This window comes from Anser anser (assembly GCF_964211835.1).
Source record: "Anser anser genome assembly, chromosome: W".
Classification (NCBI taxonomy): Eukaryota; Metazoa; Chordata; class Aves; order Anseriformes; family Anatidae; genus Anser; species Anser anser.
Genome location: NC_139731.1, coordinates 9,904,908 through 10,193,265, shown reverse-complemented (window position 1 = coordinate 10,193,265; position 288,358 = coordinate 9,904,908). Strand labels below are relative to the sequence as shown.

At 45.1% G+C, this 288,358-nt stretch overlaps 1 protein-coding gene across 5 annotated transcripts; it reads left to right on the top strand.

Annotated features, from left to right (window-relative positions):
* The first annotated feature begins 64,088 nt into the window (after positions 1-64,088).
* On the top strand, positions 64,089-283,727 carry LOC310888746 (zinc finger SWIM domain-containing protein 6). Of its 5 annotated transcripts, none has more exons than XM_083815763.1 (14): positions 64,089-66,047; positions 193,679-194,035; positions 214,982-215,130; positions 215,651-215,801; positions 233,637-233,816; positions 239,825-240,001; positions 240,254-240,400; positions 241,756-241,902; positions 247,070-247,330; positions 251,031-251,166; positions 265,036-265,193; positions 265,715-265,878; positions 270,672-270,753; positions 281,129-283,727. In XM_083815763.1, exons 2-14 carry the CDS (start codon positions 193,714-193,716, stop codon positions 281,989-281,991), a joined length of 2,937 nt encoding a protein of 978 aa, XP_083671889.1. In that variant the 5' UTR covers positions 64,089-66,047; positions 193,679-193,713; the 3' UTR covers positions 281,992-283,727. The 5 variants fall into 5 exon arrangements, with proteins under 5 accessions (XP_083671889.1, XP_083671886.1, XP_083671885.1 ...); XM_083815759.1 differs by lacking the exon at positions 64,089-66,047 and adding an exon at positions 66,069-66,935; XM_083815761.1 differs by lacking the exon at positions 64,089-66,047 and adding an exon at positions 66,753-67,140.
* The last annotated feature ends 4,631 nt before the right edge of the window (positions 283,728-288,358 follow it).

Here is a 288,358-nt window from a genome sequence, read left to right as displayed (position 1 = left end):
CATTTCCTTGCTTTCACTGTCTGTGCATTTCCTTCTTGCATCTCAGTTTGACCTGCAGGCCCTTGTTCAACCATCCCAGTAATCCACTGTAATGAATTTTTTGTCAAATATGCTATGGCTGTTGTGTTGCCATATGCTCCATTAATGGACAATATTAATTTATGTAGCTAGCTGTAGCTGGCTGGAGACCTGTCATCCTACCCTTTCATGCTGTGTGGCAAAAATAGCTTGCTGTTTCTACTGCCAGCACAGCTCCCTTTTGGATAGTTACAGAGGAAATGTGGGTATTATAGATCAGGCTCTTAAGACCACTGGCATTTTCAGTATCATGTTACCTACAGCTTCCTGGAACAGGTTCACATGACTAGTAGCCAAAAAAGGCTGTTTTCCTTTAGCATTCTCATAGATGCTTCCATCACCATGGCTATGCTTCTACCACCATGGCTATGCTGCCATTTTTTCACTGAGAATTGGCAAAATCTCTGGAAGAGACAAGATGTTAAAACTGTAACCTGTGTCTATTCAAAATTTCTTGTGTGGGATTCATTCTCCTTGAGCTATAGAAAGACATAAACTGATGAATAAAAGATGATAAAAGGGTTTTATAATGTAACTTTGATCTACAGTCAAAGGAAAGAGATTAGCAGCTTCAGAAGGTCAGTGATGTTATCCTAGAGCATGCACCCATAAAATGAAAGATAAATCACCCACTGGAGTGTCTGTCTCTAACCACTGACAATATGGAAGGAGCCAAGATGGCTAGTTTGGATGGGGTGCCTTGCTTGTATACAACCAGGTGAGGTGAGAGGACTCCTGTCTTTATTATAACCAAGACTTAACTGGAATTTGGGTTACTAGTATACATTCTTTAATGTTGCACCTCCTTTTCTAATAAGCATGGTAAGTGCTACTTTGTCAGGCTGCACACCATGGAGCTCTGAGCAGCAGAGATGCCTGTCTCCTGCACCTAAGATTTAGTGCCAGCTGCCAGGCTCACTCTTAAGTTTTGTCTTTCCCTGTACAATGGTGTAGTGGGTTTATGTGGCAAGGTTTTGGTAGTGGGGGACTGCAGGGGTAGCCTCTGTGAGAAGAAAACAGAAGCTGCCCCATGTTAGTTAAGAGCCAGTTTCAGCTGGCTCCAAAAGGACCCGCAACTGGCCAGAGCCAAGCCAATAAGGGATGTTTGCACCTCTGTGAGAGCATATTTAAGAAAGGGAAAAAAAAAAAAAAAAAAAAAAAAAAACTGCTGCACAAAAGCAGCTGGGAGAGAGGAGTGAGGAACAGCCTTGCAAGCACCAAGGTCATGGAAGAAGGAGGGGGAGGAAGTGCTCCAGGCACTGGAGCTGAAGTTCCCCTGTGGCCTGTGGAGAGGAACATGGTGGATCAGGTAGTCCCCCTGCGGCCCGTGCTGTACCACGGTGGAGCAGGTTTCCATGCTACAGCCCATGGAGGAGACCACGGGGGAGCAGGTGGATCTGACCTGAAGGAGTCTGTGGCATGTGGAGAACCCATTCTGGAGCAGACTCTGGGCCAGACCTGTAGCCCGTGGAGAGGAGACCAAGCAGGAGCAGGTGACCTGGCAGCAGCTGCCACCTGTGGGAATCCCAGGTTCGAGCAGTTTGCTCCTGATGGATGGACCCCGTGGTACGGACCCATATCTGGAGCAGTTCTTGAAGAGCTGCTGCCTGTGGGAAGTCTACGCAGAATCAGTTTGGGAAGGACTGTATCCCGTGGGAGGGACCCCACGTTGGAGCAGGGGAAGAGAGTGACCATCAAGGAGCGGCGGAGACAAAGTGCTGTAGACTGACCGCGACCCTCATTCCCCCATTCCCCTGCGCTACTCGGGGGGAGGAGGTGGAAGAGGGTGGATGGGGGGGAAGGTGTTTTTAGTTTCTTTCCTTTGTTTCTCACTTCTCTAGCTTGTTAGTAATAGGCAATAAATTTCTCGAATCTCCCTATGCTGAGTCTGTTTTGCCTGTCACAGTAATTGTTGAGCGATCTTCCTGTCCCTATCTTAACCCTTGAGCTATTTTCATCATATTTTTCTCCCCCTTTCCATTTTAGGAGGTGAAGTGAGAGAGCGGTTGTGGTGGAGCTTGGCTGCCCACCTGAGTAAAACCACCACAAATGGTTCTCCTGGAAAGACACATATAATTCCTGCCAAAGACACATCCTAATGAGCAAATTTCCCTCTTCAACAGTACCTTTCTGTTATACTGTTAATTGCTATGGATAGAGTTCATCCTGAATCATAACGTATATTCTTGTCTTCAGTACGTTATATTCCAGGTGAGAGAAAGGGAAGAGGCAGTGCAGATTTAGAAGCCCAGAAAGTAAAATACACTCACAATGTTTTCTTATTTTAAATGTCAAGACATCACTCTCTTGCAACTTCCTATGATAATTATAACTTTGTTTTTCTGTGATGTCCAGAAAGATTTTTTGCAGAAGTGTTTCTGGTCTTGCCCATATGTTTCTAGTGGAAAATGTCATGTTGTCTATGTATAAGCCTGTGTACCATAGGCTTAATCTTGTTCAGGAATTCTCTTTTTCTGTTTCAGAAAGGGGGGAAAAAATGGCCATCCTGACCATCAAAACCAAAGTCAATATCTTTCTATTCCCTGAACCATCCTAGAATGGAAAGCACACCTTCAGGACAGGGCAAATGGGTGATTACCAAAGCAAAGGACTTACAGACTCCCCATTGTACATCACACTTTCTGCTTATCTTAAGCAAAAGCCCTCTGGTTGAAGTACATGGAATAAGCAGTTCTACTCCTGCAATGAGATCAGCAAGGAACCTGAGGTACACTTGAAGGGCACTGCAATAGTCCCAAAGCCCTTTTGAAATTTAAGAACTGATCATCTGTTTCCAATAGAATCACATTACATGCAGAAAAGTTTTAGTCTAATCTCCACTCTTTCTAGTCCAAAATCTCCACACCTGCAAAATATGAGGCATGGTATGATGAACAAAAAAGTCTTGGGGCACTCCTTGTCAAATTCAGGCCTACGTTCAATGGTCAGTCTGTTTTTTTCCAGTCTCGTCACAGATATACAAGCCAACAGCAAATGTTTTGAGAATGCCCATTTGCCTTCCCTTCTCTGCATATGACTTCTTTCTCCTGGCTCCTTTCTTAATTGCCCTGGCCCTCTCGGTGTGTTCCTGTTTGAGGTCTGCTGCAGAGAGGCTGTGAGCAACAAGGACTTAGGAACGCTGCACAGCCTGTGGAGCATTTCTACTAACTATGTAAGACCACTAGTCTTCCTGCCCCCTTCACTGCCAGCACAGATCATCAGCAACAAAAAATGTCATTTCAATCAGCCAAGAATAACACAGACAAACCATGGTGGCACCCTAGAACAAGCCATTCTACAATATCATGTGCCTAAATGTGTGCGCGCCCACACAGCTGTTAGTGCAATCTTCAGAAACTGGTAATGACCTATTTTCCCAAAATCCTAAAAATATTTTAAGCGTCTTGGAATAGCAGGGTATATAAAAATAATTGAATCTGGTGAATAATAATAAAAAAAGTATTTCATTAAATCTTTGTAAGCATGAAATAATGTCATAAAAGACGTTATGTCTGCAAAACATTAGTCCAAGAATTCATATATAATTTATTACTCATTTAAATGTAGGAGCATGCAGTTAATCACAAGGATTTGCTTATTTCTTTGTTTGCTAATTTGTTTTGATTTGTTGTTGTCGTTGATGGCATTATAGAACCTTAGAATCATGGAATGGTTTAGGTTGGCGAGGACCATAAGGATCATCTAGTTCCAACCAACCTACCATGGTCCGGAACACCTTCTGCAAGACTAGATTGCTCAAAGCCCCATCCAATCTAGCCCTGAACACCTCCAGAGATGGGTATTGTTGTTATTTAACCCGGTTCACAGCTAAGCACCACACAGCCGTTCGCTCACCCTCCCCCCCCCAGTGGGATGGGGGAGAGATTTCGAAAAAAAGTAAAAGCTTGTGGATTGAGATAAAGACAGTTTATTAGGACAGAAAATAAATAATAATGATAATAGTACTACTAATAATAACGTGTACAAAACAAGTGATGCACGATGCAATTGCTCAACACCTGCTGACCGATACCCAGCCTATCCCCAAGCAGTGGTTCCCCCCACCCCGGCCAGCCACCCCATATTAATTGCTGAGCATGATGTCATACAGTACGGAATATCCCTTTGGCCAGCTTGGGTCAGATGTCATGCTGTTTATCCTTTGGGATTGGGGTGCCTAGAGGAGTTCCCGATGAACAGGAAGCCAGGAATCAAATTGCTGCAGGGTTTGAGTCATCACTGTTCTGTTGGGTAACAATCAATAAGAATGTGGATTGGATTAATTATATTTATTATAATCAGCAGAGATTCATAAATTATACAAGGGATGCGATAAGAGGAATCGCTGAGCAACTAGATGCCACCAGCAAAATGGCTTGGGAAAACAGAATAGCATCAGATATGATGCTTCTGGAGAAAGGAGGTGTGTGTGTGATCCTGAGCAACCATTGTTGCACTTTTATACCCAACAATACTGCCCCGGATGGCACAGTAACCAGAGCATTGCAAGGGCTTACCACCCTTGCCAGTGAATTGGCAGAAAACTTAGGAACAGACACTTCCATCACCGGACTGTTGGAATCTTGGTTTGGTACATGGAAAGGGATGGTAGTGTCCATGTTTACATCCTTGATCGTAGTAGCAGGAGCTTTGACAGCCATTGGTTGTGGCACTATCCCCTGTGTAAGAGGACTAGTACAGTGGTTAATTGAAACTGCACTACTGAAACAAATGACCTTGGAGCCACCACCTTACTCAGATAAGATGATGATATTAGAGGAGATGGAAAGCAAAGACAGTGAAGAAGAGGAAGATAGCTACCAAATTAGACCTTAGATAAAAGTTTTGCAAAAATCAACAATTTATAAAGAAGAAAAGGGGGGAATTGTGGGAATAAAAATGTTGTTTTTGCAGAGTTACATTGTTTAAAGGTGAGGAATGTGGTATTGAGATATGCTTGCAGTGATAAGAAAACCTAGCAGGCGACCTTGTAAAATGCAGACAACCAGACTCCTTGGTGCAATTAGGTGAAAATCACGGTGTCAAGTCAAGTCAGATAAGTGAAGAAACATTACCACTTCAAACAGTAAAAAAGTCAAAAGAAATTTGAAATTTAATAGGCCGGCAACTGAAGGCCATGTATTGTCTGTGAAGCATCGGATAGGCTGTGAACCTGGATTATCCACTCCAGTGGGGAAACAAGGGAGGGTCCCGGTTGTCGAAAAAGAAAGTATATAAACTGCACTATGTGACTAGTAGGCGCGCTCCTGCTTGTGGGACGCCCGCCATTGCAATCGCAAATAAATTGCTACTTCACTGAGATCCTCGCCTGAGCCTATGTTATTGGCTACAGAGTGTTTCTCACAATCTCAACCCACAGGTTTTCATTTCTTTCTAATTCTCTCCCCCATCCCAGAGAGGGAGGGGGGAGGGTGAGCAAAGGGCTGCGTGGTGCTTAGCTGCCGGCCAGGTTAAACCGTAACAGTCCCTTTCGCGCCCAAAATGGGGCTTGAAGGGTTGAGATAACAACAGATCTGACCAGAGTGTGTTAAACCAAAACTGGTATAAGTATTAGATCTGCTTAATAGTTTCTAGTCACAGTGTTGATTCCTTTGATCTCAGGTCTGCTGTGCCTGTTTTCCAAATTGAGTTATATAGCACATTACTTACTGTATGAACACATACTTTCGTGCTGTTTATCCTTTCCGGGGGCTGGTTTAAGATTATTATTTTACCGTACAGTGTAACACTGGCTTATGATATGATAAAATTGCTGGTCATGAGACTAACCTCGTGTTTGTACTCAGTGCTGTCGTCGACTCTGTACTTTGGAAACCATATCTCAGAAACTATTAGCAATTACACCTATTGCCTTTTTTTGTCAGGGAGCCAGTCTATGGAGGGGACAGGGGGAGATGTTTTTTCCTACTTCTTCACTCTCACTTTCTCCTTCACCCCCCTCTTATCCTCCTGGATAGTTACAATAGCTCTTCAAGACTTTAAATATCCTTGGGATGTTCAGACCAGCATGTTCGTATTGTTATGTCTCCTGGATGCACTTCAGGCTTTGTTTAAGGTTAAACAACTACTTAGGAATGCCATCCAGAGATCTGTCCTGAGGCGGGATAGCTGTGAGTGGCAGGGAGTGTGGGAGGATATGGGCAGGTTTCTAGAGCAGTGGGCACCTCCAGTGCTTTGGAAATTCACCCCTGAACAACTGCAAAATCCTAGAAAACTGGTAGAATGCTTGAAAAAGGCGTTTCATCACCCTGGCAATACCAGAGATACACAAATCACTGTAGTGTGCTGGGGTCTGGCCTATGCCTATCCAGCTGCAATCGATGCCACTATAACCCTAGTGACAGACCCTGCGGTCACTCTAAGTCCCGTAACAGGCCCAACGACCACTCCAACCCCTACGGTGTAACACTGCGGCCACTCCAGCCCCTGCAGCCACTGCAGCCCCTACAGCCACTGCAGCCCCTGCGGCCACTCCAACCTCTGCGTACGCTCCAGCCTCTGCGGCCACTCCAACCCCTGTGACAGTCCCAGCGGTCGTTCCAGCTCCTGTGACGGGCCCAGCAGTTCTTCCAACCCCTGTGATGGGCCCAGAGGTTGTTCCAACCCCTGTGACAGGCCTTGCGGTTGTACCAACCCCTGTGACGGGCCCAGCTTTTGTTCCAACCCCTGTGACGGGCCCAGCTTTTGTTCCAACCCCTGTGGCGGGCACTGCTTTTGTTCCAACCCATGTGGCGGGAATTGTAGCAGTGTAAGTTGCCCCTGTAACCAAGATGAAACAACGGATGAGAAAGTCAGGTCATTTAGAACGCAGAGGAATGCCTACTCAGACTGCGGGGGAAGACGACGAGGAGATAGGCTACTCCGAAGTGGCTAGGACATCATACGAATGGAAAGATGAAGAGGAAGATATCATAAAAGCAACCATAACTACCCGAGGCCTATCCTAGCATGAGCTACGAGATATTCGAAAGGATTTTGGTCATTTTCCAGGTGAGCACCTGGTCACCTGGTTGCTCCGGTGCTGGGACACCAGAGCCAATAGTCTGGAATTAGAGGGCAGGGAAGCCAGGCGGCTGGGATCCCTTGCTATGGACGCAGGCATTAACAAAGCCATTGGAAAAGGAGCGCAAAACTTCACCCTCTGGAGGCGTCTCCTGTCAGCTGTGAAGGAAAGGTATCCCTTCAAGGAAGAACTTGTATGTCTACCAGGCAAGTGGACCACTATGGAAAAGGGAATCCAGTACCTGAGGGAATTAGCTGTACATGAGGTGATTTATAGGGACCTAGACAACAAACAGCTATCCACAGATCCAGATGAAGTCAAAAGTACATGACCCATGTGGCGGAAGTTTGTACGGAGCGCACCATCATCATATGCCAGCTCATTGGCAGTAATGGCCTGAAAAGACCATGAGGAACCCACAGTGGATGAATTGGCTAAACAACTCTGGCAGTACAAAGAAAGTCTCTCCTCTTCCCTGCAGGCCTCCGTCTCAGCTATGGAGAAACTTTCTGAAAATGTCCATCAACTAAAAGAGAATACTTTGGAGAAACTTTCTGAAGAGGTCCACCAACTTGAGGAGAGATTATTTTCCTCCCCACCTGTACAAACCAGTGTCTCAGCTATCAGGGGTAAACGTCCATCCATGCAAGTAAGACGACATAGTGGGTACACACCCCGTGCCACCCTGTGGTTTTACTTACGTGACCATGGAGAGGACATGAGAAAATGGCATGGAAAAATCTACCTCAAAAGAAGAGGCACGGGTACGTGACTTGTAAGGAAGAACAATCAGTAAAAAGGGGGTTCTCTGAGAAGCTTGCTGCTCCAACTTCCAGCAGGCAGTCCTTTAGACACAGAAACAAAGATTCTGACCAGGATTAGAGGGGCCCTGACACCAGCCAGGGGGAGGAAAGGGACGATCAGGTTTATTGGACTGTGTGGATTCAATGGCCTGGCACATCAGAACCACAGAACTATAAAGAACTCCAAAGAGTCGTGGTGAATGGAGTCAAATCCACTTGGAGGCCAGTCACTAGTGGAGCCCCCCAGGGCTCAGTATTAGAATCATAGATTCATAGAATCATAGAATACCCTGCGTTGGAAGGGACCCATAAGGATCATCGAGTCCAACTCCTGGCACTGCACAGGTCTGCCCAAAAGTTTAGACCATGTGACTAAGTGCACAGTCCAATCGCTTCTTAAATTCAGACAGGCTTGGTGCAGTGACTACTTCCCTGGGGAGCCTGTTCCAGTGTGCAACAACCCTCTCGGTGAAGAACCTCTTCCTGATGTCCAGCCTAAACTTCCCCTGCCTCAGCTTGACACTGTTCCCATGGGTCCTGTCACTGGTGATAACGGAGAATAGGTCACCTGCCTCTCCACTTCCCCTCGAGAGGAAGTTGTAGACTGCGATGAGGTCCCCCCTCAGCCTCCTTTTCTCCAGGCTGAACAGACCAAGTGACCTCAGCCGCTCCTCGTATGTCTTCCCCTCTAGGCCCTTCACCATCTTCGTAGCCCTCCTCTGGACACTCTCCAACAGTTTCATGTCCTTTTTGTACTGTGGTGCCCAGAACTGCACTCGAGGTGAGGCCGCACCAGCGCAGAGTAGAGCGGGACAATCACTTCCCTCCACCGACTAGCGATGCCGTGCTTGATGCATCCCAGGATACGGTTGGCCCTCCTGGCTGCCAGGGCACACTGCTGGCTCATATTCAACTTGCTGTCAACCACAACCCCCAGATCCCTCTCTGCGGGGCTGCTCTCCAGAGTCTCGTCGCCCAGTCTGTACGTATAGCCAGGGTTACCCTGTCCCAGGTGCAGGACCCGGCACTTGCTCTTGTTAAACTTCATGTGGTTGGTGATCGCCCAGCTCTCCAATGTGTCCAGATCTCTCTGCAAGGCCTTTCCACCCTCATCCGAGTCCACAACTCCTCCAAGTTTGGTGTCGTTGGCAAATTTGCTCAAAACACCTTCTAGTCCTACATCCAAATCATTTATGAAAACATTGAAGAGGACTGGCCCAAAAATGGAGCCTTGAGGGACCCCACTAGTGACCAGCCACCAGCCTGATGCGGCCCCATTTACCACAACCCTTTGAGCCCTGCCCGTCAGCCAATTGCTCACCCATTGTATGATGTTTTTGTTTAGCTGTATGCTGGACATTTTGTCCAGTAGGACCCTATGGGAAACTGTGTCAAAAGCCTTGCTGAAGTCCAAAAAGATCACATCAGCTGGTTTCCCTTGATCGACTAGATGGGTGATCTTATCATAAAAGGAAATCAAATCTGTTAGGCAGGACCTACCCCTCGTGAACCCATGTTTCCTGGGAGCAATGGCTGCATTGTCCCCCAGGTGCGCTTCAGTAACTTCAGGGATCATCCTCTCCATAATTTTACCAGGCACTGACGTGAGACTGACAGGCCTGTAATTGCTAGGGTCTTCTTTCTTACCCTTCTTGAAAACTGGCACAACATTTGCCAGCTTCCAATCTACTGGGACCTCTCCAGATTCCCAAGATCATTGAAAAATAATTGAGAGAGGTCCCGCGATGACGTCAGCCAGCTCTCTAAGCACCCTGGGATGAATCCCATCCGGACCCATGGACTTGTATGGATCCAGGTGGAGCAGCAAATCCCGCACACGTTCAGGGTCGGTTTGGGAGTTTGTCATTCCCACCATCATGGTCCTCCAGCTCAGGGTACCCGGGGTCCCAAAGCCCATCATCAGTGTTGAAGACACATGCAAAGATGGCGTTAAACGTCTCTGCTTTGCCTATGTCATTGTCTGTGAAGAGACCTTCCCCACCTAGTAGCGGACCTATGTTTTCTTTGGTTCTCCTTTTTCTGTTCACATATCTAAAAACAATTTCTTAATTTTCTCCCACAGACTTGGACAGCTTCAACTCTAGTTGGGCTTTGGCCACACGAATTTTCTCCCTACAAACACGAACAGCATCCCTGTATTCCTTCCTCGTCGCCTGACCCTCCTTCCAGCAGCCGTACACTTTCTTTTTTCGCCTAAGCTCCAGTAGAAGATCCCTGGTCAGCCAGGCCATCCTTCTGCCCCGCCTGCCTGACTTCCAATATTTGGAATTGCCTGATCTTGTGCTTTTAGGAGACAGTGCTTAAAGACTGACCAGCACTGATGGACGCCAATGCCTTCAAAAGCAGTTTCCCAGGGGGCCTTGCTGACTAGTTCCCTGAGCAGCCTGAAGTCTGCTTTCCCCATATCCAGGGCTGAAGTTTTGGTGGCAGTTTTCCTTCTGTCACCATAAATTCTAAACTCAACCACTTCATGGTCACTATGACCGAGACAGCCGCCAATTGCCACGTCCCCCACAAGACCCTCTCTGTTCTCCAGCAACAGATCTAGGAGTGCACCTTTCCTAATTGGCTCCCTTAGCACCTGCACCAAGAAGTTATCATCTAGGTGCTTTATGAACCTCCTGGACTTGCTCGTGTCGGCCGTGTGGTGATCCCAGTTGACGTCTGGCAGGTTGAAATCCCCCATAAGGACAAGGGGAGTTGATCTCGAGTCATCTCTTAGTTCTGCAAAGAATAATTCATCGGCGTTGTCGTCCTGGCCGGGTTGTCAGTAACAGACTCCCACAACGACATCCCCTTTATTTGTTCGTCCCTTAATCCTTACCCAGAGGCTCTCAACTTTGCCATCGCCAACTGCAAGTTCCACACAGTCCAGGCCATGCTTCACATACATCGCCACCCCCCCACCTTGCCTACCCTTCCTGTCCCTCCCGAAGAGCCTGTAACCATCTATTGTAACACACCAGCCACAGGACTCATCCCACCAGGTTTCGCTTATGGTGATGATGTCGTAGCTGTGGGACTGGGCCAAGACTTCTAGCTCATCCATTTTATTCCTCATACTGCGTGCATTTGTACAGAAGCACTTCAAATGCGCCTCCCTACATGCAGCACCTTGTGGAGCCGACCGAAAGGCCTCACTAGCACACAGTCCCTCTGATTCTAGCACACCATCCCTTAGCTCATCACTGGCATGCCTGGTTTTATCCTTTTCCCCCTTCGACTCTAGTTTAAAGCCCTATCCATCAGCCCTGCCAACTCCTGAGCAAAAATCCTTACCCCTCTCTGAGAGAGGCGCATCCCATCTGGTGCCAGCAGGCCTGGAGTCGCGTAGACCTTCCCATGATCGAAAAACCCAAAGTTCTGCCGGTTGCACCAGTCCCGAAGCCACGTGTTAATATGATGAGTCTGTTTGTCAGCATCGATCCTCCCTATCAGAAGGACAGAGGCAAACACAGCCTGTGCCCCTGATCCTTTAAGTAGTCGCCCCAAAGCCCTAAAGTCCCTTTTGATCGCTCTCGCACTTCTCGTTGCTACCTACCAGCCTGAAAGACCAGTAGTGGGTAGTAGTCGGTGGGCCGTACCAGGCGAGTGACTTTCTTAGCAATGTCTCTTACCCCAGCCCCAGGGAGGCAAGAGACTTCCCTGTGGGTTGGGTCCGGTCGGCATATTGGGCCCTCTGTCCCTTTCAAAAGGGAGTCCCCCATGACAATAACCCTTCTTTCTTTCTTGACAGATGATGTAGCATTGCGGGCGACAGGTTGCCTTGCCTTAGGCATCCTCTCCAACTGGGACGCACTTTGGTCTACATTGTTGTTTTGACTGTCGTGTTCTAGAGCCTCATACCTGTTACATAAGGGTAGATGGGAAGGTGAGGTGGGCAGGGACAGGGCTCGCCTACCACCCCGAACAGGAACCTGCCTCCATTCCCCCCCTTGGCCTAGGTCTCCTCCTACTGCCTGGCGGGATGAGGGAACTTTTGTCTTCTGCGTAGCAGGAGACACTTGTGCTATGGCAGGCTCGTGAGTCTGTCTCAGAGAGGGTAGAGTATACCTCCACCAGTCAATTTCCCTCTCTGACTCCCTGATGCTCCTGAGCCTGCTCACCTCCTCCCGAAGCTCCGCTACCTGGCTGAGGAGCTCTTCAACCTGAGCACACCTCCCACAGGCATACCCCTCACTGCTGCTGTCAGATACCGACAGAAGACTCGGGCACACCCTGCAGCCCAAGACCTGGATGGCTGCAGGTTTCCCCGAGCCCTCCGTCTGAGTGGCCACATCGGTGACTGCGGCTGGAGAGGCCGCAAGAGATGCGGAGGCCATGGTTTTCTGCCTGGTTGATACTATGACCAGGTTCCTCGCAGGCAGGTTACAAGTACCGAAGGGAAAGACCGCTGCAGAAGAGCGGCGAGGCGCCCTCCCTGCTCGCCCTACCTGCACGAACTGCCATGCACACTGACGCGCCCTGCCCTTCTGATGCACCCCGCCCTGCTTGCCTGCCCTTTTCACCACGCTCCTGGTCGCTCGCGCTCCCTAGGGGCCGCTTTTGAACGTCAGGGTAGAAGGGCATTGCTGGCTCCGCCTATGCCTCATCAGCCTCCCTCGCGAGGGCTGCCGGGTCCTGGTGGCTCCCTCGGCTGCTTCGTGTGGCCTCGATGCTGAAAAAAAAGCCCTGTCTGTCTCGATCCCCCGCTCCACTGCAGAACACATCTGCCTGGAGCTGATCGCCTCGGCAAGTGGCCAGTTCTCTTCAATATCTTTATCGATGATCTGGATGAGGGGATCCAGTGCACCCTCAGTAAGTTTGCAGAAGACACCAAGTTAGGTGCGTGTGTCGATCTGCTCGAGGGTAGGAAGGCTCTGCAGGAGGATCTGGATAGGCTGGACCGATGGGCTGAGGCCAACTGTATGAGGTTCAACAAGGCCAAGTGCCAGGTCCTGCACTTGGGGCACAACAACCCCAAGCAGAGCTACAGGCTGGGAGATGAGTGGTTGGAAAGCTGCCTGGCAGAGAAGGACCTGGGAGTACTGGTTGATAGTCGGCTGAATATGAGCCAGCAGTGTGCTCAGGTGGCCAAGAAGGCCAACAGCATCCTGGCTTGTATCAGAAACAGGGTGGTCAGCAGGACTGGGGAGGTGATTGTCCCCCTGTACTCGGCTCTGGTGAGGCCGCACCTTGAGTACTGTGTTCAGTTTTGGACCCCTCACTACAAGAAGGACGTCGAGGTGCTCGAGAGAGTCCAGAGAAGGGCAACGAAGCTGGTGAGGGGTCTGGAGAATAAGTCTTACGAGGAGCAGCTGAGGGAGCTGGGGTTGTTTAGCCTGGAGAAAAGGAGGCTCAGGGGCGACCTTATCGCTCTCTAGAGGTACCTTAAAGGAGGCTGTAGCGAGGTGGGAACTGGTCTATTCTCCCACGTGCCTGGTGATAGGATGAGGGGGATTGGGCTAAAGTTGCGCCAGGGGAGGTTTAGGTTGGATATTAGGAAAAATTTCTTTACCGAAAGGGTTGTTAGGCATTGGAATGGGCTGCCCAGGGAAGTGGTTGTGTCACCATCCCTGGAGGTCTTTAAAAGACATTTAGATGTAGAGCTTAGTGATATGGTTTAGTGGAGGACTTGTTAGTGTTAGGTCAGAGTTTGGACTACGTGATCTTGGAGGTCTCTTCCAACCTAGATGATTCTGTGATTCTGTGAACATCCCAAGGATATTCAAAGTCTTGAAGAGGTATCGTAACTCGCCTGGAGGAGAAGAGGGGGGTGAAAGAGAAAGGGAGAGTGAACAAGTGGGAAAAAAATATCTCCCCCTATGCCCTCCATAGATTGTCAGCCAGACACCGCATATTAATTGTTCAGCATGACGTTAGATGGTATGGAATATCCCTTTGGCCAATTTGGGTCAGCTGTCCTGGTTCTGTCCCCTCCCAGCTCCTGCTGCACCCCTAGCCTGCCCGCTGGCAGGACAGAGCGAGAAGCTGAAAAGTCCTTGGCTTAGTGTAAGCACTGCTCTGCAACAATTAAAACATCAGCGTGGTATCAACATTATTCTCATCCTAAATCCCAAACACAGAACCCTACCAGCTACTAGGAGGAAAATTAACTCTATCCTAGCCGAAACCAGGACAACTGTGCAAATCCTGAGACATGGGATAGAGACATCTTGTATAGTATTGATAACAATTAACTGGTGGGAGATTTGGATTATGATTTTACCCTGGAACCTGTACCTATACGACTCTTAATCAAAACCAAAATTGCAAATGATGGTGATGACAATGCTCATACTACAGTACGAACCATTCCATGTTCTCCAGCTGAAGTGCAAAGTTGCGGGAAAAGTATTCTAGGTGCCCAGAGGAATCTGAGATGGCATTTGTATGGCATGTCTCCCTTGAGTGGAGGGACCAAATCCTATTAAGTGAGGAAGAGGCAGGAGGCTACTGGGGCCTCAGAGTTTTTTTAACCATTGCACTGGGAGATCAAAATTACTCTTTGGCTACATGAGCTGCCTTTTGGGCCAATGGCATAGACCCACAAGAAAGAGGAGATCCCCTTGTTACTAAGACCTCAGGGTTCTCCGATTTGGCTGTGTCTGTGCAAAAAGCAACCTGCATACAAGTGGTGTATGAGAAGGATGTGTTAAGGAGATCCCCGATGCTAGCCTCTATTGATCCATCAAGGTTAACTCCCCTTATCCGTGGCCTCACGGACAGCCTAAAGACCTATGTAGCTAATGTCCAGGACTGCATACAAATTGCCCGTGCTATGAATGCTGCTGCAGCTGCCTCGCAGCCCCCACGGGAGCAGGTCCCTGTAACTACCTGGAGTGAGTTTGTGCAAGAGATAGAGAGAGTGAATTATGGGCGTAATATGGGTTGGGTCAGATCAACCAGTGGGAAACCACCAGAACACCCCACCCCACCCCCACCCCCCCACCAGAACAGGTTTGCCAGGTCCATACCACTGAGCCTAAGCCAGAGTTCAAACCAAAATTGGACGAGGAACATAATGACCTGTAGCATAGAGTCTTGGCATTGGGAGTACCATGACAGTTACTCTATGGTATATCCACCATCAGCCTTAGAACTCTGATACAGTTGCTAAGCCAAAGAATCAATTCGGCAGAGAGAAGTCAGCCAACAGGAAATAGACTGATTCCTATTGGACCCATGCCTTCAGCCCCACAGTATTATCTAATTGATTTAACAAATACCCAGAAAAATACTTGTGTCCGTGGGCAGGGCAGTGAGCCACCATGCTCAGCAGGTGTAAGCTATACGATGGCTCTTTGATAAACACTATGAACCTGCCATTACCATCCTGACAGGACCAAAGATTTTTGTAGATTTCCTTATTGACACAGGAGCACAGATGTCAGTAATTACTAATGAAACAGTAGAAGACATAAATATAAAGCCCAGTTTCATAAAGGAATGCCCTACAGCAAAAATCACCTTGTGGCTACCAGGTGAAAAGAAATTGACCCATACTGAAGTATTGGTCAGTGCTGCTAATACCAATATTTTAGGGTTTGATTTTTTTATATGGCAGAACATGGAAACTCCCTGATAGGTCACTCTGGAGTTTTGCAGGACAGGGTGATGGGGAAATAGCATGATTTGAAGAGGATGAACCTAAATTTATTAATTTATTAGAGATGTCTATACCTCTTCCCCCATCAAAAATTGCTCATGTCAGGCAGTACCCTCTGCCAGCAGCTACACATTTGGGCATTGACCTGGTGGTATCAGACTTGGAAAAAAGAGGTATTATCACTCACACGCATTCCCCTTACAATTCTCCTGTCTGGCCAGTAAAAAAGCCAAATGGACAGTGATGGCTTATGATTGATTATAGGCGATTGAATGCCAATACTGCACGTTTAACTGCCTCTGTGCCAAATATTGCGGAATTGGTAACCCAAATTCAGGGAGCATCACACCCACGGATGGCAACTTTAGATGTTAAATATATGTTTTTCATGATTCCACTCCAGGAACATGATAAGGCTCAATTTGCTCTTACTTAGAAATGGATACAGAATACTTTTAATAGGCCGCCTCAAGGATATTTGAGGCAAATATCCTTGCCTTGGCAAAGGTTTCAACAAATATCCTTTGCCTTGGCAAAGGTTTCAACAGAAATCCCCAGCCCACCAGGCATTTTAATATGTCAATACATCGATGACTTACTGATAGGAGGGAAAAACGCAGAGGGAGTCAGATGTGCCATGGAAGCTGTACAAGAAAAATTGATAGCTTTGGGATTAGACATTCCTCCGTCAAAATGTCAGGGGCCTGCACAAGAGGTTAAGTTCCTGGGAGCCTGGTGGATTAAAGGATTATGCCTATTACAGAAGGCAATATTAAGGTATCTAAATTACAGAAAGATATAGACAGTACTTTACTATTCCAAACCCTGCCAAACAAACCATCTCCAGTTCAGGAGGTGTCTCCTCTGAGGGAAGGCAGTGACCTTAAGGGGGTATGGTTCATCAATGCATCATCTTATAGGCAAAACAATGAGTGGAAATATAAGGCCGTGGCTTTAGAAGTAGCCACAGGACAAAGTTTAGAAGAAACAGATAAAGGGAGCGCTCAAGTGGGGGAACTTAGGGCAGTCTTATTAGCTGCACAACATGTTGCCAGGCATATCTACACTGATTCATTTGCAGTTTATAAAGGAGCCACAGAGTAGATAGGCCACTGGGCAGCTAATGGCTGGCAGGTAAATAGAGTCCCTGTCTGGCAAACTGACAGCTGGAAGCAATTGCTTGAAATAGGAGACACAAAGGGTGTTGCATATTGGTTGGGTAAAAGGACATGATTGGTCAGTCACTATTGCTGCTCAGTTTAATCAGCAAGTTGACAATTTCATATGACTACAAAAACCTGATGTCATGAATGATGACCATGAATGGGCGCGCTTACTTGAATGGTTGCATGTAAAATGAGGCCACAGTGGTCGAGCTCATTTATATCGAGAAGGCATAGTCAAGGATGGCCTGTATCAGTAAAGTTGTGTGAACAAGTGGTAACTGCCTGTTTACAATGTTGCTTGCTACTTAACAAAGACCACCCGAGTAAAGCGCCTCCCCTGCATATCCGAGATAAGAAAACGCTGTGGCACACCTGGCAGATTTATTACATAGGCCCAGTATGACCCTCAAGGGGTAAAAAATACATATTGGTGGGGGTGGAAGTAAGTTCCAGAATTACCATGGCCACAGCTGTTATGGCTGCCACTGGGGAAAATACAGTCTTTAGTCTGAAGGAATGGTTTAGCATACTTCCCCTTCTGAAAGAGATTCAGAGTAATAATGGATCACACTTTCCAGCCACAGTGGTACAAGACTGAGCAAAGGAGGAAGGGATCTGGTGGGTATTTCACACCCCATACTACCCCCAAGCCAATGGTGTTGAACGAACAAATGGGTTGGTCAAGCAATTTGCTAAAACCTATGAATCTGGGTGGCACCTACAACTCTCTAATGCCATCTCTCAATAAAACAATAGATGGACTGGAGACGGTTGTCTGAAGATGAAAGCTTTTTGCACTTCTGCCACAACTGCAGTACCAAAAGCAGACATAAAACCAGGGGGAACACTCTATAGCTTTATGCAGGCCAGCCCATGCTGGTTAAAATGCCTCAGATTGTGATAGCGGCAACGGTGCTAACAAACCCAAAGAACCTTTATACTTGGAAAACAAAAGATTGCTCTGGAAAACTCCACTGAATCCGTACTAGATGGATAGTACCCACCTTTTAACTTATCATCTGTCAGTCACATACGATCAAGCACCTTCTCTTCTGTATTTTACAGGAGTACTAATGCCAAGAAACTGCACATGGGAAAACGGGTTATCCTACACTGAGCTGGAGTGCACTCAAGGGTTGTTAATATTTACTGTGTTTTTGATAGTGACAATAATTTAGAAACCAAAATTTTAACATAGGGACAGCTACGTGAATTATTGTAATCATATTAACAGGAGCCTTGCTTGGAAAAACAGAGAATCTAAATCTCATATTGCAACTAATTCAAGCTTTTGGGCACGTGCATAATGTTAGTCAAATCGCAGCGTGCCTACCCCTTCCCCAGTCTGCCAATTCATCAATACCTTGGGGAATACTGACCATGGGACTGAACCAAACTTGGGAGGCTATATGGAAAACGTACCAACCTAACATGGCACACTGAGGAAGGGAAATATGTCCTACAGTGGACTCTCAAGAAAAATGGAACCACAGATAATTGCAATATCGATAAGCCACAACTAAAGTTTCAGGTTGGTGGTGAAACAGATGGGACAATCTATCGTCCTTCTGGGGAACAGTGCTCCAACACACCATGGGGAATGCATATTCCTGGGGTGTGGGGAGCGCCACAGCATGGTGACGGGTAATACATGCAGACTACTGACTGGTGTATTAATTGGGATGGGACCATTAGATTACTGGACGATCCCATACAGGTCAATATCCTATATGAAAACTTTAATATTTCTCATTCAGATAGCCCAAAACATTATAATTGGAATTGTACTGAAGTTTATAATTGCAGCAGTCAAGTGGCTGAAATTCAGAGATTGGGCCTTGTAGCTCAAGCCCTCCAAATAGGTTGTATATGTCATAACTATACCTTGTCAGGGCTCTGAAACAGACAAATATTGGACTGCACATATGTTCAACTTTGTGAAACTGTTTCAGTGAAAGCCCTTAGCAGGGATCTGAAACAGGCAAATGTCAGATTCTAAGTCCCCTTTAACGCAACACAAAGACAGAAAGAAAGCAAAAACGGAGAAAGGAGGATGGAGAAGGTTTTGCTTCCATTTCCCACAGACACAGATCAAAATTTGTTTCTTCAGATGCCTATGAGAAAGGGGGAAATAATGGTCAAGTGTTGTTGCACACAGACAAGCAAACGTTGTGATGAGTGCATGAAAGAATCATTAACGTTGGAAAAGACCTCCAAGATCTTCTGGTCCAACCATCCCTCCCTACCACCAGTATCACGCACTAAACCATAACGTAACCACGCACTAACCTAAGGACCAAGTCCAACCTTTCCTTAAACACCCCTGTAGTGGGTTTACATGGCAAGGTTTTGGTAGCAGGGGGCCATAGGGGTGGCTTCTGTGAGAAGAATCTAGAAGCTGCCCCATGTTAGGTAAGGGCCCTGGTGCTGACCAGAGCCGAGCCAATAAGCGATGTTGTTTGAGCCTCTGTGAGAGCAGATGTAAGACGGGAAAAAAAAAATGTTGCGCCACACAGCAGCTGGGAGAATGAGAGGAGTGAGGAACAGCCTTGCAGGTGCCAAGGTCAGGGAAGAAGGAGGGGGAGAGGTGCTCCAGGCGCTGGAGCAGAAGTCCCCTGCGGCCTGTGGTGAGGACCATGGTGAAGCAGGAGTTCCCCTGCAGCCCATGGATTACCACGGTGGAGCAGGGTTCCACGCTGCAGCCCATGGAGGAGACCACGATGGAGCAGGTGGTCCTGCACTGACAGAGGCTGCGGCCTGTGGAAGACCCCTGCCGGAGCAGATTCCGGGCCAGACCTGTAGCCCGTGGAGAGGAGACCACGCAGGAGCAGGTGACCTGGCAGGAGCTGCTGCCCTTGGGGGATCCAGGTTGGAGCAGTTTGCTCCTGAGGGATGGACCCCGTGGTACGGACCCATATCTGGAGCAGTTCTTGAAGAGCTGCTGCCTGTGGGAAGCCCACGCAGGATCAGTTCGGAAAGGACTGAATCCCGTGGGAGGGACCCCACAGCACAGGGGATGAGAGTGACCGAGAAGGAGCGGTGGAGAAGAAGCGCTATAGACTGACCATAACCCCTATTCCCCATTCCCCTGCGCCGCTCGGGGGGAGGAGGTGGAAGAGGGTGGATGGGGGGGAAGGTGCTTTTGGTTTCTTTCCTTTGTTTCTCACTTCTCTAGCTTGTTAGTAATAGGCAATAAATCTTACTATCTCCCTATGCTGAGTTTGTTTTGCCCATCGTGATAATTACTGTGTGATCTCCCTGTCCTTATCTCAACCCTTGAGCCCTTTTCATCGTATTTTCTCCCCGTTCCTCTCTGAGGAGGGGGAGTGAGAGAGCGGTTGTGGTGGAGCTCGGCCACCCACCCGAGTAAAACCACCACAACCCCCAGGGATGGTGACTCCACCACCTCCCTGGGCAACCCGTTCCAATACCTGATTACTCTTTCTGAGAAGAAATGTCTCCTTATTTCCAGCGTAAACCTCCCTGGCATAACTTGAGGCCATTCCCTCTAGTCCTATCGGTGGTTATCTGGGAGAAGAGACCAACCCCCAGTTCTCCACGCCTTCCTTTCAGGTAGTTGTAGAGGGCAATAAGGTCTCCCCTGAGCCTCCTCTTCTCCAGACTAAACAACCCCAGTTCCCTCAGCCGCTCCTCATAAGACTTGTGTTCCAGACCCTTCACCTGCTTTGCTGACCTTCTCTGGACACGCTCCAGGGCCTCGATGTCTTTCTTGAAGTGAGGGGCCCAAAAGTGAACACAGTACCTGAGGTGCTGCATCATCAGAGCAGAGTACTGGGGGATGATCACCTCCCTGATCCTGCTTGTTACAGTATTCCAGGCCCTTGGCCTTCTTGGTCACCTGGGCACACTGCCGGCTCATGTTCAGGCGAGCATCGACCAACACCCCCAGATCCTTTTCCTCTGCACAGCTTTCCAGCCACTCTGCCCCAACCCTGTAGCGTTGCATGGGGTTGTTGTGGCAAAAGTTCAGGACCCGGCACCTAGCCATGCTGAACCTCATCCCATTGGCTTCTGCCCATCGATCCAACCTGTCCAGGTCCCTCTGCAGGGCCTTCCTACCTTCCGGCAGATCGACAGTTCCCGCACACTTGGTGTCATCTGCAGTCTTACTGAGAGTGCACTCCATTCCCTCATCCAAATCATCAAGAAATATATGAAAGAAGGTGGGCCCCAACACCGACCCCTGGGGAACACCACTCACGACCAGTCGCCAGCTGGATTTCACTCCATTCACCACCACTCTCTTGGCTCGGCTGTCCAGCTAGTTTTTAACCCAGCAAAGAGTGTACCTGTCCAAGCCATGGGCTGCCAGCTTCTCCAGGAGAATACTGTGGGAGACCGTGTCAAAGGCCTTGCTGAAGTCTAGGTAGATTATGTCAACGGCCTTTCCCTCATCTACCAGGTGGGTTACCCGGTTGTCCTGGTTCCAGTTAGGACAGAGTTAATTTTCCTCCTAGTAGCTGGTAGGGTGCTATGTTTTGGATTAGGATGAGAAGAGCGCTGATAACATGCTGATGTTTTAATTGTTGCAGAGCAGTGTTTACACCAGGCCAAGGACTTTTCGGCTTCTCGATCTGTCCTGCCAGCGAGCAGGCTAGGGGTGCAGCAGGAGCCGGGAGGGGACAGACCCAGGACAGCTGACCCAAACTGGCCAAAGGGGTATTCCATACCATCTGACGTCATGCTAAACAATATATAGGGGTGGCTGGCCGGGGTGGGGGGGCCGGCTGCTCGGGGATAGGCTGGGCATCGGTCAGCGGGTGGTGAGCAATTGCATTGTGCATCACTTGTTTCTTACACATTATTATTATTAATACTATTATCATTATCACTATTATTATTATTGTTATTATTATTTTCCTGTCTTAATAAACTGTCTTTATCTCAACTCACAGGCTTCACTTTCCTGTTTCTCTCCCCCATCCCAGAGAGGGAGGGGGGAGGGTGAGCGAACGGCTGTGTGGTGTTTAGCTGCCAGCCGGGTTAAACCACAACACCGGTCATAGAAGGAGATGAGGTTGGTCAGGCAGGACTTGCCTTGGGCAAAGAAGGTCGGGAAGTTTCCTGGTAGTGTCCCTGACCCGGGCCCCATGTAGGCAGCAGACTTCCCTACGGGTAGGATCCAGCCGACATATGGGGCCCTCTGTTCCTCTCAGAAGGGAGTCACCTACAACAATGACCCTTCTTTCCTTCTTGGTGGAGGAAGTTTTGAGGCATGGAGTCAACTTCAGCCTCCTGTGTGGACCTTCCCCCACATCCTCACTGCCCTGTCCCTCAAGCTCCAGGGCACCAAACCTATTGTGGAAGGGCACCTGGGGAGGTGAGGCAGGTAGGGAGGGGGCTCACCTGTGACGCTGAGCAGGGACCTGTTTCCATTCCTCTCCATCTCAGGTCCCCTCCCTCTGCCCGACAGCGACAGGGCGGGGGGGTCAATCACTATTTGGGGTGTATCACCCCAGTGCCTTTCTCTCAGGCTGATCTCACCAGTCTGATCAGATCCTCCACCTGCTCTCACCTCATGCAGTCAGTATCTCCGTCACCCTCCATTGGTAGCAAAAGGCTCAGGCACTCCCTGCAGCCAGAGACCTGAACAGCCGCATGTATGGGCAGGCAGGCAGTCTGGGTTGCCACAGTCTTTTTGGCGAGCACCAAAAAGACGCTGGTGGAGACGCTGGTGGAGACCATGGCTCGGTTTGCCATCTGGGAGGCAGCCGATAGGTGAGCCAGTCTCCTGAGTGGGGAGGGAGTTTGTGCCCTCCCTGCACAAACTGCCACCTGACGCCCTGCACGCTGCGCTTCTGGTCGCTTGCGCTCCCTAGGGGAGCCTTTGTACGATGGGGGGGGGGGGGGTGCTTCTGGCTCTGCTCAAGCCTTGCCAGCTGCACTCATGAGGGCTGCCTCAAAGCAGAAAACCCCCTGCACGCTGCGATCCCCCGCTCCACTGCAGAACATGTCTGCCCCAGAGCCAATCACCTCGGCGAGTGATCAAGAAGAAGACACAAGACTCCTATAGGAGAAGGCAAAAATCAACTGTGGAGGCATGAGGTACTAAGCCTCCATCTCACAACAGTTGCACCTTGGAGCCTCTTGTCTTAGAGTTGCCACGCAGAGTCTTTACCATGGTGGGCTGTTGTGGTTTAACCTGGCCGGCAGCCAAGCACCACACATCTGTTCGCTCACCCTGCCCCCTCTCTGTGAGATGGGGGAGAGAATCGGGGAAAAAAAAATGAAAGCTTGTGGGTTGAGATAGAGACAGTTTATTAGGACAGAAAAGAAAGGAAAAAAATAATAATAATGATAATAGTACTACTGATAATAATGTGTACGAAACAAGTGATGCACGATTGCCCGCCACCCGCTGACCGATGCCCAGCCTATCCCCGAACACCGTTCCCCCCACCCTGGCCAGCCACCCCATATTAATTGTTGAGCATGACATTAGATGGTATGGAATACCCCTTTGGCCAGTTTGGGTCAGCTGTCCTGGGTCTGTCCCCTCCCAGCTTCTGCTGCACCCTCAGCCTGCCCACTGGCAGGACAGAGCGAGACGCTGAAAAGTCCTTGGCTTAGTGTAAGCACTTCTTTACAACAACTAAAACATCAGTGTGTTATCAACATTATTCTCATCCTAAATTCCCAACACAGCACCATACCAGCTACTAGGAGGAAAATTAACTCTATCCTAGCCAAAACCAGGACAAGGGGAAACCCCAAGTTCCAAAGTTAAAGATGATTCTTAAAAGCATATGATTCAAAACTGTAGTTCCCAAGGCATGGAGGCATTGTGACATCCACCCAAGGTATTCAGGCCTATGACCTAAGGCATGTCTGGAAATTGGATGCTTTGCTTAGCTGTAGATTTCCAAAGTAGGTGTTTTTTGTTTGTTTTTTGTTTGTTTTTTTTAAGTATAATCAAACAGCTGATTCAAAGATGGATGAGGAAGCAGCAACACATCACAAGTAGTCCTCAATGAATAGTGACCAGTGAAACTACAAAGAACACATGAGGCAGTCTGATGAGAATATAAAAGAGAAAAGCTACTCCTAAAAGTGAATCAATAATCTCCTCAGTAGTAAAATATAACTATTTGGGAGTTTAGTTAGAAACTCACTTCATCTGAATAGAGGCTAATTCCTGGAGCTACTGATATCTAGGTCAGCAATTAGCACAGCTTCCTCCTGGTCAGGTCTATAATGACGAGGTGACCAGTGCTAATTACTACCTTCATGGCACTACTGTCACTCTTCTTTCTGTTGATTTCTTAAATCATTTAATTTATTAGCTTCTGCATCACGAGACAGGAAAACACAAAGACCTCTCTGTGGTTTAAAAAACCAAAACACATCCCTTCCTCACTGGTATCAAAGTATTTAAAGATTTGTAAGGCTTGCATAGGATACCACAGCCAACTTTGCACCAAAAAGTTGGTAAGAAGGATTGCTATCAGATATAAGGCTTCAGCTTGGAGAAAATTTAATAAAAAATTCAGATTGATGGAAAAATGCATGGCAGCAGAGATACAAACATCCAGTTCTTGTTAGGGACTACTTGGAATGCTGATCTCATTAAAACATGCTCATAGAATCATAAAATACCTGAGTTGTAAGGGACCCACAAGGATCATCAAGTACAACTCCTGGGTCCCCAAAGGACCACCCAAAAAAAACAACAAAAAAAAAACAGATCATGTGTCTGAGAGTATTGTACAAACGCTTCTTGAACTCCAGCAGGCTCATTGCTGTGACCAGTTTCCTAGGGAGCCTGTTCCAGTGCCCAACCACCCTCTTGGTAAAGAACCTTTTCCTGATGTCCAGACTAAACCTCCCCTGTCGCAGCTTCAAGACATTTCCTCGGGTCCTATCACTGTCACCAGAGAGAAGGGATCAGTGCTCATCCTTCTGCTCCCCCTCATGAGGAAGCTGTAGGCCATAATGAGGTCTCCCCTCAGTCTCTTCTCCACGCTGAACAGTCCAAGTGACTTCAGCCGCTCCTCATATGTCTTCCTCTCTAGGCCCTTCACCATCTTCATAGCCCTCCTTTGGACACTCTCCAACAGTTTTATATCTTTCTTATACTGTGGTGCCCAAAACTGCACACAGTACTCAAGGTGAAACCACACCAGCGCAGAGTAGAGCTGGACAATCACTTCCCTTGACCGGCTAGCAATGCAGTTCTTGATGCACCCCAGGATACGGTTGGCCCTCCTGGCTGCCAGGGCACACTGCTGGCGCATGTTCAGCTTGCTGTCAACCAAAACCCCCAGATCCCTTTCTGCAGGGCTCCTCTCCAGCCTCTTGTCCCCTAGTATGTATGTATAGCCAGGGTTGCCCCTTCCCGGGTGCAGAATCCGGCACTTGCTCTAGTTAAACTTCATATTGTTGGTGATTGCCCAGCTCTCTAATTTGTCTAGATCTCTCTGCAAGGCCTCACCACCCTCGAGGGAGTCAACAGCTCCACCCAATTTGGTATCTGCAAACTTGCTCAAAAAGCCTTCAAGTCCTTCAAGTTGCTCCCCAACTTATTTTGAATTTATTATGTAATTATATTCTGTTTCCAAGTACTTGTCACTGCAGAGAGGTCCCTTTTGTATAACTTCACATTCAGGTCAAGTGGTCGAGTTCAAAGAGGCTTCATAGTCGTCAGAGACAGGATGTTGCCCTTCTGAAAATGTGTTTTTGCCCCAAGCTGCTAGAAGTCTGAAGTAACCATTGTAAGGGATCTTTGCATTTTTTTATTACTTGCAGAAAGGAAGTTTTCAGCCATGCAAAGACATCATTTTAGTTTTCTACACACAAAGAGGGAATTGGTTTGCCATAAGCAATCCAGGAGACTCCTAGAGTGGTGATAACATACTGATATTTTTAGTTGTTGCAGAGCAGTGTTTTCATAGAGCCAAGGACTTTTCTGCTTCTCGTGCTGCCCTGCCAGCAAGGAGGATGGGGGTGTACCAGAAGCTGAAAGGGGACACAGCCAGGACAGGTGACTCAGGCTGACCAAAGGGATATTCCATACCATATGATGGTCATCAAGATGATATGATGGTCATGCTCATCAAGAAAAGCTGGGGTAAAGAAGAAAGAAGGAGGGGGATGTTCAGAGTGATGACGTTTGTCTTCCTATGAAACTGTTACATGTGATGAGCCCTGCTTTCCTGAAAGTGGCTGAACACCTGCCTGCCGATGGGCAGTAGCAAATCAATTCCTTGTTTTGCTTTGCTTGTGTGCACAGCTTTTGCTTTACCTAGGTAACTGTCTTTATTTCATCCCATGAGTTCTTGCACTTTTACCTCTCTGATTCTCCCCTGCCATTGCACCTGGGGAGAGTGAGTGATCAGCTGTGTGGCACTTAGCTGCCTGCTGGGGCTAAACCACAACAGTTGTTCAAAACGTAGCCAAAGGGATGATGCCAGTTTCTATAGAACTCTGTGTATATTGAAGAACCAGGGAACACTGATACTTTAGGAAGCAACAGGGAAATACGTGAGAGTTGGAAACCATAGTGCAATTAGAAAACTATGAACTCATTGCAATCACAGAAATGTGGTGGGATGAATCACTTAACTGGAATGCTGCAATCAAGGGCTACAAGCTTTTCAGAAGAGAGAAGCAGGGAAGGAGGGGTGGGGGTGTTGACCTCTATGATAAGAAATGGATAGATTGCAAAGATATGCATCTGAGAAACAGACACAAACATGTTGAGAGCTTGTGGGTAAAAATTAAGGAAAGGACCAATAAAGGACACCTTGTGGTTGGGGTCTACTACAGGCTGCCTGATCAAGAGAAGCCTGTTGACAAAGCCTTCTTGCTTCAGCTACAAGAAGCAACGCACTTGCAGGTTCTCATCCTGATGGGGGATTTCAACCACATGGATGTCTGATAGAAAAGCAACACAGCAAGCTGTAAGAAATCCTGGAGTGTGTCGAGGATAACTTCCTGGTCCAGGCATTAGATAAACCAACCAGAGGAGAAGCATTACTGGACCTGGTGCTCACCAATGCACATGAACTCATTAAAGAGGTTAAGATTGGAGGCAGTCTGGGATGCAGTGACCATGCTCTGGTTGAGTTTGTGATCTCGAGGAATATGGGCCTGGAAAAGATAAAAGTCAGGACCCTGAACTTCCGAAGAGCAAAATTCAAGCTGTTTAAAGACCTAGTAGACAAGATCCCCTGGAACACTGTCCTTAGGGACAAAGAAGCTGAACAGAGCTGGCAACTCTTTAAGGATGTTTTCCTTAGAGCACAAGAACTCTCCATCCTCCTGTGTAAGAAAGCAAGCAGGGAGGGCAGGAAACCAGCATGGCTGATCAAACTGAGATGCAAGAAGGAAATGCCCAGGCAGTGGAAGCAGGGACATGTGGCCTGGCAAGAGTAGAGGGATGCTATCTGGATGTGCAGGGATGGTATAAGAAAACCCAAGGCATGGATGGAACTGAGTGTGGCAAGGGATGCAAAGAATAACGGGAAGGGATTCTATAGATACATTGCTCAGAAAAGAAAGGCCAAGGAGAATGTACCCCCTCTGATAAATGAGAAGGGAGAACTGGTAACAACAGACATGGAGAAGGCTGAGGTACTCAACAACTTATTTGCTTCAGTCTTCACTGCCAGTTAGACTTCCCAAATCTCTTGTTTCCCTGAACCTGTAGATGAGGGCTGGGGGAGCAAAGTCCTCCCACTGTAAGCAAAGAGCAAGTCTGAGATCACCTGATGAAAATAAACAAGTACAAGTCTATGGGGCCTGATGACATTCCAGAGTCCTGAGGGAACTGGCTGATGTAGTCACCAAGCCTCTCTCCATCACATTTGAAAATTCCTGGCAGTCAGGCAAAGTCCCTGGTGACTGGAAAAAGGGAAACATCGCTCCCCTTTATTTTAAAAAGGGTAGAAAGAAGGACCCCTGGAACTACAGACCAGTGAGCCTCACTTCTGTGCCTGCGAAGATCATGAAACGAATCCTCCTGGAGGCAATGTTAAGGCACATGCAGGACAAGGAGATGATCCAGGACAGCCAGCATGGCTTTACCAAGGGCAAATCGTGCCTGACCAATCTGGTGGCCTTCTACAACGGAGTTACTGCATCAGTTGACAAGGGAAGAACAACCAGTGTCGTGTCTGGACTTCTGTAAGGTCTTTGACACAGACCCTAATGACGTCCTGATCTCCAAATTGGAGGGATATGGATTTGAAGGGTGGACCAAGGTAGATTCAGTGGATACGGAATTGGCTTGAAGGTCGCACCCAGAGAGTGGTGGTCAATGGCTCTATGTCCAGGTGGAGGCTGGTGATGAGTGTTGTCCCTCAGGGATCTGTCCTGGGACCAGTACTGTTTAATATCTTTATCAACTATATAGACAATGGGATTGAGTGCACCCTCAGCAAGTTTTCAGATGACACCAGGCTGAGTGGTGCAGTTGATACAACACAAGGAAGGGATGCCATCCAAAGGGACCTGGACAAGCTAGAGAAGTGGGCTCATGTGAACCTAATGAGGTTCAACAAGTCCAAGTAAAAGGTGCTGCACCTGGGTCGGGGCAATCCCAGACATGAGTACAGACTGGGAGAACTCCTTAAGAGCAACCCTGCAGAGAAAACTTGGGGATTCTGCTGGACGAAAAGCTCGACCTAAGCCAGCAGTGCACGCTTGCAGCCCAGAAGGCCAACTGCATCCTGGACTGCTTCAAAAGAGGAGTGACCAGCAGGTCAAGGGAGGTGATTGTCCCCCTCTGCTCTGCCCTTGTGAGGCCCCACCTGGACTACTGTGTTCATCTCTGTGGCCCCCACCTGTTAGAGTGGGTCTAGAGGAGGGCCACAAAGTTGATCAGAGGGCTGGAACACCTCTCCTATGAAGGAAGGCTGAGGGAGTTGGGGTTGTTCAGCCTGGAGAAGAGAAGGCTCTGAGGAGACCTCATTGCAGCCTTTCAGTACTTAAAGGGGACTTATAAAAAAGATGGAGAGCGACTTTTTACATTGGCAGATAGTGATAGGACAAGGGGGAAATGGCTTTCTGAAAGAGGATAGATTTAGATCAGAGGTTAGGAGGAAATTCTTCACTCAGAGGGTGGTGAGGAGCTGGAACAAGTTTCCCAGAGAAGTTGTGGATGCCCCATCCCTGGAGGTGTTCAAGGCCAGGTTGGATGGGGCCCTGGGCAACCTGGTCTAGTGGAAGGTTTCTCTGCCCATGGCAGGGGTGTTGGAACTAGATGATATTTAAGGTCCCTTCCAACCCAAGCCGTTCTTAGATTCTATGATATGATTCTATGATATGATTCTATGATATGATTCTATGAAATAATGATAAACTAATGTTACTAATTACTTTTGCATTTTTTCCTTTAGGACTATATATCACTTTAAAAGAGCCTAAACACAAATAGTGAGTTTTAGACAAGCCAAAAGATCATGTGATCCATATGGATATATCCTTGGTGCAGTTAAAGTCATGCAGGAATACAGCAGTTGATACTAGGACTGTTAATACAAAACAGTATTCCACCTTATGTATATGACTGCAAGCTTATATAGTAGATGAACTGTTAATTCACAAGACTGTTGCTCAGAAACTGGAATAAGCAAGAAAAGGGAGTATTAAAATTCCACATGCTGTCCTTTGTGTACATCTTTGGGACAGGCTTTTCTCTAGTCTGAATCCCTTGCCACACTATACCATTTAGATAGATGATTATGCCTTTTCTTAAACTTTTGCGGGTGCATTGATGCTACAGTACAACTGTTAGCATCCATAGGCAAAAAAAATGAAGCATGAAGTAAGTCCACAGCAGAGCTGAAGGAAGAAACAAAACCAGTGTGGTCCCCACCAGAGATAAGCTAAAACATCTATTTGTGACCATCTGGGGCTGATCCATTTTGTAACAGAAGTCCCTGAGATTTCCTAAACTACTTCTGAGTTCAGCTAGAAAATGTCTTTTAAGAAAGACATCTGTTGAGGTTAAAACTAGTACAGATGGAAAACTCATTATAATTCAAATCAAACTGTTCCAATGGTTAGCTACCCATTATTTAGGGAAAATTGTACCACTCAATTCAAGTTTGATTTTGTTCAGCTTCAATGCCAGCAATTGGATCTTGTTATGTCTTTGCCAGCTAGATAGAAAAGCCAGGTATTAAGTTTCTATTTTCATTGCAGATACTTTTGGACTTCAGTCAATATACTTTTCTGTTTGACAAAACAAACAGAAAAAACTCCTTGCATCCCTCATCCTATGCTACATGAATCAATGATTTTTTCTGGCTCTTCTCTCAATGTTTTCTGTTTATCAACAGTCTCCTTGAATCCTAAACTGGACAAAGAAAACTCCAACAAAAATTGTTTCAGTGCCAAGCATAGAACTAGTATTGTCATTGTAGTCCCTAGAGATTTCTCTCTATATAGCCAAGAACTACGAGGCTTTTTGACCAAAACACCATATTTAGGAGTTCATTGTTACATTCCTTGATAAATCCTTCTGCATCTCTTTATTTCTCCTCCAAATCCCCAAATAAAAACTCATTAACAGAAGAAAAATTCCAACCACCATTTTCAGTTCTTCTTAGGTCCAGCAAAACACAGTTTTCTGAAGATGAAAAAGGCAACAGCATCATTAACTTTGCCATAATGTGACTGATAATTAGACCATGGGAATTATCTGCAGACATGGTTTTATTCCCTTATTTGTTACAGCTGTACCAATACACTTGTCCAGAAATGATCTGGAGCAATTTTGTAATGCTCTAACACCGATACTAGTGAATCTGTGAGAGACAAAGAGGAATGATTCCACAAAAGAAGAGCACATACTTTTTTGGTGAGAACCACTTGTTTTAAAGCTGCTTTGCATAAGTTGGGCCAGTTAGAGAGAGAAAAGATCCTCTGACATGGAGATTGTCTACGCAGGGGATAAACATGATCTGCAAAACTGCTGATGATTAGATGAAAGTGTAATCTTGAATGATAGCGAATATATACATGTGAAAAGGCTATGCAAGGCAGAGAAAGAACAACAGAAGCAATGAAACACCTATGGTAAAAGACAAATATTTAGAAAGACTGGCTCAAAGTTAAAAAGCAGAGTAAATCTATAGCATGGGAATATTACAGAATTACTTAAGAGTAATTGAGAAAAAAGAGATGCCCTAAAAAAGTTGTTAAAGCATGTAATGTAAAGCATGTTTTAGAGATGATTAGAGCCATGATACACAAAGAATCCCAGAAAAACAAATTGGAGGCTTAGAATCCCCTAAAACAAAAGGCTGTGTTTTCTAGCGAACTGTATTTTGAAAACACCTTGTTCAACTGACCTTCAGTGGTCCCAAATTTGGGTGTCTTCTCTGTTCTTTCCTGAGCTCTGGTATTTGGTGAGCAGACTAAATGGACAGGTAAAAAGGTGTCCTGGTTTCAGCTAGGATAGAGTTAATTTTCCTCCTAGTAGCTGGTAGAGTGCTATGTTTTGGATTAGGATGAGAAGAATGTTGATAACACACTGATGTTTTAATTGTTGCAGAGCAGTGCTTATACTAAGCCAAGGACTTTTCAGCTTCTCGCTCTGTCCTGCCAGCGAGCAGGCTAGGGGTGCAGCAGGAGCTGGGAGGGGACAGACCCAGGACAGCTGACCCAAACTGGCCAAAGGGGTATTCCATACCATCTGACGTCATGCTAAACAATATATAGGGGTGGCTGGCCGGGGTGGGGGGGCCGGCTGCTCGGGGATAGGCTAGGCATCGGTCAGCGGGTGGTGAGCAATTGCATTGTGCATCATTTGTTTCGTACACATTATTAGTAGTACTATTATCATTGTTATTTTTTTTCTGTCTTAATAAACTGTCTCTATCTCAACCCACAGGCTTCATTTCCTTGATTTCCTCCCCCATCCCAGAGAGGGAGGGGGGAGGGTGAGCAAACAGCTGTGTGATGCTTAGCTGCTGGCCGGGTTAAACCACAACAAAAGGACAGTCTGCTTTCACTGTTCACAGATGTATTACTTAATAGTTAGCCACAAAACACTTGTCTGCTTGCACCCAACTTATTAAACAAAGTCATCTGCATTGTTGATTTATCTTTGTTGCATATTACATCCCCAATCTTTTGGGTCATCTATGAGCTATTATTATTAATTTTGTGCAAACTTTGATGTCATTTAAAACAAACTTTAAATATCATGTGGCCAAAATCAATCCTTAAAATAACCCTAATATGCTCAGTCAGATTCCTCCATTTGCTGTTTTGTTTTCAACTGTCAGTTAACCAATATTCTATTAATTAACAGGTCATATTGACTAAATTAGCAAGACATAAAAAATGTCATGCAGTAGTAAGTCAAAATGTCTGGAAGAAGTCTAAGAACTACATAAACACTATTATTATGTTAACACTACATGCTTTATCAAGTGTGTTATCTAATAAAACTGAGGTCAGATCTATTTTTCATATATCCATATTGACCTACATTAGTTCTGCTGATTTCCTTTAATAGCTTACTGATTGAACTGATATCAGTTATATATTTTTTGCCTACATAGATGCTAGACTGATGACCAGTAATCAATCATCTGGATCATCCTATTTACCCTTTTTACTGACAGTACTCTTAAGTTTGTCAAGTCATCTAGATTGTCTTTCCTGGTTTCAAATTTATTGAAAACAAATAGTAACAATCCAGATAGCTGCTCAAGAAGCTTGAATATAAACACTGAATTCAAGTTATCTGAATGTGATACTTTAAATCTAGCTCTGATGGATAACATGCTCCTGAGTTACTGCTGTAATAGGATGCGTTTTCTTACCTTGTAACGTGAAATAAGTTTGGGTTTTACTCATATGCTCCAAACATCGAAAAATATTTAATTGTTCAGTCTTTTGTATTTTACCAGCAAAAGTTCCATCATTTCTGTAGATCCATACAATTATTAGGACTAACATGACCCACCCTAAACATACCACTTCTAGTCATGAGGGCAGCAAGAGACATGAATGATGCTGTTTTCTTTGCGGATGTAATTGCCTTTTACTGACTCATGGGAAGTAGTAACTCTACATAAAATATTCCGTCAGACTGGCTGATGTGTTATCCCAAGATGGTGTGCTGAGGCAATAGAGCAGTCACTGTTTTGAGCATCTGTTGAAAGGGCAGAGTCAGCTTAAAATCTAGACAATTTTCAAAAGTCATTTAAAAGCAGTTCTGTGTTTCCTACACATCTCCTAAATGACTTGTGAAGCTTATTTACAGAAACGTCTCTCCTGCTATGTGACAGATGCACACAAAAGAGGGAACTGACTTAAACAAAAACAGTGAAGCTAGCCACAGATAAAAGTGCAGTCAAAAGTAACCAGGGAAATATTTTTGTTCAATGTTACCTGCAACATCCAGTATCACTCTCAATAAGAAATGTTCCTTTCAGAAAGAAGTGACCTGTGGAGAGGCATGAAAAAACAATGTATTATTCAGTCCATCTGCATTCTGTCAGACCACAATTTTCCATATAAAAGATTTCTGCAAGAACATCACAGTACGCAACAACAACAAAAATTGGTTATTAGACTATGTTTATCAACAGTTTATACCTGGGACAGCAGAAGACTAACTCTGATCTAGAAAGTTCCTTTTATATTCCCCTCCTTATTTCCATTCACCCCACACTTTTTTTTTTCTTTATATGTGGAAAGTAGAACTTTCATCTTGTCTCAGAATTGTAATTCTCTACTTTTTCCCCAAGTAAACTGATTTCAACTATCCTTGCACTACAGCTGAGCATAAAAGGCTAATAGGGCTAATAGTATTTGTATTTTTAAGTATACTTCACACAAAATTAAGGTTGAATCATAGAATCATAGAAACACAAGGTTGGAAAGGACCTACAAGATCATCTAGTCCAACCGTCCTCCTATCACCAATACTACCCACTAAGCTATTAAATCATACCTTGTTGTTATGAAGCTTGTCAGAATCACTGCTGGCTATTAATATTTACACCATTATGCTTTCACTCATCAGGGTAAGATCTATACAAATGATATCACAAATACTCTTGCTGAGACCAGTTTAAACCAAAGTAGCAAATTTTGCATAATGTTCATTCTGTAGATGCTGAAGTGTATTATCATCCAGACTGCAGTCTGAAACATGCTTTTTCAGTTCTCAAGCCACCTTCAAACAGTTGTCTTCTGAATGCTAATTTCACTCTCATGTTCACAGATCCATACAGAGCATGTCATGAATGTTGCCCTGGCTATACTCCCTATTTAGTAAACAGGATGAAATAAACTCACATTCAATGGCAATAACGCAACTTAGACCAATACCCAATTACTCTTAAAGTAGTTCCTCTTCATTTACACTTCTTAAAAACCTGAGTCAACATAGGTTGCAGTTTCATTTCCAAGTTGCTAGGATAGGGGACACGGTCCCTTTCAAAAAGTGCTCAAACTTAGCAAATAATTTTTCAGTCCTTGGACCAAGGCAAGAAACTGAGCAAAGGGAAAAAGTTGCCTTCTTCCCCTCAGCAGATGTGTTGACTGCAACTCTTAAGTACCAGATGGAGGTCGCCACCACAGCATCAATTATTGGGAGAGGAAACTGCAACTTTTGTAAGGCCCAGAGCTATTTTAGGAGGATTTTCCTAATGCTAGAATCAGTCCAATTTCCCTAGCAGTAAATGCCATTTAAAGGGTGGAGTTGGCAACGAACTGGGTTTATACACTAGATCATCCTTCAACTCTTATTCGCATTAGTTCTGCCCTTCTCTTCCTCAGTTCTTCTACTTCTAACTCATATCCTACTGATTTCTTATTTTCGTAAAGAAAAGATCTCTAGCTTTCTTAGAGAGTTTCAAAAGCAGCCATTCCACTGCAGCCAGTAAACTTGTTTAAAAAAAAAAAAAATCAACACTTTTGTGTTTACAGAGATAAATTGAAAGGTCAGAGTAGGCTTCAAACTGCCTCAGGACTGGTTATCCAAGTGTGCACATGGAGAGCTTTGGTGCCCATGCTGTTGCTCTGACCAAAGTAAAAACTGGACAGCATCTGTCAGGGTTTGCTGCTGATGCTCCATAGAGAGACCTGTCCCTGCCCAGAGGCTCATTTTTTTATTTTATTTTTTATTTTTGGAAGCACAAAAAATGTATTGTACATGAACACATCAGAGCAGATTCCTATCCCTCCTGTTCATGGATCACAACATCCGCAGGATGACTGATGATGACATCTGCCTAAGCCTGCAGTCAGCCTGAGACAGTGTCTCCTGTAGCATTTGAACCACACCACACACTGTTGTATCTATTCCTTCCGAATGACTCCAAATACAGCCCAGCAGAGGACAGCGTCTAGCAATGTCAGCTGTCCCATGAGTCCTGCCTAATTTACTGAAGCAAAGAAGCATGGAGACATATTAAGTATCGATACTTTACATTTCAGTAGTTAAAACTGCCAAGTTCTTGCAACTCCTAATATCTCACTGGAACACAAATATACAAAGAAAAATCGCCGAAGCTGCGGGGCAGGCGTGTTCTGCAGCGGAGGTGATCGCGACATACCGGGGAGGGGGAGGGGGGGGGGTCCCGCATCTAGGCAACCCCAGGGAGGGGAGGGAGCCGCCAGCACCCAGCAGCCTTTGTGAGAGTGGTAGACGAGGTTTCGACAGGTCCAGGAACAGCGGCGGCCACTCCCCCCCCCCCCCCCCCCCCCATATGTACAAAGGCAGCCAGCCCCTAGGGAGCATGAGCGATCAGGAGTGCGGCAGACAGGGCACGGCACGACAAGGCGGTTTGTGCAGGGAGGGGGTTCTGTCACTGCTATTTCCAATGGTGGTTGTAACCTGCTCTCGAGGAGCTCCATCATGGTATCTACCTGGTAGAAAGCCATGTCCTCTGCGTCCCCTGTGGCCTCACCAGCGATAGGAAGAAATGCAGCTACCGAGACAGAGTTCCCAAGGGAACATGCAGCCTTCCAGGTCTTAGGCTGCAGGGTGTTCCCGAGTTTTCTGTCCGTCTGATGGCAGCAGCGAGTACACCTGTGGGAGGTGCACCCAGGTTGAAGAACTGCTCAGCCTGGTGACAGAGCTTCGGGAGGAGGTAGGCAGGTTGAGGAGCATCAGGGAGTCAGAGAACGAATTTGACCAGTGGAATCATACTCTACCATCCCTGAGAGAGGCGCATTGGTCAGCCACAAAACAAGAAACAAAAGATCCCCTACCACCTTGACACCAGGCAGTATGAGGGGATGTAAGACACAGGGGGGAATGGCTGCTAGGGGCAGCAGGCGATCCCCCTCCCTGCCTATTTCACCTTCCCAGGTGTCCTTACATATGTATTGGGTTTGTGTTGCAAGGGCTTGGTAGCGGGGGGCTGCAGGGGTGGCCTCTGTGAGAAGAGTCCAGAAGCTGCCCCATGTTAGATAAGGACCAGTTTCACCTGGCCCCAAAAGGGACCAGCCGCTGGCCAGAGCTGAGCCAATGAGCAATGCTGGTTGCGCCTCTGTGAGAGCATATTTAAGAAAGGGAAAAAACTGCTGCAACAGCAGCTTGGGAGAGTGAGGAATGAGAAACAACCCTGCAGACATCAAAGACATCATTTATAAATACCTGAGGTGTGGGATACAGAGGGATTTGGCCAACCTCTTTTCAGTGGTTTGTGGGGACAGAACAAGGGGTAATGGCCACAAGATGGAGCACAGGAAGTTCCGCACCAACATGCGAAAGAACTTCACGGTGAGGGTGACGGAGCAGTGGAACAGGCTGCCCAGGGAGGTTGTGGAGTCTCCTTCTCTGGAGATATTCAAGGCCCGTCTGGACGCCTACCTGGGCAGCCTGCTTTAGGGAACCTGCTTTGGCAGGGGGGTTGGACTCGATGATCTCTCGAGGTCCCTTCCAACCCCTACAATTCTGTGATTGTGATTCTGTGAAGGTCAGTGAAGAAGGAGGGGGAGGAGGTGCTCCAGGCGCCAGAGCTGAAGTTCCCCTGCAGCCTGGGGAGAAGACCATGCTGGAGCAGGCTGTACCCCTGCAGCCCATGGTGTACCACAGAGGAGCAGATTTCCACAGTGCAGCCTGTGGAGGAGCCCACAATGGAGCAGGTAGATTTGGCTTGAAGGAGGCTGTGGCCCATGGAGAGCCCCCGCAGGAGCAGATTCCGGGCCAGAGCTGCAGCCTGTGGAGGGGAGCCCACACAGGAGCAGGTGATCTGGCAGGAGCTGCTGCCTGTAGGGGACCCATGTTGGAGCAGTTCTTGAAGAGCTGCTACCTGTGGGAAGCCCACATAGGATCAGTTTGAGAAGGACTGCATCCCAAGGGAGGGACCCCACGGTGGAGCAGGGGAAGAGAGTGACCGTGAAGGAGCAGTGGAGATGAAGCGTTATGGACTGATCGCAACCCCCATTCCCTGTTCCCTTGCGCCACTCGGGGGGAGGATGTAGAAGAGGGTGAAGGGAAGAGGGAAGGTGTTTTTAGTTTGCTTTTAGTTTGTCACTGTTCTAGCCTGTTAGTAATAGGCAATAAATTATATTAATCTCCCTATGTTGAGTCTGTTTTGCCCATTATGATCGTTGTTGAGTTATCTCCCTGTCCTTACCTCAGTCCCTGAGCCCTTTTCATCGTATTTCCTCCCCCTTTCCCTTTTGTGGAGGGGGAGTGAGAGAGTGGTTGTCATGGAGTTCAGCTGCCCAGCAGGGTAAAACCACCACAACATAACAGCTATGAGGCTCTGGAACTTGATGGGCAGGCAAAGGATGATGTGGACAAAGCTATGTCCAGGTTGTAGGGGATACCTAGGGCAAGTCAACCTACCCCCTGTATCACAACAACCTCCATCAAGAAAAAAAGAAGGGTCATTGTCATAGTGCACATGATAGATGCACCTTTCTCAGAGGGGGAAAATGATTTTTATGCAGGAGTTAGCAGGGCTGATCAATAGGGCTTTAAACTGGAATTGAAGGGAGAAAGGGATAAAACTAGGCTTCTCAGTGATAAGCTATAGGAAGGCATACCAAAATTTGAGGGACTGAGTGCTAGTGAGATCCTTCGGTCTACTCCATGAGGTACTAGGTACACTGAAGCACATTTGAAATGTTTGTACACCAATGTACACAGCATGAGGAAAAAGCAAGAAGAGCCAGAAGCCTTGGCTCAGTCCCAGAGCTACATCAGTGATATAAGTGAAACCTGATAGGAAGAGTCCTGTGACTGGTGTGTTACAATGGGCTCTTCAGAAGGGACAGGCAGGTGAGGAAAGGTGGGGGTGGCTCTGTATATAATGGACAGGATGGGTTGTATGAAGCTTGCAGTTGGCGATGACATGGTTGAGATCCTCTGGATAAGGATTAAGGGACAAGCAAATAAAGGGGATATCATTGTGGGAGTCTACTACAGGCCACCCAGCCAGGATGACAACACAGATGAATTATTCTTTAAGGAACCAAGAGATACCTCTAGATCAGCTGCCCTTGTCCTTATGGAGGACTTCAACTTGCCAGACGATAACTGGGAATACCACACAGGTACACACAGGTACCACAACAGGTCCAAGAGATTCCTAAAACAACTTGATAACTTCTTGGTACGGGTACTAAGGGACCCGACTAGGAAAGGTACCCTCCTAGACCTGTTGCCTGTGAACAGAGAAGGTCTCATGGACAAAATGGTGATTGGTGTCCTTATAGGCCATAGCGAACATGAAGTAGTCGAGTTTAAAATATTTGGTGATAGGAGGAAAACTGCCAAACAAACTTCAACCCTGGATATAGGGAGAGCAGACTTCAGGCTGCTCAGGGAACTTGTTAGTAAAGTCCCCTGGGAAACTGCTTTTGAAGACATCAGGCTCCATCAGTGCTGGTCACTTTTTAAGTGCCTGTACTGGGTTGGGCTGAGATGGAGTTAACTTTCCCTGCAGCGACCCATATAGAGGGCACTTGTAGCTAGAACAGCATTGGTATCACACCAGTGTTTTGTCTATTACTGAGCAATACTGGCACAGCATCAAGACTCTGTCCAAAACCCCACAGAGCCAGTAGGCTGGGGGTGGGCAAGAAGTGGGGAGGGGACATGACCAGGGTAGCTGACCTAAACCAACCAAAGGGATATTCCATACCATATGGTGTCACACTCAGCAACAAAAGGTAGGAAAGGGAAAGGGGGGGGGGGCTCTCGTTATGAAGACATCTGTCCTCCCAAACAACCGCTATGTGTGCTGAGGCCCTGCTTCCCAGGATGTGGCCAAACATCACTTGTTGATGGGAAGTAGAGGATTTTTTTTTCCTCTCTCTATGCTTCCGCAGGGCCTTTGCATATTTTTTCCCTCTTCCTTTTCCCTTTAATTAAATTAACCTTATCTCAACCTGTGAGCGTTTTTTTTTTTTCTTTCCAGAATACTTTCTTTTCTCCCTCTTCTTCTAAGGAGGGTGAGTGAAAGAGGAGTTGTGGTAGAGTTCAGCTGCCCAGCAGGGTAAAACCAGCCCAGTGCTACCTCTTAAGAGCACAGGAACAGGCAATTCCAAAATGTCTGAAGTCAAGTAGGCAGGGTAGAAGGTTGGCTTGGCTGAGCAAAGATCTTCTAGAGCATAGGCGGAAAAAGAAAGTGTATGGCTGCTGGAAGCGAGGTCAGGAGATATGGGAGGACTACGGGGTGTAGTGGGTTTACGTGGCAAGGTTTTGGTAGCGGGGGGGGGCAGCATAGGGGTGGCTTCTGCGAGAAGAATCCAGAAGCTGTCCCATGTTAGATAAGGTCCCTGTCGATGGCCAGAGCTGGGCCAATAAGTGATGATGTTTGCGCCTCTGTGAGAGCATATTTAAAAAAGGGAAAAACAACAACAACAACAAAAAGCTGCACAAAAGCAGCTGGGAGAGCAAGAGGAGTGAGAAACAGCCTTGCAGACACCAGGGTCAGGGAAGAAGGAGGGGAAGGAGGTGCTCCAGGCACTGGAGCAGAAGTTCCCCTGCAGCCTGTGGTGAGGACCATGGTGAAGCAGGTTGTCCCCCTGCAGCCCATGGTCTACCACGGCGGAGTAGGTTTCCACGCTGCAGCCCGTGGAGGAGACCACGATGGAGCAGGTGGTCTTGCACTGACAGAGGCTGCGACCTGTGGAGGACCCCCCCACTGGAGCACACTCTGGGCCAGACCTGTAGCCCGTGGAGAGGAGACCAAGCAGGAGCAGGTGACCTGGCAGGAGCTGCTGCCCGTGGGGGATCCAGGTTGGAGCAGTGTGCTCCTGATGGATGAACCCCGTGGTACGGACCCATATCTGGAGCAGTTCTGGAAGATCTGCTGCCTGTGGGAAGCCCGCGCAGGATCAGTTTGGAAGGACTGTATCCCATGGGAGAGACCCCACATTGGGGCAGGGTAAGAGAGTGACCGAGAAGGAGTGGTGGAGACAAAGTGCTGTAGACTGACCGCAATCCCTATTCCCCCCTTCCCCTGTGCCACTCAGGAGTAGGAGGTGGAAGAGGGTGGATGGGAGAAGGTGCTTTTGGTTTCTTTCCTTTGTTTCTCACTTCTCTAGCTTGTTAGTAATAAGCAATAAATCTTACTGTCTTCCTACTCTAAGTCTGTTTTGCTCATCACAATAATTGCTGAGCGATCTCCCCATCCTTATCTCAACCCTTGAGCCCTTTACATCGTATTTTCTCCCCCTTTCCCTTTGAGGAAGGGGAATGAGAGAGAGGCTGTAGTGGAGCTCGGCTGCCCACCCAAGTAAAACCACCGCAGAGGGATGCTGCTCGCCTTTGTAGAGAGAAAATTCATGCGGCCAAAACTCAATTAGAGTTGAAGCTGGACAGTGCTGTGGGGGACAACAAAAAGGGTTTTTAAAAATATGTTAACAGCAAAAGGAGGACCAGAGATAACATTGGTCCGTTAATTGATGAGGATGGTCACATCACAAATAGGGACGTAGACAAAGCAGAGATGTTTAATAGGTTGTTCTCTTCTGTCTTCAACACCAGTGATGGGCTCTGGGACCCCAGGTGCCCTGAGTTGGAGGACCGTGACTGCAGGAACGATAAACTCCCAGTTAACCCTGAACTTTTGCGGGATTTGCTGCTTTACCTGGATGCATCTAAGTCCATGGGGCCTGATGGGGTGAATCCCAGGGTGCTCAGAGAGCTGGCTGATGTCATCATGAGACATCTCTCAATTACTTTTCAATGATCTTGGGAATCTGGGGAGGTCCCAGTTGACTGGAAGCTGGCAAATGTCATTCCAGTTTTCAAGAAGGGCAAGAAAGAAGACCCCGGTAATTACAGGCCTGTCAGGCTCACTTCAGTGCCTGGTAAAATTATGGAGAAAATTATTCTGTGTGTCATTGAAAAACACCTGAAGGACAACACATACATTTGTAACAGCCAACATGGGTTCATGAGGGGAAGGTCCTGCTTAACAAACTTAATTTCCTTTTATGACAAGATCGCCCACCTAGTTGACCACAGGAAGCCAGTGGATGTAACCTTTCTGGATTTCAGCAAAGCTTTTGATACTGTTTCTCATAGTAACATTCTGGACAAAATGTCTAGCACACAGCTATACAAATACATAATATGATGAGTGAACGGTTGGGTGATGGGTCGGGCTCAAAGGGTTGTAGTAAACTGGGTTACATCAGGGTGGCAACAACTCACTAGCGGGGTTCCCCGGGGCTCCGGTTTAGGACTTGTCCTCTTCAATGTTTTCATAAAGTATTTGGAAGCAGGGCTAGAAGGTGTTTTGAGTACATCTGCAGATGATACCAAATTGGGAGGAGCTGTTGACTCCTTTGAGGGTGGAGAGACCTCGCAGAGAGATCTCGACAACTTAAAGAGCTGGGTAATCACGAACAGTATGAAGTTTAACAAGAGCAAGTGCCAGATTCTATACCTGGAACAGGGAAACCCTGGCTATTCTGAGAAACAAAGTTGTGCTTTTTGCAATAGAAGGTGTTTTTGCAATGGAAAATTCCACTAACCTTGCATATTCAAAAGTGATTGTGCAGGCATGACAGTAGCATAGCAGTAGGGAGTATGTTAAGCAGATAAGGGGAAGGTTCCACTGTCCCAAAATAAGGAGGATAGCTAAGAAAAACAGGATGAGCAGTATGAAATCAGTAAAAACAAAAATCACGGGCCCTCTAGTCATGAAAGAAGAAGGAAAAAAAGGAAAAGGAGAAATTAAAGAAATTTATGGTCAAATAAAATTGTACATAGATGGTATAGAAGGGCGTCGAGTAGGTTGTGAACCTGTAGTACTCTGCCAATGAGGAGACGGGAGAAATCAGGTGTCGGGTAATAGGGAATATAAGGTCATGATATACTTTTACTGTGCGCTCCTGCTTGCAGGATGCCTGCCATTGCAAACGCGAATAGAATAGTTTCATAGAAGACCCTGTCTGAAAAAATTATTGAGATTTTTCTCACAGTTTGGGGGCTCATCCAGGATCTTGTCGCCTACTGAAGAGCTCTTGCCACCACAGACTGGAAGGTGCACCCCGCTCTTTGGGAGCTGCTCCAGGTGTGGGTCTGTGCCACGGGGTCTATTCATTAGGAGTGGGTTGGTCCGGCTTGGGACACTACCCCCCCCCCCCCCCCGCAACCCCGATCACCTGCTCCTGCATGGGCTCCTCTCCACGGGCTGCAGTGTGGAGCTCTCCTCCGCTGTGGTTCCCATGGGTTGCGAGAGGGGCAGCCTACTCCACCATAAGCCTCTCCGTGGGCCACGGAGGGGCTTTGGCTCTAGCATCTTGTTGTGGTTTAACCCGGTCAGCAGCTAAACACCACACAGCCGTTCGCTCACCCTCCCCCCTCCATCTCTGGGATGGGGGAGAGAAACGGGAAAGTGAAGCCTGTGAGTTGAGATAAAGACAGTTTATTAAGACAGAAAAATAATAACAATAATAATAGTGATAATAGTATTAATAATAATGTATATGAAACAAGTGATGCACAATGCAATTGCTCACCACCCGCTGACCGATGCCCAGCCTATCCCCGAGCAGCCCGTCCCCCCACCCTGGCTAGCCACCCCTATATATTGTTTAACATGACGTCAGATGGTATGGAATACCCCTTTGGCCACTTTGGGTCAGCTGTCCTGGGTCTGTCCCCTCCCAGCTCCTGCTGCACCCCTAGCCTGCTTGCTGGCAGGACAGACCAAGAAGCTGAAAAGTCCTTGGCTTAGTGTAAGCACTGCTCTGCAACAATTAAAACATCAGCATGTTATCAGCGCTCTTCTCATCCTAATCCAAAACATAGCACCCTACCAGCTACTATGAGGAAAATTAACTCTGTCCTAACTGAAACCAGGACAGATATCCACCCCTTATTCCATACCATTTATGTCATGCTCAGGTTACACTCTTTCCAATACATTCTAATTAATCACCATTTTCATCTATGGTATATAGCAATCATGGTAGTGATGACATACAGTATTATATAATAATTAACATACTACAATTTAACTCATGGGCTATTCTCACCCAGTATTAAATCCCCTTGAGGTACACACCGGACCTCCCCATTCTTTTGCATTACCCACCAAGTGCATCCAGGTCCCTGAGCAAAAGCAATTCCACGAATGGGTTTGCCTTTTCCTGAGGCAGGGGTAGCCCAGACTGTTTTACCCAGCATGTTTCTTACGTGCACTACAGGAGCTTTATCCCCTTCTACAGTATGTAACAGGTTTGACTAGGCAGGTCCAGCTCGGTTGGCAGATCCCCTAGAGTTGACTAACCTGGTGGCCTTTGCCAGATGCGTATCCCAATTTTTGAATGTCCCAGCACTGCAGCACTCAGTGGTGGCGTGACTTCGTTCAGGCCCCGATAGTCCACTGTTACTCTCCACTCACCATTAGACTTTCGCACTGGCCATATGGGACTATTAAAAGGTGAATGAGTCTTGCTGATCACTCCTTGGCTCTCCAGTTGACGAATTAGCTTATGGATGGGACTCAGGGAGTCTCGGTTGGTGCGATATTGCCGCCGGTGCACAGTTGTGGTAGCGATTGGCACCTGCTGTTCTTCAACCCTCAGCAACCCCACAACAGAAGGGTCCTCTGAGAGACCAGGCAAGGTAGACAACTGTTTAATGTCCTCTGTCTCTAAGGCAGCTATGCCAAAAGCCCACCGGTACCCTTTTGGGTCCTTGAAATATCCTCTTCTAAGTCTATGCCAAGGATGCACGGAGCATCTGGTCCAGTCACAATAAGGTGCTTTTGCCACTCCTTCCCAGTTAGACTCACTTCAGCCTCCAATGCAGTTAACTGCTGGGATCTCCCCGTCACGCCATGAATACAGATGGGTTCTGGCCCTTTATAGCTTGATGGCATTACAGTACACTGTGCACCGGTGTCTACTAAAGCCTTATAGTTCTGTGCGTCTGATGTGCCAGGCCATGGAATCCACACAGTCCAATAAACTCGATTGTCCCCTTCCTCCCCCTGGCTGGAGGCAGGGCCCCTCTAATCCTGGTCAGAATCTTTGTTTCTGTGTCTAAAGGACTGCCTGCTGGAAGTTGGAGCAGCAAGCTTTTCAGAGAACCCCTTTTTCCCGATTGTTTTCTTTTGCAACTCACATACCCGTGCCTCTAGGGTCGAGGTAGATTTTCCGTCATATCATAAGCCATTGTTACACTGCACAGTACCATAATGATCTTAAACCAGGGCCCAGAAAGGATAAACAGCACGACGGGGAGCACATACAGAAAGTAACGTGCTATAAAACTCAGTTTGGAAAACAGGCACAGCAGACTTGAGATTAAAGCAATCGACATTGTGACTAGCAACTATTAAGCAGGTATAATATTTCTACCAGTTTTAGTTTAACACATTTTGGTCAGATCTGTCGTTATCTCAACCCTTCGAGCCCCACGTTGGGTGCCAAAAAGGACTGTTGTGGTTTAACCCTGCTGGCAGCTAAACACCACACAGCCTTTCGCTCACAAACCCCCTCCCTCTCTGGGATGGGGGACAGAAACGGGAAAGTGAAGCCTGTGAGTTGAGATAAAGACAGTTTATTAAGACAGGGAAGTAATAATAATAATAATAGTATTAACAATAATAATGTGTAAGAAAACAAGTGATGCACAATGGAATTGCTCACCACCCGCTGACCGATGCCCAGCCTATCCCCGAGCAGCCGGCCCCCCCACCCCGGCCAGCCACCCCTATATATTGTTCAGCATGACGTCAGATGGTATGGAATACCCCTTTGGCCAGTTTGGGTCAGCTGTCCTAGGTCTGTCCCCTCCCAGCTCCTGCTGCACCCCTAGCCTGCTCACTGGCAGGACAGATCGAGAAGCTGAAAAGTCCTTGGCTTAGTGTAAGCACTGCTCTGCAACAAGTAAAACATCAGCATGTTATCAGCACTCTTCTCATCCTAATCCAAAACATAGCACCCTACCAGCTACTAGGAGGAAAATTAACTCTATCCTAACTGAAACCAGGACACTCCTGGAGCACCTCTTCCTCCTCCTCCTGCACTGACCTTGGTGTCTGCAGGGAGGTTTCTCACTCCTCTCTCTCCCAGCTGCTGTTGTGCAGCAGGTGTTTTTTCCATTTCTTGGATGTGCTCTCACAGAGGCACAAACGGCATTGCTCATGGCTTGGCTCTGGGCAATGGTGGGCCCTTTTGGAGGTGGCTGAAACTGGCCCTTATCTGCCATGGGGCAGCTGCCAGATTCTTCTCACAGGAGCTACCACTGCAGCACGCACACACACACCAGAACCATGCCATGTAAACCCAATACACTAGGGTAGCTAGGTCATTGCTGGCCTGTAAAGTATCAGGGATTAAATTAACTAATGAAACCCTAAATGTGATGGGGGTAGAAGGGACTGGGATAACAGTGCCACTTTTTGGGGACACCAAGCTGAGACTAGGGATTTGGTAATGAAATTGGACATTGAAATAGTAAATTGTTAGGCTGGAATAACGGTATTATTAATGGGGTGCTCTCAGGCCCTGAGAGCAAAGATATATTTGCCTTTGAATGGAAAGACCCTGAAATGGGGTGGAAGCAGCAGTACAGATGGACAGTTTTACCTCAGGGGTTTACAGGGACACCAAATTTATTTCGGCAAGTTCTAGAACAAATTTTGGAGCAATTCCAACCTCCAGAGGAGGAGGTGTTACTGTTACAATATGTGGATGATCTTTTACTGTCAGGACAGGAGAAAACAGCTGTGAAGGAAGCCACTAACAAGCTACTCGACTTTCTGGGAAAACAGGGCTTGAAAGTATTGGAAAATAAATTACAATATGTAGAATGAGAAGTCAAGTATTTAGGGCATCTAGTGTCTGAGGGAGAACAAAGAATAAATCCAGAGAGGATTCAGGGACTTGTTGAGCTACCCCTACCCAAAACTAAAAAGAAGTACAAAGTTTTAAGAGAAAGAGGTTTTTAAGGAATTAGGAGTCACAAAGTCCGAAGGAAAACAGATACTCCCTGAGGGGAGAGAAATGCTGAATAAAGTGCTAATGAGGCAAATATTAACTGTTTCACATCAAGAGGGTCATTGGGGAATTCAAGCAACGTGTGACGCTGTGCTATGGAAATATGTATGTGTAGGAATATATATATATACTCTGGTTAAACAAGTATGCAGGAGTTGTGTAGTATGTCAAAAGCTAAATAGGAAAATTATCCGCAGTCAGCCCAAAGGAAGGGCGAGAACCAGGAATTCAACCCTTCCAAAATGTACAGGTAGATTTTACAGAACTCCTTAGAGTAGGTAGAGTTAAATACTTATTAGTCTTGGTCGATCATTTGTCAGGGTGGGTGGAAGCTTTCCCTTCAGTATCTGCTACTGCGAACATAGTCACTAAAGTAATTCTAGAACAAATAACTCCCAGGTATGGAATTGTTGAAAATATTGACTCTGATCAAGGAAATCACTTTATGTCAGAAATATTGCAAGGGCTAATGTGGACTCTAGGAATTAAGTGGAAATTTCACACTCCTTGGCATCCTTCCTCTTCTGGAAGGGTGGAGCGGATCAGACAGTAAAGAAGCAGTTGACGAAGTTCTGGAAACTCGGCTTCTCCAAATGAAGTGCTTACCTTTGGCACTTCTCCAAATTCCAACTGCACCAAGAAGAGATGTGGGAGTTTCACCATATGAAATATTATTTGGATTGCTGTACCTGGACAACAGGAATGAATGACCTCAATTTGAGACAAAAGATGCTTTTCTTAAGAACTATATACTCGGGCTGTCGTCCTCTTTGTCATCTCTCAGGACCTGTGGATGATTAGCTCAAATCCCACCCTTGGAAGCCCTGATCCATCCATTCTGAGCAGGAGATGGGGTTCTGATAAGTATGTGGATAGAATCGAAGCTACAACCTGAGTGGGATGGACTGTTCCAAGTGCTTCTGACTACTGAGATGACAGTAAGAACGGCTGAGAAAGGGTGGACTTATATCTGGGTAAAAGCATCAGTTAACCCTGATACCAGAGAGACTGCCTTAACAAAGACTTTTAAGGTTAAAACTGTTAAAACTATCTGTTGTAAACCTTTAACTTCTCCTTAGAAGAATTCTTAATGAATTAATGAGTAAAAGGGATTGAATTACACAGAATTGGAGTGTTTCCAGGGAACACTCCCTGGAGGTGGGAGAAAAAGAAAGTGTGTGGGAGTGTTTAATTCCCACCAGAAGAATCCTTATTAGTTTGTCATCTTTATTGTTTTTCTTAATTATTATTTCTTAATTATTATAGGGGTGTATATATATATAAATTATGTATTTTAAGATTATCTTAGCAATACCTATTCTCAATGGATTAGTGATAGGATGGAGGGAAAAATCAGCATTTCCAATTAATCCAGAACATCTGCTGAGTTCTATCTCAAAATAATTGTTGGATTTGCACCCAGATGCCTAGGAAGACTGAAAAGGCCTTGTCCCTGATTGCTATTTCCAGCAGCAACTGTGTCTGGATTCTCTAGATTTCTAAAAATGACAGATCATACTCAGTCCCGGGAAGGAATAGATTTTGAAGTTGAGCTCCCTACACATAATCCTGGCTACAATATATTGTGTTATCAGAGGTGCCTTTTAAACAACATTGATAGAAACTCGGGGGGCAATAGTACTGACCCTGGGTGTGTTAATATTATCCATGAAGTAGGAAATAATCCATACTGTACCGAATATGGTAGCCACGGGAATGCTAATACACATAATGCACACCAGATACAACATGAGACTCCTGTAACTGGATGGCCTGTCCCAAATGGCAAGGGGTGGTACTGGCTATGTGGCCATAAAGCCAGGAAGGTGTTGCCCCTAGGATGGAAGGGAGCTTGCACCCTGGGGGCAATAATTCCAAATGTAACTATTATTGAAGACTCACAAAGCCAAAAGGCCACTTGAGACAACACACAGAATTAAGCGGACTCCAGATAATCCTTTAGTAAAATCCTCTAGCATTTTACATTTTTGCAAGGTGGTGTTTACCTTGGTTAAGGGTGAGTGAATTAGAAAAAGCTATTGTAAATATCTCAGCTATAATTGAAGAGCTAGAAAATAACAGTCTGGATGCAAGAAAAATGAGATAAGTTTGCAAAAATAGTGCTCCAGAATCGAATGGTATTATATTTATTGCTAGCCTCACAAGGAGGAGCGTGCACTGTAATTAATGCTAGTTGCTGTATGTATGTAGATCAAATGGGACAAATTTGACTGATCTCAAAAATATTTCGGGGAAAAATAAACGAGAAAAAAAAAAAAAAAACAACAAGTAGCTCAAGATGACAATTCCTGGGGATTTAGAAACATTTGGGAGAAACTAACTTCGTGGTTACCTGAATAGAATTGACTCAAACAACTCTTTGTTGGTATTATAATAATAATGGCATTGTATATCTATCATCCCCCGTGACATCCGAAGAAGAGTATTGCACCTTTATGTTGGAAAAACTCAAGAGTGGGGTATGTGAAGAGGTGCAAAAACAACAATAGGAGTAAGAAAAGAAGAGGGGGGAATTGTGAGAAACTAAGTTGTGTTTTTGCAGTAGAAAACTAACCTTCTGTATTCAAAGATAGTTGTGTAGTCATAACAAAGAAAAATGCTAAGTAGATAAGCAGACAGTAGAAGGCCTCACTTTTCCAAAATAAGGTAAAAGTGAGAAAAACAGGATGAGCAGTGTGAGAACAGTAAAAAAAACAAAGATCACAAGTTCTCTAAGCATAAGATAGGAGAAAAAAAGAAGGAAAATGGAGAAATTAAAGGGTTGATCAAAAAAAAAATTGTACATAGATGGTATAGAAGGGCGTCGAGTAGATTATGAACCTGTAGTACTCAGCCAGTGAGGAAACAGGGGAGAAATCATGTGTCGGGTAATAGGGAATAAAAGGTTATGATTTGTTTACTATAATGCGCTCCTAATTGGCAGGACGCCCACCATTGCAATCACAAATAAAATAGCTTCACAGAAGATCCTGTCTGAAGAAAATTATTGAGATTTTTTTCTCACACAAGTACAAGAAGCATCATGCTCATGGGCCCTCATCCTGCTGGGGGATTTCAATCACCCAAATGTCTGCTGGGAATGCTACACGACAGGCAGTAAGCAATCCAGGAGACTCCTGGCGTCCATTGAGGACAACTTCCTCATCCAGGTATTAGACAAACCAACCAGAGGAGAAGTGTTTCTGGACCTGGTGCTCACCAGTGTGGATGACCTCATTAAAGAGGTTAAGATTGTAGGCAGTCTGGGTTACAGTGACCACGCCCTGGTTGAGTTTGTGATCTCGAAGGATGTGGGCCTGGCAAAGAACAAAGTCTGGACCCTCAACTTTAGAAGAGCAAACTTCCAGTTATTCAAAGAATTAGTGGATGAGATCCCATGGGACACTGTCCTTAGGGAAAGAGGATCTGATCAGAGCTGGCAACTATTTAAGGATATTTTTCTTGGAGCGCAAGAGTTCTCCATCCCCATGTAATATGGGAAGGCAGGAAACTGGTATGGCTGAGCAATGACCTCCTGGTCAAACTTAGGCAAAAGAAGGAACTGTACAGGCGGTGGAAACAGGGCTGTGTGCCCTGGGAAGAGTACAGAAACGCTGTCCGGATGTGCAGGGATGGGATCAGGAAAGCCAAGGCACTGACAGAGCTAAACGTGGCAAGGGATGCAAAAAATAACAAGAAGGGATTCTACAGTTACACTGGCCAGAAAAGAAAGACTAAGGAGAGTGTACCGCCTCTGAAAAATGTAGATGGAGGACTGGTAACAACAGACATGGAAGTTCTGGAAACTCAGCTTCCCCAAATGAAGTGCTTACCTTTGGCACTTCTCCAAATTCCAACTGCACCAAGAAGAGGTGTGGGAGTTTCACCATATGAAATATTATTTGGATTGCTGTACCTGGACAACAGGAATGAATGACCTCAATTTGAGACAAAAGATGCTTTTCTTAAGAACTATATACTCGGGCTGTCATCCTCTTTGTCATCTCTCAGGACCTGTGGATCATTAGCTCAAACCCCACCCTTGGAAGCCCTGATCCATCCATTCGGAGCAGGAGATTGGGATCTGATGCGAACATGGAGAGAATCAAAGCTCAACCTGAGTGGGACGGACTATTCCAAGTGCTTCTGACTACCGAGACGACAGTAAGAACAGCTGAGAAAGGGTGGACTCATACCTGGGTAAAAGCATCAGTTAACCCTGATACCTGAGAGACTGCCTTAACAAAGACTTTTAAGGTTAAAACTGTTAAAACTATCTGTTGTAAACCTTTAACTTCTCCTTAGAAGAATTCTTAATGAATTAATGAGTAAAAGGTATTGGATTACACAGAATTGGAGTGTTTCCAGGGAACACTCCCTGGAAGTGGGAGAAGGGGGGGGGCGGGTATTTAATCCCCACCAGAAGAATCCTTATTAGTTTGTGACTTTTATTGTTTTTCTTAATTATTATTTCTTAATTATTATAGGGGTATATATATAGAGAGATGATATATTTTAATATCATCTTAGTAATACCTATTCTCAATGGATTAGTGATAGGATGGGGGAAAAATCAGCATTTCCAGTTAATCCAGAACATCTCTCGAGTTCTATCTCGAAATAATTCAGAGTGAAATCAGTAAAAACAAAAATCACAGGCCCTCTAGTCACAAGAGAAGAAGGAAAAAAAAGGAAAAGGAGAAATGAACAGCTGGTCAAATAAAATTGTACATAGATGGTATAGAAGGGTGTCGAGTAGGTTGTGAACCTGTAGTACACTGCCAATGAGGAGACGGGAGAAATCAGGTGTGGGGTAATAGGGAATATAAGGTTATGATATACTTTTACTGTTTGCTCCTGCTTGCAGGACGCCCGCCATTGCAATCACGAATAAAATAGTTTCACAGAAGACCCTGTCGGAAAAAATTATTGAGGTTTTTCTCACACTGTACATACAGACTAGGGGACGAGAGGCTGGCAAACAGCCCCGCAGAAAGAGATCTGGGGGTTTCAGTCGATGACAAGTTGAATATGAATCAACAGTGTGCTCTGGCAGCCAGGAGGGCCAACTGTATCCTGGGGTGCATCAAGCACAGCATTGCTTGCTGGTTGAGGGAAGTGATTGTCCCGCTCTGCTCTCCGCTGGTGCGGTCTCACCTCGAGTACTGTGTGCAGTTTTGGGCAACACAGTATAAGAAAGATATAAAACTGTTGGAGAGTGTCCAAAGGAGGGTCCAAAGGAGGGCTATGAAGATGGTGAAGGGCCTAGAGAGGAAGACATATGAGGAGCGGCTGAAGTCACTTGGACTGTTCAGCGTGGAGAAGAGACTGAGGGGAGACCTCATTATGGCCTACAGCTTCCTCATGAGGGGGAGCATAAGGATGAGCACTGATCCCTTCTCTCTGGTGACCAGCGATAGGACCTGAGGAAATGTCTTGAAGCTGCGACGGGAGGTTCAGGTTGGATATCAGGAGATGTTTCTTCACTGAGAGGGTGGTCGGGCACTGGAACAGGCTCCCCAGGGAACTGGTCACAGCAGTGAGCCTGCTGGAGGTCAAGAAGCATTTGGACAGCACTGTCAGGCATACGGTCAGATTTTTGGGTGGTCTTGTGCAGACCCAGGAGTTGGACTCAACGATCCTTTTTGTGTCCATTCCAGTTCAGGAGATTCTATGATTCTATTCTATGATTCTAAGCTGTGTTCAACTTAGAAAAATGATTGCTTCACATGGGCAGAACATTCCACAGCTCAGTCAATTGGCTTTGCAGGAATAACATGATAAAACCAGTACACATCAGTCTAATTAACACTTAGGCTACAAAATTTCTAATACTTTTTAAAAGCCCTGGGCCAAATGCTGAAGTTTTACTTAGTTCAACCCAATCTGCTAAAGTGCCATCACCTTTAGACTTCACTTTGCTTATGGTTGGAATTGCCACTAAATACTGCTATACAAATATAAGTAGAAGATAACTGAAAAAAATAAAATAAAGAAACAGAAAAAGAACTCCACGGGATGTTATACCTTCACGTTGCGTCTTTATTAATTACTCTTCAGTGCATAGTCCCCTTTGACTAAATGAACCTTAACCAGATAGTACAGTACCATTTCCTGCCATACAGAAAATATTGGTCACTGATTTCATAGGGTGTCTGAGTTATACAGAAGGCCTCATATTTAGAATGCAAGCTTGTCTCTACAAACCAAGGAAAGAATAGTCTGTAAATCCTAACTGGAAGTTTCAGTCCTAGCAGATGCAGAGGAAGGTTTTTGCAATTTTTTTTTAACTTTTGTAGATTAAGAATTTAACAAACAGCAATCAAAGTTTAAATAGACTGTTAAGGAAAGACCTTTAAATCCAGCTCAGTTTCCCCAGTTTACTAAATGCAATCACTGGTGACAAAGTTAGAGGAAGCAGACATCGTAGCCAAGCTTTTTAAACGAATGCCAGTTGTTTAAACAGGAACCATTTAAGTGGACTTTAGCTGTCTCTGACTGTTCTCTGCCTTCATGGTTTCTGCAGGTCCTCAGTTATAATTTATAAAGGTGTAGTTGCTCACAGAAGACTGTCAAATATACAAAGCAATTGCTGTCCAAGTAGCTATACTTCCTTCTCCCTGCACTGCTGTCTTGGCTGTATTGGTGGAGACAAGGAGGCAGCAGCACAGTCAGGGTCCTAGGGACACATACAACACCTCTATCGCATAGGCAGGAGCTTCAACTCCTGCAGGAAGCTTCAATTTCATTTTTTCTCATATTTAGAATCATAGAATCATAGAATATCCCGAGTTGGAAGGGACCCACAAGGATCATTGAGTACAACTCCTGGCACCACACAGGTCTACTCAAAAATTCAGACCATATGGCTAAGAGCACAGTCCAAAGGCTTCTTGAACTCCGACAGGCTAGGTGCCGTGACTATGTCCCTAGGGAGCCTGTTCCAGTGCGCGACCACCCTCTCGGTGAAGAACCTCTTCCTGATATCCAGCCTGAACCTCCCTGTCGCAGCTTGACTACATTCCCATAGGTCCTATCGCTTGCCACTAAAGAGAAAAGATTGGCACCTGCCCCTCCACTCCCCCTCGTGAGGAAGTTGTAGACTTCGATGAGGTCCCCCCTCAGCCTCCTCTTTTCCAGGCTGAACAGGCCAAGTGACCTCAGCCGCTCCTCATACATCTTCCCCTCTAGGCCCTTCACTATCTTTGTGGCCTTTCTCTGGACACTCTCCAACAGTTTCATGTCCTTTTTGTACTGTGGTGCCCAGAACTGCACACAGTAGTCGAGGTGAGGCCGCACCAGCGCAGATTAGAGCGGGACAATCACTTCCCTTGACCGGCTAGCAATGCCGTGCTTGATGCACCCCAGGATACGGTTGGCCCTCCTGGCTGCCAGGGCACACTGCTGGCTCATGTTCAGCTTGCTATCAACCACAATCCCTCTCTGCGGGGCTGCTCTCCAGCATCTCGTTGCCCAGTCTGTATGTATAGCCTGGGTTGCCCCGTCCAAGGTACAGGACCTGGCACTTGCTCTTGTTAAACTTCATGTGGTTGGTGATTGCCCAGCAATCAGTGAATTTAAGCCAAGCCCAGCGAACTTAAGCTGTTTACTTGTGGGTACAGCTCTCTCACCATCACAAATGAATCTGGACTCATACTTCTTGAGCTGGAGACTTTTTAATTTATTATTGCTATTTTTTTGTGCTTTAGAGACATTCTACCAGCACTTAAAATGCATCTTGGAAAATGCATTTATGAGGGTTTTTTAGCAGATGTTGTTTCTTTTCCTTTGCCACAGGTGAACATCAGGGGAAGCAACACCTTTTGTTCCCCATATTAGTGGACTGAGGTTTGCATGCCCTTCTTCACACAGTTTCTACCCAAGCATTAATGTCATCTGTGACAGAAGCATAGCTATTTGGTCTAATGCAAGGAAATCTCAATTAAAGCACAGTTTAAAGGGAGGAAGCTGGAGAAAATAAAAAGGAAGTTTGTTAGTGTAGGATGCTTATCCACAGGAAGGTTAAGTGTTTCCACTTAGACCACCAGTAGCATAGCTTTGACAAAACAATACTTCACTGTCAGTACGTTATATGTGTTGAGGTGTTCCTATACATGCTGGTAGACCAATTGGTGGCATTTTGCAACTGATTAATTTCTGAACTGGCCTATCACATTTTTGGTGGAAGATACCTGACCAAAGAGGTTAAAGTTTCTAAAGCTTTAAGGAATCTTTTTTTATTATTATTTTTAAGCATTACACATAAACTACTACAATTAAGAGTATGTACTTAGAGTAAAAAGTACCTAGAAGAAAGTTATTTTAAAACCTGAAAAAAGTTTTCATCAAAGTGATTTGCTTTTATTTAGATATTAGAAAAATATAATCCTTCAAAAATAAAGTTCACAAAAGTTTGTGAGAGGAATAACACTTTACTTTGAGTGTTCATGAATTCTGAAACTCAGATCTATAAAAGGTCACAACAAACCCAGAGTGATGTTAAATATACTTTCCTCTCAGACCGGATTTTCTGCTTTTGACTTGTTGTAAATGGTAAGTGAATAAGTTAAAATTCTGAAGAAAGGTAAGGCAGTCTTATTTCCCTATTCTGAGACTCTGAAATTCTGAATCTCCTAAATCAGTTTAAAATGTTTAATTTTAAGAACTCACTTGCACACTATCATTTTACTTGTAACAATTATGCTTTTATCATTGGTAACTCAGTAGTGAGCTAAACTGTCCCAACAGATATTCCAACACAAAGCTCCTTATAAGGAAGAAATAATCCCTTCCCAGGGTCTATTCACAATAAATGTAAACTGATTGTGCTCATTTCTTGAGGAAATACAGAGCAGCATTAATTTACAGAGCTCTGGGACTCTTACACAAACAATGCCCTCCCCCTCAGTCCATCTCAGAATGACTTCATACATCAAGTATCAAGCCACAAAAAGGCAGAGGACAGAAACGAATGTCAAGAGGATTTAGCTCAAATTAAGATGTTTGTCTCTATGTTATTTTAGAATACCAGTAAAGTATGCTTTGTATTTTAAGTACATTTTCCTAAATGCTTTTGGATTCTAGCATCTGACGCCAGGTTTGGAATCATCATGGAATTTAATTAGAATAAAAAGCTGCACTTTGAAAGGGCTCTTTCAGTGCTGCTGGTTTATTTACACTTTCATAGAGAGACTCTAAAGTCTTAAAAGAGCTGGCAATATATATCCTAGAGTATTTGCTTTGATTTAAAAGGCTGGTAAAAGGCAAGGTTTCTATTTTTAACTCCTGAAATAAAAAATAGTTTCTGAACATAATAAATGAAACTATTTAAGAAAACGTTTTAAACCAAAGATATTGATCGAGTACACTATTTTCTTCATTGACCAATCTTCATCAACACTCATCATTGTCCATTTTTCCTGTGCTTGAATTTCCAGAGTCACTACTGTGGGAAAGGAATTCGCAGGGAGCTTTGTGCTGTTTCACACGTCCCTGAGTTAGAGATAATGAGGAAAACAGCGGTAGAACCAAAAACTTGAGCAAGGTCGAGATAAATTAACTTGGCTACAGTATTAAAGATGAGTTTTGAGCAGTGGCCAATTGCTGGCTGGCACGAGGCGCGTGTCTGAGGGTCTCTAACCAATTGTATGACAGATTTGGGCATGTGGACAGCAGGTGGGGCTACGGGGAAAGTATATGTAGTGGTGAAAAATGGCAATAAAGGTCTCCTGTTCAAGAGCCATCAGGAGTCCGTGTCTTGCATCCCTTCAAATGGTGACCCCGACGTGATCAGGAAGGAGCAGCGCTGCACGAGCGTCTGAAGGGAACCCAGCCGAACGAGTCAAGCTCGCAGCTGGACTGCAGCTTCAGCCCTGGGACATCACCTGGAGGACAGGTGAGCGGCTGGGCATTAATCATGGGAGCTAGCCTTTCGGCAGAGGAAGAGGCTATAGTGAAACTGCTAACGCAACTCCTAATAGAAAGGGGAGTAAAATATGATTCGTTTAAGATAAAGCTATTATTGAAAATTTTGCAAAAACAAGGGTTCCCCTCAATGGCTTCTACAGTATTTGATGTAAAAACTTGGGACCAAGCGGGGGAAAAAATATGGGAAGCAGCGTCCCGTGGGGATACTAATGCTGCTGAGGTGGCGGCTGGTGACAGAGACTTTAAGATCGTGGCAGGCAGAAAAGGAAGTACAGAATGCCGTTGCCCAGGCAATAAAAGCAGCCAAACTGAGATCAGAGCCTGCAAGGTCACCAGAGCAGTGCAATTTGATAGACCTGGGGGATGACAAGCAAGAGGGCCGTGGACCGCCACCGCAGAGCCCCTCCCCGCTGCCACCACAGAACCCCTCCCCGCTGAACCCCTCGGCTCCCCCCTTGCCTACCCCGATAATGCCTCCTTGGGGGCCCGAGCTTTCGACCCGCGGGAACGATGGGAGCTGGTGCGCCGGGAAGCGCTAAAAGACGGGGACCCGGTAGGAATGGCTTTCCCGATACAGGTGCGACCCAACGGTGAAAACGAATATAATGCCTTCCAATGGGACCTAATTAAAGAGTTGAGAAAGACTGTGACTACATATGGATTACACGCACCATTTACTCAGTCATTGTTAGAAAACGTCATGACTGGTCACTTGCTGGTGCCGTACGATTGCCGTCAGATAGCCGCGATGATTTTAGCGCCAACAGAAAAATTACTGTGGGAGCAAAAATGGAAAGAAGGGTGCGAATTGGCCGCCCTGCGTAACCTGGACCGGCAGCCCGGCGACCCCCTCTTGGGAGCCGGGATCCCACAGTTGATGGGGACTGAGCCGTTATTTGATCCGAGATTGCAGGCTAGGCTCGACGGTGCCATCTTGCGGCAGTCCGCGTCTCTGGCCTTCCAGGCTATGCTGAAGTTGCCTGAAGTTGGAAAAGCCGAGCCATCATTTACCAGCATTAGGCAACAAATTACCGAGCCCCGCGCGCACCCGGCGCTGCCATGTTCCGCCTGCTGCTGCGCCCTGGCCCGCCGCCCCGCGGGCCCCCGCTCTGTCCGCCCTGCGTGACCGGGCAGAGCCGCGCACCGCCCGCGCTCCGCGACAGCCCGCACGGCCGCAAGCGCCGCCGCCGCCCCCCCCCCCGCTCGTCGCCGACCGCCGCCGCCGCCGCTGCTGTCCCCCCGCCCTCGCCGGGTCGCCCCCCCCCTCAGCCCGCCGGCCCCTCTGCTGGCGCTGCGGGCCGCCGGCGGCAGCTCGGCCGAGGATGTGGGTGGATCCCCTGAAAAGGCAGCCACAGATCTCAGCAGTGAACACAAACTCAATAAATCCCAGCAGCTGAAAAAAGTTTTCAAAGAACATGGTGCTGTAGGAGTTTCATTCCATGTTGGAATTTCATTAGTATCTCTAGGAATCTTCTACCCGGCTGTGTCAAGTGGTGTGGATATGACTGCAGTTCTCTTCAAACTTGGTTTCAGTGAATCATCGCTGCAGTCTAAAAGGGCTGCTGGTACAGGCACATTTCTGTTGGCATATGCTAGTCACAAATTGCTCCAGTACGACTCAGCATTACTATAGTTTCTGTGCCATTTATTGTCCGATACTGCCGGAAGATTGGTTTCTTCAAACCTCCTACCCCAAATCCGTGATAACTTCTTATGGTTTTTTATTCGCCCAACATGGGGCTCAAGGAATTTGAGATAAGGATGATAGTTGAGAGAAGTAACGGGCAAAACATGGACTGGATTTTTTTTTATGAATGCAATAGTTGTGAAGAATTTAAGAAAGCAGCAATTATGAGGAATATGTTTCATATTAGTGTGGTGAAGGGATGAGGGGTGGTCTGTGTGTCAGTTGTCCACCTCGTCGGTGCTGTGATGATGTTATGTTTATTTTGGTGTGGGGAATTCTTTTTCTTTTTGATGTAAGTGAAGTTTGTGAAGATTGTGATAATTGTAAAGTAAGAGTATATTGGAATGTAGTGGGTTTACGTGGCAAGCTTTTGGTAGCAGGGGGCCATAGGGGTGGCTTCTGTGGGAAGAATCTAGAAGCTGCCCCATGTTAGGTAAGGGCCCCGGTGCTGACCAGAGCCGAGCCAATAAGCAATGTTGTTTGAGCCTCTGTGAGAGCAGATGTAAGACAGAGAAAAGAAAAAAAAAAAAAGGGAAAAAAAACGCTGTGCCACACAGCAGCTGGGAGAGTGAGAGGAGTGAGAAACAGCCTTGCAGGCGCCAAGGTCAGTGAAGGAGAAGGGGGAGAGGTGCTCCAGGCACCGGAGCAGAAGTCCCCTGCGGCCTATGGTGAGGACCGTGGTGAAGCAGGCTGTCCCCCTGCAGCCCATGGAGTACCACGGTGGAGCAGGGTTCCGCGCTGCAGCCCCGCTGCCACGGTTACCACCCTGGACACCCTTTCAGCAAGAACCAGAGGGAATGCCGGAGTGGATACCTCCACAGTAACGGATGCCACTTCGTGGTGTACTCACGTTCATAAAATTCCATTGAACATCAAAGGACCAATTGGGAATGACTGTAGTGTTTTGCTGCTAGGACAATCAAGTACAACTTTGACCGGATTGTTTGTTTTGCCGGGGATAATTGATGCCGATTATAATGGACAAATCCAAACTATGGCTTGGACACCGTCTCCACCATTGTCAATACCAAAGGGAACTAGACTTGCTCAATTGATTCTTTTCCGAGCAGTAGTCTGCAGGACTTGGTTCAAGAACAACTCCAACAAGGACATATTGTTCCGACAAACAGCCTATGGAATTCACCAGTGTTTGTCATCAAGAAGAAGAGCGGGAAATGGAGATTACTGCATGATTTGTGACGAATCAATGCGGTGATCGAGGACATTGCAGCCAGAAAAAAAAAAAAAAAAAAAGAGAAAAAAAAAAGGGAAAAAAAGAGGAAAAAAAAAGGAAAAAAGAAAAAAAAACCAGTACCTTTGAATATTGCATTGGACTCGCAATATGCTGTAGGTGTTGCTCAGCGCATTGAGAGGGCACATTTGAGACATATCCCGAAGGAAAACTTGTTTCTAAAATTTAAGGAGCTGTTATTTTTGGTACAGCAGCGAGTGCACCCATATTGTATTATTCACATGCAGAGCCACACCATGTTACCCGGTATTTTTGCAGAGGGTAACACACACGCTGACCAGCTAACTAATATGACCCTGACTGCCCTGGTGCCTAAGGTGCTGGAGCAAGCACGGTTATCCCATGCCTTTTTCCATCAATCCGCCAAAGTCTTGGTGAAACAATTCGCTATATTGATCACTGACGCCAAACTGATTGTCCAAACATGTCCTGACTGTCAACAACATGTTTCGACCCCATCTTTAATGGTAAACCATAGAGGTCTACGGTCCCTACAGTTATGGCAGACCGACGTAAAGCATTTTCCAGAATTTGGTCGCTTGAAATATGTTCACGTATTGGTAGATACTTTCTCTCATGCTATTTGGGCGACAGTTGCGGTGGGTGAAACTAGTTGCCATGTCCAGGCTCACTTCCGTGTTGCTTTTGTGGCGCTAGGCATCCCAAAAGAAATAAAACCCTACAGTAGCCCTGCCTATACTAGTCACTCCCTTCAAACCTTTTTTCGAACTTGGGGTATCCGACACATCACAGGCATTCCTCATTCCCCCATGGCTCAAGCCATTGTTGAGCACACACATCGCACCTTGAAAACACTGCCAAATAAACAAAAAGGGGGAGACACACAGGAAACACCACAGAACAGGTTGGGAAAGGCACTTTACATAATGACTCACCTATCATTACCCTTTCCTCACAAAGAGGTACCGCCCATAGTAAAACATTACAAAAATATGAATTCCACGCTGTCACGGGTGCCACAGTCAGAGCAGGCCTTAGTAATAGTAAAAAATTTAAATGCAGGTCTTTGGGAGGGACCCCAGCCTCTAATAACTTGGGGTCGAGTGTATGCTTGTGTCTTCACAGGTCACGGACCAAGATGGGTACCAGCAAGGGGGGTAAGGCCATGGCTGGCCTCCTCCTCACAATCGCCGCTGTCATCGGTTATTGCCAGCCCTGGGTCTCCATCCAACCATGCTGCAACATCTGGGTCAACCTCGCCAACATGACAGGACAATAAGCGATGTGCCTGTCCCTGGCTAGTGCTAACGACCCGTTTATGACATGTCTGGTAGGGAACCCAGCAGATAACAAAGACTGGACTGTCTACTTGCCGCAAGCGCCCCTAGAGCCACAGGAATTAGATATCCTGGGATGTGAAACAGCAACAGCATATGTAAGGTTAAATTGCTCAGGCAAAAAAAACAAATCCTGAAACAAATGGTCAATGCCACACTTGCTCCTTATCACAATGCATCTCTTTGCTGTAATTATACAAAGCTATAATAGCATCCTTCCTTGCGCCAGGAGCCGCTCTGCTCGGCTGTGGGATCGACTGTGTAACAGACGCCCCTAGGTGCACCCCGACCATTTTCCTCAGAGGGGCCTCCACTCTCAGCCGCTCACCGCAGGAGTAGACAAGGACCTCCTGAAGCCGTGGACAAATTAAGTGATATTTTCTTGTGGTATGAATGAGAAGTGCAAGAGGCCTCTTTGCATGACTGTGTGATTGTGCTGTGCGAGTGAGAAGCAGCATCGCTGCGAAGCAACATCCCTAGCGCTTAGTGGCTTGTTGACTGATGTAGATTCTAGTAGGCACGCTATTTTACAATCGTAATTCTGCTTATGATTTTTCACCCTGTTGCTTATTGTACCTTGCTTATTGCAGTGTCTGCAGTGATTGATAGAAAAATCTATAGAAAGCATTTGGTTGATTGAAAATAAAAAAGGGGGAATTGTGGGAAAGGAATTCGCAGGGAGCTTTGTGCTGTTTCACACGTCCCTGAGTTAGAGATAATGAGGAAAACAGTGGTAGAACCAAAAACTTGAGCAAGGTCGAGATAAATTAACTTGGCTACAGTGTTAAAGATGAGCTTTGGGCAGTGGCCAATTGCTGGCTGGCTCGAGGCACGTGTCTGAGGGTCTCTAACCAATTGTATGACAGATTCGGGCGCGTGGACAGCACGTGGGGCTATGGGGAAAGTATATGTAGTGGTGAAAAATGGCAATAAAGGTCTCCTGTTCAAGAGCCATCAGGAGTCCATGTCTTGCATCCCTTCACACTACACTGCAAAGTGTAGCGATATTTACTACCTTTACCTACAGCAGTGTTTTTCAAGCTTTCAAATGATAAATGTTAAAATATATTTGGGATCCATAAAACCTACAGCTTTCTTAGAAGAACTGCTTTGTTATCTATAGGTTCCTAAAGAAACAGGTTAAAAAAAAGACTTGTTTTAGCTTAGCATTTTAAGTTCAGCTGTTTCAGTATACCTATCAGTTTTTCTTGTATTTGATTATTTTAATGCTGCCACCTCTTAATCAAGACTTTTAATTAACACTTAGTAATTTTGCTTGTGTTTTTTCTTAAATCTCCAGCTCTAAGAACCCTCTAGCCTCCTTTTCTGAGTTTCTTCCTCTTCATCTCTGACCCCCTACCCTCCTAGTGTTTAGAAATATTTTATGCAGTGCATGAATCTAGAGGTCTTGTTCAGCTTAAATGCAGAAATGCCATGTCTTCTCTTAATGATTGTTTTTGTTTTCATCTTTCCAGATACATTTTAACCACCCGGGTGACTTGTGTTGGCCAGCATTAGGTTGTTTGCAATCCATTTTTCTACATTTTAACACGTTTTTATTTTTTTCCTGGAATTAACATGTCTTCCTGGTTGCTTTCAGAAAATTCAAGGAGCAAAGGTGGCAATACTGGCAGAACAAAGGAACTTCAGACTCAGATTATAATTTGTAAGCCATTATGGTGCTATGTAAATGCAGAGGGAACCCAAGGAGAAGAATTGAGTTGCTAATGGCATAATTTCAATGTGTATTCCCTAGCCCAGGAAAGAAAAAAGCTTCAACAGCATCCTGTTGAATGCTGTTGAATATTCATAGACTTAATGGGAAGTAGCTATTCCTGTTGAGTGGTAGATGGATGAAAAAGGTGAGTCTAGGGGCTTTTCTCTGGGATTTCCTAAGTGAATTTGATAATTTTTCTACAGATTTGAAAAGACAGAAGAATGACTAAATTGAGATAACAGACACATGGGCTATTTCTGCTTATTATGGAAGTTCTATTTTTTCATTGCTGTACTTCTCACTCTTCTTTTCTCAATTTTTACAGTAAAGCTTCTTTACTATGAAAGGAAGAATTCTTCCAGTACCATGAACGTGTTATTGTTATTGCAGCAGGTGGCTAAGACCTGGTAAAGAACAACCATTACCCAATTTATAAGAGCATTTCTACTGACTTGCTAGACACTTGTTTAAAACAGAAATAGCACTAGAGCACTGTAGAAGAAAAATTATTAACAAAGACTAAGTGACAGGGCCAAAATTAATTATATTTTTTCTCTCTACTCTCATACACATGTAATCATGACGTTCATTGTTTTTGCCATTCTACATAGTGTATTTCTCTGATTTCAGAAATACTGAAAACAATGCCATATTAATAGCAAAAGAAAGTCCTACATCCACATCTCTTGCTTGTAGCACTCAGGACCCCACATACCTCCAAAATTTAGGGGTATTATCGTAATACCTGTTACTCATCTGCCAGCAAACCACTGCATACTCAAGAATTAAAATCCTTTGTCCTAAGTATCATAGAATTATAGAATATCCTGAGTTGGAAGGGACCCACAAGGATCATCAAGTACAACTCCTGGCACCACACAGGTCTACCCAAAAATTCAGACCATATGACTAAGAGCACAGTCCAAACCCTTCTTAAACTCCGACAAGCTTGGTGCCGTGGCTACGTCCCTGGGGAGCCTGTTCCAGTGCGCGACAACCCTCTCGGTGAAGAACCTTTTCCTGATATCCAGCCTGAACCTCCCCTGTTGCAGCTTGACTCCACTCCCTTGGGTCCTATCACTGGTCATTAAAGAGAATAGATTGGCGAACTGGGAGTAACTGGGATTACGTCCTGTATTTTATCAAAAATTAAAGTTGAATAGACTTTAGAATAGAGACTTTAGAATAGAGACTTCATTAGTTGAATCGAGACTAAAAATTTAGTCAGATCTATAAATCCAGTAGATAACTTGTGAATTTAAGAAACAGTCACCTCAAGAGTAACTGTTCTGTGCAGTCTGTACTCAGAAACACAACCATCAGCTCATTTTCATTTCCCATCCAGAAGGTATCTCATGATCTCAAAGAAAAAACAACTTGTAATATATATGTGTGGTGTTTTTGCCCTGCTATGCAGCTGAGCTCCACCGCAACCGCTCTCTCAATCCCCCTCCTCAAAGGGAAAGAGGGAGAAAATATGATGAAAAGGGCTCAAGGTTTCAGATAAGGACAGGGAATTCACTCAACAATTATTGTCACAGGCAAAACAGACTCAGCTCAGGGAGATTAATATAATTTATTGCCTATCACTAGTAGACTAGAACAGTGAGAAACTAAAAGCAAACTAAAAACACTTCCCCCCCCCCCTTGTATGTCCTCCCCCTGAGTGGCGCAGGGGAATGGGGGTTACAGTCAGTCCATAACACTTCATCTCTGCTGCTCCTTCATGATCACTCTCTTCCCCTGCTCCAACGTGGGGTCCCTCCCACAGGATGCAGTCCTTCTCATACTGATTCTATGTGGGCTTCCCACAGTCAGCAGCTCTTCAACAACTGCTGAGTAATTTTGATGTAAAGAGAGTAGAGATCAAGTTTCCAGTTAACTTGCTATTTCTTACACTTCTTAGATCTTACACCTGACACACCTCACAGTCCTTTACTTCCCTGAAGCTCCCAGTGGTGGATCTCCCACCTGGGCAGTCTCATTTCATGCATCATGGAAAATGTAATCCAGCAGGGTAAACTGGCCTACAGGAATGAAGAGATCAGGTGCTCCAGTTACAGCTTCTGCATCACGTCAGTAAGTACTGCTCATTGCTAAATCCAGATGGCATGAAGAAGTTTCATTTTCAACTGGAACTTACCAGAAAGCCTATTTTCAAGCTGAAGTTTCAAAGTATTTATTAGCTAGTCCAAATCCTTTATGTATTTTCACAATATTTTGCATTAGCAGTCTGACTGTAATTAGGGCCAGAGTTGTATCCATCAGTTCCTGCTACAAGTAGAGGTAACAAAACACAGACTTCATTTGATATTTACTCTGTGTTATTCGCGAGTCTCATATCCTTGTGCTGGGTTTGGCTGGGATGGAGTTAACTTCAACTTTCAGTTGTGCCCAGTGACAGGACAAGAGGCAACAGGCACAAACTGAAGTAAAGTAGGTTCCGGCTGAATATGAGAGGGCACTTCTTTACTGTGAGGGTGACAGAGCACTGGAACAGGTTGCATAGAGAGAGGTTGTGGAGTCTCCCTCTCTGGAGATATTCAAAACCCACCTGGATGCCATCCTGCACAATGTGCTCTAGGTGATCCTGCTTGGCAGAGGGGTTGGACTAGATGATCTTTAGAGGTCCCTTCCAAACTCAACCATTCTGTGATTCTATTCACAACTTTCCCCACAGCAGCCCATATAGTGCTGTGCTTTGCACTTGTAGCTAGAACAGCACTGGTATCACACCAATGTTTTGTCTATGGCTGAGAAGTACTGGCACAGCATCAAAACCCTCTCCAACCCCCCCAAGAACCAATGGGCTGGGGGTGGGCAAGAGGTGGGGAGGGGACATCACCAGGGCAGCTGACCAAACGGATATTCCATACCACATGATGTGACACCCAGCAACAAAAGGTGGGAAAGGGGAAGGAGAGGGGGGGCTCTCATGAAAATATCTGTCTTCCCAATCAACTGCTATGCATATTGAGGCCCTGCTTCCTAGTATGTGGCCAACCATCGCTTGCTGATGGAAAGTAGAGAATAGTTTTCTCTTTCCTTCTGTGTGGCTTTTGCTTGTTTTTTCTTTCTTTTTCCTTTAATTAAATTATCCTTATCTCAACCTGTGAGCCTTCCCCCCCATCACATTTTCTCCCTCCCTTCTTCTTTTGAGTATGGGGAGAGAGCAGTGTGGTGGAGTTTAGCTACCCATCAGTGTGAAACCACCACAATCCTGAGCCTGCTACTGTGGCTCATCAGCTTTTTTTTTTTCTCCGTTTAATTTGAGGAATCAGTATGATTCTGAATGGTGTATTTTAGCGAATCCCGAAATAAAAAGAATCATTTCTAATTTACGCACTGCGGAAATTGCAGGCACACCGCCGCTCGCTAAAAATTAACCAGAACAGATGTATAATAACAGCGTTTTTACAGATCTCTCAACACTAAGGCAAACATATTTTAATTGCGTTCCCTTTACTCGCGGCGGGTTGCGGCACGAAGCTTCTCACCTTGGAGCGGCTCCAAGCCGGACCATTTGCGAAGCAAAGCGGCAACGTTATACTCGCACCACAGACAGGCCCGCGCGGAAACGCGCCCGCGGCACAGGCTGTGGGCCGCGGGCACCCCACGGCGCGCGGGGCGCCCCCGTCTTAACGGTCCGCGACTATCACAGTATCGCTGATAGAGTGGAAAGAGTTGGGGGTGCGGCTGAGGGAACCGCTTCACGGGCCGCGCCAGTCACGCATGAGGACAGCCACCGCGACTCTTGTCGTCCCCCACCCGTCCTCCGAGGACTCTCCCAGAAGCTCTGTCCCCGGCCAAGGCGATAGAGGCTGGCCAGCCCTAGCCTTTCTTCACGCGAGGGTAGTCGCCTCAGCCATTACCATATTTCCCTGCTGTGAGCGCAGTTCCCCTCACCCCGCCTCCACCCTTAGTGTTTCCAGCAGAGGTGAACAGCTTGCTCCCCCCCATTCCATTTTCTACAAGGTGTCAGAGAGGGAGCGCCACCAGGCCCCACCCTCCTTTTTCCCACCATGCGCGCAAGGCGCAGCCTGAGTTTGCGTGCCTGACATCAACGATGTGGGTGGGGAGAAAGAAGGGCGACACAGCGGCATAGTATCCTCGCGCCGGGTGGTGGTGGTGGTGGCGGCGGTGGGGATGGTGGTGTTGGGTGGGGGGCGGGCGGACGCGTGTGTGAAGCATCATTTCTTCTCCCTACTCCTCCCTGCCAGCGCGAGCAGTAAGCCTTCCTCTAGCAATTCTATTTCTGTTTGTGCCGGCGATTTGCATCTGGTGCCGACCGCCGACCCCCCCCTTGGGTGAGGCAAAGTACCCGTCCCTTACCCTTATATGGCAGAGGGGCGGGGCCATCGGCCTTCCTGGTGCCGTTTATAGGGTATAGGCACTTCCGTCCCCTATTTAGAAGCGGTGCGATCATGGCGGAGCGTGGTCAGCTCCCTCTCCCCGCAAAGCGTTTCTGCTGCAGACTCAGCTATGGTTCGAGCTGTAGACCAGGCCAGCGGGTGGGCTGCGCCGGACCTGGCAGCGGGGTGTTCTGTGCCGGATCCTCTTCATCCTCCGCAACAGTAGCAGCTGCTGCTACCACCACCGTTGCCCTGGGATTGCTGCCGCTTGGTAAGACCCAGAGCCCCGAATCCCTGCTGGACATCGCGGCTCGCAAGGTGGCGGAGAAGTGGCCCTTCCAGTGGGTGGAGGAGCGGTTCGAGCGGATCCCGGAGCCGGTACAGCGCAGGATCGTCTACTGGTCCTTTCCCCGCAGCGAGAGGGAGATTTGTATGTACTCCTCCTTCAATACTGGCGCTGAGGACCCCACCACCCCTGGGGGGATTGCCGTCAGTACCGCACCCGGTGGTGCTGCAGACGCTACCGCCGACGAAAGTCGCCTGCCCTTCCGCAAGGGTATATCTCTGCTCGATGGTGGCTGTGTCGATAACGTCCTGCAAGTCGGTGAGTCATTGGCCGGGGCCGCGCTCCGGAGATGGGCCACTGTCTCAGCCGCCCGGACAAGGGCGCTGTCGGCCGCACCGCGGGTCCCACCAGCGTGTCACCCACCTGTTATCCCGGGAACTGCCTACTCGCCGCGGCCCTGGTGGCCGAGGGCCTTCTGCCGGCCCTGTTCCTGGCAAAGCTGCTCCCTGCCCCCAGCGCTCAGGTCGGCGCAACCCCTTCGTTTCTACCCTGTAACCTAGGCTGTGCAACTTCCTCCGCTAGTCTCCTCCCCTTCGCCTCCAGAATATATAACTCCTTTGTCTCTCTTCTAGATACTTCTAGATTCTTACTTTCCGCCACTCTGCCCTGTTGGCGGCCTTCCACTCCAGTCCGGTGCTGTCGTTCCTACCCAGCAGGTAGCGAGCCTGCGAAAGGGTAGAGATAATCCTGTCCCTTTAACTCTCGTACTGCGCTGTGCCCGCTCCCAGTAATCCAGGCTGTGTAATCCCGTTTGGTTTTGCCCCCTCCCAGCGCCCATCCCCGGCAATCCGGATCGTCGCTGTACTCTAGACCACAATAGGGAGGAGATGACTCCGCCGCGGCCCCTCCCCCCCCCGGGGCCGTCGGTGGAAATGAATCAGCAGAAGGCGGTACACAGGGATGGGGGTGGGGAAATACGTCGTGTTCCAAAATAAAGAAATAAAAATGAATGCGAGATCCCGAGAGCGGATTTGTGGGACGGCGGTGGGGGGAGGAGCCGCAAACAAAGGCATTTCTAGGGCAGCGACGAGCCGGAGGAAGGGGATGAAATCCGAGTGGAGGAGGGGAGCGCGGGCATGCTCCGGGCAGACAGTGAGGTGGGGGAGGAGGGAGGTGGACAAGGGGATAGTTGCTTTGGGATGAGGTGCTTCAGGACAACGGGGGGGAGCGAGGGCTGCTCTTCCTCCTGCTGGAAGGGAACAATACTCATCCCTTTTTCCCCTCCCGCCGCTGTTCGGCTGCCGCTGCTCTTCCGCCATTCTTGGCTAATGAGCGCCTTCAGTTAACTCCTCCCTGTCTCTGTCTGGCTACGGAGGTGAATACCCTCTTCCGCGGGGGGGGGGCGGCTCGCCTCGGACCCACGTACGGGTGTGTGTATCCCCCTCGAGAGGGAGTGATCAGACTTCCACGGGGTTCCGATTTGTTTTTGGTGATGCACTGTGGAGGAGCTGGCGACCGGACACTTTGTTTTCATTTTTGTTTCCCCTTCGAAAGGGGAAACCAGACGAAAGAGGCTGCTTATTTTTTTTTCTTGCCCCCACCCCCACAGTGGAGCGGTTGACAAAGCAGGGGCAGGCAGGGCCGGTACCTCCGTCCCGGGCGGTCCTGAGCCTTTTGTTCGTGCTGAGCCGTGCCGGGCACTGTCCACGCACAGTCTACAAACGTGTTCCTCTGCATGGCTATTTATTCTTCTGAAGGGAAGCTCTGTTGCTGTTCCTAGGCTTGCTGTGCTTCTCTCTAGTCTAGGGTGAGTTCAGCTCAGAGGAAATCACTTAAAAAAAAAAAAAAATTAAGTTTATAATAATCTTCATATTTTTTCTTTCTCTCCCTTTCCGGAGGTCTGAAACACATCTGTGGTTCCTCAGGTCTGGCAAAGCCGGAAGTAGGGCTTTCTTTTTAATTTTGGCAGCACTAAGATTTTTTTTTTTCCCCGTTGCTTGCACTTGATTCTGTTCGTGAGTGATGAGGAATGACAATAGTGTACATGAGGAGGGTTTCTTGGCCCACTACATTAAGGCCAGGAATTCACTGTGAAAATAAAGCCAAGGGGTGATAAATAAAATATCCCTTATTCTCTAGGAGACACACCCAGTGTGGGCTTTGCTTGTTTTTGGCAGCGGAATAGGCCTCAGTGAGTAGTTGTGAAAGGAAAAAATATCTTCGTATAGCCTCTAAAGGGGAGGGGGATTGAGTAATGTTGGCAAGGGTCAATGTGAAGAAAGAAAACGTATAAATATAATTCAAGTGTTGACTACTGCTTCTGGAGCTGTTAAATGTGTTCTAAACATGCTGAAAATGTGGTTGGTTGTGTGCCTCCCCCCTCCATGCATCCAGTCTTTGTTGCATTGGCCCTGCTGTCAAAGATCAGGATGTCTAGAAAACTCATCATGGAAGTCACTATCTTAAAATATTTTTTTTCTGATTTAATCCTGCAAATGTGTAGAAAGACCAGAAGGGTGTAGCCTTCTAATAATAAGTGAAGAGCATTACATTGTGGTTAAGTCAGAACTGATAAAAGGCCTGCTGTAGGAGCTTAATAGGTGTACAAAAAACAGTTTCTGATTTGATGCAGTTCAGTGTAGATTGAAGCATCTCCCAGTGTAGACGTTTTACCTATGCTTTAATAAAACTTTCTGAAAAATGGAAAAGCGTGTGGAAGAGGGGCATCTTTAACCATATTTAAAGTATTATTTTTAATGTAATTATGATGTGCACAATCACATGCTTTAAAAAGGACTTAAATCCTCTACTCCTTGTTGCAAGTGAGTATGTTTGACAGTCTTGAAATATCTGGGAATTCTTGCTTTGGAAATGCATAGGTAGTGGCTGAGAAGGTCTGATGTTAATTGGAAGGATGCAGCAAAACCTGTTGGTAAGTTTAAATTCATACTAGTAGATCTAGCAGATCAGGTAAATCAGAAGCTCAGTTACCGAATTCATGTGCTAAAACTTCAGGTGACTTACCTTTTGTCCTGCTTTATTTAATGATCTGCCTGTTTACATAGGTCACTTTTCATTGTTAATTAGTGTCAGATATCTAATGTTATGGAATTTTTGGAAGAATAAGTGGGGGGGGGATGACATGATAGGAAGAAATTTCAAAGAAGTAGGCATTAATGTATCTTTATTGTATTTATTTTTTTGGCTCCAAATTTACCACATTCAAATGATCTTTTTAAAGTCTGGGAAAATCAAATGTTGTATAGCTATGTGATTTCTAAGAAATTAGACACTTTGTACGCATGCCAAGTTTAACTGCTAACTGGGTACTGCTGACAGCTAGTAGTAATGCAAATAGAGTGCAGGAGTTGTGCAGCTGACTACAGTGTTTAATTTATACTCAGTAATGAAATAACACTTGACTGTTGAGGCAGTTAAAAATGAATAAACTTATAACATGAGACAAATTTAGTCTGTAATATAGTAGAGGATCAAGTTTGTGTATATTCTAATTATTTTTGTACTTCTAATATTCTGTTAAAAGGAAGGTTTTTGGTTAAAGGACTTTACCAGCACTGGTTCTTTTAGACTTGTTTCCTTATGCTTCAAGTTTGACTTTTTCTTGTTTTATACTGGTGGCATGTCTTCTCTTTGCATACCTGTGTTCAGCTGTGTTCTAGGCATAGTGGCAGCACAAACTCTATCAAGTAAGCTTCTAGTTTACCCTTGTCAAGAACAGCTGGTGGGTTTTATTAGTATTTAATTTCTACATTGAGCTTTGATATTTTGGCCAGCCTAAAGTTCATCAATAAATATTCAGTGATTAATGATGGGATTGATAGTACATTTATGGAAATTATAAATAAATGCATGTAGTGTGGTATTAGGGCTTCATATGCATGGTGGCTGTTTCTGTTGTTTACATGCAGTTTTGACTGTGAAATAATGGCAGTTAAAATCTGTTAAGAATTAGTTAGCAAAAATATCTATGGATAATCTTTCTTGAGTCTTCTGGAAAACATGAGCTAGTCAGTGAAGTTGCATGAAGAACCTTACAGTAATGGATTGCTTGATTACACAGCAGCAGTTTCGTCAATGAAACACTTAGTTTCCTTCTCTTATTTGTGGAATACAATGCACTGCTTTGGGAGGTTGGAAAAAATGGTCTTAATAAAACACTTGTTTGCATATTTACAAAGCTGGCCTTGGTGACCATATTAAGTATGACTTGTGCTTCTTCAAGATGATTTTGCTGAGTCCACTTATCTTGAAAGTTCAAGAACAGGGAAAAATCAATCTAAATGAATTGTTTATTAGCTACACAAAGGAAACCTAGAATGCTTTTATTCAGAAATACTGTTAGGGACAATGGCAACTGGGAAAATTGGCTGTACCACTAATGTTGTACATGCAGAATGAGTCTCAGTTCCTCCGCTGATTCAGGTTTTAAACTGAAACCTTGCAAATTGACTACAATTAGTGTATTGGGGATAAAATATCAGTGCCATTATATTGTCTGGATTTAGTGTAGCTGTATTACGTAGAAGTATGAAACTTCAGTTTTGCATCTTATAGAGCGTAAGGATGACAATGTGCAACTTTTCTTAGTTCTTTGTTCTTGTAAGCCATTATATGTGACATAGCAGTCACGCAGCTTTCCTGGTCAAATCTAAATGCATGAACTAAAAGAGATGACTTGAGCTGAATGTGCTACTAATGCATGAATGGTAGACAGTGACTAGAAATAGGACTTGATGTAACAGATGCCTTGGCTGTCTGATGGAATAAAGAAGCTGAGAATAACTTGATTGGTCCTACTTAATTTTAGATGCATCATTCTGCTTAGTTTTACTGAAAGTTCAGTGTTCAAGCTTTATATTATATACATGTATACTGACAATAATTCACAGGCTTGGTTTCTAAATAGTTATGTAGATAAATGTAAGTGGCAGGTGTGAAGATGTGTTGAGGAATAAGTTTGGCTCATTGAGTAAGATATACTTAATGTACTTACTACCTCTCTTCTCTTCCAAGTAAGATGCTGGGTTGACTTTCCTAGATGAGAGGCTAGGAAGAGAAGTTGGGAAGCGATATCTGAGATAAGGTAGAGGTCACAAAGAGTTCAGTAGATTCCTGAAGAGGTACATTTAATGACAATATAGTCTGACTGCTCCCTCTATGTGAACTACTTTCAGTGGGTATTAGTGAAGGCACTGAAGAGGATAGATTGCTCTTCTACAAAATAGTATTCAAAATGGAAAGCAGATTAACAAATGCCTCCGGCTGCAGTGATTGGCTTTGGAACAGATGCGTTCTGCATTGGAGCAGGGGATTGTAATGTGCAGGGGGTTTCCTGCATTGAAGCACTTCAAGGCAGCTGAGGGAGCTAGCTGCCAGGAGCTGGCAGCCCTCATGAGGGTGGCTGATGAGGCTTGGGTGGAGCCAGGAGTGCCCCCCATACAAAGGCAGCCCCTAGGGAGTGTGAGTGACTGGAGTGGGGGGGGGGGGAAAGGGCATGGTGTAGCAGATGGATCAGGGAGTGATTGTATCCACCTGGCAGAAGGCCATGACCTCTTGGAGCTCGGCACCCACCACAACTGATGCAGCCTCCCAGACAGAGCTTGGAGGGGAACATGTTGCCACCCAAGTGTCAGGCTGCTGGGTGTGCCCTATTCTTATGCCACTACAGGATGGTGGTAGCAAGCACAGCTGTAGGAGGTGTGCCCAGGTTGAAGAACAGCTTTGCCAGGGTGGCAGAGCTTTGGGAGGAGGTGGGCAGGCTGAGGAGCATCAGAGAGCCAGAGAAGGAGATTGGTGGGACAATAATCTGCTATCCCTGAGACACGCTGCTCAGCCAGACATAACACAAGAAATTAAGGTTCCCCTACCCCCTTGCCACCAGGTAGAACGAGGGACCTAAGAGATGAGAGAGTGGAAGCAGATTCATGCTTGGCACAGCAGGTGAACCTACCTGCTGCCTACTTCACCTTCCCAGGTGCCCCTACACAACAGGAATAGGCTCTGGAACTTGATGGGCAGGCAAATGATGTGGACAAAGGTCCATCCACATTGGGGGAGTTGCCTGGGGCAAGTCAGCCTATACCCTGCATCACAACAACCTCCACCAAGGGGGGGGGGGGGAAGAAGGGTTATTGTCAAAGGGGACTCCCTTCTGAAGGGAATGGAGGGCCTGATTTGCCATCCAGACCCAACCCATAGGGAAGTCTGCTGTCTCCCTGGCGCCTGGGTAAGAGACATCACTCAAAGTCACTCACCTGGTATGTCCCTCTGATTATTACCCTTTATTGTTTTTTCATGTTGGCAGTAATGAGGTAGCAAAGAGAAGTCCAAGAGGGATCAAAAGGGACTTTATGACTTTGGGGCAATTGTTGAAGGATCAGATGCACAGGTAGTGTTTTTCTCCATCCTTCCTTCCAGTAGCAGGGATCAATACTGAAAGGAACAGGCAGCACCAGCAGATTAATACGTGGCTCTGAGGCTGGCGCCACTGATGTAATTTTGTGTTTCTTGATCATGGCGGGGGGGGGGGGGGAAGGATTTTTGCCCAGGAGTTAGCAGGGCTGATTGATAAGGCTTTAAACTAGATTTGAAGGGGGAAAGGGACAAAACCGGGCCTGCCAGCGATAAGCTTTGGGACTGCATGCCAAAAATTGAGGGCTGTATGCTAGCAAGACCCTTCAGTTTGCCCCACAAGGGGCTGAGTTCAGTGAAGCACATCTGAAATGTTTCTACACAGATGCATGCAGCATGAGAAATGAGGAGCTAGAAGCCTTGGCCCTGTCCCAGAGCTATGACATCATTGGCACGTGACTGGTGTGTTATGATGGACGGTTACAGGCACTTCAGAAGGGATAGGCAGGGCAGATGAGGGGTGGGGTGGCACTCTATCTAAGGGAGGCACTTGTCTGTACGGAGTTTGTAATTGGTGATTACAACCTCCTAAGAGCACAGGAATGGGCCATTCCAAAATGTCAGAAGTTAAGCAGAAGGGTCAGAAGGCTGGCCTGGCTGAGCAGGGATCTTCTTCAAGAGCTTAGGCAGAAAAAAGAAAGTGTATGGCTGCTGGAAGCAAGGTCAGGCAACGTGGGAGTACTACAGGGGTCCTTCTGCTCTCCGTGGGGGGAGAGAATTTGTGTGGTCAAGGCTCAGTTAGAGCTGAAGCTGGCCAGCAGTGTGGGGGACAATAAAAAAAGGCATTAAGTATGTTAACAGGAAAAGGAGGACCAGAGTAAACATTGGTCTGATACTTGATGAAGGCAGTCACGTAACAAACAGGGACATAAAAAAAAAAAGATTGAATGATTTTTTTTACCTCTGTCTTCAACACCAATGATGGGCTCTGTGACCCCAGGTGCCTTGAGTTGGAGGACCGTGACTGCAGGAATGATAAACTCCCAGTTAACCCTGAACTTTTGCGGGATTTGCTGCTTTACCTGGATGCATCTAAGTCCATGGGGCCTGATGGGATGAATCCCAGGGTGCTCAGAGAGCTGGCTGATGTTGTCATGAGACATCTCTCAATTACTTTTCAATGATCTTGAGAATCTGGGGAGGTCCCAGTTGACTGGAAGCTGGCAAATGTTGTGCCAGTTTTCAAGAAGGGCAAGAAAGAAGACCCCGGTAATTACAGGCCTGTCAGGCTCACTTCAGTGCCTAGTAAAATTATGGAGAAAATTATTCTGTGTGTCACTGAAAAACACCTGAAGGACAACACAGGTGCTGGATTCTGCATCTGGGAAAGGGCAACTCTGGTTATATGTACAGACTAGGGGATGAGATGCTGGAGAGCAGCCCCACAGAGAGGGATCTGGGGGTTTTAGTTGACAGCAAGCTGAACATGAGCCATCAGTTTGCCTTGGAGGCCAGGAGGGCCAACCATATCCTGGGGTGTGTCAAGCATGACGTTGCTAGCTGGTCAAGGGAAGTGGTTGTCCTGTTCTACTGAGTTGGTGCGGCCTCACCTCGAGTACTGTGTACAATTTTGGGTGTCACAGTATAATAAAGATATAAAACTGTTAGCCTCTAAAGCAGGGCTACGAAGTTGGTGAAGGGTCTGGAGGGGAAGACACATGAGGAGCGGCTGAAGTCACTTGTATTGTTCAGCCTGGAGAAGAGGAAACTGAGGGATGACCTCATCACGGTCTACAGCTTCCTCATGAGGGGGAGCAGAGGGTCAGGCGCTGATCTTGTCTCTGGTGACCAGCAATAGGACTTGAGGAAATGGTTTGAAGTTGTGACGGGAGGTTCAGGCTAGATATCAGGAGAAGGTTCTTCACTGAGAGGGTGGTCAGGCACTGGAACAGGCTCCCCAGGGAACTGGTCACAGCAGTGAGCCTGTTACAGTTCAGGAAGCATTTGAACAGTGCTCAGACACATGGTCAGATTTTTTGGATGGTCCTTTGTCCAGGGGTTGTACTTGATTCTTGTGGGTCCCTTCCAACTTGGGATATTCTGTGATTCTATGAAGTGAACTTAACTATCTTGTTATTCTTGAAACTAAAGTATGTTTCAAGTTATGAAATGTGTGGCCCCTTCTCTCCACTCCCCCCACCCCCTTTACATCCCAATTTCAGTTTTATAAAGAAGGTATGCTTGAAGGAAATACTGTTTTTCAGAAAGCGCTGGACTTCTCGGTTTAATGGAATGGTGTTTGTCAGACTACTTTATCAAAGCAAAAGCTATTTCTGTTGTTTTGCAGTGGAGGCTCCATCATGATAGTGGTAAAACAAAACCGTTGACTTGATTTTGTACAAGTGTTTGAAACAGGCTTATTCATAGCGGGCAATACAGGGAAGGGTACTGATGTCAGAAAACTGAATACTTCCAGTGTAGAGAGTAAATCTGAAAGGAGTAAGATGGCAGTAAGTTCAAAGCAGCTACTCCCTGATAACTCAGCATGGAATAATAGCTAGTGAATTGTTAGACTGGATAATTGGGAAGATGCAATTCATGGGCATGTACTTCAGTGAATCCCTGTCTGTTAGGTCTGTCTTCCCCTTCTTCCTTGAATAACAGTAAATACTTCCTAACTTCTTTTGATGACTTGGGTGAGGGAATTGAGTGCACCCTCAGTAAGCTTGCAGATGACACCAAGTTGAGGGGAAGTGTTGATCTGCCAGAGGGTAAGGAAGGCCATGCAGAGGGACCTGGGCAGGTTGGATCAATGGGCAGAGGCCAATGGGATGAGGTTCAACATGGCTAAGTGCCGGGTCCTGCACTTTGGTCACAACAACCCCATGCAACGCTACAGGGTTGGGGCAGAGTGGCTGGAAAGCTGTGCAGAGGAAAAGGATCTGGGGGTGTTGGACGATGCTCGCCTGAACATGAGCCAGCAGTGTGCCCAGGTAGCCAAGAAGGCCAAGGGTATCCTGGCTTGTATCAGGAATACTGTAACCAGCAGGACCAGGGAGGTGATTGTCCCCCTGTACTCTGCTCTAGTGAGGCCACACCTCGAGTCCTGTGTTCAGCTTTGGGCCCCTCAGTACAGGAAGGACATTGAGGCCCTGGAGCCTGTCCAGAGAAGGGCTACGAAGCTGATGAATAGTCTGTAACACAAGTCTTATGCTGAGCAGCTGAGGGAACTGGGGTTGTTTAGTCTGGAGGAGAGGAGGCTCAGGGGAGACCTTATTGCTCTCTACAACTACCTGAAAGGAAGTTGTGGGGAGCTGGATTTTGGCCTCTTTTTGCAGATAACCACTGATAGGACTGGAGGGAATGGCCTCAATTTGCGCTAGAGGAGTTTTAGGTTGGAAATAAGGAGCCATTTCTTCTCAGAAAGAGTAGTCAGGCATTGGAACGGATTGCCCAGGGAGGTGGTGGAGTCCCTGGGGGTTTTTAAGGAAAGGTTGAACGTGGTGCTTAGGGACATGGTTTATTGGGTGATATTGGTTTGGTGTGGGGGATGGTTGGACCAGAAGATCTTGGTGGTCTTTTCCAACCTTAATGATTGTATGTTTCTAAGTAGAGAGTATTCAGAAACATCTACTGAAAGGAGGAAGCAGAGGAATATGACTGTTCAATGAGACACTAAGCTGTGATTTTAGGAAGTAAAAGAAAAACCACAAAAGCCAGTAAAGGTCAAAAGTTCTGTGAGAGGAGTCTACCTTTCAGCACTTCTGTAAATTGAAAAGCAATTGAAATCCTGAAACACATCGTGAGTTTCCACTGGAGACCTCAGAGCTATTCCTGATGCACTGCAATTGCTCTGGAACCAGCAAATGCTCAGTGAGTAGAACTGCATTTGAGACAAGGGCCTCAATGTACTCAATTATTTGGCCATGGGATAGAGAAGGTAGTGATGTGGGGAAGATGGTGCTACAGCATAACACAAGCACCTTGGGCAGAACTTATATGGATGAATGAGGTTTGTGAATTGGCAGCATAAGAGTGCAAAAAAGTTTGTGTAACAGCATAGTACACATGAAGCTTGATAGGTAGATGGGGAGGGTTATCTGTAGCTGTGTTTTGGGCCAGGAAATCTGTGAGGGGTAGAATTGTGTATGACCGTAGTAAGGAAGTGTCCTGAGCCTGGGGATGGAGGAGTATGGCGTGAGGAATAAAGGAAGTCAAAGCAAATCCACTTATCCTGTGGCTGCTGCAAGCTGATGCTGGTCTGAAGTGCTAGAAGTATAGTGGGAAGAGTATGTTTGCAGTGTGGTCTGGAGGTGGGACTGCTACTGAGACAGACTATGACTTATTCTACTTGCATTAAACTAATTAAATATTGTAAGTCACCTGTGGCATGTCCAACACAGGTTGGAGGGACCTTTGACTGGCCTGCCCTTGCAGAGCTTGGGGCTGCCATATACTGTTTTCGCCTCCTTTCTTCTGTGGGCAAAAGTGCTGCCAGGCTTTTGGTCAGGTTGATTTCCCATTGGAACGAATATATTTGTGACCAAGTGGGATTTGTTAGTAATACATGCTGTAGATATTGAATATCCACCTCCAGTGTGGTGGTGGCAGCTTGTTTAGTCCTGGTATGGGCATGCTAGTGCAGTGATATGGGCACTGGGAGTTGGCATTGTGATGAAAGGGCCTTCATGGTCATAATGTTTTCTTGTGAGTTCTGGAGTTGTTCTCCAGAAGCCCATTCCAACAAACTTCTTCTGTCTTGGAAGAGTTCACCAGTAACAAGGATGGGCTGTGAAACCTTGTGAAATACTCTGGTCATGATTATGGTAAATGAAATAACTGGCTCATTTACTGTGCTGTGACTTGCTTACTGGTCTGTGCCTCATTGTGTAACTCTTAGAACAGAAAAAGGTGTTACTGTGCTTATAAATGTGTATTTCCAAGGCTTTTTCATGATTGTCATTTTCAAACAACCTGTTATGAAGACCAGTGTTTGTCATTCACCCTGAAGCCACATGATTGCTTTAGGTTGGCTTAAATACAGGGTGCTGTCAGAGGAACACTACAGTTTTCAAGCTTGTACCTTGTACCAGGGTTTACGTAGCTAGCTGCATGGTGAGACAGAGAATCGTCCTGCTTGTCAGTTTAGATCTGCTAGGTGAATTTTACTTCATTTATTGGCCATGTAAATGCTACTGTTGATTCAAGGGAGTGGAAGTTGGGAGAAGGGCAGGACTCTTTCTCTGTCTTAGTTACGCTTGGATCAGTTTAAAGTTATCATGAAGGCCTGAGTGCTGCCTGGAAAGGAGATGGCTGCTGCACTTGGCAGCTCTTTTGGCAAGAGGCAACCTGACTGTTCCAGGGACTGCAGCATGGATCTGTTCTGAACTGTGACGTCTGATGGGCCTACATGAGAGAGACATCTTCCACATCTATTAATTCACAGTGGTTTTCTTTGTTATAAAACCTCAACTAAGAGATGAATCCAACCACCATGCTCTCCCAGTGATTTTTTTAAAAAAAAAAAGCCCAATGAATCTTTACTTTAAGAGTAGAGGAAAGGGGAAGGAAATGCTTAACTACTTGCTCTGATCATTCATATTCACTTCTTTCTATATCTGTGTAGCTCTTGCAAAAGTGCTTTTTTTGTCTTCAAAGTTCATATATTGCCTCTTGAGACAGTACTGAGTATCAGCATACCTAGTATAACAGACTTTCAAGGCAATTTTTCCCCTTATTGTGCAGTTGTTTGACCAGATATATTCCATGTTTATTTTCATCCATAGCTGTTGACCTCATTCAATGAAGAGTTCGTAGCTCTTCGGTTAGGCCTGCTGAGCTAACATAGCTAAGGATGAGCTGCTATCTCCTATGTTTCTTAGCCTTTGATCAGTTACACCTCAACAGTCACACTGAAGGCTGCAGGGTTGTGGTGGTATAGCAGAGACTTCAGCTGACTTGCATGAACTTGATTACTGGTAGTAATGTGTGAGAAGGAAATGATGGAGCATGTTGGGGGGGGGGGAATACCCTTATTGCTTGTAAACTGAGCACTTCTGATACAGACATCACTGAGAGTCTGAAATATCTTTGTGGGGTTCCAGTATCATTACTGCTTCCCCAAGTAGAACAGCAATTGAGCAGAATGTTGCTGCTTTTGTATAATTTGGATAGTGTGCGAGTTACAACAGACAGTTGCTCCTGTAAGTGAGGCATATTTACTGAAATGGTCTGTCTTCAGGATTGGAATAAAGCAAATCTGTGATCTATTCCAGGTGGACCGAAGTAACGCAGAACTAAGCTTGCCCATAACTGATGGGGGGAAGAAGGACATTGGAAGCTGTTGTATACTTCAGTGTGGATGAACCTATTTTCAGGGCAGAAATGGCTTTTTATCATAAAGAGAGATTTCATGGGGGCATTATGCAGGTCACTGGGATAGGCTGTTTTGACTTTCTCGACTGCTTGCACTAGGGAGAAATGAAAGCAAGCCAGTACAAAGCTTTAAACAGTAGCTTGCTTCAATGTAGAAGGATCGATCTGGGTTGCTCACTTCCTAGAGCTTTCCTACAGATCTGCCTGGAGGATTGTGGCTGTCAGACTATAAAGCATGCATGAGTGAGAAAACCAGTCCTTAAGTTGTATATAATTTATGTAGAGTACTATGGTGGTTTTACCCTGCTGGACAGAAACTCTACCACAACTGTGTTCTCACTCCCCCTCCTCAAAAGAAGAAGGGGAGAAGGAAGTGTGATGGAAGGGGGGGAAAAAAGGGATCACAGGTTGAGATAAGGGTAACTTAAAGGAAAAAGAGGGGAAAAAACAAGCAAAGGCTACGCAGAAGTAAAGAGGGAAGAAAATTCTCTATTTTCCATCAGCAAGCGATGTTCAGCCATGTCCTGGGAAGCAGGGCCTTAACACATGTAGCAGTTGTTTGGGAGGACAGATGTCTTCATAATGAGAGTCTCCCCTCCTCTTCTTCCCCTTTCCCACCTTTTGTTGCTGAGTGTGATATCATGTGTTATGGAATATCCCTTTGGTTGGTTTAGTTCAGCTTCCCTGGTGATGTCCCCTCCCTACCTCTTGCTCACCCCAAGCCTACTGGCTTGGGGGGGGGGGGTAGTGTTGGAGAGGGTCTTGATGCTGTGCCAGCACTGCTCAGCAATAAACAAAACATTAGTGTGATACCAATACTGTTCTAGCTACAAGTGCAGAGTATAACACTGTATGAGCCACTGCAGGGAAAGCTAACTCCATCCCAGCAAGACCCAGTACAGGTACTTCGCCTTTCCTCATTGTCTCCTGCTGGAAAGGAACCTGCATGACCTCCCACCCTAATTGGAGTGTCTTATTTCCTTCCTAGTCTCTGCAGGTGATGTTTGTCATCAGTGTATGTATATATTAAGGCTTTAAAACTAAATAGTTTTCCTCATTTGAGGAAGGTGAAGTTAACTAGTCTGTTATCTTCTCCGCCTCATTGCTGGCTTCATTGCTGCACTGCTACCAGTCTTCTAAAATTAGATGGCTTCGTTGTCAAATCATATTTTAGGTTGATGGTAGGTGTTTATACTTTTGTGAGATGACCATGATTTTCATAAGTCAGGTTTGTTAAAGTACCAGCTTGAACTCTGCTCTACATAGAGAATGAAGAGCAGTCAGGTGTATCAGTCCTTTTTTTACTAATTATTTTTTCACAATTGTAGTCTTTTTAATCCTTCCACCTTTACCCCATTCCTCTTCGCTATTTTGCAGACAAATACAGTCAGGGGAAAATGGCTATTTAGAACTACAGTACTGAACTATACAATGTGCTATTGCTCATGTGAAGCTAATAAGTAGGAAAAATCCTAAGATTAATGCAAGAGGCTCTTTAAACAGTCTCATAAAACAAAAAATGTTCAGTTTTGAAATCTGGCTAAATTATATTCAGTGTAAATACTGTCCCAGGAAGGATGAAAGGCTTGCAGGACCTGAGTGGGGGAAGGAGAGAGAAACAGTACTTGTAGGCTTCCTTTGTCTTCATGAAATTCTTAATCTGCTATGACTGGATGTGTATACTTTAATATATTTATGCAAATCCAAAATTGTGTCACAGATTCAGATTATTCTAGACAAAGTATTTCAAGTCACACTTTATTCATAGCTGTTTTGTTTTTAATCTGGGGAAAACATTATTCCTTAGTGAAAAAGCATCATTTCATTGGAAAGGCATTTAAGAGGTTTAAAAACCTGGGATTTTGTGTGCTACAGTTGAGCGAGCCTTCTCAAGTGTGACAAATTTAACTCTGTGGGATTGATGTTTCTTTATGGAACAGACAGCTCACAGTGGATGTTCTCATCACAACTCTGGGGTTGAATTAAAAACAAAAACAAAAACCCACCACAGCATCACCAACAAAATCTGAAGGACTCTACCTAGTTCTTTGCATACAGATTTGCTCACATGTTCAGAATTTTGCAAAACTGGTTCAGGAAACTGGAGTTACACTTGGCAACCTTGCCAAAGCCATCTAGAAGTATTATATGAATACCTTCATGCCAGCTGAAGGTGAGAATGCTGCCTATGGGTTCATGGCCAGAAGCTGCTATGTGTCAGCTGACTGCTGTAGTTTTCCCTCCTTGGACCTTTATTTTGTACCTTCCTGAAAGATGGCTGACCACTTTCCACCAAGGGGTAAAGTACTGTGGATTACTTTCCAGTCCCTGTTGGGACACTGTCCACAGGGCAGTTTCCATAGAGCGAAAAATGTGTTAACAATCATGCCTTTTGCATAATTTTTGTTTCTGCAGTAAATGTGAAGCTATACAAGGCCGTTCAGCCTAGTAGAGAAGTCTAAGACAAGTTTTGGATTTTAAACTTTAAAGATATAAGAATGAAGTTATAAGAAAGAGATCCTACTGGGTTCAGATAACTGATACTACTAAAGTTGTGTAGTTTTAATCTAATTTTGTGCTGTTTGAATTCAGGCCAGAGTTCCTGTTAATTATGCTGTGCAGATGGCAGGTCTAGTTCATCTGGCAATCTTTTTAAATGTATTCATCTTTAAAGATAAAACAAATGTGTGCAGACTAGGAGCTGGGAGTTGTGAAATTACTTTCACCATGCTTTCTGCTCAATGTATTCCAGAAAAACTTAGAGTGCATAAAATGGTTTAATAGGCTTCTACCAAGCTCAATCTCTTACAGAATGAAGATACAAGTATTGAATCAGTTTTAACTCAGAATGCTTGGGTTGGAAGGAACAGACACAAAATAGACTAGTATTTATCTCTAAGAGGTGTCCATCAGTGTTATCTTCCCAAGAATAACACTGCATCAGATAATAAAGCAAAGAAAAGATGTTTTGTGTATAATGAAACTTTGTATAATTGGAACTTTGGCTATTGGGAAGTCTCAGAAGCCTCTTCACTTGAATCATCTATATGAAACTTGCTTTTAGATAGGAATGGCTCTTCACAATTTAGACCATTGTGAATGCTCAGTAAATACAGGCACTAAAAGTGGTGTGTCAGTTCTGGAAAATGCCATCTTCCTTAAAAGAAGGGAAAATCTGTATTGGATGATGAATTATGGTAAATATCCAGGTCCATGTTGTACTTCTCATGGAGACTTGTGATGTGTTACCTCCTTCCTTTATCTTCCACACCATGTGGAAGTGACAAAAAGACAAAGGCAAAAACAAATCTTGTGCTGTTTGTTAGGAAGGTGCCACTAAATGCACATAAAAGCAGGTGAGATTTAAACCTATTTGTTAGCAGAATGAGATTAAACTCATTAGAGGCAATGGTTGTGAACGCTGAAATCCTTTAACTCATAATTGCTGAAAACTTGAAACATTCAAACTTTTAATATCTTTTAATTTTCTGGTTATTTTGAATACAGCTTGGCACATCTTGATTAAGCCTAATTTAATTTGATGGATATGGAGAGTGAGCAGGATGCGAAGGAGAAACCTTAGTTGAAATAGCTTCGCTCAACCTGGTCATTTACGAAAAAATGCATTTCCTCAGAAAATGGGATAAAGTCATAATTTGGTCATTTGAAGTTTATGCCTGAAATAAGGTACAATTTGCAGTTTGATATTTTAATTGACAGGCTATTTTAGAGTGAAAAACATAGCAGGTGAAGGGCATCTGTAGCTTTTAACCAGTTGAACAAAAGTTATGCAATTCTTGAACATCCCTGGAAAGGTAGGAAACTTTTTTTCTTCTGGTGGCAGCATTCGGAGTTGATATACATCTACATTCTTAGATTTATATCAGCCCATTCACTTAAAGTAGGAACAGGACTTGTAGGAAAACCTTCATTAACCCTATGTGTTGATGACTGCTGCTGCTTTTGCTAATGCTCTTGCACTTAATGTTAGTGCTTAGCAGGGGGATAGCCTATTTTTGGCACTCTGGGCTAATTATGTTTATCATGCTGTTTACACAGACTAATTTTGAAAGCTCTCACAAAATAGGTGTGGGAGGGTGAGGGGAAAAGCCTTTGAGAATATATTGAAATGCTTGTGTTTTGGAGACTTTCTTCCATTATGAACACAAACTGCTTGCCAGATTTCATTTTCTGCCAGTAGTAACAGGTTTTCCATACATCCACAGCTGTTTAGCGTGAACAGCTGAGAAAAGCTCAGCTTTCAGGGATAAGGTGAGCTGGCCCCTGGTTAGAAGGCCTTTGGTGGGGTTGGCAGGAGGCTTTTTTCTTGAAGCACAAGTGTAAAGGCAGCTGGCAGCATGAGTGCAAATCGGAAACATATGGAAACTTATCCCCCCCCCCCATTGTGGTATTACTGAAGTTCAATTATTTTTACCTTGTCTTTGAGTGATGCTAGCAGTTAGCAAATAAAACTAATACAGAGTGATTCAGTTAAAATAGAGGGAAAGAAGTGCTTGTACAAGTGGTGTAATTCCTCTAGTGGTGAGGAAGGGGGGGGGAGGTGTTGCTGAAGTTAAACTAGATTAAATAAGTAAACCCTGTAGGTCTTGGAGCTCTTGGATTTTCCTGAATCTGGCATTATGTGGGAATATTTTTGGAAAATTCAAAATAAGCAACCCGTGATGTTTGTAAAAACAGTATCTTGATGTATTTTGTAATACTCTTTCAGCAACTGTAGTACCTTTTATTTTGGATATGGATTATTATTTAACTCTATGGGAATGCTGCTAATATCCCCCCCTATTTTTTCTTTGCATCTAACTCATTGCAACAAACTCTTGATCTGCTCTGATTTAACTCTTGAGTTGTTTGTTAACAACCATTTAACCATATAACTCAGCAATGCTGAGAGCAGTACATGCATTTCTCCTTTAGAAAGTTCTCTTTGAAGGGTAGCTGCTGAAAATGTGTGACTGAGCTGGGAGAGGGCTGTGCAAATCAAGTTCTCCAGGAATAAAGAAGAGGAACCTGAGTGCAACACCATGATAATGAGAAAGCAGCCTGACTTATTGTACAGGATAAATGATGTGTAGAAAGTAAATTCTTGTACAAATAGAGCAAGGCAGTATTGCAAAATCAGCTTTTCTTTGCTGAGAGAAAATTGTCTTGATGAAGGAATAAAAGCTTTATAATAACCTTGATAATTGGCAAGTAGATGTTTATTTCAGTTTATAAGCTGTCAAGTCTACCAGTCAATACACACTTTATTCTTTAATTTAAAGAGCATTTCTAATATGATGTACTGCCTCTTTTAAAATGTGCACTTTCAAATGTGTTGTGAGGTTTCCTGGAGGAAAGAACTATGAACCTAGCTGAATTACATGATCTCAAACCAAATGATGTTTGTGTTTAACGTGTTGTTTGGAACTTAACTCATACCAAATATTGAAAAGAAAAATATTTAACTTCACCAGTTAGAATAAATTGTTAGACTCAGAGTACATTTTTATCATGTTTTGTGCCAGTCAAAAATCTTGCAAAAATAACGCAATTCTGTTTTTGTGTAGTAGGCATTGAGCTTAGTTACAGCAAACTTGAGTGCTCAGGCTGCTTTTACAGAGGACGAGATGGAATGTGTTCATTGAACAGTAGAAAAAAGGTGGCTGTAACCAATTTCAAATTGCTTTCTACAGTTTCTACGTTCTTAAATTAACCTGCTTTGCAATTATTCAACTATATTGTCCATAAAGAGCAAGAGACTGTCACATTTTAAGATTATTTTCTTAAAGGGTTTAGTGCATATCTGAAAACTGAGTGAGAGCAGTTCAGTGATATGTATAAGGGCTATCAAAATGCAGAATGCTTAATACACAAAAAAAAAGTCATAGAGTGCTTAAGGTTGGAAGGAACTTCTGGAGATCATCTGGTCCAACCCCCCCCGCTCAAGCAGGGTCACCTAGAGCACGTTGCACAGGATCATGTCCAGTGGGTTTTCAATATCTCCAGAAAAGGAGACTCCACAGCCTCTCTGGGTAACCTGTTCCAGTACTCCCACAGTACAGAAGTTTTTCCTCATATTCAGATGGAACTTCCCGTGTTTCAGTGTGTGCCCGTTGCCTCTTATCCTGTCCTTGAGCACCACTGGAAAGAGTCTTGCCCCATCCTCTTGACATCCCCCCTTCAGATATTTGTAAACATTAAGATCCCCTCTCAGCCTTCCTTTCTCCAAACTAAAAAGACCCAGCTCTCTTAGCCTCTGTGAATACAGTGAGTTTTACCATTCAAAATGTTCCTCTGTATTAGAGATAAAGTTAAGTTGACTCTGACATAAAAAGATCATAGACAGCAGTCATTCTGTTTGCCCTACCAAGCCTAAATAACTTGACACTTTATCTTTTCCAATCTTGCTTGTGGCAAGCTCTTTGTCAGCTATTGAAGGCATTTTTTAGATTATGGGGAGTAGTATTACTTGAGTTCCAAAAGTCACTTTGGGATCTTTGGCTAAGATACTGATATCAGTGTGTTCCTTTTTCTGCTCATCTAGCCCTCTTTCCCAACTTCTGTTCTATATAGCGTTCACCTCTTGCAAATGAAGTCTCTTGGCCATTGAAGTCTCTTGTCCATGACCCTTGTTGTTACAGTTTATCTCATTTCCTCACTTTATAGCTTGTGATAATTAAATCTATTATGTATTGTTTTTATGGAACTTTGTATCAAGTCTTAAACTGTTTTCAGCAGTCATCTGCAGTTCTTGAGGCATGGCTTGTTCTGTGAGCAGCTGCATGCAATAAGATTAAACATTATAGTTGGCTTTTTCTTTGCAGTTTTAGAACCTGATCGCCTTCACAGAAATATAGGTGTGGGTTACGCTGTGAAGACCTGTATCTCCATCATATGTTACTGGACATTTCTGGACCGAACATAGCTTTGGTTACATCTGCAGTTGAAGGTGTGCTCTGGTGGTGTTGATAGGTCTTATATTGATTTTACATTAATTGTCTGTGCATTGAGGCATATACTGCTAACGTGAAAACCTACTGCAAGCTGACAATTGATTGCAGAATTTAAACTTAATTTTTATCAGAACTGGAAACTCTTGGAGTCAGATTTAATTTTGGAGGTGCATGACTGTTGTGGTTTAACCTGGCCGGCAGCCAAGCACCACCCAGCTCTTCACTCATACTCCCCCCTCTCTCTCTGGGATGGGGGAGAATATTAGAAAGAAATGAAAACCTGTGGGTTGAGATAAAGACAGTTTATTAGGACAGAAAAGAAGGGGAAAATAATAATGCTAACGATAATAGTACTACTACTACTAATGTGTACGAAACAAGTGATGCACAACACAATTGCTTACTACCTGCTGACTGATACCCAACCAATCCCCAAGCAGTTGTCTGCCAGCCACCCCATATTAATTGTTCAGCATGGTGTCAGCCACTAGGGAGTGTGGCAGAAAGGCTCCTCACTGCTCTTTTGCAGCGGTCGTTCCCATCAGTACTTGTAACCTGCTTGCGAAGAACCTGGTCATGGTATCAACCAGGCAGAAAACTATGGCCTCCGCATCTCTTGCGGCCTCTCCAGCCAGAGTCACCGATGTGGCTACTCAGACGGAGGGCTTGGGGAAATATGCAGCCATCCAGATCTTGGGCTGCAGGGTGTGCCCGAGTCTTCTGTCGGTATCTGACAGCAGCAGTGAGGGGTATGCCTGTGGGAGGTGTGCCCAGGTTGAAGAGCTGCTCAGCCAGGTAGCGGAGCTTTGGGAGGAGGTGAGCAGGCTCAGGAGCATCAGGGAGTCAGAGAGGGAAATTGGTGGAGGTATACTCTACCCTCTCTGAGACAGACTCACGAGCCTGCCACAGCACAAGTGTCTCCTGCTACGCAGAAGACAAAAGTTCCCTCATCCCGCCAGGCAGTAGGAGGGGACCTAGGCCAAGGGGGGGAATGGAGGCAGGTTCCTGTTTGGGGTGGTAGGTGAGCCCTGTCCCCGCCCACCTCACCTTCCCATCTACCCTTATGTAACAGGTATGAGGCTCTAGAACACGACAGTCAAAACAACAATGTAGACGAAAGCCTGGGGGGCTTCAACTTGCCAGATGTCAACTGGGATCACCACATGGCTGACACGAGCAAGTCCAGGAGGTTCATAAAGCACCTAGATGATAACTTCTTGGTGCAGGTGCTAAGGGAGCCAATTAGGAAAGGTGCACTCCTAGATCTGTTGCTGGAGAACAGAGAGGGTCTTGTGGGGGACGTGGCAATTGGCGGCTGTCTCGGTCATAGTGACCATGAAGTGGTTGAGTTTAGAATTTCTGGCGACAGAAGGAAAACTGCCACCAAAACTTCAGCCCTGGATATGGGGAAAGCAGACTTCAGGCTGCTCAGGGAACTAGTCAGCAAGGCCCCCAGGGAAACTGCTTTTGAAGGCATTGGCGTCCATCAGTGCTGGTCAGTCTTCAAGCACTGTCTCCTAAAAGCACAAGATCAGGCAATTCCAAATATTGGAAGTCAGGCAGGCGGGGCAGAAGGATGGCCTGGCTGACAAGGAATCTTCTACTGGAGCTTAGGCGAAAAAAGAAAGTGTACAGCTGCTGGAAGGAGGGTCAGGCGACGAGGAAGGAATACAGGGATGCTGTTCGTGTTTGTAGGGAGAAAATTGGTGTGGCCAAAGCCCAACTAGAGTTCAGGCTGGCCATGTCTGTGTGAGACAATAAAAAAGGTTTGTTTTTTTAGATGTGTGAACAGAAAAGAGAACCAAAGAAAACATAGGTCTGCTACTAGGTGGGGAAGGTCTCCTCACAGACAAGGACATAGGCAAAGCAGAGACGTTTAACGCCATCTTTGCATGTGTCTTCAACACTGATGATGGGCTTTGGGACCCCGGGTACCCTGAGCTGGAGGACCATGACGGTGGAGATGACAAACTCCCAACCGACCCTGAACGTGTGCGGGATTTGCTGCTCCACCTGGATCCATACAAGTCCATGGGTCCGGATGGGATTCATCCCAGGGTGCTTAGAGAGCTGGCTGATGTCATCGCGGGACCTCTCTCAATTATTTTTCAATGATCTTGGGAATCTGGAGAGGTCCCAGTAGATTGGAAGCTGGCAAATGTTGTGCCAGTTTTCAAGAAGGGCAAGAAAGAAGACCCTAGCAATTACAGGCCTGTCAGTCTCACGTCAGTGCCTGGTAAAATTATGGAGAGGATGATCCTTGAAGTTACTGAAGCGCACCTGGGGGACAATGCAGCCATTGCTCCCAGCCAACATGGGTTCACGAGGGGTAGGTCCTGCCTAACAGATTTGATTTCCTTTTATGATAAGATCACCCATCTAGTCGATCAAGGGAAACCAGCTGATGTGATCTTTTTGGACTTCAGGAAAGCTTTTGACACAGTTTCCCATAGGGTCCTACTGGACAAAATGTCCAGCATACAGCTAAACAAAACCATCATACAATGGGTGAGCAATTGGTTGACGGGCAGGGCTCAAAGGGTTGTGGTAAATGGGGCCGCATCTGGCTGGCGGATGGTCACTAGTGGGGTCCCTCAAGGCTCCATTTTAGGGCCAGTCCTCTTCGATGTTTTTATAAATGATTTGGATGTAGGACTAGAAGGTGTTTTGAGCAAATTTGCCAACGACACCAAACTTGGAGGAGTTGTGGACTCGGATGAGGGTAGAAAGGCCTTGCAGAGAGATCTGGACAGATTGGAGAGCTGGGCGATCACCAACCACATGAAGTTTAACACAAGCAAGTGCCGGGTCCTGCACCTGGCTATACATACAGACTGGGCGACGAGACGCTGGAGAGCAGCCCTGCAGAGAGGGATCTGGGGGTTGTGGTTGACAGCAAGTTGAATATGAGCTAGCAGTGTGCCCTGGCAGCCAGGAGGGCCAACCGTATCCTGGGATGCATCAAGCACGGCATTGCTAGTCAGTGGAGGGAAGTGATTGTCCTGCTCTACTCTGGGCTGGTGCGGCCTCACCTCGAGCACTGTGTGCAGTTCTGGGCACCACAGTACAAAAAGGGTGTGAAACTGTTGGAGAGTGTCCAGAGGAGGGCGATGAAGATGGCGAAGGGCCTAGAGGGGAAGACATATGAGGAGCGGCTGAGCTCACTGGGCCTGTTCAGCCAGGAGAAGAGGAGGCTGAGGGGGGACCTCATCGCAGTCTACAACTTCCTCGTGAGGGGGAGTGGAGAGGTAGGCGCTGACCTATTCTCCGTTATCACCAGTGATAGGACCCATGGGAACAGCGTTAAGCTGAGGCGGGGGAAGTTTAGGCTGGACATCAGGAAGAGGTTCTTCACCGAGAGGGTTGTTGCACACTGGAACAGGCTCCCCAGGGAAGTAGTCACTGCACCAAGCCTGTCTGAATTTAAGAAGAGATTGGACTGTGCACTTAGTCACATGGTCTAAACTTCTGGGCAGACCTGTGCGGTACCAGGATTTGGAGTTGATGATCCTTATGGGTCCCTTCCAACGCAGGGTATTCTATGATTCTATGGTATGGAATACCCCTTCCGCCAGTTTGGGTCAGTTGTCCTGGTTCTGTCCCCCTCCCAGCTCCTGCTGTACAGCCAGTGTGCGTGCTGGCAGGGCACAGCGAGAAGCCGAAAAGTCCTTGGCTTAGCGTAAGCTCTACTCTGCAATAATTAGAAGAGGAGTGTAACATCAACCTTATTCTCATTCTAAATCCCAAGCGCAGCACCCTACGAGCTACTAGGAAAAAAAATTAAGTCTATTCCAGGTGAAACCAGGGCAATATCCACTCCTTATTCCATACCATTTATGTCATACGCAGGTTACACCCTTTTCAATACATTGCAATTAAGCACCACTTTTCATTTATGTATGTATAAAACGTCCGCTGAGTTTGTGTAGTCCATGGCTGACTTTGCGTTCCATCTGTCACAGCAGTTTCTCAGGGCAGAAGAGATGGTGTGTGATGTTGGATCGTCACACATTGAAGCCCGTTCTCATTCCATTGCACTGCTGTGCTTGTCCAGTTCTATCAAAATTCATTATTATCTGCGTGGCTGTTACTGTGATACCATTAGTAGGACATGGGCATAGCAATAATGGTAGTGATGACATACAGTATTATATAATAATTAACATACTACAATTCAACTCATGGGCTATTCTCACCCAGTATTAAATCCCCTTGAGGTACACACCGGACCTCCCCATTCTTTTGCATTACCCACCAAGTGCATCCAGGTCCCTGATCTAGCAATCCCATGAATGGGTTTGCCTTTTCCTGAGGCAGGAGTAGCCCAGACTGTCTTACCCAGCACGTTTCTTATGTGTACTACAGAGGCTTTATCCCCTTCTACAGTGCGTAACAGGTTTGATTGGGCAGGTCCAGCTCGGTTGGCAGATCCCCTAGAGTTGACTAACCAGGTGGCCTTTGCCAAATGTGTTTCCCAGTGTTTGAATGTCCCAACACTCATTGCTTTCAGCGTAGTCTTTAACAGTCCATTGTATCGCTCAACTTTCCCGGAGGCTGGTGCATGATAGGGGATGTGATACACCCACTCAATACCACGTTCTTTGGCCCAAGTGTCTATAAGGTTGTTTTGGAAATGAGTCCCGTTGTCTGACTCAATTCTCTCTGGGGTGCCATGTCGCCATAGGACTTGCTTTTCAAGGCCCAGGATAGTGTTCCGGGCGGTGGCATGGGGCACAGGATATGTTTCCAGCCATCCGGTGGTTGCTTCCATCATTGTAAGAACGTGGCGCTTGCCGTTGTGGGTTTGAGGGAGTGTGATGTAATCAATCTGCCTGGCCTCTCCATATTTGTATTTCAGTCATCATCCTCCATACCAGACAGGCTTTAACTGCTTGGCTTGCTTGATTGCAGCGCATGTTTCACGATCATGAATAACCTGTGCAAAATGTCAGGTCCACCCCTCAACCACCAGCCCATCTAGCTATAAATAATTCATCCTTATGTTGCCAGTCCAGGTCCGCCTGAGCCACTTCAGTCTTAGCATCCTGATCTACCTGCTCATTGTTTCAGTGTTCTTCAGTGGCCCCATTCTTGGGCATGTGAGCATCCACATGGCGTACTTCTAACAACCAGGTTCTCTACTTGGGTGGCAACATCTTGCCACAATGCAGCAGCCCAGATGGGTTTGCCTCTTGGCTGCCAGTTGCTCTGCTTCCATTGCTGTAACCACCCCCACAGGCATTTGTGTGTCAAAACCCTAGGGTTTGACCTCGAGTTTTCCCAGTCTCTTTCTGCCAGAGGCTCCAGGTGGGTCCATTCTCCCTGGCTGAGGTGTAGAGCACATTGTTTACATCTGGTTCTGCGATACATGTATCTTAGCGATATCAGTTGTGGCATACCACTTGGCTGCCTTTGATTCCAGTTCATACTGAAGTTCTAGCATGTCCGGCACTGTAGCACTCAGTGGTGGTGTGACTTTGTTCAGGCCCCGATAGTCCACTGTTAGTTTCCACTCACCATTAGACTTTCGCACTGGCCATATGGGACTATTAAAAAAAAATATTTTCCTTCTGGCGAGTCCATAATAACTTCTGAGATTCCTGGGCAACTGGGGTTTCCTATTCGAGCCCGCTGAGTAATCAGTGCAACCCACTTGCTCCATGTAGCATCAGTTGCATGATGTGTAGAGGGGACCCTTCCTTTGAACATCCAGCCCAGTACCGGCAGTCGGGGTGCCAGGAGGAGCTGCGCTTCAGTACCGACCACTTCCGAAGCAGATCGAACTCCTTCATATGCTGCCAATATCTCCTTTTCAGTTGGAGTGTAGCGGGCCTCAGATCCTCTGTATCCCCGACTCCAAAACCCTAGCGGTCGACCTCGAGTTTCCCCAGGTTCTTTCTGCCAGAGGCTCCAGGTGGGGCCATTTTCCCCGGCTGTGGTGTAGAGCACATTCTTTACATCTGGTCCTGTTCGGACTGGCCCAAGGGCTACTGCATGAACTATTTCCTGCTTAATTTGTTCAAAAGGCTTGTCGTTGCTCAGGGCCCCATATGAAATTATTCTTCTTACGGGTTATTTGGTAGAGCGGGTTTACAGTGAGAGTGTAATTTGGAATGTGCATTCTCCAAAACCCCACGACACCTAGGAAAGTTTGTGTTTCTTTTTTGCTAGTTGGTGGAGACATAGCTGTTATTTTGTTGATCACATCCATTGGGATTTGTCGACGTCCATCTTGCCATTTTATTCCTAAAAACTGGATCTCTCGTGCAGGTCCTTTGACTTTTTTTTTTTTATCACAAATCCAGCCTTCAGAAGGATTTGGACTATTTTCTTCCCTTTCTCGAAAACTTCCTCTGCTGTGTCACCCCACACAATGATGTCATCAATGTACTGCAGGTGTTCAGGAGCTTTCCCCTGCTCCAGCGCAGACTGGATCAGTCCATGGCAAATGGTAGGGCTGTGTTTCCACCCCTGGGGCAGCCGATTCCAGGTGTATTGGACACCTCTCCAAGTGAAAGCAAACTGTGGCCTGCACTCTGCTGCTAGAGGGATGGAGAAAAATGCATTAGCAATATCATTTATGGCGTACCACTTGGCTGCCTTTGATTCCAGTTTGTACTGGAGTTCTAGCATGTCCGGCACTGCAGTACTCAGTGGTGGCGTGACTTCGTTCAGGCCCCGATAGTCCACTGTTACTCTCCACTCACCATTAGACTTTTGCACTGGCCATATGGGACTATTAAAAGGTGAATGAGTCTTGCTGATCACTCCTTGGCTCTCCAGTTGACGAATTAGCTTATGGATGGGAATCAGGGAGTCTCGGTTGGTGCGATATTGCCGCCGGTGCACAGTTGGGGTAGCAATTGCCACCTGCTGTTCTTCAACCCTCAGCAACCCCACAACAGAAGGGTCCTCTGAGAGACCGGGCAAGGTAGACAACTGTTTAATGTCCTCTGTCTCTAAGGCAGCTATGCCAAAAGCCCACCGGAGCCCTTTTGGGTCCTTGAAATATCCTCTTCTAAGATAGTCTATGCCAAGGATGCATGGAGCGTCCGGGCCAGTCACAATAAGGTGCTTTTGCCACTCCTTCCCAGTTAGACTCACTTCAGCCTCCAATGCAGTTAACTGCCGGGATCCCCCCGTCACGCCATGAACACAGATGGGTTCTGGCCCTTTATAGCTTGATGGCATTACAGTACACTGTGCACCGGTGTCTACTAAAGCCTTATAGTTCTGTGGTTCTGACGTGCCAGGCCACTGAATCCACACAGTCCAATAAACCCAATTGTCCCTTTCCTCCCCTGGCTGGAGGCAGGGCCCCTCTAATCCTGGTCAGAATCTTTGTTTCTGTGTCTGAAGGACTGCGTGCTGGAAGATGGAGCAGCAAGCTTCTCAGAGAACCCCCTTTTTACTGATTGTTTTTCCTTACAAGTAACGTACCCATGCCTCTTCTTTTGAGGTAGGTTTTTCCATCCCATTTTCTCATGTCCTCTCCATGGTCACGTAGGTGAAACCACAGGGTGGCATGGGGTGTGTACCCACTATGTCGTCTTACTTGCTCGGATGGATGCTTGCCCCTGATAGCTGAGACACTAGTTTGTACAGGTGGGGAGGAAAATAATCTCTCCTCAAGTTGGTGGACCTCTTCAGAAAGTTTCTCCAAAGTATCCTCTTTTAGTTGATGGACACTTTCAGAAAGTTTCTCCACAGCTGAGACGGAGGCCTGTAGGGAAGAGGAGAGACTTTCTTTGTACTGCCGGAGTTGTTTAGCCTATTCATCCACTGTGGGTTCCTCATGGTCTTTTCAGGCCATTACTGCCAATGAGCTGGCATATGATGATGGTGCGCTCCGTACAAACTTCCGCCACATGGGTCATGTACTTTTGACTTCATCTGGATCTGTGGATAGCTGTTTGTTGTCTAGGTCCCTATAAATCACCTCATGTACAGCTAATTCCCTCGTGTACTGGATTCCCTTTTCCATAGTAGTCCACTTGCCTGGTAGACATACAAGTTCTTCCTTGAAGGGATACCTTTCCTTCACAGCTGATAGGAGATGCCTCCAGGGGCTGTAAGGTAGTGCTCCTTTTCCAATTGCTTTGCCAATGCCTGCATCTCTAGCAATTCCAGACTATTGGCTCTGGTGTCCCAGCACCGCAGCAGCCAGGTGACAAGCTGCTCACCTATGCAGCGACCAAAATCTTTTCGCAAAATCTTGTAACTCACGTGGGTATAGGGTTTGGGTAGTTACTTTTGTTTTTTTTCACATCTTCATCCTCCTGTTCCTCTGATGGACCGGCCTCATCTTCTCCATGCTTAGTCTTAACAGGAGTTTCTCTGCGTTCTAAATGATCTGACACTCTATACCATTTTTTCACCTTGCCTACAGGGGCAACTTGCACTGCTACAGTTTGTTTCTCTGACCCAGCCACAGGGCCTGCCACAGGGGTTGGAATAAACGCTGGTCCATCCACAGGGGTTGAAATGAATGTAGGGCCCGTCACAGGAGCTGGGACGACCGCTGGGCCCGTCACAGGAGCTGGGACAACCGCTGGGCCCGTCACAGGAGCTGGGACGACCGCTGGGAGCATCACAGGGGTTGGAGTGGCCGCAGGAGCTGGAGTGGCTGCAGGGGCTTCAGTGGCTGGAGGGTCTGTCACTAGGTTTATAGTGGCATCGATTGCAGCTCCATAGGCATAGGCCAGACCCCAGCATGTTGCAGTGATTTGTGTCATTCTGCAATTGCCAGTGATGACACCCTTTTTTCAAGCATTCTACCATTTTTTTAGGATTTTGCAGTTGTTCAGGGGTGAATTTCCAAAGCACTGGAGGTGCCCACTGCTCTAGAAACCTGCCCATATCCTCCCACACTCCCTGCCACTCACAACCATCCCGCCTCAGGACAGATCTCTGGATGGCTTTCCTAAGTAGTTGTTTAACCTTAAACAAAGCCTGAAGCGCATTCAGGAGACATAACAATAACAACATGCTGGTCTGAACATCCCAAGGATATTCAAAATCTTGAAGAACTATCATAACTAGCCCGGAGGATAAGAGGGGGGTGAAGGAGAAAGGGAGAGTGAACATGCAGGAAAAAATATTTTCCCCTGTCCTCCCCTCCATAGATTGGCTTCCTGAAGAAAAAATGTAAAATGTGTAATTGTTAATAGTTTCTGAGATATGGTTTCCAAAGTATGGAGTTGATGGCAGTGCTGAGTACAAATACCAGGTTAGTCTCATGACCAGCAATTTTATCATATCATAAGCCAGTGTTACACTGTACAGTAAAATAATAACCTTAAACCAGCCCCTGGAAAGGATAAACAGCGCGACAGGGAGCACATACAGTAAGTAATGTGCTCTATAATTCAGTTTGGAAAACAGGCACAGCAGACCTGAGATCAATGCAGTCAACATTGTTACAAGAAACTATTAAGCAGACTTGAGATCATAAAAATCGGCATTGTGGTTAGCAACTCTTAAACTGATGTAATGCTTATAACAATTTTGTTTTAGCATGCTCTGGTCAGATCTGTCATTATCTCAACACTTCATGCCCCATGTTGGGTGGCAAAAGGACTGTTGTGGTTTAATCCGACTGGTAGCCAAGCACCACACAACAGTTCGCTCCCCCTCCCCCCTCCCTCTCTGGGATGGGGGAGAGAATCAGGGAAATGAAGCCTGTGTGCTGAGATAAAGACAGTTTATTAGGACAGAAAAGAAAGGAAAATAATAATGATAATAGTACTACTACTACTAATGTGTACAAAACAAGTGATGCACAATGCAATTGCTCACCACCCGCTGACCGATGCCCAGCCTATCCCCGAGCAGCCGGCCCCCCACCCCGGCTAGCCACCCCTATATATTGTTTAGCATGACGTCAGATGGTATGGAATACCCCTTTGGCCAGTTTGGGTCAGCTGTCCTGGGTCTGTCCCCTCCCAGCTCCTGCTGCACCCCCAGCCTGCCCGCTGGCAGGACAGAGCGAGAAGCTGAAAAATCCTTGGCTTAGTGTAAGCACTGCTCTGCAACAATTGAAACATGAGTGTGACATCAACATTATTCTCATCCTAAATCCAAAACACAGCACCCTACCAGCTACTAGGAGGAAAATTAACTCTATCCTAGGTGAAACCAGGACAATGACTGGGTAAAAATTTAAAACGTTTAGGATTGTGCCAGACACAGGAAAGTATCTGAAATAAAGCCAGAAGACTCATCATTATGTTAGTGACAAATTAGCAACTAGATACTCATTCATTCATGTTCCTTTCATGCCATGAAGATACTTAAAGTATTTGTTTCACCAAACCCATTCCCATTAAAATTTTTTCTTGCATCTTGCTTAAAACTAGTTAAATCCAATCACCAAAAGCAGTAAGAAAATGCTTGCTTGAGCCTGAGGGAGCTAGTTTAAGTTAGGTTTTTCAAAATTCTAATTAAGTCTTAAAGTCCATAGTGAAGTCACATATTAATGGAAATTTAGGGACTTAAGAGCGTATTAATGGGTTTGAATTTAAATACCTAACCAAAGGAGGCAAATAGATTGTTTCATTCCACAAGGCAAAGTTATTTGGGTCTAAGCAACTTGATTTGACAGGGCTGGTAGTACAAATATGTGGGTAGTTTTTTTGTTGGGGGCTTTTTTTCCTTGACAGAGAAATCAGCAGGTAATAAAATTCATCTTGGCTCCTGTTCATATCCTCTGTCTCTACAGTTCATTATTATGGTCACTGGAGAGCAGTGACTTGAGAGGATATTGGTGTGTTTGGGATCTTCAGAACTTCTACATGCTTTATTCAGTGCTGTAGTGTGCTCTGAGCCTGCATGGGCTTCTTCGTCCTTTTCCAATTTTTCTGATCTTTTCTTACCTGTCTTTATTCTTTCTGACCTTCTCTGATTTACTTGGATTTTCTGACCTTTTCTTTTGCTTTCTCTGATATCTTTCTATCCTTTTCTCCTCTGTCTTTCACAGGCCTTCTTTTATCTTCTGACCTTTTTCCACCAATATTGTCTGACATTCTTTTCTGACCTCTCTTTCTTCCTCTCTGACCTACTCCTTGTCCCCTCTTCCCTTCCCTCTTGTTTTTTAAATCTCTTCATCTCTTCTGTAAGCTTCTCTTTTCCTACCTACTCTTTGAGCTTGTATTGCCTCTCTCAGACCCTTTTGGACCTTTTTCTTGGACCTTCTTTGACCTTCTCATCTATTATCTTCTTGGACTTTGGTCTCTTCTCCTGCCTGACCTCATCTCTGTCCTTCACTGGTTTTTCTCCTTTCTGCTCTTTTCTGGCTTTCTTTTTCTCCCGTGTTGTCTGGTATTTTCTTATCTTCTCTGGTCTTTTCTTCTACTCTCTGACCTTCTCTTCTTTTTCTTCTGACCTCTTTTTCTAATCTCTTCTCATCTTCAGAGTGCAGCCAAGAGATGCATCTGTTGGCACAGCAGTCTCTGGTTTTGCTTTGGAAACTTCAGGAGCTTCTGGGTCAAGGTCCAGGAGCATTGGGGGGGATGCCTGGCAATCCTCAGAGAAACTTGAGGGTGACTGCTGCTTTTAGGCAAGGATAAAGTAAGTGGAGACACAATGGTGCGGGCCTGAGGAAGCTCTAGCAGCTTCTCAAGAGTGTAATTAGCTGCCCTTGACTTAGGGTGTCTGGGGCCTTTGTAGCTGCCCCCTGATTAGTGAAGGCATGCTTGAGTGCATGGAGCTCTGCCTGGGGATGGATGAGGAGCTGACTGAGAACTTATGGGTCAGGATTAAAGGGAGGGCAGGGATGGGTGACATTATAGTGGGGGTCTGCTACAGACCACCTGACCAGGAAGAATAAGCAGATGAGATCCTATACAGATAAATAGGAACAGCCTTATGTTCAGAGGCCCTGCCCCTCGTGGGGGACTTGAGCCACCCCGATATCTGTTGGAAGGACAACAGAGCAGAGCATAAACAATCCAGGAGGTTCCTGGAGTGTTGATGATGATATCCTTCTCCAACTGATAAGTCCTCTGCTGGACATCATATATAGCAAAAAGGTGGGGAATGTGAAGCTCTCAAAGGCAGCCTTGGCTGCAGTGACCATGAGATGGTGGAATTCAAGATTCTTGGGTCAAAAAGGAGGGTGAAAAGCAAGCTTCCAACCCTGGATTTTGGGAGAGCGGACTTTAGCCTCTTCAAGGATCTGTCTTGTGGTTTAGCTTCAACAGGTAGATAAGTGCCACACAGCTGCTTACTTGCTCTCCCCAGGTGGAATGGGGAAGAGAACCAGAGGTAAAAGTGTGAGAACTCATGGGTTGAGATAAAGGCAGTTTACTATATAAAGCAAAAGCCATGTGCACAAGCAAATGAACTGCTTGTTTTGCTTTGCTACTTCCCAGTGGCAGGCAGATGTTCAGTCACTTCTAGGAAAGCAGGGCTCATCATGCATAATGGTTTCTTGGGAAGACAACCACCATCACTCTGAACATTTCCCCCCCCCTGCTTTTTACCCCAGCTTTTATTGCTCAGCATGACATCATATGGTATGGAATATACCTTTGATCAGCCTGGGTCACCTATCCTGGCTGTGTCCCCTCACAGCTTCTGGTGCATCCCCAGCCTCCTTCCTGGCATGGCACCATAAGAAGCAGAAAAAGTCCTTGGCTCTATGTGAACACTGCTCTAACAACTAAAAATATCAGTGTGTTATTGTGAGAAACAAAGTTGTGTTTTTGCAGTAGAGAATTACTTTTCTGTATTCCAAGGTAGTTGTGTAATCATAATAAGGAGAAATGCTAAGTAGATAAGCGGACAGTAGAAGGCCTCACTGTTCCAAAATAAGGTAGAAGCTTGAGAAAAACAGGATGAGCAGTGTGAGAACAGTAAAACAAAGATCACAAGTTCTCAAAACATAAGAAAGGAGAAATTAAAGGGTTGAAAAACAGAAAAATTGTACCTATATGGTATAGAGGAGCGTCGAGTAGCTTGTGAACCTGTAGTACTCAGTCAATGAGGAAACGGGAGGTGATCAGGCGTCGGGTAATAGGGAATAAAAGGTTATGATTTGTTTACTAAAATGCACTCCTGATTGACAGGACGCCCACCATTGCAATCCCAAATAAAATAGCTTCACAGAAGATCCTGTCTGAAGAAAATTATTTCAGGTTTTTCTCAGTTATCACCATTTCTTTCATCAAAAATTCCAAACAGTATTGTGTGAGCCTCTATGAAAAAAAATCTGTCCTAGCCAAAACTATGACAATATCTACCTCTTATTCCATACCATTTGCATCATGCTCAGGTCCCTCATTAATCACAGAATGTTAGGGATTGGAAGGGACCTTGAAAGATCATCTAGTCCAATCCTCCTGCCAGAGCAGGAACACCTAAATCATGTCACACAGGAACGTGTCCAGGTGGGTTTTGACAGTCTCCAGAGAAGGAGACTCCACAACCCCCCTGGGCAGCTTGTTCCAGTGTTCTGTCAGTCTCACCGTGAAAAAGTTTCTTCTCATATTTAAGCGGAACCTCCTATGTTCCAGCTTAAACCCATTGCCTCTTGTCCTACCATTGGATGTCACCGAGAAGAGCCTGGCTCCGTCCTCCTGACACTCACCCTTTACATATTTATAAACATTAATAAGGTCACCCCTCAGACTCCTCTTCTCCAAGCTAAAAAGACCCAGCTCCCTCAGCCTTTCCTAGTAAGGGAGATGCTCCACTCCTTTAATCATCCTTGTGGCTCTGCACTGGATTCTCTCAAGCAGTTCCCTGTCCTTCTTGAACTGAGGGGCCCAGAACTGGATGCAATATTCTAGATGTGGTCTCACCAGGGCAGAGTAGAGGGGGAGGAGAACCTCTCTCAACCTACTAACCACACCCACAGCCCAGGATGCCATTGGCCTTCTTGACCACAAGGGCACAGTGCTGGCTCATGGTCATCCGGCTGTCCACCAGGACGCCCAGGTCCCTCTCCTCTTCACTGCTCTCCAGCAGGGCAGTCCCCAACTTATACTGGTGTCTGGGGTTGTTCTTGCCCAGATGCAGGACTCTACTTTTGCCCTTGTTATATTTCATTAAATTTCTCCCCGCCCAATTCTCCAGCCTGTCTAGGTCTCATTGGATGGCAACACAGCCTTCTGGCGTGTCAGCCACTCCTCCCAGTTTAGTATCATCAGCAAACTTGCTGACAGTGCACTCTATTTCCTCATCCAAGTCATCGATGAATATATTAAACAACACTGATCCCAGTACCAACCCTTGAGGGGCTCCACTGGATACAGGCCTCCAACTTGACTCCATCCCATTAACCACAACCCTCTGGCTTCTTCCCTTCAGCCAGTTCACAGTCCACCTCACTACCCGATCGTCCAGACCACACTTCCTCAGTTTAGCTGTGAGGATGCTGTGGGAGACAGTGTCAAAGGCTTTACTGAAATCAAGATACACCATGTCCACTGCCTTTCCATCATCAATCCACCCAGTTATATCCTCATAAAAGGCTGGTCAAGCACAACTTCCCCTTGGTGAAGCCATGTTGACTGCCCCTAATGACCCTTTTATCCTTGATATGCCTAGAGACAATGTCAAGGATAAGTTGTTCCATCACCTTACGAGGGATGGAGGTGAGGCTGACCGGTCTATAGTTACCCGGGTCCTCCTTCTTGCCCTTTTTGAAGACTGGAGTGACATTTGCTTTCCTCCAGTCCTCAGGCACCTCTCCCGATGCCCATGACTTACCAAAGATTATGAAGATAATGGAGAGTGGTCTAGCAATGACTTCCGCCAGCTCCCTCAGCACCCGTGGATGCATCCCATCAGGACCCATGGACTTGTGGATGTCCAACTTGCTTAATTGGTCCTTAACCCAGCCCTCATCAACCGAGGCAAACTCCTCCTTTATCCCGACTTCCTCTGGGGCCTCAGGGGTACGGGGCTCTTCAGGAGAGCCTCTGGCATTACAGACAGAGACAAAGGCGGCATTCAGTAACTCTGCCTCCTCTTCATCTTCTGACACCAGGGCACCCACCTCATTCATTAGCGGGCCTACATTGCCTCTAGTGTTAGCTTTATCTGCAGTGTATTTGAAGAAGCCCTTTCTGTTGTCCCTGACCCCTCTTGCAAGGTTTAATTCTAGGGAGGCCTTAGCTTTCCTAGTTGCCTCCCTACATCCTCTGACAACAGCCTTATATTCCTCCCAAGTGGCCAGCCCCTCCTTCCATGATCTGTAGACTCTCCTCTTCCACTTGAGTTTGCCTCATGAGTCAACTCTCATGGTTGCTGCAACCAAGGCTGCCCTCAACCTTCACCGCTTCAACCAGCCCCTCCTTGTTAGTGAGGACAAGATCACAGAATCACAGAATCGTCTAGGTTGGAAGAGACCTCCAAGATCACCTAGTCCAACCTCTGACCTAACACTAACAAGTCCTCCATTAAACCATATCACTAAGACTAAACCATATCACTAAGAAGATCCAGCAGCGCTCCTCTCCTAGTTGGCACGTCCACCATTTGCATCAGGAAGTTATCATCAATACACTGAAGGAACCTCCTGGACTGCAGATGGCTGGCTGAGTAGGCCTTCCAGCAAACGTCAGGGTAGTTAAAATCCTCCACAATAACCAGGGCCTGTGTTCGCGAGGCTGCTATCAGCTGCCTGTAGAAAGCCTCATAAACTTCATCATCCTGATCTGGTGGCCTGTAATAAACACCCACAACAGCATCCCCCATGCCAGCCTGCCCCTTAATTCTCACCCACAGACTCTTAACTCGCTCCTCATCCACCCCTGGACAGTACTCAATACAATGTAGTTGCTCTTTCACGTAAAGAGCAACTCCGCCACCTTGCCTTGCTGGCCTGTCTTTCCTGAGCAGGACATACAGATTTCTAACTCTTCCTGCTTATTCCCCATGCTACATGCATTGGTGTACAGGCATTTCAGGGAGCAAGCTGAGCACGCCGATTTCACCCTAAGGGGGTGGGAGGTCTCCCGGTTTTCATCACTGCTAGGGCATTGCCCCACTGATGCAAGCCCAGCTACACCCCCCTCCCCCTTCAGATCTAGTTTAAAGCTTTCCACCCATCAATTAATACACAGGTATCGTTCCCTTAGTCTAAGGACCACCCCTTAGGTGGATATGTCCATAAAACGTCCACTGTGTTCTTTTACTCCATAACTTAGCTTCTAAATGTTACAATGGTTGCTCAGGACAGAAGGTGGTGTATTATGCTATTACTGGATGCCAAAGCCAGCTCCGGTTGGGTCACTGCTGCACTTGCACTGTCTTGTAAGGTACATCCTCTATTTGTTCAAGTGGGTCCTACTAAAGGACTTCCTATAACATGCAACTCAAATCATGGGTTAGAACAGTTTAAAGGCATATCTATTACAGTCTCCACGCCTTGTCCTTTTGGGCCAGGCCACAGTGTTTAACACTGCAATGAACTCCTCCCCTTCCCTCTGCTCCAGCCTAGGCTTGTCCATTGGCCACAGTCCCTTAGAGGTGTACCTGCTCCGGCATGGCCTCATCCATGAGCCACAGTCCCTTCTGAGGTCTACCTACTGTGTGATGGACTTATGGCCACAGATGCTTCGAGGTCTATCTGTTCTGGTGTGTCATTATTGGGCCACAGCCTCTTCAGAGGTATGCCTGCTGTGGCATGGACTTGTCCACAGCCACAGTCACTTTGAGGTGTACCTGCTCTGGCGCAGTCTTTTCCTTTGGCCATGGTCCCTTCAGAGGTCCCTTCAGACACTTACTGTGTTGTAGTCTTATCCATGGCCACAGATGCTTTGAGAGGTATTCTGGCATGGCCTTATCCACAGACATGAACACTGCAAGGTGTACTTGCTGTGGCATGGACTTCTGTGGCTTTGAGGTGCTCCAGAGTGGACGTCTCTGGCCACAGATGCTTCAGGGTGTACATGCTCCCACATGGACTTATCCACAGGTTGCAGTCCCTCTGACTTAAGTTCACTCTGGAGTTCCAGCCTGTCCAGTACGGCAGCGATGCCATGGCAGTCTGCCAGCCCAAACGGATGGCCATAGCTGTTATCAAAATGTCCCAGGCACAGCAAAGCAAGACGATAAGGAATAGAGAAAATGCCAGAAGCAAAAGTATCCACTAACAAGCACTGGACTGTAATATACAGTAAGGCAAGCAAGCCGTGTGACAAGCACAGGAGTCTGCCAATTAGCAGCTAAATAGCTATAACATCTGTAAGTTTGGTACCCTGTCCCATGGGATTTCCTCTAGCAATTGCTTTAAAAGCTATGCTCTTCTCTTTGTTCTCCTATTTCCTCTCCTGTGAATGATATTGCACATGTAGGTGGTATCAGTATAGTTGCTCGTTCATAATAATAAAGAAGACAAATGAGAGAACAGCCATCAGAAGGGAGATACATTTTGAAACTGTTAAAAAGGAAAACTTGTTTGTGCAAGGAAAGACTAGTTCATGAAATTCATTGTCATATAGTATTGGGGCCAAGTCTTACACAGAGCCAAAAAAGACCAGATGCACTAGTATGAAAACAGACTTTTAAAATTTGTGTTTGAGATATAACCTAGTCAGTGGTAAGAGCTTTATGAGTCAGAAGAGGTGAATTTCTTCTGTACCTCTGAGGAGCTGTGCGCCTCTCTGCATGAGTCACTCTGCTTGTGCGTTTCTTTTTCCACTGTCCTTTTCCTGTCTTGTCTGTTGCAGATTATTATTAAATCTCATGACTGCTACTGGACAGAGCATATCACAGCGATGCCTCAACTTCTGTCTGGGGTGTTTGGGTAGCAGTAATACAATAGCATGACTACGATGAAGCCTCTGGGTTGCCTTTATGAATCAGACTAGTTTTACACCTTGTTCCAGTAAGCACAATCTGAGATTTCCTCCTGAACTATAAAATGCCTAAGTCAGGCTAAATGCGGCACAGACCACATAAAACAGGACTTTAGAGCTTTCAAGCGACCTAAATATTGCTGTGTATTGAAGAGAAATTTGGTATGTTGAGTTTGAGCCATAAGAGGTTCATTGAAGTTTTGCATTTTCATGAAGAATAGGCACTACATAAATCTTAACATATTGCCTGCTTCTGAAATTCACTGTCAGGGGTTTAATTTGATGTGTGGAGATGGATTACATTTGAAGGTTGTGGATTTTACTAAAATGTCTACATAAGCATACATTTCTTTTTGTTTGGTTGGTTTGGTTTTGTTGTTTTTTTTGATTGCTTCTGCCTTAATTCAGTTTTAAGCTTGATTGTGTAGTTGTTTTTCATTGTTATAGTAGATAGTGTTCCTCGTATTTGCTGTGTTTCACTTCTTTTTTTAGAGCCTGGTTTTTCAATGTGCAATGCCCCTTGCTCTTGTTACCTAGAAGTCCCTCATCATGGTGACTCATAGTGAAACAAACCTGGAAGCAGTTCTGAGAGAGGCTCTTCCCTCGTAAACCAAAGGAAAATGTACCCGGTAACATACTCACTAAGAAATCCTGTGCAGCATAGAATTTAATATTTAGAAGAATAGACGCATGGAACAGTGCTGCAGTGCCAGTACCCAAATGGCACATTGTTTTCCCTTTGTGCCCTACCAGCTGATGGTCCTGTCTTGTAGAGGTCTGTTCTGTTTGCACTGATGCAGCATTAGCAATTCAGTAGGATGTCAATGTAAGTATGCATGAAGAAAACACCAAAAAACCTTCTAAAACACTAAAGCAATATAGTAGCAACCTTTTTGCAAAATAGAGGTGTTGTTTCCCTCTGTTAACAGGCAGAGGGTAGTAGGCAAACAGATCAAACTTCTAATGAATGCCATGTGTGTACTATCTACTTCCTGTGTGTGATTCTCCTTTCCTGACAGGGTATTAAGTACCATGTTGTGTTTTTTTTTCCCTTTATTGCCCCCCCCCCCCCGCCCCCCTTAAGGGGTACTGGTACTAAAGTTGCATCCTTGTTTTGAGTTTTAATAGCTAAAGAAGTTTGAAACACAACATGTCCTTGTCTCGCTTCTTTTCTAGATGCATTAACCAAAGGCAACTTAACATGCAGCTTGAACAAAGATTGCTTTAGCAAGGGCTCCGATTAATACACCACTTTTTCTTTCCCTCCTTTTCCCCACTAGGTCTATCTTTGGGGATTGCCCATCTGGTGAACTCCTACAGCCAGAGAACTGAGAGCAGAGCTCTCTCACAGCTGGTGGATAAATTAGGAATATAAATTAGGCAGCTATTTCATTAGGTAAGAAAATAACACTCAACAGAACTGTTTTCCTGAATATTATGAATAGATAAAATCATTTGTTTTTAAGTGACAAAAAACATTTCTATTGAAATAGAAATAGCTTTCTGAGTAAAAGTTTTTGCAGAAGGAGAATGTGAAAGTTTACCAAGTGTCTTCCCCCATTAAAAAAAAAAAGTGCTATGGCAAATAAATGGCTTTGTTTTGCTCCTGTTTCTTAATTTTTGTGGAGTGGGAAATGGAGATTCCCCCTCCCCAAGAAAAACAACCAAAAAAAAACCCACCACCATTTTTTTTTGTTGTGCTGTTGTTTTTTCGTGTCTCTCTCCTATGGTTTACTGAATCAGGAGAACCAAAATCTCTTATTTGTTGCTTGCTTTCATGGGTTTTGGACACAGGGAGGGTGACAAACAGCCGTTCCCTTTCTGTCCTATCCCATTTGCTGCATATCACTACTTCTTCCATCTTTCCTTTTGTGGCGGTTTTACCCTGCTGGGCACCTGCTGGGCACCATAGCCGCTCTCTCACTCCCCCTCCTCAAAGGAAAAGGGGGAGAAAATACGATGGAAAGGGCTCAAGGGTTGAGATAAGGACAGGGAGATCACTCACCAATTACCATCATGGCCAAAACAGACTCAGCAGAGAGAGATTAATATATTTTTTTGCGTATCGCTAGCAGACTAGAACAGTGAGAAACTAAAAGCAAACTTAAAAAAACCACGCCCCCCCCCCCCCCATCTCTTCTACATCCTCCTGCTGAGCAGCGCGGGGGAATGGAGGCTGTGGGTTGCAGTCAGTCCATAATGCTTTGTCTTTGCGGTTCCTTCATGGTCACTCTCTTCCCCTGCTCCAGCATGGGGACCCTCCCACGGGATGCAGTCTTTCCCAAACTGATCCTGTGTGGGCTTCCCACAGGCATCAGTTCTTCAAGAATTGCTCCAGTTATGGGTCCTTACCATGGGACCCATCTGTCAGGAGCAAACTGCTCCAACATGGGTCCCCCACAGGCAGCAGCTCCCACCAGATCACCTGCTCCACCATGGGCTCCTCTCCATAGGCTAGAGGTCTGGCCCAGAGTCTGCTCCAGTGGGGGCTCTCCATAGGCTGCAGCCTCCTTCAGGTCAGATCCACCTGCTTCACCATGGGCTCCTCTATGTGTTGCACCATGGAAATCTGCTCCTCTGTGGTACACCATGGGCTGCAGGGGGACAGACTACTCCACTATGGTCCTCTCCGCAGGCTGCAGGGGAACTTCGGTTCGGGTGCCTGGAGCTCTTCCTCCCCCTTCTTCTTCACTGACCTTGGTGTCTGCAGGGTTGTTTCTCACTCCTCTCTCCCAGCTGCTGTTGTGTAGCAGTTGTTTTTTTTTTCCCTTTCTTAAATATGTTCTCACAGAGGTGCAAATAACTTTGCTTATTGGCTCAGCTCTGGCCAGCGACGGCTCCCTTTTGGAGCCAGCTGAAACTGGCCCTTATCTAACATGGGGCCACTTCTGGACTCTTCTCAGAGCAGCAATTCTCAAAATACAAACTGAATTTATTCTTCAAAATATAAACTGCAATTTACTAACTTGAGGGTGTAAATGGCATAGTTCATTGCACTGAGAGATCGTCTGTCCGCATCCCAAAAGCAAGACACCAGTTTGCATGGTTTGAATTTGTCTGCCGGTGCTATTAGGCAGGCCAGAGTTAGAAAAAAAAATGGATCATGCTCAGTTAGAATTTGGTTAAAGAAGTTTTGCATTGTCTTTGTTGTTAACTGCTGATGGCTCAAGTATGTGTGATTATTTTCTGTGAAACCTGGTATACTGTAGTTCTATTACTGAAATATATTACAGAGCTCTTTTGTGCTGACAATATCCTCGTATCACACTATGGTAATTATGTCACAAAATTATTGTAATAGTACATGGAGATACAGTATCATCTACATTTGTCCAGTGCTTTGAGGTTTGTAATATCTGTAGGAGTGGCCTGGAAGAGTACAGGCTTTTTTTTAGCCGACTTCATGAAGTTTTGGGATTTTTTCATTTTTTTTCTGAGAGGCTATTTCCAAGTATGCTCTTTTAACTGATGGTTGCTGCACAGATCTGTATAATCAATATGTTATTGTAGTGCTATCTGAAATTAAAAATAATAAGGAAAAGGATTCTCAAGTTTAGATTCACATAGTTGTTCCTGCTTGGTTGTTTTAACAAGTTTATTACAAATCTATTAGTTGCAAAATTGATAACGTAAAAGTACAGTATCTGGTTTTCATGCTGATAGCTGCACACACTAAAAGAACAATTCCTTTAAATTTATTTTTATAAGCAAATTTATGCAGGTTGCTTCTCCCCCCCCCCCCCCCCCCCGCTTACTGCGCTTTTCCCTGTTTTGGCATAAAACAATACGATACTTTTTACAAATGGAAACATGAAAATTTTAACTTCCCTTGCCTGCGTAAGAGTCTACTTTTTTTTCTGTCTTCAAAAATAGCAGCTGCTTTTGTAGTAGTAATTTACAATTGTATTTACTATGAACTAGTGCCTAGCAATATGAAGGCAGTATTTTTGCTGCTACATATTACTCTATCACAGAGCTTATGCAATTGAGTTTTTATTTTTAGGTTAGTGGCATCTGTTTTGGATACTGTTGAATGATTGAATTTCTGCAAGTCTTGCCCTGGCTGGAACTGAATCATTAGATTTGGTAGGAGATATCTGAGCTCTTCTGTAAGTTGAGATTAATACATTTCAGACAGTGAAAGAGCATAGACGTTCTTTTTGGCTGAAAGATTTGGATAATTCTTGTAAGTTTTTTACCATGAATGTATCTTGTTCTCCATAAACAAAAAAATCCCATTTGACTGGAATATTAAAAAGCAATCCCCAGTGACTTCTGAGTAATTTCTTTTTGGCAAGCGAGGACGTTTCCCAGGGAGGTTGCCAATACAAACACGTTGTGCAAGCGCTACCTTGGGCTCGTCCCACCACCCCACCTCTTTGAAACAACTTAGTTGGCATTAGTTTTGCCAACTGCTGTTGTACAGGCTGCTGGAATTGAGCTGGTGCTGCTACTGTTTGGGACTTATTGCCTAAAATTACAATCCCTTTAGCCAGCAAGACCTGTATATGGCTGGGAACTTTATCTGCAGTTTGTATTCCTGTATCCATCTGCTGGGAGAAGAAAATGAATGCAATGCAGCCAAACAGATTTCAGGGAGCTCAAGAAAACAAATGACCAGGTATGAGCTTTTGTTGAAAGTGTACCTGCTTGTAATAATTTGAATTTGGCTTCATTTGGTTTTGAAGAGATACTTGCAAGTTCGTGAATGTTTTTGTAGGCTTGTATGATTTTAATTGAAATTCAATTTTTAGTTTAGATGTTGCTAGTTAAGAAGGGTTGATTAAAAACCACAAGGGCTTTTAGAGAGGGGGAGTGGAAGGCCTAATGGTTCCCAAATTCTTTTGGTTATCTAGTTTAAAAGCACATAGTTTTTTTTTCTTTAAAAAAAAACACTTAAATTATTGTATTTGTGTTATGAATAGAGACTTGGTTTATTAAAAGCAGGACTAGCAAGAAGAGCACTACTGTGTTAAAGATTGCAACTCACTGCAAAGCATGCCTGGAAGTTGTTGCTGTTAGTGGGGTGTTGTGGTTTAACCCGGCTGGCAGCTAAACACCACACAGCCGTTCGCTCACCCTCCCCCCTCCCTCTCTGGGATGGGGGAGAGAAACGGGAAAGTGAAGCCTGTGAGTTGAGATAAAGACAGTTTATTAAGACAGGAATATAATAATAACAATAATAATAATAATAGTGATAATGATAATAGTATTAATAATAATAATGTGTAAGAAAACAAGTGATGCACAATGCAATTGCTCACCACCCGCTGACCGATGCCCAGCCTATTCCCGAGCAGCCGGCCCCCCCCACCCCGGCCAGCCACCCCTATATATTGTTTAGCATGACGTCAGATGGTATGGAATACCCCTTTGGCCAGTTTGGGTCAGCTGTCCTGGGTCTGTCCCCTCCCAGCTCCTGCTGCACCCCCAGCCTGCTCGCTGGCAGGACAGAGCGAGAAGCCGAAAAGTCCTTGGCCTGGTGTAAACACTGCTCTGCAACAATTAAAACATCAGCATGTTATCAGCGCTCTTCTCATCCTAATCCAAAACATAGCACCCTACCAGCTACTATGAGGGAAAATTAACTCTGTCCTAACTGGAACCAGGACAGATATCCACCCCTTATTCCATACCATTTATGTCATGCTCAGGTTACACTCTTTCCAATACATTCTAATTAATCACCATTTTCATCTATGATATATAGCAATCATGGTAGTGATGACATACAGTATTATATAATAATTAACATACTACAATTCAACTCATGGGCTATTCTCACCCAGTATCAAATCCCCTTGAGGTACACACCGGACCTCCCCATTCTTTTGCATTACCCACCAAGTGCATCCAGGTCCCTGAGCAAAAGCAATTCCACGAATGGGTTTGCCTTTTCCTGAGGCAGGAGTAGCCCAGACTGTTTTACCCAGCATGTTTCTTACGTGCTCTACAGGAACTTTATCCCCTTCTACAGTGCGTAACAGGTTTGATTGGGCAGGTCCAGCTCGGTTGGCAGATCCCCTGGTATTGACTAACCAGGTGGCCTTTGCCAAATGTGTATCCCAATTTTTGAATGTCCCAGCACCCGTTGCTTTCAGTGTAGTCTTCAACAGTCCATTGTATCGTTCAACTTTTCCAGAGGCTGGTGCATGATAGGGGATGTGATACACCCACTCAATACCATGTTCTTTGGCCCAAGTGTCTATAAGGTTGTTTCAGAAATGAGTCCCATTGTCTGACTCAATTCTCTCTGGGGTGCCATGTCGCCATAGGACTTGCTTTTCAAGGCCCAGGATAGTGTTCCGGGCGGTGGCGTGGGGCACAGGATATGTTTCCAGCCATCCGGTGGTTGCTTCCACCATTGTAAGTACGTGGCGCTTGCCGTTGTGGGTTTGAGGGAGTGTGATGTAATCAATCTGCCAGGCCTCTCCATATTTATATTTCAGCCATCGTCCTCCATACCAAAGAGGTTTTGACCGTTTGGCTTGCTTGATTGCAGCACATGTTTCACAGTCATGAATAACCTGTGCTATAGTGTCCATGGTCAGGTCCACCCCTCGATCACGAGCCCATCTGTAGGTTGCATCTCTACCTTGATGGCCTGAGGTGTCATGGGCCCATCGGGCTATAAATAATTCACCTTTGTGTTGCCAGTCCAGGTCCACCTGAGCCACTTCAATCTTAGCAGCCTGATCCACCTGCTGGTTGTTTTGATGTTCTTCAGTAGCCCGATTCTTGGGCACATGAGCATCTACATGGCGTACCTTTACAACCAGGTTCTCTACCCGGGCAGCAATATCTTGCCACAATGCCGCAGCCCAGATGGGCTTGCCCCTGCGCTGCCAGTTGTTCTGCTTCCATTGCTGTAACCACCCCCACAGGGCATTTGCTACCATCCATGAATCAGTATAGAGATAGAGAACTGGCCACTTTTCTCGTTCAGCAATATCTAAAGCCAGCTGAATGGCTTTCACTTCTGCAAACTGACTCGATTCACCTTCTCCCTCAGCAGCTTCTGCAACTCGTCGTGTAGGACTCCATACAGCAGCTTTCCATCTCCGATGCTTTCCCACAATACAACAGGACCCATCAGTGAACAAGGCATATTTCTTCTCATTTTCCGGTAGCTTGTTGTACAGTGGGGCTTCTTCAGCACGAACCACCTCCTCCTCTGATGATATCCCAAAGTATTTGCCTTCTGGCCAGTCCATAATCACCTCCAAGATTCCTGGGCGCCTGGGGTTTCCTATTCGAGCCCGCTGAGTAATCAGTGCAACCCACTTGCTCCATGTAGCATCAGTTGCATGATGTGTAGAGGGGACCCTTCCTTTGAACATCCAGCCTAGTACCGGCAGTCGGGGTGCCAGGAGGAGCTGCGCTTCAGTACCGACCACTTCCGAAGCAGATCGAACTCCTTCATATGCTGCCAATATCTCCTTTTCAGTTGGAGTATAGCGGGCTTCAGATCCTCTGTATCCCTGACTCCAAAACCCCAGCGGTCGACCTCGAGTTTCCCCAGGTTCTTTCTGCCAGAGGCTCCAGGTGGGACCATTCTCCCCGGCTGTGGTGTAGAGCACATTCTTTACATCTGGTCCTGTTCGGACTGGCCCGAGGGCTACTGCATGAACTATTTCCTGCTTAATTTGTTCAAAGGCTTGTCGTTGCTCAGGGCCCCATTCAAAAGCATTCTTCTTACGGGTTACTTGGTAGAGCGGGTTTACAATCAGACTGTAATTTGGAATATGCATTCTCCAAAACCCCACGACACCTAGGAAAGTTTGTGTTTCTTTTTTGCTAGTTGGTGGAGACATAGCTGTTATTTTGTTGATCACATCCATTGGGATTTGTCGACGTCCATCTTGCCATTTAATTCCTAAAAACTGGATCTCTCGTGCAGGTCCTTTAACTTTATTCTGTTTTATGGCAAAACCGGCCTTCAGAAGGATTTGGACTATTTTCTTCCCTTTCTCGAAAACTTCTTCTGCAGTGTCACCCCACACAATGATGTCATCGATGTACTGCAGGTGTTCAGGAGCTTCCCCCTGCTCCAGCGCAGACTGGATCAGTCCATGGCAAATGGTAGGGCTGTGTTTCCACCCCTGGGGCAGCCGATTCCAAGTATATTGGACTCCCCTCCAAGTGAAAGCAAACTGTGGCCTGCACTGTGCTGCTAGAGGGATGGAGAAAAATGCATTAGCGATATCAATTGTGGCATACCACTTGGCTGCCTTTGATTCCAGTTCATACTGGAGTTCTAGCATGTCCGGCACTGCAGCACTCAGTGGTGGCGTGACTTCGTTCAGGCCCCGATAGTCCACTGTTACTCTCCACTCACCATTAGACTTTTGCACTGGCCATATGGGACTATTAAAAGGTGAATGAGTCTTGCTGATCACTCCTTGGCTCTCCAGTTGACGAATTAGCTTATGGATGGGACTCAGGGAGTCTCGGTTGGTGCGATATTGCCGCCGGTGCACAGTTGTGGTAGCGATCGGCACCTGCTGTTCTTCCACCCTCAGCAACCCCACAACAGAAGGGTCCTCTGAGAGACCAGGCAGGGTAGACAACTGTTTAATGTCCTCTGTCTCCAAGGCAGCTATGCCAAAAGCCCACCGGAACCCTTTTGGGTCCTTGAAATATCCTCTTCTAAGATAGTCTATGCCAAGGATGCACGGAGCATCTGGGCCAGTCACAATACGGTGCTTTTGCCACTCATTACCGGTTAGACTCACTTCAGCCTCCAATACAGTTAACTGCTGGGATCCCCCCGTCACACCATAAATACAGATGGGCTCTGGCCCTTTATAGCTTGATGGCATTAGAGTACATTGTGCACCGGTGTCTACCAAAGCTTTATACTTCTGTGCGTCTGACGTGCCAGGCCATCGAATCCACACAGTCCAATAAACTCGATTGTCCCTTTCCTCCCCCTGGCTGGAGGCAGGGCCCCTCTAGTCCTGGTCAGAATCTTCGTTTCTGTGTCTAAAGGACTGCCTGCTGGAAGTTGGAGCAGCAAACTTTTCAGAGAATTCCTTTTTCCCAATTGTTTTCCTTTGCAATTCACTTACCCATGCCTCTAGGGTCGCAGTAGATTTTCCATCCCATTTTCTCATGTCCTCTCCATGGTCACGTAGGTAAAACCACAGGGTGGCGCGGTGTGTGTGCCCACCATATTGTCTTCTTTGCATAGATGAACGTTTTCCCCTAATAGCTGAGACACTGGTTTGTACAGGTGGGGAGGAAAATAATCTCTCTTCAAGTTGGTGGATCTTTTCAGAAAGTTTCTCCAAAGTATTCTCTTTTAGCTGGTGGACACTGTTTCGTTCAGGTGGAGGGGAAGATAATCTTTCTTCAAGTTGGTGGATCTTTTCAGAAAGTTTCTCCAAAGCATTCTCTTTTAGCTGGTGGACACTGGTTCGTTCAGGTGGAGGGGAAGATAAATTCTCTTTAAGTTGGTGGACCTCTTCAGAGAGTTTCTCCACAGCCGAGACACAGGCCTGTAGGGAAGAGGAGAGATTTCCTTCGTACTGCCGGAGTAATTTAGCCACTTCATTCACTGGGGGATTCTCCTCCGCTTTCCAGGTTAGTATTGCCAATGAGCTGGCATATGATGATGGTGCACTCCGTACAAACTTCCGCCACATAGGTGGTGTACACTGGACTGCATCTGGCTCTGCGGATGTTTGTGCGTCGTCTAGGTCCTTATAAATGACTTCCCGTACGGCCAATTCCCTCAGGTACTGAATTCCCTTCTCCATGGTGGTCCATTTGCCTGGTAGACATACAAGTTCTTCCTTGAAGGGATACCTTTCCTGCACAGCTGACAGGAGACGCCTCCAGAGGCTGCGAGGTCGTGCTCCATCTCCAATTGCTTTGTCAATGCATGCGTCCCTAGCAAGGGATCCCAGCCGCCTGGCTTCCTTGCCCTCTAATTCCACATAATTGGCTCCAGTGTCCCAGCACCGGAGCAGCCAGGTGACAAGCTGCTCACCTATACAGCGACCAAAATCTTTTCGCACATCTCGTAGCTCACGCTGGTATAGAGTCCGGGTAGTTACTGTTGATTTTTCGACATCCCCATCCTCATCTTCAGTCTCCTGCACCTTTGATGGCCCAGCCTCGTCTTCACTATGCCCAGACCTAGCAGAAGACTGTCTGCGTTCTAAACGACCTGAGCCTCTATACCATTTCTTCACCTTGTCTACAGGGGCAACTTGCACTGCTACAGCTCGTTTCTCTGACCCAGCCACAGGGTCTGCCACAGGGGTTGGAATACCCTCTGCGGGGTCAACTTGCACTGCTACAGCTCGTTTCTCTGACCCAGACACAGGAGTGGGAGCGGCTGCAGGGGCTGGAGCGGCTGCAGGAGCTGGAGCGGCTGCAGGGGCTGGAGCGGCTGCAGGGGCTGGAGCGGCTGCAGGAGCTGGAGCGGCTGCAGGAGCTGGAGTGGCTGCAGGAGCTGGAGCGGCTGCAGGAGCTGGAGCTGGAGCGGCTGCAGGAGCTGGAACTGGAACGGCTGCAGGAGCAGGAGCGGCTGCAGGAGCTGGAGCGGCTGCAGGAGCTGGAGCTAGGTTGCTAGTAGCATCAATTGCAGCTCGATAGGCACAAGCCAGACCCCAGCACGCTACAGTGATTTGTGTCACTTTGGAACTGCCAGAGTCATGACACCTTTTTTTCAAGCATTCTGCCAGCTTTTTAGGATTTTGCAGTTGTTCGGTGGTGAATGTCCAAAACACTGGAGGTGACCACTGCTCTAGAAACCTGCCCATATCCTCTCACACTCCCTGCCACTCGCAACTATCCCGCCTCAAGACAGATCTCCGGATGAGATTCCTAAGTAGTTGTCTAACCCTCCACAAAACCTGAAGCGCATTCAGGAGACATAACAACAAGAGCAGGCTGGTCTGAGTATCCCAAGGATATTCAACATCTCGGAGAACCACCGTAACTAGCTCGGGGGATAAGAGGGTGGTGGTGAAGGAGAAAGGGAGAGTGAACAGGTAGGGAAACATGTCTTCCCCTGTCCCCTTCACAGATTGGCTCCCTAAAGAAAACAGGCAATAGGTGTAATTGCTAATAGTTTCCGAGATATGGTTTCCAAAGTATAGAGTCGACGTCAGTGCTGAGTACAAATACCAGGTTAAAGTCGTGACCAGATATTTCATCATTTCATAAGCCATTGTTACACCGCACAGTACCATAACAATCTTAAACCAGGGCCCGGAAAGGATAAACAGTGCAACAGGGAGCACATACAGTAAGTAACGTGCCATAAAACTCAATTTGGAATACAGGTACAGCAGACTGGAGATTAAGGCAATCAACATCGTGACTAGCAACTATTAAGCAGGTCCAATACTTATACCAATTTTAGTTTAACACACTCTGGTCAGATTTGTCGATATCTCAACCCTTCGTGCCCCACGTTGGGCGCCAAAAGGGCTGTTGTGGTTTAACCCGGCCGGCAGCTAAACACCACACAGCCGTTCGCTCACCCTCCCCCCTCCCTCTCTGGGATGGGGGAGAGAAACGGGAAAGTGAAGCCTGTGAGTTGAGATAAAGACAGTTTATTAAGACAGGAATATAATAATAACAATAATAATAATAGTGATAATGATAATAGTATTAATAATAATAATGTGTAAGAAACAAGTGATGCACAATGCAATTGCTCACCACCCACTGACCGATGCCCAGCCTATCCCCGAGCAGCCGGCCCCCCACCCCGGCCAGCCAACCCTATATATTGTTTAGCATGACGTCAGATGGTATGGAATACCACTTTGGCCAGTTTGGGTCAGCTGTCCTGGGTCTGTCCCCTCCCAGCTCCTGCTACACCCCTAGCCTGCTCGCTGGCAGGACAGAGCGAGAAGCTGAAAAGTCCTTGGCCTGGTGTAAGCACTGCTCTGCAACAATTAAAACATCGGCATGTTATCAGCGCTCTTCTCATCCTAATCCAAAACATAGCACCCTACCAGCTACTATGAGGAAAAATTAACTCTGTCCTAACTGGAACCAGGACAACGGGTTATGTTTCCAGCCACCCAATAGTTGCTTCTACCATGGTAAGTATGTAACGATTGCCTTGGCGGGTTTGTGGGACTGGTCCGATATAGTCAATTTGCCAGGCCTCACCATATTGAAACCCTAGCCATCTCCCCCTGTTCCAGGGAGATTTTTACCTTCATGGCTCTCTTGACTGCAGCACAGATCTCACACTCATGGATAACCTGTGTGATGGCCTCAATGGTCAGGTCCACCCCTCGATCACGAGCCCATCTGTATGTGGCATCCCTCCCCAGATGTCCTGATGTTTCATGGGCCCATCGAACTACAAACAGCTCACCCTTACGTCCCCAGTCCAGGTCCACCTGAGCCACGTCAATTTTCGAAGCTCGATCCACTTCTTCGTTGTTCTGATGTTCTTCAGTTGCGCGGCTCTTGGGTATGTGGGCATCTACATGACGTACTTTTACATCCAGGTTTTCTACCTGAGCAGCAATATCTTGCCACAGGGTAGCAGCCCAGATAGGTTTACCTCTACGCTGCCAGTTGCTCTGTTTCCATTGCTGCAGCCACCCCCACAGAGCATTTGCCACCATCCATGACTCAGTGTAGAGACACAGTACCGGCCATTGTTCTCTTTCGGCAATCTCTAGGGCCAGTTGTATGGCTTTTACTTCTGCATGCTGACTCGACTCACCTTCCCCTTCCATGGCCTCCACGACTCGTCGTGTGGACTCCACACAGCAGCTTTCTATTTCCGATGGCTCCCTACCACATGGCAGGATCCGTCAGTGAACAACACATACTGCTTTCTGTCTTCTGGCAACTCATTATATGGTGGTGCCTCTTCAGCACGGGTTACCTCTTCTGTCAGTACTCTGAAATCCCTGCCCTCCGGCCAGTCCATGATCTCTTCCAGGATTCCTGGGCGATTAGGTTTCCCCATTTTAGCCTGCTGTGTAATAAACGCTATCCACTTACTCCACGTAGCATCAGTTGCATGGTGTGTAGTGGGAATTTTCCCTTTGAACATCCAGTGTAACACAGGTAGCCGTGGGGCCAAGAGGAGCTGTGCTTCTGTACCCACAGCTTCTGAAGCAGCTCGAACACCCTCACATGCCGTGAGTATCTCTTTTTCAGTTGGGGTGTAATTGGCTTCTGATCCTCGATAGCCCCGGCTCCAGAACCCCAGAGGTCGACCTCGAGTTTCTTCTGGGGTTTTCTGCCAGAGGCTCCAGGTGAGGCCATGCTCCCCAGCCGCAGTGTAAAGTATGTTTTGCACAGCTGGTCCGGTACGGACAGGCCCGAGGGCTACTGCACAAGCTATTTCTTGTTTGATTTGTTCAAAAGCGTGTTGTTGCTCGAGGCCACACTGGAAATAGTTATCGAGTCACTCGATATATAGGGTTCACAAGCTGACTATAGCCTGGAACATGCATTCTCCAAAATCCCACAAGGCCTAGGAAAGCTTGCATTTCTTTTTTGCTAGTTGGCAGAGACATTGCTGTTATTTTTTTGATCACATCCATCAGAATATGACGACGTCCATCCTGCCATTTTACCCCCAAGAACTGGATTTCCTGTGCGGGTCCCTTGACCTTACTCTGTTTAATGGCAAAACCAGCTTTCAGGAGAATTTGGATTACTTTCTTCCCTTTCTCAAAAACTTCTGCTGTGTCGCCCCACACAAGGATGTCATCGATGTACTGCAGGTGTTCAGGAGCTCCCCCTTGTTCCAGCGCAGACTGGATCAGTCCATGGCAAATGGTAGGGCTGTGCTTCCACCCCTGGGGCAGCCGATTCCAGGTGTATTGGATGCCCCTCCAAGTGAATGCAAACTGCGGCCTGCATGCTGCTGCCAAAGGGATGGAGAAAAACGCATTAGCAACATCAATTGTGGCGTACCACTTGGCTGCCTTTGATTCTAGTTCGTACTGAAGTTCTAGCATGTCCGGTACTGCAGCACTCAGCAGTGGTGTGACTTTGTTCAGGCCCCGATAGTCCACCGTTAGCCTCCACTCTCCATTAGACTTTCACACTGGCCATATAGGACTATTAAAGGGTGAGCGAGTCTTGCTGATCACTCCTTGACTCTCCAGCCGATGAACCAACTCATGGATGGGACTCAGGGAGTCTCGGTTGGTGCGATATTGCCGTCGGTGCAGTGTTGTGGTAGCGATTGGTACCTGCTGTTCTTCAAGCTTCAGCAATCCTACAACGGAAGAGTCTTCTGAAAGGCCCGGCAGGGTATACAGCTGCCTAATCTTCTCTGTACTCAAAGCAGCTATGCCAAAAGCCCACCGGTACCCTTTTGGATCCTTGAAGTACCCTCTCTTGAGGCAGTCTATGCTGAGGATGCACGGAGCCTCGGGGCCAGTCACAATGGGATGCTTTTGCCACTCCTTCCCAGTTAGACTCACTTCAGCTTCCAATACAGTTAATTGTTGGGATCCCCCTGTCACTCCAGAGATACAGATGAGTTCTGTCCCTTGGTAGCCTGATGGCATTAAGGTACATTGTGCGCCAGTGTCCACTAAAGCTTTGTATTCTTGTGGTTCCAATGTGCCAGGCTATCGTATCCACACAGTCCAATAAATCCGGTTATCCCTCTCCTCTACCTGGCCAGAGGCAGGGCCCCTCTAGTCCTGGTTGGAGTGTCTGCCACTTAATTCTTGCAAATGAGAAGCAGAGGTCCCTTCATCAGGGTCAAGAATAACATCAGCCCTTCTACTGCCTCTGGGGAACCGCCCAACAGAAACGGGAGCAGCATTTTTCTTAGGAGACCGTCTTCTTGCTGCTGTATTTCCTTGCAGTTCACGTACCCGAGCAGCTAGGGTTGAAGTGGGTATACCATCCCATTTCCTCATATCTTCCCCGTGGTCACAGAGATAAAACCACAAAGGTGCCACGTGGTGTGCGTCTTGGATACTCTCCCTCGAGCAGGAAAATACTGATTCTTAGTGGCTGAAATATCACTCTGTCTGGGTAAGGAGGGAGATGCTCGTTCTACGAGGTTGTCAAGCCTTTGGGACAGTTTCTCCACAGCTGAGACACAGGCCCATAGCGGAACAGAGAGGTTGTCTTCATATTTTTGAAGCTGGCAGGACATAGTATACGCTGTTGGTCCCATCCCCTCATCCCAATGAATTCCTGCCAGCGTACTGGCATGTGATGATGGTGCACTCCGCACCAATTTACGCCACATGGATGTTGTGCACTGGACTTCATTGGGATCTTTAGGTGTCTGGGCATTGTCCAAATCACTATAAATCATCTCCAGCACAGCTAATTCCCACAGATGTTGGAGACCTTCATCCATAGTGGCCCACTTGCCTACTTGATATACAATATCTTCCTTATGGGGATACCTGTCTTTCACAGCTGCCAGGAGTCGCCTCCAGAGGCTGAGAACCTGTGTCCCTCTCCCAATTACTTTGTCAATGACCCTTTTTCTAGAGAGGGATCCCAGCTGCTTGGCTTCATTGCCTTCTAATTGTTGGGTATTGGCCCCAGCATCAAAGCAGCCAGGTGAGGATGTGTTCACCTGGGTGTCGACCATAATCCTTTTGTATTTCTCGCAACTCACTCAGGGATAGGGATCGAGTGGTTTCTGATTCCTTTATGATTTCCATCTCTTCTTCCTGCTGTTTTTGTGATGGCTCTGCTTTAGAGGTGCCTGCCTTCTCCCCTTCTCCCTCCTCCTTAGGAGAGGCTTCTTCCCTTACTAAACGAGCTGACTTCCGTTTCCATTGTTTTGACTTGACTATGGGGGCGACTGATACCATAGCTGGTTGATCCTCTGGGTCAGTCACAGCATGTGTTATCTGGTCATCAGATTCAGAGACTTCCTTCCTCTCTTCAAGGTGCTGGATGATGTTAAACAGTGTTTGATAGGAGTAAGCCAGGACCCAGCACAATGCTGCAAGCTGCCGTTCTCCGGCATTGTCAGGGTCAGGGCATACGACTCTCAAACATTCTATCAGGTTTTTAGGATTTTGCACTAGTTCAGGGGTGAAGTTCAAAGCTATTGGAGGAGACACCCGTGGCAGGTACCTGCCGATATCCTCCCGCACACCTTGCCACCCGCCACAAGACTGTTTCGGGACAGATTCCCGGGTAAGCTTTCTAAACAATCGACTAATCTTAGAGAGAAGAGGAAACCTGTTATTCAGAATTAGAAATAGCAATATATGGGTTACACATGGATATTCAAAACACTCAGAAACTGTTGTAATTAGCCCACTGTGAAAGAAGGAGGAGGTACCATTCCTGATATTATTCATAAACTGACTTCCAGAGGAGGAAAGGAAGGCAGTGTAATTCTGAATATTCTTTAAAGGATAGTTTCCATGAGACCCAAATGATAACAGTGCAGAGCTTGAATGCCAGATTAAACTCAAGGCCAGTGCTTGGCAGCACAGCGGGTTAAAAAAAATGAACACAGAGTGTAGCACACTCTCGGATCGGATATAGAGGAGAAAGGAGAACATGACACGGATTACATGACATATGATCAAACAAGCAAATATTAGCAGGAAACTGAACATGGTGACTAGCAAGTACGTGTGTTAGTTGTAAGTGTTTTAATCAATTCTATTGTTATCTCAACCCTTTGAGCCCCACATCGGGCGCCAAAAAGGACTGTGGTGGTTTTACCGTGCTAGGCAGCTGAACACCATAACCGCTCTCTCACTCCCCCTCCTTAGATGAGGAGGGGAAGAAGTAAAGGAAAGAACCACTCCTGGGTTGAGATAAGGATAATTTAATTAAAGGGAAAAAATAATTATTAAGGAAAGATGATTAGGAGGGTTAGAGAGAGTCCTGATGCTGTGCCAGCACTGCTCAGCAGCAGACACAACACTGGTGTGATACCACTGCTGTTCTAGCTACAAGTGCAGAGCACAGCACTGTATGGGCTGCTGCAGGGAAAGTTAACATCCCAGCCCGACCCAGTACACTAACCAGCCCAAACTTGTCAGACAAAGGTATGATAGAAACAAGCTGCTTTGCTCTAATACAACAGGCTGCTTTTCAGGAAGAATTTCAAAACAATTCTGCCTCCCTCTTCTCAACAACATTAAATTAAACTTTGGCCTGTGCTACATTTGAATTTAGATGTGTATGCATTATTGGAGAGATGGTGATGGAATCTATACGACCTGTGCAAATTGAACCATAGACTTCAGCTTCTGAAGCCCAGGGCAAGTGAATAATGCTTTCATTCATAGCTATCCCAGCTGGTGTTACTTAGCACTGGAAAAGCAGTTGCATGTGGGTCAGAAGCAGTGAGGAGAATTAAGAGGATTTATTGTTTGTCACAAAACTGAAAGGGGGGGGGGTGATTCATGGAAGAACTCTGTAACTCAAAGCAAATATGTTATAAAGTAGGTATGTGGTTTATTTCGGCGCCGGGTGCATGCGGGATAGCTCCCAAAGGCATGCGCACCTTAACACGGCAACTTGCTTTGGTTATATGCAGTATAAAGTTATATATGCATGAGGTTTCCCAATACGCCTGTATGTATTCATAACCTATCTCCGCTTTGTATTAAAATTAGCTCCAAGAAGTCATTTCCATAAACTCCTCCCATCTGCGCCTGCGCAGTGCCTTCTGGTGGTGGTTGCCGGGGGGTTGTGGGGATGAAGTCCAATAACTCCTCTTCATCACCGCTAGTTGACCCCCTGCTTTTGTACAGACTCAGCTGCTCCTTGGCTCTTGTCCAAACCACAAGGTCGGTCTCAGCTGGTTTTTGAGACAGGTTCCCCATTTTTGTCAGGAACCATCCTGTGTGAGGGGCCCCGAGACTCCTTGTTTTGGTTAATTTGCACAACAGTAAGCAAAGACACTCAGCAATATCTATTTTAAAGCGATTAAGCATGCCCACATTCTTTCATTCCTGGCTTTAATAATTACGATTGTTTTATTTAGAAATCATTAATACGAATAAGCAAGCCCCCATTCTTCTATCCCTGGCTTCAGGAGGGAGGAGAGAAACAAAATTATTGCTGTTTCTTGAAACCATTCACAGAATCACAGAATGTTAGGGATTGGAATGGACCTTGAAAGATCATCTAGTCCAATCCCCCTGCTTGAGCAGGAACACCTAAATCATGTCACACAGGAAAGCGTCCAGGCAGGTTTTGAATGTCTCCAAAGAAGGAGACTCCACAACCCCCTGGGCAGCCTGTTCCAGTGTTCATTTAAGTATTTAGATTTGAGTGTACACCTTGGAAGTCAGATTTAAAAATTAAATATACATTTCTGTAGCTTGTAGGAGTTTGATTAAGACAAGACCTGTGTAAGTATGTTATATGAATGGGAAAAGCACTTCATGCATCAGTGCCAACTCTCTGACATTCATTACCTTTATCTGTTAAATCTTATCATAAAAGGTCAGGGTGTTATAAATGACTGAGTCCCAAATAGGATTACAATCAAAGTTTACAATTTATTAAACGAATAGAGGCAAGCAAACAGCGCTGGGTGCGCCGGGAGTCTCTGCTCCACCAGGACGCACACCTGTTATGTAAGGCGGCTGGTTTTTATGCTCCTAGGCTAATACATATTCATTACTACTTCTAGAAGAGGCAGGGTTATTATTATTGGTTTCCCGAATCCGAAGTCCTCCCAGGTGCGCCTGCTTATCAGTCTCTGTTAGTCTCTCCGGGGGCCGCTCGGACGGGGAGGCTCATATTCTTCCTCCTTATCTAGTGGTCTCTTGGTCGGATGTCAGAAGTTACTGCACGTCCGTGCAGAGTCAGCAGTTTTTCTCTGAAGAAATCCCTTTGTTCTCTTCTCGCCTAAACCCAGGCCTCAATGTTAACCCTTCAAATCCCTTAGTGGCACGAATTGCAGACCATTCCTTACAAGGGTAAAAGATATAAGGCAATATCAAAAAAGAATATTTTTATACAAGATAATAAATTCTTTTTTCTACCTTTTTCCAAAAAAGTTAAACTAATTTGGTACTTGAATACCATTCTTCCCTGCTAGCTATGCTTGTGGAGTCTGAAATTAGTCTCTTGAAAAAATGACCTGTTTCTGAAGCAAGTACCACAGTAGTAAACTTCTCTAGGAGATAAGTAGGATTAAGGACTAATAATTTGGTGTTGCAGTACTTGTATCTTGTCTATTTTTTCCTATTTATATTTTTTGCTCTTCTCAGTACTTACATTGATATCCAAAGAAGGAATATCCAACTAAATTTGTTCCAACTTTTAGAAAGACTTGCAGTTTTCCTTTTGTATTGCATGATTTTCTCACAATTTTGTGAATTTCTTTTTATTGCTTATGAATCAAATATATGTTTTGTTTTTTTAAGCCTTCTATTTTGTTTTGATCACTCTTATTTGGTCAGAAGTCAAAACTCTTGCTACTCCCTAGCAAGGGGAAACTGCTTAGGTGGCCTGAAACCCTGTATAAAGCACTCAAATTATCTCAGACTAAGATTTGGCCAGATGGTGTACCTGTGGCAGTCATGGTAGACCAGAACATATCACTTCTCACAGTGACTGGGGTTATCCCATTCCAGAGAGAGGTGAAACAAAATTAAAAGCTTAAGTATTGCTTCCAAAAATACTGAATTCTTTCTAAAACATCAATACGTGAACAAACTGTAGGGCACACAATTCTGCTTTCTGGACAAAAAGAGAGACCCCTTCTTTTCTACCATAGTGTCTGCAAAATTGATCTACAGAGCTGTTCTAGACTGTAAAGCATGTTATCAGTCTGCAGTCTTCATTCAGATGTAGGAAGTAGCTGTGGCTGCTGCAAGGAATATGCATATGCATGCACCAAGCTTATACTAATTTGCTGGTGGAAAACGTGGGCCAACAGCAATAGCTCAACATACTCATGTAAGTACAAACTGTGCTTGTTAATTATCCCATAGCTTATTAAGTTTGCAATTGATTCTGGTAGTTGATCTGAATTGCTGTCAAATGGTATTTTCTTATACACAAACGTGCTTTTGCTTTAAATTGGTACAATTATTTCAAATCTAGTTGTACATATTTTAAGCAACTGTTAGATTCTTTTATATTTGGTTACTTGAGTATTGTAATGAATAGGTATCTGGATGGAGCTTTAGACAAGGTTTTAAGCACAGAAGAACTTAAAAAGGAAACTAATTACATGATCATTGGCTTTCATTCAGTTAAGGATATCTGCTTTCTGAAGCCACAGCTTTTTTTTTTTTTTTTTTTTTTTTTAAAGATCAGTATTCCTCTATGTGCTGCTGTATACTTACATGATATCCATGTAGGAAGCCTCTGAAAATGCATCTCCACCTGTTTGGCCTTGAGTGTGTTTTGTTCTGCCATGAAAACTTGGTCACAAAGAGTGTTTGTGGTTTCCAGGCCTGATTAATACAATGCACTGTAAATAGGAATAGGAAACCTCCCCCCTCCAGCTCTTTTCCATTTAAATATTCCCACTACTTCCAAGACTTCCCCAGCTTTCATTGTGCATTGTTTCAGATTAGTCATAATTTAAATATTTACTTTGTTCAGTGTAGCCTAGACATTGGGAAGAGTTGTTGGAATTTATTCAAACTTTTGGCCTCTGAACAGCATGGTATTGGGGTCTCATTGAGAGGGTCCTGTGATTTGAGATGTACCCCAAGAACAACTGGAGGTACCAGTATAACAGCATTTCAGCATCCAACTTTTATAGCACCAGTACTTATCTAGAGGGGAACTGCAGATAATATAAGTGAGACTGCCTATTTAGATCTTGATAAATTCTTCACTCACTGTTACTTCTTTCCTGTTAGTGTAGATGGGAAATAAGTTGAAGAACATTAGAGTACTGAAATAGGAAAAAAAATCAAAACATAAAGCTACATATATTTATTTTTTTCTAGGTACAATGGTAACTGTTTTCATAAAATAGTTTGAGTTTTCTGATGTGTTTTTAATGTGAATTATAACTTAGCCAAATGGTATTACATTTTTTGACTACAGCTGCTATAGCAGTGTGCACACATACTGTTTTAGTAAACAAAGTCTAGTAGCCAGATGGCAGTAATATTTAAAAAGCTGGGCTATATGGTTTGTGAAGCATCCAACTGGAATATACTGTGCTTTGCCTAGGTACCTTAGACTTAGTACACAGTGGAAGACTTTAAACATGTTATCACTGCAGTGACTTGAAAGAACAAATACACTATTATGTAGAATACAAATAATGCTTATTAAACTTGCAATTGATTCTTTCTGATCCAAATTGCTGTCAGACTGTATTTACTTACACATAAACAGATGTGCTCCTGCTCTAAATCAGGATAACTATTTCAAACCTAGCTATGCATATTTTAAGCAACTGTTAATTGCCATGTTTCAAATAATTTCTGGTTTCATGAAGAGTTAATTTTTCTAATAGACCTCTTCCTCACCCTTATTCCATCTATCCTCCTACTTCAAAGGGTAAAACTTAGTGCATTTGATTAGCTGCTATATGACTGAAGAGCTGCTGCTGAGTGAAGAAGGAAAATGAATAGATTTGACCCCACCCCCCGATATGGATGTCCAGAGTACTCAGCTGTTCTTTGTATATTTTTAATCTATTGCGTAATTGCATTTAAAATAACGTAGTGTTTTTTCCTAGTTTTTAAAAGTAGGCTATAGACTAGGTTGAAGGATTCTTAGCATTGATTTAGCAACCATCAAATTTGTTGGGAGATGACGAATAAGATTCAGCTGTTGGTGACAGCTATGGGAAAACATGATCCTTAAGCTATTAAGTGGCAAAATAGTCTTTTCTAAGACTTGAAGTATAATCAATAAATGGTGGCAGACTTGCTTGTTAAAAATGGGGTAGGTCTTCCTGCAAGGCTGCCTTGCCCCCTGTCCCCTTGCCTTTTGGTGTGGGAAAAGTCTTCATTGTGAAAGAGTTGAAGAAAACAATCTGGACCCCCATCCTGTCTAGACTGCCTGTTTCTCATGTAATGGTCTTACTTGGAGCAGACATAATCCACGTTTCATCACTCGCTAGTCCATGAGCAGCAGCTTAGCCTCTTCTCCTCTCTTTGTTTCAAGCTCACCTTCTACTGCTGTTCGACAACCTACTCATCCGACTTCCCCAGATTACCCAAAAGCTTTACATGAAAATGTATGTTTTTCAGACTGTTGTAAATATATCATAAATGTGTTACATGTGCATTCCTCATGCATAGTTGACAGTGTTTCTCTGACTTAGTCTGCTCTGCCACTGTGCTGTGCCATCAATGCCTTTCCTCAACACAACAGTACTCAATCCATAATAAAGGGAGAAACACTCCCAACACACACCAGTGCTGATGATTTTTGTGGATTACGAGTATAAATAATACTCTGTACTGCTGCAATCGCTAGCAAACTGCCTCTGGTGTTTTGGAAGCTATTTCTCTGCTCTTTGAAGTGGTTGTAGAATCGGTCAAAGGTATATAACTAATGAAGTGCTGGAGTGAGTTAGTCCCTGTCCTGGTTTTGTCTTGTCCATGCTTTTGACACCACGTTGGGCACCAAAAAGGACTGTTGTGGTTTAACCCGGCCGGCACCTAAGCACCACACAGCTGTTCGCTCACCCTCCCCCCTCCCTCTCTGGGATGGGGGAGAGAATCAGGAAAATGAAGCCTGTGGGTTGAGATAGAGACAGTTTATTAAGACAGAAAAAAATATTAATAAAAATAATGATAATAGTACTAATACTAATAAAGTGTACGAAACAAGTGATGCACAATGCAATTGCTCACCACCCGCTGACCGATGCCCAGCCTATCCCCGAGCAGCCGGCCCCCCCACCCCGGCCAGCCACCCCTATATATTGTTTAGCATGACGTCAGATGGTATGGAATACCCCTTTGGCCAGTTTGGGTCAGCTGTCCTGGGTCTGTCCCCTCCCAGCTCCTGCTGCACCCCTAGCCTGCTCGCTGGCAGGACAGAGCAAGAAGCTGAAAAGTCCTTGGCTTGGTGTAAGCACTGCTCTGCAGCAATTAAAACATCAGCATGTTATCAACAATATCAAGAATATAACCAGAGGAGGAGGTGACGTGCTAAAGAAGCCCCGCAGAAAGAAAGAAGGTACCATCAAATGAGAAGCAATATGCCCTGTTCACTGATGGGTCCTGTTGTATTATGGGAAAGCATTGGAGGTGGAAGGCTGCTGTATGGAGTCCTACAAGACACGTTGCAGAAACTGCTGAACGAGAAGGTGAATCAAGCCAATTTGCAGAAGTGAAGGCCATCCAGCTGGCTTTAGATACTGCTGAATGGGAAAGTGGCCAGTTCTCTATCTCTGTATTGAGTCATGGATTGTGAGAATCATCTCAAATAATTTTCTTCAGACAGGATCTTCTGTGAAGCTATTTTATTTGGGATTGCAATGGCGGGCGTCCTGTCAATCAGGAGCGCATTATAGTAAACAAATCATAACCTTTTATTCCCTATTACCCGACGCCTGATCACCTCCCCTGTTTCCTCATTGGCTGAGTACTGCAGGTTCACAAGCTACTCGACGCTCCTCTATACCATATAGGTACAATTTTTCTTTTTTTCAACCCTTTAATTTCTCCTTTCTTATGTTTTGAGAACTTGTGATCTTTGTTTTACTGTTCTCACACTGCTCATCCTGTTTTTCTCAAGCTTCTACCTTATTTTGGAACAGTGAGGCCTTCTACTGTCCGCTTATCTACTTAGCATTTCTCCTTATTATGACTACACAACTACCTTGGAATACAGAAAAGTAATTCTCTACTGCAAAAACACAATTTTGTTTCTCACAGGATGATGGCAAATGCCCTATGGGGGTGGTTACGGCAACGGAAGAAGAGCTACAGTCAGCGCAGAGGGAAACCCATCTGAAATAGAAATGAATGAGCCCTAAGTCTTGGAGTAAAATGAACTCAGTGGACAATTAAATGGAAATTTTAAAGGGATGTCCCTTAAACTATGGTAATGATATCTGTGTGTGTATATACACGAAAAGACGGGAAGGATGGTGTGATGATTAAGGAGGATGTATTGGAAATTGTAAGACCTGTGCATGACTTAGATGGTATAGAACAAATAGAATCATATAATCATAGAATATCCCGAGTTGGAAGGGACCCACAAGGATCATCGAGTACAACTCCTGGCACCGCACAGGTCTACCCAAAAATTTTAGACCATATGACTAAGAGCACAGTCCAAAGGCTTCTTAAACTCCGAAGGGTGAGGTGCCATGACTATGTCTCTGGGGAGCCTGTTCCAGTGCCCAACCACCCTCTTGGTGAAGAACCATTTCCTGATATCCAATCTGAACCTCCCCTGTTGCAGCTTGACTCCGTTGGGTCCTTGAGTCCTATCACTGGTCATTAAAGAGAACAGATCAGTGCCTGCCCCTCCACTACCCCTCGAGAGGAAGCTGTAGACCATGATGAGGTCTGCCCTCAGCCTCCTCTTTTCCAGGCTGAACAGGCCAAGTGACCTCAGCCACTCCTCATACGTCTTCCCCTCTAGGCCCTTCACCATCTTTGTAGCCCTTCTCTGGACACTCTCCAGTGGTTTCACATCCTTTTTGTACTGTGGTGCTCAGAACTGCACACAGTACTCGAGGTGAGGCCGCACCAGCGCAGAGTAGAGCGGGACAATCACTTCCCTCCACCGACTAGCGATGCCGTGCTTGATGCATCCCAGGATACGGTTGGCCCTCCTGGCTGCCAGGGCACACTGCTGGCTCATATTCAGCTTGCTGTCAACCACAACCCCCAGATCCCTCTCTGCGGGGCTGCTCTCCAGTGTCTCGTCACCCAGTCTGTACGTATAGCCAGGGTTGCCCTGTCCCAGGTGCAGGACTTGGCACTTGCTTGTGTTAAACTTGATGTGTTTGGTGATTGCCCATCTCTCCAATGTGTCCAGATCTCTCTGCAAGGCCTTTCCACCCTCAACAGTCTACAACTCCTCCCAGTTTAGTATCATCAACAAATTTACTCAAAACACTTTCTAGTCCTGCATCGAAATTGTTTATGAAAACATTGAAAAGATCTGGCCCTAAAATAGAGCCCTGGGGGACCCCACTAGTGACCAGCCGCCAGCTTGATGTAACCCCATTTACCATAACTATTTGAGCCCTATCCGTCAGCCAATTCTTCACCCATCATGTGGTGTTTTTATCCAGCTGTATGCTGGACATTTTGTCCAATAGGATCCTATGAGAAACTGTGATCCTATGAGAAAGCTTTATCAAAATCCAAAAAGTTTACATCAGCTGGCTTCCCTTGATCAACTAAATCGGTGATTTTATCATAAAAGGAAATCAAGTTGTTCAGAGAGGACCTACCCCTCGTGAACCCATGTTGGCTGTGACCTAAGTGGTGTATGTTGTCCTGGTTTCAGCTGGGATCGAGCTAATTTTCTTTTGGTTTGCTGGTAGGGTGCTGTGTTTTAGATTTAGGATGAGAATAACGTTGATAACATTAATGTTTTAGTTGCTGCAGAGCAGTGCTTACACTAAGACAAGGACTTTTCAGCTTCTCATACTGCCCTGCCAGCGAGGAGGCTGGGGGTGCACAAGAAGCTGGGAGGGGACCGAACCAGGACAGCTGACCCAAACTGTCCAAAGGGATGTTCCATACTGTATGAGCTCATGCTGAACAATGAAACTGTGGGGAATTGCCTGTAGGTGCTACTGCTACTCAGGGACTTGCTGGGCGTTGATCAGCCATTCGTGAGGAATTGCATTCTGCATTGCTTGATTTGTTTATTCTTTTTGTTGTTGCTTTTTTGGTTTGTTTTTCTTTCTTTTTTTTTCTTTCTTTCTTATTAAACTGTCCTTATCTCAACCTATGAATTCCTGTATTTTTCTTTTCAATTTTCTCACCCATCTCACTGTGGGTAAGCAGGAGTGAGTTAACAGCTGTGTGGTGTTTAGGTGTCTGGCAGGTTAAACCGATACAACTAAATGTTACTTTGAGTATTCTCTAGTAGAAAGAAATCTGTTGTGAAGACCACTGCTCTAACACAAGGATTCATATTTCCAATGGCAAGAGTAACCTATAGCATGTTTCTCAACAGTTTTTGAGGTATGCTTCCTTTTCCACTTCTCTTCATATCAAAACATTGTAAAACTATACATTGGGGATTGAGACACAGGAAATAAACTGAGTTATGTTTAGTAGTTGCAGGCCAGAAGCTTGTCACATTCAGTTTTTTCACCCTCAGTCAAGGGGTTTTCTGGTCTAGAATAGTCTACAAGCCACTTGTTTTTGTATCTCTTACAAAGAGCACCAGGGAGAAGGCCTGATAAAAAGTACGATGTCTTCCAAAGGGAATAAAGCTACTTAAAAGTAACTAATATCTGAACAAAGAGGCAGTGAACAGCAGAGCAGATAATTCTGCACATTATGCAGCAGCATTAAATATACTTATTAGTTAGCAGATGCTGCAGTTCTGAAATTGCAATGTAAAGTAGCAGTCTCACAGCAGGGTGCTGCTCTATGTGAGACTACTTCAGATGTAATGAATAGTTAATTTTAGGTGTCTAGTCCACGAGAGACTGGAGGGGATTGGAGAGGGGGAGAGCATTTCAGCAACCAAAACCAGCAGGATGTGCCAAGACGTACTTCTAATGGAGCAATGTTTAATGGAGCTCTTGGGGATAAATCTGTAATGAGGGATGCTCATCTGTTACTTTGTATGCAAACTAAGTAATTATTGCTGCAAATGGGCAGGCAGGCCTGTGACAGGCCCATTGCTGGGAGGAGAAGGTGGTAGGTTTCAGTGTTTTTTCTGAGGTGATGGATGCCTTGTCTCTTTATTTTTTTATGCAACCATATGAAATAGATGAAATAACAAGCAAATGCATTCCCATGAATTGGCACTGAAAAGGTGAGTGATGTTTTCCGTCATCTGTCTTGCACAGCATGGGAGGACAATTGATGTATTTCACCGATTGGTAGATTAAGCTAGCAACTGAATCTGACACTCCCACATCCCATGGGCACTGGCTTGCAGGAGGTGAGAAATAGGGTTTTCTTGCTGTTTAAGCAGAGGGGTAGACAAGTGTTTTGTATTCCAAATTTATTACTGATATATTCTCTGTTTTCAAAGTATTTTGAAAATATTTGGTCTAATGTTCAAATATTCATGTAGGAAAGTGACTCCATTTAACTTTAAACAATCATTGCTTGTTAAGAGCAAGCTAGGTCTTGAACGTGTAAGACTTGCTTGTAGAGTAAAAGAAGGGTGGCAGGCATTGTATGGACATTTGTCATAACTATGATCCAGAGATTTGGACTGCAGAGAGGAAAGGCAGATTTTTAAGGAAATGGCCAATAACATTTGCAGCTCCTGGTATGTTTCACTCCTTATCAGAGGAGGAAGCCTCCTGTTTGGATAAGTAAACAGGAAAAAAAAACCAGGTGTAGGGAATAGCAATCCTTGCTACATAGTTTAATCCACCTTGGTATAGTGAATGATCTTTTTAAACACTTTTTCAAAAGATAAAAATAAGCTAAATCATAGAGTAGCATCAGGCTTCTAGAAGGTTGACTAGATAAACAGTTCTTTTTTCCTTCCCATTTGACTGATAAGGGTCAGGATGTAACTGGGGGGTGGGGTGGGGGTAGTATTTTGATTTAAAAATAGTGAAAAAGCAGACAACTCTGGAATAGTACCCAGCTACTTTGAATTGCTCTGCTAAGGGAGCAATCGGGAGATTTGTGAAAAGGAATGGGCATGTTGTTGACAAGATTGAAGATATTCTTCCTAGATATTTTGATTTTTTTGTTTGTTTGTTCGTTAAACCATTTAAAGTATAAAGGAAATAAATCAGTAGTCTTTTATATAAGGGACTGACTTTGAAGTATTTCATATTATTTTGATGAGAGCTAGGATATTGACAGTGGTAAAAGTTAAAGGCCCAGCTTCCAGTTTATGGATTTTCATCATCATATTAGAGGCTGGATAAAGAATTGAACTCTGTTCTATTTCTGCCTTTGAATACTAGCAAGTCTCTTGATTTGAGTATCTTGGACACCACTGTAAACTAATTTATATGTTACTGTTTCAGTCTTGCTATCAAAGTGTACTGTGATAACAATATTAGGCAGGTGACAATGGTATGATGTAATAGTCCAGTTTCTTGCTGAATTTAATCTGAATTTAATCTGACATAGAAAACAGGTTTTAAACCATTAGTAGCAAGAATGCTGAAAACTGTGATGTTAGAGAAATTATTCCAGTTCAACTTTTCTACAAGTGAAGAGTACCCTTTTCTGTCTTTACCTGCATCTCTTTCAGAGTTCATATAAACATCTGTTTTTTCTTCAGGAGATTGGAATAGTCTTCTTCCCGCCCCCCCCCCTCCCCCCCCCCCCCAAGTTATTTTTAATGTAGGTTAAAAGGAAAGGTTTTTTTTTAAAAAAAAAAAAGCATAGGAGAACTTTTTCCTATTGCAAAAGGTAGACCTGTAGGCATGAGGCCTGTATCAAAAAAGACTTAGAACCACTACAAGACCAATATATGTAGTTTGAGATAAGTAAAACAGAAAAAACAACCTCGAGTCACAAAACTAGTTAGCAGTGTATGTGGTCCTGTGGGCTGTGTTTCATGTTCATCAGCAAGCCTAACCTTTGATTATTTTAATAGGCAACCAAAGCTAACAAAACAAAACATTAACTGCACTTCCACAAGTACACCACCTAACAGCTTATCACAAATGTTAATAGTTGTAATATAGATAAGTTATCAGAAGCTGAAATGCAAAAACAAATAGCAAGAGAATGCAGGGATCTAGAAAGCAAAGAGAAACCTTTCCAGCATAAAGAAGAGTTACTTCTTCATTGCATAAAAGCAAATTGTTGGTCATTTCACTGGCAGGTAGAGAGACTTGCCATTCTTGAGGTTTTGGTCTTCTGTCTACTTGTTTTTGGGTCTCCCCGCAGTGCACTATAAAAGTGAAATAAAAGACGGTGGTTTTGTAATTGTTTCCTTTTATCATAGAATCATAGAACTGTTTGGGTTGGAAGGCACCTTAAAGAAGATCTAGTTCCAACACCTCCCCCCCCCCGAAAGTTAGAAATAAAAATATTACCAGAGGTGCTTTTTGTTGGGGTCCTCAGTCTAATAGCTTATGCACTATAAAATCTGGTATGGAGGCCAAACCACACCATGCTAATTTCCAATAACTTGCTTTATAAATCTAAATTACAAATTATGGTGTTTAGTTGTATTTGTCCTCCTTCCTTTCACTGTTTTATTTTTTTTCTTTACATTATCCTGGAATTTTTTCTTCCTTGACTGTGCAGTTCTGTGTTGTTTTTTTTTCCTGCTTTATTCTGCCTTTCCTTACTTTTTACTATCTCTGTCTGTGGTTCTGGGCTGAAAAGTTATTTTCTGGGTGTGAGGCACCAATTAAAAAATAATTTAAAAAAATTATTTCAACCCTATGTATGTTAATAGAGGAGGCTTGGATAACATGGTACGTGCTGAAATACTATATAGAATCTGATTAATAGTCAGAATAACTATAGCTTGTTAAACTTGTGTGTGCTGCAGGTTAGAGGTAAATATTTGTTGTGGTTTAGCCTAACAGGCAGCTAAGCACCCTGCCCAGTGGGATGGGGGAGAGAATTGTGGGGGAAAAAAAAATAAGGCAAAAGCTTGTAGACTGAGATAAAGACAGTTTAATAGGACAGAAAATAAAGGGATAATAGTAATAATAGAATATATAAAGGAAGTGATGCACAATGAAATTGCTCACCACCTGCTGATATGTGAGGTGTTGGATTGTTGCATTCTTAAGCCAGTTCTGATTCCATCACTGCTGTGGTTGTCCAGTTCTATCACCGCTGCACTTCGTTCGGTTCCATAAAAATTGATTCATCATTATCTGGGTGACTCTTATTGTAATACCATTAATATGGCATATAATAACCACAGTAGTGATAACAGACAGTATTATATGGTAATTAACATAATACAGTTCATATCATGAGCTATTTTCCCAACATCAAGTCCCCTTGAGGTACACATTGGACTTCCCCATCTGTCCGCATTACCCATCAAGTACACCCAGGTCCTTGACTACAAGCAATCCCACAGATGGGTTTGCCTTTGCCTGAGACAGGAGTAGCCCAGACTGTCTTACCCAGCACGTTTCTTACATGCACTACAGAAGCTTTGTCCCCTTCTACAGTACGTAACAGGTTTGATTGGGCAGGTCTGGTTGGCAGATCCCCTAGAGTTGACTAACCAGGTGGCCTTTGCCAAATGTGTTTCCCAGTGTTTGAAGGTCCCAGCACCCATTGCTTTCAGTGTAGTCTTTATCAATCCATTATATTACTTGATTTTCCTGGAGGCTGGTGCATGATAGGGGATATGATACACCTGCTCAATGCCATGTTCTTTGGCCCAAGTGTCTATAAGGTTGTTTCAGAAATGAGTCCCATTGTCTGACTCAATTCTTTCTGGGGTGCCATGTCGCCATAAGACTTGTTTTTCAAGGCCCAGGATAGTGTTCCGGGCGGTGGCATGGGGCACAGGATATGTTTCCAGCCATCCGGTGGTTGCTTCCACCATTGTAAGTACGTGGCACTTGCTGTGGAACGTTTGAGGGAGTGTGATATAATCAGTCTTCCAGGCCTCCTTGTATTTATATTCCAGCCATCATCCTCCATACAAAAGAGGCTTTAACAGCTTGGCTTCCTTGACTGCAGTGGATGTTTCACATTCATGGATAACCTGTGCAGTATGGTCCATGGTCAGGTCTACCCCTCGATCACGAGCCCATCTGTAGGTTGCATCTCTACCTTGATTGCCTGAGGCGTCATGGGCCCATCGAGCTATAAATAATTCACCCTTATGTTGCCAGTCCAGGTCCACCTGAGACACTTCAATCTTAGCAGCCTGATCCACCTGCTGGCTGTTTTGATGTTCTTCAGTGACCTGACTCTATCGGTAGGTGAGCATCTATGAGACATACTTTTACAACCGGGTTCTCTATCAAGGCAGCACTATCTTTCCACAGTGTGGCAGCCCAGATGGGTTTCCCTCTGCGCTGACTGTAGCTCTTCTTCCGTTGCCGTAACCACCCCCATAGGGCATTTGCCATCATCCTGTGAGAAACAAAATTGTGTTTTTGCAGTAGAGAATTACTTTCTGTGAGAAGAGGCCAAAATCCAGCTCCCCACAACTTCCTTTCAGGTAGTTGTAGAGAGCAATAAGGTCTCCCCTGAGCCTCCTCTCCTCCAGACTAACCAACCCCAGTTCCCTCAGCTGCTCCGCATAGGACTTGTGTTCCAGACCCTTCACCAGCTTCATAGCCCTTCTCTGGATACGTTCCAGGGCCTCGACGTCCTTCATGTACTGAGGGGCCCAAAAGTGAACACAGTACTCGAAGTGGGGCTTCACCAGAGCAGAATACAGGGGGACAATCACCTCCCTGGTCCTGTTGGCTACGCTATTCTTGATACAAGCCAGGATGCCGTTGGCCTTCTTGGCCACCTGGGCACACTGCCGGCTCATGTTCAGGCGAGCATTGACCAACACACCCAGATCCTTTTCCTCTGCACAGCTTTCCAGCCACTCTGCCCCAAGCATGTAGCGTTGCATGGGGTTGTTGTGACCAAAGTGCAGGACCCGGCACTTAGCCATGTTGAACCTCATCCCATTGGCCTCTGCCCATCTATCCAACATGTCCAGGTCCCTCTGCAGGGCTTTCCCACCCTCCGGCAGATCGACACTTCCCCTCAACTTGGCATCATCTGCAAACTTACTGAGGGTGTGTGCTGGGTCTGGCTGGGATGGAGTTAACTTTCCCTGAAGCAGCCCATACAATGGTTCTGACAGCCGTCCTGGTCCTGCTGAAACAAAATCCCTACACACTGTGGGAGAAGCTAAATCCCTGTAGTGCATGTAGGGAAGTGGATGGGGAAGGCGGTGTGGGTTGCTCCTGCCATGGGAAAAGGCAAACCCACTCATGGGATTGTCTTCGCCCAAGGACCAGGGTACACCTGGTGGGTAGTGCAAAAGGATGGGGATAGAAGTAGAATTGATTAAAATATTTACAACTAACACACTTGCTAGTCACAATGTTCGGCTTGCTGTTAATATTTTTCTGTGTGACTATATCATATGTAATCCGTTCTCTATTCTCTATTATACTCTCTTTTCTCCTCTATATCCAACCAGAGAACGTGCTAAAATCTGTGTTTGGTTTCTTTATTACACTGTGCTGTAACACACTGGCCTTCAGTTTAGTCTGGTACTCAGGCCCTGCACTGTTACCATTCTGGTCTCCTGGAGATTATCTTTTTGGAAATATTAAGGTATACACTGCCTTCTTTTTCTCCTCTAGAAGTCAATTTGTGAATAATATCGGGAATGGTACCTTCTTCTTCTCTCCCTGTGGGCTAATCACAGCAGCCTTCGAGTATCTTGAATACCCTTGGTCAACTGTCATCCTCCTATTACTAGTCCTGCAAACTGTGTTTCTTTTTCTCCCTAAGGTCAAACAATTCATTAAGAATATCATCCAAGAACCTGCCCCGAGACAAAGTAGTTGTGGGTGGCAAGGTGTGTGTGAGGATATGGGCAGGTACCTGTCACAGTTGTCTCCGCCAATGGTTTTTCACTTCATCCCTGAACAAGTGTGAAATCCAAAAAAACTTGGTAGAATGTCTGAAAGACATATGCCCTGACCCTGGCAATACCAGAGAACTCCACCAGCTTGCTGCACTCTGCTGGGGTCCGGCTCACGCCTATCAGATGGTAATTAACACTGCCCAGCACCCTCAAGGGGATGGGGAAGTCTTTGAATTTGATGACCAGATAACACACACCGTGACCATCCCAGAGGACCAACCATCCATGGTATCAGTCGCCCCCATAGTCAAGACATAACAATGGAAACGCAAGTCTGCTCGTTTAGTAAGGGAAGAAGCTCCTCCTAAGGAGGAGGGAGAAGAGAAAAAGGCAGGCAGCTCTAAAGCAGCGTCATCACAACGACATCAGGGAGAAGAGATGGAAATCATAATGGAATCAGAAACCACTCGATCCCTATCCCTGAGTGAGTTGCGAGAAATACGAAAGGATTTCAGTCGTCCTCCAGGTGAGCACATCCTCACGTGGCTGCTTCGATGCTGGGACACTGGGGCCAACAGCCAACAACTAGAAGGCAATGAAGCCAAGCAGCTGGGATCCCTCTATAGAGAAAGGATCATTGACAAAGTAATTGGGAGAGGGACACAGGTTCTCAGCCTCTGGAGGCGACTCCTGGCAGCTGTGAAAGAAAGGTATCCCCACAAGGAAGATATTGTATATCAAGTAGGCAAGTGGACCACCATGGAGAAAGGTCTGCAGCAACTGAGGTAATTAGCTGTGCTGGAGATGATTTATAGTAATTTGAACCATGAACAGACGCCTAAAGACCCTGATGAAGTCCAGTACACAACATCCATGTGGCAGAAGTTTGTATTGGCTGCACCCCTATCACATGCCAGCACGCTGGCAGCAATAAACTGGGATGAGGGGATGGGGCCAACAGTGGATGCTGTGTCCAACCACCTTCAGAAATATGAAGAAAATCTCTCTGCCCCAGTACGGGCCTGCATCTCAGCCGTGGAGAGACTGTCCCAACGGTTAGAAGAATACATAACTTCCTCCTCACCTAGATGGAGGAATCTTTCAGCCATTAAGTGCCAGCATTCTCCGGCTCAAGCAAGGGAGTATACAGGATGCACACCACGAGGCACCTTGTGGATTTATTTGCGCAACCACGGAGAAGATATGAGGAAGTGGGACAGTGAACCAAGCTCGGCCCTAGCTGCTCGGGTACGTGAACTGCGGAAAGATACAGCAGCAAGAAAAGGGGCCCCTAGGAAGGTTGCTGCCCCATTTTCCGCTGGGCAGTCCCCCAGATTTCACAGAATCACAGAACCACAGAATTGAAGGGGTTGGAAGGGACCTCGAAAGATCGTCGGGCCCAATCCCCCTGCCAAAAGCAGGTTCCTTAGAACAGGCTGCCCAGGTAGGCGTCCAGATGGGACGCACGCCAGGATCCCATTGGCCCTCTTGGCCACCAGGGCACACTGCTAGCTCATGGTCAACCTGTCGTCCACCAGGACCCCCAGGTCCTTCTCCGCAGAGCTCCTCTCCAGCAGGTCGTCCCCCAGCCTGTACTGATACATGCGGTTGTTCCTTCCCAGGTGCAGGACTCTACACTTGCTCTTGTTAAACCTCATTTGGTTTCTTCCTGCCCATCTCTCTAACCGGCCCAGGTCTCGCTGAATGGCAGCACAGCCTTCTGGCATGTCGGCCACTCCTCCCAGCTTTGTGTCATCGGCGTACTTGCTGAGGGCAGACACTATTCCCTCATCAAGGTCTTTGATGAAGATGTTGAACAAGACCGGACCCAGCACCGACCCCTGGGGAACACCGCTAGTCACAGGTCTCCAGCCAGACTCTGCGCCACTGATCACCACCCTCTGAGCTCGGCCAGTCAGCCAGGTCTCAACCCACCTAACTGTCCACTCCTCTATCCCACACTTTCTCAGCTTTGCTATCAGGATGTCATGGGAGACAGTATCAAAAGCCTTGCTAAAGTCAAGGTAGATGACATCCACTGCTCTCCACCCATCTACCCAGCTGGTGATGTCATCATAGAAGGCAACGAGGTTGGTCGAGCACGACTTCCCCTTGGTGAATACATGCTGACTACTCCTCATAACATTCTTCTCTTCCAATTGCTTGGAGATGACATCCAGAACGAGCTGTTCCAACAGCTTTCAAGGGACAGAGGTGAGACTGACTGGCCTGTAGTTTCCTGGATCATCCATCTTGCCCTTCTTGAAGACCGGACTGACATTGGCTATCCTCCAATCTTCAGGCACCTCTCCTGTTCTCCAGGACCTTTCAAAGATGATAGAGAGCGGTTCGGCGATAACCTCTGCCAACTCCCTTAGCACACGTGGATGCATCCCATTGGGACCCATGGATTTGTGTGTGTTGAGCCAACTCAGACGCTCCCGAACCACTCTCTCGTCAACCAGATTTACTGGACTGTGTGGATCCAATGGCCTGGCACAACGGAACCGCAGAAATATAAAGCTCTAGTGGACACAGGCGCACAGTGTACCCTAATGCCATCAGGCCACCAAGGGGCAGAACTCATCTGTATCTCTGGAGTGACAGGGGGATCCCAACAATTAACTGTATTGGAGGCTGAAGTGAGTCTAACTGGGAAGGAGTGGCAAAAGCATCCCATTGTGACTGGCCCAGAGGTTCCGTGCATCCTTGGCATAGACTACCTCAAGAGTATATTTCAAGGACCCAAAAGGGTACCGGTGGGCTTTTGGCATAGCTGCCTTGGAGACAGAGAAGTTTAAGCAGCTGTCTACCCTGCCTGGTCTCTCAGAGGACGCTTCTTCTGTAGGATTGCTGAGGATTGAAGAACAGCAAGTGCCAATTGCGACTACAACTGTGCACCGGCAGCAATATCGCACCAACCGAGACTCCCTGAACCCCATCCATGAATAGGTTCATCGGCTGGAGAGTCAAGGAGTGATCAGCAAGACTCATTCACCTTTTAATAGTCCCATATGGCCAGTGCGAAAGTCTAATGGTGAGTGGAGACTAACAGTGGACTATCGGGGCCTGAACGAAGTCACGCCACCACTGAGTGCTGCAGTGCCGGACATGCTAGAACTCCAGTATGAACTGGAATCAAAGGCAGCCAAGTGGTATGCCACAATTGATATCGCTAATGCATTTTTCTCCATCCCTCTGGCAGCAGCATGCAGGCCACAGTTTGCTTTCACTTGGAGGGGAGTCCAATACACCTGGAATCGACTGCCCCAGGGGTAGAAACACAGCCCTACCATTTTCCGTGGACTGATCCAGACAACACTGGAGCAGGGGGAAGCTCCTGAACACCTGCAGTACATCGATGACATCATCGTGTGGGGTAACACAGCAGAAGACGTTTTTGAGAAAGGGAAGAAAATAATCCAAATTCTCCTGAAAGCTGGTTTTGCCATTAAACAGAGTAAGGTCAAGGGACCCGCACAGGAAATCCAGTTCTTGGGGGTAAAATGGTAGGATGGACATCGCCACGTTCCAATGGATGTAATCAACAAAATAACGGCTATGTCTCCGCCAACTAGCAAAAAAGAAATGCAAGCTTTCCTAGGCCTTGTGGGATTTTGGAGAATGCATGTTCCAGGCTATAGTCAGCTTGTGAACCCTATATATCGAGTGACTCAAAAGAGAAATTATTTCGAGTGGGGCCCCGAGCAACAATAGGCCTTTGAACAAATCAAACAAGAAATAGCTCGTGCAGTAGCCCTTGGGCCTGTCCTTACCAGACCAGCTGCGCATAGCATACTTTACACTGTAGCCGGGGAGCATGCTGGCCTCACCTGGAGCCTCTGGCAGAAGACCCAGGAGAAACTCAAGGTCGACCTCTGGGTTTCTGGAGCCGGGGCTATAGAGGATCAGAAGCCAATTACACTCCAACTGAAGAGGAGTTATTAACAGCATATGAGGGTGTTCGAGCTGCTTCAGAAATTGTTGGTATAGAAGCACAGCTCCTCTTGGCCCCACAGCTACCTGTGTTACATCGGATGTTCAAAGGGAAATTCCCCACTATACACCATGCAACCGACGCTAGGTGGAGTAAGTGGGTAGCGTTGTGAGAAACAAAGTTGTGTTTCTGCAGTAGAGAATTACTTTTCTGTATTCCAAGGTAGCTGTGTAGTCATAATAAGGAGAAATGCTAAGTAGATAAGTGGACAGTAGAAGGCCTCGCTGTTCCAAAATAAGGTGGAAGCTTGAGAAAAACAGGATGAGCAGTGTGAGAACAGTAAAACAAAGATCACAAGTTCTCAAAACATAAGAAAGGAGAAATTAAAGGGTTGAAAAAAAGAAAAACTGTACCTATATGGTATAGAGGAGCGTCGAGTAGCTTGTGAACCTGTAGTACTCAGCCAATGAGGAAACAGGGGAGGTGATCAGGCGTCAGGTAATAGGGAATAAAAGGTTATGATTTGTTTACTATAATGCGCTCCTGATTGACAGGACGCCCGCCATTGCAATCCCAAATAAAATAGCTTCACAGAAGATCCTGTCTGAAGAAAATTATTTGAGATGTTTCTCACAATTTGGGGGCTCGTCCGGGATCTTGTCGCCTGCCAAAGATTTCTTGCCACCACAGACAGGAAGGTGCACCCTGTTGATTTCAGCGGTCCCATCGGGGGTGGTGGGTTGTCTCGGTACGGCTGGCAAAGGACCGAGACTGTTAATTTGAAGACAGGCTCTGCGAAGCTCTGGGGAGAAGGGAGGCCAGCACTGACATACACAGACACAGCCCACATATAGTTCAGCCCAGATCGGGAACAGGCACGGGGATTACTGCTGATAACCCGGACCAGGAAGCCGTGCACGGACCGAGGTAAGGGAAACTTTACCGTATCTTGCCTCGGGTTGGGTTTAGCGAGACTCTTGTGTGGAGTGTGAATGAGATGCACTTATAGTGCGAAGCGAGTGTGGAGTCCCGATCCACGAGGTTCTGTAGTCCTGCGAGGGGATGAACGAAGTCCCCTCGGCTGGAGAGGGACGAAGCGAAAGAGAGACGAGCGAAAGAGAGTCTCGGGGGTTTGGGCCCTTAGGTGTACGGTACCCCGAGCACGGTGAAGTGAGGTGCTCGGCAGTACACCCCACCTCTGTCCTAATCCTAGGTGAAGGCGTGTGGTACCCTGTGGGTGGTAAAGTCCACAGCAGCACGTCAGGAAGAGCTGGGGATTAAGGGCTCCAAGAGTCAGCAGGGTGGGGGTGGAGACCCCGGGATTGTACCTAAAGATAGCCCTTTGGAGAGAATGATAAGGATTTGGAAAAACAACCCAAAAACTAGGGAAAAATACTAAAATATATATATAATTAAAAATGGTTTGATATTGTGTAATTGTCTGGCCTAAAAAGCTAATAAAAGGAACTTCCGTATTTTGGCTAAAATATGGGTCTGATGAAAATTCAGGCTTTGAAATTTATATGTAAACAATAAGGTTCCATTTTCGGAGGAGGAATCAAGTTATGCTCCCTATAATCCTAATATTGCACCGGAGGCAGCGGCAGGTGCTCCAGGAGGGGAGACAGGGACTGCAGTTGACGCTGTCCCTGGAGAAGTCGTGCCGGGGAGTGCGGAGCAGCGGGAGTGGAGGCAGGGGGGGTCCCAGTGGGACCTCAGGGCTGTGCAGGGCCAACACGAGGCCGGTGCCACTCCCCCCTTACCAGCAGAGAGGTTGGGAGTTTTAAGAAGGAAATGAAGTCTTTAATTGAGGGCCTAGCAGAACAGTCAAATCCGTTTCTAAGGACTATTTTGTATTCCGGGGGGGGGGGAATGTCAATCCTGAGTATGTTATTCAATTCACTGGAGAAGAATGTTTAGGAGGGGAATGATTCGGCAGGCAGCTATGCAAGAATGGGAAAGAACTAACACCCCCCCCCCCCCCCCCCCCAGACTGAGAGTAATTCCGACAGAGCAGAAATATCTGCTTATCTAACAGTGATAATAGGCATACTTTTACAACCAGGTTCTCTATCCAGGCAGCAATATCTTTCCACAGTGTGGCAGCCCAGATGGGTTTGCCTCTGTGCTGCCAGGTGCTCTGCTTCCATTGCTGTAATCACCCTCATAGGGCATTTGCCGACATCCATGAGTCAGTATAGCGATAGAGCACTGTCAACTTTTCACTTTTTTCATGAGTTATCTCCCCGTCCTTGTTTCAGCCCTTGAGCCCTTTACATCGTATTTTCTCGCCCTTTCCCTTTTGGGATGGGGAGTGAGAGAGTGACTGTGGTGGAGCTCAGCTGCCCAGCTGAGTAAAACCACCACACCTATTCAAGCCCGTTGTGTAATCAGTGTGATCCACTTACTCCACGTAGCATCAGTTGTATGATGTTTAGAGGGGACAGATTTGGTAGGGCTGTTTTTCCAGCCCTGGAGCAGTTGATTCCAGGTGTCCTGGACATCCCTCCAAGTGAAAGCAAACTGTAACCTGCACACTGCTGCCAAAGGGATGGTGAAAAACAAATAAGCAATATCAGTTGTGTCATACTACTTGGCTGCCTTTGACTTCAGTTCATACTGAAGTTCTAAAATGTCCAGCATGGCAGTACTCAGCGGTGGTGTGACTTCATTCAGGCCATGATAGTCCACTCTATACTCTGTGATTGTCTCCACTATCAATTAGACTTTTTCATTGGCCATATGGGACTATTAAATGGTGAGCGAGTCTTGTTGATCACTCCTTGGCTCTCCAGTTGATGGATCACCTTATGGATGGGAATCAGGGAGTCTCTGTTGTTGCAATATTAATGCCGATGCACCATTGGAGTAGTTGTCACCACCTGTTGTTCCTTGACCCTCAGCAAGCCCCCAACAAAAGGGTCCTCTGAGAGACCAGACAACATAGACTACCATTTAATGTACTTCATCTCCAAGGCAGTTATGCAAAATCCCACCAGTACCCTCTTTACTCCTTGAAGTACCCTCTCCTGAGGTAGTCTGTGTCAAGGATGTATGGAGCTTCCAGGCCAGTCGCAATGTGTGCTTTTGCCACTCATTTCCAGCTTCCGATACAGTTAATACAGACTCACTTGAGCTTCCAGTACAGTTAAATGTTGGGACCCCCTTGTCACTCTAGAATTACAAATGGGTTCTGCCCCTTTATAGCTTGATGGCATTACAGTACACTGTGCACTGTTGTTCACTAGAGCCTTATACTCCAGTGGGTCTGACATGCCAGGCCATCGAATCCACACAGGCCAATAAACCCAGTTGTCCCTTTTCTCTTTCCTTTCTGCTGGAGGCAGGGCCCTTCTAGTCCTGGTCAGAGTATACATTATTCACTTCTTGGAAATGCAAATCAGAAGTCCCTTCATTAAGATCAGAAGTAAGATCAGACCATCTACTTTGTCTGGAGATTGTTGTTCCTATTAGCTCATGGTCTGGTCAGATGTGTAGCTGTCTCAACCCTTCAGGCCCCACATTGGATACCAAAATGACATTTTTTGTTTAACCCAGCAGGCAGCTAAGCACCACGAAGACATTTGCTCACCCCCATCCCTCCAGGTGGGATGAGGGAGAGAATCGGGAAAAAAAAAGGTAAAAGTTCGTGGTTTGAGATAAAGACAGTTTAATAGGACAGAAAAGGAATGGAAAAAATAATAATGATAATAATAACAATACAAGAACATAAAAGCAAGTGATGCACAGTGCAATTGCTCACCACCCACTGACCGATGCCCAGATAGACCCTGAGCAGTCGTGTGTGTCCCCCCCGCCCCAGCTGGCCACCCCATAGTAACTGTTTGGCATGACGTCAGATGGTATGGAATACCCCTTTGGCCAGTTTGGGTCAGCTGTCCTGGGTCTGTCCCCTCCCAGCTCCTGCTGCACCCCCAGCCTCCTCGCTGGCAGGGTGGAGAGTTCAGCTTTCAGAAGCTGAAAAGTCCTTGTCTTAGTGTAAGCACTGTTCAGCAACAACTAAAACATCAGTATGTTATCAACATTACTCTCATCCTAAATCCAAAACACAGCACCGTACCAGATACTAGGAGGAAAATTAACTGTATAGCAGCTGAAAACAGGAGATTATTCCAAATAATTTATTGGCTGGGAAGGAACCATGTGTAGTGGGTTTACGTGGCAAGGTTTTGGTAGCGGGAGGCTGCAAGGGTGGCTTCTGTGAGAAGAATCCAGAAGCTGCCCCATGTTAGATAAGGGCCAGTTTCAGCTGGCTCCAAAGGGACCCACCTCCGGCCAGAGCTGATCCAATAAGCGATGTTGTTTGCATCTCTGTGAGAACATACTTAAGAAGGGGAAAAAAAAACGCTGCACAACAGCAGCTGAGAGAGTGAGGAGTGAGAAACCTCCCTGCAGACACCAAGGTCAGTTCAGAAGGAGGGGGAGGAGGTGCTCCAGGCGCCAGAGCTGAAGTTCCCCTGGGGCCTGTGGAGACCATGGTAGAGCAGGTTGTCCCCCTGCAGCCCATGGTGTACCACAGAGGAGCAGATTTCCATGCTGCAGCCTGTGGAGGAGCCCGCGGTGGAGCAGGTGGATCCGACCTGAAGGAAAGGTGTGGCCTGAGGAGAACCCCCTCCAGAGCAGACTCAGGGCCAGACCCCCAGCCCATGGAGAGGAGCTCATGCAGGAGCAGGGGATCTGACAGGAGCTGCTGCCCGTGGGGGACCCATGTTGGAGCAGTTTGCTCCTGATGGATGGACCCCATGGTATGGACCCATATCTGGAGCAGTTCTTGAAGAGCTGCTGCCTGTGGTAACCCCACGTAGGATCAGTTCTAGAAGGACTGCATCCTGTGGGAGGGACCCCATGCTGGAGCAGGAGAAGATAGTGGCTGTGAATGAGCTGCGGAGACGAAGTGCTGTAGACTGACCATAGCCCCCATTGCCCCATTCCCCTGCGCCGGTCGGGGGGATGAGGTGGTATAGGGTGGATAGAGGGGAAGGTGTTTTTAGTTTTTCTTTGTTTCTCACTCTCTAGCTTGTTAGTAATAGGTAATAAATTTCTTTAATCTCCCTCTGCTGAGTCTTTTTTTCCCATGACAGTAATTAGTGAGTGTGGTGGTTTTACTGGGCTAAGCAGCTGAACTCTACCACAACTGCTCTCTCACTCCCCCTCCTCAGAAGAGGAGGGGAAGAAGAAAAGGAAAGAACAGCTCACGGGCTGAGATAAGGATGATTTAATTAAAGGGAAAAATAATTATTAAGGAAAGATTATTATTAATTAAACAATTTAACTAAAGGGAAAAAAAGGGAAAGGGGAAAAGGGAGGGGGAAAGGAAAAAAAAAAAGTAAAGGTTGTGTGGAAGTGCAGAGGAAAGAGATTACTCTTTACTTCCCACAAATGAGCGATGCGTGACCACGTCCTTGAAGCAGGGCCTCAACGCACATAGGTGGTGTTCGGGAGGACAGACGTTTTTGCAACGAGAGCCCACCCCTCCCCTCTTCTTCCTTTTTCTACCTTTTATTGCTGAGTGTGACATCATATGGTATGGAATATCCCTTTGGTTGGTTTAGGTCAGCTGCCCTGGTGATGTTTTTGCCCACCCCCTAGGAGGGTTAGAGAGAGTCCTGATGCTGTGCCAGCACTGCTCAGCAGCAGACACAACACTGGTGTGATACCACTGCTGTTCTAGCTACAAGTGCAGAGCACAGCACTGTATGGGCTGCTGCAGGGAAAGTTAACATCCCAGCCAGACCCAGTACAACCGTTTGTTTCTAGCCTTTGTTATGGCTCAGTGTAAACCTGAGCCTGATGTTTGCCTACATTTATATTCCATTGCAACCTATAAACATCTTAATGTACACTAGCTGGAGTATCTGGACAGCATGATGAGCTAAAAGCACAATTATTTTAGAATAACTTCATCTCTAGGAACTTTCTTGAGTATTAATTACCCATTTTTTCCTTACCCTTCAAGTTTCTTTTCAGTGCCAATATAGTTTTGATGACTCCCACTTAACATTTTTGCTGCAGCGAGCTATCATATGTTGTATCATAAAAAAACACTAGTCTTCTTTACCTGACAGGTACTGGTCAACAATCACACTTCTAGAATACACTCTGTGCTATATTAATCCTTTAATTGAAGAGACTTGACTGCTTCTGCTTTGCTGCTGCACTGTGGGACAAAAGCATTGTTTGCAATAGCATCTGAAATGAAGATCTGAGCATCACTGTGCTACAGGCAGACTTTTCTGTTACTGCTGTCCAGAAGGTGGTGGTGTTTTTGTTTGTTTGGTTGTTTTTTGTTTGTTTGTTTGTTTTGTTTTTGTTTAGGTACTTTAGGTACACCACGACTTGCTGCTTTTGCTTTGACCACAAAGGTAATGATGCAAACACCTAAAATGGGGTTGATTATATCCATATTATGGGGGTTGGAGTGCAGATGATTTTGGGGGTTTGCAGAGATGTGATCTGAGACTGTGAGCAGTGCTGGTGAGAACACTGTTCTGTAGTTCATGTTGGGTAGGATGCAAGTTGTAAGCTACAGGGATAGCGGTGAAACTTCAAGGAACCCTTGAGGCCATGCTCATGGGGATCACGTTTCATTCTTTGTGTCCACCTCCAGACAGCAGAAGCTGCTGCAATAAGCATCAGTCTTAAAACAGTCCAGGGCTTATAAGGCTGCTGGATAGTGGAAGGCATTTTGCTGCATTATTTGCTGTTTGAATGGCCTTTTGTTCTCCTTAAGGAAGAGTGGTCTGGATAGACGTATCCCATCTAGAGTGATCCATGACCCCTGCTTGGACCAAAGTGTTAAGTGATGGCTTTTGAGCAGATGTGATACAGACTTTGATGTAGCTCAGCTTGAGTGGTCAGTGGATGCCTTTGTCTAATGAACGTAATTAGCTGAACAGTCCTTAGACTTGAAGGTTTGGGCTGCTGAAGGAATTCCTGGAATAATTTTGTCTTTAAATATAACTGCTTTCGCAGCATCGGGAGAAATAAATCTCGCTGCTCAGGTCACCAGAGCTGGTACTATTACAGCACACAGTCTTGGACCAGTAGTTAGGAACTTTCAAGTTGTCAACACTGTGTGTGTGTGGAGTTATTTATTGCTACTTCCACTTTCTTGTGTGCAAAAGTCCCAAAATGTCAAATCCTAACCAATGTCCTTATGAACATGAGTCACAGAATCTGGGCAGTTGTTTATGACTGGTCCTCTGTTAATGTTTTAGTGCAATGTGAAAGCCAAATTTATTCTAGGTAGCAATGCTTCCCAAAATAAGCTATTTTATACCTTGTGCATTCATTACATGCAGCAAATATCTTATGTGCTGTCCATGTTAATTATTTTTTTTTTCATTCCTCATTACCTTTGTGCCAGCATGTTTAAGGTACAATTGTGGTTTAACCCGGCCGGCAGCTAAACACCACACAGCTGTTCGCTCACCCTCCCCCCTCCCTCTCTGGGATGGGGGAGAGAATCAGGAAAATGAAGCCTGTGGGTTGAGATAGAGACAGTTTATTAGGACAGAAAAAAATATTAATAAAAATGATAATAGTACTAATACTAATAAAGTATACGAAACAAGTGATGCACAATGCAATTGGTCACCACCCGCTGACCGATGCCCAGCCTATCCCCGAGCAGCCGGCCCCCCCCACCCTGGCCAGCCACCCCTATATATTGTTTAGCATGACGTCAGATGGTATGGAATACCCCTTTGGCCAGTTTGGGTCAGCTGTCCTGGGTCTGTCCCCTCCTAGCTCCTGCTGCACCCCTAGCCTGCTCACTGGCAGGACAGAGTGAGAAGCTGAAAAGTCCTTGGTTTAGTGTAAACACTGCTCTGCAACAATTAAAACATCAGCATGTTATCAACACTCTTTTCATCCTAACCCAATACATAGCACCCTACCAGTTAGTAAAAGGAAAATTAACTCTGTCCTAGCTAAAACCAGGACATATATCCACCCCTTATTCCATACCATTTATGTCATGCTCAGGTTACACCTTTTCCAGTACATTCCAATTAATCACCATTTTCATCTATGGTATATAGAATGCCTGAGTTTGCATAGTCCGTGACTGACTTCGGGCTCTACCTGTCACAGCATTGTTTCAGGGCAGAAGAGATGGTGTGTGATGTTGGATCGTCACACATTGAAGCCCGTTCTCGTTCCATCACGTCTCTGTGCATGTCCATTTCTATCAAAATTCATTCATTATTATCTGCGTGGATGTTATTGTGATACCATTAATAGGACATTGACATATATCAATCATGGTAGTGATGACATACAGTATTATATAATAATTAACATAATACAATTCAACTCATGGGCTGTTCTCACCCAGTATTAAATCCCCTTGAGGTACACACCGGACCTCCCCATTCTTTTGCATTACCCACCAAGTGTATGCAGGTCCCTGAGCAAAAGCAATCCCACGAATGGGTTTGCCTTTTCCTGAGGCAGGAGTAGCCCAGACTGTCTTACCCAGCACGTTTCTTATGTGTACTACAGAGGCTTTGTCCCCTTCTACAGTACGTAACAGGTTTGATTGGGCAGGTCCAGCTCGGTTGGCAGATCCCCTAGAGTTGACTAACCAGGTGGCCTTTGCCAAATGTGTTTCCCAGTGTTTGAATGTCCCAGCACCCGTTGCTTTCAGCGTAGTCTTTAACAGTCCATTGTATCGCTCAACTTTCCCAGAGGCTGGTGCATGATAGGGGATGTGATACACCCACTCAATACCACGTTCTTTGGCCCAAGGGTCTTTAAGGTTGTTTCAGAAATGAGTCCCATTGTCTGACTCAGTTCTTTCTGGGGTGCCATGTCGCCATAGGACTTGTTTTTCAAGGCCCAGGATAGTGTTCCGGGCGGTGGCATGGGGCACAGGATATGTTTCCAGCCATCCGGTGGTTGCTTCCATCATTGTAAGAACGTGGCGCTTGCCGTTGCGGGTTTGAGGGAGTGTGATGTAATCAATCTGCCTGGCCTCTCCATATTTGTATTTCAGTCATCATCCTCCATACCAGACAGGCTTTAACTGCTTGGCTTGCTTGATTGCAGCGCATGTTTCACGATCATGAATAACCTGTGCAAAATGTCAGGTCCACCCCTCAACCACCAGCCCATCTAGCTATAAATAATTCATCCTTATGTTGCCAGTCCAGGTCCGCCTGAGCCACTTCAGTCTTAGCATCCTGATCTACCTGCTCATTGTTTCAGTGTTCTTCAGTGGCCCCATTCTTGGGCACGTGAGCATCCACATGGCGTACTTCTAACAACCAGGTTCTCTACTTGGGTGGCAACATCTTGCCACAATGCAGCAGCCCAGATGGGTTTGCCTCTTGGCTGCCAGTTGCTCTGCTTCCATTGCTGTAACCACCCCCACAGGCATTTGTGTGTCAAAACCCTAGGGTTTGACCTCGAGTTTTCCCAGTCTCTTTCTGCCAGAGGCTCCAGGTGGGTCCATTCTCCCTGGCTGAGGTGTAGAGCACATTGTTTACATCTGGTTCTGCGATACATGTATCTTAGCGATATCAGTTGTGGCGTACCACTTGGCTGCCTTTGATTCCAGTTCATACTGAAGTTCTAGCATGTTTGGCACTGCAGCACTCAGTGGTGGTGTGACTTCGTTCAGGCCCCGATAGTCCACTGTTAGTTTCCACACACCATTAGACTTTCGCACTGGCCATATGGGACTATTAAAAAAAAATATTTTCCTTCTGGCGAGTCCATAATAACTTCCGAGATTCCTGGGCAACTGGGGTTTCCTATTCGAGCCCGCTGAGTAATCAGTGCAACCCACTTGCTCCATGTAGCATCAGTTGCATGATGTGTAGAGGGGACCCTTCCTTTGAACATCCAGCCCAGTACCGGCAGTCGGGGTGCCAGGAGGAGCTGCGCTTCAGTACCGACCACTTCCGAAGCAGATCGAACTCCTTCATATGCTGCCAATATCTCCTTTTCAGTTGGAGTGTAGCGGGCCTCAGATCCTCTGTATCCCCGACTCCAAAACCCTAGCGGTCGACCTCGAGTTTCCCCAGGTTCTTTCTGCCAGAGGCTCCAGGTGGGGCCATTTTCCCCGGCTGTGGTGTAGAGCACATTCTTTACATCTGGTCCTGTTCGGACTGGCCCAAGGGCTACTGCATGAACTATTTCCTGCTTAATTTGTTCAAAAGGCTTGTCGTTGCTCAGGGCCCCATATGAAATTATTCTTCTTACGGGTTATTTGGTAGAGCAGGTTTACAGTGAGAGTGTAATTTGGAATGTGCATTCTCCAAAACCCCACGACACCTAGGAAAGTTTGTGTTTCTTTTTTGCTAGTTGGTGGAGACATAGCTGTTATTTTGTTGATCACATCCATTGGGATTTGTCGACGTCCATCTTGCCATTTTATTCCTAAAAACTGGATCTCTCATGCAGGTCCTTTGACTTTTTTTTTTGTTTTATCACAAATCCAGCCTTCAGAAGGATTTGGACTATTTTCTTCCCTTTCTCGAAAACTTCCTCTGCTGTGTCACCCCACACAATGATGTCATCAATGTACTGCAGGTGTTCAGGAGCTTTCCCCTGCTCCAGCACAGACTGGATCAGTCCATGGCAAATGGTAGGGCTGTGTTTCCACCCCTGGGGCAGCCGATTCCAGGTGTATTGGACACCTCTCCAAGTGAAAGCAAACTGTGGCCTGCACTCTGCTGCTAGAGGGATGGAGAAAAATGCATTAGCAATATCATTTATGGCGTACCACTTGGCTGCCTTTGATTCCAGTTCGTACTGGAGTTCTAGCATGTCCGGCACTGCAGCACTCAGTGGTGGCGTGACTTCGTTCAGGCCCCGATAGTCCACTGTTACTCTCCACTCACCATTAGACTTTTGCACTGGCCATATGGGACTATTAAAAGGTGAATGAGTCTTGCTGATCACTCCTTGGCTCTCCAGTTGACGAATTAGCTTATGGATGGGACTCAGGGAGTCTCGGTTGGTGCGATATTGCCGCCGGTGCACAGTTGGGGTAGCAATTGCCACCTGCTGTTCTTCGACCCTCAGCAACCCCACAACAGAAGGGTCCTCTGAGAGACCGGGCAAGGTAGACAACTGTTTAATGTCCTCTGTCTCTAAGGCAGCTATGCCAAAAGCCCACCGGAGCCCTTTTGGGTCCTTGAAATATCCTCTTCTAAGATCACAGTCACAATAAGGTGCTTTTGCCACTCCTTCCCAGTTAGACTCACTTCAGCCTCCAATGCAGTTAACTGCCGGGATCCCCCCGTCACGCCATGAACACAGATGGGTTCTGGCCCTTTATAGCTTGATGGCATTACAGTACACTGTGCACCGGTGTCTACTAAAGCCTTATAGTTCTGTGGTTCTGACGTGCCAGGCCACTGAATCCACACAGTCCAATAAACCCAATTGTCCCTTTCCTCCCCTGGCTGGAGGCAGGGCCCCTCTAATCCTGGTCAGAATCTTTGTTTCTGTGTCTGAAGGACTGCGTGCTGGAAGATGGAGCAGCAAGCTTCTCAGAGAACCCCCTTTTTACTGATTGTTTTTCCTTACAAGTAACGTACCCATGCCTCTTCTTTTGAGGTAGATTTTTCCATCCCATTTTCTCATGTCCTCTCCATGGTCACGCAGGTGAAACCACAGGGTGGCATGGGGTGTGTACCCACTATGTCGTCTTACTTGCTCGGATGGACGCTTGCCCCTGATAGCTGAGACACTAGTTTGTACAGGTGGGGAGGAAAATAATCTCTCCTCAAGTTGGTGGACCTCTTCAGAAAGTTTCTCCAAAGTATCCTCTTTTAGTTGATGGACACTTTCAGAAAGTTTCTCCACAGCTGAGACGGAGGCCTGTAGGGAAGAGGAGAGACTTTCTTCGTACTGCCGGAGTTGTTTAGCCTATTCATCCACTGTGGGTTCCTCATGGTCTTTTCAGGCCATTACTGCCAATGAGCTGGCATATGATGATGGTGCGCTCCGTACAAACTTCCGCCACATGGGTCATGTACTTTTGACTTCATCTGGATCTGTGGATAGCTGTTTGTTGTCTAGGTCCCTATAAATCACCTCATGTACAGCTAATTCCCTCGTGTACTGGATTCCCTTTTCCATAGTAGTCCACTTGCCTGGTAGACATACAAGTTCTTCCTTGAAGGGATACCTTTCCTTCACAGCTGACAGGAGATGCCTCCAGAGGCTGTGAGATCTTGCTCCATCTCCAATTGCTTTGTCAATGCCTGCATTTCTAGCAAGGGATCCCAGCTGCCTGGCTTCCCTGCCCTCTAATTCCAGACTATTGGCTCCCGTGTCCCAGCACCGGAGCAGCCAGGTGACAAGGTGCTCACCTATGCAGCGACCAAAATCTTTTCGCACATCTTGTAACTCATGCTGTTCGACATATTCATCTTCATCCTCCTGTTCCTCTGATGGCCTCTTCTTCTCCATGCTTAGTCTTAGCAGGAGTTTCTCTGCGTTCTAAACAATCTGACTCTCTAAACCATTTTTTCACCTTGGCTACAAGAGCAACTTGCACTGCTATAGTTCTTTTCCCTGACCCAGCCACATGGCCTGCCACAGGGGTTGGAACGAACGCTGGGCCCGTCACAGGTGTTGGAAGAACCGCCGGGCCCGTCACAGGAGCTGGAATGACCGCTGGGCCTGTCACAGAGATTGGAATCACCGCAGGGCCTGTCACAGGGGCTGGAACGACTGCTGGGCATGTCACAGGAGCTGGAACGACAGCAGTTGTTCAGGGGTGAATTTCCAAAGCACCAGAGGTGCCCACTGCTCTAGATGCCTGCCCATATCCTCCCACACTCCCTGCCACTCACGACCATCCCGCCTCAGGACAGATCTCTGGATGGCATACTTAAGTAGCTGTTTAACCTTAAACAAAGCCTGAAGCGCATTCAGGAGACATAACAATAACAACATGCATCTCGCCCCATCCCCTCCATAGATTGGATCCCTGAAGAAAAAAGATAAAAGGTGTAATTGTTAATAGTTTCCGAGATATGGTTTCCAAAGTACAGAGTCGACGACAGTGCTGAGTACAAATACCGGGTTAGTCTCATGACCAGCAATTTCATCATATCATAAGCCAGTGTTACACCGCACAGTAACATAATGATCTTAAACCAGGCCCTGGAAAGGATAAACAGCACAACAGGGAGCACATACAGTAAGTAATGTGCTATATAACTCAATTTGGAAAACAGGCACAGCAGACTTGAGATCAAAGGAATCAACATTGTGACTAGCAACTATTAAGCAGGTCTAATACTTATACCAATTTTGGTTTAACACACTCTGGTCAGATCTGTTGTCTCAACCCTTCGAGCGCCACGTTTTGCGCCAAAAAGGACTGTGGCCGGGTTAAACTTGTGGCACTACACAGGCGTTCGCTCACCCTCCCCGCTCCCCCCTCCCTTTCTGGGATGGGGGAGAGAATCAGGAAAATGAAGCCTGTGGATTGAGATAGAGACAGTTTATAAAGACAGAAAACAATAATAATAATGATGATGATAGTACTACTACTAATAATGTGTACAAAACAAGTGATGCACAATGCAATTGGTCACCACCCGCTAACTGATGCCCAGCCTATCCCCGAGCAGCCGGCCCCCCACCCCGGCCAGCCACCCCTATATATTGTTTAGCATGACGTCAGATGGTATGGAATACCCCTTTGGCCAGTTTGGGTCAGCTGTCCTGGGTCTGTCCCCTCCCAGCTCCTGCTGCACCCCCAGCCTGCTCACTGGCAGGACAGAGCGAGAAGCCGAAAAGTCCTTGGCCTGGTGTAAACACTGCTCTGCAACAATTAAAACATCAGCATGTTATCAGCGCTCTTCTCATCCTAATCCAAAACATAGCACCCTACCAGCTACAAGGAGGAAAATTAACTCTATCCTAGCTGAAACCAGGACAGGTGCTCTAAGTAAGTATTTTCTTTTTTAAATTGATGTTTGTCTGGTTTATAAATATGCTGTTAGCATTAGCTTCAGGCTTAGCAATGGGCACAAACTGAAGCACAGGAAGTTCCGTCTGAATATGAGAGGGCATTTCTTTACTGTGAGAGTGACAGAGCACTGGAGCAGGTTTCCCAGAGAGGTTGTGGAGTCTCCTCTGAAGATAGTCAAAACTCACCTGGATGCCATCTTGCGCAATGTGCTCTAGGTGATCCTGCTTGTCAGGGGGGTTGCACTAGATGATCTTCAGAGGTCCATTCCAACCTCGGCCATTCTGTGATTCTGTGATTATGAGTGGTGGTATACAACGTTTTGACTTCAAAATAATTTCAAAGTGTATTGTTGATCTGTTTTTAGAGTGCTTCAAAGTTCAGACATAACTGAATGTAAGATACTGCTTTGCTGTCTTAAAGTAAAACCACATCTTAAAAGACAAAATGTGACTGAGGTAAACATGGTTTAGACTTTTGCTTGTCATGGGGAAAAAAATGCAACGACTGATCTAAGTTGCGGAAAAAATAGCTAATGGGCACAGCTGGGAATTACCATAAGAATGTGTTGTTGTTAACAGCCTTGTGGTAGGCAAGATGAAGCAGAGGTGTTTTTTCACTCTACACAGTGATCATATATGCCAAGTAGTATAGTAGTCTGAATACATTCTAGCTGGCAGACCTGCAAATTTATTTACATGACTGTTAAAGACAGAGGATATGATTTTGGTTACCAACTTAAAGTTGAGTAAGAGGATGTGACCTCTGTAGGTCTTGCTCACTGAACACCACCTAGGTCTCAAAACAAGCTTTTCCTTTTTTTTTTTTTTCTTCTCTAAGTAGCCTCATCTCTTGGTCTGCTCTTCTGTGCAAAAAGAGCATAAAAGAGCTCATGAATTTTGTTAAATGACAATCACCTCCCTCGACCTGCTGGCCATGCTTCTTTTGATGCAGCCCATGAAATAGTTGGCCTTCTGGGTTGCAAGCGCACACTGCTGGCTCATGTCAAGCCTTTTGTCCACCAGAATTCCCAAGTCTCTCTCCACAGGACTGCTCTCAGTGAGTTCTTCTCCCAGTCTGCAGTCATGTCTGGGATTGCCTCAACCCAAGTGCAATATCTTGCACTTGGACTTGTTGAACCTCATGCTGTTCACATGGGCCCACTTCTCCAGGCTGTCCCGGCCCCTTTGAATGGCATCTCTTCCTTGTGTTGTATTGTGCTGGGTCTGTCTGGGATGGAGTTAACATTTCCTGCAGCAGCCCATACAGTGCTGTGCTCTGCACTCGTAGCTAGAACAGCACTGGTATCATTCCAGTGTTGTGTCTATTGCTGCATAATACTGGCACCGCATCAGGACTCCCTCCAAGCCCCCAAGAGCCAGCAGGCTGGGGGTGTGCAAGTGATGGGGAAGGGACATCACCAGGACAGCTGACCTAAACCAAGCAAAGGGATATTCCATACCATATGCTGTCACACTCAGCATTAAAAAGTGAAAAAGGGGAAGAAGAAGGGGGGGGGGGGCTCTCGTGGTGGAAGTGTCTGTCCTCCCAAACAACTGCTACATGTATTGAGGCCCTGCTTCCCAGGATGTGGCCAAACATTGCTCATTGATGGGAAGTAGAGAGTAACTTTTTTTTTTTTTCTCTTTCTCTCTCTGTGCTTCTGTGCAGCCTTTGCTTTTTTTTTCTTTCTTTTTTTTTTTCCCCTCTCCCTTTTCCCTTTAATTAAATCATCCTTAACTCAAACCTTGAGCTCTTTGTGTCTTATTTTCTCCCCCTTCCTCTTTGAGGAGGGGGAGTGAGAGAGCGACCGTGGTGGAACTCGGCTGCCTACCTGAGTAAAACCACCACGTGTATCAACTGCACCACTCAGCTTGGTGTCATCTGCAAACTTGATGAGGGTGCACTCAGTCCCATTGTCTGCATCATTGATGAAGATATTGAAAAGCACCAATCCCAAGACAGACACCTGAGGGACACTGCTCGTCACTGGCCTCCACCTAGACATAGAACCATTGACCACTATTGTCTGAGTGCAGCCATCAAGTCAATTCCTTATCCACCGGATAGGCTACCCTTCAAATCCATATCTTTCCAATTTAGAGATTAGGATACCATGTGGGACCGTGTCAAAGGCCTTACGGAAGTCCAAGTAGATGACATCGATCAGTCTTCCCTTGTCGACTGATGCAGTCACTCCATTGTAGAAGGCCACCAGATTGGTCAGGCATGATTTACCCTTGGTGAAGCCATGCTGCCTGTCCCAGATCACCTCCTTGTCCTGCATGTGCCTTAACATTGCCTCCAGGAGGATTCGTTCCATGATCTTCCCAGGCACAGAAGTGAGGCTCACTGGTCTGTAGCTCTCTGGGTCTTCTTTTCTACCCTTTTTAAATGGGAGCGATGTTTCCCTTTTTCCAGTCACCAGGGACTTCGCCTGACTGCCAGGACTTTTCAAATATGATGGAGAGAGGCTTGGCAACTATATCAGCCAATTCCCTCAGGACCCTGAGATGCATGTCATCAAGGCCCATACACTTGTAGCTGTTAAGTTGCATCAGGAGGTTCCAAACTTGCTGTTTGCTTACAGTGGTAGGGACTCCGCTCCACCAGCCCCTGCCTAGAGGTTCAGGGACAGGAGAGATGTGGGAAGCTGGACCACTAGTGAAGACTGAGGCAAAGAACTTGTTACGTACCTCTGCCTTCTCTGCATCTGTCGTTACCAGTTCTCTGTCTTCATTTGTCAGAGATGCTACACTCTCCCTAGTCTTTCTTTTGTGTCCAACGTACCTGTAGAACCCCTCGTTATTCTTCGTATCCCTTGCCAAGTTTAGTTCTGTCTGTGCCTTGGCTTTCCTGATCACATCCATCCCTGACAGCATTTCTGTACTCTTTCCAGGGCACACAGACCTGTTTCCACCATCTGTGCATTTCCTTCTTTTGCCTAAGTTTGACCACCAGATCCTTATTCAGCCATGCCGGTTTCCTACCTTCCCTGCTTGATTTCTTACATATGGGAATAGAGAGTTCTTGCGCTCCAAGGAAAATATCCTTAAAGAGTTGCCAGCTCTGATCAGATCCTCTGTCCCTAAGGACTGTGTCCCATGGGATCTCATCCACTAATTCTTTAAACAGCTGGAAGTTCACTCTTCGGAAGTTCAGGGTCCTGATTTTGTTCTTAGTCAGGCCCATATACCTCGAAATCACAAACTCAACAAGGATGTGCTCAGTGCAACCCAGGCTTCCTCCAGTCTTAATGTCTTTAATGAGCTCTTTCGCACTGGTAACAGTACAGTAACACTTCTCCTCTGGTTGGTTTATCTAATACCTGGACCAGGAAGTTGTCCTCAATGGACTCCAGGAGTCTCCTGGATTGCTTACTTCCCACCATGTGGCTTTCCCAGCAAATATCTGTGTGGCTGAAATCCCCCAGGAGGATAAGAGCCTGTGAGCTCAATGCTTCTTGTATTTGGAGCAAGAAGGCTTCATCAATAGGCTCCTCTTGACTGGGCAGCCTGCATTAGACCCCAACCATAAGATGTCCTTCTTTACATCTGTCTTTAACAGTCAGACCACTTATCCTCAGGGTACTCAGCCTCCCAAACTGGAAGTCTGGGATGGGGAGCAGAAGAAACCCTCCATAGTTCAGGTGGAAACAGTTAGAGACCTGCTGCTCTACTTGGACTGTCACAAGTCCATGGGGCCAGATGGGATTCACCTGAGGGTGCTGAGGAAGTTTGTGGATGTGATTGCCGATCCTCTTTCCATTATCTGTCAGTGGTCATGGTCATCCGAAGTGGTCCCGGGTGACTGGAGACTTGATAATGTGACGCCCAACTATCAGAAGGGTCATAAGGAGGACCTGGGGAACTACAGGCTTCTCAGCCTGACCTCTGTGCCAGGAAAGGTGATGGAACAAATCATCTTCAGTGCAATCACACAGCATGTGCAAGACAACCAGGGGATCAGGCCCAGTCATCATGGGTTCATGAAAGGCAAGTCCTGCCTGACCAACCTCATCTCCTTCTATGACCAGGTAACCCGCCTGGTGGATGAGGGAAAGGCCGTTGACATAGTCTACCTGGACTTCAGCAAGGCCTTTGACACGGTCTCCCACAGTATTCTCCTGGAGAAGCTGGCAGCCCATGGCTTGGACAGGTACACTCTTTGCTGGGTTAAAAACTAGCTGGACGGCCGAGCCAAGAGAGTGGTGGTGAATGGAGTGAAATCCAGCTGGCAACTGGTCACAAGTGGTGTTCCCCAGGGGTTGGTGTTGGGGCCCAATGTCTTTAATATATTTCTTGATGATTTGATCGAGGGAATTGAGTGCACCCTGTGGTGGTTCTACTCAGGTGGGCAGCCGAGTTCCACCACGGCCGCTCTCTCACACCCCCTCCTCAAAAAGGAAGGGGGAGAAAATACGACACAAATCATAGAATCATAGAATATCACGAGTTGGAAGGGACCCATAAGGATCATTGAGTCCAACTCCTGGCACCACACAGGTCTACCCAAAATTTTAGACCATGTGACTAAGTGCACAGTCCAAATGCGTCTTAAATTCCGACAGGCTTGGTGCAGTGACTACTTCCCTGGGGAGCCTGTTCCAGTGCACAACCACCTTCTTGGTGAAGAAACTCTTCCTGATGTCTAGCCTGAACGTCCCCTGCCTCAGCTTGACACCATTCCCATGGGTCTTATCACTGGTGATTAAGGAGAATGCATCGGCACCTGCCCCTCCACTCCCCCTCGTGAGGAAGTTGTAGACTGCGATGAGGTCCCCCCTCAGCCTCCTCTTCTCCAGGCTGAACAGGCCAAGTGACCTCAGCCACTCCTCATACGTCTTCCCCTCTAGGCCCTTCACCATTTTTGTAGCCCTTCTCTGGACACTCTCCAATAGTTTCACACCCTTTTTGTACTGTGGTGCTCAGAACTGCACACAGTGCTCGAGGTGAGGCCGCACCAGCCCAGAGTAGAGAGGGACAATCACTTCCCTCCACCGACTAGCGATGCCGTGCTTGATGCATCCCAGGATACGGTTGGCCCTCCTGGCTGCCAGGGCACACTGCTGGCTCATATTCAGCTTACTGTCAACCACAACCCCCAGATCCCTCTCTGCAGGGCTGCTCTCCAGTGTCTCGTCGCCCAGTCTGTACGTATAGCCAGGGTTGCCCTGTCCCAGGTGCAGGACCCGGCACTTGCTCTTGTTAAACTTCATGTGGTTGGTGATCGCCCATCTCTCCAATGTGTCCAGATCTCTCTGCAAGGCCTTTCCACCCTCATCCGAGTCCACAACTCCTCCAAGTTTGGTGTTGTAGGCAAATTTGCTCAAAACACCTTCTAGTCCTACATCCAAATCATTTATAAAAACATCGAAGAGGACTGGCCCTAAAATGGAGCCTTGAGGGACCCCACTAGTGACCATCCGCCAGCCTGATGTGGCCCCATTTACCACAACCCTTTGAGCCCTGCCCGTCAGCCAATTGCTCACCCATTGTATGATGTTTTTGTTTAGCTGTATGCTGGACATTTTGTCCAGTAGGACCCTATGGGAAACTGTGTCAAAAGCCTTGCTGAAGTCCAAAAAGATCACATCAGCTGGTTTCCCTTGATCGACTAGATGGGTGATCTTATTATAAAAGGAAATCAAATCTGTTAGGCAGGACCTACCCCTCGTGAACCCATGTTGGCTGGGAGCAATGGCTGCATTGTCCCCCAGGTGCGCTTCAGTAACTTCAAGGATCATCCTCTCCATAATTTTACCAGGCACTGACGTGAGACTGACAGGCCTGTAATTGCTAGGGTCTTCTTTCTTGCCCTTCTTGAAAACTGGCACAACATTTGACAGCTTCCAATCTACTGGGACCTCTCCAGATTCCCAAGACCTTTGAAAAATAATTGAGAGAGGTCCCGCGATGACGTCAGCCAGCTCTCTAAGCACCCTGGGATGAATCCCATCCGGACCCATGGACTTGTATGGATCCAGGTGGAGCAGCAAATCCCGCACACGTTCAGGGTCGGTTGGGAGTTTGTCATTCCCACCATCATGGTCCTCCAGCTCAGGGTACCCGGGGTCCCAAAGCCCATCATCAGTGTTGAAGACACATGCAAAGATGGCGTTAAACGTCTCTGCTTTGCCTATGTCATTGTCTGTGAAGAGACCTTCCCCACCTAGTAGCGGACCTATGTTTTCTTTGGTTCTCCTTTTTCTGTTCACATATCTAAAAACAATTTCTTAATTTTCTCCCACAGACTTGGACAGCTTCAACTCTAGTTGGGCTTTGGCCACACGAATTTTCTCCCTACAAACACGAACAGCATCCCCGTATTCCTTCCTCGTCGCCTGACCCTCCTTCCAGCAGCTGTACACTTTCTTTTTTCGCCTAAGCTCCAGTAAAAGATCCCTGGTCAGCCAGGCCATCCTTCTGCCCCGCCTGCCTGACTTCCAATATTTGGAATTGCCTGATCTTGTGCTTTTAGGAGACAGTGCTTGAAGACTGACCAGCACTGATAAACGCCAATGCCTTCAAAAGCAGTTTCCCTGGGGGCCTTGCTGACTAGTTCCCTGAGCAGCCTGAAGTCTGCTTTCCCCATATCCAGGGCTGAAGTTTTGGTGGCAGTTTTCCTTCTGTCACCATAAATTCTAAACTCAACCACTTCATGGTCACTATGACCGAGACGGCCGCCAATTGCCACGTCCCCCACAAGACCCTCTCTGTTCTCCAGCAACAGATCTAGGAGTGCACCTTTCCTAATTGGCTCCCTTAGCACCTGCACCAAGAAGTTATCATCTAGGTGCTTTATGAACCTCCTGGACTTGCTCGTGTCGGCCGTGTGGTGATCCCAGTTGACGTCTGGCAGGTTGAAATCCCCCATAAGGACAAGGGGAGTTGATCTCGAGTCATCTCTTAGTTCTGCAAAGAATAATTCATCGGCGTTGTCGTCCTGGCCGGGTTGTCAGTAACAGACTCCCACAACGACATCCCCTTTATTTGTTCGTCCCTTAATCCTTACCCAGAGGCTCTCAACTTTGCCATCGCCAACTGCAAGTTCCACACAGTCCAGGCCATGCTTCACATACATCGCCACCCCCCCACCTTGCCTACCCTTCCTGTCCCTCCCGAAGAGCCTGTAACCATCTATTGTAACACACCAGCCACAGGACTCATTCCACCAGGTTTCGCTTATGGTGATGATGTCGTAGCTGTGGGACTGGGCCAAGACTTCTAGCTCATCCATTTTATTCCTCATACTGTGTGCATTTGTGTAGAAGCACTTCAAATGCGCCTCCCTGCTCACAGCACCTTGTGGAGCAGACCGAAGGACCTTACCAGCACACAGTCCCTCTGATTCTAGCACACCATCCCTTAGCTTATCACTGGCATGCCTGGTTTTATCCTTTTCCCCCTTCGACTCTAGTTTAAAGCCCTATCTATCAGCCCCGCTAACTCCTGAGCAAAAAATCCTTTTCCCCCTCTGAGTGAGGTGCATCCCATCTGGTGCCAGCAGGCCTGGAGTCGCGTAGACCTTCCCATGATCGAAAAACCCAAAGTTCTGCCGGTTGCACCAGTCCCGAAGCCACGTGTTAATGTGACGAGTCTGTTTGTCAGCCTCAATCCCCCCTATCAGAAGGACAGAGGCAAACACAACCTGTGCCCCTGATCCTTTAAGTAGTCGCCCCAAAGCCGTAAAGTCCCTTTTGATCGCTCTCGCACTTCTCGTTGCTACGTCGTCATTACCAGCCTGAAAGACCAGTAGCGGGTAGTAGTCCGTGGGCAGTACCAGGCGAGTGACTTTCTTAGCAATGTCTCTCACCCCAGCCCCAGGGAGGCAACAGACTTCCCTGTGGGTTGGGTCCGGTCGGCATATTGGGCCCTCTGTCCCTTTCAGAAGGGAGTCCCCCATGACAATAACCCTTCTTTCTTTTTTGACAGAAGATGTAGTGATGGGGGAGATAGGTTGCCTTGCCTTAGGCATCCTCTCCAACTGGGACGCACTTTGGTCTACATTGTTGTTTTGACTGTCGTGTTCTAGAGCCTCATACCTGTTACATAAGGGTAGATGGGAAGGTGAGGTGGGCAGGGACAGGGCTCGCCTACCACCCCGAACAGGAACCTGCCTCCATTCCCCCCCTTGGCCTAGGTCTCCTCCTACTGCCTGGCGGGATGAGGGAACTTTTGTCTTCTGCGTAGCAGGAGACACTTGTGCTGTGGCAGGCTCGTGAGTCTGTCTCAGAGAGGGTAGAGTACACTTCCACCATTCAGTTTCTTTCTCCGATTCCCTTATGCTCCTGAGCCTGCTCACCTCCTCCCGAAGCTCCGCTACCTGGCTGAGCAGCTCTTCAACCTGGGCACACCTCCCACAGGCATACCCCTCACTGCTGCTGTCAGATACCAACAGAAGACCTGGGCACAAACTGTAGCCCAAGACCTGGACGGCCGCGTGTTTCCCCGAGCCCTCTGTCTGAGTAGCCACATCGGTGACTGTGGCTGGAGAGGCCGCGAGAGATGTGGAGGCCATGGTTTTCTGCCCGGTGTTTACCATGGCCTGGCTCTTCGCGAACAGGTTACAAGCACCGTTGGGAAAGACCGCTGCAAAAGAGCGGCGAGGGGCCCTCCCTACTCGCTCTCCCAGTTCGCCCTGCCTGCGCGAACTGCCACGCCCCGCCCTACTGACGCGCCACGCCCTGTATGCCCGTCTTGGTCGCCGCACTCCCAGTCGCTCGCGTTCCCTAGGGGCTGATTTTGAACGGCAGGGGACGGGGCGCTGCTGGCTCCGCCTACGCCTCGTCAGCCTGCCTCGGGAGGGCTGCCGGGTCCTGGCAGCTCCCTCGGCTGCTTCGAGTGGCCTGGATGCCGAAAAAAAGCTCTGCCCGCCTCGATCCGCCACTCCGCTGCAGAACACGTCTGCCCTGGAGCCGATCGCCTCGGCGAGCAAAGAGCTCAAGGTTTGAGATAAGGATGATGTAATTAAAGGGAAAAGGGAGAGGAAAAAAAAAGCCACGCGGAAGCACAGAGAGGAAAAAAAGGTACTCTACTTCCCATCAACGCGTGACTCTCTACTTCCCATCAACGAGTGATGTTCGGCCACGTCCTGGGAAGCAGGGCCTCAAAACACGTAACAGTTGTTCGGGAGGACAGGCCCTTCCACCACGAGAGCCCCCCTTTTTATTGCTGAGTGTGACATCATGTGGTATGGAATATCCCTTTGGTTGGTTTAGGTTAGCTGCCCTGGTGATGTCTCCTCCCCATCACTTGCCCACCCCCAGCCTGCTGGCTCTTGGGGGCTTGGAGGGAGTCCTGATGCTGTGCCAGTATTATGCAGCAATAGACACAACACTGGAATGATACCAGTGCTGTTCTAGCTACGAATGCAGAGCACAGCACTATGTGGGCTGCTGCAGGGAAAGTTAACTCCATCCCAGACAGACCCAGCACAACCTCCACCCCTTATTCCATAACCTTTGTGTCACACTCGGGTCCCCCATACTTTAGTATATAGATATTCTCATCACCATTGTTCTCTGTCCATTAAAGTATTTATAGGTCTGTACTTTTTTTCATTCCATAGGCCTTTCCCCAAATTGTTCATAAGAACTGTTGGTGGATTCAGCTTCATCTGTCAAAGTGGTCACTCAGGGCAGGCGGAGTTGGTTTTCTTGATGCCAACACCAGCTTAGCTCAAGTCACTGCTACACTTGCCTGGTTCCTTGCAAAGTTGACCTGTCATTGGTTCTGCAGTGTCCTCCTACAACACATAACTTAGATTACAGATTATTTTTCTTCCAAGGTTAAATCTCCTTGAGGCACGCACCTTATATCCCCATCCTTTTGCATTACCCACCAGGTGTACCCTGGTCCTTGGGCGAAGACAATCCCAGCCACTTCCCTACATGCACTACAGGGATTTAGCTTCTTCCACAGTGTGTAGGGGGTTTGTTTCAGCAGGACCAGGACGGCTGTCAGACCCCTGTTGTTAAGTAGCCAAGTGTTACCTTAAAGGAGGCTGTAGCGAGGTAGGGGTTGGTCTATTCTCCCTCGTGCCTGGTGACAGGATGAGGGGGAATGGGCTAAAGTTGTGCCAGCGAGGTTTAGGTTGGATATTAGGAAGAACTTCTTTACTGAAAGGGTTGTTAGGCATTGGAATGGGCTGCCCAGGGAAGTGGTTGAGTCACCATCCCTGGAGGTCTTTAAGAGACATTTAGATGTTGAACTTAGTGATATGGTTTAGTGGAGGACTTGTCAGTGTTAGGTCAGAGGTTGGACTACGTGATCTTGGAGGTCTCTTCCAACCTAGACGATTCTGTGATTCTGTGAAGTGTCCTCTGGTAGATTTATGTCCCAATGTTTCCACGTCCCAGAATCCAATGATTGTAACATAGTCTTTAACAGTTCATTGTACCTCTCAACCATCCCAGAGGCTTGTGGGTGATAAGGGATGTGATACACCCACTCAATGCCATGTCTCTTGGCCCAGGAGGTGAGCAATTTTTTTTTCGGAAATGACTCCCATTGTCAGACTCAATTCTCTCTGGTGTACCATGACGCCACAGCACTTGTCTTTCCAGGCCCAAGATTGTGTTTCGGGCTGTGGCATGGTTTACAGGATGTTTCCAGCCACCCAGTAGTTGCTTCTACCATGGTAAGTATGTAACATTTGCCTTGTTTGGTTTGTGGGAGTGGTCCAATATAGTCAATTTGCCAGGCCTCACCATATCGAAGTCCAAGCCATCTCCCCCTATTACAGGGAGACTTTACCCTCATGGCTTGTTTGATTGCAGCACAGGTCTCACACTCATGGGTAACCTGTGTGATGGCCTCAATGGTCAGGTCCACCCCTCGATCACGAGCCCATCTGTATGTGGCATCCCTCCCCAGATGTCCTGATGTTTCATGGGCCCATCGAGCTACAAACAGCTCACCCTTACGTCCCCAGTCCAGGTCCACCTGAGCCACTTCAGTTTTCGAAGCTCGATCCACTTCTTCGTTGTTCTGATGTTCTTCGGTGGCACGATTCTTGGGCATGTGAGCATCTACATGACGTACCTTTACAGCCAGGATTTCTACCTGGACAGCAATATCTCGCCACAGGGTAGCAGCCCAGATAGGTTTACCTCTGCGCTGCCAGTTGCTCTGTTTCCATTGCTGCAGCCACCCCCACAGAGCATTTGCCACCATCCATGACTCAGTGTAGAGATACAGCACTGGCCATTGTTCTCTTTCGGCAATCTCTAGGGCCAGTTGTATGGCTTTTACTTCTGCATACTGACTCGACTCACCTTCCCCTTTCCATGGCCTCCACGACTCGTCGTGTGGACTCCACACAGCAGCTTTCCATTTCCGATGGCTCCCTACCACACGGCAGGATCCGTCAGTGAACAACACATACTGCTTTCTGTCTTCTGGCAACTCATTATATGGTGGTGCCTCTTCAGCACGGGCTACCTCTTCTGTCAGTACTCTGAAATCCCTGCCCTCCGGCCAGTCCATGATCTCTTCCAGGATTCCTGGGCGATTAGGTTTCCCCATTTGAGCCCACTGTGTAATGAACGCTGTGAGAAAAATCTCAAGTATTTTCTTCAGACAGGATCTTCTGTGAAGCTATTTTATTTGGGATTGCAATGGCGGGTGTCCTGTCAATCAGGAGTGCATTTTAGTAAACAAATCATAACCTTTTATTCCCTATTACCCGACGCCTGATCACCTCCCGTTTCCTCATTGACTGAGTACTACAGGTTCACAAGCTACTCGACGCTCCTCTATACCATATAGGTACAGTTTTTCTTTTTTTCAACCCTTTAATTTCTCCTTTCTTATGTTTTGAGAACTTGTGATCTTTGTTTTACTGTTCTCACACTGCTCATCCTGTTTTTCTCAAGCTTCTACCTTATTTTGGAACAGTGAGGCCTTCTACTGTCCGCTTATCTACTTAGCATTTCTCCTTATTATGACTACACAACTACCTTGGAATACAGAAAAGTAATTCTCTACTGCAAAGACACAACTTTGTTTCTCACAATTCCCCCCTCTTCTTTTCTTACTCCTATTGTTGTTTTTGCACCTCTTCACATACCCCACTCTTGAGTTTTTCCAACATTAAGGTGCAATACTCTCAAGGCACGCACGACACGGACTCCTGATGGCTCTTCAACAGCAGGACCTTTATTGCCATTTTCCACCACTACATATACTTTCCCCATAGCCCCACACGCTGTCCACGCGCCCGAATCCGTCTTACCATTGGTTAGAGACCCTCAGACACACACCTCGAGCCAGCCAGCAATTGGCCACTGCCCAAAGCTCATCTTTAACGCTGTAGCCAATTTACTTTATCTCGACCTTGCTCAAGTTTTTGGTTCTTCCGCTGTTTTCCTCATTATCTCTAACTCAGGGACGTGTGAAACAGCACGAAGCCACCTGTGAATTCCTTTCCCACAAAACAGCACAAAGCTTCCTGCGAATTCTCCCATAATTCCCCCTTTTTTATTTTCAATCATCCAAATGCTTTCTATAGATTTTCTATCTATCACTGCAGACACTGCAATAAGCAAGGTACAATAAGCAACAGGGTGAAAATCACATGCAGAACTACGATTGTAAAGTAGCGTGCTTACTAGAATCTACATCAGTCAACAAGCCACTAAGTGCTAGGAATGTTTCTTCGCAGCGATACTGCTTCTTACTCGCACAGCACAGTCACACAGTCACGCAAAGAGGCCTCTTGCACTTCTCATTTATACCACAAGAAAACATCACCTAAAATAATTTGTGTGCGGCTTCAGGAGGTCCTTGTCTGCTCCCGTGGTGAGTGGCTGACAGTGGAGACCCCTCCGAGGAAAAAATGCTCGGGGTGCACCTAGGGGCGTCCGTTCCACAGTCGATCCCACAGCCAAGCAGAGCGGCTCCTGGCGCAAGGAAGGATGCTATTATAGCTTTGTATAATGACAGCAAAGAGATGCATTGCAATAAGGAGCAAGTGTGGCGTTGACCTTTTTTTTTTTTTTTTTTTTTTTTGAGCAATTAAACCTTACACATGCTATTACTGTTTCACATCCCAGGATATCTAATTCCTGTGGCTCTAGGGGTGCTTGCGGCAAGTAGACAGTCCAGTCTTTGTTATCCGCCGTGTTCCCCAGCAGGCATGTCGTAGATGGGTCGTTTCATTGGCTCCACCAGATCCAGGAACCTCCTCCCATCTAACCTTTAGTGCACTGCTGTATTAATCAGCTCCAGATTATCACCGAATGGGTCACCCACAGTCTGGGCTGGACTGAGACCCAGGAGGCGCCGAAGCTGCAGAGGTGGACGAGGATGATGGTCCCAACCATGGTCGCACGCCACGAGCTGGCACCCATCGTGGTCCTTGCCCTGTGGAAACACAAGCGTACCCTCGCCCCCAGGTTATTAAGGGATATGGTCCTTCCCACCCCCCAGTATCCAGATTTCTCATCATAACCATCGCTTTTCCTGTTGGAATGGACGTTAGTCCTGATTCCATTGATTTAAAATGCTTAATTATAGGTGGTATTTCTTCGTATTGAAAAGGTAGTGTCAAATGATTCATGACATATACTACTTTGTTCAATCTATTCTGCAGGGTCTCCTGTGTCTCCCCCTTTTTCTGTTTAACCAATAAGTCCTTTAACGCGGTGAACACGTTCTACTATTGCTTGTCCTGGGGGTGAGTGTGGGATGCCTGTCTTGTGAGTGATGCCCCAGGAATGGAAAAAAAGTCGCGTAGAGCGGCTTGCATAAGCTGGGCTATTATCAGTTTTTATTTCTTTAGGGATTCCGAGGGCGGCGAAGGCCGCACGGAAATGCGTCTGTGCGTGACGGCTTGTTTTGCCCGTCATCGCAGAGGCCCAGAGCGTGTGCGAAAAAAAATCTATGGACACGTAAACGTATTTTAGCCTCCCAAACTTGGGAACATGAGTAACGTCAGTTTGCCAAAGCTGAAGAGAAGAGAGGCCCCTAGGATTAACTGTAGTCGGTGGGCCTGGTCGTTGTTGACAATCTGGGCAGGTCTGTACTATGAGCTTAGCATCTCCTATGGGGATGGCAAACTGTTTGGACAATGCCTTTGCAGCCTGGTGGAAGAATTGATGTGATAGACGAGCCTGGGAGAATGTATTTGGCACTGGGATTTGCAATGCAATGTTAGTCAATTGATCGGCCCGGGCATTTCCTTCTGCAAAGAATCCCGGGAGTGTCGTATGACTTCTAATGTGGATCACGCAATAAGGGTGGGTACGGTGCTCTGTAAGAAATACTAACTCTTTAAATTTTAAGAACAGTGCTTCGTTGTGGATGTGTTTGATCTGAGATCTTTCGATTCATTGTGCTATTCCTACTGCATAATGTGAATCAGAGACAATATTTAGTGGAGCCTGGTCCCATTGCTTGAACGCCATTACTACTGCATGTAATTCTACTATCTGAGGGGAGCCCTGTATTGTTTCTATGACATGTTGCCAGTGGCCTCCTTGTTCCCACGTGACTACAGCTTTTCCCGTTCTCCCTGACCCATCTGTAAATACTCTTTGTCCTTGGACTGGGTGCCATCGATATAGCGGCTTGTCCTCAACGTGTACATTATTATAAAAGGTAAGCATTTTATGAGATGGGAGATGTATATCAAGTTGACCATTGAAACCCGAAAGGGCTGATTGTAGCTCTAAGCTATTCTGGAGGCACCAATCAAGATAGTCTTTAACTATCGGAATGATAATGGATTTTGGCTCTTCTCCGGCCATTTCTATAATTCGTTCTCTACCCTTCCTAATCAAATCTGAAAACATTTAAATGCAGGTGGCAAGTGTCTTTGTTGGTTGGTGGGGTAGAAACACCCATTCTAATAGCAACAACGGGTCTGTTGCATTGGAGTCCCATTGCACAATAATAGCTAAAGGTTGTGGATTCTGGTTGCATATGTAGAGCTGAATGGGTAAATTTTCTGCTCGCCGCTGGCATTGTTGGGCAGAGATCTTCTCCTCTATGCGGTGTAGCGCCACCCTGGCTTCATTAGTCAGCCGGCGGGGCGCATTAACATTAATGTCCCCTTTTAACAACTCGAACAGGGGTGCTAGTGTATGGTTGTCAATTCCACATTGCGTCCTTATCCAATTTATATTGCCTATAAGCTTTTGGACATCATTGAGCGTGCGAATTTCCGTCGTAATGGCTACGTTTTGGGGTTGAATACTGTGCTGCAGTATCTTCCAGCCTAAATATTTCCAAGGCGGCTCGATTTGAATTTTCTCCGGTGCGATTTGTAATCCCCATGTCTGGAACTCCTGCCGTAGAACAGGCAGTACTTCTTGCGTTAAGTTTTATGTCGGACTGGAGAGCAATATGTCGTCCATATAATGATAGATGTATACGTGCAGGAATCGTTTGCGTACGGGGCGTAGCGCTTCTGCTACGTATGTTTGGCAAATTGTTGGGGAATTTTTCATCCCTTGAGGCAGCACAATCCAATGATACCTATCCATTGGTTCAGTCTTATTGATTTTGGGGACCGAGAACGCGAATCGAGGAGCATCAGCAGGGTGAAGTGGAATAGTAAAGAAGCAGTCCTTTAAATCGATAATCAAGATGTTCCAATTGCGAGGGAGCATAGCAGGAGAAGGTAATCCGGGCTGGGGAGCTCCCATGTCCTCCATTGCATTGTTTATTTGACGTAAATCGTGAAGTAAGCGCCATTTCCCGCTTTTCTTTTTAATAACAAACATGGGTGAATTCCAGGGGCTGGTTGTGGGGGTAATGTGTCCCAATTGTAACTGTTCTTGGACAAGTTCTTGGAGAGCAGCAACCTTTTCCGCAGGAAACGGTCATTGATTCACCCACACAGGATTATCAGTTCCCCAGGTGAGTCTCATGCGCGGTCGCCCGTCAATGGCCGCTATTGAAAATTTTCCGGAAAGCTCAGAGTGAACTTGCCCTGCCCCATCACATCCCTCCCCAGGAGACTGACAGGTATGAGGGCAGCATACGGCTGGACGTTATACAGCTAGCCTTCATGAGTCTTAATGGTAAGCATATACCGGCTCTGAAAAGTACCAGAGACACCACCGACTCCCACAAGGCCTTTTGTGGTGGGATCTAAAGGCCAACTTTTGGGCCAATCATGAAGAGAAATTACTGTAACATCTGCCCCGGTATCCATTAATATGGTTATTTGTGCGCTGGAGGGGTCAGCGTGCGGGTGATGAAGTGTTAGGGTCAGTGTAGGCCTCCTGATGGTAATGGCCGAGGCCCAAAACGCTGACGGGGGTCCCGTTGATCCAAACTCCGCGTCGTGTCAGTCACATGTCTCTGCTTGTGGAACTATGGCTTTAAATAGTATTAACTGTGCAATTGTAGTCCCCTTGGGAATGAGCATCGGTGGGGAGGGAGTCCATGCCATTGCTTGTATTATGCCTTCATAATCAACGTCAATGACTTCAGGCAGTATAAAAAGACCCGTTAGTGTGGTGCTAGACCGCCCTAGCAAGAGGGCGCTGCATCCCTTCCCTATTGGTCCCTTTACGTTTAGAGGTATTTTGCGGACCCGAGTGTCCCAAAGGGTGCAGCTCGTTGCTGTGGAGACATCCAATCCGGCGCTTCCTCGGGTTCTGGCTGTGAGGGAATCCACGGTGACGTAGTCGGTGGGATCGCTGGAGCAGTGGGCGGCTGTGGTCGCAGCCCGGTAGTCGTCATCGCCCAGGGCGGTGACTTCCGCGAGGACGGCCCGCCCACGAAGGAGGGCCGGGGCACTTGTGTCATCGCGCGGCCCCGCCCCGCGCTCTGCTTCCCGTTTCCCTGCCGCGGTTGTAAAGGTCGTCCCTCTGCATCATGCGTCGAACGGCACTGGCTAGCCCAGTGCCATCCCGTGCCGCACCGTGGGCAAACAGTGGGAGGGGCAGAGTTACCGCGTTCCCCCCCCCGCTCCTCGCTGTGGGCATTCGGTGGCAAAATGCCCCGTGGCTCGACAGCGAAAACACCGTTTTCACCCGGTTTTAAGTGCAGTAGCAAAAGCTCCGGCCAAAGCGGCAGTGTGATGTTCTACGGATCCGACTCGATTGCAAGCCTCTATCATTTGTACCAGTGTAGTATTAGCAGGCAGGGCTTGGAGTATTTTCTTATAGTCTGTGTTTGCATTTTCCACTGCCAGTTTTAGTATAAGGGCCTCTTTGGCCTCGCGGTTGTCAATTTGTTTGTCCAAAGCGTCTCGCAATCTATCAATCAATTGCATATAAGGCTCGGTAATTTGTTGCCTAATGCTGGTAAATGATGGCTCGGCTTTTCCAACTTCAGGCAACTTCAGCATAGCCTGGAAGGCCAGAGACGCGGACTGCCGCAGGATGGCACCGTCGAGCCTAGCCTGCAATCTCGGATCAAATAACGGCTCAGCCCCCATCAACTGTGGGATCCCGGCTCCCAAGAGGGGGTCGCCGGGCTGCCGGTCCAGGTTACGCAGGGCGGCCAATTCGCACCCTTCTTTCCATTTTTGCTCCCACAGTAATTTTTGTGTTGGCGCTAAAATCATCGCGGCTATCTGACGGCAATCGTACGGCACCAGCAAGTGACCAGTCATAACGTTTTCTAACAATGACTGAGTAAATGGTGCGTGTAATCCATATGTAGTCACAGTCTTTCTCAACTCTTTAATTAGGTCCCATTGGAAGGCATTATATTCATTTGGACCGTTGGGTCCCACCTGCACCGGGAAAGCCATTCCCACCGGGTCCCCGTCTTTTAGCGCTTCCCGGCGCACCAGCTCCCATCGTTCCCGCGGGTCGAAAGCTCGGGCCCCCAAGGAGGCATTATCGGGGTAGGCAAGGGGGGAGCCGAGGGGTTCAGCGGGGAGGGGTTCTGTGGTGGCAGCGGGGAGGGGCTCTGCGGTGGCGGTCCGCGGCCCTCTTGCTTGTCATCCCCCAGGTCTATCAAATTGCACTGCTCTGGTGACCTTGCAGGCTCTGATCTCAGTTTGGCTGCTTTTATTGCCTGGGCAACGGCATTCTGTACTTCCTTTTCTGCCTGCCACGATCTTAAAGTCTCTGTCACCAGCCGCCACCTCAGCAGCATTAGTATCCCCACGGGACGCTGCTTCCCATATTTTTTCCCCCGCTTGGTCCCAAGTTTTTACATCAAATACTGTAGAAGCCATTGAGGGGAACCCTTGTTTTTGCAAAATTTTCAATAATAGCTTTATCTTAAACGAATCATATTTTACTCCCCTTTCTATTAGGAGTTGCGTTAGCAGTTTCACTATAGCCTCTTCCTCTGCCGAAAGGCTAGCTCCCATGATTAATGCCCAGCCGCTCACCTGTCCTCCAGGTGATGTCCCAGGGCTGAAGCTGCAGTCCAGCTGCGAGCTTGATCCGTTCTGCTGGGTTCCATTCAGACTCTCGTACAGCACTGCTCCTTCCTGATCACGTCGGGGTCACCAACTGAAGGCACACACGACACGGACTCCTGATGGCTCTTCAACAGCAGGACCTTTATTGCCATTTTTCACCACTACATATACTTTCCCCATAGCCCCACACGCTGTCCACGCGCCCGAATCCGTCTTACCATTGGTCAGAGACCCTCAGACACACACCTCGAGCCAGCCAGCAATTGGCCACTGCCCAAAGCTCATCTTTAACGCTGTAGCCAATTTACTTTATCTCGACCTTGCTCAAGTTTTTGGTTCTACCGCTGTTTTCCTCATTATCTCTAACTCAGGGACGTGTGAAACAGCACGAAGCCAACTGTGAATTCCTTTCCCACAAAATAGCACAAAGCTTCCTGCGAATTCTTCTCCCACAATACTCTTCTTCGGATGTCACGGGGGATGATAGATATACAATGCCATTATTATTACAATGCCAACAAATAGTTGTTTGAGCCAATTCTATTCAGGTAACCATGAAGTTAGTTTCTCCCAAATGTTTCTAAATCCCCAGGAACTGTCATCTTGAGTTAATCTATGTAGGATCTTTTTTTTTTTTCCAAATATTTTTGAGATCAGTCAAATTCATCCCATTTGATCTACATATATATAGCAACTAGTAATAATTATAGTGCACGCTCCTCCTTATGAGCTTATTAATAAATCTAATACTATTCGATTCTAGAGTACTATTTTTGCAAACTTACCTAACTTATTTTCTAGATCTTCAATATATGTACAATATTTTTGTATTTTGAGATATTTACAATAGCTTTTTCTAATTCACTCACCCTTAACCAAGGTAAAAACCACCTTGCAAAACTGTAAAATGCTAGAGAATTTTACTAGAGGATTATCCGAAGTCTGCTTAATTCTACGTGTGGACTCAAGGGGGCTTTGGCTTTGTGGGTCTTCAATAATAGTTACATTTGGAATTATTGCCTCCAGGGTGCAAGCTCCCTTCCATCCTAGGGGCAACACCTTCCTGGCTTTATTGCCACATAGCCAGTACCACCCCTTGCCATTTGGGATAGGCCATCTGGTTACAGGAGTCTCATGTTGTATCTGGTGTGCATTATGTGTATTAGCATTCCCGTGGCTACCATATTCGGTACAGTATGGATTATTCCCTATTTCATGGATATTTCCACACCCCGGGTCAGTAATATTGCCCCCTGAGTTTCTATCAATGTTGTTTAAAAGGCACCTCTGATAACACAGTATGTTGTAGCCAGGATTATGTGTAGGGAGCTCAACTTCAAAATCTATTCCTTCCTGGGACTGAGTATGATCTGTCATTTTTAGAAATCTAGAGAATCCAGACACAGTTGCTGCTGGAAATAGCAATCAGGGGCAAGGCCTTTTCAGTCTTCCTAGGCATCTGGGTGCAAATCCAACAATTATTTTGAGATAGAACTCAGCAGATGTTCTGGATTAACTGGAAATGCTGATTTTTCCCTCCATCCTATCACTAATCCACTGAGAATAGGTATTACTAAGATAAACTTAAAATACATCATTTCTATGTATATATACACCCCCTATAATAATTAAGAAATAATAATTAAGAAAGACAATAAAAATCACAAACTAATAAGGATTCTTCTGGTGGGGATTAAATACAACCCCCTTTCTCCCACTTCCAGGGAGTGTTCCCTGGAAACACTCCAATTCTGTGTAATCCAATACCTTTTACTCATTAATTCATTAAGAATTCTTCTAAGGAGAAGTTAAAGGTTTACCAGAGATAGTTTTAACAGTTTTAATCCTTAAAAGTCTTTGTTAATGCAGTCTCTCAGGTATCAGGGTTAACTGATGCTTTTACCCAGGTATGAGTCCACCCTTTCTCAGCCGTTCTTACTGTCGTCTCAGTAGTCAGGAGCACTTGGAATAGTCCGTCCCACTCAGGTCGCAGTTTCAGTTCTCTCCATGTTCGCATCAGATCCCAATCTCCTGCTCCGAATGGATGGATCAGGGCTTCCAAGGGTGGGGTTTGAGCTATCAGTCCATGGGTCCTGAGAGATGACAAAGAGGACGATAGCCCGAGTATATAGTTCTTGAGAAAAGCATCTTTTGTCTCAAATTGAGGTAATTCATTCCCTTTGTCCATGTACAGCAATCCAAATAATATTTCATATGGTGAAACTCCCACATCTTTTCTTGGTGCAGTTTGAATTCGGAGAAGTGCCAAAGGAAAGCACTTCGTTTGGGGAAGCCGAGTTTCCAGAACTTAATCAATTGCTGCTTATTGTCTGATCCTCTCCACCATTCCAGAAGGGGAAGGATGCCAAGGAGTGTGAAATTTCCACTTGATTCCTAGAGTCCACATTAGCCCTTGCAATATTTCTGACATAAAGTGATATCCTTGATCAGAGTCAATACTTTTAACAATTCCATACCTGGGAATTATTTGTTCTAGAATTACTTTAGTGACTATGTTCGCAGTAGCAGATACTGAAGGGAAAGCTTCCACCCACCCTGACAAGTGATCGACCAAGAATAATAAGTATTTAAATCTACCTTCTCTGAGGAGTTCTGTAAAATCTACCTGTACATTTTGGAAGCGTTGAATTCCTGGTTCTCGCCCCCCCCCCTTTGGGCAGACTGCAGATAATTTTCCTATTTACCTTTTGACATACTACATAACTCCTGCATACTTGTTTAGCCAGAGTATATATATATTCCTACACATACATATTTCCATAGCACAGCATCACACGTTGCTTGAATTCCCCAATGACCCTCTTGATGTGAAACAGTTAATATTTGCCTCATTAGTACTTTATTCAGCATTTCTCTCCCCTCAGGGACTATCTGTTTTCCTTTGGACTTCGTGACTCCTAATTTCTTAAAAATCTCTCTCTCTTAAAACTTTGTACTTCTTTTTAGTTTTGGGTAGGGGTAGCTCAACAATTCCCTGAACCCTCTCTGGATTTATTCTTCGTTCCCCCTCAGACAATAGATGCCCTAAATACCTGACTTCTCTTTCTACGTATTGTAATTTATTTTCCAATACTTTCAAGCCCTGTTTTCCCAGAAAGTCGAGTAGCTTGTTAGTGGCTTCCTTCACAACTGTTTTCTCCTGTCCTGACAGTAAAAGATCATCCACATATTGTAACAGTAACATCTCCTTTGGAGGTTGGAATTACTCCAAAATTTGTTCTAGAACTTGCCCAAATAAATTGGTGGCCCTGTAAACCCCTGAGGTAAAACTGTCCATCTGTACTGCTGCTTCCACCCCATTTCAGGGTCTTTCCACTCAAAGGCAAATATATCTTTGCTCTCAGGGCCTGAGAGCACCCCATTAATAATACCGTTATTCCAGCCTAACAATTTACTATTTGAATGCCCAATTTCATTATCAAATCCCTTCCCAACAAGTTAGTCCCTGCCTCGGGTGCATACAATAATTGCCCAGTGATCATTCTATCCCTAGTCTCAGTCTGGTGTCCCCAGAAAGTGGCACTGTTATCCCAGTCCCTTCTACCCCCATCACATTTAGGGTTTCATTAGTTAATTTAAGCCTTAATACTTTACAGGCCAGCAATGACCTAGCTGCCTCAATGTATTGGGTTCACATGGCAAGGTTCTGGTAGCAGGGTGGGGCTGCAGTGGTAGTCCCTGTGAGAAGAATCCAGCAGCTGCCCCATGTTAGATAAGGGCCAGTTTCAGCCAGCTCCAAAGGGGCCCACCACTGCCCAGGGTCAAGCCATGAGCAATGGAGTTTAAATTTCTATGAGAGCACACACAAGAAAAGGAAAAAAACAAAACAAAACAAAAAAAAAACCTGCTGCACAACAGCAGCTGGGAGAGTGAGGAGTGAGAAGCCTCCCTGCAGACACCAAGGTCAGTGCAGAGGAGGGGGAGTGCAGTGCAGGGGTGCTCCAGGTGCCGGAGCCAAAGCCCCCCCGCGGCCGACAGAGAGGCCCCTGGTGGGGAAGGCAGACCCCCGCAGCCCATGGTGTACCGCAGCGGAGCAGATCTCCACGCTGCAACCCATTTAGGAACAGCCCAGAAGGTCGGCACCCCATGAGAGGTACCCCACACCAGAGCAGCTCCCAAAGAGCCTGTTTTTTGCTGCCCGTGGAGAAACCCACACAGGACCAGCCCAGGAAGGTTGGCACCCCACAACAGAGCAGGGGGGAGAGTGACCGTGAAGGAGCGGTGGAAACGAAGCACCATGGACTGACTGCGGCCCCCACTCCCACCCCCCACCCCCGTGCCACTCAGAGCAGGGAAGAGGTGGAAGAGAATGGATGGGGGAAGGTTCCCCCAGCTTATTTCTTTGTTTCTCACCGCTCCAGCCCATCAGCAATAGGTAATAAATTTTATTAATCTTCCTATGCTAAGTCTGTTTTGCCCGTAACAGTAACTGTAGAGTTATCCCCATTGAGGTACACTTGAGGAACCTTTGAGGTACACTTTTTCATTTATCAGGGACCTAGCTTTCAAAGAAGCCCCGACTCACCTATTCTGAATTTATAACAGCAATCTCTCCTCCTTCTTCCACTCCGGACACTCCTATTTGAAGTGGCCGGCCTGGCCACACTTAAAACATCTTCTCAAAACCTGTCCCTGCTAGGATTTAGGCTGCAACACAGGTAGCTTTCCTTGCCTGCCATTCCTTCGTCTCTCTTCCTCTCCTTTCCATCCTGGGCCCTCTATCTCCCCCTCTGCCTCACTACCTGGTACGCTGTGAATACCATTTGTTTCGCTCTCTACTTTTCCTTCTCATCTCCCCTCCTGGCGTACACCTTCATACTACCCGCACCGTTCACTCCATCCTCCCACCTTCTGGAGCTTTTTCTGCATATCTGGCCAGGCTTTAATCACAAAATGAACTTTCGAGAGCCCTTGGGCTACCGGATCCTCAGGATTCATCCCCGAGTACTTTCTAATTCTGACCCCAAGTCTCTCATAGGATTTCTATGTTGTGGATTGTTATTATCACTGTTAGATAAGCGGATATTTCTGCTCTGTCAGAATTACTCTTGGTCTGGGGGGGGGGTGGGGGTGTTAGTTCTTTCCCGTTCTTGCATAGCTGCCTGCCGAATCATTCCCCTCCTAAACATTCTTCTCCAGTGAATAACATACTCAGGATTGACATTTCCCCCCCCCCCCCCCCCCGAATACAAATTAATCCTTAGAAACAGATTTGACTGTTCTGCTAGGCCCTCATGTCAGACCCACTGAGCTGGAAAGGCTGGAAACAAACGGTTGTACTGGGTCTGGCTGGGATGTTAACTTTCCCTGCAGCAGCCCATACAGTGCTGTGCTCTGCACTTGTAGCTAGAACAGCAGTGGTATCACACCAGTGTTGTGTCTGCTGCTGAGCAGTGCTGGCACAGCATCAGGACTCTCTCTAACCCTCCTAGGGGGTGGGCAAAAACATCACCAGGGCAGCTGACCTAAACCAACCAAAGGGATATTCCATACCATATGATGTCACACTCAGCAATAAAAGGTAGAAAAAGGAAGAAGAGGGGAGGGGTGGGCTCTCGTTGCAAAAACGTCTGTCCTCCCGAACACCACCTATGTGCGTTGAGGCCCTGCTTCAAGGACGTGGTCACGCATCGCTCATTTGTGGGAAGTAAAGAGTAATCTCTTTCCTCTGCACTTCCACACAACCTTTACTTTTTTTTTTTCCTTTCCCCCTCCCTTTTCCCCTTTCCCTTTTTTTCCCTTTAGTTAAATTGTTTAATTAATAATAATCTTTCCTTAATAATTATTTTTCCCTTTAATTAAATCATCCTTATCTCAGCCCGTGAGCTGTTCTTTCCTTTTCTTCTTCCCCTCCTCTTCTGAGGAGGGGGAGTGAGAGAGCAGTTGTGGTAGAGTTCAGCTGCTTAGCCCAGTAAAACCACCACACTCACTAATTACTGTCATGGGAAAAAAAGACTCAGCAGAGGGAGATTAAAGAAATTTATTACCTATTACTAACAAGCTAGAGAGTGAGAAACAAAGAAAAACTAAAAACACCTTCCCCTCTATCCACCCTATACCACCTCATCCCCCCGACCGGCGCAGGGGAATGGGGCAATGGGGGAAATGGTCAGTCTACAGCACTTCGTCTCCGCAGCTCATTCACAGCCACTATCTTCTCCTGCTCCAGCATGGGGTCCCTCCCACAGGATGCAGTCCTTCTAGAACTGATCCTACGTGGGATTACCACAGGCAGCAGCTCTTCAAGAACTGCTCCAGATATGGGTCCATACCATGGGGTCCATCCATCAGGAGCAAACTGCTCCAACATGGGTCCCCCACGGGCAGCAGCTCCTGTCAGATCCCCTGCTCCTGCATGAGCTCCTCTCCATGGGCTGGGGGTCTGGCCCTGAGTCTGCTCTGGAGGGGGTTCTCCTCAGGCCACACCTTTCCTTCAGGTCGGATCCACCTGCTCCACCGCGGGCTCCTCCACAGGCTGCAGCATGGAAATCTGCTCCTCTGTGGTACACCATGGGCTGCAGGGGGACAACCTGCTCTACCATGGTCTCCACAGGCCCCAGGGGAACTTCAGCTCTGGCGCCTGGAGCACCTCCTCCCCCTCCTTCTGAACTGACCTTGGTGTCTGCAGGGAGGTTTCTCACTCCTCACTCTCTCAGCTGCTGTTGTGCAGCGTTTTTTTTTCCCCTTCTTAAGTATGTTCTCACAGAGATGCAAACAACATCGCTTATTGGATCAGCTCTGGCCGGAGGTGGGTCCCTTTGGAGCCAGCTGAAACTGGCCCTTATCTAACATGGGGCAGCTTCTGGATTCTTCTCACAGAAGCCACCCTTGCAGCCTCCCGCTACCAAAACCTTGCCACGTAAACCCACTACACATGGTTCCTTCCCAGCCAATAAATTATTTGGAATAATCTCCTGTTTTCAGCTGCTATACAGTTAATTTTCCTCCTAGTATCTGGTACGGTGCTGTGTTTTGGATTTAGGATGAGAGTAATGTTGATAACATACTGATGTTTTAGTTGTTGCTGAACAGTGCTTACACTAAGACAAGGACTTTTCAGCTTCTGAAAGCTGAACTCTCCACCCTGCCAGCGAGGAGGCTGGGGGTGCAGCAGGAGCTGGGAGGGGACAGACCCAGGACAGCTGACCCAAACTGGCCAAAGGGGTATTCCATACCATATGACGTCATGCCAAACAGTTACTATGGGGTGGCCAGCTGGGGCGGGGGGGACACACACGACTGCTCAGGGTCTATCTGGGCATCGGTCAGTGGGTGGTGAGCAATTGCACTGTGCATCACTTGCTTTTATGTTCTTGTATTGTTATTATTATCATTATTATTTTTTCCATTCCTTTTCTGTCCTATTAAACTGTCTTTATCTCAAACCACGAACTTTTACCTTTTTTTTTCCCGATTCTCTCCCTCATCCCACCTGGAGGGATGGGGGTGAGCAAATGTCTTCGTGGTGCTTAGCTGCCTGCTGGGTTAAACAAAAAATGTCATTTTGGTATCCAATGTGGGGCCTGAAGGGTTGAGACAGCTACACATCTGACCAGACCATGAGCTAATAGGAACAACAATCTCCAGACAAAGTAGATGGTCTGATCTTACTTCTGATCTTAATGAAGGGACTTCTGATTTGCATTTCCAAGAAGTGAATAATGTATACTCTGACCAGGACTAGAAGGGCCCTGCCTCCAGCAGAAAGGAAAGAGAAAAGGGACAACTGGGTTTATTGGCCTGTGTGGATTCGATGGCCTGGCATGTCAGACCCACTGGAGTATAAGGCTCTAGTGAACAACAGTGCACAGTGTACTGTAATGCCATCAAGCTATAAAGGGGCAGAACCCATTTGTAATTCTAGAGTGACAAGGGGGTCCCAACATTTAACTGTACTGGAAGCTCAAGTGAGTCTGTATTAACTGTATCGGAAGCTGGAAATGAGTGGCAAAAGCACACATTGCGACTGGCCTGGAAGCTCCATACATCCTTGACACAGACTACCTCAGGAGAGGGTACTTCAAGGAGTAAAGAGGGTACTGGTGGGATTTTGCATAACTGCCTTGGAGATGAAGTACATTAAATGGTAGTCTATGTTGTCTGGTCTCTCAGAGGACCCTTTTGTTGGGGGCTTGCTGAGGGTCAAGGAACAACAGGTGGTGACAACTACTCCAATGGTGCATCGGCATTAATATTGCAACAACAGAGACTCCCTGATTCCCATCCATAAGGTGATCCATCAACTGGAGAGCCAAGGAGTGATCAACAAGACTCGCTCACCATTTAATAGTCCCATATGGCCAATGAAAAAGTCTAATTGATAGTGGAGACAATCACAGAGTATAGAGTGGACTATCATGGCCTGAATGAAGTCACACCACCGCTGAGTACTGCCATGCTGGACATTTTAGAACTTCAGTATGAACTGAAGTCAAAGGCAGCCAAGTAGTATGACACAACTGATATTGCTTATTTGTTTTTCACCATCCCTTTGGCAGCAGTGTGCAGGTTACAGTTTGCTTTCACTTGGAGGGATGTCCAGGACACCTGGAATCAACTGCTCCAGGGCTGGAAAAACAGCCCTACCAAATCTGTCCCCTCTAAACATCATACAACTGATGCTACGTGGAGTAAGTGGATCACACTGATTACACAACGGGCTTGAATAGGTGTGGTGGTTTTACTCAGCTGGGCAGCTGAGCTCCACCACAGTCACTCTCTCACTCCCCATCCCAAAAGGGAAAGGGCGAGAAAATACGATGTAAAGGGCTCAAGGGCTGAAACAAGGACGGGGAGATAACTCATGAAAAAAGTGAAAAGTTGACAGTGCTCTATCGCTATACTGACTCATGGATGTCGGCAAATGCCCTATGAGGGTGATTACAGCAATGGAAGCAGAGCACCTGGCAGCACAGAGGCAAACCCATCTGGGCTGCCACACTGTGGAAAGATATTGCTGCCTGGATAGAGAACCTGGTTGTAAAAGTATGCCTATTATCACTGTTAGATAAGCAGATATTTCTGCTCTGTCGGAATTACTCTCAGTCTGGGGGGGGAGGCTGTTAGTTCTTTCCCATTCTTGCATAGCTGCCTGCCGAATCATTCCCCTCCTAAACATTCTTCTCCAGTGAATTGAATAACATACTCAGGATTGACATTCCCCCCCCCCCCGGAATACAAAATAGTCCTTAGAAACGGATTTGACTGTTCTGCTAGGCCCTCAATTAAAGACTTCATTTCCTTCTTAAAACTCCCAACCTCTCTGCTGGTAAGGGGGGAGTGGCACCGGCCTCGTGTTGGCCCTGCACAGCCCTGAGGTCCCACTGGGACCCCCCCTGCCTCCACTCCAGCTGCTCCGCACTCCCCGGCACGACTTCTCCAGGGACAGCGTCAACTGCAGTCCCTGTCTCCCCTCCTGGAGCACCTGCCGCTGCCTCAGGTGCAATATTAGGATTATAGGGAGCATAACTTGATTCCTCCTCCGAAAATGGAACCTTATTGTTTACATATAAATTTCAAAGCCTGAATTTTCATCAGACCCATATTTTAGCCAAAATACGGAAGTTCCTTTTATTAGCTTTTTAGGCCAGACAATTACACAATATCAAACCATTTTTAATTATATATATATTTTAGTATTTTTCCCTAGTTTTTGGGTTGTTTTTCCAAATCCTTATCATTCTCTCCAAAGGGCTATCTTTAGGTACAATCCCGGGGTCTCCACCCCCACCCTGCTGACTCTTGGAGCCCTTAATCCCCAGCTCTTCCTGACGTGCTGCTGTGGACTTTACCACCCACAGGGTACCACACGCCTTCACCTAGGATTAGGACAGAGGTGGGGTGTACTGCCGAGCACCTCACTTCACCGTGCTCGGGGTACCGTACACCTAAGGGCCCAAACCCCCGAGACTCTCTTTCGCTCGTCTCTCTTTCGCTTCGTCCCTCTCCAGCCGAGGGGACTTCGTTCATCCCCTCGCAGGACTACAGAACCTCGTGGATCGGGACTCCACACTCGCTTCGCACTATAAGTGCATCTCATTCACACTCCACACAAGAGTCTCGCTAAACCCAACCCGAGGCAAGATACGGTAAAGTTTCCCTTACCTCGGTCCGTGCACGGCTTCCTGGTCCGGGTTATCAGCAGTAATCCCCGTGCCTGTTCCCGATCTGGGCTGAACTATATGTGGGCTGTGTCTGTGTATGTCAGTGCTGGCCTCCCTTCTCCCCAGAGCTTCGCAGAGCCTGTCTTCAAATTAACAGTCTCGGTCCTTTGCCAGCCGTACCGAGACAACCCACCACCCCCGATGGGACCGCTGAAATCAACAGGGTGCACCTTCCTGTCTGTGGTGGCAAGAAATCTTTGGCAGGCGACAAGATCCCGGACGAGCCCCCAAATTGTGAGAAACATCTCAAATAATTTTCTTCAGACAGGATCTTCTGTGAAGCTATTTTATTTGGGATTGCAATGGCGGGCGTCCTGTCAATCAGGAGCGCATTATAGTAAACAAATCATAACCTTTTATTCCCTATTACCTGACGCCTGATCACCTCCCCTGTTTCCTCATTGGCTGAGTACTACAGGTTCACAAGCTACTCGACGCTCCTCTATACCATATAGGTACAGTTTTTCTTTTTTTCAACCCTTTAATTTCTCCTTTCTTATGTTTTGAGAACTTGTGATCTTTGTTTTACTGTTCTCACACTGCTCATCCTGTTTTTCTCAAGCTTCCACCTTATTTTGGAACAGCGAGGCCTTCTACTGTCCACTTATCTACTTAGCATTTCTCCTTATTATGACTACACAGCTACCTTGGAATACAGAAAAGTAATTCTCTACTGCAGAAACACAACTTTGTTTCTCACAACGCTACCCACTTACTCCACCTAGCGTCGGTTGCATGGTGTATAGTGGGGAATTTCCCTTTGAACATCCGATGTAACACAGGTAGCTGTGGGGCCAAGAGGAGCTGTGCTTCTATACCAACAATTTCTGAAGCAGCTCGAACACCCTCATATGCTGTTAATAACTCCTCTTCAGTTGGAGTGTAATTGGCTTCTGATCCTCTATAGCCCCGGCTCCAGAAACCCAGAGGTCGACCTTGAGTTTCTCCTGGGTCTTCTGCCAGAGGCTCCAGGTGAGGCCAGCATGCTCCCCGGCTACAGTGTAAAGTATGCTATGCGCAGCTGGTCTGGTAAGGACAGGCCCAAGGGCTACTGCACGAGCTATTTCTTGTTTGATTTGTTCAAAGGCCTATTGTTGCTCGGGGCCCCACTCGAAATAATTTCTCTTTTGAGTCACTCGATATATAGGGTTCACAAGCTGACTATAGCCTGGAACATGCATTCTCCAAAATCCCACAAGGCCTAGGAAAGCTTGCATTTCTTTTTTGCTAGTTGGCGGAGACATAGCCGTTATTTTGTTGATTACATCCATTGGAACGTGGCGATGTCCATCCTACCATTTTACCCCCAAGAACTGGATTTCCTGTGCGGGTCCCTTGACCTTACTCTGTTTAATGGCAAAACCAGCTTTCAGGAGAATTTGGATTATTTTCTTCCCTTTCTCAAAAACGTCTTCTGCTGTGTTACCCCACACGATGATGTCATCGATGTACTGCAGGTGTTCAGGAGCTTCCCCCTGCTCCAGTGTTGTCTGGATCAGTCCACGGAAAATGGTAGGGCTGTGTTTCTACCCCTGGGGCAGTCGATTCCAGGTGTATTGGACTCCCCTCCAAGTGAAAGCAAACTGTGGCCTGCATGCTGCTGCCAGAGGGATGGAGAAAAATGCATTAGCGATATCAATTGTGGCATACCACTTGGCTGCCTTTGATTCCAGTTCATACTGGAGTTCTAGCATGTCCGGCACTGCAGCACTCAGTGGTGGCGTGACTTCGTTCAGGCCCCGATAGTCCACTGTTAGTCTCCACTCACCATTAGACTTTCGCACTGGCCATATGGGACTATTAAAAGGTGAATGAGTCTTGCTGATCACTCCTTGACTCTCCAGCCGATGAACCTATTCATGGATGGGGTTCAGGGAGTCTCGGTTGGTGCGATATTGCTGCCGGTGCACAGTTGTAGTCGCAATTGGCACTTGCTGTTCTTCAATCCTCAGCAATCCTACAGAAGAAGCGTCCTCTGAGAGACCAGGCAGGGTAGACAGCTGCTTAAACTTCTCTGTACTCAAGGCAGCTATGCCAAAAGCCCACCGGTACCCTTTTGGGTCCTTGAAATATACTCTTGAGGTAGTCTATGCCAAGGATGCACGGAACCTCTGGGCCAGTCACAATGGGATGCTTTTGCCACTCCTTCCCAGTTAGACTCACTTCAGCCTCCAATACAGTTAATTGTTGGGATCCCCCTGTCACTCCAGAGATACAGATGAGTTCTGCCCCTTGGTGGCCTGATGGCATTAGGGTACACTGTGCGCCTGTGTCCACTAGAGCTTTATATTTCTGCGGTTCCGTTGTGCCAGGCCATTGGATCCACACAGTCCAGTAAATCTGGTTGACGAGAGAGTGGTTCGGGAGCGTCTGAGTTGGCTCAACACACACAAATCCATGGGTCCCAATGGGATGCATCCACGTGTGCTAAGGGAGTTGGCAGAGGTTATCGCCGAACCGCTCTCTATCATCTTTGAAAGGTCCTGGAGAACAGGAGAGGTGCCTGAAGATTGGAGGATAGCCAATGTCAGTCCGGTCTTCAAGAAGGGCAAGATGGATGATCCAGGAAACTACAGGCCAGTCAGTCTCACCTCTGTCCCTTGAAAGCTGTTGGAACAGCTCGTTCTGGATGTCATCTCCAAGCAATTGGAAGAGAAGAATGTTATGAGGAGTAGTCAGCATGTATTCACCAAGGGGAAGTCGTGCTCGACCAACCTCGTTGCCTTCTATGATGACATCACCAGCTGGGTAGATGGGTGGAGAGCAGTGGATGTCATCTACCTTGACTTTAGCAAGGCTTTTGATACTGTCTCCCATGACATCCTGATAGCAAAGCTGAGAAAGTGTGGGATAGAGGAGTGGACAGTTAGGTGGGTTGAGACCTGGCTGACTGGCCGAGCTCAGAGGGTGGTGATCAGTGGCGCAGAGTCTGGCTGGAGACCTGTGACTAGCGGTGTTCCCCAGGGGTCGGTGCTGGGTCCGGTCTTGTTCAACATCTTCATCAAAGACCTTGATGAGGGAATAGTGTCTGCCCTCAGCAAGTACGCCGATGACACAAAGCTGGGAGGAGTGGCCGACATGCCAGAAGGCTGTGCTGCCATTCAGCGAGACCTGGGCCGGTTAGAGAGATGGGCAGGAAGAAACCAAATGAGGTTTAACAAGAGCAAGTGTAGAGTCCTGCACCTGGGAAGGAACAACCGCATGTATCAGTACAGGCTGGGGGACGACCTGCTGGAGAGGAGCTCTGCGGAGAAGGACCTGGGGGTCCTGGTGGACGACAGGTTGACCATGAGCTAGCAGTGTGCCCTGGTGGCCAAGAGGGCCAATGGGATCCTGGCGTGCGTCCCATCTGGACGCCTACCTGGGCAGCCTGTTCTAAGGAACCTGCTTTTGGCAGGGGGATTGGGCCCGACGATCTTTCGAGGTCCCTTCCAACCCCTTCAATTCTGTGGTTCTGTGATTCTGTGAAATCTGGGGGACTGCCCAGCGGAAAATGGGGCAGCAACCTTCCTAGGGGCCCCTTTTCTTGCTGCTGTATCTTTCCGCAGTTCACGTACCCGAGCAGCTAGGGCCGAGCTTGGTTCACTGTCCCACTTCCTCATATCTTCTCCGTGGTTGCGCAAATAAATCCACAAGGTGCCTCGTGGTGTGCATCCTGTATACTCCCTTGCTTGAGCCGGAGAATGCTGGCACTTAATGGCTGAAAGATTCCTCCATCTAGGTGAGGAGGAAGTTATGTATTCTTCTAACCGTTGGGACAGTCTCTCCACGGCTGAGATGCAGGCCCGTACTGGGGCAGAGAGATTTTCTTCATATTTCTGAAGGTGGTTGGACACAGCATCCACTGTTGGCCCCATCCCCTCATCCCAGTTTATTGCTGCCAGCGTGCTGGCATGTGATAGGGGTGCAGCCAATACAAACTTCTGCCACATGGATGTTGTGTACTGGACTTCATCAGGGTCTTTAGGCGTCTGTTCATGGTTCAAATTACTATAAATCATCTCCAGCACAGCTAATTACCTCAGTTGCTGCAGACCTTTCTCCATGGTGGTCCACTTGCCTACTTGATATACAATATCTTCCTTGTGGGGATACCTTTCTTTCACAGCTGCCAGGAGTCGCCTCCAGAGGCTGAGAACCTGTGTCCCTCTCCCAATTACTTTGTCAATGATCCTTTCTCTATAGAGGGATCCCAGCTGCTTGGCTTCATTGCCTTCTAGTTGTTGGCTGTTGGCCCCAGTGTCCCAGCATCGAAGCAGCCACGTGAGGATGTGCTCACCTGGAGGACGACTGAAATCCTTTCGTATTTCTCGCAACTCACTCAGGGATAGGGATCGAGTGGTTTCTGATTCCATTATGATTTCCATCTCTTCTCCCTGATGTCGTTGTGATGACGCTGCTTTAGAGCTGCCTGCCTTTTTCTCTTCTCCCTCCTCCTTAGGAGGAGCTTCTTCCCTTACTAAACGAGCAGACTTGCGTTTCCATTGTTATGTCTTGACTATGGGGGCGACTGATACCATGGATGGTTGGTCCTCTGGGATGGTCACGGTGTGTGTTATCTGGTCATCAAATTCAAAGACTTCCCCATCCCCTTGAGGGTGCTGGGCAGTGTTAATTACCATCTGATAGGCGTGAGCCGGACCCCAGCAGAGTGCAGCAAGCTGGTGGAGTTCTCTGGTATTGCCAGGGTCAGGGCATATGTCTTTCAGACATTCTACCAAGTTTTTTTGGATTTCACACTTGTTCAGGGATGAAGTGAAAAACCATTGGCGGAGACAACTGTGACAGGTACCTGCCCATATCCTCACACACACCTTGCCACCCACAACTACTTTGTCTCGGGGCAGGTTCTTGGATGATATTCTTAATGAATTGTTTGACCTTAGGGAGAAAAAGAAACACAGTTTGCAGGACTAGTAATAGGAGGATGACAGTTGACCAAGGGTATTCAAGATACTCGAAGGCTGCTGTGATTAGCCCACAGGGAGAGAAGAAGAAGGTACCATTCCCGATATTATTCACAAATTGACTTCTAGAGGAGAAAAAGAAGGCAGTGTATATCTTAATATTTCCAAAAAGATAATCTCCAGGAGACCAGAATGGTAACAGTGCAGGGCCTGAGTACCAGACTAAACTGAAGGCCAGTGTGTTACAGCACAGTGTAATAAAGAAACCAAACACAGATTTTAGCACGTTCTCTGGTTGGATATAGAGGAGAAAAGAGAGTATAATAGAGAATAGAGAACGGATTACATATGATATAGTCACACAGAAAAATATTAACAGCAAGCCGAACATTGTGACTAGCAAGTGTGTTAGTTGTAAATATTTTAATCAATTCTACTTCTATCCCCATCCTTTTGCACTACCCACCAGGTGTACCCTGGTCCTTGGGCGAAGACAATCCCATGAGTGGGTTTGCCTTTTCCCATGGCAGGAGCAACCCACACCGCCTTCCCCATCCACTTCCCTACATGCACTACAGGGATTTAGCTTCTCCCACAGTGTGTAGGGATTTTGTTTCAGCAGGACCAGGACGGCTGTCAGAACCATTGTATGGGCTGCTTCAGGGAAAGTTAACTCCATCCCAGCCAGACCCAGCACACACCCTCAGTAAGTTTGCAGATGATGCCAAGTTGAGGGGAAGTGTCGATCTGCCGGAGGGTGGGAAAGCCCTGCAGAGGGACCTGGACATGTTGGATAGATGGGCAGAGGCCAATGGGATGAGGTTCAACATGGCTAAGTGCCGGGTCCTGCACTTTGGTCACAACAACCCCATGCAACGCTACATGCTTGGGGCAGAGTGGCTGGAAAGCTGTGCAGAGGAAAAGGATCTGGGTGTGTTGGTCAATGCTCGCCTGAACATGAGCCGGCAGTGTGCCCAGGTGGCCAAGAAGGCCAACGGCATCCTGGCTTGTATCAAGAATAGCGTAGCCAACAGGACCAGGGAGGTGATTGTCCCCCTGTATTCTGCTCTGGTGAAGCCCCACTTCGAGTACTGTGTTCACTTTTGGGCCCCTCAGTACATGAAGGACGTCGAGGCCCTGGAACGTATCCAGAGAAGGGCTATGAAGCTGGTGAAGGGTCTGGAACACAAGTCCTATGCGGAGCAGCTGAGGGAATTGGGGTTGGTTAGTCTGGAGGAGAGGAGGCTCAGGGGAGACCTTATTGCTCTCTACAACTACCTGAAAGGAAGTTGTGGGGAGCTGGATTTTGGCCTCTTCTCACAAATAACTAGCGATAAAACAAGAGGGAATTGCCTCAAGTTAAGTGTTCCTTAATATTGATCCATTACCCCTATATTCAATTAGAATCATAGAATCATTAAGGTTGGAAAAGACCTCCAAGATCATCTGGTCCAACCGTCACCCTACTACCAATGTCACCCACTGAACCATGTCCCGAAGCACCAGTTCCAACCTGTCTTTAAACACCCCCAGGGACGGTGGCTCCACCACTTCCCTGGGCAACCCATTCCAATGCCTAACCACTCTTTCTGAGAAGAAATTTATCCTTATTTTCAACCTGAACCTCCCCTGGTACAACTTGGATAGGACACTGTCAAACAGATTTTGGCAGAAATTACTTTGTACAATTCAGTGATTTCTTAATGTTTTCCTTCTGATTGCACTTTGGCACAGTCCCCTTCCAAGAGTATGGCAGCTGAAAACACTTTTTTTTTTGTCTGTTAAATCATCTTTGTGGTGAGTGTTCAACAGAAGCAAAATTCCTTTGCAAAAGAACTTAATTTGATATGTTGTCTTAATGCTCTCACTGGTTTTCTGAATGTATTTTTTACAGAAAGCAAAGCCTCTGCATATTGAAAATGTCAGCAGAGTTTGAATTACTAGTCATGTGCTGTTTTGAAAACATTGAAACCTTTTTGAACTGCAGCATCTGAAGGCAAAAGGTGAAACATGCATGCTCTATAAATAGCCTCTGTAGCGAACAAGCACTCTTCTGCTTGCAACTCTTTTGTTGTCTTTAGATAATAATGAACAAACTATTTTCAAGGTGAAATACTAGAGTTCTTGGTGGTTTTTTTTTTGGTTGGTTGGTTTTTGAATGGGTAAATATTTTCAGCAAAGGTTTGTAATTTCAATTAAAAGAGGAATTTTCTTTTTGAAGGGGAATACCTATTTGGAGTGAGGGCTTACAGCCTTTAGCAGAAGAGATTTTCTGCTGCTTTGGATCCATTAATGAACTGTCAGTACCTCCCAATCCCAGCGCAGGTCCAGTCCCTTTGCCTTCATCAAGGAGCACCTAACATCTCTTGGCAGCCTGTAAATTACTGCTGACGAAAGCTTTTTAGCAAAGCACAGTGAGTCAATTTTCTACCTGCTACAAACTTTTGATACTTTGGAGATGATTAGATGGTTATGTTAAAAAAGATGAAGGGGAGGGGAATAGCCCTTCGTGTTCAATCACAACAGTCCTACCAGGGCTTCTGAGTTGAAATTTCCTGAACTGCCTTCTGTGGCATGTTGAAACCTTTTTACAGGTTATATTTACTAACAACAATTTATTTCTTTAAATACACAAACAGAAAAAGAAGAGGAAAATCATGCTTAGTAATTCCCAGGCACTGCAACACAGTTAATGCAGAGCTGCTACATTTTGGGCTGTGAGGGCAGTTGATCTTTGTTTAAATCCTTTGTAATATAAGAAGGGTAGGTTAGGCAACTTGGCTGTGTTAGTGCTGTCATTGTTTAGACCAGGATCTGTGTATATAAATGTGTTGTGGTTTAACCCGGTTGGCAGCTAAACACCACACAGCCGTTTTCTCACCCTCCCCCCCTCCCCCCTCCCTCTCTGGGATGGGGGAGAGAAACGGGAAAGTGAAGCCTGTGAGTTGAGATAAAGACAGTTTATTAAGACAGGAAAATAATAATAACAATAATAATAATAGTGATAATGATAATAGTATTAATAATAATAATGTGTAAGAAACAAGTGATGCACAATGCAATTGCTCCCCACCCGCTGACCGATGCCTAGCCTATCCCCGAGCAGCCCGGCCCCCCACCCCGGCCAGCCACCCCTATATATTGTTCAGCATGACGTCAGATGGTATGGAATACCCCTTTGGCCATTTTGGGTCAGCTGTCCTGGGTCTGTCCCCTCCCGGCTCCTGCTGCACCCCTAGCCTGCTCGTTGGCAGGACAGAGCGAGAAGCTGAAAAGTCCTTGGCCTGGTGTAAGCACTGCTCTGCAACAATTAAAACATCAGCATGTTATCAGCGCTCTTCTCATCCTAATCCAAAACATAGCACCCTACCAGCTACTAGGATGAAAATTAACCCTATCCTAACTGAAACCAGGACAAAATGTTGCTGCTAATAACAAGAATTCTCAAAAAATCTCTTTGTAGGAAGAGCAGGGAGATGAGTTTTCATCTGAATATGAGTAGGGACTTAGAGATAGTTCTTCTGCTAACTCTGTCTGGAGGCATTCATCATTCCAGGAGGATTTTAACCTTTTCAATACTTGAATTACATGCTGAAAAATTACAAGTGATAGTATTGTTGGAGTAGCTGGTTGGGCTTTTTTTTTTTAATTGCTTTCAAAGAAAAGACCCATAGGAGAGATTTTCTGTTGGAATTAATAGTTCAGTTACTTATTAAAAGTAGGAAGAAATGGGATCAAGCCCTTTCAGTGTTGAAGTGTTAGGGTTTTCCTCAGCTCACAGATGAGAAATAGTTTTATGTATGCTTTGTAGGAAACTGATATTAAAAAGAAAAATATCCCATACAATTTCTTTGAGACCAGTAATCCAACTTTCATATGCTGGGAATTAACCTGAAATAAACAAATAAACAGAACTGGCTAAGTTTTAACTTTAACTTATTTTTTTTCCTTCCTTGAGAGGGGGCACTTATAGGAGCATGTCATGAGTACTTAAAAACAAAAGTGAAAGGCAGAGGAAGGAGCTCATGTTATGAGGGGCAACTCCACTCCCCTTCTCTGTGCAAGTGTTGAGTGGAGCCAAGAGCAACAACACCAAATGCTTGATCTTGTTCAACCTCCCTCCCCTTCCTCTTTGTGGACTTTACAGCTTACTGGCTCTTCGGTTTAAACTTTAACCGCTTTAACTGGTAAACATCTTCATGCAAAGTCTAGGTTAGTGTGTGCAGATTGACCTTCTTCAGGGTAGAGTATCAGAGTACTGCAACTGAATGTAATCCAAACAGTGATGCTCACTGCACAATCTGCTCTGAAACGTACAGCGTAAACTGATGGAAAAAATAAAGATTTTCTTTTTCGTTTCCTGTAACTTGAAGAGCTTTTTAGAAACAGTTGGAGATTTGGACTAGAGCAATGTATATATTTTTTCCACCTAATTTTCATGTAATACTGCTTCCTGCAACACACTTTCTTCTGTTTCACAATACTAAATCAGTTTTGGAGTTTAGGTGGTGTGGTTTTATATGATTTCCATTATAAATAGTTAATGTATAACACCTTGCTTGTAGTGTTTATTCCAGATTTTATATGCACTGTCTGTTCAAGTTTAATACTGATCTTGATCTGGCATATGAAATGTCATTGTTTTTCTCTGTATCTATGCCTCTGAATTAATGCTTGAGACAAGATGAATGTCATGCTTAGGTAAAATAAAAGAAAAAAAGAAAGGAAAAAAAAGAAAACCCAAATTCTGCTATTCATCGAGGAAGTATTGAAAGCAAGACCTGGGTCTTCATGTTTGGGTCTGATCTTCAGAGGACAGTGTTCAAGACCTTTGTTCAGCAGGGTTCTTTGTCGAGCAGTGGTGTCCTTGCTGAAGTGAACATTTTTCTTGTCACGTACCATACCTTCTTACATTATATGAAGACACTGCTCTTTTGCCTTGTGCTTTATCATGCTGAATGGAAAACTGACTCATAATGCAGATTTCTGAAATGGTGCTTGCACATCTCATTCAGTACTATAACTCCGACTTCCTGTGTATTGGTAACTGCAGCAGTTTCCATCTCCAAAAAGCTCTGCAACCATAGCTGTCTAACCGTATCACTTGTGTGAAAGTGAGCTTTAGCATCACCGTAGTGGTGGGAGAGGTGAAAGCAAAGAGGTTAAGTGATGTGTGTAAATGAATCAGTGTCAGAGTGGAGATTAGGACTGGGGTTCATGCCATTAGAGTGCACTACATCCCTCTTGCCTATTGACAGAGTAGTTAAATTTGCTGGTAGGTGCAATCTCCTTAGTGTAGGGTTTGGAAAACTGCTGCCAACTTGCTGAGCTACTGGGAGTTTCACATTGGTCTTAACTGGATGCAACTCTGCTTCTGCAGCTAGGAGTTACCAAATAAATGTTTTCCTTACTATCAATCTTTTATAAATGTTGTAATGGAATGGCAAAGAAGGGTTGTAAACTGGCTTTTTACCTGCCTTAGATTTTGTCGGAGATGAAAAGGGTATGTACATATGAAAGGGTTTGTCATATTTGTAATTAAAGCCAAGTTCTTCAAGATGCATCATTTCTCAGAAATGATTTTCTTTTTTCTTTTGTAACTAAAGGTAATTAATAATGAGATTATAGTATTTTTCTTAATAACATAAGCTTTCTTTCTTTTCCCGCACAGGTTTCCACTTGAGTGGCACAGTGACAGAGCCTGCAATGCAATCGGAGCCAGAAACTGCTTGCAATGTAGCTATCAGCTTTGATCGTTGCAAGATTACCTCAGTGACCTGTAGCTGTGGAAACAAGGATATATTTTATTGTGCCCACGTTGTGGCACTCTCTTTATACCGGATCCGCAAGCCAGATCAAGTCAAACTGCATCTTCCCATTTCAGAGACACTCTTTCAAATGAACAGAGACCAACTACAAAAATTTGTACAGTATTTGATCACAGTGCACCACACAGAAGTTTTGCCAACTGCTCAAAAATTAGCAGATGAAATTCTTTCTCAGAATTCAGAAATCAATCAAGTCCATGGTAAGTTTGATGCTTGTTCTTCCTTTTGCCTCATTCCCTCCTTGGTTTTGAGTTGTATTTTTTTTTGTGGCATTCAGGAGCATGACCTCCTGAGGTCCCTTCCAACCTGAGTTATTCTGTGATTCTATGATGTTTACGAAAGAGAATTCTGTTACTAAAACTTCACTTTAAGATGTTTAGAAAATAAAATTTCTTGGGAAAGAGAAGAATTCATAAGCAATGAGCTTGATGTCTCTAATGCTGTTAATACATGTCCTGATCTACTTCACACACATAGTGTATTTAATTGAAGTGACTTTTTTTTAAGTGGGAAATGGTAGAGTAGGGCTGAACAACAGAATACGGTGCTCTTTAAAAGTGAAAAGGGAACTGTTTAACATTTAATAAGATAGATTTTCTCTTTTTAAAATATAATTTTTCATACGGCCCTGCTTAAACTAGCAAAATTTAATTGAGAACCTGGCTGAAAGAGAGGAATGGAGGTAAATAGCAGGCAGTTTTCCTTTCAAGAAGGATAAATGTGAAGTGCTCCAGTTTTTATAATACATATTAGAATTGTTTGGTGATCTGGATTTGTGAAGGATTTGTGAAGGAAGTAACAACAAAGTGAGTCAAAATTAAAGAAATATCAGAAACCCAAGCAGATGTAAATAAGCAGTACAATGTAAAATGAAATGAAGCATTGATAGCAGCTAAACAACATGAAAAAATAGTTTGAAAACCATATTTTAGGAAAGGCTTTTGTACTTACATTAAACATTAAAATAGAACTTGTTATATAGAAAATAAATCATGAGTTTTTGTTTTGAAACATGGAACATAAAAATAAGGGGACACAATGAAAACACTGCGTGCAAGTCTAGACTGATAAGTTTTTATCTGCCATGTGAAAGTAGACTTTGAAACTTATTGCTATATAATGTTTGTGAGACCAGGATTTTAGCAGGAGAGGTTAGATATTGTCAGCAAATAAGTTAATGCGTTTTGCTGTGCAGATGGAAGGGAAAAAATTTTTAGAAGTTAAATTTATTTGAGAGTTTATTAACTTTCTTCACCATCTTACCATAGAATGTCCTGGTTTTACCTTTTCTGTTATTTAGCACTGGCTGTTTCACAGCAGTTGGTGTTTTTCTTTGATGCTGTATACTGTTTAACAGTTATTATATTCCACCCAAGAGTTCTGAAATTAAGGACCTGATGAAGTGATTTATGTATGAACTTTGAATCATTTGGGGAAATCAAAGACATAATAATATTTTTGAATCATTAATTTTATGATCTTTGGGTTTTATATAATTATTGTTTAGAATAGTTCTGAGTATGCTAAGCTTATAAAATCAATTACTGTTACATTGTGAATCAGTATACAGCAAGCTTGGTTTCTAGCTGGGACCATTCAATCTTTGCACAGTACTCAGTAAGATATGCTTTTTATTTGTAATTGCTTTTTTCCATATCTTCTTCTCCCTAATGCTGCCATGGAATTACATTTATTAAATTTGTACTGAAATGATCTACAGTTCATTTGTATACATCAATTCAAAAGACTTTTATAAAGTGCAGTTCAGAAAATTCAGTAAGGCTGAGTTGGTAATTTGGCATGGTTTCAGCTACAGATTAAAAAACAGCTCACGCCTTAAAGACTACATTCTGTTATTTTAATAAAATTTCACTGTTGACCTGCTCCTGAGTAGTTTACAATATTGTATATTCTTAGCCTATTTTCATCAATTTTGTGGGATAGACCAGTGGACAGTAAGGTGGGTTGAGAACTGGCTGGCTGGCCGAGCTCAGAGGGTGGTGATCGGCTGGAGACCGGTGACTAGCGGTGTTCCCCAGGGGTTGGTGCTGGGTCTGGTCTTGTTCAACATCTTCATCGACAACCTTGATGAGGGACTAGTGTCCACCCTCAGCAAGTACGCCGATGACACAAAGCTGGGAGGAGTGGCCGACATGCCAGAAGGCTGTGCTGCCATTCAGCAAGACCTGGACAGGCTGGAGAGCTGGGCAGGAAGAAGCCAAATGAGGTTTAACAACAGCAAGCGTAGAGTCCTGCACCTGGGAAGGAACACCCTCATGTATCAGTACAGGCTGGGGGATGACCTGCCGGAGAGGAGCTCTGCAGAGAAGGACCTGGGGGTCCTGGTAGACGACAGGTTGACCACGAGCCAGCAGTGTGCCCTGCTGGCCAAGAAAGCCAATGGGATCCTGGCGTGCATAAAAAGGAGTGTGGCCATGTTGTGGTTTAACCCGGTTGGCAGCTAAACACCACACAGCCGTTCGTTCACCCTCCCCCCTCCCTCTCTGGGATGGGGGAGAGAAACAGGAAAGTGAAGCCCGTGAGCTGAGATAAAGACAGTTTATTAAGACAGGAAAATAATAATAATAATGATGATAATAGTACTACTAATAATAATGTGTACGAAACAAGTGATGCACAACGCAATTGCGCACCACCCGCTGACCGATGCCCAGCCTATCCCCGAGCAGCCGGCCCCCCCACCCCGGTCAGCCACCCCTATATATTGTTCAGCATGACGTCACATGGTATGGAATACCCCTTTGGCCATTTTGGGTCAGCTGTCCTAGGTCTGTCCCCTCCCAGCTCCTGCTGCACCCCTAGCCTGCTCGCTGGCAGGACAGAACGAGAAGCTGAAAAGTCCTTGGCTTGGTGTAAGCACTGCTCTGCAACAATTAAAACATCAGCATGTTATCAGCACTCTTCTCATCCTAATCTAAAACATAGCACCTTACCAGCTACTAGGAGGAAAATTAACTCTGTCCTAACTGAAACCAGGACAGATATCCACCCCTTATTCCATACCATTTATGTCATGCTCAAGTTACACTCTTTCCAATACATTCTAATTAATCACCATTTTCATCTATGGTATATAGCAATCATGGTAGTGATGACATACAGTATTATATAATAATTAACATACTACAATTCAACTCATGGGCTATTCTCACCCAGTATCAAATCCCCTTGAGGTACACACCGGACCTCCCCATTCTTTTGCATTACCCACCAAGTGCATCCAGGTCCCTGAGCAAAAGCAATCCCACGAATGGGTTGGCCTTTTCCTGAGGCAGGAGTAGCCCAGACTGTCTTACCCAGCACGTTTCTTACGTGCACTACAAGAACTTTATCCCCTTCTACAGTGCGTAACAGGTTTGATTGGGCAGGTCCAGCTCGGTTGGCAGATCCCCTAGTATTGGCTAACCATGTATGTTTATTCAGCACTGGGCGCCACGGGGGGGGTAGCCCCACCAAAATCGTACGCACCTGACACGGTAACTTGCCATGGTTATATGCAGCAAAGAGTTACATATGCATGAAATTTCACAATACGCCTATACATATTCATAACCTGTCCCCGCTTCGTATTAAAATTAGTTCCAAGGAGTCATTTCCATAAACTCCTTCCTTCTACGCTTGCGCAGTGTATCCTGGTGGTGGTCTTCGGGGGTCGTGGGGATGAAGATTGATGACTCTTCCTCATCACCGCTAGTTGACCTCTTGTCTCTGCGCAGACTCAGTTGCTTCTTGGATCTTGTCCATCCGCAGGACCAGTTTCTACCAGTTTCTTAAGATAGGCTCACACTGTTATTAAGAGACTGACCTTGGTAAGGGGCCCAAGGCTTCTTGCTTTAATTAATTTGCACAAGCACCATAGTTAGTAAAGACACTAAGTAGCATCCTAGTTTCATGCTGTCAGCACTCTATCTCTACTTGATAAGATTCCCCTAACTCCCTGTCTCAGTCCCCCCTTTTCGAAAAAGTTAGTAAATTCTTTTACTATTTCTAGGTTCAATATAGTGTTTCTCTAACACTCCTTCAAAATATGTTAGACTCCAGTTTCCATCTGAGTTGGTTCTTTTTCCACTTGCTGTAGGAGTTTCCTGTACTCTTAAAACACCATAAGGTACATTGGATCACTACGCAAAGCACCATGAACAAAACCACGACCACGATTATTGTGATAAACAACTGTTTCAGCCAGGTTAGGTTTGGCAACCAGGAAGTTAATTTTTCAACCAAGTCTATAAATCCCCAGGATGTATCATCCTGAGCTACTGCATGCAAAATTTTATTCTTTTCCGAAATCTTCTCCAGGTCAGTCTCAATCTGTTTTTGTTTGTTAACATATACACAGCAAGTTTGGTTTATGACTGTACACAATCCTCCCTTCTTGGCTGAAAGCATATCTAATCCCATCCTATTCTGAAGTACTACTTTGTGTAGGGAGGAAATTTCTTCCTGTAATGTCGAAAGAACATCAGCTGTGGCATTTTCAATAATTTCTAATGTGGCTGAGATATTTACGATAGCTTTTTCTGTTTCACTTATTCCCAGGGACGGAATCAACCACCTTACAAAACTAGGGAATCCCATGGGTCTCATCACGAGGGGGTTATTCGGAACAGTACGTGTTTGTCTCCATAAGGTCTGGACTATTACCGGAGTTGGTTCAGTGAATATACCCCCTCGAGGGCTAAGATAGCCCCCAATACAATGACCCTTCCAATTTAAGGGTAAGCTTTTTCTAGCACGCCCATCTCCACATAGCCAATAGAATCCTTTTTGTAGCTTGCAAATTTGTGTGAGAGAATTGAGGCCGTGAGATCCTGCATTCGTATCCTTTTTATCAGCACATATTGTGACACCTACACCATAATCTCTAATTTTAGTAAGATTAAAAATTCCTACATATTCTGCCATATTACAGTTGTCAGGTTCCTGGGCTAAATAACTAAGTGGACCTGTACCTACGCATGGGGTTTTATCGTTTAAGCATCTGGTGTATATGTTAACATTGTCGCATGGGAGTAGTTCAAATCTCTCCCCTAGATGTTCACGATCATCCTTGCCAAATGGACATGTTCCATTTCTTGGGTACGCAAAGGTCAATGTCCAATTCATACTGGGTATGCCCCATATGGGGAATTCTAGGTTTCCTCTAGGCAGCAGTGTGCACACCCAACAGTCAGAAAGGTTGAAACTATCACTCACTGCCTGGGTGAGTTTCACATAGGTATTGTGCACCCACTGTTCAGTTTCCTTGACCAATGATACCATTAAGACCATGAAAAATGTAACCTTCCAGGTTGCACCTGAGTAACCTTCCATGGGGTCTTGGGTGCCTTTTCACTCTGGTATGACAGATCCAGGCATTCTGTTCCTTGATTCTGATTGCTGTGAAAGAGGTAAGGAGTACCTGGAACGGTCCTTCTCACTGAGGTTCCAAGGTCTTCTCTGCAAGAGACTTTACATACACATAATCTCCAGGTTGTATATTGTGCACTGGTCCATCTAACCCTCTACCCCGAGTCCCACTCACATGCTTTCCAATTTCATTGAGCTGTTTACCTAAGGCCACCATATAGGAGGTCATAATTTCATCCCCAGTTTGCATGGATATCCCTCTTTGTATTCCATAGGGTCGTCCATATAAGATTTCAAAGGGGCTTAGCCCTTCCTTTGCCCTTGGTCTAGTTCGTATACGCAAAAGGGCTAAAGGAAGAGACTGAGGCCAGACCAAATTTGCTTCTTGTCCCAATTTCACAATTTGCTGTTTGATTAAGTGGTTCATTTTTTCTACTTGGCCACTCGACTGAGGGCGATATGGAGTATGAAGTTGCCAGTCTATACCCAAATGGCGACTAATTTGTTGTACCACTTTTGAGATAGTGTGGTCCTCTGTCAGAGGATATAGTTGCTGGAACTCCAAAACGCGGTATTATTTCTTGTAGTAATATCTTAGTTACCTTGGCTGTTCTGGTTGGGAATGCTTCTGGCCACCCTGAAAAGGTGTCAGTTAATACCAATAAATACCAGTACCCCCCTTTTCTTGGGAGTTCGGTGAAATCAATCTGCCATTGTTGTCCAGGCCCATTACCTTTTCCAATTTGGCCCATTTTTGGCTTGGGAGTGTTCTTGGGATTAGTCTGGAGACAAAGATCACATTGCTGAGTTACCTGTCTTACTGTGGTATATAAGTTTCTGGCCACAATTTCTCCAATTAGATGTTTATACAGGGCCTCTGTTCCCCAATGTCTCTTCCTATGTTCTTCTCTCACCAAATGCCATACCAAGCAGGAAGGAATAATTAGCTTCCCTTGTGGGGTGAGAGCCCACCCTTCTTTGTTATATGACCCTTCTAAATCTGAGAAGAGTTTCTGATCCTCTTTAGTGTATTCTGGCTTACCTTCTAAGGAAATTCGTCCATCAGGGATCAAAGCCCCTTCTGTATTTACCTTAGTTTTAGCTACTTGTTTTGCCTCTCTGTCCGCCAGCTCATTTCCTCTCTCCAATTCTGAGCTTACTCTCTGGTGTGCCTTAATGTGCATAATCACCACTTTATCAGGGAGTTGAACTGCCTCCAGCAGTTTCAGGACCTGTTCAGCATGCTTGATGTTTTTGCCCTGAGAGTTTAATAATCCTCTCTCCTTCCAGATTGCTCCGTGTGCATGTACAACCCCAAAGGCATACTTTGAGTCCGTATAAATGTTCACAGTTCTGCCTTGGGCCAGTTCCAGGGCACGAGTCAGAGCAATTATTTCTGCCTTTTGTGCAGAGGTATTCATGGGCAAAGGCTTTGACTCTATTTTTTGGCTGGTGGTGATGGCATATCCTGCATGCCTCTTACCACTTAGGACATAGCTGCTTCCATCCGTAAACCAATTTTTCCCATCTTCCATAGGGCTGTCTCTCAGGTCCGGACGGCTTGCATATGTTGCTTCAATAGTCTCCAGGCAGTCATGATGCACTGGTTCTCCCATGTTTCCACTGAGGAAAGAAGCTGGGTTGACAGTGTTAGTGACTACAATTTCCACATCATCCTGTTCTACTAGTATAGCCTGATATCTCAGGAATCTTTGTGGAGATAGCCAATGTCCACCCTTTGCTTCTAGTACTGCGGATACTGTGTGGGACACTAGGACAGTCATCTTCTGGCCCAGGGTAAATTTTTGGGCCTCTTGTATGTTCAATATTACTGCTGCGACTGCTCATAAGCATCCAGGCCAACCTTTTGCAGTTGCGTCCAATTGTTTGGAAAAATAGGCAACTGCTCATCGATACGGGCCCAGATCTTGTGCTAATATTCCCAAGGCAATCCCCTGCTTCTCATGTGAGAAAAGGAAAAATGGCTTACTCACGTCGGGAAGCCCTAAGGCTGGGGCCGACATTAAAGCTCTTTTCAGTGACTCAAAGGCTTGTGTGGTCTTCTTGTCCCATTTAAGGTATTTCTGATCAGTGGTCGTTAGTGCATATAGTGGTTTAACAAGCAGTCCATAATTATAGATCCACAGTCGACACCACCCCGTCATCCCCAAGAAAGTCCGTAACTCTTTTACCGTCTGGGGTCTCTGAGTCTGACATATTGCCTCTTTACGGGCCTGTCCCAAAGTTCTCTGTCCCGCACTAATTTCATAGCCCAAATAAATCACCTTGCGCTGTATTACCTGAGCTTTCTTCTTGGATACTCGGTACCCTTGGAGTCCCAAGAAATTTAGCAGACTCACCGTCCAGGCCATACAACCACCCTCCGTCTTGGTAGCAATCAGGATACTGTCCACATATTGTAATAGCTTCCCTTCTTCAGACTGGGCCTCCCAAGATTCCAGGTCTTTTGCGAGTTGATTACCAAAGATGGTAGGGCTATTCTTAAATCCCTGCGGCAACACCGTCCAAGTGAACTGAGTCTTACGCCCACTTTTAGGGTTTTCCCATTCAAATGCAAATATTTTCTGGCTGGCTTCATGGAGAGGGAGGCAAAAGAAGGCATCCTTTAAGTCTAAAACAGTAAACCAGGTTAGTTCAGGTGTTAATGCAGTTAACAAGGTGTACAGATTTGCTGCTACTGGGTAAAGGTCTTCAGTGACATGCAAGTCCTGGACCAGGACTTTACAGCTCGCAAGTCCTGGACCACCCGATACGACCCATCGAGTTTGCAAATGGTTAATATGGGGGTACTGAAACTGGACTCACATTCTTTCAATAATCCAAATTGTAAATATTTCTCTATTACTGGCCAAATTCCTTCCCTATCTTCCTTCTTCAGGGGGTATTGCTTAACTCTTACTGGTTGTCGACCTTCCTTGAGTTTAACCTCTACAGGTGGAGCATTCTTTGCTTTTCCAGGTACATCGGTGGCCCATACCCCAGGATATACCTGGTCTAGGATCTCTTCGCTGATTTTTCCTTCGGTGGGAAAACTGGTTAAGGATAGACTCAGAATTTGAATGTACTGCCGATCTTTTACCTTCAGGGTAATTTCCCCTTCTTCAAAGGTAATCTTTGCACCCAGTTGCCCCAACAAATCTCTCCCCAGAAGAGCCTTTGGAGAGTTAGGCATATATAGAAATTTGTGGATGCCCCATTGTTTTCCCAGTTTGTACTTTAAAGGTTCACAGAAATATGCCTTTTCACTTTGGCCAGTTGCCCCTTTCACCATAACATAGTCATTTCCCAAAGGCATCAGAGCCTGATTCAAAACTGAATATGTTGCTCCTGTGTCAACCAGAAATTCTAATTCTTGTTGTTTCTTCCCTAGCTTCATTATAACCAGGGGATCTGCTAGGGTAGATTCCCCAGGTCCCCTTCAGTCTTCCTTCATGTGGGCTACTATTTTCCCCACCTGGTGGCTTCGTCTCCTCTCTTTGTTTCTTGGGCATTCCTTTTTCCAGTGACCAAACTTCTTGCACAAAGCACATTGATCCTTGCCTAATCGGGACTGTTCTTGTCTAGGCCTTCTTTCCTCCTTTTCCCTGATTACTGTCACCAGCCTCCTTTGCCCTTGTCTGTATCTTTCCTCTCTGTTACTGAATACTCTCCATGCCTCATCCAACAACACTTCCATATTTCTACCTTCTGTAGGACGTAACTTCTGGAGCTTACGCCTAATGTCCCCTGTGGACTGACCCAAAAACAGGGAGACTAATTGTATCCCTACCTCGGACCCAGGATCCAGCAGTGTGTTACGGCACATCACATCCCTCAGTCGATCCAGGAATTCATATGGGGACTTGGAGGGACCTTGTTTAATTGTGTATAGTGCTGACCAATTTATAGTTTTAGGAATGGCCTTCTCCATTCCTTTTGAAATCCACTCTTGATATGCCTGTAACCTTTCCATCTCTGCGGATCTATTTACATTCCATTTTGGATCCTGGAGGGGAAAGTATTCCTTAACATCCCCTCCAGTAGTCTTATAATGAGCCTCAGCCAAATCTCCTGCAGTTTTTAAAATCAATTGCTTCTCTGTCTCAGTCAGGTGTTCTAACAATAACTGTATGTACTTCCAATCAGGGTTATGTTGCTTTACAATGAAATGAAAATATTTGGTGACACTTACTGGATCATTCCTGTAATCTTTCACAACCCTTTTCCATTCTCCCAGATCAGTAGTGGTAAAGGGTATTTTGATCAGCACTGCCCCGCCATCAGGCCCTACTGCCTCCCGGAGAGGTGCCTGTAAAGCTGTGGAAGCATATTTCTTTCTGGTACTGGAAGATACAGGACTGTCCGGGGGAGTGGATGCTCTGTCTGAGTCCTCACCCTGTTCCTGTGGTCGAGGGGGAGGCTTAAACAAATCTGTTAGATCCTGCTCTGGTGCTTGATAGATCTTTTCTGCTCTGGTACACCTTTGTCCAATACTGCATGCCGAGCAACACCGTGTCAATTTACCCCTAAGCTCTTTGTTATTTTCTTACTCGAGTGCCAGTACCATGGGATCCTGTGGTGGTGCCATTCCACAGTCCCTTTGCCACTCCGGGTGATTTCGGAGGGTAAAAAACATCCGCATATGAAACCTCATCCCACTTTCCTTCTCTCCTTAAGAACAACAACAACTGTAAAAGAGTATTATAATCTATTGTCCCATTGAGTGGCCACTTAGCTCCATCCTCTAATTTATACAGTGGCCACCACTGATTACAATATTTGATAAGGATTTTCTTACTTTCTGTACCTCCAGTCCCGAAGATATCCCTCCAGTAAGCTAACACACAGCCTAAGGGGCTCTTCTTCAAAATTCCTCCTTGAGTATTTCCCATTTTACAACTCCTTTCACTGAAACTTCTAAACCGTTACTTAAATAATGCTCCCGCCTTTCCCTTGTCACACGTCAGGATATTTACAGACGGGACGCACCACTGAGCCTGTATATTATCTAATCAACACTTAGATAAAACAGCACTCCCTTTTGATCTTTCATGCACTTCGTTCGTCTCTGGCCACTCCCCTCGCAGAGAATACGGAACCGCGGATTGGAACTCGGCACTCGCTTGGCAGCGATGCTGCGTCTCACTCACACAGCACAATCACACAATCACACAAAGGGCCCCTTACACTTCTTGTTCATACCACAAAAATATATAACTTAAAACAATAATCAAACTTGTTTGTATCATCTCAAACTCACACACACAAATGCCTTCAACATGAGCTATCTAGACATTTACAAATAAGACCTACAGTTATTAACATTCCAGCCAATATCCCTCCAGCAGCTGCAAACATTACCCAAGTAACCTTGTCACAATTGCGAGAGGCCCACTTACCCTTCTCCTGCTTCTTATACAGTCATTAGCAGGCCCATCCTGGCTCCCAACACTGTGATGCAGCGGTAACCTCAGGTTCGCTCGATCTACTCCCAAGGTCGCTAGCAACCACTCTATCGGTCACCAAATCCCCTTTGAACATGCAGGGTACCCTTCTCTCATATGGGGACTATGCTGCACGCCAGACGTCTTCTGTGCGATTTACCAGCTGCCCCGACCACACGTACGACTTACAGGCCCATCCCACAACACATACCGTTTTATCCGCAGATTCAGAAGGTTTTTGTCTGCTCCCGTGGTGAGCGGCTGGCAGCGGAGACTCCTCCGAGGAAAGTGCTCGGGGGAGCCCAGGAGCGCCCGCTCCACAGTCGATCCCGCGGCCAAGCAGAGAGTCTCCTGCCTGGCTCGCAAATTGACGTGCGGAAAACAGACTCCACAGTCAGTAAGATTGTAAAGTAGGTATGTTTATTCAGCGCTGGGCGGCATGGGGGGTAGCCCCACCAAAATCGTACGCACCTGACACGGTAACTTGCCATGGTTATATGCAGCAAAGAGTTACATATGCATGAAATTTCACAATACGCCTATACATATTCATAACCTGTCCCCGCTTCGTATTAAAATTAGTTCCAAGGAGTCATTTCCATAAACTCCTTCCTTCTACGCTTGCGCAGTGTATCCTGGTGGTGGTCTTCGGGGGTCGTGGGGATGAAGATTGATGACTCTTCCTCATCACCGCTAGTTGACCTCTTGTCTCTGCGCAGACTCAGTTGCTTCTTGGATCTTGTCCATCCGCAGGACCAGTTTCTACCAGTTTCTTAAGATAGGCTCACACTGTTATTAAGAGACTGACCTTGGTAAGGGGCCCAAGGCTTCTTGCTTTAATTAATTTGCACAAGCACCATAGTTAGTAAAGACACAAAGTAGCATCCTAGTTTCATGCTGTCAGCACTCTATCTCTACTTGATAAGATTCCCCTAACTCCCTGTCTCAGTCCCCCCTTTTCGAAAAAGTTAGTAAATTCTTTTCTAAAAGGTTAGTAAATTCTGCTATTGTCTCAGTCCCCCCTTTTCTAAAACGTTAGTAAATTCTTTTCTAAAATGTTAGTAAATTTTTGTATTCTCCTAACTCCCTCTCTCAGCAGGGCCCCCTTAATCCTGGTCAGAATCTTCTTTTCTGTGTCTAAAGGACTGCCTGCTGGAAGTTGGAGCAGCAAGCTTCTCAGAGAACCCCCTTTTTACTGATTGTTTTTCCTTACAGGTCACGTACCCGTGCCTCTTCGTCTGAGGTAGATTTTTCCATGCAGTTTTCTCATGTCCTTTCCATGGTCACGTAGGTGAAACCACAGGGTGGCACGGGGTGTGTACCCACCATATCGTCTTCCTTGCATGGATGGACGCTTACCCCTGATAGCTGAGACACTGGTTTGTACAAGTGGGGAGGAAAATAATCTCTCTTTAAGTTGGTGGACCTTTTCAGAAAGTTTCTCCAAAGTATTCTCTTTTAGTTGGTGGACACTGGTTCGTTCAGGTGGGGAGGAAGATTAAATTCTCTTTAAGTTGGTGGAACTCTTCAGAAAGTTTCTCCACAGCCGAGACGGAGGCCTGTAGGGAAGAGGAGAGACTTTCTTCGTACTGCCGGAGTTGTTTAGCCTATCCATCCACTGTGGGTTCCTCATGGTCTTTTCAGGCCATTACTGCCAATGAGCTGGCATATGATGATGGTGCGCTCCGTACAAACTTCCACCACATGAGTCGTGTACACCTCACTTCATCTGGATTCGTGGATATTTGTTCGTTTTCTAGGTCTCTATAAATCACCTCCTGTACGGCTAATTCCCTCAGGTACTGGATTCCCTTCTCCATAGTGGTCCACTTGCCTGGTAGACATACAAGATCTTCCTTGAAGGGATACCTTTCCTTCGCACCTGACAGGAGATGCCTCCAGAGGGTGAAGATTTGTGCTCCTTTTCCAATTGCTTTGTCAATGCCCGCTTCTTGAGCAAGTGAACCCAGCTGCCTGGCTTCCCTGCCCTCTAATTCCACACAATTGGCTCCGGTGTCCCAGCACCGGAGCAGCCAGGTGACAAGCTGCTCACCTAAGCAGCGACCAAATTCTTTTTGCACATCTCGTAGCTCACGCTGGTATAGGTTTCGGGTAATTACTATTGATTTTTCAACATCTTCATCTTCATCCTCCTGCTCCTCTGATGGCCCAGCCTCATCTTCTCTATACCTAGACCTAGCAGAAGACTGTCTGCGTTCTAAATGACCTGAATCTCTATACCATTTTTTCACCTTGTCTAAAGGGGCAACTTGCACTGCTACAGCTCGTTTCTCTGACCCAGGCACAGGCCCTGCCACAGGGGTTGGAAAACCCTCTGCAGGGGCAACTTGCACTGCTACAGCTCGTTTCTCTGACCCAGCCACAGGGCCTGCCACAGGGGTTGGAATACATGCTGGGCCCATCAAAGGGGTTGGAGCGGCTGCAGGAGCTGGAGCGGCTGCAGAAGCTGGAACGGCTGCGGGAGCTGGAATGGCTGTGGGAGCTGGAGTAGCTGCAGGGTCCATCGTAGGGGTTGGAGTGGCCGTTGCGCCTGTCACAGGACTTGGAGTGGCCGCAGGGTCTGTCACCAGGTTGATAGTAGCATCAATTGCAGCTCGATAGGCACAAGCCAGACCCCAGCACGCTACAGTGATTTGTGTCACTTTGGAACTGCCAGAGTCATGACACCCTTTTTTCAAGCATTCTACCAGTTTTTCAGAATTTTGCAGTTGTTCAGGGGTGAATTTCCAAAGCACTGGAGGTGCCCACTGCTCTAGAAACCTGCCCATATCCTCCCACACTCCCTGCCACTCACAACTATCCCGCCCCAGGACAGATTTCTGGATGAGATTCCTAAGTAGTTGTTTAACCTTAAACAAAACCTGAAGCACATTCGGGAGACATGACAATAACACCATGCTAGTCTGAACATCCCAAGGATATTCAACATCTTGGAGAACTATCCTAACTAGCTCAGAGGATAATAGGGTGGTGAAGGAGAAAGGGAGAGTGAACAAGTAGGAAAAAATATCTTCCCCTGTCCCCTCCACAGATTGTCTCCCTGACGAAAAAAGGCAACAAGTGTAATTGCTAATAGTTTCCGAGATAGATATGGTTTCCAAAGTATAGAGTCGACGACAGTGCTGAGTACAAATACCAGGTTAGGGTCATGACCAGACATTTCATCATATCATAAGCCATTGTTACACTGCACAGTACCATAACGATCTTAAACCAGGGCCTGGAAAGGATAAACAGCGCGACAGGGAGCACATACAGTAAGTAACGTGCTATAAAACTCAATTTGGAAAACAGGCACAGCAGACTTGAGATTAAGGCAATCAACATGGTGACTAGCAACTATCAAGCAGGTCTAATACTTATACCAATTTTAGTTTAACACACTCTGGTCAGATCTGTTGATATCTCAACCCTTCGGGCCCCACGTTGGGCGCCAAAAGGACTGTTGTAGTTTAACGTGGTCGGCAGCTAAACACCACACAGCTGTTTGCTCACCCTCCCCCCTCCCTCTCTGGGATGGGGGACAGAAACGGGAAAGTGAAGCCGGTGAGTTGAGATAAAGACACTTTCTTAAGACAGGAAAATAATAATAATAATACTGACGATAATAGTACTACTACTAATAATGTGTATGAAACAAGTGATGCACAATGCAATTGCTCACCACCCGCTGACCGATGCCCAGCCTATCCCCGAGCAGCCGGCCCCCCCACCCCGGCCAGCCACCCCTATATATTGTTCAGCATGACGTCAGATGGTATGGAATACCCCTTTGGCCAGTTTGGGTCAGCTGTCCTGGGTCTGTCCCCTCCCAGCTCCTGCTGCACCCCTAGTCTGCTCGCTGGCAGGACAGAGCGAGAAGCTGAAAAGTCCTTGGCCTGGTCTAAGCAATGCTCTGCAACAATTAAAACATCAGCATGTTATCAGCGCTCTTCTCATCCTAATCCAAAACAGCACCCTACCAGCTACTAGGAGGAAAATTAACTTTGTCCTAACTGAAACCAGGACAGGTTTTGAGGTTGTTTTCCATATACAACACCAGTTCTTGAATGTGGTTGCTCATTTTGAAAGCAGGTGCACTTAATATTTATACAATTCAAATCATGAGCTATTCTCACCCAACATTCAGTCCCCTTGAGGTAATCATTGGACTTCCCCATCCATCCGCATTACACACCAAGTACACCCAGGTCCTTGACCAAAAGCAATCCCACAGATGGGTTTGCTTTTTCCTGAGGCAGAAATAGCCCAGATTGTCTTCCCCAGCATGTTTTTTACGTGCAGTACAGGGACTTTGTCCCCTTCTACAATATGTAACAGATCCCCTAGTGCTGACTAACCAGGTGGCCTTTGCCAAATGTGTATCCCAATGTTTGAATGTCCCAGCACCCATTGCTTTCAGCGTAGTCTTTAACGTTCCATTGTATTGCTCCACTTTCCCGGAGGCTGGTGCATGATAGGGGATGTGATACACCCACTCAATACCACGTTCTTTGGCCCAAGTGTCTATAAGGTTGTTTCGGAAATGAGTCCCATTGTCTGACTCAATTCTCTCTGGGGTGCCATGTCGCCATAGGACTTGCTTTTCAAGGCCCAGGATAGTGTTCCGGGCGGTGGCATGGGGCACAGGATATGTTTCCAGCCATCCGGTGGTTGCTTCCACCATTGTAAGTATGTGGCGCTTGCCGTTGCGGGTTTGAGGGAGTGTGATGTAATCAATCTGCCAGGCCTCTCCATATTTATATTCCAGCTATTGTCCTCCATACCAGACAGGTTTTAACCGCTTGGCTTGCTTGATTGCAGCACATGTTTCACAGTCATGAATAACCTGTGCTATAGTGTCCATGGTCAGGTCCACCCCTCGATCACGAGCCCATCTATCTGTCGCATCTTTTCCTTGATTGCCTGAGGTGTCATGGGCCCAGTGAGCTATAAATAATTCACCTTTATGTTGCTAGTCCAGGTCCACCTGAGCCACTTCAATCTTAGCAGCCTGATCCACCTGCTGGTTGTTTTGATGTTCTTCAGTAGCCCGATTCTTGGGCACATGAGCATCTACATGGCGTACCTTTACAACCAGGTTCTCTACCCGGGCAGCAATATCTTGCCACAATGCAGCAGCACAGATGGGTTTCCCTCTGTGCTGGCAGTTGCTCTGCTTCCGTTGCTGTAACCACCCCCACGGGGCATTTGCTACCATCCATGAATCAGTATAGAGATAGAGAACTGGCCACTTTTCTCGTTCAGCAATATCTAAAGCCAGCTGGATGGCCTTCACTTCTGCAAATTGGCTTGATTCACCTTCTCCCTCAGCAGTTTCTGCAGCTCGTCGTGTAGGATTCCATACAGCAGCCTTCCACCTCCAATGCTTTCCCACAATACGACAGGACCCATCAGTGAACAGGGCATATTGCTTCTCATTTGATGGTACCTTATTAAATTGCGGGGCTTCTTTAGCACGTGTCACCTCCTCCTCTGGTGATATTCTGAAAGCTTTGCCTGCTGGCCATTCCATGATCTCTTCCAAGATTCCTGGGCAACTGGGGTTTCCTATTCCAGCCTGCTGTGTAATCAGTGAGACCCACTTCCTCCACGTAGCATCACTTGCATGACACACGTGGGGAACCCTCCCTTTGAACATCCAGCCCAGCACCAGGAGTCGGGATGCCAGGAGGAGCTGTGCTTCAGTACTAACCACTTCTGAAGCAGCTTGAACCCCTTCACATGCTGCCAATATCTCTTTTTCTGTTGGAGTGTAACGGGCCTCGGATCCCCTATATCCCTGACTCCAAAACCATGGGGGTTGACCTCGAGTTTCCCTGAGCTCTTTCTGCCAGAGACTCCAGGTGGGGCCATTCTCCCCGACTTCAGAGTTTACATCTTGTCCTGCTCAAACTGGCCCAAGGGCTACTGCATTAACCATCTCCCGTTTCCATATACAACACCAGTTCTTGAATGCGGTTGCTCATTTTGAAAGCAGGTGCACTTAATATTGATATGTAAATCATCAGTGTTTAATTTTAAAAGCTTTTGATTCTTAGAACTTGGAACTTGATTATATTTAACATGTAGCCTTTTATGGCCATAAATATAAAAGTTTGTTACCCCTGTTTTCAAATTTTATTTGCGTGTTCAATGTTACAAACAATTGCTCACGGTATTCCTGCTTTTATTGCTAAGGTTGTATGGTTGTTTTAATTTTAGTAAAAGAGCATGAGTAAATGTCTGGCTGTATCTATACACTGAGTACAAATACTCTATTTTATTTAACTGTCTTTAAATACATCATATAAAACCTATTTCAAAGACCAGTCATGGCAGAATTTTATAAAGCCAGAGGTTGGAGGAAGGGAGATTAATATGTCTAGAAACTGACACAGTTTAATTACAGGTTTTAATATTTAGTATAATTATACAGTGCTTCTCACTTTCATAGTTCAAACGTGAGCTAGTTTATCCTCGTGACACCCTTCTTAAGCACATAAGTAATATTTATCCCCAGTTTGTAAGTGAGGAAAGGGATTTACTCTTGGTACCAAATTGTGTTGCAGAGATGACATTCAGGACTGCCAGCCTCCAAGCCATCCTTCATTCAAAGCCTTGTGGTATCCATCCAGGGCCATGCTAGACCTGGAGCAAAGCCACTGTCTTTGTACCGAACCTTCAGAGCTCGACCTTTCCTGCCAGTTACTGTTAGGATTTAATTTCTCAGATCTTAAGTCAATGCCCTCCTGCAATCCTGTTGCTGTTTCTCCTCTAATAGCCTGGTCCTATCTTTTCAGAAGAAAAGTTGCAGTTTAGAAATCCTGTCCATCACTCAAGAGTGAAGAGTGTGTGAATGGGAGAAGAGAGAGGCTCAGTCAAGGAGCATTCACCTTATTGTAAATGAATGCAACAACCTGGAAAAAGTGCCTGGTTGAGAGATGTGGAGACAATGGAATGTGTGGGCCCCAAAATGAGTGATATGGGCAGTGAGAGCTGAGGCTTCCCCAGTGTCACTGGAGGGACACCCAGCTGCTGCCGGGGCTGGGACAGGATGTTGGACTTACGCCCATTCAGACTCCAAGCCTTATTATTCTGTGGCTACTGCTGAAGGCTGTCAAGGGTGTTGAGGATCAGTGAATTACAACCCTAGCTGGTGCTAAGTGTTTCAATGCTTCACAACCCTTTCAGTGAAGAAATTCTTCCTAATATCCAACCTAAACCTCCCCTGGTGCAGCTTAAAGCCATTTCCTCTTGTTTTATCACTTGGTGTTTGGGAGAAGAGACCCATCCCCACCTTGTGTGGTGGTTTTACTCGGGTGGGCGGCCGAGCTCCACCACAACCGCTCTCTCACTCCCCATCCTCAAAGAGGAACGGGGAGAAAATAGGATGAAAAGGGCTCAAGGGTTGAGATAAGGACGAGGAGATCACGCAGTAATTATTGTGACGGGCAAAAGACTCAGCATAGGGAGATAGTAAGATTTATTACCTATTACTAACAAGCTAGATAAGTGAGAAACAAAGGAAAGAAACCAAAAGCACCTTCCCCCCCATCCACCCTCTTCCACCTCCTCCCCCCGAGCGGCGCAGGGGAACGTGGGTTATGGTCAGTCTATAGCGCTTCTTCGCCGCCGCTCCTTCTCGGTCACTCTCATCCCCTGTGCTGTGGGGTCCCTCCCACGGGATGCAGTCCTTGCTGAACTGATCCGTCGTGGGCTTCCCACAGGCAGCAGCTCTTCAAGAACTGCTCCAGATACGGGTCCGTACCACGGGGTCTATCCCTCAGGAGCAAACTGCTCCAACCTGAATCCCCCACAGGCAGCAGCTCCTGCCAGGTCACCTGATCCTGCGTGGGCTCCTCTCCACAGGCTACAGGTCCGGCCCGGAATCTGCTCCGGCAGGGGTCTTCCACAGGCCTCAGCCTCCATCGGTGCAGGTCCACCTGCTCCACTGTGGTCTCCTCCACGGGCTGCAGTGTGGAACTCTTCTCCACCGTGGTACTCCATAGGCTGCAGGGGGACAGCCTACTTCACCATGGTCCTCACCACAGGCTGCAGGGGACTTCTGCTCCGGCGCCTGGAGCACCTCTCCCCCTCCTTCTTCACTGACCTTGGCGCTTGCAAAGCTGTTCCTCACTCCTCTCCACGCTGCTGTGTGGCGTAGCATGTTTTTTTTTTTTTTTTCCCCTGTCTTAAATATGCTCTCACAGAGGCGCAAAACAACATCACTTATTGGCTCAGCTCTGGTCAGCAGTGGGGCCCTTACCAAACATGGGGCAGCTTCTAGATCCTTCTCACAGAAGCCACCCCTATGGCCCCCTGCTACCAAAACCTTGCCATGTAAACCCACTACACCTTGCCATAGCCTCCTTTAAGGTAATTATAGAGGGCAATAAGGTCTCCCCCAAGCCTCCTTTTCTCCAGGCTAAATCACCCCAGCTCCCTCAGCCACTCCTCACTTGTTCTCCAGAAGGAATGTTTTTTGTTTTTTGTTTTTGTTTTTTTTTTTCCTAAATAGGGAAACTTAGCTGAGGAATCCTGGGCTTTTTAATACAATTTAAAAGTAGTCATACGAGCATTATTTAAAGATAAATCTCCACTGAAGTGAGGGATAACTATAAGTGTATTTTGTATATCAGTGCTTTTATATAATTCATATTTAGAGGTCTTTTCTCTGTGTTTTAGAGCAATGAAATACTTAAGCTATTTGCAAGGTGATACTACAAACCTGGGTCTGCGCAACAGCTGCACTGCTCATTCTCATGTGGCTTGATTTCCCTTTTTATCTCATTCTTTGCAACTGAAGAGTTATCAGCATGTATTCCATGTACCTGATTGAGTTGAAAGTCCCTTAAAACTAGCACAGTAAAGATGGAAGCACTCACAGAAGAGGAATTTTTCCATTCCTTGTTTTTTTGTGTTGTTTTTGGTTTGGTTTGGTTTGTTTGTGGTTTTTTTTGTGTTTTTTTTTTTTTTTTTGTGCTGTCTTGGACTTGATTCCTGTCTTCTGAGACACTCTTATGGTTCTTGTGGGTGCAGGAGAGTTCTTTCACATGTTCAAAGATACAATTTCTTATTAATCTAAGTATATATATGTGTAAGGACAGCAGTGCAGCATTCCCAGTTGTAGTTTCTGAAGTTGGAAAAAGCGTAGGAAGTTGCTGAGCTGGAAGATTTTTTTTGGACTCTCGCCAACTAGTAGACAAGACATCCCTCTGAACTTTTTAAAAAAAAGTCTGAAAAGTCTGAAAAAGATTGAAAATCTTCACCTACATGTCAGAGCTGCAATTGTGAAATGAAGGCTTAAATCAATAGAATCGATGTTTAATTTCTATACATCTGAAGAGCTGTAGCTGAACAAGTTCTCAGGACTTCTTTGAAAGGAAGCATTTTCAAATCTGTTCATGCAATTTTCCTTTCCTCCAGTATCCTTTTAGTATTGGCTACAGAGGTAACATAGGCTGGGATTTAAAGGTGATAAATTGTGTAATGTGATTCAATTTCTAACATCTTCTTGAAAATTAATGGAGATAATTCAGTTAATTTTGTCAGCCTTCAGAGGAGGCTACCAATAGAAAATCACTTATCTCAACTGTAAAATTTGAGTTAGAGCAACCTGTGGCTGAAGTGCTTCCTGATGTAAAAACAGTTACTTTAGTTTTCACTAGGCTAATTCAGGTAGAGTTACTCTGAATTGACTCTGTGCTGATTACATTGCCTATGTAAAAATGCTCCTTCAGAAGCACCACAGTCTTACACAGCTGTAACTCTTACTTATGATGGAAATGCCTTCAGTGCTTTAAGACTTTGGATTTGTTTGGGGATTTTTTTTTACTCTTTGTTTAGCTTTGCAGAGCCATCACAGTTCAGAGGCACTGAGGTGATGATTTCCCTCATGTTCATCAATAGCAGCAGTCACTTAAACCTGAGCAAGATTGCAGAAGGTACAGGAATTATACAGGTGTTTTGGGGAGAGTGGTTTTAACATCACAGTTGTAGAAGTACTATGCAATGTATAATTTTCATTGTAGAAGCATTCTATTATACCTGCTGAGATGGGAGGAAAAAATCATATTTATTTTAATGTTTTATTATAAAATATTTTTATTTAAATAGCATTTTGTAGGCTGTCATTTTTTCCCCACTAAGTGCTTAAGACTACTGAGGAGAAATTTAAGTCTATTTTAAAGAATGTTTAGATTAAAGCCAAGATGTGTAAAACAGGACAAAACACAAATCCATAACCCTCTGCAGTACTCCTCTCCCTTGGACCCATGAACCTTTTATCTTTATGTAGAACATAATGATTTCTTTTCTTGCTGTTTTCAGGTGCTCCTGACCCAACAGCAGGTGCTAGTATAGATGATGAAAACTGCTGGCATTTGGATGAGGAACAGGTCCAAGAACAAGTTAAACTCTTCCTCTCCCAGGGTGGATATCATGGATCAGGGAAGCAGCTCAATTTGCTTTTTGCAAAGGTGTGTTGAGTATTCTAAACCTTCCCTTTTTTGTCTCCCCTATTCCTCCAGCCAGTCTGTACTTGTTAGTGTCTTACTCCAAGTTCTGTTGTTCTAAAACAATACAAAGCCTTGTGAATGTGATGACAAGTTAATAATGAGCTATTGTACAACAGTGGTCCACAATCTGGTGCATCTTGAGATCAGTTTAAGGATATGAAGTAACATTTCAAACATCTGCAGATTTGCACACCCCAAAATGTCGGCGAAACCTGTGGAAATAATAGTCTTGCAGTAGCTTGCATAATACACCTGTGGATTACTTGTGGACGTGTGTTTGAAGAATTCCAATGTGATACTGAAATCAAAAATCATTGTTAAAATTGGGAAGGCAGACTTTTTCTACTTAAAAATTTCACTTCAGATATATTAATCATATTTCTTATTTAACAGAGAGGTTGAATGTTTATCACTGCAGCATGTTGTTTGTACTGTGGTGTGTTTTTTTTTCCAAGTTTGTATTAAAAGGCTCATTTCCTAGGTGCGAGAGATGCTAAAGATGAGAGATTCAAATGGAGCTCGCATGTTGACATTGATAACAGAACAGTTCATGGCTGACCCTCGTCTGTCACTTTGGAGACAACAAGGAACTGCAATGACTGACAAGTATAGGCAGCTCTGGGATGAACTTGGTAAATGAACAAAATCATCTAGGTCTTCATGTGTATAATGAAGAAACAATTGCATGTTTGGGGGTGGAGAGAAACTTTATCATGGTACTAGGTAAAACAGGTTAGAGTCTTCTGCAGTTTTGTTTGTTCAGTTAAGGTTGGATGAAATTGAATTTCTGATCTACTCCATGAGACAATTGCAGTCCTCTCAGAAGCATGGTGTGAAACAGGTACAATTGCAGCAGGTTGTAAGTAACCTGAGGATCTAAAAAGAATGAAACAAAAAATGGAAATGTACAAAACTGAGGGTAAGTATATAAACCACAGTGCTAAACTGGAAAGGTTAAGGTAAAAATAATTTTGCAAGTAGAGGGAAATAGAAGGCAAAAAGAGGAGATTCATTAAGAGTATGAGAAGATTTCAACAAGGGAAAGCAAAGGTCCATTACATAGGGAAGGAGATCAAATAACAGAGGGCTAAAACAATTAACACTGCTCTACAGGAAAGATCAGTTGTGACCAGTTAAATGACTTGTACAACATAGGGAGGAATGCAGGCTGAAATGGGCAAGGAATATTTAAACTGGTGAAGTCTGAGGGCACTTTCTCTAAAGTGTTCCAAAACTCAATGGCACAGTTTTGAACTGTTTTTAACTGCTTCAGAAGTTCTCGAAATGTATACGAATTTGTGATAGGAAGACAAAACAAAAATAACTTGAAGGTAAACGTCACCAACATTTTAAAGGACGGTAAGTGAATGGGACCAATTATATTAATAAAGTAACCACCAGCATTGCTTTCATAGAGTGTAAGGTACCGGAACAAACTACTAGCCAGTTAGTGTATAATCATGTAGAAGATAGTGATAAAAGACAACCTGAAATACTTAAAATACATGGTAAATCTAATTTGTTTCTCTAAAAGATAATTAACTGAGTGTGTGCATTGAAGGGATTAATGTGGCATATCTTAGCTGTAGTAAGGTTTTGGATGCTGTCTTGGAGGCTTTCTCAGAGCAAGTTGAAGACACACAGTCTAGATGAAATTGCCTTGTTGTTCATAGAACTTCTATTAGTTACCTGCGCTTTCATTCAATCTGGAAAGACACTTCAAGTCTACACTTAGAGGAGCTTGCCCTGAGATGTGTTCTGGCCAACATGTCTATTCCTGATTTATGTGGCATGGAAGATGCATGTATATATGTATTTATATATATAAAAACATTTATATATATTTATTTATTTATAATTTACATATTTATATATATAAAAACAATATATAAACATTGTGGAGAACAGAGCCAAAACTCATAATGGTCTTGATACATTTTAAAGGTGCAAAATTAAGATAAATGAAATTAAATCAACGCAAAAATAATTCCTTCCTTTAGAAAGGAAAAGTCGAAAGCAAAACTTTTGAACTTTGCACTTGTAAAGGTTAAAGATGACCATGATCGATTGTACAATGTCTAGTGGGGCTAAGACTAGATATAATGTTAGCATAAATTATGTTCACACTAAATGAAGCATTAAGCTAAAGTCTGTCTAGTTGAGATTACAGACCTCTGTTGTGGTTTTACCTGGCCGGCAGCTAATCACCACACAGCCGTTTGCTCACCCTCCCTACTCCCTCTGTGGGATGGGGGGAGAGAATTAGAAAGAAATGAAAGCCTGTGAGTAGAGATAAAGACAGTTTATTAGGACAGAAAAGAAGGGAAAATAATAATACTAATGATAATAGTACTACTAATAATAATGTGTACAAACAAGTGATGCACAGTGCAATTGCTCCCCACCCGCTGAACGATGCTCAGCCTATCCCCGAACAGCCCGTCCCCCCACCCTGGCCAATGCCCATATTAATTGTTCAGCAATTGTTCACCGAAGCACTAGACTTTCGCACTGGCCATATGGGACTATTAAAAGGTGAATGAGTCTTGCTGATCACTCCTTGGCTCTCCAGTTGACGAACCAGCTTATGGATGGGAATCAGGGAGTCTCGGTTGGTGCGATATTGCCGCCGGTGCACAGTTGGGGTAGCAATTGCCACCTGCTGTTCTTAGACCCTCAGCAACCCCACAACAGAAGGGTCCTCCGAGAGACCGGGCAAGGTAGACAGCTGCTTAATCTTCTCTGTACTCAAGGCAGCTATGCCAAAAGCCCACCGGTACCCTTTTGGGTCCTTGAAATATCCTCTTCTAAGATAGTCTATGCCAAGGATGCATGGAGCATCCGGGCCAGTCACAATAAGGTGCTTTTGCCACTCCTTCCCAGTTAGACTCACTTCAGCCTCCAATGCAGTTAACTGCTGAGATCCCCCTGTCCATCCAAAAATACGGATGGGTTCTGGCCCTTTATAAGCTTGATGGTATTACAGTACACTGTGCACCTGTGTCTACTAAAGCCTTGGGTCTGACATGCCAGGCCATTGAATCCACACAGTCCAATAAACCCAACTGTCCCTTTCCTCCCCTGGCTGGAGGCAGGGCTCCTCTGATCCTGGTCATAATATTCATTACTGTGTCTGGGGGACTGCCTGCTGGAAATAGGAGCAGCAAGTTTCTCAGAGAAAGCCCTCTTTTGTGATTGCTTTTTCTTGCATCTCAAGTATCCATGCCTCTAGGGTCGAGGTAGATTTTCCATCCCATTTTCTCATGTCCTCTCCATGGTCACGTAGGTAAAACCACAGGGTGGCATGGGTAGTACCTGTGTACCCACGATATCTTCTTCCTTGAACAGAAGGATGCTTGCCCCTGATAGCTGAGACACTGGATTGTACAGGTGGGGAAGAAGATAAATTCTCTCTGAGTTGGTTGGAAACTTCAGAAAGTTTCTCCAAAGTATTTTCTTTTAGTTGGTGGAAATCTTGAGAAAGTTTCTCCACAGCCAAGACGCAGGCCTGTAGGGAAGGGGAGAGACTTTCTTGGTACCACCGGAGTTGTTTAGCCAATTCATCCACCATGGGTTCCTCATGGTCTTTCCAGATCATTACCGCCAGTGAGCTGGCATATGATGATGGTGCGCTCCGTACAAACTTCCACCACATGGGTGGTGTACACTTGACTTCATCTTGATCTGTGGATAGCTGGTCCTTGTCTAGGTCCCCATAAATCACCTCCCATACAGGTAATTCCCTCAGGTATTGGATTCCCCTCTCCATGGTGGTCCATTTGCCTAGTTGACATGCAGCATCTTGCTCGAAGGAATACCTTTCCTTCACACCTGACGGGAGATGCCTCCAGAGGGTGAAGATTTGTGCTCATTTTCCAACGGCTTTGTCAATGCTTGTGTCCCTAGCAAGGGATCCCAGCCGCCAGGCTTCCCTGCCCTCTAATTCCAGACTATTGGCTCCAGTGTCCCAGCACCAGAGCAACCAGGTGACAAGGTGCTCACCTGGACAATGACCGAAATCCTTTCGCATATCTCGTAGCTCATGCTGGGATAGGCCTCGGGTAGTTATTGATGCTTTTATGATATGTTCCTCTTCATCTTCCTGTTCGTGTGATGGCCCAGCCACTGCGGAGTAGCCTATCTCGTCGTTGTCTTCCTCCCCAGTCCGAGTAGGAGCTCCTCTGCGTTCTAAACAACCTGACTTTCTCATCCATTGTTTCATCTTGCTTACAGGGGCAACTTGCACTGCTACACTCTGTTTCCCCGACCCAGCCGCAGGGCCCCTCATAGGGCTTTGAACAGCTGCCGGGCCCATCACAGGTGCTGGAACAGCTGCAGGGCCCGTCACAGGGTTTGGAACAACCGCTGGGCCTGTCAGAAGGGTTGGTTATGAGATATGGTTTCCAAATTATGGAGTCGACGGCAGTGCTGAGTACAAATACCTGGTTAGTCTCATGACCAGCAATTTTATCATATCATAAGCCAGTGTTACACTGTACGGTAAAATAATAACCTTAAACCAGCCCCCAGAAAGGATAAACAGCGCGACAGGGAGCACATATAGTAAGTAATGTGCTATATAACTCAATTTGGAAAACAGGCACAGCAGACTTGAGATCAAAGGAATCAACATTGTGACTAGCAACTATTAAGCAGGTCTAATACTTATACCAATTTTAGTTTAACACACTCTGGTCAGATCTGTTGTTATCTCAACCCCTCGAGCCCCATGTTGGGCGCCAAAAGGGCTGTTGTGGTTTAACCCGGCCGGCAGCTAAACACCACACAGCCGTTCGCTCACCCCCCCCCCTCCCTCTCTGGGATGGGGGAGAGAATTAGAAAGAAATGAAAGCCTGTGGGTTGAGATAGAGACAGTTTATTAAGACAGAAAAGAAAGGAAAATAATAATAATAATGATAATAGTATTAATAATAATAATGTGTATGAAACAAGTGATGCACAATGCAATTGCTCACCACCCGCTGACCGATGCCCAGCCTATCCCCGAGCAGCCAGCCCCCCACCCCGGCCAGCCACCCCTATATATTGTTTAGCATGACGTCAGATGGTATGGAATACCCCTTTGGCCAGTTTGGGTCAGCTGTCCTGGGTCTGTCCCCTCCCAGCTCCTGCTGCACCCCTAGCCTGCCCGCTGGCAGGACAGAGCGAGAAGCTGAAAAGTCCTTGGCTTAGTGTAAGCACTGCTCTGCAACAATTGAAACATGAGTGTGACATCAACATTATTCTCATCCTAAATCCAAAACATAGCACCCTACCAGCTACTAGGAGGAAAATTAACTCTATCCTAGCTGAGACCAGGACAAATTGCAAGGCAATTTGGCAAGGGTACTGCAAGGACACACTGGTCTCTGATCCGTTTCTACTGAAGTAAATTGTGTTGACTTCAGTAGAAGTCAGACTGGGTTTGAGTGTTCAAAGATGCTGATTTAAAAAATAATAAAATAAATAAAAATACTTCACATCTAAGTGTAAGCCTGGCAATTTTCTAATATAAAGTCCTAATTCAGTAAGCAATTTACAGTTCAAATGGTCTCAAGTTAACTAGCTAGTTATGGCTTTTTTTTTTTTAAGTCTTTAGATCAAGATCAGGAGGAAGAATATAATAATTCTGCTCATCTGATTCCCCTATTGTATGTCAAAGAATGGGTTGAGCTAAATGTTACTTACAGAACTCTAAAGGTGCAGTATTGGAAGTATCAAGATTACAAGCTGAAGCTGTGAGCCTTGCTCATATACTTCTCATGCTAGAAGAATGTATATGTGACTTCAGTGATGCACTGGTGAACACTTCCAATTTGCCACAGTAATATGTTAATGTACTTTTCAGAGTTTAGAGGTGATCTGGAATTCTGCACGTTGTTGCTGTATAAATGATGTCTTGGTAGTTAAATTCCACATGCTGATCTTTAGGTGTTTAACTCTCAGCAACCATGGTTGAAGACTTTAGTCTACTGGAATGATTAATTATCTGAAGCCCCTTGGTTTGCCTTTTAATTAATTTGCATTGACAAAATGGAGGAATATGGAAATACACAATAAATATCTGCTGATGCCTGTTGAACTGAGATCTCTGATTTCAAGGAAAGGTCAGTTAACCTTTGTAGTTTAGAGGGAACAACATGGTCCATGCAATCTTACTACAGCAGTAATTCTTTAATATTCATACATCAAAATTAAGTAAAAGTTGCTTGTGGCCTACAAAAGTAAAAATATTTCTTTAATCAAAAGGGAAAATTTGGCTTTGTGCCCCAGCACAAGGATCATGATGAAATATATTAAAGAGGATGGGCCCCAACACCAACCCCTGGGGATCACCACTCACGACCAGTCGCCAGCTGGATTTCACTCCATTCACCACCACTCTCTTGGCTCGGCCGTCCAGCTAGTTTTTAACCCAGCAAAGAGTGTACCTGTCCAAGCCATGGGCTGCCAGCTTCTCCAGGAGAATACTGTGGGAGACCGTGTCAAAGGCCTTGCTGAAGTCCAGGTAGACTATGTCAACGGCCTTTCCCTCATCCACCAGGCGGGTTACCTGGTCATAGAAGGAGATGAGGTTGGTCAGGCAGGACTTGCCTTTCATGAACCCATGATGACTGGGCCTGATCCCCTGGTTGTCTTGCACATGCTGTGTGATTGCACTGAAGATGATTTGTTCCATCACCTTTCCTGGCACAGAGGTCAGGCTGAGAAGCCTGTAGTTCCCCAGGTCCTCCTTATGACCCTTCTGATAGTTGGGCGTCACATTATCAAGTCTCCAGTCACCCGGGACCACTTCGGATGACCATGACCACTGACAGATAATGGAAAGAGGATCGGCAATCATATCCGCCAATGCCCTCAGCACCCTCAGGTGAATCCCATCTGGCCCCATGGACTTGTGACAGTCCAGGTGGAGTAGCAGGTCTCTAACTGTTTCCACCTGAATCGTGGGGGATTTCTTCTGCTTCCTGTCCCAGACTTCCAGTTTGGGAGGCTGAGTACCCTGAGGATAAGTGGTCTGACTGTTAAAGACAGATGTAAAGAAGGCATTAAGAACCTCATGCTTTTCCTTATCCTCAGTAGTCATGTTCCCCCCTGCGTCCAGGAAAGGATGGAGATTCTCCTTGACCATCCTCTTACCGTTAATATACTTAAAAATATATTTTTGTTATCTTTAACTATAGTGGCCAGGTTGAGCTTGTGCTGGGCCTTAGCCTTCCTGATTTTTTCTCTGCCTATGCTAGCAACTTCCTTGTACTCTCCCCGAGTTGCCTGTCCCTTCTTCCACCGGACATAAACTCTCTTTTTCTCCCAGAGACTCAGCAGAAGTTCCCTGTTATAAGTATCTTTATATCTTCTTGCCTGCCTTTGCTGTGAAGAAACCTCATGTAATATGCATGTTTCAAAACAAACATTTCTAGCAGATTTCCTCCATTTTACTATTTAAGAACAGTTTAAGGGGGAGGGAAGCTGGTTTTGTTTCGTTGTTTGTTTGTTTGTTTTTGAGTCAAGGATTATCTTTTTATGGAAAAAAAATATGATGGCTGTGTCATGGGGAAGAGGGTGTATCCAGAGAGCTGTTTGTAAGGCAGGGCCATGGATAACTGGCAAATGTGTTCTGGGCTTTTGTCCTGCTGATCCTGATCTCTCTTGGTTCTTCTGTTTCACAAAACTGAGAGCTTGAAAGGCATTCTGTACATCTAGCTGGGTACTCTACACTTTAATGCATTAAAAAAAAATCTAAAAATTCTAAATGTTGAATTTAGGCAAGGAATCATTATAGATTGAGAGTATTAATTACATTTTTGCCATGAGCAAACCAATGATTAAGTTTTAAATAATGCTTCTTTGATTCAAAAACCACTGACTTTTTTTCTGATACAAGTTTATATTAATCTCTAGAAAATACCAAGTTTTATTCTTTTAACCTTAACTAAATGAAGCTGTTCTCTGTCTATATTTCTATCTCAGGCGTTCCTTCCCTTTGCAATTAGAGAGACAAACTTGTATGAATGGGACATGCCAGCTGTTCTTAACAGATTATCTCTGCTTAGTACTTAAGGGAGGGGAGAAAAGGACAGAAGCAGCTAGGGTTGTTGCCAATATGCTCCTAGAGAAATTCTTCCTGATGCCAGATTTGGTGACTACTTCAGGGCTGCCATGAAAAACAATCACTAAAGTTAAGCATTCATTACAGTTTTTGTGCTCTAACACCATTTCTCTGGAGCTGCATAGTTTGTGCAATCCCTTTTTAGGATCACCTTTACAGCAGAAATATGCTCTTTTCCCCATATTTTATGCTATTTCTGAAATGGTATGGCAAAGCTGTAATTTTCAGATTTGAGTGCCAGGCACATAGCCATATTTACATGATTACTTCGTGTATCTGAAATTCTAATTGAATCATGTTCTGTCCTAATGTTGAAGAGAGTATTAATGCCCCACACCTTCAGAAAATAGTTACCTTAAAGTTTCTTAGTTTATATGAATTAATTGCACATATTACATTTTGGGCTTGAACTGAAAGCTGTAGAATCACCCATGCTGCTCCATCATGAGCTTTCTAGGTGGAGTGATAGCTTAGATATTTCTCTCTACAACTGTATCATATTCAATAGGCTGTCCTTGCTTAATTGGTAATCCTTTTCTTACTGTTGGTTTGTTCAGTCTTAGCTGCTGTGGTGTGGTTGCCATACAGTTACAAAATGTATACCTGCAGTTCATGCACTTAAGGTTGCATCTGCTCTTTCACAGAATAAGCTGTTAATATATATCAGTGTATTTGCTACTGGAGGCACTAAATTAACAATACTTCCGAATTAGCATCGCAAGATAGTTTTGCTGCTCTAAGGCCTGAGTTATGGATGATAACTTAAAGAAATTCTGTAGAGATGAATTCTGTCCGTCTTTTCTGAGGGTGATTTCCTTCCTCCTTCATTACCAACAGTAGACTACTGGCATCTGTCGTAATGCACTTAGATGTATGCAAGTCGATGGGGCCGGATGGGATCCACCCGAGGGTACTGAGAGAACTGGCAGAGGAGCTGACCAAGCCTCTTTCCATCATTTATCACCAGTCCTGGCTATCAGGGGAGGTCCCAGTCAACTGGCGGCTAGCAAATGTGACGCCCATCTACAAGGAGGGTCGGAGGGTAGACCCGGAGAACTATAGGCCTGTTAGTTTGATGTCAGTGCCAGGGAAGCTCATGGAGCAGATTATCTTGAGGGTCATCACGCGGCACTTACAGGGCAACCAGGTGATCAGGCCCAGTCAGCATGGCTTTATGAAAGGCAGGTCCTGCTTGACGAACCCGATCTCCTTCTATGACAAAGTGACACGCTTAGTGGATGAGGGAAAGGCTGTGGATGTGGTCTACCTTGACTTCAGTAAGGCTTTTGACACCGTTCCCCACAGCATTCTCCTCAAGAAACTGGCTGCTCGTGGCTTGGACTGGCGTACGCTTCGTTGGGTTAAAAACTGGCTGGGTGGCCGGGCCCAAAGAGTCGTGGTGAATGGAGTCAAATCCAGTTGGAGGCCGGTCACTAGTGGAGTCCCCCAGGGCTCAGTACTGGGGCCAGTTCTCTTTAATATCTTTATCAATGATCTGGATGAGGGGATCCAGTGCACCCTCAGTAAGTTTGCAGACGACACCAAGTTAGGTGCGTGTGTCGATCTGCTCGAGGGTAGGAAGGCTCTGCAGGAGGATCTGGATAGGCTGGACCGATGGGCTGAGGCCAACTGTATGAAGTTCAACAAGGCCAAGTGCCGGGTCCTGCACTTGGGGCGTAACAACCCCAAGCAGAGCTACAGGCTGGGAGATGAGTGGTTAGAAAGCTGCCTGGCAGAGAAGGACCTGGGAGTACTGGTTGATAGTCGGCTGAACATGAGCCAGCAGTGTGCTCAGGTGGCCAAGAAGGCCAACAGCATCCTGGCTTGTATCAGAAACAGTGTGTCCAGCAGGACTAGGGAAGTGATTGTCTCCCTGTACTCGGCTCTGGTGAGGCCGCACCTCGAGTACTGTGTTCAGTTTTGGACCCCTTGCTACAAGAAGGACATCGAGGTGCTCGAGAGAGTCCAGAGAAGGGCAACGAAACTGGTGAGGGGTCTGGAGAACAAGTCTTCTGAGGAGCGGCTGAGGGAGCTGGGGTTGTTCAGCCTGGAGAAGAGGAGGCTCAGGGGCGACCTTATCGCTCTCTATAGGTACCTTAAAGGAGGCTGTAGCGAGGTGGGGATTGGTCTATTCTCCCACGTGCCTGTTGATAGGACGAGGGGCTAAAGTTGTGCCAGGGGAGGTTTAGGTTGAATATTAGGAAGAACTTCTTTACCGAAAGGGTTGTTAGGCATTGGAATGGGCTGCCCAGGGAAGTGGTTGAGTCACCGTCCCCGGAGGTCTTTAAAAATGTTTAGATGTAGAGCTTAGTGATATGGTTTAGTGGAGGACTTGTTAGTGTTAGGTCAGAGGTTGGACTGGGTGATCTTGGAGGTCTCTTCCAACCTAGATGATTCTGTGATTCTGTAAAATATTTTTTTCTGGCTGCTCCCACTATGCAATGGAGTATTTGTATCTGCTCCACTTTTTTGAAGAGTGAGAGGTATTTCCCTCCCTTTTTTAATGAATATCTTGTTTTGTTCTTCTCAAACTTTACAATTTTACATCTTCCTTGGAAAATTAAATGTGAGAGGAATTCATTCATCAATTTAAGTAGAGGTAGGGTAGTGCATTTATAGTTAGTAGACACACCAGCTTTTGTTCTGAAAATTGTCAAAGCCTCTGTAAGTAGATTGTGACTGCTGAGAGTGAATTGCCAGTTAAAATAATTGGTAAAATAGCTAATCTCTTCTGTGGGCAAGAGTATACTTTGTGTTCACCACCTAGCTGTAAATATTGGTAACTGCTAAAAAAAATGCGAAGAAACATAAGATGTTCATAAAAGAGCGTTTTTGTACTATTTGTGCTAGTATTAGCAACGCTTTTATCTTTAATTGATTGTTTGTGAGCAAATGGATTCATTGTTTTGTAAATGTTAGGGAAATTAATCAATGAGGTTAATTTGCAGGTGCTTTTTACTTTCCCCTGCATTTGTGGACTAATAGCTCATACCTTGAATGGTGATCAGATATGGATATAGGGTACTAGAAGTGTATAGAAGGGCATTTAATGGACATGTGACAGATACTTAAGTGCTGTCTTAGGAAGACTGCAGTGTCAAGCAAATTTCTTTTTGAAACCCTTTTGTCAAATGGCAGGGTGTCTGTTATGGCAATTTGTAAAGCAAACTAAAAAAAGCATAGACCAGAAAAAAGGGCTCATGCAAAATGACAGACGTGCTTGGTTAGTTCCTATTTCCATTATGCTAGAAGTTGAAACATAGGAAGCCCAGAGCAGGAGTTTTCATTACTTGACACAGATCAGAGTATGTAGTTGATGACAACTTAAAATAAAATCTCAAAATGTAAATACCTGTTTCAGCTGAATACGTGTGACTTTAACCCTTGGAGCAGAGCTATGCAGCGAGAGAAAGGAAGACTTAAGGAACTAGATGGGTTTTTTTTGGTCCCAGTGTTACACCTATACTACTTCTGATGCACATTTGGAGTTCAGTGTGCAGAAGGGCAACGATTCCCTTTTGCCATCAGTGCTGCAGGTAATCTATTACATTAATCAGCCAGCTAGTATTGTTATAAATTAGTTTTGGTAGAAATCATTCCCGACACATCGTGGGTAAGGTAGATCGAATTTCTATTTATTTGAGCAATTCAGCAAGCAGCGATAAGTAAAACAGCGCTGGGCGGCCGGGGAGTCTCCTGCTCCGCCAATGGCGCACACCTAAGCCCGCCAGAGTCTTGATTTATAGCCTAGTAGTTCCGAGTTTAGTAGCACCTCCTGGTGTCTTCTACGACTGCGAGGCCTGTTGCTAGGGGGTCTTCATCAGTCCTCTGGTGGTCATGGGGATGAAGATCGTCGTCTTCCTCTGCGTTGGGGTCATGACTTTGCTGCGGTATCTGTGTTCCCATACAAGGAGGAATGCCATTTTGCCCTTATTTGGAGCTGGTTTCTATTGCAATTGTTAACTTAACAGGAAGTTCCCATACTTGTTTTTTTCCTTCAACAGGATATTGGGGGTATAAGCAGTCAACCGTTGAAACCCCCCTATCAGCAACATTTAATGAACAAACAAGGCTTTACCCATTACAGTATGAAATGCATGGGGAGTGATTATACTATGATACACAATACAGTCAGCATGAAGCACTTGTTGAGACCAATACATCAAAGTTTAATTCAGTAATATAATGAATTAGAACAAAATGAAACATTGTTCTCCAAGAAACACAGCACCCATAGCAAGCCCCTTTTTTTCTCTTTTTTTCTTTTTTTTTCTTTTTTTTTCTTTTTTTTCTTTTTTTTTCTGAAGGCTGTATAGAGAAACCAGAGTGCATTAAGGAATTGTTTTTATGAATACTGCTACTTGGATCCAACTGAATACTGCGAATACTTTTCCTTGGGGTTCTTATCGAGAGAGCAGTACTGAAGTGCTTTGCCTTTCTTCACTGTTCCATAAAAGCAACTATTTAATTGGAGCATTCTCCAGTGTGACTCCTGATTATGCTTTGTTCTAATCGAGAGCTCTCTGTGCCTGGAAGAGGGAGGTGGCTTTGCCAGTCATTCTGAAGGCACTTTTCCTTCTTGTTAAGATGCAATACATAATATACACTGCCTTCTTTGAGGTTTCCAAATGGCTGTCCCAGTGAAAGTGCATATGTGTTTAAAATCAGTATGTAAACCACTTTAAAATCCTTTGCTGACCCTTCTATTTTAAAGGGCTCATAGGTTCTTTCTCCTATTATTGTTTCTATTCTGTCACTCCCAGTGCTGGAAAATGATGTTTTTGTAACTGAATTGATGATGCTCAAATGGGACACAGTGGCAAGTGTGCTGCAAGTGCTGAAGCTGAGTTGTCTGTTGCACAAAGGGAATGATCTTGATTACCTGGTTCCATTTTCTTTGAAACAATAAAATACAGCTAAACTGGTAGCTCGGGGGGTTACTTTTAAAGAAACAGATATGCATTAACGGAAAGAGCAAAGAAATTTCAAAGTAGATGTGCATCTGTTCCTTTTAATTTTGCAAATGAACATATTGATCTTAAGTATATTAAATGTAAAATTCCAAGGCAAAGTCCAAGTTTCAACTACTGGTTGCATGGCACTGAAAATGAGGAAACACTGACCCAAGCTTAGTTACATAGCATCCCTGACAAGGAAACATGATATTTTTATGAAAAGCAGATTGGGAGGAATGAAATCAGTCACCCAGAATCAAGTCACTCTGGATATTCAATCATATTGTTTACACCACCCTCCTCTTACTAGGATAAGAGTAAAATACAATGGGATTTCTGAAAACTGAGCAATGCTTAATCTCTAAGGAGAGTATGTATACATTCCTCTCACTTCATTTAGCTTCATGAATACATTCATACACAGGATGTGTAATTATTACAACACCATTTATAGTGACTGGATACCTCTTAGTGTTTTTCAGTTTGCATTTTTAAAGGTCAGCGTAAAGGTATGCTGTCCCTTTGTCCCCAATGAATTCAGAAGTATGGATGTCTACTGAGAAATTCAAATGTATTGATGTACGCCTATATGTAAAGGAAGGCATGCATTGTGTAAAGCAGTAACGTAACCTGTTTTTTTTTGTTTGTTTGTTTGTTTGTTTTGGTGATATAAAGCACACTAGAGATGAATGACAACTGCACATTTCCAAAAAGAGGGCTGATTGAACCAAAGGTCTGTTTTGGCAAAGCTGTCTTTCCAAGAGGATTGTTATGGAACCAAAATAGGCAATTTCTCCCCACAATATGACAGTTCTAACAGTCCCTTGTGAAATTAATATCAAATTGCAGTCGCAGCATGACTTATCTTCCATTTATCTGCTGGGTGTATTGGGTTTATGTGGCAAGGCTTTGGTAGCAGGGGGCTGCAGGGGTGGCCTCTGTGAGAAGAGTCCACAAGCTGTCCCATGTCAGATAAGGGCCAGTTCCAGCCAGCTTGAAAAGGGACCCACTGCTGTCCAGAGCAGAGCCAATAAGCGATACTGTTTGTGCCTCTGTGAGAGCATATTTAAGAAAGGGCAATAAATGCTGCAGAACAGTAGCTGGGAGAGAAAGGAGTGAGGAGTGAGAAACCTCCCTGCAGACACCAAGGTCAGTGAAGAAGGAGGGGGAGGAGGTGCTCCAGGTGCTAGAGCAGAAGTCCCCTGCGGCCTGTGGAGAGGACCATGGTGGAGAAGGCTGTCCCCCTGCAGTCCATGGCGTACCACAGCGGAGCAGATTTCCAAGCTGCAGCCCGTGGAGGAGCCCACGGTAGAGCAGGTGTATCTGGCCTAAAGGAGGCTGCGTCCTGAGGAGAATCCCCGTAAGAGCAGACTCTGGGCCAGAGCTGTAGCCTGTGGAGAAGAGCTCATGCAGGAGCAGGGGATCTGGCAGGAGCTGCTGCCTGTGGGGGACCCATGTTGGATCAGTTTGGGAAGGACTGCATTCCATGGGAAGGACCCCACATTGGAGCAGAGGAAGAGAGTGACCATGAAGGAGTGACGGAGACGAAGCACTATACGCTGACCGCAACCCCCGTTCCCCATTCCCCTGCACCACTTGGGGGAGGATGTAGAAGAGGGTGGATGGAGGGAAGGTGTTTTTAGTTTGCTTTTAGTTTCTCACTGATCTAGCCTGTTAGGTAATAAATTATATTAATCTCCCTCTGCTGAGTCTGTTTTGCCCGTGACAATAACTGGTGAGTGATCTCCCTGTCCTTTGTGCATATTGCAGGTAGCATTGGTTACATCTACACAAGCAGGTGTGCATTTTGAGGAGAATGGCAGTTTCCCAACATAGGAGCTATTAGGTTAAATGGGAAGAATATCCTCCAGGCTCCTTCTAGTTGGCATGTGGCAAAGTCAAAAAAATAAAAATAAAATTGGGCGGAAGTGAATGTTTTCCTCAGACTTTTTGGTGCTAGAAGCCAGTCAGGAACCACTGAATGGAAGGAGCCAGAATGGAGCTGATGTTAGGGGAGAAGGGTAGGCGCTTGGGGAGGAGGAGAAAGAAATATGAATACAGGAAAGTGCACACTCACTAGGGGGAAGAAAAAAAGAAAAAAACAACAACAAGAAAAAACAGAAACCCAAATAGGCTGAACAGTGTGGGGTTATTGGCATTATGCTTCCTTCTCCCAGATGGTGGCCTTTGTAATGCTACAGGAGTTGAGCGCAATGCTCTTTCTGTTCCCTTCTCTTCTCAGGGGAGTAGATTTGTCTTGCGCCCCTCATCCTGCAGGCAATGGGGCAGCCCTGAAAGCTACACAAGGGCCTCAGCGAGCTCAGATGCGTGCACGGCTCCCTCCGAAGTCGCTGGAAGCAGGGTGCAGTTGGGTTCTATTGAAATGTGAAGTGGTTTGTGTGGGGTTCATAAATACACTTGTCCTTGTGCTTCATTTGCATAAAAATTGCCTAGGTTTCTGAGATGAACTGCTAACAATGTCGCTATGATTGACATAGTTTCCCTCTTTAAATGAAATAAGTTTTTAAAGGTTTTTGGTACTTTTGTCTATCTCTTCCCTTTCCTGTCCACTAGATGCACTGTACGCATAGTGGAGCTTCTGAAGAAGGCAAGTGAATTCCTTTGCCTCTAGTGGTGTTTGAAACACAGACGAATAAAAGGCTACTCGTTTTGTAGGGGCATTGTGTAATCAGTAGTGCGTGTTCTGCCTATGATTGAAATGCTTCCAAAATGTAGTTAAGATAGTCTATTTTTTGTTTGCTTCAGTCTGAAAACACTGGGAATCTGGCTAAAAAGTAATAAATTGGCTTATTTTTTTTTTATTTTAAAGAAGCTAAGAGGTGTGATGTCTCCTCAATGCCTTCAAGTAATACTTGATTTTGAAAATAAAGAAGTAAATAAATCCAAGTTAACTGTTCTCCAAGGCTTTCCAATATCCCCCATCTTTTGTTTTGCAGATTGCAAGAAATATATTCCTTCTCTCTTGAGCAGTGCTGAATGCACTGATGCTTAATAATAAGAAACATTTGTAATTTGACTGTTTGGGGAGTGAAGCTTGTTGAAGAGGTTTTCTAATAGAAAGTCATATGATTTGATTTTAAAATGTTTTTAAAAACAGTATTGGCTTTACTCACTCCCATGACAAGTTTCAGATGCTTTAAAAAGAAAAAAAGAAAAAAAAAAAGTCTTGCTGTACTGTAAATGTGCACCAATAATCTGCATTAGTGTAGTATCTCCCTCTGGTGTTCTGCACTGTACCGTATCTTATTTTCTTGAGGTGTTCACATTTCTTTGCTATTACTTCCCCATTTCATAGTGTTCAGAATATCTGGGGATTTGCAACCTTAAGGATCAGGATCTCTTTCCATCGGGTCCTGTGTTTTGGCATATCAACATGCCAAACTACTCTAGGAATGAATGTAATGTGATGGCCTGTACTCTGGGTATCTATTTTGCATTCTTAGTAAGCAAAAGAGTACTTGAATGTGAAAATTTTATTATCCTCGAAGAACCAGCTGTATTTTTATTCTTTTTTTCCAGCCTGTCATGAAGATTGCATAGTTTAAGCATATTCTCTAAATCTCTTGTAGTGTATATGGCATGGTCTTAATGAGCAAATGAACTGTTGCTAAATAGCACTTTCAGATGTCTTCTTGCTTCTGTCAAAGTTCATGCTGATGAAGAGACAGCTGATTTAGAGAAAAATCTTTCCATTTGAAAATTGTTGCTGGAAACCCTGATGTATTTATACCTGCCATGTTATATAGTGTCATGGAACAGGTTCTAAAGTAATGGTGTGTGTTGTGGACTCGGATGAGGGTATGTATGAGGGTATGATGGTATGTATTGTGGACTCGGATGAGGGTGGAAAGGCCTTGCAGAGAGATCTGGACACATTGGAGAGCTGGGCGATCCCCAACCACATCAAGTTTAACAAAAGCAAGTGCCGGGTCCTGCACCTGGGATGGGGCAACCCTGACTATACGTACAGATTGGGCAACGAGACGCTGGAGAGCAGCCCCGCAGAGAGGGATCTGGGGGTTGTGGGTGATAACAAGCTGAACATGAGCCAGCAGTGTGCCCTGGCAGCCAGGAGGGCCAACCATATCCTGGGGTGCATCAAGCGCGGCATCGCTAGTTGGTTGAGGGAAGTGATTGTCCCGCTCTACTCTGCGCTGGTGCAGCCTCACCTCGAGCACTGTGTGCGGTTCTGGGCACCACAGTACAAAAAGGACATCGAACTATTGGAGAGTGTCCAGAGGAGGGCTACAAAGATGGTGAAGGGCCTAGAGGGGAAGACATATGAGGAGCGGCTGAGGCCACTGGGCCTGTTCAGCCTGGAGAAGAGGAGGCTGAGGGGGGAACCTCATCGCAGTCTACAACTTCCTCGCGAGGGGGAGTGGAGAGGCAGGTGACCTATTCTCCATAAACACCAGTGATAGGGCCCATGGGAATGGTGTCAAGCTGAGGTAGGGGAAGTTTAGGCTGGACATCAGGAAGAGGTTCTTCACCGAGAGGGTTGTTGCACACTGGAACAGGCTCCCCAGGGACGTAGTCACTGCACCAAGCCTGTCTGAATTTAAGAAGAGATTGGACTGTGCACTCAGTCACATGGTCTAAACTTTTGGGCAGACCTGTGCAGTGCCAGGAGTTGGGCTTGATGAACCTTATGGGTCCCTTCCAACTCGGGATATTCTATGATTCTATGATTCTATGTGTGAAATGTCAGAGCAAACTAGCTTTCTGTAAATTAGAGCTCCATAAAGAGAACACGTATAAAAAATTTTCAAGTGTAACCAAATTACTGAAGCAATTGCAGTAAAAAAACATCCCTATTAGACTGCATAAAACCAGTGTTTACTGGATCCCTGAGATCCAGATGTGTTTGTAAAAAGAATTACATGATCAGCAGTGCTTTTGCTGGGTTTTGAGTGTGGAAGTATGTGTTTACAAAATACATGTTTTACTCGTGTACTTGTTTGGTTCCTCTAATGTGAAGCTGGAAGATACATAGTTCTTGTTTGTAGAAAACATTCACTCTTGATACAAAAATTAGAAGAAAAACTTGGGTAATTTCATTCTGTAACTTTATGTGAATTCTTGTTTGGTTTTGACTGATACTCCTGTCTGATGAACCATGCTTTGTGAACTCTGGATTTTCTAGTACAAAAGACTAACTTAATGCCTTTTAATTTAGAAGGTTGGATTGGTATATTCTTTCAGCTGCTTCAGATGGGCCACATTCTGAGTTGGGAATTCAGCCTGCCTGGTGCTAGGTGCAGCTGGGAAGTAAGTGGTGTAGGGGAGAAAAAAAAAATATTACAGTATAGAAGTTTGCAATTAGTCATTGACTGCTGCTTTTTTAATAGAAAACATATTTTAGCGATTTTTTTTAAAATCAGGTGCTCTGTGGATGTGCATAGTTTTAAATCCTCACTGCAAGTTGGAGCAGAAGGCCAGTTGGCTAAAACAGCTGAAAAAATGGAACAGTGTGGATGTTTGCCCCTGGGAAGATGGAAACCATGGAAACGAGATGCCCAATTTAACCAATGCTTTGCCTCAGGGTGAAAATGCTAACCAAGGTAAGCCTAAACATATGCACTGACTGCAACATATAATATCTATCTTATATACTCTAGCCTTGCAGAATTCAGCACTCTTTCCTGGGACTGGGACAAGTAACTTTCTTATTAAGGACCGACCAGCCAAATTTATTTTCACTAATACTTCCTTGCAGGAAGGATAAGTTGTTTTTTCATGCTGGGGCTGCAATGTTTTCAAAGCAAGTATTTGTGTTTAGTTAGGTCTTCTAGCTTTTCACTTGGTCCTTCTGAATACTTGTTGCATGTAAACTGAATGTCCTTGAAGTATGTCAAAGTAAAAGCTTGTTGTTTTTTTGCTTGACTGCAATCTTGTATCCCTTCTGATGTTGGGATTTATATTTTATTTTGTTTCCAGTTACAAAGCCTTTGATACCTATTTAAAGAGAGATCAGTTGCAACTGCATTAAACTCAGTGGATGAAAAAGTAAAGCAGCCATTTGTAGGATGTGTTGTGCAGTCTGCATTGCCAGGTTGGGGGGGTGTAGAGGCAGCACTGCCTTCTTGGCGGTCTCTGTATATTCAGTATCATGCTTTCTAATAAAAAATGTGATTATTAAATTTGGCAGAAGCCTTGTCCAGTCCTCTCTAAGCAAAGATTGCTACTGGGGAAAACACAAGACATTTCCCTTGAACAAAAACCTTCATAATCCTCAAAACCCTCAGTATTTTGATACATATTTCATATAATTATGATAAAGTTAAAGTTAAATGTTGGGGAGGGAGGGGCAGATTTGAATTTAGATGGGTTTTTCATTGGTCCTTTTTCTTGTAAGATTACCTCCGAAGGAAATAGTTAGAGAGTTCCTTTATAAATCTCACAGCTAGCTGGGGCTAGAAGTTCATTCACCAAATAACTCCCTAAAGAGGTGGTTTTTGCTTTCTGGATTTCTTGATGTTCAGCCCAACCTGGACAGGCTAGTGGCAGCTTGGACATGATATCTCAAAATACATAGACAGTGCCATGTTGACAGAGTGGTTTTGCCATGGATAGATGCCCAGTAAGGGTTATGCCACTCCCATGACCTCAGTGCACCTTGTTTTATCTACAGTATTTGTAGATGTTTATGACAAAAAATTAAACAAGTGCTCAAAGTTAATATCACTTTTCAAAGAGAATGACTGAAAGTCACACAGAATCACAGAATGGCCGAGGTTGGAAGGCACCTCTGAAGATCATCTAGTCCAACCTCCCTGCCAAGTAAGATCACGTAGAGCACATTGCGCAGGATGGCATGCAGGTAGGTTTTGAATATCTCCAGATAAAGAGACTCCGCAAGCTCTCTGGGCAACCTGTTCCAGTACTCTGTCACACTCACAGTAAAGAAGTGCCCCCTCATATTTGGAACCTCCTGTGCTTCAGTTTGTGCCCGTTGCCTCTCGTCCTGTTGCTGGGCACAACTGAAAAGAGACCAGCTCCATCCTCTTGACACCCTCCCCTCAAATATTTATATACATTAATGAGGTCTCCCTTCAGTCTTCTCTTTTCCAGGCTAAACAGGCCCAGTTCTCTCAGCCTGTCCTTGTATGACAGGAGTTCCAGTCCTCTAATCATCTTCATAGCCATCCTCTGAACTCGCTTCAGTAGTTCTATGTACCTCTTGCACTGGGGAGCCCAGAACTGGACACAGTACTCCAGGTGTGGCCTCACCAGGGCTGAGTAGAGGGGGAGGATCACCTCCCTCGATCTGCTGGCAACACTCTTCCAAATACGGCCCAGGATACCATTAGACAACTTGGCCTCAAGGGCATATTGCTGACTCATGGTTAGCCTGCTGTCCACCAGGACTCCGAGGTCCCTCTCTGCAGAGCTGCTCTCCGGCAGGTCACCCCCCAACCTGTACTGGTGCTTGGAGTTATTCCTCCCTAGGTGCAGGACCTTGCACTTGCCCTTGTTGAACTTCACAACGTTCCTCTCGGCCCAACCCTCCAGCCTATCAAGATCCCTCTGAATGGCAGCACAGCCCTCTGGGGTATCAGCCACTTCTCCGAGCTTTGTGTCATCAGCAAACTTGCTGAAGGTGCACTCTGTTCCATCGTCCAGGTCGTTGATGAATAAGTTAAACAACACTGGACCCAATACTGACCCCTGGGGGACACCACTAGCTACAGGCCTCCAACCAGATTCTGCATCACTAAGCACAACCCTCTGAGTTCTGCCATTCAGCTAATTATCAGTCCCCCCACCGTCCACTCACCTAGCCTGCACTTCCTGAGCTTGCCCATGAGGATGTTATGGGAGACAGTGTCAAAAGCCTTGCTGAAGTCAAGGTAGACCACATCCACCGCTCTCCCCTCATCTACCCAGCTAGTCATCTCATCATAGAAGGATAGCAGATTGGTTAAGCATGATTTACCCTTGGTGAATCCATGCTGACAATTCCTGATCACCTTCTTATCCTCCACATGCTTGGAGATGACCTCCAGGATGAGCTGTTCGATCACCTTTCCAGGGTTGGAGGTGAGGCTGACTGGCCTGTAGTTGCCTGGGTGCTTCTTCTTGCCCATTTTGAAGGCTGGCATGACATTGGCTTTCTTCCAGTCCTCAGGCACCTCTCCTGTTCTCCACAACCATTCAAAGGTGATGGAGAGTGGCCTAGCAATAACATCGGCCAGCTCCCTCAGCACCTGTGGGTGCATTCCATTGGGGCCCATGGATTTGTGGATGTCAGGTGTGCTTAGATGATCTCTGACCCAATCCTCTTCGAAGAAGGGAAAGTCCTCCTTTCTCCGGACTTCCTCTCTTGTCTCCAGGGTCTGAGATTCGTGAAGGCTGGTCATAGCAGTAAAGACTGAAGCAAAAAAGGCATTCAGCAAGTCTGCCTTCTCTGTATTGTTTGTCACCAGGGCACCCGCCCCATTCAGCAGTGGGCCGACATTTTCCCCAGTCTTCCTTTTTCTATTGATGTATTTGAAGAAGCCCTTCTTGTTGTCCTTGACATCCCTTGCCAGATCTAATTCCAAATGGGCCTTGGCCTTCCTTGTCACATCCCTGCATACTCTGACAGCGTCCCTATATTCCTCCCAAGTGGCCTGCCCCCTTTTCCACATGCTGTAAACTTCCTTCTTCTGTCTAAGCTTTGCCAGGAGCTTCCTGCTCATCCATGCAGGTCTCCTGCCCCCTTTGCTTGCCTTCTTGCTCATAGGGACGCACCAATCTTGAGCTTGGAGGAAGTGATACTTGAATACTGACCATCTGTCTTGGACCCCCCCTCCTTCCATGGACCCTGACCGATGGGATTCTTCCAAGTAGATCCCTGAAGAGGCCAAAGTTTGCTCTCCTGAAGTCCAGGGTCGCAATCCTACTTTTTGCCCTGCTTCCTCCTCGCAAGATCCTGAACTATACCATATCATGGTCATTGCGGCCAAGGCTGCCCACTGACCCTCACATCTCCAACTAATCCTTCCTCATTTGTTAATACAAGGTCTAGCAACACACCTTTCCTTGTTGGCTCTTTGACCACCTGTGTCAAAAAGTTGTCATCAGTACACTGCAGGAACCTCCTGGACTGTTTGTGCCTAGCTGTGTGGTCTTCCCAGCAGATATCAGGGTGGTTGAAGTCCCCCATGAGAACCAGGGCTTGTGACTGAGAGGCTACTTGGAGCTGTCTGAAGAAGGCTTCATCTGCCTCCTCTTCCTGATCAGGTGACCTGTAGCAAACACCCACAACAGCATCAGCTGTGGTAGCCTGCCCTTTAATCCTTACCCATAAGCTCTCAACTTGCTCTTCATCCACCCCTAGGCAGAGCTCCAAACATTCCAGTTGCTCTCTCACATAAAGAGCAACTCCACCACCTCACCTTCCTGGCTGGTCTTTTCTAAAAAGCATGTAGCCTTCCATGACAGCATTCCAGTCATGTGAGCTATCCCGCCATGTCTCCATGATTGCAATGAGATCATAGCCTTGCGACCGCACGCATATCTCCAGTTCTTCCTGTTTGTTTCCCGTACTATGCGCATTAGTATACAAACATTTCAGGGAGCTGAAATGCTTATTTCTCATGCTGTGTGTGTATGAGATGTCTTTCATTCAACTCAGCCCTTCGTGGGGCAGACTGAAGGGCCTCCCCAGCATGCAGTTCCTTAAAAATTGGTGTCCAGTCCCATAGCTTATCTCTGGTGGGCCTCGTTTTGTCCCTTTCGCCCTTCGAATCTAGTTTTAAAGCCCTGTCGATCAGCCCTGCTAACTCCTGGGCAAAAATCCTTTTCTCCCTCAGAGAAAGGTGCTCCCCATCAGGAGTCAGTAGGCTCGGTGTCATGTAGACCTTCCCATGATCAAGAAACCCAAAACTGTGTTGGTGGCACAAGCCTCGGAGCCACATATTGATCAGATGGGTTCACCTGTTCCTTTCAGTATTGATCCCTGCTACTGGAAGGATGGAGGAAAACACTACCTGTGCACCTGATCCTTCAACCAGTTGCCCCAAAGCCCTAAAGTCCCTTTTGATTGCTCTTTGGCTTCTCTTTGCCATCTCATCACTGCCAACTTGAAAAAACAATAAAGGGTAATAATCAGAGGGATTATTACCAGGCGAGTGACTGTCTGAGTGACGTCTCATACCCCTGCCCCAGGGACAGCAGACTTCCCTACGGGTTGGGTCTGAACAACAAATCAGGCCCTCCATTCCCTTCAGAAGGGAGTCCCCTATGACTATAACCCTTCTTTTTTTCTTGGTGGGGGTTGTTGTGATGTGGGGCATAGGTTGACTTGCCCTGGGCAACTCCCCCAATATGGATGGACCTTTATCCACATTGTCATTTGCTTGCCCATCCAGTTCCAGAGCCTCATTCCTGTTGTGCAGGGGCACCTGGGAAGGTGAGGTAGGCAGCAGGGGGGGGGGGGGGTCACCTGCTACGCCAAACAGGATCTTGCTTCCACTCCCCCCTGTCTCTTAGATCCCTTCTGTCTGCGTCGTGGCAAGGGGGTAGGGGAACTTTTGTTTCTTGAGCAGTGGCTATGGCTAGCTGAGGAGCCTGCTGCAGGGATGGCAGAGCTCTACCTCATCAGTCAATCTCCTTCTCTGACTCTCTGATGCTCCTCAGCCTGCCCACCTCCTCCCAAAGCTCTGCCACCAGGCAAAGCAGTTCTTCAACCTGGGCACACCTCCCAGAGCTATGCTCTCTACTCTCATCCTGTAGTGGCATAAGAGTAGGGCACACCCAGCAGCCTGACACCTGGGTGGCAGCATGTTCCCCCCGGAGTTCTGTCTGGGAGGCTGCATCAGCTGTGGTGGGTACATGCTGAGCTCTGTGAGGCCACTGTCTTCTGCCGGGTGGATACCATTGCTCCATAGTCAACCTGGCCAAGCTTCAGCACCTGCATGCCCTGCCTGCACGCACTGCCACACCACTCCCTGACTGCCACGACACGCCTTGTTTGCCTGCTCTGTTAGCCACACTCCTGGTCACTCGCGCTCCTTAGGGGCTGCCTTCGTATGACAGAGGAGGGACACTCCTGTCTCCACTCAAGCCTCATCAGCCACCCTAGTGAGGGCTGCTGGGTCCTGGCAGCTCCCTCATCTGCCTTGAAGGGGCCTCGATGTAGGGAAACACCTGCAGAACACGTCTGCCCCAGAGTCCTTCATGTGCTGTTCATCCATCCCTTGTCCTTGCAGCTCTGGGTCTGAGAAGTAGAGAAGCTGGGAATGTTTGAGTAGCTGTGCCATATACTTTCTAGTTTGTTCTCAGGAGAGCTGTCAGATATCCTTCATCTTTAGCTGTTCCCTTTGCAAAGCCTTGTTTAGCATTAGTCTTGCTGTTCCATAGATCTCTTTTTGAATGCAGAGTGAATGGTGCACACTTTGTCTAGCCTGTTCAGTAATAGAATGTGAAATGTCATCTGCAGCCTGCTTCTTGCCCATGGGGGATAAGACAGGCAGCCATCAGTTGGGGGTCGTGAGTAGGAAGAAGACAAGAATACTGTGAATGACTTATTCACATATGAATGAGTAAAAGCTGATGAAGCTTTCTGAACTTCTGAAAATGACAGATTCATCAAACAGGCCCCATCGGACGGTGTTCACTCGAGCCATTGAGGCATGCGATCTTCACTGGCAGGACAGCCACTTACAGCACATTATCAGCAGTAACCTATACACCAACTACTGTTACCATGACGACACTGAAAACTCGCTCTTTGACTCTCATGGGTGGCCCCTCTGGCATGGTAAGTGGCTAAACTGGAAAGAGGTTTCCGTGACTTGCCACTTTGTTTAGTTTCTATGGCATTATTTTGGGGGTCATGGCGGGGAGATGAATGAAAAGCCTGGCAAAAAGAACAGAGGGTCCCTTGAAATGCTGGTTTCAGAAGTAGTCCTTTAAGTCTCTTTTGCACAGTTTTAACCTTTGGAGTTAACCTAGCAAAACAGGCCATTGCAGACACGGAAGCGTTGCTATTCAATTATTTTCTCCATTTTAGAACATGTTCCTACAGCCTGTGCGAGGGTGGATGCATTACGATCTCATGGATATCCAAGAGAAGCACTGAGGCTGGCAATAGCTATTGTTCATACACTAAGAAGGCAGCAGCAGAAACAGCTGGAAATGTTCCAGGCTCAGAAGAAAGGTAAATGTGGGGAAGAGAGAAGGGCAAAGGACATGACAAGATGATGGTAACATTTGGAACTTTGCATGAGAAAACTGTTTTTGAAACTATAAAGTCAATGAGGTGTCTTTAACTCTCCATTGCAAATGATCATCGTGGTAATGTAACGTATAAGTGAATCAGTAAGAAATCAGTGTGAATAATCCTTTTTGTTAATATTACTTGTTTCTGCATGTCATGTATAGCACATGCTATTTGTTAGTAAGACAAAGATCTACTTGTTGTTTTTTTTTTTTATTACGTATCAGTTGATTCTTAAACAGCAACAGCATCAAAAAAAAACAGCCCTATCCTCCTGAGCAATCAGTTCAACAGTGTGGCTGTGTTTCATTTTGTAGCCCCACACATTTAGGTAAGAAGCAGGCTTTCTAGTGTTTTAAAGCTTTGCAATAATGCATGTGGTTACTAAGGAAGGTGATACCCCATGAATGAGAGTGAGCAGAGGCATCTTCAAGTTAGTGTGTAGTCGGTAGAGAAGCAGAGCATCCATAATAGCTTGTATACAATTTTTACATGATCAGCCATAATGAGACTGATCTCCCATAGTTCAGTAGCATATACGTGACTAGGAGAAAAAAGTTGGGGGTTGGAATCAAAGGAGAGCTAGTGCCATAAGACTGTTAGTAAACAATGCGATCAAGGGAATCTATAACCTTTAGCAAAGACATACTTTCTTCAATTCATTGTGCTAAAGGATTTTTTTCATGTTCCAACTGATCTATGGGTGAGGGCTACAAAGTAAAGTATCCAACAAAGTATGTTTGTTGACTGAAATTTTAGAATGCCGAAATTAATGTGATTCAATTAAAAGACAATTTTTTCTTGTATACTACATTTAATGTTTTTATTCTTTTTTTTTTTTAAGGAGTTGTCATCCTGGGTTTATTATTTCAACAAATATTTAGATGCAAAATAAGCTCATGTTTTATTTGGGATAATGGAACATATTTTAGAGTATTTTCATTTATTTCAGTGCCATCAGATTCACTTAAAACGTACAAAATGGTACTACATCTTTTGAGCCAGGAAACAGATGTGGATATATTACAAAAAAAGAAGTCAAAAAGTCTTTGCTGTCACTTTCCAGCAGATGTTTTCAGAAGATTTCCTGGTATCGAGTAAGAGATTTCAAAAAAAAAAAACAAAACACTACAGTTGAAACTGTTGACCCATAATGTGCTTTGCAAGTGTTTGAATGGTATTTTGCCTTCATTCTTTTTCTTTTTTTTCCCTCTTTTAACTAATAAAGTGGCTAACTAAAGAGTGGCTAATATGCACTCTTTCCCTCCCTCCTCCCTCCATCTTTTCTAACATAGAACTTCTCCACAAAGGAGTAACCTCAATAACGAATCTTGAAGGTTTGGTGGGACACCCTTTGGATCCGATTGGCACCCTCTTCAGTAGCCTGATGGAAGCCTGCAAAGTGGATGATGAGAGCTTCCATGGATTCTCAGACTTCACAGGTAAGGCCGTGCAAAGGAAGATATCTTTTATACGTCTTCAGTAACCAGAGGCATTTTTCTATCTTTCCATTCTAAATTAACTTCAAAGCCAGTGTTCTCATAGTATAAGAACTCACATTTGCCTTCCCTAAGAAAACATGAGGGAGAGAAAATGTTTAAAGGAAAATTTTTAAAGCACTTCCAAAATTACCAGTTATTCATTCTTGAAGAAAATTCTGTATTTTGAGCCTGAAATAAAAGCAAATAAGTCTTTATAGTAGCAACCCTCTCCACAGATATTACTCTGTCCTTTTTCTGAGACATTGCAGAAGATCACAAAAATCACAGAATTGTTGAGGTTGGAAGGAAGTTCTAAAGATCTGCTTAGAGCAGGATCAGCTGCAGCAGATTGCCCAGGACTGTGTCTACTTGGGTTTTGGATAACTCCAAGAATGAAGACTTTACAACCTCTCTTGGCAATCTCTTCCAGTGTTCTACCTTCACAGTAAAAAATTCTTTCCTTATGCTCAGATGGAAATGTGTTTCAGTTTGTGCCTATTGCCTCTTTTCCTGTCACAGATTATCACTGAGAAGAGTCTGGCTCAGCCTTCTTTACACTCTCCTATCATATATTTATACGTACTGGTAAGATACTCTTGAGCCTTCTCTTTTCCAGGCGAAACAGTCCCAGCTGTCTCAATCTCTGATCATATAGAGATGCTCCAGTCCCTTACTCATCTTTGTGACCCCTCACTGGATTTGCTCCAGTATGTCCATGTACTGGGGAGCCCAGAACTGAACACAGCACTCCATATGTGTCTCACCAGTGCTGAACAGAGGGGAAGGATCAACTCCCTCGACCTGCTGGCAACACTCCTCCTAATGCATCCCAGGGTGTTCATAGAATCATAGAAGCATAGAATGATCTGGGTTGGAAGGGACCTCAAGGATCATCTAGTTCCAACCCCCCTACCATAGGCAGGGATGCCACCCACTAGATCAGGTTCCTAAGGGTCTCATCTAACCTAGTCTTGAACAACGCCAGGGATGGGGCATCCACAACCTGTCTGGGCAAACTGTTCCAGTGCCTCACCACTCTCTGAGTGAAAAATTTCCTTCCAAGCTCTAATGTAAACCTTCCCTCTTTTAGTTTAAAACCATCCCCCCCTTGTCCTGTCGTTATCTACCTGAGTAAAGAGTCCTTCTGCATCCCTTTTATAAGACCCCTTTAATTACTGAAAGGCTGTGATGAGGTCATCCTGGAGCCTTCTCTTCTGTAGGCTGAAATGCACCAGCTCTCTCAGCCTTTCTTCATAGGAGAGGTGTTCCAGCCCCTTGATCATCTTTGTGGCCCTCCTCTGGACCCGCTCTAACAGATCCACATCATTCTTGTGCTGGGGGCTCCAGACCTGGATGCAGTACTCCAAGTGAGGCCTCACAAGGGCAGAGCAGAGGGGGACAATCACCTCCCTTGACTTGCTGGCCACTCCTCTGTTGATGCAGCCCAGGATGCAGTTGGCCTTCTGGGTTGCAAACATGCACTCATGTCGAGCTTTTCATCCATCAGAACCCTCAAGTCATTCTCCACAGGACTGCTCTCAATGAGTTCTTCTCCCAGTCTGTACTCATGTCCGGGATTGCCCCAACCCAGGTGCATCACCCTGAATTTAGACTTGTTGAACCTCATTAGGTTCATGTGGGCCCACTTCTCAAGCCTGTCCAGGTCCCCTCGGGCGGTATCCCTTCCTTCTGTCATATCAACCCCACCACTCAGCTTGGTGTCATCTTCAAATTTGTTGAGGGTGCACTCGATCCCACTGTCTATGTCATTGATAATGATATTAAACAGTACCAGTCCCAGGACAGACCCCTGCAGTACACCACTTGTCACCGGCCTCCACTTGGACATAGATCCATTGACCACTACTCTCTGGGTGTGACCTTCAAGCCAATTCCTTATCCACTGAATAGTCAGACAGAGCAAAATACACCTAGACTTCTCTGGGGAGATGGATTTTCTCTGATTTCCATACTTAAGCGCCAGGCTCCTGGAAAAGGAGAGACAGAACTTACATTTCTAATCTCTCTTGCAATAATTTCAGGTCTTACCAGTTGCAACAGCAGTTTGAAAGTGCCACACAGAATTTGAGTTGCTGGTGCCTCTGTCAGTTTTCCATAGTTGCAGCTTCAGCTATTGTTGCTGTACGGGCACTTCAGTGCATAGCTCCACTACTCTTAGAGCATCTTTTGCTGTGCAGTATTGTCCTCCTATTTAACATTTTTTGTTCATTGGACACCACAGGTGAAGGCAAAGAATGGCAAATCATGCAATCATAGAATGGTTTGGGTTGGAAGGGACCTTAAAGATCATCCAGTTCCAGCCCAAACCAACCGGTCCTAAGACAGACCTCTGAAGGACACTACTCGTTACCAGCCTCCACCTGGACATAGAGCCATTGACTACAACTCTTGAAGGGTGCGGCCTTCAAGCCAACTCCTTATCCACTGAATGGTCCACCCATCAAGTCCATCTCTCTCCATTTTGGAGTTCAGGATGTCATGTGGGAGTGTGTCAAAGGCCTTGCAGAAGTCCAGGTAGATGACATTGGTCAGTCTTCCCTTGCCAATTGATGCAGTCACTCCACCGTAGAAAGCCACCAGATTGGTCAGGCACGATTTGCTCTTGGCGAAGCCATGCTGGCTGTCTCAGATCACCTCCTTGTCTTGCATGTACCTCGACACTGCTTCCAGGAGGCCCTTTTCCATAATCTTGCCAGGCACAGAAGTGAGGCTCACCGGTCTGTAGTTCCCCAGGTTCTCCTTTCTACCCTTTTTAAAAATGGGAGTGATGTTTCCCTTTTTCCTGTCAACAGGGACTTCGCCTGACTGCCAGGACTTTTCAAATATGATTGAGAGAGGTTTGGCAACTACATCAGCCAATTCTTTCAGGACCCTGGGTGTTATTGTACATCTTAGCTGCACATGCACATAATACTTCAAATAGAGGATAAAACACAAGATAACATACATGGCCTACAGAGAATATGAATTGGAAAACAGTGTTTCAGAATTGATGCATGATTTAGGTCAGGATGTTTATGCTCATTTTAATTTCAGTATTTGCTTTCCAGGAGCTTAAGTGATTCATTCCTTATTCTTAGTCTGTTTCCACCTCTGCAGTAGTTTCTCATCGCTTTCTGTGTGGACAAAAAATGGAGTCATCCCTCTACCTACTGGTCTTTTATATGCACATCCCCAATCTTCTTGGGGCTTTGCCTCAAAGCTCATTTTATTCAATTAGATTTTCTTCAGTAAACTTTTTATCCACCTATTCTGGAAGAACTTTTAATTAAAAGAAATCAGAAATCAGATTCTTTGCAATTAGTAAAAAAGAAAAAAAAAGTTTGTGTTCAAAAGTAAATTCCCACTACATACGCATATGCAATCTACCAAATACATTCAGCCTTCTCATTTGCCGCAGATGCCCACCTCCTTACATCTGTCCATTGTAACTTGTTGTTCCCCAATTAGACTTTTCCCTGCTAGAGGCTGGAATAGTATTTTGTCATATGGTGTATCTGTGAAGTGCCAAATGAATCAGTGGTACTCTTTAAAGCAGTTTATGGCTTGGTCTGTATGGAGTTTACAAGTAATCTTTACTGGAAGTAAGAAGTCTTGTTTCAGTAAAATTCAGAGGCATTATACTTGTTTATCATAAATGCAACTGTAACAATTAAATAAAAAATCTTGAAAAGAGCCCTAGCAAACAGAGGATGCTTAAATGTTGTGGAGTTATCAGGCCTACTGTACTTGCACAATCTTAATAACTTCATCTGAAATCTATGCAGAGGTATAAACACCTTCCCTTTCCACTTATACAACATCAAGGCTTTAAGGAGATACAGAAATGGTTGGGAAAAGAAACACACAAAAATTGAAATGAATCTTCCAATTTTTGCCTTATTAACATAAAACTGGAGAAAAACCGCCTTTCTCTAAATCATAGTTTAAAGATGAAAACTTTTATTTTTACTTGAGTGTATTTTTATTTTTATTTTTATTTTTATTTTTATTTTTATTTTTATTTTTATTTTTATTTTATGTTTATTATTTTATTTTATTTTTATTTTTATTTTATTTTATTTTTGTAATTGCTTTGTGTATTTCTCCCTTGTGGAGTTGGATAGTTTACAGTGGATCTTTGGATTTTGAAACTGAGCTAGTAACCTCCTTGTCTTGCATGTGCCTTGACATTGCTTCCAGGCAAAGGTGAGGTTCACTGGTCTGTAGTAGCCTGCGTCCCCCTTTCTACCCTTTTTAAAAATGGGAGTGATGTTTCCTTCTTCCTGTCACCAGGGGCTTTGCCTGACTGCCAGGACTTTTCAAATATGATGGAGAGTTGCTTGGCAACTACATCAGCCAGTTCCCTCAGGAGCCTGGGATGCACATCATGGGGCCCCATAGCCTTATACCAGTTCAGTTTCATCAGATGGTCTCGAACCTGCTCTTCACTTAGAGTGGGAGGGACTTTGCTCCCCCAGCCCTCATCTACAGGTTCAGGGAAACAAGAGATGTGGTAAGCCTGACTATCAGTGAAGACTGAAGCAAACAACTTTTTGAGTACCTCAGCCTTCTCCGTGTCTGCTGTTACAAGCTCTCCCTTCTCGTTTATCAGAAGGGGTACATTCTCCTTGGCCTTTTCTTTTTTGGCCAATGTACCCATGGAATCTCTTCCCGTTATTTTTTGTGTCCCTTGCCAAGCTCATTTCCATCTGTGCCTTGGCTTTCCTGATCCCATCCCTGCACATCCAGACAGCATCCCTCTACTCTTGCCAGGCCTCATGTCCCTGCTTCCACTGCCTGGGCATTTCCTTCTTGCACCTCAGTTTGACCAGCAGGTCCTTGTTCAGCCATGCTGAAACTGTATTTTTATTTTTTTTTAATTTTTATTTTTTTTAATTTTTAATTTTTTATTTTTATTTTATTTTTATAATTGCTTTGTGTATTTCTCCCTTGTGGAATTGGATAGTTTACATTGGATCTTTGGATTTTGAAATTGAGCTAGTAATTTAAATAATTTTAAAGAAATGAATACTGGCAGAGATAGCATTTGTAAATATGGCGTTATAAGCAGATTATGGATTAGAATGACTTGCTGATGTGTTGTTCTTTGTGTCACCCTTTACAGAGAACATGGGGCAATGCAAATCTCTGGAGTACCATCACCTGCCTGCACACAAATTCTTAGAAGAAGGGGAATCTTATTTAACTCTGGCTGTGGAAGTAGCATTGATAGGGCTGGGACAACAACGAATAATGCCAGATGGCTTGTACGCACAAGAGAAGGTTTGTCAAAATGAGGAGCAGCTGATTTCTAAGCTACAGGAAATTGAATTGGATGATATTCTGGTGAAGATTTTTCGAAAACAAGCAGTCTTCTTATTAGAAGGTAGCTCGCTATAGATGCTAACTGCTTCTTTAAACTGCCTTCACTTATAGAAGCCCACAGAACCAGTATTCTTTTGGAAGCTGACTTTATGTACTTGATGTTTTTTTGATGTAGAATTCACAGAATCACAGAATGTTAGGGATTAGAAGAGACCTTGAAAGATCATCTAGTCCAATCCCCCTGCCGGAGCAGGAATTCCAGCAAAATTTTGTTTGCAATTTCTTATGAAAATCAAACATACACTGAATAAATACCATGACTGTAGAAATAAGGCATCCGCTGATTTACAAGCCTTTAATTTTTATTGCATTTTGTTCTTTAAATTTTTTGTTTGATATAATCTCAGTATCCTAATTGTACAGCCCAGGCTCACAATTAAATATTATAGACATCAGTTATCAGCAGTTCTCAAGTAGCAGAATTCTAAATGTCACTTGTATCCTGAAAAAGGACTGGCAGCTTTGTAAATGTATGAATATTTTTACCTCTTTTCCCAATTAAAGAGCTCAGAAAATTCACTTAGAATTACTGGGACAGAACTACAACATTTTATTTGTAGCAATTAGGAAAATGACTTGCCTCTGAAGTTTGAATCATACATGACAATTGAAATACATGGTCAAATATTGAGGCTTAAGGCCTGATCTTATGACTAAATTGTGACTAAGTTATGTGTTTGGGAATCACTGTGGTGGGTTGCAATAAAATCTGTGGGAAAAAAAAGTGCATGCCTTTGCCTTAGCTTTCAAAAAGGCTTGACATGTAACACTTAAGCCTCATGTTCAGAAAGTAGCCTCATGGGATCTGAGGTTGTCTTTCTAGCTTTTGGGTGTTTTGTTTTTTTATTTTTAATGGAAGAAAAAACTTTAAAGGAACTAATTCGCCAAAGGCATGGTTTTGTTTTGAGTGCCTACTCAAGGGATGGTGTGGAGTACAGTAGGCTCTAGGTGAGTTGTGAAGACTTACAGAGCAGTCATGTTTTGTTTTCTTTCTGTAAGACATTTGTCTTTTAAAACTTCTTTAATGGAAGAGATGCAGTATGTTGTTTAGGGTTCTCAGCTGTGAGTCACCGTTGTTGCCCAGATCCTTAAAGACTCTGGCACCTACTGATGGTGCCATTTGAAACCGCAGAGAAGCTGCACCATAGGGAGAGTTTCCATTATGGTATGGCTATACTGCTGCTTTACGGCCTTTGGACAAGAACACCAGCTAACTGTATCCAGCTATTAACCACCACCGGACAGGGATCCTATGGATTATAATTTGCTGCATTTCTTTACTGAGGAAAAGGCAGGATTTCTCTCAAGTGTTCGCTGATACTTATAGTTTACTATAAGGTAATCTTAGCAGGAAATCTGCTAAAATAACTACCTATGAAATTACCGTAGTGAGCAGTGTGCAGTGTCTTGCATTACTGTTTGCTGAGAAATCTAGCTTTCCTGCAATAGCTTCAGTTTATGCCAGGTTAGGCAGAAATTGCCAGCTCACATGGAAGAAAAACTGCAGTGACTGAAGATCCTAATCATATCAATTGTGTTTTTATAGTTATAGTCCTGTAGGTATACATATAAAAAAAAAAAACTTAACCAATATTAAGCTGATTTCTATGCTGTTAATGCAGATTAATGCATGTTGTATGTAGCTACCACTTGACTGAGTGGGAAAGCAGAATGTTAAGACTGTTGCAAGAACTGTTTTAATTTTTTGCTTGACTGCTAAGTTAATGTCAGAATATGTTTTTATATAAATGCTTTGTCCTGTACTCCTCATGTCCTAACTGAGTTTCTGACTGAATCACCAACTGGCAAACATACATGAAATGGCTTCTTTCATTGAAACAATGCTAGATAGTTTTCAATGGCTTTCAAATTCATTTCAAATGATTAGAGACATTGTGTCACCTACTAAATCTTCATTGACATTTCCTTTGTAATCAGTCTTCAGAAATGCCCACCTATGGAACTCAGTTTTTTTTTCATGCACTGTGATTTTTATCTTTTCATTTTGTGCTAAGGCACCCTTCGGAAAAACATTGCTGAAACAACTGTGCTGGTCTAAGTTGTTCAAGTTGTTACCATCTACATCTCATGTAGTTCCTGAGGAGGGGCAGTGGAGAGGGAAGTGTGAGTCTTTTCTTCCTGGCAACAGATGACAGGATGCGTGGGAACAGCACATAGCTGTGCAAGGGGAGGTTCAGACTGGACACCAGGAAAAATTTCTTTACTGTGAGGGTGGTCAAACACTGGAACAGGCTTCCTAGAGAGGTGGTTGATGCACCCCATGCCTGTCAGTGTTCAGTAGGCATTTGGACAATGCCCTCAATAATATGCGTTAACCTTTGATTAGCCCTGAAGTGGTCAGGCAGTTGGACTAGATGGTCTTTGAAGGTCCCTTCTAACTGAACTATTCTGTTCTGTTCTGTTCTGTTCTGTTCTGTTCTGTTCTATTCTATTCTATTCTATTCTATTCTTTGTAGCAGAAGTGGCTACATAAATTGTGCAAGTACTCCTCATCCATTCCAGTGTAGGATCAGACACAGTTTGAACTGCTGCTTCTGGAAACTGTTTAAATGATATGTGTGATTCTGCAGTGAAGAAGTGTGCTCACACAGTAATTTGTCCATACAAGCATGGTGGGTTGAAATCTCTAGTAGAGGAGAAATCAAAATTCTCTTCTCCTGTAGTAACTTCTGGGAGTGCTGGCTGCTATATGTGCAGTAATTTTCCAATAATACTTAATGTACAAGTCTTATTCTGTCTTGCAACATTTTATGCTTGAACTTCTGGCTGCTGAAGTCAAAAACTGCTTGACACAGTTTTCCTGTTAACAGGAATAACAGCCTCAAGGTTGCAGGAGAAATGTAAAAATGGGGTTCGTAGTTACCGAACATTCAGAACTCAGCAAGGAAATAATTGCATTTAAATTTTTTTTAAATCATCATTTCTGCTGTCAGTCCTGACACTGCAGTTCTGAAATTGAAATACTGCACTGTGTGCAAAGTTTGCTGTCCCAACAGTGGGGATAGTTTCCCTACAACAAATATCATTTTTAAGATCATGTGGCAGTAACGGACTAGCAAAACCATTTTCGATGCAAGATCTGACCTAGTCTTCTCTGGAGACAAAATCTAGACCAAAGGGTTATTTAAATGCCTAATGTTGGGTGAGATGTTAATAGCAATCAAGCGCTGCTGTAGTGATTGTTCATGTAACTTCAATTGAAGATACGCACTTTTCTGCTGTAACCACACTTTTTTTTCTGGTAGATTTGTGAGAAAGCAATCACACACCAACAGAGGGTACATAGGGATTCATATGTACAATATAACTACATGAAGGCAAAGCTGGGATTAACACCTTCTCCTTTTGCATATCATAAATTTGTTGAATGAGCCCCATGGAGCACTGAGACCATTCTGTCATTTGTATGTGCACTGGTAGTGTGCTTAGTACTATGCAATTTACGGTCTGTCTCATTGTCTCAAAGAATATATGGTATGTAATATATTTGTAATATATTGTATCTATGTGATGTGTATAGTATAATTCACAAAAATATCAATGCAATTTTACCTTTTGTACAGAAAACTCTGTCTCTGAATACCAATTCTAACTCAAGATATAGTGAGTGTTTTTTAAAGGTGCAGAAGTTAGGTTTTAGCAGTCTGTAAAGATTGACATTCTCTTTCTTTTTCCTACAGCTGGACCATATAGTGGTTTAGGTGAAGTCATCCATCGAGAGAGTGTTCCAATGCACACATTTGCCAAGTATCTCTTCACCTCTCTCCTACCTCATGATGCTGAATTAGCATACAAAACTGCACTGAGAGTCATGCGGTATGTATTCACAAGTCATCTAGAAAGAGCACAAGTAGAGATCGGGAAAAGGAGGAAAAGCTTGGTAATTAAGACCTAGCCTTTTTTGTCTAAAAGAAGCATCGTTCTCTTTAAGGAAAAATTACGTTGGTTCTGTAATCTGTAAAAGTGAGTGATGTTTGTAGTAACTACAGTATAATCATTTATAAATGTAAAATTAATGTTTACCTACAACTGTAAAACAGTGTTCTCTGTTATAATCTTTCCTTCTAGAATCCCCCTCTTGGGGAATGTGGCTTTGTGTTCAATGATGACAGCTTTAACATGTGTGTTTGTGTATATGTGATGGTAGTGGTGAAGAAATGAGGAAAGAGGCATCTTACCAGCAGTCTCAGTATCATTTGTTGCTTAGTCTGTTCTGTAGGACTATTTGTTCCACCAGTCTTCTTTATAAATTATCTCTCAATGGTAGGTTTGAAACCATATGGTGTGGTCTGACACAATACTTTTTTCTTGTGCTTCATAACTAAGCAGTCTTATACACTTTTGAATATCAGGATTTAAATGGAATACATCATATGACAACAAAATGTGTGACTTGGATACCATTTGTCTTCAGTAATCGGGAGAAAGGTGTTTCTCAGGGAGTGCTCAGTATGCGTTGGCTTTATCTCAGGGCAGGCCAGACTGTTAATGGCAGCTAAGAAGAGCCTTCTGAAATAAGTTTTAAGGGCCTAAATCATCAACAATAAATCTATGTTGTCCTCCTACAGTGCACGGAAGAAACTGATCTTATCTGAATTTTGTGGTTGCTGTCAAGAACTTGTAGTAAATGATGGTTGACAAAGAATAGCCACAACTGACTGCTAGGAGCAATCAAGTCCCATATTAAAAACATGAGTGTTGGGTTTTCCTGGTCATTATTATCAAGAATGATTGCACAGTGATTGAAGGACATGCTATCCACATAAGTAGTAGTTAGCTTCATCAGACAAGATGTATCCTAGTGGTTTGGAGTTGTATATTTTTTCTGGAGTTTCTCCAGAATGATAAACAGGGAGAACACAATTATGTGTTCAAAGGACTAAATGGGAAGGCATGCATAAAAACAAAGCATATCTACTCTCAGGTCAGGCCAAAGGTCTGTTTAGCCTGGTTGTTTTGTATTTTTGTTGTTGTCTCCAAACATGTCTAGTAGTGGATGTTAGGGGAGGAGTTTCAGAAATATGAAGAGTGACCTTGCATCCTTGCTGCTTGTGATTAGAAATTTAGGAACTAAACTGAGAAGACAAAAATGCATTATTGATGAACTGTTGAGAACATTCAAATGTTATGATCAGAAAGCTGTCTGGGTCAGCTAGGTACACCCCTTTTCTTTCAAGGCAAGTTAAGTGTATCAATAACCTCGGTCATATCAGATCAGCAAGATAGTACAAAATTTGTATTAAAAAGAAAAAAAGTAGGTCATTTTTTGTAAAATAGACTTGTGTCCTTATATTTATTTCTAGAAGAGGGAAAATTGAGCATCTTTTCCTCCATGGCAGGGAGGAAATGGCAATGGCATGGACAAAAATATCAGCTGGAAATTAGTAAATGTGTGTGGTGGTTTTACTCAGGTGGGCAGCTGAGCTCCACCACAACCGCTCTCTCACTCCCCCTCCTCAAAGAGGAAGGGGGAGAAAATACAACACAAAGAGCTCAAGGTTTGAGATAAGGATGATGTAATTAAAGGGAAAAGGGAGAGGAAAAAAAAAAAAAGGCCATGCGGAAACACAGAGAGAGAGGAAAAAAAAGTTACTCTCTACTTCCCATCAACGAGTGATGTTCGGCCACATCCTGAGAAGCAGGGCCTCAAAACACGTAACAGTTGTTCGGGAGGACAGGCCTTTCCACCACGAGAGCCCCCCTTTTTATTGCTGAGTGTGACAGCATATGGTATGGAATGTCCCTTTGCTTGGTTTAGGTTAGCTGCCCTGGTGATGTCTCCTCCCCATCACTTGCCCACCCCCAGCCTGCTGGCTCTTGGGGGCTTGGAGGGAGTCCTGATGCGGTGCCAGTATTATGCAGCAATAGACACAACACTGGAGTGATACCAGTACTGTTCTAGCTACGAGTGCAGAGCACAGCACTATGTGGGCTGCTGCAGGGAAAGTTAACTCCATCCCAGACAGACCCAGCACAACCTCCACCCCTTATTCCATAACCTTTGTGTCACACTCGGGTCCCCCATACTTTAGTATATAGATATTCTCATTACCACTGTTCCCTGTCCATTAAAATATTTATAGGTCTGTACTTCTTTTCATTCCATAGGCCTCTCCCCAAAATGTTCATAAGAACTGTTGATGGTTTCAGCTTCATCTGTCAAAGTGGTCACTCAGGGCAGGCGGAGTTGGTTTTCTTGACGCCAGCACCAGCTTAAGTCACTGCTGCACTTGCCTGGTTCCTTGCAAAGTTGACCTGTCATTGGTTCTGCAGTGTCCTTCTGGAGAGAAAAATACGATGAAAAAGGCTCAAGGGTTGAGATAAGGGCAGGGAGATCACTCACCAATTACTGTCATGGGCAAAACAGACTCAGCAGAGGGAGATTAAAGAAATTTATTGACTATCACTAACAAGCTAGAGAAGTGAGAAACAAAGAAAACAAACTAAAAACAACTTCCCCTCATTCACCTTCTTCCACCTCCTCCCCCCAGGCGGCACAAGGGAACGGGGGAATGGGGGTTACAGTCAGTCTATAGCGTTTCTCCACCGCCTCTCCTTCACAGTCGCTCTCTTCCCCTGCTCCAGTGTGGGGTCCCTCCCATGGGATACAGTCCGTCCCAAACTGATTCTGTGTGGGCTTCCCAGAGAGTGCAGTTCCTCAAGAACTGCTCCAAATATGGGTCCGTACCACAGGGTCCATCCATCAGGAGCAAACTGCTCCAACGTGGGTCCCCCACAACTCCAGCCAGATCACCTGCGCCTGCGTGGGCTCCTCTCCACAGGCTACATGTCCAGCCCAGAGTCTGCTCCTGCGGGTGATCTGCATAGATCGCAGCCTCCTTCAGGTCAGATCCACCTGCTCCATCATGGTCTCCTCCACGGGCTGTAGCGTGGAAATCTGCTCCGCCGTGGTACAGCATGGGCTGCAGGGAGACAGCCTTCTCCACCATGATCCTCTCCACAGGCCGCTAGGGAACTTCAGCTCTGGCACCTCCTCCCCCTCCTTCACTGTCCTTGGTGTCTGCAAGTTTGTTTCTCACTCTTCACTCTCCCAGCTACTGTAGTGTGGCAGGTTTTTTCCCCCGTTCTTAAATATGCTCTCACAGAGGCGCAAACAACATCGCTTATTGGCTTTGCTTTGGCCAGCAGCGGGTCCCTTTGGAGCCAGCTGAAACTGGCCCTTATCTAACATGGGGCAGCTTCTGGATTCTTCTCACAGAAGGCACCCCTACAACCCCCTGCTACCAAAACCTTGCCACATAAACCCTCTACAATACACTGCATAGAAATTTCTACAGTTGTTCATTCTTTTAGAAGCAGAGCACATTTCTTTCTTTGCTTCAACATTTTTCAAAGAAGTTAACTTCCCAAGACCATAGCTAATTGCTTTCCACACATAAAAGCATATATTGTCTGTGTACACTCCTGTCTACATGGATCGTTGACCCATGATGGAGTATGGAGTATTTTGCCTCTCTGTATTCAAAATCATCTGTTTGTGTTTCAGTTTTTGAATCCTCTTTTAGTGTGTGGAACACACGGTATGAAATTAGTGGAAGCATGAAATGCACCTCAGGTCTGCAAGGACAGGGTTTGCTGTCCTTCATGGTCACTTCCGTGTCTGTCTACAGTTCTCTTCTTGCAGCACCAAAACACATACAGTGGAGCCTAGGAGAATGTAGATCTGCAGTTGACTGCTCACTTGTAATCTGAACTTTTTGTTGCTCCCTTGTTTAGCCTGAATTTCACCCAGGCTTTGAAAGCCAGGCTTTAACGGTGATGTTTAATCACAGGTTAGCTTTGCTAAGACCTAACTAAATAATTGATGTTGGGAAGGAAAAAAAAAAAAGTGAAGAATGCTAAATCTGTTGTAGCTTGTGCTTGTTCTGCTGTCCCCTAACCTTGCCAAAATTGCATGAAAGTCATACATTCACAGCAGCATTTCCTTTTCACAGCAAAGGAACGTAGAGACTGGCAATGAAATTCAAACTGACAAAAGATTTCCCCCAAACAGCCTCTTCCTTTCATGCTCTTTTTCTATTTACTGTTACTCATAACCTAATAATCCCCTTTGCATTTTGTAGTTGGGATTTTTCCTGTTTAATGAAACCATTTAATAATGCATCTTTTTCCCCCCTCCTTCTGTGCTTGGAAAAATCAGCTAAAAAATTTATACATATTTTATTTTTACATATATAAAGCTATGTAAAAAGGTTTTTCAATGGGACTAAGAAAGACATTTGACTCTTGATACAAATCAAAGGGGCAGTTGGTTAATCTGTATTTTTTCATATTATCATGTGCATGTGTCTGAAAATATTAGTAATAACGTGCTGATGGTTATTTACCTGGTGTGTTGTAATTGTATGTGCTTGCTAAATACCCTAACATATATTCAAAATGACCTTTCTCAGAGAATTCTTAAAGATACTCTCATATGCCTTAAGAACCTACATAAAACTGATTGAACTGTTACAGGTACCTTAAAACTGTTTTACGGTCTCCATTCTTACTGTGAAAAAAAAGTCATACGCTCCAGTTATGTAAAGAACTTAGGTATTTATTTAAGTGCAAAAAATGGTAAAGTTTATTCCATAAGAAATATCACAGGATTTTTAATATTATTCAGTATTTGAAATATTATTGACAAAAGAGATCCAATTTCCTCTGTCCTCCCAGATGACTTCCTGCTAGAATATCACTTGCATATGAAAGCTAGTAGAAACAGAAACATGGATTAGTGGCACATGGCAATAGGATTTTAGAACTGTCGGACACTCATATGGAACTCATGTGGACACAGCCAGGCAAGGTCTAAATTAACTACCTCAAACACTAGTGCAAGTGAATCACAGATGTGTGTGACTTCTCAGAGAAGTTTTCTGAATGCTATTTTGACTCTCTCAGCTAGACCAACTATAACATGACCAGCAGCTTGGCTAGTTTACTTCTACAGGTACTGTAGTTTAAGTTATATCTTCAGAACACAAACATGTGAAAGCTATTCTTTTTCATCTATACATACTCTATATAATTATTTCTCAAATATAATATCTAACATTCTCTTGGTACATGTACACACCTTACTCCAAACTGACACTTGATCAAATTGTTCAGTCCCATGATTTTATGGATGTACTGGTTTAGGACTCTGTTGCGTTACGGAATGTAGCCAATTAACCGTTATGGGTCCAGTCGGGTTCAGGATACTGAACTATCACGGTCACAGATTCACCAATAATGTAGGTATGTTCTGAGATGCTACTCAAGGGCTCCTGCCTTTTCATGAGTTAATCTTAGATGGCTTGATCTTGCTTATCAATACCCAAGCTCTGCAAATGTCTCCCACTTCCTGCTGATCTATAACAATCTTTCATATAGAAGATGTTAATTGTAGTAATGTGCTTGAGCACATGATAGAATAGGCACAGGCCAAGTGAGACAATAGTTGAGTAATGCGGTGTGACTTCCTTCCCCTGCAAGGTAGAGGGGTGCATAACCTTATGGGAAATATCACAGATTTCCCCTTCTCCCCTACATGTTGTGTCTAGGTTTGAGGTTGCAGCAGAGAAAAGACTTGTGGTTATGGGCTGTTGCATTGTGTTACAACTTTGCTTGCTCTGAAAAGCCAGGTTTGGGTTGCAGGTGAGATAGCTATCTGGTCAGCTGTGGGGAAGAGGAAACAGAAAACCGGTGAATGAAATACTAAGAATGCCTCCCACCATGTAGGAGGCAAGATCTCGTAGAGAGGTTCTTATCTTTTTTTAAGCCCCTAGATAAATCCAAGCTTAGAGTGTAATACAGCTTTGTTATGTGCCTATGACATTATGCAGGACTCTCTGTGCTGAAAAGCAAACCAAACAGTAATATACCACACAAGGTAATTATTTAACCACACATGGTAAAAAACAAACAAGCAAACAAACAAAAAAGAAACACAAAGAACAAAGATGGAAGCAGAACCACCCTCATATTTAGAGGACAGCAGTGGGAGAATAATGCACTCATCAGGACATTCTGTTCATTTCTCTGCTTTGCCATAGATTTCCTGTGTGTCTTGATGAGGCATTCCTTAGCTTCTGTATTCCAGTTTACCATCTGCAAGTTGAGGATACAGAATCTAAAAGTGAAGATGAGGGCATTAAAAGCTGTGTGGCTATAAAAAAGTAATAATAAAAATCAGTACCTGTGATAGTGGGGACAATATAAATATTATGATAAGGGAGCAGTTTTAATTGTCACTGGAGGTATTTCTGGAAAGCATGCTTCCCTACTGTATTTACTCCTTTTTCATACATTTGAGTCGGATTGTGTCTCATAGATGCTTCCTGAGTTTCAGAACTTCATAAGATTACCGCTGCTTATTCTATGGATTAGTTTCTTTGCTTTATGCTTAACTGGCAAATTAATGTTGTCAGTAGCTTGGGAAAATACAACTTGCCTTTGTATGCCCTCAGCCAGAGAACAATTTGTGTCTGCAAATTTTCATGCAATGCTTTTGTTTTATTGCTATTATATCTTTGCTAAGATAATTATTACTGAGAATATCTTACAGATATTAGTGCCTGGGTATTATTTTGTGCAGTTGCATATTGGCAAATAAAATGCTGTTTTTAATACTGCTTTAAACTAGTTTAACATATTCTAATAGAAGTATCTCATAAAGAACCTATAATGTCATGCAAAGTACTTTTGAGACTTAATCAAGCTGGTAAAGCAGGGAATCTGTTTATTTAAATGAAGCTCTGGTGTTCTCTGGCTATGCTGAATTTTTGCATGAGTGAAGGGATGTGCAGGAAGCATCAGAGTCCTACAGAGAAAATTAGGACCTCTGGGTGTGGTTTAGGTGGGCTCACAGATGTGTGTTAACTGACTCTAGCAATACTAAGGCACTCTAGTTGGCTATAAGGTTAAATTTATGGAACCTATCAGTCACTGTTTCCCCCTTCCTCTCCCCACCAAACACAAACACACACACACACACCAGGAATAAAGTGATACTAAGGAAAATATTTATTTCAGATAATAGACAGTAGTGTATATTGCTCAGAGTATTTCCTTACTAAGGAGCTTGATGTTCAGGTGCATATGAATTTGATAAAAGATGTATCTGAAAACCGTAGGGGAGGGGGTAGGTAGGATTTATTTTTTTTAAGGCATGCTTAGTATTAAATGCCATGATGTTCTATTAAGTGAGCTATTTAGCATACTTTCATGTTCTTTTGTGCATGCGCTGTTCCTTGAGATGCTGTTGCGTTAAGGGGTGTAGCCAATTAACCGTTATGGGTCCGGTCGGACTCAGGGTATTGAACTATCACGGTCACAGATTCACCAATAACGTAGCACGCCCTCACTCTAGTCGCGTTCAATGAGAACTATCACGGCTAGGAACAATGCAATTAAGTGCAATTTATTACAGCAACAGGTACGCAGGTTCTTTGGATTGCTGGCAATAAATTCACTGTCTGCAAAAGCAAGCAAGCATGCATGAAACACACAGGTACACACCTGGTATAACCAAGCGTTCAAAACTTACCCCACGGTGTCCCAATGGGGGGGGGGGGGGGGGGGAAGAGAAGCTCAGCCCATCGACTGACCCTAGAAGTCAGAAGGTATCCTTCGTGATGGTATCTTCCCTAACATCCCCTCTCTCTTAAGCCAATTAATATTATTTTCCATCTTGAGCTTGAGTGACTCTAGTCATGCATATCTTGGTTATAATTGGTAAAAAGTTTTCTCGCTTTTGTTTAAAGGTATAGGCTCCGAGAAATTCACAGCGCGTGCTCAGTGAGGGCTGGTCGCACCTTGGAGGCGGGTAGCTTTTGGGATGGAGGTGTGTTTTGGTATTATAATGATATTATAATGAGCAAAAGTTCACTAGAGTAGAGCATTTTGTCAAAAACATGACAGGTCGTTGGCTCAGGGTAGCAAATGTGCAGCTTATCGCTCTCGGTGTGCACAAGAACAATCGAGTCCCCACCTGGTCACAGAGCCTAGCCGTGATGTCTCCACTCTGCTCTACACTCCGTACTGTTCCTTAGAGTCAGCACACCAGGTTCCCCTAGTGCGATAGCATCTAAGGTTGGAGGCCTAGGGAACGCTTAGGTAATGCAGCTACACTCCACCCTGAAAGCTTCTTCAATGCTGTACGTTTTCTTTAAAATGTGAATATTAGTTTAATTTGCCTAGTCACTTTAGGCAATCACACTGCATAATCCACCCTGTGACTATAGTCACTCAAGCTTCATGACATTTGGAATGTGTCAGGTATATCACATACATTCTCAGGATGAGGATTATCGAGTGTACGTACATCATGTAGGGATACTAAACGTTTCATCATAGTCCAGAGTTTAACATACAAACTAATTGTTAGTATAAAGCATAATACAGTGAGTAGTAACAAAACAACAACAGGGTGAAGCATCTTGTTGAAGATTCCTGTGGCAGTTGACAACCATCCAAACAATGTGTCCCACCAACAGTTTTTCATCTTTCTTTATTCTTTCCATCACTTGATGTGTTTCTTCTATATCATGATGGACAGTAATCAAAGTCTTTCATCCATTTTCTTGAACTTGTTTCATTAACTGCTTCAAATCTTCATGTAACAGTAATTTCTTCACCAGGGTAAGGTTCATTCCAATAGGCATAGGCAGCAGATCATGGAGTATAATTTCAGTGGGTAAAGTTCCTCCTTTTCCCTCTCTAATAATAGCTGCTGCTACAGACTATATCCATAACTCTGCTTGGATGCAGCTCAAGGAAGGGAAGTATCACCTTGAGTTTTTCCAAGGGTATTTACAATTAATTGATTATATGATTTTATTGGTCATTCCAATTTCCTTAGGTCATCTGTAGTAGCAGTTATTCTACTCATTAGAACCTCGGCATCAATGCTCTTTAATATACCTAATCCTGTTCCCAATAACCCAGTTGCATCTTGTGGCATGTGCCAAGATTGTTTCAGAGAACATCCATGTAAGCACACTAACCAGCCGGTGTAGGCAGTCCTCAAAAAGGTGGTCTACCCTTTTTAGAGACCAGCTAGGGTTAAAGAGAACTTGTTGTCCCACATTTTTAATTAGGTAAGGACCTGTGTTGAAGACGGAAGGAGTTAGACTAATGGGAGGCCGAGTTGGTACATTTTCAAATATCTGCGGGAGCAGAGGCTTCTTGTTCTTTACAATCGACGTGGATGTCGCTGTACCAATTGTAAATTCGAATAGCAATTCAGTGCCTCTGTAACCCCAAAGACAGTACGCAGTTATAGGTTTGGTGAAAGTAAAATTGTGCCAGCAATTAGAATTTGGTTCAGTTATTTTGCTAAAACTGGTACTATAATTTTGTGGTCTGGAAGAATCAGCATAAATTGTCTTAATTTCAGTCGGCCTATTGTAAGTAGACCCATTAGTTATTTGGCAACTGATTTGTATTGTCTGGCCTGAAGTGGCTTGAAGTTCAGTCATTCAAAGTGAATCATTCCAACTCCATTCATCTTTTGAAAATATCTTTTTTTTTCCATGAAAAACTAAAGTAGAGAGATTTAGGTCATTTATGTTTTGCAGTGTTCCAACACTTGCACTATACTGTGACAATGCATGGTTTCAAGGGTCATTATGAGATGTCACAGTGAAACACCTCAGCTTCATGCACAACCACAGTAGCTAAGTTTAAGTTTTCCCTGATGGCATGTGCTCCCATAATCCAGTGTATTTAACATGGGCTTGGGACCATGGCCATTTTGGGTCTTTTTGGCTATGAACCAAAGGGGATTGCATTAAGGTCAGGGTAAAGCACAGCATTATCAATCCAAACTGCTGATTTGTGATTCTCCAGCTGTCCGCACGCAGTTCACTCAGGATTCCTGTGAACACAAAAGCAAAGAAAATATGCTCGGTTGTATTCAACCATCAGGGTTAGAAAGAGGGTGAGAGAAAAATCTTTGACTTCCCAAGTGTAGGGATTTTTGGGGTTAGTTAATACCACTGTGACTGTTCCAATCTGAGGCATTTTCACCAGCACAGGTTGTCCAGTATAAAATCCTGTAGGATGTTTTTCTAGTTTATAATAAACCTTTGGGGTGATTGTATTGGTTGATGCACAGAAGGCTTTCACTATCTCTACCATGTTTGGAACTGCAGCAGTCAAAGGTGCAGTGTTAGCATTTAACTGCCTGTAATCCACAGTAAAATGCCATTGCCTGGTTGGTTTCTTTACCGTCCACACCGGCGAATTGTAAGGTGAATGAGTCCTTTTAATAATGCCTCTTCCTTCCAGTTCTGTTACCACCCCGTCAATCCCCATAAGTGCTGCTGCTGGCAACAGATGTTGCCAAACATCAGTGATTTTAGTGGGGGGTAAGGGTATGGATGTTAGTAACAGACTCAATTTCACTGTGCCTGAATCCCTTTGATGTGTCGCAAAACTCCACACAGTTCCATGTGGGATTTTCCACATTTGCCCATACAGTATGTCAAATCCTAAAATATTAGTATATGCAGCAACAACTAATACTTCTGCTCTGGTTAATTTCTGTTCATTTGGCAGCCAGAGTGAAATTTTTGCGGTGGGGCATTCTTTTTCCACACCATCGATTCCTGTGAATTTAACCCTGTGTCGACCAGGCGTTATGCCCAGGGTTTGTGCTGTCTCATGTAATTAACAACATTTGGGCCCTGGTGTCAATGAGAAAGTTTACCAATATTTTTTGGGGTCCAACGGGAATGGCAATGATAGGGTCAGAGTGTTCATTAGAGAGCCATTGAATTGCTAATGCCCGCCGAGCAGGGTGGCTCACTGCCTTCCCCGGGGATAGTTTTTTTGTTGAGCTTCCTCCTCGTCAATTAGGCTGGGTGCAGAAGGTGCACTTTCCTTATGGGTTGGGGATTTTCCAGTTAGGCAATTCTTCCCAGCTGGAATATTTTTCTTACCCAGAGATCAGACTAATGTACAGAGGTCCTCCATAGAGGCACCACACAAGAATGGTTGGGGTGCACCCAAAGCTAGGGCCTTACTCCACAACTCACCCTGTTCCTTATTAAGTTTCAATCTCTCTTTGAGTTTGGGTATCTGGGGTTTTGAGTATGGATTTGGCAAACTCACCGGGAGTGATCTGGGGGCTTAGTACTGAATGAACTAATATCTATATCTTGTAGGGCACAGATAAGAGGGGTTAATCGAGCTGGGTTGATAGGAGTTAACAGCGGGGGTTTCCTGAATTCATATCTTTCATATATCGCCTGAATGCAGGCTTCTTTCTGTACTGCTACAGCCAGGTCAGAATAGTTTGTGGCTCTAATTTCCAGGAGTTCCCCTCTCTCCTGGGGATCTCTACCCCCTGCCCAGTATACAGCTCATTCAGTTATAGAGCAATTATGGTCTCCTGGTGTGGTAGTTAAAAATACTCCTGGTCCCCAAAAGCCTCTTGCTTCTTCCTCATTCAACATAATTTGGTCTCCTCCTTCAAGAGAAACTCGCCACACATACTCGACTTCCGATTCTCCTGACTGCCTTGAGAACTTCTCCTGTATTCTTATCAACTCTGCTGGTGACCATGGGATTGTTCGCACAGTAGTGAGGATTTCATCATCAGCAGTGGTCTCAGTTTTAACTAAAGGTCTCAAAGAAATCAATTGAGGTTCAGAATAATCAGTCTTACTGGTATAACCAAGTGTTCAAATCTTACCCAGAAGTGTCCCAGTGGGGGAGGAAGATACCATCGTGACTTCTGGTTATACCAAGTACCTCCCCAGTAAACTTAGAAATCTCTGGAGTCTCTGTGCCTTTTTAATGCGTTAATAGCCAGGCTGTGTACCTGTGCATTTTATGCATGGTAGCTTGCTTTTGCAGACGGTGACTTTATTGCCAGCAATCCAAAGAACCTGTGTACCTGTTGGTGTAATAGATTGCACTTAATTGCATTGTTCCTAGCCGTGATAGTTCTCATCAAATGCAACTAGAGTGAGAGTGTGCTACGTTATTGGTGAATCTGTGACTGTGATAGTTCAGTATCCTGAACCCGACTGGACCCATAACGGTTAATTGGCTACATTCCGTAACGCAACAGAGTCCTAAACCAGTACATCCATAAAATCATGGGACTGAACAATTTGATCAAGTGTCAGTTTGGAGTAAGGTGTGTACATGTACCAAGAGAATGTTAGATATTATATTTGAGAAATAATTATATAGAGTATGTATAGATGAAAAAGAATAGCTTTCACATGTTTGTGTTCTGAAGATATAACTTAAACTACAGTACCTGTAGAAGTAAACTAGCCAAGCTGCTGGTCATGTTATAGTTGGTCTAGCTGAGAGAGTCAAAATAGCATTCAGAAAACTTCTCTGAGAAGTCACACACATCTGTGATTCACTTGCACTAGTGTTTGAGGTAGTTAATTTAGACCTTGCCTGGCTGTGTCCATATGAACTGTTATATATCCTTAAGTAGGATCTCTTAACTGTTGCTCTTCTGCATCTTACTCCATAAGGGAATTTTCTTTTTGTCTCTAAAATACTTCACAATAGAGATGGGTGTTCCAGAATGGAGGTATCTGCTAGTCATTATAAAGTAGTTCAGAATTTCAATAAATTGTCTGTGGATGACACTTTACTGAGGTTCAAATCATGTGCAAGCACACATAAACACGTTCATGGTTTCTTTATTGGATATCAAGAAAGAGGACACAGACAAGGGGCAGTTAGCATGTTACAGGAGTGAATCATTAGGAAGCCTTCAATATAGGAGCATACAAACAGATAAGTCTTCACTTTTTTGAACTGTAACTTGCTATAGGGTTGTGAGTGCCTATTTTTGTTCAGCCACTCCTACTTTTCCTGTTGGCATTTATCTTGTATCTATTGTATTGGTTTTGGGTAGAAGAAGGTCCATCAGTTGAGTCTCTGTTACTGGCCATCGTTTCTATTCTTAGTAGTCACCAACAAACACAATAATTTGGGTTTTCTAAGTGTGAATACTCCTTGGTGGATAAGACTGTTGTAGATTGACACATACTCAAATTCTTGCTTCAGGATTAGAAAATGGAGTCTGAAAAGTAACTTTTAAGGCAACTTCCTCTGTCACTGCTGTTTGGGACACTAACATCAAATTAAGGTACATTATACAATGTTGGTAGGCTAGAGTTTAAGGACTTTAAAAAGTAGTTCATGGATGAACAGTAAAATGCCCTTTTCGGTATGTATGAATTTATTGTAAGATCAAAATCCAAATGACTTCTTGAATATACATCTCCCTTACTTTGCTAATAATTTTCAAGTGAAGGAAGTTGAAGTTGAGCATGCAGTAATATGGGGAAATATTTACATGGTCTCAATATGATGGAGAACTACTCCATTTTCCTTCCTGAGCTCTGTGGTTCAAAGAATGAAAAAAGGCAGGGAAAAAAGCTTCAGCTCGATGGATGATGCAGAAAGTCTCAGCTGCCTTGGATAACGGATGGCTTAATTGTCCTGTGAATTCCTGCAAATGCCTGCTGATTTAAGCAAGTTTGGCAACTAGTCTTTTCAGATTCCCCAAGAAAAGAAGTGATTTTCTAATATCTTTCTATATTCAAAAAGGCACATTTCATAAACAAGGTCAAGTGATCTTGCGGCTTCGGTTTTGCTCATGAGTAACCTAATGTAATAATGATTTAATGAAAAAGGATTTCCTCCTTATTTCAGGTTGCTAGTAATGGAATCTATGGCTCCTTCAGGAGACATGTCCCGCCCGCATCACATTGCATCAGTTGTTCCAAACCGGTATCCCCGCTGGTTCACCCTAAGTCACATCGAATCCCAGCAGTGTGAGCTGGCATCAACCATGCTAACAGCAGCCAAAGGTACAGTGCTGTCAGTTTCGTATTCAGATAAATTTATGCTTTTAATATTACATGGAGTAGACAGATTTTAAAACTTGTGTTTAGGAATCCAAATTATAATCTGACAGGAGCTTGAAATGGGAACACACTGAACTGACAAACCTGTCACTTAATCTTCCATCAAAGTAGTTAAGCTACCTAGATGGTAGCCAGATAGGCTTGATTTGAGTCTGATGAAACAACTTTTTGTTCTGACACACGATGTAGACTGCAAGACTCAGGAGTGGACAAATCACTTCTAAAATTCACAAATCAAGATGACTTTTTGGCATGTACTGCACTAACACCATCAGACACTAGAGGAGTTTGTGCTGCCTTATATCTTTTGTTTATGTGATTTAATTACGGAAAGTTTATAAAAACAAAATGTGTACAACTGAAACATCATATTATGGCTGCAGCAATGGCCTGCTCAATTATAATGTCTCTCTGGATATTTTGGGAGCTTGTTCTGTTCTGTTGATTCTGTTTACATTTTGTAGGTGATGTTAGGAGGCTGGAAACAGTGTTACAATCCATCCAGAAAAATATCCACTCCTCATCACACATCTTCAAACTTGCCCAGGATGCATTTAAAATAGCAACACTCATGGAAAGCTTGCCAGACATCACTCTTCTGAAAGTTTCTCTGGAGTTGGGCCTTCAGGTATTTCCCTTGTTCATTATTACTACAGCAGAAGACAGGAATTTGACCCTGTGTTGGTGGGTACAGTTTTTTAAGTCACTGAGGGACATACCATCTTGGGCTCAGTTTTCAGATTCTGTTTACTGATGTAAAGCTCAGTTGACTGGTAAACACAGAGCAAGGGTCTTCTCAGCCCTTTTGTGCTATTTGGGTGGAAAGAGATGGAAGTGGGTGGCTGCAGGGCATTCTTGTGTTCAGGAGTGACAGAAGACCAATTCAATAGCTCCAGGAGTATATGTAGGGGTGTCCAGAGAGCAAATTATCCTGCTGGCCAGAAATGCGCTAGATTTTTTGCATGGCCTTGAGGGGCTTCTTACTATTCCTCCCATCTTTCCTTTTCCTTTTTACCCAAAGGAGATTTGGTGCTTGCTGAATTACTAGAGAAACCCAAAGTCAACCATAATATACTGTTTCTAAGGCAGACTATGCTAACAGCAGCATGCACTTCATCAAATCCTGCACTCCACATGCTTTGAGATGGTCATCTGCATCAGATGGTCTGAGGTGTATAAGAGCCTCAGATCACTTTTAAGGCTCTTAGGAGAGACTTTACAAGCTAAAAGGAGACAGCTAAGTTTTAGGTATCTGAAGTAATATTGCCTTACACTGATGAATCTTAGAGTTTATTTCAACAAAAATAAACCTCTTCATCCCTTTTCAGGGAGTTCTTCAAAAAAAACCATGCAAAGATCAGGAAACCATTTATTACTAGACTTTCAGAAGCTAAATTCTTTAATCAGAAAGCTGATATCTGTATGTTTTGTTAGCCTTTCTTATCCTTAAGGTTGCTGTGGAAATCTGCTTTTTTTTTTCACATCTTGGTATGTTTCTGCCTTAAATGCTTACTTGCGAGAGAAAGAACTTTGACCTGTGAGTTACCTCAAGCATTCATCAAGTATCATTCAGTGCTAGCAGTACACTTTGGATGTCACTGTATTCATGGATACCCCTGTGTGGTTGATGATGTCATCAGAATGTCTTCAGTGAGATCTAGTGAAAGAATTATCATGAACTTGTACTTTCTCCTAAATCCAGGGTTTGGAATAAACTGGTGTAGAAATTGTCTACTCTTCTGTCTCAAGATAATACCAACATTTCACAGCTCTTTCACTGGGATTTCTATGGCAGAAAAGCATCTTATATTGTTCTAGATTTGGGAGTAATATATGGACTCCTGGGTTCTTTCTCCCTATTTCTGATGGTAGTGAATGTTCTGTGACTCAGCAGAGGGAAGGCATTTAAACTAGCTGTGGAAAGAGGTCATCAACATGGCCAAATGGGCATGGACCATCTCAGGTGTATTCTATCCTTCAGAACCTTACTGGCACAGATGCTGTAAGATCTGCAGGTGCAGGAGGGCCTTCTTATTCCTCCATTTGCCTATTATATGTTATGCCAATGCAAGTAAGTATTACTGTATGAATGCAGACAGGTACTGCTGGCAGAACTTCTGAGCAAAACAGTGCAGGTGAACACAATGCATATTTGGTGTCGTTTCCATGAAAAGCTGTAAATAGATAAATAGACCTTCTTCCAATGTGTATGACAAAGAGGTTTTGCATTGCTGTGGGAGCTAATGGTTGGCCATTTCTTGTATCTCTTATGGGTAGCGAGATCTTCTATTCTTCTAGATTAAGAAACTCTTATAAAAATCCATCAGGACAAAGTCAGGTTTATTCCCAGTGGAGAGACCTTGGCTTTCAGATAAGCGACATCATTCACAGGGGTCTCATCATTTTCAGACTTATTGACCTGTTGAGAAGCTCTCTTCAATTGATAGCACAGATCTTGGATAGGTCTTGGACAGATCTGAAACTCTTTTTAAGAAGAAGTATCTCAAAAATGTATTGAGCAGAAGTGAAATATTTCTTTGGCTACATGGGTTATGCTATAAATTAACTTCAGCTCCTCTTTGATCAAGACATGGATACATGCTTTATTTGAAATCCTTGTGGTTTTTTTTTTGTTTGTTTGTTTGGTTTTTTAATCATCAGTAAAGGGCTCCTCTCTTAGTGTTCTCAGCCTGTCAGTTTAATCAAATAGAAAGGACCAGATTCTTCAAGTCAAGAAACTTTTCCAGGTCAAGGAACTAGATATGGTATTCTGTTTTGCTCTCAAGTTAGGACTGTCTACATTAGAGTTATTGTTATGTCCACTATGCTTGCTGAAGGCTCTTGTGACTGGTCCTTTTACAGATCACCACAGAGAGGAAAGTCATCAGCGAAGATCTTCAGAGAAGTCATCATTCATACCATTTTTTTAAGCTTCCCTCCCCCATCAGTAGCAGAACTTAGACCATAAACCTATACTTTCTCTTAGATTCACTCTAGTTGGGGGAAGCTGAAAATTCATCTTGGATATTGGAAGAATGTTAGCCTTCAATTTTGTGTACATCAGTAAAGGAAGTCACCTAGACTCCTTCACTTTGATGGAGAGAACAGGATAGGTGTTTGCATTCTGAAGAATTTTGACTTGGGGGATGCCTGTTTTTCATAGAATCATAGAATGGCTGGGGTTGGAAGGGACCTCAAAGATCATCTAGTTCCAACCCCCCTGCCATAGGCAGGGACGCCACCCACTAGATCAGGTTACCCAGGGCCTCATCCAACCTGGTCTTGAACACCCCCCAGGGATGGGGCATCCCGTTTTTCTTCCAGAAAGACTTCAAGCAAAGGCTTTTCCTATGCTCTGCGCTAGCCATGTTTTCATATTTAAAAATGTGTTGAGTTGCTCCTTACAGATCAGTTTGCTTTCTTTCAAAACACTGTTCTCTGGTCTAGCACTTAAATTATTGTTTAGTCAACCTGATACCACAACATTTGAGGCCAACAAAGGCAGCAAATTACTTATCCTGTAATAGCTAGTCACTAAGCTCCCAAGGTGGGAATACTTGGAGCCCAGTGTGAAATCACTAGTGGTTATTTATAACTACACTTCTTAAAGGTTGTCTGTTTATTCATGCTCAGTAGTTTTTCCATCTTCTTAATTATCCTATATACATCTTAGAACTGAAGGAGGTGGCAGGAGTAGCTGGTATGACAGAGAGCTACATGCCACTTTGAAGTCTCCTTAGTATTGGGAAGGCATATGAGTTGAAAACCCTCTTACAAGTGCTACTGACTCCAATCTGTTTTGTGAGTGCATTTTACGACTTTAATATGTATAGTTCATCACTGAGAGCTTTATGTTTGACCTATTATGCTTTTTATTTCACTGCTACAAGTAGTAATGCCATGGTATGATCACCAGTACTGTAAAGGGAAAACTACTTGCTTTCTTTACATAGATATCTGTGGAGTCTGTCCAATTACTGAAGGAAGCTTTCCATGCAATTTCTGTGCAGTTTTTCTTTTTTTCTGAATAAACATATTTGCCCACATTTTGATAAATGACATAGGCAATAACTGCGAGTGATATAAAATATGGGCACTAAAATCAAAGCTTTAAAAAATCCTTTTTCTGGGTTTCTGATGGTTTTATGATGGAGCTTCTTTGCAGGATCTCTGTTTAGATGGAGAAGTTATCACTATGGGCATTTAAATAATAGCTGGATATATCTGGAATTGTATATATATCACTGTAGAATAAACAGACAGTCAAATCACAGTATACTCTTAGCTCCTATCTGTATTGATGAAGTCAATGAAAAGAGATGCAGATGTACGGAAAAAATCGGATGGGTTAGTTTGCCTAACAAGAGTAGACGTTTTCACTTTAAAGGCTACCATTCACAGAGGGAGGAGGTACAATATAATTTAATTTGAATAATTAGTAATTGGTTAGGTTTTACTTTTTTTTTCTCAATAAAACAAAGTCTTTGTAAGAAGGACCTACAGCTGGAATATGATAGCTAAAGATAGCTGAGTGTGGTGGTTTTACCCTGCTAGGCAGCTGAACACCACAACCGCTCTCTCACTCCCCCTCCTTAGATGAGGAGGGGAAGAAGAAAAGGAAAGAACAACTCATGGTTTGAGATAAGGATGATTTAATTAAAGGAAAAAGAAATAATTATTAAGGAAAGTTTATTATTAATTAAACAATTCAACTAAAAAATTTAACTAAACAATTAACAATTTAACAAAAGGGAAAAAAAAAAGAAAGGGGAAAAGGGAGGGGGAAAGGGAAAACTAAACAAAACAAGTAAAGGCTATATGGAAGTGCAGAGGAAAGAAATTACTCTCTACTTCCCACAAATGAGCGATGCTTGACCACGTCCTTGAAGAAGGGCCTCAACGCACGTAGCCGGTGTTCGGGAGGAGGACAGACGTTTTCACAACGAGAGCCCACCCCCTTCCCTCTTCCTCCTTTTTCCACCTTTTATTGCTGAGTGTGACATCATATGGTATGGAATATCCCTTTTGTTGGTTTAGGTCAGCTGCCCTGGTGATGTTTCTTTTCTCACTTTTTGCCCACCCCCTAGGAGGGTTAGAGAGTCCTGATGCTGTGCCAGCACTGCTCAGCAGCAGACACAACACTGGTGTGATACCATTGCTGTTTTAGCTACGAGTGCAGAGCACAGCACTGTATGGGCTGCTGCAGGGAAAGTTAACATCCCAGCCAGACCCAGTACACTGAGCAGTATTTTTCAAATCTTTTTACGTATCAGCTGACAAGAGGTAGCAGAGAAGGGAGAGGGCAAGAGGCTGCCATTTTGAACCCCAGTGTATCTGAGTAACTTAAATCCCTAATTCTTGGTATATTGCCTTGATTTTGCATTAGGATTAATTTGTATTTTGTTTGTGTCGTTTTAATAGGTGATGCGGATGACGCTGTCAACACTGAATTGGCGACGGCGGGAAATGGTGAGGTGGTTGGTAACATGTGCAACAGAAGTAGGTATGTTCTGAGTTGCTACTCAAGGGCTCCTGCCTTTTCATGAGTTAATCTTAGATGGCTTGATCTTGCTTATCAATACCCAAGCTCTGCAAATGTCTCCCACTTCCTGCTGATCTATAACAGTCTTTCATATAGAAGATGTTAATTGTAGTAATGTGCTTGAGCACATGATAGAATAGGCACAGGCCAAGTGAGACAATAGTTGAGTAATGCGGTGTGACTTCCTTCCCCTGCAAGGTAGAGGGGTGCATAACCTTATGGGAAATATCACAGATTTCCCCTTCTCCCCTACATGTTGTGTCTAGGTTTGAGGTTGCAGCAGAGAAAAGACTTGTGGTTATGGGCTGTTGCATTGTGTTACAACTTTGCTTGCTCTGAAAAGCCAGGTTTGGGTTGCAGGTGAGATAGCTATCTGGTCAGCTGTGGGGAAGAGGAAACAGAAAACCGGTGAATGAAATACTAAGAATGCCTCCCACCATGTAGGAGGCAAGATCTCGTAGAGAGGTTCTTATCTTTTTTTAAGCCCCTAGATAAATCCAAGCTTAGAGTGTAATACAGCTTTGTTATGTGCCTATGACATTATGCAGGACTCTCTGTGCTGAAAAGCAAACCAAATAGTAATATACCCATCATTTAACCACACAAGGTCGAAAAAAAAAAAACAAACACAAAGTGAAGAGATGAAAGACACAGACTCCTGATGGCTCTTGAACAGAAGGCCTTTATTGCCCTTTTTTTCTCCACTAGAAATACTTTCCCCATAACCCCATGCACTGTCCACAGTCACACATCACAATCCACACAGTCATGCAAAGAGGCCTCTTGCACTTCTCATTCATACCACAAGAAAATGTCACTTAAAATAATTTGTCCGCGGCTTCAGGAGGTCCTTGTCTACTCCCGCGGTGAGCGGCTGAGAGTGGAGACCCCTCCGGGGGAAAATGGTCGGGGTGCACCTAGGGGCGTCCGCTCCACAGTCGATCCCACAGCCGAGCAGAGCGGCTCCTGGCGCAAGGAAGGATGCTATTATAGTTTTGTATAATTACAGCAAAGAGATGCATTGTGATGAGGAGCGAGTGTGGCGTTGACCATTTGTTTCATGGTTTGGTTTTTGCCCATGTAATTGAACCTTACACGTGCTGTTGCTGTTACACATCCCAGAATATCTAATTCCTGTGGCTCTAGGGGCGCTTGCGGCAAGTAGACAGTCCAGTCTTTGTTATCTGCTGGGTTCCCCACCAGACATGTCATAAACGGGTCGTTAGCTTTAGCCCGGGACAGGCACATCGCTTATTGTCCTGTCATGTTGGCAAGGGTGACCCAGATGTTGCAGCGTGGTTGGATGGAGACCCAGGGCTGGCAATAACCGATGACAGCGGCGATTGTGAGGAGGAGGCCAACCATGGCCTTACCCCCCTTTCTGGTACCCACCTTGGTCTGTGACCTGTGGAGACACAAGCATACCCTTGACCCCAAGTTATTAGAGGCTGGGGTCCCTCCCAAAGACCTGTATTTAAATTTTTTACCATTACTAAGGCCTGCTCTGATTGTGGCACCCGTGACAGCGCGGAATTCATATTTTTGTAATGTTTTATTATGGGCGGTACCTCTTTGTGAGGAAAGGGTAATGATAGGTGATTCGTTATGTAAAGTGCCTTTCCCAGCCTGTTCTGTGGTGTTTCCTGTGTGTCTCCCCCTTTTTGTTTATTTAGCAGTTCTTTCAGGGTGTGATGTGTGTGCTGAACAATGGCTTGACCCGTGGGGGAATGAGGAATGCCTGTGATGTGTCTGATGCCCCAAGTTCGAAAAAAGGTTTGAAGGGAGTGACTAGTATAGGCGGGGCCATTGTCGGTTTTTATTTCCTTTGGGATGCCCAGTGCTGCAACACGGAAGTGAGCCTGGATATGGCGGCTAGTTTCACCTGCCGCGGCTGTCGCCCAAATAGCATGAGAGAAAGTGTCTACTGATACGTGAACATATTTCGAGCGACCAAATTCTGGAATATGCGTTGCGTCGGTCTGCCATAACTGTAAGGACCATAGATATCTAGGGTTTACCGTTAAAGGCGTGGTCAAAACATGTTGTTGACAGTCAGGACATGTTTGGACAATCAATTTGGCGTCAGTGATCGATATAGCGAATTGTTTCACCAAGACTTTGGTGGATTGATGGAAGAAAGCATGGGATAACCGTGCTTGCTCCAGCACCTTAGGCACCGGGGCAGTCAGGGTCATATTAGTTAGCTGGTCAGCGCGTGCGTTACCCTCTGTAAAAATACTGGACAACATGGTGTGGCTCCGCATGTGAATAATACAATATGGGTGCACTCACTGCTCCACCAAAAATAACAGCTCCTTAAATTTTAGAAACAAGTTTTCCTTTGGGATATGTCTCTAATGTGCCCTCTCGCTAATGTCCTGTAGCGACACCTACAGCATATTGTGAGTCAGATAGAATATTCAAAAGTACTGTTGGCCAGCGCTTAAAAGCCATTATAATAGCATGTAGTTCAACTATCTGTGGGGAACCTTGGATCTGCTCAATCTGATGTTGCCACTTTCCACCTTCTTCCCAAGTTACTACAGCTTTGCCTGTTTTTCCGGACCCATCTGTAAAGACCGTCCGCCCATCCACTGGTTGCCATTGGCACAATGGCTGCTCTTCAATTTTTCTATTATTATAAAAGGAGAACATTTTATGAGGTGGCTGGTGGGTATCAACCTGTCCGTCGAATCCCGTCAACGCTATTTGGAGCTCTAAACTATTCTGCAAGCACTAGGTGAAGTAGTCTTTTACTACGGGAATTATAATCAGATTGGGTTCTTCTCCCACTAATTCAACTATTCTCTCACGTTCTTTCTTTATTAGGACAGCGAACTTTTCCACTCGCGTTGCAATAGTTTTTGAGGGTTGATGGGGTAAAAAGACCCATTCCAGGACCACTAAGGGGTCCTTACGGGAGGGGTCCCATTGCCCAATAATAGCCACTGGTTGTTGTTCTTGATTACAAATATATAATTGAAGGGGGAGGTTCTCACTACGGCGATGGCATTGCTGTGCCAAGATTCTTTCATTAACCATTTGCAATGCTTTATGAGCCTCCTCAGTCCATTGCTTTGGGGCATTAATATCAGTGTCTCCCTTTAATAACTCAAGAGAGGCGCCAATATTGAACTGTCTATCCCACATTGTAGTCTAATCCAGTTTATATTGCCTAGTAATTTCTGTACATCGTTCAGTGTCTTAACATCTGCATTAATGGATATCTGCTGTGGTTGAATGTTTTGCTGTAAAATATTCCACCCCAGATACTTCCAAGGTTCTTGGGTCTGCACCTTTTCAGGTGCAATGTGGAGTCCTGCTGTCTGTAACGCTTGTTTTAAGGCAGGCAGTGCCTCTTGGACTTCATCACTAGATGGTCCAGCTAGTAGGATATCATCCATGTAGTGGTATATGTAAATCTCTGGAAAGAACTGGCGTACTGGTTGGATAGCTTTTGCGACATAGGTTTGGCACATGGTTGGGGAGTTTTTCATGCCTTGTGGTAGTACGGTCCAATGATATTGATCCATAAGCTCCTTCCTACTGATCTTTGGTACCGAAAAGGCAAAACGAGGAGCGTCGTCAGGATGCAAAGGAATTGTGAAAAAACAGTCTTTCAAGTCCATAACAACAATGTCCCAATTACAGGGTATCATGGTAGGTGAGGGTAATCCTGGCTGCAAGGAGCCCATGTCCTCGATCACTGCGATGATTCGTCACAAATCATGCAGTAATCTCCATTTCCCGCTCTTCTTCTTGATGACAAACACTGGTGAATTCCATGGGCTGTTTGTCGGAACAATATGTCCTTGTTGGAGTTGTTCTTGAACCAACTCCTGCAGACTACTGCTCAGTAAAACAATCAGTTGAGCAATTCTAGTTCCCTTTGGTATTGACAATGGTGGAGACGGTGTCCAAGCCATAGCTTGGATTTGTCCATTATAGTCGGCATCAATTATCCCTGGAAAAACAAGCAATCCGGTCAAAGTTGTACTTGATCGTCCTAGCAGCAAAACACTACAGTCATTCCCAATTGGTCCTTTGATGTTCAATGGAATTTTATGAACGTGAGTACCCCACAACGTGACATCTATTACTGTGGAGACATCCACTCCGGCACTCCCTCTGGTTCTTGCTGAGAGGGTGTCCACGGTGGTAACCGTGGCAGCGGGGCTGCAGCGCGGAACCCTGCTCCACTGTGGTACTCCATGGGCTGCAGGGGGACAGCCTGCTTCACCATGGTCCTCACCACAGGCTGCAGGGGACTTCTGCTCCGGTGCCTGGAGCACCTCTCCCCCTCCTTCTTCACTGACCTTGGCTCCTGCAAGGCTGTTCCTCACTCCTCTCACTCTCCCAGCTGCTGTGAAGCGCAGCATTTTTTTTTTTTTTTTTTTTTTTCCTGTCTTAAATATTCTCTCACAGAGGCACAAACAGCATCGCTTATTGGCTCGGCTCTGGTCAGCAGCGGGGCCCTTACCTAACATGGGGCAGCTTCTAGATTCTTCTCACAGAAGCCACCCCTATGGCCCCCTGCTACCAAAAGCTTGTCACGTAAACCCACTACATTCCACCCCTTTCATCTGTGAAAAGCATATTTAAGAATAATCACAATATACTCTTACTTTACAGTCATCACAATCTTCACAAACTTACATCAAAAAGAAAAAGAATTCCCCACACCAAAATAAACATAACATCATCACAACACTGAAAAGGTGGACAATTTACATACACACCACCCCTCATCCCTTCACCACACTAATATGAAACATATTTTTCACAATTGCTGCTTTCTTAAACTCTTCACAACTATTGCATTCATAAAAACATCCAGTCCGTGTTTTGCCCATTACTTCTCTCAACTATCATCCTTATCTCAAATTCCTTGAGCCCCATGTTGGGCGAGTAAAAAACCATAAGAAGTTATCACGGATTTGGGGTAGGAGGTTTGAAGAAACCAATCTTCCGGCAGTATCGGACAATAAATGGCACAGAAACTATAGTAATGCTGATTTGTACTGAAGCAAACAATTTGTGAATAGCATATGCCAACACAAATGTGCTTGTACCAGCAGCCCTTTTAGACTGCAGCGATGATTCACTGAAACCAAGTTTGAAGAGAACTGCAGTCATATCCACACCACTTGACACAGCCGGGTAGAAGATTCCTAGAGATACTAATGAAATTCCAACATGGAATGAAACCCCTACAGCACCATATTCTTTGAGAACTTTTTTCAGCTGCTAGGATTTATTGAGTTTCTTTTTTTCACCGCTGAGATCTGTGGCTGCCTTTTCAGGGGATCCACCCACATCCTTGGCCGAGCTGCCGGCGGCGGCCCGCAGCGCCAGCAGAGGGGCCGGCGGGCTGAGGGGAGGCCGGCCCGGGGAGGGGGGTGGCGGGGGGGCAGCAGCGGCGGCGGGCAGCGGCGAGCGGGGGCCCGCGGGGTGGTGGGCAGGGCGCAGCAGCAGGCAGCGCCCGGTGCGTGCGGGCGGGCGCTCGAACCTGAGAAGCGCAGCAGCCGGCGGCGGGGCGGGCGGCTGCCCGGAGGTGACAGCGGGGGTGCAGGTGGCGCTGGACCCTGCGTTATCATTACGTTTGGAGCCCTCCCTTGTGGGAGGTTCCTCCTTTGACCAGGAGGCGGGGGTGCTTGTGTCGTCGCGGCCCCGCCCCGCGCTCCTCTTCCCGTTTCCCCGCCACGGCGGCAAAGGCTGCCCTTCCGCGTTGTATTTAGAGCGGCATTGGTTCGCCCAGTGGCGTCCTTTCCCACATCTGGGACACAAAGTGGGCGGGACTGGGGGCGAGCCGCCCCCCCGCCCCCGCCAGGGGCATGCGGAGACTAGGTGGCTCGGGTCTCCACACCGATAGCATTTTTTCTGACCCTTGGGGTCCTGACTGATGGTTAGTGCTGCTGCAAAAGCGGACGCCAGCGATTCGGTATGATGTTCGATAGAACCCACTCAGTTACACGCCGCTATCATCTGAACTAGTGTTGCATTCACAGGCAGAGCCTGCAGCACCTTTTTACAGTCGGTATTTGCGTTTTCTACCTAGCTAGCTTTTGTAGCAAGGCGTCTTTTGCTTCCCGATTGTCAATCTGCTTATCTAGTGCATCGCACTAGACCTATAAGCCGACCTATAAACTGCATGTATGGCTCAGACACCCCTTGCTGGACCGTTGTAAAGGGCTGCGTGGGCTTCCCGGTCTCTGGAATTCTTAACATTGCCTGAAGGGCTAGGGTCGCAGTCAGCCGGAGGATGCCTGGATCTAGACGCGCCTGAAGGTGTGGATCCACTATCGGGTCTGTACCCATCAATTGAGGTATACCGGCCATGAAAAGCGGATCTCCAGGCTACCTTTCTAAATTTTGGAGCACTGCATGTTCGCACAAATCTCCATTTCTGTTCCCATAATAACTTTTGTGTCGGAGTTAATATCATCGCCGCCACTTGTCGTATGCCAAAGGGGGTTAAAAGCTGTCCCGTCATGACATTCTCCAGCAGGGACTGCGTATACGGGGCCGATAACCCATAAGTGGTCACTGCCTTACGCGGTTCCTTAATAAGGTCCCACCAGAAGGGGTTCCAGTCATTTTGCCCGCTATCCCGAACTTGGACTGGAAAAACGAGCCCTGCGCCTCCCCCTCCCCCTCCCCCCCCCCCCCCTTTACTGCTTCTCTCTGAAGTTGTTTCCAACGATCTGGGGGGGTCAAAAGGATCCCCCGTGGGCGGCTCTGCTGGCCTTGTGGGTGGCAGCAGCGGCGACGCTGACGGCCTCTAAGACATTGTCTCCGCCTCTGTTCCCAAGTCTATCGGGTTTACTTCCTCCAGAGGTACGCAGTCACAGCTTTTTATTTCACCCGCCTGCGTAGCCTGAGCAGCCACTGTCTCTACCCTTTTTTCCACTTGCCATGATCTCAGTGTATCAGTCACTAAGCGCCAGGTCGTTATCACCTCAGCAGCTGTTGTATTTCCCTGGGAGGCAGCATCCCATTTAGTTGTCCCCGCGTTCTCCCAAGTTTTTACATCAAACGCTGCCAAAGCTGTTGCCGGGGCCCTGTTCTTTCGTAAGAACTTTAGCAATCATTTCACTTTATGCGGGTCATATTTTACTCTTTTTACCAGGAGTTGAGTCAGTATCTTAGCTATCGCCTCCTCATTGGTCGATAGATTAGCTCCCATAGTTAATGCCCCAGCCGCTCTCCTGCTTCTTGAGGTGATGTCCCAGGATTAAAGCCGTGGTCCTGCCGTCAGCTTGAGTCGTTCGGCTGGGGTCCCTTCAGACGCTTCTCTCAGCGTTGCTCTCTTCCGATCACGTCGGGATCACCATTTGAAGGGATGAAAGACAAGGACTCCTGATGGCTCTTGAACAGAAGGCCTTTATTGTCCTTTTTTCTCCACTACATATACTTTCCCCGTAACCCCATGCGCTGTCCACATGCCCGATTCTGTCATACAATTGGTTAGAGACCCTCAGACACGCACCTCAAGCCAGCCAGCAATTGGTCACTGCCCAAAGCTCATCTTTAGCACTGCAGCCAAGTTAATTTATCTTGACCTTGCTCAAGTTTTTGTTTCTACCGCTTATTTCCTCATTATCTCTAATTCAGGGGCATATGAAACATCGCTAAGCCACCTGCGAATTCCTTTCCCACAACAACGAACAAAGATGGAAGCAGAACCACCCTCATATTTAGAGGACAGCAGTGGGAGAATAATGCACTCATCAGGACATTCTGTTCATTTCTCTGCTTTGCCATAGATTTCCTGTGTGTCTTGATGAGGCATTCCTTAGCTTCTGTATTCCAGTTTACCATCTGCAAGTTGAGGATACAGAATCTAAAAGTGAAGATGAGGGCATTAAAAGCTGTGTGGCTATAAAAAAGTAATAATAAAAATCAGTACCTGTGATAGTGGGGACAATATAAATATTATGATAAGGGAGCAGTTTTAATTGTCACTGGAGGTATTTCTGGAAAGCATGCTTCCCTACTGTATTTACTCCTTTTTCATACATTTGAGTCGGATTGTGTCTCATAGATGCTTCCTGAGTTTCAGAACTTCATAAGATTACCGCTGCTTATTCTATGGATTAGTTTCTTTGCTTTATGCTTAACTGGCAAATTAATGTTGTCAGTAGCTTGGGAAAATACAACTTGCCTTTGTATGCCCTCAGCCAGAGAACAATTTGTGTCTGCAAATTTTCATGCAATGCTTTTGTTTTATTGCTATTATATCTTTGCTAAGATAATTATTACTGAGAATATCTTACAGATATTAGTGCCTGGGTATTATTTTGTGCAGTTGCATATTGGCAAATAAAATGCTGTTTTTAATACTGCTTTAAACTAGTTTAACATATTCTAATAGAAGTATCTCATAAAGAACCTATAATGTCATGCAAAGTACTTTTGAGACTTAATCAAGCTGGTAAAGCAGGGAATCTGTTTATTTAAATGAAGCTCTGGTGTTCTCTGGCTATGCTGAATTTTTGCATGAGTGAAGGGATGTGCAGGAAGCATCAGAGTCCTACAGAGAAAATTAGGACCTCTGGGTGTGGTTTAGGTGGGCTCACAGATGTGTGTTAACTGACTCTAGCAATACTAAGGCACTCTAGTTGGCTATAAGGTTAAATTTATGGAACCTATCAGTCACTGTTTCCCCCTTCCTCTCCCCACCAAACACAAACACACACACACACACCAGGAATAAAGTGATACTAAGGAAAATATTTATTTCAGATAATAGACAGTAGTGTATATTGCTCAGAGTATTTCCTTACTAAGGAGCTTGATGTTCAGGTGCATATGAATTTGATAAAAGATGTATCTGAAAACCGTAGGGGAGGGGGTAGGTAGGATTTATTTTTTTTAAGGCATGCTTAGTATTAAATGCCATGATGTTCTATTAAGTGAGCTATTTAGCATACTTTCATGTTCTTTTGTGCATGCGCTGTTCCTTGAGATGCTGTTGCGTTAAGGGGTGTAGCCAATTAACCGTTATGGGTCCGGTCGGACTCAGGGTATTGAACTATCACGGTCACAGATTCACCAATAACGTAGCACGCCCTCACTCTAGTCGCGTTCAATGAGAACTATCACGGCTAGGAACAATGCAATTAAGTGCAATTTATTACAGCAACAGGTACGCAGGTTCTTTGGATTGCTGGCAATAAATTCACTGTCTGCAAAAGCAAGCAAGCATGCATGAAACACACAGGTACACACCTGGTATAACCAAGCGTTCAAAACTTACCCCACGGCGTCCCAATGGGGGGGGGGGGGGGGGGGGAAGAGAAGCTCAGCCCATCGACTGACCCTAGAAGTCAGAAGGTATCCTTCGTGATGGTATCTTCCCTAACATCCCCTCTCTCTTAAGCCAATTAATATTATTTTCCATCTTGAGCTTGAGTGACTCTAGTCATGCATATCTTGGTTATAATTGGTAAAAAGTTTTCTCGCTTTTGTTTAAAGGTATAGGCTCCGAGAAATTCACAGCGCGTGCTCAGTGAGGGCTGGTCGCACCTTGGAGGCGGGTAGCTTTTGGGATGGAGGTGTGTTTTGGTATTATAATGATATTATAATGAGCAAAAGTTCACTAGAGTAGAGCATTTTGTCAAAAACATGACAGGTCGTTGGCTCAGGGTAGCAAATGTGCAGCTTATCGCTCTCGGTGTGCACAAGAACAATCGAGTCCCCACCTGGTCACAGAGCCTAGCCGTGATGTCTCCACTCTGCTCTACACTCCGTACTGTTCCTTAGAGTCAGCACACCAGGTTCCCCTAGTGCGATAGCATCTAAGGTTGGAGGCCTAGGGAACGCTTAGGTAATGCAGCTACACTCCACCCTGAAAGCTTCTTCAATGCTGTACGTTTTCTTTAAAATGTGAATATTAGTTTAATTTGCCTAGTCACTTTAGGCAATTACTCCACAGATGTACACTGAGAAAATAATTTAAAATTACCTTTTAAAAACATTCAACATGAGGGCTGCTTTTAAGTGATGTAATGAGACCAAATGAGCCAGAACTTGTTATCCAAATTGTTTTAAATAACAAGTAAAACAGCTCATTTTTTATACCAAGAGAGTGAAGCTTATCTTTTATGTTTTTTTGTTGTTCTCTGCATTTCAGTGATTGTTACAGAGTTTGCACAGTAGCCTTTGTTTTAATGTCCATTTCCAGCCTGTTATTTGGGTTGGCCTTTCTTGCTGAGGCACATCCCCTTGTATGTGCTGGTAACTTCGTAGACTTTGCTAAAAACGTTATCTCTTGCTGAACATCTGTATCTGTTAGGCTTTATCAGTTATCACTAATCCTTTTTTTCTTTCCAAGGTGTTTATGCACTGGATAGCATCATGCAAAGCTGGTTTACACTTTTCACTCCAACAGAAGCCACTAGTATTGTTGCTACAACAGTGATGTCCAACAGTACCATTGTCCGTCTGCATCTGGACTGCAATCAGCAGGAGAAGCTGGCTGGCAGTGCTAGGACGCTTGCTCTACAGTGTGCCATGAAGGATCCTCAAAACTGTGCCCTCTCTGCACTGACGTTATGTGAAAAGGATCACATAGCTTTTGAGACTGCTTACCAAATCATTCTAGATGCTGCTACAACTGGCATGAGCTACTCACAACTTTTTACTATAGCACGATACATGGAACACCGTGGTTACCCCATGCGGGCCTACAAGCTGGCCACTTTGGCCATGACGCATCTCAACCTGAGTTACAATCAGGATACACACCCTGCTATTAATGATGTTCTGTGGGCATGTGCGCTCAGCCACTCCCTTGGGAAAAATGAGCTAGCAGCTATAATACCTCTGGTGGTCAAAAGTGTCAAATGTGCAACAGTACTGTCAGACATTTTGCGTAGGTGTACTTTGACCACTCCTGGCATAGTGGGACTTCACGGAAGGAGGAACTCTGGTAAGCTCATGTCACTGGACAAAGCCCCTTTAAGGCAACTCTTGGATGCCACGATCGGAGCCTACATTAATACGACTCATTCACGTCTCACTCACATCAGCCCTCGACACTATAGTGAGTTTATAGAGTTCCTTAGCAAGGCCCGAGAGACCTTCTTAATGGCTCATGATGGGCATATCCAGTTTACACAGTTTATTGACAACCTAAAACAAATCTACAAAGGCAAAAAGAAACTGATGATGTTGGTTCGTGAACGCTTTGGTTGATGAAAATGTGTGAATGTGGGTGGGGGGTTGGGGGGAGGGAAAGGGTGGTTTGTTTCTACTTGAGCCTGCCTTTGTATCCTTTTTAACTTAAAGAAACAGAGCCACACCGGTATTATATGTGTATAGTTATATTGAGTTTGCAAACTAAACTGTCATGTTGTGAAAGTTTGTGTGTTTATTTTTTTTTCTCATTTTTTCTGTTATGTGTGAGAGAGAGAGGTTAAAAAAGGTTTGGTTTACACTGAGTATATGTTGTCAAGTGGCAAAAGCCCACATCGCTCTCCTGTTCTTTCTGTATACGTTCACAGCCTCAAAAACAAGCATATATTGCAATGGCTTTAACAAACAAACAAAACACCTCCATCCTGTGATAAGTACCTCGAACGGATCCAGCTTTACTCCTTTGTAACTCATCCTTACATTTCAGCATATTTAAACAAAGCAACAAATGAAATACTAATAGTTATAAGGCTGACCACGTGGCTTTGCAGTGCTGTTCATCCAGAAGCATGGCACACAATGCTTGTGCATGTGGAAACTTAGCAACTGTCAACATACATTCTCAGGGATTTATCAAAAAAATAATAAAAAAAGAATGAGAGCATTTATTGTACTGTATATATATTATAGTATATGTCTGAATACTGAAAAATATAACATTAATTTATATAAAAAAATCTATGTAATGCAAAATACTTGAAGCTGCAGTAGCTTGGTTTTAAAAAAGAAAACCTATGAGAAGGATTAAAGCGCACCTTGCTTCAGGGTTGGCTCAGGAGGTGAACTATATTCTGGGCGTCTATGCAGAGCCACCTTTTGGATAGCATGGTTGGACTGATACCTATTGGGGGAAGGTGTTTTTTTTATATATATATATTTATACAACTTGTGTATACATATATATATACACACATGCTTGTAACAAGCACTGTAGTAAAGAGGGACAACAAAAAATACGCAGCGAGAGCAGCAAGCCTTAGCATTAAGAATACAGTATGCCAGAATTGGGGTTTGTGCCTCCTAGCCTAGAAAGCTTAAAGAAATATCCTTTTGACACAAAACACATAATGTTTTCCAAAATGATTGACATTACATGTTATGCCTTTGCAGTGAGCTAACCTTTGTGCATAAATAACATATATATATTATATATATACCTTCTGCATAGGTATTTTGACTTTGTGCAGGACAGAAAGTTGTGTAGGTATGACTGTTCTACTTTTCAGTTTGTTTTTTAAATATATTTTATTTTCTCTAGAATTACTCAAACAAAAGCAGCCTTCTATCTTGCCTTGTCTTAATGCTTTAAAATAACCAAACTGAAGATCTAATTACCAAACTGTTCATTATATTATTAAGTACCAACTTTGGTTACAGTACAGTGTCTTTATTTTAGCTGATGGTTCTATATCCTTGTGCTTTTTAAAGCAGTTTTTATGTTTTGGTGCAAAAGTTGTCCAGTGTCTCTTGTTCCCTTCATTAGCGAACATGATAGAGGTATGTTTGGTAGGTATTTTTGTTTAGAAAAACTATTTCATGCTCTCCATTTTATTTATTATAATAGGTAAAAAGGTTGTACTTCATCATCCATGTAAACATACTCATGAAGTTGAAAGTAATTAAGATTTGATACACTGATATCAATTTATTTATGTAACTAAATCACTGTTTTATAAACTTGTTAATGATCAACAGGTTTTTTTGGTTTGATTAAAATTAGTTTTTTGAAAGTTGATTCTGCCTCCTTTATGTTGTTTGTTACTGGAGTTGAATTGTGAATGGATGGTTCGTAGATCCTAAATGCCCAGCTTACAACTTTGGTCCATTATAGTGGTAAGCAATATGATCACCAAGAACAGGAAAGAAATGTTTTGTTCCTCAAAAATCTGCTGATTAGTGGCAGTGCTCAGAAGTGCACCAACTTCTGTGCAAAAGATGGACGTAGACTTGGTGCATCGTAGGAGGCACAAAATGCTGCCTGCAGTTGAAAGATGTGTGGTCTATAGACTTGGCATATTGCCCTGGTGGGATGGTAGAGTGCCATGTTCACACTTCATGGATTATTTAGGTGGGCATGAGAGTTGAGATGTACTGAAAATAAAAACAAGGACAGTTCTTGCTGTTCGATTGGCTTTTCGTGTTGTGTATATGTTGTGTATTCTGAACTGCGCAGCTTGCTCCACACAGCATGGAGACTTTGCTCACAGCTGAGAGCTAATATACCTGTTTTTTGGGAGTCCTTGCTCTGTAGGATTTGTGTAAGTTTTCTAGCCCTCAGTGAATAATAGGATATGGCATGGTTGAAAATTGAAGAGGGGAGTTTTTTACTTTGCCAAGATCTTTATTATCTTAGGCATATTATATGATGTCATATTTGACTATATGATCTGAAGACTTTCATTTTCTTTTTTAGTATCTTCAGCTAAAAAGAGAATTAGCATGAAGCAAGCAATTATCAAAGATGCCAGTGTACCCATGAATTCTGACAGTGAGACTTGTGTCACCGGAAGATTAAGGAGGAAAAGGTCTGAATCTTTGTACAAAATCTCATGTAAATATGAGTCTTTACCAAGTCTTCCTAACAGCTGAGTTGTCCTGACCTGTAGTACTAGTGTTCTCTAGCTTCTGCAACTTCTATCCCTTCCAAGTACTGGATTCTCATTACGTTTTGAAGTTTCTCATGAATTTTCTGTTACAGACAATAAGAAGCAATGGGATACCCCATTCTGTAGTAGTGTCGGCATGGTTTTCTTTTGCCTCTTAAAAATAATTCAGTATTATGGATATTGTGGACTATGGAGATTGCAAAACAGAAGCCTGTTTGAAGAGAATGCTTTAGAATTAAATGCAGTCACGATGGTTGGAACCTGCTTTTGATGAGCAGAATGGCTTATTCTTCCTTCAGAATGGATGGAAGTTTATTTCATGTCCTTTCATGACTGACTGATATCTCTTGTGCATCCTTAGTGGTGCTGCACAGTACAGTTCACACTATGTTAAAAACCTTCATGGACCAACAGAGTTGGCCAATATCTCTAGTTTAGATATGTACTACTCTTGTTTTGTGGAGGTAGGGAGAGTCCAGGGAAAAGATTCCAGGAAAAAAAAATAAAATCTCAAGGCTCTTTTGGTGAAAACTGATCAAATATTTCTAATGTAATTTCTAAAATTACATATTTGAATTAATTTTGGAGTATAAGGAAACCTAATCAAAATACATCTCAAATTGCTTATCTTCTCTTCAGAGCTATATCTTTGAGGTATGCAACTGAACACCATTGTTATCATTGTTTCAAAATGCTACAATGTTTTTCAACACTCCCTTAAATGAGAACTTTTTTTTTTTTTTTTTAATTCGGAGTCTCTGTTTAGTACTGAAGGAAACTGAACATAATTCCCCCATATCACAGACTAACATTGAATCTTCATTCTTTTGGTGAGTTGAGTGAACTCCTGAAAGATGTGATATTCATTCTGTGTTATGAGATTATGTCTTGTGGCCCAAGAAACTGACTTTTGCCCCTAAGTTCATTTTCAAAATTTCCTTTGCAGTCTATTGGTTCTGCCAGAACATAATTCAGCAGAGATTTTTATTATCTAAATTACATTACTTTCATTTACCTTTTTAGTGTTTCAACACTTCATTTCCACATCATTTTCCCTTTAGAGAAAAACTGCACAGCTTTTCAGCGTGAAAGAGAAAAGGCACCTATGGGAGACTCAGACTTCAGATACTAAGGTGCAACTGAAATCCAAGACAGCTTAGCTTCCCTCTCAGTACTTCATGTCTTATTCTCAAAATCTTTTGGTTTTAATGCCATGACAGTAAAGCTAAACTTGGATTTGCATGTACATGACAAGGAGTTTATTAGATTTTTTTTAAGAGAAACTGTAGGTAATGTTCTGAAGCTAGAGCTGTGACTACAAGACAGGGTCTGTAGATCACCATGGTTGTCTAGTAGAATTGATGGAGCTCTTTAAAAATTATGAATTTGCTAATATATGCAATCAGTACTTTGGATGACCAATCAACAGTTTTTGCCGTACAGATGAAATCCTGGAGGCCTTTTTTTTTCTCTCTTTTTTTTGGAATATCAAAAAGCAAAATTGGCTTCCTAGTATTTTTAAGTATAGAAGATACTCTGAGTGCTTTGTATTAGTAAATTTCTATTCGACAAAAAAAACGTATTCCATCATTTTCTTTGTATATCCCTACTAAGTTTCACGTTGCAAGCTTTCAAAAATTTCTGTGAAAGTCACTTTTCAATAATGCTTTAGTGTTCTGCCAGTTTAGTTTGAGCTGCAATTTTCAAAGCCTTGATTTCGTGTCCCGGGAATCAAAGGCAAATCACTGTTCATAGAAGGATTCTGGAAAGTTTAAAAATGGATGGAGGTGATTAAGGACAGAGCTAAATATTCCTCTGGTGAAGTTGCTTGAATTACATAAAGGCTCATCTTGGCACACACTTCAGTGAAGCCTGTTAGTTATGAGAACAAAAGTGGTGATAGAAGTAGTGCTAAATTCTTCCCAGTCAGTGGGCAGGAAAAATAATTTGGGGTTTGTGGCCTCCAATTCCAAATGACCTGAATCTCATTAAACAGCACATTGGCTAACTGTAATGCTTTCTTTATCTCCTAGCTTTTCCTTCACACAGGAAAATATGTCAGGCAAACTGCAACTCATCTCTTAGACACGTTACCAATGGAAGAACTGAAGTTCTCTCTCTCTTCTGAAAACAAGGGGTCTGGGACAAACATCGTCCTTGCTCAGGCCAATTTGCCTATATGTTAAGGAACCTTTAGCAGCACAACCAAAGCAATTCAGGAGGATAAGGTTGCAAAAGGTAAATTGCATGAAAGGCTTTCCCAGCAAGATCCTATTTGTATACTGCTATAGAGCAGTTGTTCACGTAAATGAGTAGAAACTGGTTTCTAAGGAAAAAGTTATTTTTTTCTGCATCTAATTAACATTTTAAACATGTTTAATATATTGTCATGATAACTAAAAATATCCAAAAATAACCACCAAAGTGGAAGATGTGATTGTCCTCATTGCTGAAAGGAACAAATGTACCTAAAGAAAAATTTCTTCACAATCACCTGCCAAGGCAATTTGCCCTGGGGGCAGGTGCATTCTGCAGCATGCAGGGGGATTCCTGCATCAAGGCAACCCCAGGGAGTAGAGGGAGCTGCCAGCACCTGTCAGCCCTCACAAAAGCAGATGATGAGGCTTCAGCGGGGCGAGCAGCAGCAGCCACCCTCACATACAAAAGCTGCCCCTAGGGAGCTTGAGTGACTAGGGTGTGGTGTGGTAATTTCAGTAGGAAGCTGTGCATGGAGGGCAGAAGGTGGGTTGCTTTCTATTCTGGGAGCAATGGAGGAAGGCACTTTCTACTGAAATAGAAATGGTGTCCATGCGCCAGCTGGGCTGAGCCTGAAACCCAGACAAAGGGGCCACAACATCCCCATACAGATGACTACACCCAAACAGACCTCTGGAGGACCAAAAAAGCTGCCCAAACCCTCAGTTCCAGGGAACTCCAGAATGCGGAAGTCCCCCTATGTCCTGAAGGCAGAGGTGGGTGTCATGGATGTAGGTGTGCCCAGCTGGATGAACTTTTCAAACAGGTGGCTCTGTTATGAGAGGAGCTCACCAGGCAATGTAGCATCCAGGAATCCGAGCGGGAGACTGATAAATGGTATTATGCACTGACATGGTCCAAGCAACAGCCCTACCTTAAGTCCTGGCAAGGGGAACATAAACTAGCTTCTAGCCCTCAAGCAACAAACTTGAATGACTCACAAGATCAGGGAGACTGGACCCTCGTCTCTGCTCGGAGCAGGAGGAGGAGTCTCCCCCTTGCCCCTGAAGTGCCCCTGCACAACAGATACAATGCTCTAGGGTTGGAGAGAGGAGACTGTGAGTAATGGTGAAGATGTCGGAAAGGGCAACCACACAAAGTTGTCTCAGTCTGCCACCTGCATCAGAGCCAGTGCCACAAAAAAGGCATGAAGGGTGTTAGTCATGGGGGACTCCTCGCTGAGAGGCACTGAGGTCCCCATTTACTGTCCAGATAATCTCTCCAGAGAGGTTTGCTGCCTGCCTGGGGCCCATATTTGTGATGTTATGAAGAGGCTACCAAGCCTGGTGGGGCCAGAAGACTACTACTCCTTCCTACTCTTTCATGTATGAGGCTGCAACAAAGAGACTCAAAAATATCAAAAGGGACTTTATGTCCCTTGAAAAGATGTTAAAGGGATCAGGAGCACAAGTAGTGTTCTCCTCTGTTCTCCCAGTTGGAGACTGGGACCCAATAAAAAGGAGACTAATGGACCAAGTGAACGATAGGCTACAAGGCTGGTGCCA

Bases quoted from the DNA above. Each gene is read 5' to 3' on its own strand.
- LOC310888746 (XM_083815759.1), top strand. From the start codon at position 66,404: ATGGCGGAGCGTGGTCAGCTCCCTCTCCCCGCAAAGCGTTTCTGCTGC. The intron at 233,817-239,824 runs GTAAGCCTAAAC...TGAAAATGACAG, and splicing joins GGGTGAAAATGCTAACCAAG to ATTCATCAAACAGGCCCCAT. The intron at 265,879-270,671 runs GTATTTCCCTTG...TCGTTTTAATAG, and splicing joins CTCTGGAGTTGGGCCTTCAG to GTGATGCGGATGACGCTGTC.